This window comes from Aythya fuligula, chromosome 15 (genome assembly GCF_009819795.1).
Source record: "Aythya fuligula isolate bAytFul2 chromosome 15, bAytFul2.pri, whole genome shotgun sequence".
Lineage (NCBI taxonomy): Eukaryota > Metazoa > Chordata > Aves > Anseriformes > Anatidae > Aythya > Aythya fuligula.
In genome coordinates this window covers 9,618,455-9,883,376 of record NC_045573.1, presented here as the reverse complement: position 1 = coordinate 9,883,376, position 264,922 = coordinate 9,618,455, and the positions used below count along the sequence as shown (strand labels likewise).

The 264,922-nt window shown below is 39.5% G+C and overlaps 9 protein-coding genes across 16 annotated transcripts; 6 read left to right on the top strand and 3 right to left on the bottom strand.

The window, feature by feature from the left end:
- Nucleotides 1-7,259: 7,259 nt before the first annotated feature.
- RSL1D1 (ribosomal L1 domain containing 1) lies at nt 7,260-15,250 on the top strand. Its single transcript, XM_032197926.1, has 9 exons — nt 7,260-7,315; nt 7,394-7,533; nt 7,842-7,980; nt 8,582-8,730; nt 8,874-8,975; nt 9,575-9,668; nt 9,759-9,887; nt 10,685-10,906; nt 12,724-15,250. The coding sequence occupies exons 1-9, from the start codon at nt 7,280-7,282 to the stop codon at nt 13,054-13,056; spliced, it is 1,344 nt and encodes a 447-aa protein (XP_032053817.1). The 5' UTR covers nt 7,260-7,279; the 3' UTR covers nt 13,057-15,250.
- Nucleotides 15,251-26,384: 11,134 nt separating this feature from the next.
- RRN3 (RRN3 homolog, RNA polymerase I transcription factor) lies at nt 26,385-40,482 on the top strand. Its single transcript, XM_032197669.1, has 17 exons — nt 26,385-26,524; nt 26,774-26,830; nt 27,886-27,975; nt 28,059-28,188; nt 28,644-28,703; nt 29,633-29,696; nt 30,185-30,254; nt 31,851-31,949; nt 32,472-32,567; nt 32,981-33,116; nt 33,837-33,967; nt 35,118-35,248; nt 36,102-36,286; nt 36,835-36,943; nt 37,395-37,547; nt 38,981-39,068; nt 39,570-40,482. Exons 1-17 carry the CDS (start codon nt 26,432-26,434, stop codon nt 39,726-39,728), a joined length of 1,851 nt encoding a protein of 616 aa, XP_032053560.1. The 5' UTR covers nt 26,385-26,431; the 3' UTR covers nt 39,729-40,482.
- A 1,474-nt stretch (nt 40,483-41,956) lies between these two features.
- On the top strand, nt 41,957-49,064 carry NTAN1 (N-terminal asparagine amidase). Its single transcript, XM_032198036.1, has 10 exons — nt 41,957-42,108; nt 43,095-43,197; nt 43,279-43,344; nt 43,991-44,099; nt 45,189-45,262; nt 46,555-46,608; nt 47,393-47,446; nt 47,769-47,866; nt 48,448-48,561; nt 48,749-49,064. The coding sequence occupies exons 1-10, from the start codon at nt 42,028-42,030 to the stop codon at nt 48,926-48,928; spliced, it is 933 nt and encodes a 310-aa protein (XP_032053927.1). The 5' UTR covers nt 41,957-42,027; the 3' UTR covers nt 48,929-49,064.
- Nucleotides 49,065-49,305: 241 nt separating this feature from the next.
- On the bottom strand, nt 49,306-80,734 carry PDXDC1 (pyridoxal dependent decarboxylase domain containing 1). Of its 3 annotated transcripts, none has more exons than XM_032197599.1 (23): nt 80,591-80,734; nt 72,475-72,548; nt 72,051-72,116; nt 71,263-71,346; nt 70,215-70,361; nt 67,967-68,156; nt 65,424-65,492; nt 64,847-64,925; nt 63,977-64,061; nt 62,802-62,850; nt 62,593-62,694; nt 62,229-62,354; nt 60,906-60,956; nt 59,680-59,743; nt 58,228-58,316; nt 57,420-57,525; nt 56,216-56,387; nt 55,425-55,543; nt 54,444-54,565; nt 52,895-52,987; nt 52,701-52,797; nt 51,393-51,497; nt 49,306-51,145 (listed from the first exon to the last, which is right to left on the bottom strand). In XM_032197599.1, the coding sequence occupies exons 1-23, from the start codon at nt 80,609-80,611 to the stop codon at nt 50,895-50,897; spliced, it is 2,361 nt and encodes a 786-aa protein (XP_032053490.1). In that variant the 5' UTR covers nt 80,612-80,734; the 3' UTR covers nt 49,306-50,894. The 3 variants fall into 3 exon arrangements, with proteins under 3 accessions (XP_032053490.1, XP_032053489.1, XP_032053491.1); XM_032197598.1 differs by lacking the exon at nt 80,591-80,734 and adding an exon at nt 79,843-79,937; XM_032197600.1 differs by lacking the exon at nt 80,591-80,734 and adding an exon at nt 79,839-79,859.
- A 32-nt stretch (nt 80,735-80,766) lies between these two features.
- Nucleotides 80,767-84,855, top strand: MPV17L (MPV17 mitochondrial inner membrane protein like). The gene is made up of 4 exons (XM_032197603.1): nt 80,767-81,049; nt 82,579-82,649; nt 83,908-83,937; nt 84,099-84,855. Exons 1-4 carry the CDS (start codon nt 80,776-80,778, stop codon nt 84,276-84,278), a joined length of 555 nt encoding a protein of 184 aa, XP_032053494.1. The 5' UTR covers nt 80,767-80,775; the 3' UTR covers nt 84,279-84,855.
- Nucleotides 84,856-95,758: 10,903 nt separating this feature from the next.
- Nucleotides 95,759-146,747, top strand: BMERB1 (bMERB domain containing 1). The gene is made up of 6 exons (XM_032197602.1): nt 95,759-95,977; nt 120,894-121,017; nt 138,522-138,595; nt 141,473-141,587; nt 142,683-142,765; nt 143,379-146,747. The coding sequence occupies exons 1-6, from the start codon at nt 95,854-95,856 to the stop codon at nt 143,489-143,491; spliced, it is 633 nt and encodes a 210-aa protein (XP_032053493.1). The 5' UTR covers nt 95,759-95,853; the 3' UTR covers nt 143,492-146,747.
- Nucleotides 146,748-152,510: 5,763 nt separating this feature from the next.
- Nucleotides 152,511-177,406, bottom strand: MARF1 (meiosis regulator and mRNA stability factor 1). 2 transcript variants are annotated; one of them, XM_032197385.1, is made up of 27 exons: nt 177,356-177,406; nt 175,902-176,109; nt 173,732-174,397; nt 172,581-172,755; nt 171,722-171,948; nt 170,695-170,812; nt 169,812-169,984; nt 168,615-169,049; nt 167,772-167,938; nt 167,513-167,674; nt 166,651-166,840; nt 165,764-165,942; nt 164,733-164,813; nt 164,195-164,431; nt 163,582-163,701; nt 163,072-163,247; nt 162,660-162,880; nt 161,776-161,918; nt 160,264-160,397; nt 159,546-159,748; nt 158,879-159,106; nt 157,956-158,186; nt 157,647-157,859; nt 156,828-156,888; nt 156,592-156,732; nt 155,465-155,635; nt 152,511-154,941 (listed from the first exon to the last, which is right to left on the bottom strand). In XM_032197385.1, the coding sequence occupies exons 2-27, from the start codon at nt 176,046-176,048 to the stop codon at nt 154,709-154,711; spliced, it is 5,232 nt and encodes a 1,743-aa protein (XP_032053276.1). In that variant the 5' UTR covers nt 176,049-176,109; nt 177,356-177,406; the 3' UTR covers nt 152,511-154,708. The 2 variants fall into 2 exon arrangements, with proteins under 2 accessions (XP_032053276.1, XP_032053277.1); XM_032197386.1 differs by lacking the exon at nt 156,592-156,732.
- Nucleotides 177,407-182,037: 4,631 nt separating this feature from the next.
- Nucleotides 182,038-197,498, top strand: NDE1 (nudE neurodevelopment protein 1). Of its 4 annotated transcripts, none has more exons than XM_032197875.1 (10): nt 182,038-182,131; nt 182,411-182,449; nt 186,344-186,474; nt 187,487-187,640; nt 191,214-191,362; nt 191,681-191,817; nt 192,883-193,062; nt 194,013-194,104; nt 194,928-195,064; nt 196,177-197,498. In XM_032197875.1, exons 3-10 carry the CDS (start codon nt 186,389-186,391, stop codon nt 196,268-196,270), a joined length of 1,029 nt encoding a protein of 342 aa, XP_032053766.1. In that variant the 5' UTR covers nt 182,038-182,131; nt 182,411-182,449; nt 186,344-186,388; the 3' UTR covers nt 196,271-197,498. The 4 variants fall into 4 exon arrangements, with proteins under 4 accessions (XP_032053766.1, XP_032053764.1, XP_032053765.1 ...); XM_032197874.1 differs by lacking the exon at nt 182,038-182,131 and adding an exon at nt 182,144-182,238; XM_032197873.1 differs by lacking the exon at nt 182,411-182,449.
- Nucleotides 197,499-200,199: 2,701 nt separating this feature from the next.
- MYH11 (myosin heavy chain 11) lies at nt 200,200-260,110 on the bottom strand. Of its 2 annotated transcripts, XM_032197897.1 has the most exons (42): nt 260,055-260,110; nt 253,617-253,975; nt 248,794-248,950; nt 241,062-241,089; nt 233,901-234,003; nt 232,159-232,179; nt 230,004-230,096; nt 229,019-229,082; nt 226,966-227,064; nt 225,848-225,991; nt 223,546-223,641; nt 223,050-223,168; nt 222,720-222,872; nt 222,091-222,264; nt 221,722-221,895; nt 221,128-221,242; nt 220,084-220,277; nt 219,795-219,916; nt 219,610-219,679; nt 219,316-219,476; nt 218,354-218,462; nt 217,315-217,446; nt 216,811-217,017; nt 216,291-216,428; nt 215,516-215,639; nt 215,118-215,289; nt 214,090-214,302; nt 213,238-213,382; nt 212,946-213,152; nt 211,675-211,779; nt 211,422-211,574; nt 210,778-211,026; nt 210,293-210,505; nt 209,407-209,619; nt 208,511-208,672; nt 207,628-207,756; nt 207,008-207,096; nt 206,657-206,780; nt 206,295-206,503; nt 205,649-205,757; nt 204,881-205,053; nt 200,200-200,828 (listed from the first exon to the last, which is right to left on the bottom strand). In XM_032197897.1, the coding sequence occupies exons 2-42, from the start codon at nt 253,956-253,958 to the stop codon at nt 200,693-200,695; spliced, it is 5,940 nt and encodes a 1,979-aa protein (XP_032053788.1). In that variant the 5' UTR covers nt 253,959-253,975; nt 260,055-260,110; the 3' UTR covers nt 200,200-200,692. The 2 variants fall into 2 exon arrangements, with proteins under 2 accessions (XP_032053788.1, XP_032053789.1); XM_032197898.1 differs by lacking the exon at nt 232,159-232,179.
- Between the last annotated feature and the right edge of the window lie 4,812 nt (nt 260,111-264,922).

Here is a 264,922-nt window from a genome sequence, read left to right as displayed (position 1 = left end):
TAATATCTTCAGCAAACTTAGGTTGACTTAACATCATTACTAGACACAGTAAGTCAATTTTGAAGGCTAAAACTACATATTGTGTCTTTATAAAAATTCAGCGTTGTTAAATTCTTAACTGCAGAAAATGCTAACAACCAGTAAATCAGTGAAATTGCGAAAATAAGAATCTGTGGCAATAGTGCCTATTAGTATTTATAAGAGCTACATTTTGTGGGAGAACTGGGCCAATGAAAAAGTGCCAGTTTATATAAGTTACTCAGTTCACCCTGTCTTTAATTTACAGGGCTGGATAATCCTGGCTGTTTTAAAGATCAGTCTGGACTGAGAGGGAGAAAGACTATTTAAATCCCTAAGAGTTTGCACATACTGAAGTATGGGAGGGTCAGAATCAAGCACAGTCTGTAAATTTTTGCATATCAAAAAGCAATGTAAGCTTATAAGGACCAGTGAAGTTCTTCAAAAACTGGTTCAACATAAAGCTTACTCTCAGTACAACTTGAAGGAGCTGCATAATAAAACCTTATTTAGCTGCACTTTGAAAGTGGACTGTCTACAATTGCTATCCTGATTCTAACAATTAGGATGAAGGCTAACTGTTTTTTGCATTTTCCAGAATATTAGTAGCAAGTATTAAAAGGTATCTCAGAGCTTCTTCAGAATGTCTTAAACTAAACATTTTCAGTTGTACAATTGTGGTGAGCCCATCTCCTCCCCCAAAAATTTACAGTCTAGTGACTGTATCTGAATTCACAGAACTCAAAACTGAAACAGATTTTTTTTTGTTGATTTTTTTTTTTGGTTTTGTTTGTTTCTTTGTAACTGTGGAACTCCCATTCATTTCACTTACAGCTACATTGTATGGACAGAAGAAGTTATTGTCCTTCAGTTTCATATGACTACACTTGTAGCTACCGTAATGCATGGAATTGAAATAAATTTTATTATGTCTGCAAATCTCTGGGCTTTTATTTTTTGGTAAATCAGAGTTTTAAAGTACCTTTTTTTTTTTCCCTACCAAGTGAACAAACCCCGTATTTCCTTGGCTCTTAAATTAATGAAGAAATTAAAAGCCAAAGAAAGTTACTGTCTTGTTCTCATTCTGGATTGATTTAGGATTTCCATGTATCTCATATCATAACCCTTTCTTGAAGTAAGCTTATGAATTTGAAATTTGCTGACTATTTGGCTAATACTTTGATTCCTAAATTGTTAAACTTTTAAATTTTGTTCATTTATTGAAATGCATCTCAAGGCTACATGATGCTCCAGTGGAATTTTTCACTTTAGAACAAACCTAATGAGGAATTCTAAAGCTTCGTTATATTGGGACTGTACTGAGTATTCATTATTAAACTGAAAAATCATCTGGTGGGTTGAAATACTAGTATATAGAAAGTTTTGGCATTTCCATAATTCACCCCAGTTAGTGCATTTGATTGCCACTTCCATAAATCTAATTAACATCACCTTGTTTGTAAAGAGAACTTAAATTATTTCAAGTTCATTAACGGACTACAATACAATTAGATATTGCTAAGCTATAAGAGGTTTGGTTTTTTTTTTTGGGGGGGGGGGGTATAAGATATTTGCATTCTCTAAAATTTAAACATACTTGATACGAAAATGTAAAGCATAGGTCTACACAGTTTGGCTACATTTTAGATAGAAGAGCTAAGAGTCCATTATATTTGAATAAACCTCAGATTACATCTCAACTTTTTCATTACATCTCCATTCTACATTTTATAGTCCCATTTTTACTATTATTGAGTACAGCTAGATCTAGATGAAAGGGAAAAAAAGTGTGTCTTTGCTTGAAATAAATACTACTTGCTGATTTCACTGAGGGTAATAAACTTTTTTAAAGGACCATTTTGAATACTTATTTTTGTCAAAATGTGGTATGCTGCTTTAAAGAATTAATGAAAATTAAGAAGCTGTGCAACCACAATAGTAAAAATAAGTAAACAAAAATAAGTAATAAAAGTTGGATTGAGGCTATAGGAACCATAGGAGCATGGCTGGTATAGCTGTGCTAGCACATGATACTGGCAGAGTATTCCTGGGTCCTGGACTGGATATAGCTTATACCAGCAAAACTGTGAGTGAGTTTCTGCAGAAAGGAGCAATTTGGGGGTGTTTCTCCCCCGTATAATTGCATTTACAGCAGCCTTTGTATGCAGTGTGGTACTAATCAGGATCACACCTCTTTTCCCTGATTTTTGGCCAAAGTTTGTAGCGTAGATATGGCTTAAGTGTATAGCCATGATGTAAGTTATAAATTATAATTATGTAAATTAAGACCTTGTATGTCATTTAAATGAAAGCCTTGGTATATGTAACAATAATTAAATGTAAAAAAAAAAAAAAAAAGTGTGCAGCAGTACTAATTATTTTGCAACAAGAAAATAATTACTTATTTCTGCAACTTACCAAGAAGTAAAGCACACTAAATGGAGAAATGGGTACAGCATTCAGTTGACTTAACACTGTCATCATCCATCTAAACCCAATTCTGCTACCTTGGTTATCTTTGCAGACAATTGGGAACTGATATACAAATGTATGATGGCACTGGTTTCCTGAGACACTCATTCTGGTAGTAAACTGTATTATTGAACAACGAGCTATTGATGATGTTGTAATTGTGTTGTAAGACAAATGGCTGCTCTAAGGAGGTTTATCCATGGGGATATTTGCTGGTCATGAATTTTATGTTTTGTCTTTTTTCTCTGACATAAAGGCCCAGCAAAGATTGCTCAGTGAAGAACCTCTGTTTTAGACTATTTATGGCACCAGTCCATAAAAACTGTTAATTATGAGAAATGTGTTTTTATAAGTGTTTATTCATGAGTATTACTTAAGAAAGAAAAAGAAAAAAAGATTGTTTCAATTGTCCCAAGTATTTAATTCTGTATTACTCTGGCTTTTTGGTTCTTAATGCAGAGTGTTTAAATGATGATGTTAAAGCAGATGAAATGTACTCCAGATAAGACTGTTTTCTTCCTGAACTGATACAAGGTTCTTCCTTATTCTGCTGTTTTTGTATACACTACAGAGGATTTGGTAAAGAAAAATACACCAACAAAACTGGAGTTACTACTGAAGATTTCATATTGTGAACCTGTTTCTTTCCTTGTGTTTATTTTAATGCAGTATAAACATAACAAAATATTTATTTCCCTCTGAAGAAATGCTATAAAGGAGTCTAGTCTAAATATAAAATGGAAATCTATGCTAACAAACGTAAAATCTATTGTGTGTATATATAAGTTTTAATAATACGCTTTCATCAGCTCTCCCTCCCAAAAAGTCTCAACTTCCAATCTAAGTTTGAATGTAAGGAATCTACCCTCAGTTAATTACAGATACACCTAAAGAAGCCCACATACTTCCAAATAAATTGAGAGATGACAGATTAGCCATCAGATGAAAGTTGTATTTGAGACTGTGTTCCTGTCCTCTGTTAAACCTGTAGAACTGGTGATAGGCAAAGGATTATAATGTGAAAAGTTTACAGCTTGTGTCACAAAGACAGGTGCCTCTGGTTCTGAAACAGTAGTTTTTGAATAACTGAATAACTTGGGATGTAAGTATCCATCCAGCTGACAGTTAACTAGTATAGCTAGAGGCTTACACTAGGATTGCAAAGGAGTGCAATCAAAGAAAACGAGTGCTTGAACAGAAGTGATGCGGATTCTTTTCTTAGGTCTCTATGATAAAGTGTACTTCTTACTCCTGATTTCCTTTCTCCATGATCCGTGTGCCACTTTTGTTGCACAAAGAAATATACTTTATAAAGCAAGATCTGGAGTTTTATCTGCCATCAAATAATCTGGAGGAACACAAACCTGGTACTGGAACTTCTGGAATGCACAATAAGAAAATAATTTTAAACCTCAAAGATCTGTTTACAGCAGAAACAATTGCTGCTTGTACATCCCCTTTGCCAGGACAAAGTACAAAATTAGAGTTAAATAGAAACATCATCTTAAGTAAGTAATAAGGTAGAAAGCCTGGCAAGTATGTCATTTCAAATCTTAGTTGTGACTGGACTTAAGGAAAAAATACTTTTATCAGCAGAGAAAGCTAAATTCAAAGCTACGCCAGAGTATTTTACTATCTGTTTTTAGTATGGGGTAACATTTACAAAAATAAATAATTTTCATTAGAGTATTAATTTGTGAACTTGAAAAATTAAAAGTTAACATTACTCTTTATAGTTTGTACCCATTGCATATAACTCACGTACTATGCTGAAATATTTCTTATCCAGAGATTAACTTATTTTCCCGTGACAGCTCTATTAACTATGTCAAACACCTTTCAAGAGAAAATTATCTAAGTCAGTTAAACCGCATCTACTGAAATTTAGTCACATCAAACTTGAAAAGTGGCAGGAAAATGTGTTTGGATGAGATTGATATGTGAGAAATTTGAATTTGAGTCATTAGTCATAGTGATTCAAAGTAATAGTGACTAATAATAGTCCCTTAAATTTATCTTACTAATGCTATGCTGACCCAGTATAGTCAGGCTTCAAACATACTGTTCAATCACCTCTTACAACACTAGCCTAGCATACTTTCAAAGAGCCTTCCCCGTCATCTGACTTTATCTGTTTTATTTTAACATCTCACAATAATCTGTTGATGTTTTATTAAGGCATCTGCTGTAAAATATGCAAGGCCTATGCAGGGATAGGAGCAAGACTAATACAATTATCAGATTATAAAATGCCACAGCTAGCATCATATGCGTAAGTCCTACTAGTGTTGAAAAGATACTAATGAGTCTGCCTGATTTAGCTACTCTGGGTGGTCCTAGCCTTTCAATAATTTCTCTAATCAATACTTCATGCTATGACTACATGGCAACAAAGGATGGCTTTTATTTTTCCTTGCTAGTTTCATTTATCTTGTTTGTCCAAAATCACACAATAGAAGGTTAAAATTTCCATTTTCCGGGACATTTTTTCCCCACCAGTATCAATCAGTAAATAACCTATCTACAGTAAATTACATCAAGTCAATTAGTATGCAAACAACCTCCTGAACTCGATATGCCTGTCTCGTTACAAATCGTGAAGGCACAACTATGCAGTGTTGCAGCTACTGCCTTAAGTCTTCCTTGGACAAGTCTTAAAGCCATTGACTCTTTGCTGTTACTCCGTGAGTTCTGCCAGCAGAGTGGAAACATAAATCATTACATAAAGGAACTTGTCTTGATTAGGGTATTTTAATCCCTTTCTCTTTGCACTGGCACACCGACTGAGTAACAAATTTTGTTGGAAGACATACGAAGGAATAAAGCCATAACTAGAAAAGCAAAAACAAGCAAAAATATGGAAGTGACGAGTGAGTGACCAAGACCAGGATTCCTTATTTTATGTATGTTTAACTCCTGGTTATGCAGAGCTACGTTACCCAGGTGGCCGCTTACTTGCATGATGAATGCAGAGCACCAAAGCTGCCAGGGGATGCACAGCACAGTAACAAGGTGAAAATAGCTCCAGGGTAGATCTGATGTTAATACCATGCACTTAGGCCATGTGGAATTGGACGGCATGTGTCCCACAGCTAAGCTAGTTCCATGGAATCAGTCAATGCATTTCTAAACTGGAACATAGATGCAGTAGATGCCTTAGTGTTCACAAATAAGGAAGAAAGGGTTTGACATGTGACAATCAATGGTGGCCTCAACTGTAGTGACCAGGAAATGCTGATGGCTGCAAGGAAGATGAGTAGATTCAAGGTGCTGATGGCTGCAAGGAAGATGAGTAGCAGACTTCAGGAAAGGGACAACGGTTTATTCAGGGAAACAGGAGGTGGCACTCCATGGGAGGCAGCTCTGAAGGGCAAAGGAGCTCAGAAAAGCTGGCAGCAGGTCTTTAAGGACAATCTTTTCAAATCTTAACAAAGGTACCTCCTGATACTCAGGAAAACAAGTAGATGCATCAGGAGTTTGTCTTGCCTAAACAGGGAGTTTATGGCAGCACTCCAGTGCAAAAAGACAGTAATGCAGGAGGTAAAATCAAGGACAGTCTGCAAAGAAGGAATCTAGAAACATTGCTAAGGCATGTAGGTATTGTCACAGGACAATCAAAGCTCACCTAGAACTAAAACTGTCCATGAATACCAGGGGCAACAAGAATAGCTTCCAATGCTTTGAAAGGAAACTGGGCAAGGGTCCCAATGACTTGAGAGGAGCAAGAGGTCCACCTACTCTCAAAAAGCACCAAGAGGGCAATCCAGGAGCCACAGACCAGTCGTCCTCACTCGGGCCCTGGAAAAATCATGGGACAAGTCCTCTTAAGATAGATGAAAGAGCTGCTTGTGAACAATCAGCATGGACTGACTGTGCAAATCATGCCTGCCCCATGTGATTACTTTCCATGACAAAATTGCTGAATTTATGGATGAGGAGAACAGAGCGGATGGCATTTACCTCACCTTTAGCATATTTTTCAAGTCTCCCTCAGTATTCTGGTATCTTAAATACTATGGTCCGGGTGGGTGGCAACCAACTGGCTAGTGACTACCCAGAAAATGGGGTTCTGAGGACAGAGGTAATGGCTTGTACTCTACCTGAAGGTCGCTAACAAGCAGGGTACCACTGGGTTTTACTCTGGGACACATTCTGTTTAACATCTATCAGCCACCTGGAGCACAGTCTCACTAAATTTGTAGATGGTATCAAACTCAGGGACCAGTCAAAACCCTTTTGTACAGAGGGACCTGGACAAACCTGAGGGATTAGGCAACACAGGTATCTGTCCATATTCAACAAAGATAAACACAACCCTGCATTTGGGAAGGAGTAGTGCCAACACAGGCTGGGCAATGACTGGAGAGCAGCTCTGCTGCGAAGGACGGGGAGGGGGGGACAGACAGCAGGCTGGGCATGGGCCGACTAAACGTGCTCCCTGCAGGCAGCTGTACAGCGCCGCACCGGGCTGTGACAGGAATCCTGCGTACCATGGGGACACGGGCAGGAGAACCAGGGCTGACAGAGCGGGAGCTCCCCGCGGGGGGCCGCGAAGGCCCGACCGGAGGCAGCCGCGATCGGCCGGCCCCTCCTTCGTGAGCCGGGCAGGCCGGGTCCGCCCTCCCTGAGGCAAAGCCGCCCCCCGGGCACACGGCGCCCAGCCGGGCTCGGCCCTGCCGGCCTCCCGCCGCCAGGCCGCGCCCGCTCCCGCTGCCGGGAGGGCCGGAAGGGGCGGCCGGGCCCCGCCGTGCCCCGGAAGGCGGCGGCCACACGTGGCGGCGGGGGAGCCATGGCCGGGGGCACGGCAAAGCTGCACCGTGGGCAGGTACTGCGGGGAGCCGGCCGGGGCGGTCGGGTTTGGCTTGGTCTGGCTTTGCTTCAAGTGCGGCCGATGCCGTTGCAGGTGCGGAAGGCGGTGGAGGCCCTGCTGGCTTTCTCCAAGAGCAAGGCGAAGGGAGACGAGCTGCTCCTCAACGAGAGCGACTGCCTGCACCTGCTGGTGACCGTGTGGAAGATCCCGCGGGTGGAGCAGGTCATCAAAATGTAAGGCACCGGCCCGCGGGGAGCCTCCCGTCCTGCGGCGTGGCGTTGGTTGGGGGCTCGGGGATTGCATTGCCACGGCCCTGGCACTGCTTTTAGCTGTACCCTGCCGTGCTGAGAAAGCTCACAGCGCTTTGTCTGGGTGCCAGCACTACCCAGCTTCAGCGGGTGCAGGCATGGTGCGGAGCATGGATGGTCCATCTCCTCCCAGGATATATGCGCTACCTGCTCTAATGATCTTTGTAGGCAATGTAGTTTCCTACTTCTGGATAAAGGTTGTGTCTCCTCTCCATCTTATGTCCTCGCTGTAGACCACTGCCACATAGCATCCGAACAGAAACAGCAGAGGTTTGCCTGTTCACAAAGGATGAACCGAATTTGTCTGCAGAACAGACTGAAAATCTGTACAAGAAACTTTTAACACAGAATGGGATCACAAATGTTAGCCAGGTAAGGAAAAGAGATGATGATATAGCATAGTACTGTTGTGTCTCTCTTCTTCAGTGGAAAAGGAAAAAAAAATCAGTGTTTAATATTTTAATCTCAGCAGTTAACAATCTCAAATAAGGCTTTTTCTGACTATTCAAACTGTATGTTTCCCAAACTTAAAAAATTACTCAAAATAATTTAAATTTAAGACTATGCCTTTAGCAATCAGATGTAATGGCTAAATAAATACTCAGTATTTGGTTTAAAAATTTTTAGTTGTTTACTCACAGTACAAAAGAATATTCAAGTCCTTTGCAGCTGGATTGGATCACTTATGCTTCCCTCAATAAAATTGGAAAACATTTTCTATTGCTGTATTTATCTTGATTTAGGTATTACCATGTACTCTAGTTTTGTTTGGTGATGTGCAGTTGCTATGCAAGAGATCCATATCATCTAATTCTTAAAAACTACTGTATCCTTTTTTTATCATTTGTCTTCAACATTCTAAAATAATTCTTATTGACTAACTAACAGTTATGCAGCTTAATTTTATGTGGTTATAGGAAATATTCTATGCTGTGTTTTCAGTGGCAGGACTAAACTGTTACTTTCGTTGCAGGTGATCTCATACAAAACTCTCAAAAAAGAGTATAAACCATTTGAAGCAAAGCGTCGCCTCCTGAACAGATTCGATCTCTTCCTGTCTGATGACCGAATTAGAAGGCTTTTGCCCTCACATATAGGAAAACACTTCTATGAAAGGAAAAAGTAGGTCTTTGAATTCTGTATATCGGTTTTGCATTGTTACTATTTTAATAAATTCTTCTTACTAAAGTTTTGCTTAGTTATTTGGTAGTTTCTTTGATTTTTTTTTTTAATTACTATTTTTCCCTCCACCTTTTCTTTTTTAGGGCACCGTTATGTGTTAACCTAAAAGCCAAAAATCTTGCTAAGGAGTTTCAAAAACATATCCAGGGTACAACACTCCCAGTTACCAACAAAGGGTGCTGTTAGTAAGTATGAGGAGTTTAATACTTAAGAGGAAGTAACTGTAGGAATTTTGAATTGTTTATTCCATTAAGATGCAAGTAAGATGTTAAGAGTCACCATTCCAGGTACAGGTCATTTTGAACCTTAGAAAAGAGGTATAAACCAGCAAACCATATAAAGAGATCAGAAATTCTACATACTAAGAAGTCTCACTCCGAAGTTTTTTTTCCTTGTTGCTAAGGAATTTCTAGGCAACTATCACTGTCAATCAGCATGTACGGTCAAAGAAAAATATTGCTGTTCAATTATATAACAACCACTTCTAAGATACTGTCTTATTTTGAGACTTTTTAATCTATTGTGCATCTAAACTAATCTCGATCTAAATCTATCTTAGCAATAAAAGACAGAAATTGCATTTCATAATATTAAAATGGTTAATACAGGTAAATCTATTCTGACTGTTATTATAAAAGACTTCAGTGATAGTCAGCCATCTTCCATGAAAGCTAAAATAATTGCAGATGAGTGCTTTTCTGTTTTATTTCAGGGAATAGTGAAGAACAAGTAACTTAGTATGTTTATTTACTCATATATAAATGTTACTCTTCTCTGTTTTCAGTACAGCACGTATTGGTCACACTGGAATGAAAGCTGATGAGATAGTAGATAACATCATTGCAGCAGCTGAAGTGATTGATAAGAAGTTACCAAAGGTACTGCTGATTGATTGCATCAAATTATGAACTAACTTGCCTTTAGCCTTGTTATTTTTAAATTATGTATTTTTTTTGTTGTTGTTTCAGAACTGGAAAAATGTGAAAGTTCTTCACCTCAAGACACTTAAATCAGTTGCACTTCCAATTTTTACTGCACGTATCTCCAACTTAAATGAGCTTGACAGACAGCCAGTTGTTGACAGAAAGGAAGGAGAGGTAAAAAAAAAAAAATCTTCAAACTTGCCGTAAAACCAGATCAGAACCATTAGCTCTTTGGCTTCTTTTTATGTGTTATAGCAACTAATGTGTTGGGCTTACAAGCTTGAGCTGTGGATTCCAGGCAGCTATGGCCACAAAGTTATTAGGCACTCCTGACTGAGCACTTCTCATACACAGTAACAAGAAATCACTGAAACTTCCTTATAAGTTATAAAGCAAATTAGAAATAAGTAAGCTAAGAGTTTCTAGTCTTGAAACATAGATTCAACTGAGATTCACTCTTGAAACTCTTGCTTAAATAGTGTATTTGTATTTGCCTCCTGAAACTACATTCATTAACATATACATGGATTTAGACTGTGCATCCATTTATATATTTGCTAATCAGTGCCATAGGAGCTTGTGAATTATTCAGATGTTTGTATATTATTTTGCCAGGATGGGAGGGGAAGGCTTCATCTACATTAAATTTAAAAAAAATAAAAATAAAAGCTATTCCTTTGTACTTGGTTCTGCCTTTTTTCTCCCAATATCTAAAACAAATGGGGAGCATATATATACAACTTAAAGATTATTTTTTACATTGTTTTCATTTATTTATGAGGTGTTTATGTGGAGCTTCTCCTATGCTGAATGTAACACATTTTCATATTTTCCTTATGGTTGACCAGTCCAGGTTTAATGAAGAACATTTCAATTTATGTTGCTAGACTGTCTTATTCTTAACCATATTAAAACAATTGTTGTGTTTAGAAATGCTATGTTGTCTGAGGTGTACTTTGAATTTTTTGTAGAAAGGAAAGAAGAAGAAGAAGAAGAAGAAAACGAAAAAGACAGCTAAAAAAGTGAATTCAAGTCAAGTTGCTGTGAAAACGGAAAATAAGGATGTTGCTGCAACCCAGGAACTTGTGATTAAAGAAAAAGTAGAAGTAGTCCAAGAACCAGATGAACATAATGATGAAGAAGAAATTCCACAACTGGTGCCCATGCAAATAACCACCCTAGCTGAGCTAAAGGTAATTTTAAGATACCGAGAAACTTACATTTAAGTTAAAACTAAATACTATGAACTATGTAAATCATTCATAGAATATCCTGAGTTGGAAGGGACCCTTAAGGATCATCAAGTCCAACTCTTGACACCGCACAGGTCTACCCAAAAGTTCAGACCATGTGCCTAAGTGCACAGTCCAATCTCTTCTTAAATTCAGACAGGCTCGGTGCAGTGACCACTTCCCTGGGGAGCCTGTTCCAGTGTGCAACCACCCTCTCTGTGAAGAACCCCCTCCTGACGTCCAGCCTAAATTTCCCCTGCCTCAGCTTAACCCCGTTCCCGTGGGTCCTGTCACTAGTGTTAATGGAGAAAAGGTCTCCTGCCTCTCGACACCCCCTTACGAGGAAGTTGTAGACTGTGATGAGGTCTCTCCTCAGCCTCCTCTTCTCCAGGCTGAACAGGCCCAGTGACCTCAGCCGTTCCTCGTACGTCTTCCCCTCAAGGCCTTTCACCATCTTCGTAGCCCTCCTCTGGACACTTTCCAACAGTTTCATGTCCTTAATTCATTGTTCCTTATGGGATAACATCTTTTAACAGACTTCAGGTGAATTGAATTTTCTTAAAATATGATGAAAGCAAGATCTGTGTGTATATGGGGGGATGCTCTGAGGATTTATTTACTTATTTTTAGTAAATTCCTTGTACAAAGGAAGCCAGTGTTTACTGTCCTCTTTATTGTTTTCCTAAATAGTGGCAATTTTGTCTAGCTTGTAACTAGGCCTGAAGTCAGAAGAAAGGGTAAAATGATTGAGAAACACTTATGTTTTAAAAAATCAGTAACTTAATTAATTAATTCAAAATTTCCTATTAAATTATATATTTTAATGCATCATCTATCAAGTGCAGAACTTGAAAAACAAATGCATGTGTTCTCTAGGACAGTAATATACAACATTAACAATCACAATATACATTAAGAGCTAGCAGCTTGCATGAAATACTGTATAGATTTACTGTTGTGGATATTGAAGGTAGCATGGATTTTGTCACATGTCTGCAAAACAACCAAACTCACAGTATTCGCATGTCTAACAAATACCTAGTGGACAGAAATGGGTGAAAAAAACAGTAATGCTTTTAAATTCAAATCAGTTATACTACACTTGTGATTAGAGCGTATCTTTACACTCTAACTGTGCATCTCTTCAGGTATATCTAGACTACCACTATGATTATGTGCTGCCCAGTAAAAAAAAAAAAAAGCAAACGTACAGCTTGCTTCAAGCTACTGTCATGCAGCAGGCCTCTGTCAGCTCACACGATGTGATTGCTAGAGACGTGGGATAGGTACAGCTGGAGTTGGTATGAGCTATTCCGGTGTCAGCAGCTTTCTTTCCTGAGGGCCATTTGGGAATATATGATGATCTCTCAGGAATACTGGGCCTAGTGCACACATAAAAGTGCAGTTTGTGTGTGTACAGGTGGACTCTGAATAGAGTTGATCTCTGGAATCTATTAAACCCAAACGCAGGACGAGAAGGGGACTGTGGTTTAAATTCTGCCATCATAACAGTTCAGTGACTTGGTTAACCAGGAAGGTGAACATCCTCATATCTGTTCAATCTACTTAGTAATTATTTTGTTAATTTTTCATGATTTAGTTCTGTGTTTAGTTCCTCTGTTTCCAGCCTGAAATGCGGAAAAAATCATTTGGGCTAGGGAATAGTACAAGCAATAGAAAGCATTTGTCATTTAGAATGGTTTTCATTGATCGCTCTTGGAAAAAAGACAGTGATGTTTGTTAGTTGGAAAAGTAATACTTTTTTGTCTTAATTACAGGAAGCGGAACCAAATCAGAGTCCCGTGGAAAGCGACAACCTGGGCAAGAAAACAAAAGCAACCCTTGGTAAGAGAAAGAAACAACCTCTAGATGCTGAGGCTCCAAAACCAAAACATGCAGATGTGCAGATGTCACCAAAACAGAAAAAAGTCAAGCAGCCCAGCATGCCAAAGGAAGCAATAAAAGAAAAAGAGCTGAAAAAGACTCCCAAAAAGCCTGAAGCAAAGTCTTTTGCAACACCTAAAGCTGGGAAATTAGTACAGTCAGGCAAGAAACCTTCCAAAACACCAAAGCAAACACCCAAGAAAGTGGGCAGGCCACAGTCAGCATGATTGTTGTCTATTGTAACTTTTTATATAGTAATTCAGTTATGTCTTTTTAGAAAACAAGCATATTCATGGAATAACATACCTTGTTAAGAAAATCTCATCCTAAGAGCTTTTTTCACTGACTTGTAATGATTCATTTGTGTTTTCTTCTAATGGATGAGCTGGAACAAATAAACACATTCATTTTAATTGGCTTTGTTTATTACCTTATCTTTCTCCTAGTCCAAACTGAAAGCACCCAAATTCATTAGGTGTCAAAGAGCAGGGAAGGGACTATTACAGATAAAAGTAGAGAAATGTTGTGAAAGTGATGTTTTCCAGAAGCATAACTTGGCACTGGTGTGAAAAAGGGCTGAAATAAAAACCATGTATCCCAAGAAAGACAATGTATTTAACATGATTTAAAATATGAAATCACTGCTGCCATTTTTCTTGAATTGTTCAATATAATGAAAATATGTTATTACAGATATTCAAGTTAGCAGCCTGATTACAAGCAAAAGTTTTGTTGTGTGGTGTTTTTGTTTTTGTTTTAAGCTATTTTTATCAAGGGTATATGCATAAATTATGGACAATTTTAAAACCAGCAATTCTTCACTTCACAGAACTGTCACTATGAGAGGGGGATAAAATATACTGGTTACTGTCTTTCTCACACTGCAGAAACTTTATTGGAATGTTTTGGGTTCTTTTTCAGTATTAAGTAATACAATTTTTTTTTCCTAATAGTTTTTGGGTGAATTTATTTTCACTATATGCAGAGTTCCTCTGTGACTTGGAGCCCTGGTCTGTATCTGCTGTGTCTCATTTCATCATCTGCCTGAACTGTTTATAGTGTTTTTCATGTCATGATGTCCACGCAGTTTTGCCTAGGAAACAGTTGTTTTGTATGTCTTGCTCTGACTTTTTAAATCGGTTTTTCTTGCTATAACCATTCTAGCTTGAAATCTGTGCATGTTTTGTCTGCATACAACTTCTTTTGAGTTCTTTCTTATTCTATATATAGCCCTGTGTGGATCTGTTACAAGGGAAATGATGCAGCTTTCCCTTCTCCAATTCTCCGTCCTGAGGTTAGAGAAGTCTGTTCTTCCTTAGAACCAGAGTATAGTAATACAATCCTCTAAAGCCTCTTGTGGAGTACTTCTCAGTTTGACGTTCTCCATTCCAGCCTGTGCTTTATTGGAAATACTCACAGGGGAATCTAATGATTCTCAAGAACGGATACTAAAACCTTTTCCTGCCTTCTTCCTTCAGCAGGTCTGATAATTGAATGCAAAATCTGTCTTCCTTACATTTCTACAAGAAGTCGTCTTCCTATCTATACACAGGCTCTGCAGCAGTATCTTTCAGAGAATGCTGTTCCATGCAGTACTTTACCCCTAAATCTGTCTGCAAATACAAACTTGCTTCAGTGGTTAAAATAATAAATACAGCTATATCTTTTACTTCAAACAAATCTTCTGGTTTCTAAAGCTTGCTTCCTCTTGGGTGACGTTATTTCTCTTTGAAGGATGTTTATCTGTGTTGTCTAGTTCAGTTGTAGAATGGATGTTCTCATTGCAAGACCACAGTTTATGTGAGCTCTTTCCTGCCACCTCGCTTCCAAATTCTCTGTATTTTGTAATTAATGCTATGGCTGAAATCTAAGGACTTAGCTGTTCAATGTGCTCATGCTTCATGTAGCAGACACCTGTCTCTTATGATTTTAGTTAGTCTTAAACTACAAAATTACTACTTAAACTACAGGCATCAATTTCTTAAATTACAGGTTTGACTATATCTTCTTTAAACCCTCAGGCTTGTCTTCCCTTTGCTCTCCTGCCATATAAAGCAGGCCTGTCACAATTTAAAATTCTTCGTAATTCTTAAACCCCGTTAATGTATTGGCTTTCCAGATGATGAGCCTATTTTGTTCAAAAGTCTCTAACTGTGATTCTTCAATGGTGTTTGTAACATTTCAGGAGACAGAACTGGTTCTTTTCGCTACACCTCAAAGAAAAAGATTATCTTGCGAGTAAAGTCATGCTTATCAGTATAGTCTCATCTTTCTTTACACTCACTAGATACGTTTTTCAAAGCTGTAATATGACTGAGACAGACTATTTTTGAGTTGTTTGCATATCTAGGGGAATAGGGCTCTGGTCAATGATAAGGGTTCCTAGACACTATTTGAGTACAAATAATAAACTGATTTGTTTCAGTTGTTTCAATGTCAAATATATTTCTTTTTTAACATAATATATAAAATATACTGCAAGGGTATTTGCATTTAATATTTTTATAGCTACAGTTTAGCAGTGTAAGCAGTTGATACTGCAGCTGTTTGCTAGCCATTAAATAGAATAGTAACAGCATATAGACGCTCAGGCCGTAATTGAACTACAGTTTAGAGAAATACCTGCAGTCTATAAAAGGCAGATGCCAGTTTCTAGGCTGGGATACAGCATAAAGCAGTCTTTACAATATATATCACTCCAGCATTTTTCAGGGGAAATAACATATGCATTTATTCATTGAGATCCAAGAATATACATATTTTAATGAACGTGAGAAGTGAGATTGATTTTTTTTTTTTTTAAAACAAACTAACAAAAACTATGCTTTCTGTCTATGGAAGGAAATGAATCCCAAATCTGTAATTTGATAGAAAAAGATACTTTCCTAAGCTACTTTATTGGTCTTTTTACCTCTATCTTTGTACGTGTTGACCATTTATTCTTTGTGACATCAAGCAGAATTTCCTTACCTCCAGTTCTGGGACCTGTTTCTGCTACAAGAACAATTGAGAGTATCCCTCTATGTTGGTCACAGTACAGTTGTTCCCTCCATCTGAAAAACACCAAGCAGTCTATGAATTCACATGTGCCACCAAAGTGAATCAGTCCCACAAAAGCATGAAAAACACACTGAAGAACTGAAAAGTTGTATATTTGAATTTGCACAGAATAACCAAATAGTTTCTTTCTCTATGATTAGTTCGTATACTTGGAAAGAATAAAAGGCAGGCTGGTGATGGAAAGCCCTAGCGGTACTAATCTTCATTAACAATATATTACTCAAATTCACAAAAGAATATAAACCAACAGTCTGTAACCAGCCTAATTTGCAGAGTTCCAAAAAACAAAAACCAACCCTATCTCCTATTTGGGACATCCTATATTAAGATTTGCTGCCTACAAAGTGATGGGGTACTAAATAAAAAGTGGTAAACGAGTCACTAAAGAATATGAAAAGATTCTGTTTGATCCATGGTGTCAACTTCCTTTAACCCGTGACCCCCTGTTCTGATCTACCACAAACTTTTTGTTTTTAATCAATATATAAATGAACCTTAGCCAAAATAGTAAGTCTGGCTCAATGATCTGTTAGATTCATGCTAACAGAAGATCTAATTCTTGACCAAAAATAATCCTATTGCTTTCTAGTGTGACCTGCAAAGTACCACTTTACTTCCATAATAGTGAAGTTAAGAGAGTAGATGCAGAACTTACCTCCATTTTTGGAAACACGTTTTGGTATCTAAATATCCATGATAAATCATTTGTTAATTTGTAGATACGCAGAAAATTAGGAAATGAAGATCATAACTTCCGTCTGTGTAATTAACAGTGAATCATACTAGCTTGTAGATGGTAGAAAAGCACATCCTTTGCACTGGAAAAATTGACAAGCACTGCTTGAAAATTCTACAGCAGTTTGAGGCAATTTATGTTGGGATTGCAGTAGCCTTGCCTTTATGGTCATAGCAGCTCTGGAATTCATAGCTAAGGTAAGATGTAAAGAACCCGATGAAGCTACAAACTAAGCCACTGGAGAGAAAATACATATAATTTCTATGCTCTATATAGCAGAATTTGTTCCTTTTCAAGTTGCAAAGTATCCAGGATTCTGCCAGTTAACTAAGATGTGCCACTACTGATGCAATTTTTACATTTCCTATAAGTAATGTAATCTTTTTTTTTTTTTTTTAAATATATATATGTATATTTAGAGTTCATAAAATCGGGGTAATAATTTAACATAGTCATCACAGATACTCACTTGGAGACATTTGTAGTAGTCACCCTTGCTTGGAATCAGTAAGTTAACACAGTTAACAGAGAATTACATTTCTCAACTCACTCTCAGTTATGTTTTCCTTGCGTAAGAGACCTAGGGAAACTTAACGCTTTCCAAACAAAAAAAAGGAGGAAATAAGAAAAACTCATATTCATTCCAAATAAACTGAAACTGTGCCTATTGCTGATGTATTACATAATCAATTCTGGTGTATAACATGATTGTTTTCAATTAAATAATTACAACTACCAAGCTGAAAAGACAAAACCATCTCTTCACTTCCTTTATATAAGCACCCATATAATGAAATAAATAATAAAATATAATAAATTGTTTATGCAATCAGAAGCAGCTGAGGTGAAAAATACACCCTCTAAGGCTAAGCTGATTTAGCTCTGCAACGCAGATTGGTAGGAATTCAGTTCAGCTTTACAAGACCAGCTAGCAGGTACTAGTCCAGGCTGAGCCTCTGTGGCAATGAGCATCAGGAGGCTAAAACAAATCAAGTATGTTCCTGGGTAAATGCTTAGAGACATGTATAGACCAAGCAATTTATAGATAAATTTTCTTGAAGGTGGGAAGGAGGAATGAAACATAGAAACCATTTGCGGTGCATCTTTGTGTGGATTGTTCATGTGAACTTAAACTTCCTTTAGAAGAACTGAAAGCACAGAGGCTATACAGAGGATAGAAGGGAAGAGGAAATCAGTAACATTTAAAACATCAGCACTCTCACAAGAAAACAAACAAACAAAAAGTAATCTGGTTCATTTTTACTATTTGCAGCAAGAGCTGATTGCTGCTAGGTCAAAGAAAGCTTCTGTAAGGAGTCTTTTAGTTGAAAGTTTTGATAAAGATATTGCCAAAATATATGCTCTAGTAGTACACAGTGTGGTTGTTTTGTACAGAATTCATTTTATGTTGCTCATTTGTTCTCCATGTTTTTCTTAAAGTGGGAACTAACACATGTCCATTATAAGGAAAACCCGGAGTCAGAAACTAAATCTTTCAAAAAGAAAACTACATTGAAACAATTTAGTGCAGCTAACTTGCTAATTACTATTCTACTGGAGCCCAAAAAAAAGTCTGCTGTACTACTTCCTCTTGCCAAGAGAGGGAACAGCTACGTTGTTCTTCTACTCTGATTTATATGTCTAGTTGCTTTTTAAAGAATCAAATGGAGATGTATTCAACAGGTTAGTAATTTCAGCAGTGTCAAGTCTTGATCTCTGAGCTCTTCCTCAAAAATGGATTTCCATGGGCAGATTAACAGGGAAGAAAAATATCATCTGACCAGGATTATTAATACTGACTTCTATTTAAACTTCCTTCAGTGCTTCTTACTCCATTGTACTAAGACATGACCTCTCCCCCTATCGATCTTCAGATAAAGCATAATGATCATAGCCAACCACCAAAATATGTATATGCCAAAATTATATATGACTGTTGGAATTCCCTGTTGTCAGAATATATATATAATATATATATATAACCCTATATATATGTATAGCCCTAAAATTAGTTTGACTTCCTAAAACTGTCCTGAATTAATAGAATAATAATAAAACTAAGTAGGTATTTGAACCTCACTCAGATTTGGATAACTGGTAAATTCCTTCTCTTACACTTTTGAGAAGGACAAAAGTTAGAACATTACTTAACACAAGGCAGAAGAGGAATCAAAAAACAAACAAACAAACAAAAAGTGGGTTTTTACTGAAACTAGGTTTAAACTTTAAAATGCAAAAGATATTTGAAATTAATCAGGGAGAATAGCAGAAAAGGCTTTTTGAGACCTTAGACCACTTCTATCTTAACAGTTATAGTAACAAAGTGAAAGATATTTTATTGTTGAAGTACTCTGTGTATTTTTAACTTTATTATTATTTTTTCTCAGATAATTTCAGCTTGTGTCTTCCTAAGGATATCTTTTATGGAATAACATCAGGGAGGCAGGCAATCCCTAAAGAAGTGGCTTCATCTAGTTTTGATTCTCCATCTCCAGCAGGAGCAGTGATATGTGAATTAAGTGCTCTGACTGAAATCGAGAGTCCATGGTCTTAGTGCAGTAAACCAATCACACTCCTTGTCACTGTTGTCCTCAGTGGACTGTTCTTGGCACACTGTGGGAAATATGTGGCAGTTGCACATACTGTCAGGCCTTTGCATCTTTTCATTGGTTTGATATTTTTGCTTACTGGAATAGCGTGGCTACCCATCATTAAGCAATTTGTTAGAAAAGCCTCCTGAGGGTACATGCATGAAAGCCTACAGCTGTATATAGTTCTTGGGCCTGGGGACCTGGGGACATTGTGTGCCAGGTCATTAACTCTCACAAGACTGAACTGAGATATGCAGCTTGCCTTTTACGTAACAGTTTTACCTGCTGGGTTTTTCCCCTCTATACCTGCATTCACAACTAGCTTCCTGCTTGTTAACGTGAAGCTGTATTCTGACTGCTCTTTTTAAGGCAATCTCCTCAAGCACATAGTTAAAGCACTTTATATGACCCTACAGGTGTACGTTATATTTGCCTTGCCCAGTAGGAACTGCCTCATCTCACACACGTAGCTGTGTGGGACAAGTACCTTTACTTCAAGACTCCTTCTGGCGTTCCTCCCTTCTGGGGAAGAGCTGGCTGCACATCAGCCAGCTGAGGCAAAAACCTCACCTCAGGGCCCAGCTTACCTGCGGGAACACCCGCAGCCTCCAAGCCCCGCTCCTCCCTCACGAAGCGGGGCAGCGCCGCCACGACTTGACTACCGGACAGCAACAGCCTCGACGCGTCAGGGGCAGGAGGCAGCAGCCTGCCGGCGGCGCCCAACACCCGAGGGAGAAGCCCAGCTGCAGGGATGGGGCTCCGGGCGGTTACAGAGAGCCTGAGGGTGGCCGCCTCCCTCCCGCCCTTCGCCTCGGCGGGCCGGCAGGTGCGGCTGGAGGAGGCGCGGCCTCAGCGTCCCCCTCAGGTGTGGCGCCGCCTCCGCCTCAGGTGCGGGCGGCCCCGGGCGGCGCCGCTCCCCCGCCATGGCGGCCCCCGGCGGGCTGGGCCGCTGCGTGGCCGCCTTCTGGCTGGCGCTGGCCTTCGACGCGCTGGGCTTGGCGGTGCTACTGGCCGGGGTGTTCGCCGACGTGTTCTTCGCCGACCTGCTCATCTACGCGGGCGGCATCGGCATCTTCCTCAGCCTCATCTGGTGGGTGTTCTGGTACGCGGGCAACCTGGAGGTGCCTCTGGAGGAGCTGCGCGACGACGTGGGGCTGGCGCCGCCCAAGGGCCGCGGGGACAGCGTGCTGCGGGGGCTGGTGCACGGCCTCAGCCGCCGCCTGTCCTCGGCCTTCGGCTCCGCGCCGAGGACCCGAGCCGCCGCCGCCGCCGACCTGGAGCTGAAGGGCCCGCGGGGCCGCCCCGCCGAGCCCGGCAGGTGAGGGGCGGGAGGGCCTCGGCCCCGGGAGCCGCGGGGGGACAATCGCAGGTGTGTGTCTGGAACCCCTCAAAGTCCTCCTACCTGAGACTTGCCCCAGAAAACCCTCCTACCTTGTTGTTAAAAAGCTTGTTAAGTGAAAGCACCTGCCCACAGCAGAACAAATTTTAAAAATAATTATCCTGTGGAATCTTACCCGCTTCTGGGAAGTAATAGAAATCTCATGGAATCTTACTCGATCCTGGTAGTAATAGAAATCAAGTGAGGGAAGTGTCCCGAGTTTGGTTAGGCAGGTGTGACACTTCCTGAAGACACTGAAGGATGGAAAGGGCCACCGTGAACAAAGCACACGTGAGCATGAGGCAGTTGGCATGGGGTCGCTCACTGCGAGGGCTGTCAGGGGCAAGAACCAAGCCGTGCAGTTTGGGACTGGTCCTCATACAGCTCACAGTGTCTGCGAGCAGTAAGTGTGAGGTAACGTAGCCATGAGCCACTGCCCACATGAACTCTTGTGAGAAAGATCCTTCTCTAGCAATGTGAAATACTTCTTTCTTGGCAAACACCAAAGATCATCAAGGCTTTCAAAATATCCCTAGTATGTTCATTAATACAACATATTTATTTAGGAAGAAAAATATGAGTAATGACTTGACAGTGTCCAAAAAAAGTAAATTTTTCACTTCACTGTGTAAAATCCTACTCTGAAAGAACTGTGAGACCTACTTTGCACTAACTGCCTGAATTACTTGGGATGCCGAACATCTTATGGCTCTGATGCATTGTCTATGAGGTTAGCTTTTTCTGCTGCTCCTTGAAAGTAAATCTTGAAGCAACTTCTGGCTTACAGAAAAGTTCATGTGAAAATTGCCTTCTGTAAAAGCCACAGAATTTCTTGAGAGGAAGTTCTAACAGTAGGGAGATACAACATTGCTTAACAGAAAACTTGTAGAAGGGGGGGATAAGAACAGCAATACAACTTGGAAGGTTTGTTACTGCTGCTGTGTAGTTAATTATTAACTATCTGCAACAAGAAATGGGCTGTTGAAAATAAGTCATTCTCCTTCCATACTCTTTTTAGATTTTGCTGAAATGGGTTTAGAAATGACTGATCAAGATCTACATTTGCAGGAAAGAAATGACATTTGTAAATGAATATGCCTAACACTTTTCATCTAAAGTATACGGTTATTGAGTTGAATAGATAAGCTGCTATCTCTGTAGATGGTCCTACTTTCAATATGCATACATAGATGTGTGCTTTGCTGTAATAAACTACTAATAGTGAAAGTTATCCAGTATTTTTAAATATTTCAAATCTTGCATGTCGCTAATTTCAAATCTATGGTTTGTTATTTCCCATGGAGGCAAATATTTAGAGGACTTCATTGTGAGTTCTCCCCCTTGAATAGCAACTTCTAATGCTACAGTAAACAGACTTCAGTGCAGGTGCCTTAGTAATTATAATTCAGAAGAAACCAAAACAATGAGTGTATGAGTTGTGGTACAGATTGTAATATGAACTCCAATTTTAACTTTCAAGGCAAAATACAAAATAACAAATAGTTGCACCTCCAAGATAATTTAGGGATCTCTTTGAAGTAGGTGCATCTGAAATACTTTGTACCTTCTCATAAGCAACTGTCTGAATTAGATCACCCTTTATTGATAGACCAAATCTTCTGCATATCTGGAGATATTTATGAACTTCACCAGGCAGGTAAAACGTGTTTGGGCAGGTAATGTCGAGAGCAAGGAGAGGGAAAAAAAAAAAAAAAACACATTACAATCCTCCAACCCCACCTTCCCCAAAGGAAAACATGCACAAAAAACCCAAACCACCAAAACATACTGGCCATTAGAAGTTGCTTCCTGAGACGTTACCTTGAGATTTCTCCCAGTATAAAAGCCTCAATGGTAAGGAGAAGTGCAAACGTCTGGAAATGAACTGTTGCCTTAATAAGGAAGTCTGCTCTTTCCAGAAACTACTTAAGCATTTTTTTTTTGGCACTTATGTAACTTTCTGGTTCTTGTGATTACTAATTTTTAATGCTATTAATGAAATACCGCATGCTGTTCTGATTTTGTTTCTTGAAAACTACACCATTTTCAAGAGCAAATAAGTGAGCTCTTGAGATATGGAATAAGTTATATTAAAGGAGGAATAAGTATGGTAAGATCCTCGAGCCTGCAAGGAGAGGCAGAATATAACATATGCTAGAGGTCTGTACAGTCATAAATGGTATGGAAAAGTGCAGAAGGAATGATTATTTATTACCTCTTCCAAGACAAAGTGGGCATCCACAAGTTGTTGCATGTTATGCAACTGGGCCGTGTGATATTTGGCATAAGGTAATGTGGTGCTTAAAAATTTACAGACTCAAAAAGCTGAAGGAAAAAACAGAAGTGATAAAATGATAATATATTTGGCTGGGGAAGATGTGGGGCAGTAAGTGGAAGTTGAGATAATATCTTAAAGAGAGAACTGTGATCTTATGTCTTTATCTAACGTCCACACGTGGTTACCATTGTAGGTGGGCTAGAATTGTAATTTTTGTTATTATTTGGGCCCCAACTGGCTGCTAAGCATGTAGAAAAGTATTTTTTTAAGACTTATTTCAAATAATGGCTTAGAGTTTTATGTATTGATTTGTTTTAAGACTACTTTGGAGTAACCTTTTCTTAATGTGTTATCTTCAGGGTCTGCTGAAGACACGACTGTTGAAGTTACTGCCTTTAAAAGTGGGGAAAGTGCTACAAATTATGGAAAGAGAATTCCCTACTCAATGCAATAGGATTCTCTCATTCTGGAATAATTTCTGCAACCACTGTGGACTCTGTATAAAGTGGAGCTATATCCCTGCCAAATGCACCTCTCTCAGTGTTGGACTGGATCACTTCTTCTTAACCATTTCAGAATTTAAAATCTATCTTCTAAGAAGTGAGAACTAAAAAGGAAACAAAACAAATTCACAGGAAAATAACTGCAGCATGTAATGTAGAAGTATCTTTTGTAATAACCCGGGAATGTTTGGATAAAAAGCTCTTGCACAATGAAAAACTCTTGCACTGTTTTACGAAGGTTTAGAAGTTGAACTTACTGTGAATTTTTATGATGCCAGTGCAATACTTCTATTTGTAAGGGTGCTTTTAAATGTAAATGTAAAACTGTTGATGCAAGGGTACAAATGTAGTAGTTGTTTATAGTGTACATAGATAATTTACAGTGTCTCTTGTGAATTTTCATCATTATTTTGGAATAATTTAGAATTTGAAATTTTATAGGTAAAAAATAATAATAGTTATGTTGGTACGCCAATCTTTTCTTTATAGTTGTGTATCATGTAATATGATGACTTTTAGAAGAGCTTTTTTAATCCAGTGATGATACAAGAATTATTTTTCTAATGCTGAAGCACTAAAAAAACCCTACAAAGTCAAAAAAAAAAAAAAAAAAAAAAAAAGACTAATAAGCACAATGATATTTTACAGAATCTTGCCAAATTTATGTCTAGATGTGATTGAAATTAGGGTTGGGTTGTGTGTGGGAAAATTTATATTAAAGTTAATGATATGTAAAATTTTTGTATGTGAGGAATTCCTGAGTCCCTCTGTTTCTGCACTAATACAAAGAGTTTGAGCCCACCATCAGCAAATACAGGTAGGTCTTACATTTTTAATGCGCAATTGGTTTTATACTGCAGCTTTATTGAATAGCGGAAGTGGGTTTAAGAAAAGGGCTCACTGGGAATACTGTGGCTGTATTTCCTTGTGAACTCTCAAATGTTCTCTTGAAAATTACTGGAGTAACATTGACAGGTATCCAGTGTTTTTAAAATGTTTTCCAAATTCTCTCAATCTTTCAGCAAGTTCAGGTAGACCCTAGATTTGATGGTCTATAATTTCTTCTTTACTGACTGCAGGTTTTAGGAGTTTTATAGAGCTGTTTCCTCCTATTAGAGGAACTGCAATGTGATACCACTGTTTTATTACAATGGTTGGTTTAAAAACAAACAAAACCCTCCTCCCTAAAACCTACTGATCATTTCAACGTCATTCCCTTTTTTTTTTTCTCTGTTCTGAAAAGCCACTTGCTTTTCCTGAATTCCCTGTAGCTCCAACTGTTAAACTGCACTATGAGATGTAATGTCTAGTTGGTCGGTAGGAGCAATAAATTAACCCTAAACTTGCATGTGCAGCTGTTCGTATACTAGTCTAGTGACAGTTCTCTCTGCTTTAGTGTTGTGATCATAATTATCTGAGTAAATTGAGCAGGGCTATGAATTCACTGTGGATTATGAGATATGAATCTTGTATGCAATGTCACATACTTAGTGATTGCTGGGTAGGATGGTAGATAGAATGTTGCCACGTCACCCAGAGTATATAGGATTTAAATGCTTACAGTTTTGAATAGTATGTGGAATTAATAATTAAATATAGGAGTTGGAACATCAGAAAAGAAAGATTATGGTCTTCACAGAGAAGCACTATAGTGTTACTAGTGTGATGTGTCTAAACAGTGATGTAAAAAGTACTTGTTGTGGAGCAGTGCTAACTACTGTAAGCTATATTGTGTTTTTTTTTTTTTTGTTTTCACATTTACTTTTTTTTAAATGTGAAGTAGGTACCGTTTCATGCAGTTCGTTCTTTGTGTTCTAAATAATGAAGGCTAACACTAAATAGGAACTGGCAGCTCCAACAATTGTCAGCAGTTAAACATTAACAAATATTTAGCACTATTTTAGTCTCCTGGTATCCTTATCAGTTGTAGCTCAATGCAGCACAAAGTCCATTCAAAGAACTTTCATGCTGTGGATGGTAAAGCAGCTGTACATGCTTGGGAGCGCTGTTGGTGTGTGAACGTAGTCGCACATCTGAAGCTGGATTTATTCAGCCTTGCAGAACGCATAGGACTGTTTTACTAAAATGTAGCCAAGGTCTCCAGTAACCACAGCTTGGATCTTTGTTATGTGGTTATACAGGAGCCTTTTGTAGCTGGTTACCCGAAACTAGCTCAGCGTGGCACCCTCTGTGCCACTTCCTGCATTGACCGACCACTAAGGCATTGCATCACCCTTAATTCATAGCCACATGGAAGGCTACATGCTTGACCTGGGGCTCTTCAGATGTGGACTGGACCTGAAGAAAGTTTTAATGCTGTGCGTGTATGGGTGTATATATATGTGTATATATATACATATATATATATGTATATATATATATATATATATATATAATGGAAGTTACTCATAAATTCTAGCAAAGCTCCCATGGGACTTCTGGGGAGGCAAGCAGGTGGGAGGGAAGTATTAACTACAGGGCAGGGTGTGCAGAGCTAGTGAAGGGGACTAATGCCAGATGCTCTCCGGTGCTGCTGCAGACAGAACCACTGAATCGCTGAGGTCAGAAAAACCCTCCCAGCTCCTCTGGTCCAACCATCCCCACACTGCCACTGGCACCTGCTACCCCATGTCCCCAAGCACCAGGTCCAACCTTTCCTTGAACACCCCCAGGGACGGTGACTCCACCGCTGGGGAACCCGTCCCAGTGCCGCCTGCTGTTCCTGAGCAGCAATGTGCTCCTGACCAGCAGCGTGTTCCTGAGCAGCAAGGTCTGCTCGTTCCCAGCCCGCCCCCTCTGCTCCTCCCGCCCCAGCGACGCGGAGGCAGAGCGGCCGCTGCCCTTCCAGCCGCTCATCTCTATGGTGCGAGGGGAGGAGCGGTGCCCGCTTCCGGCGGGACGCGGGGCCCTTTCCGGCGGCGTGTGGCGGCGGCGGGCGGCGGGGCCGCTGCCGGGGCCGGGCCGGGACAGGAGCGGGCAGCGGCGGGGCCGCCCCTGCCGGCCGCTCGGGGCCGCGCAGCGCTCGGGACCGGCCCCCCGTGCGCGGCGCCGCGGCCATGCTGCGGGGGGACGAGTTCCTGAGCTCGCCGCCCAGGAAGGCGGTGCGCTTCGGGGGCACCCTGCCCGACATCCTGCTCAAGTACGGCCAGGTGAGCCTCCGGGAGCGGCCCTGCGGAGGGGCGGCGACCCCGGCGCTGTCTGCAGAGAGGGTGGCACAAACGGCCCGTCAGCTCCAGCTCCCTCTCGTGCTGCTGCCGCCGCCCTTCGTGGGCTTCCCCTCGTGTTCGCCTTCTTTGTGTCGCTGTTAAGCAGCGTTAGGCCGCTTAGGTACGGTAGCGGCACATGTGGGTTTTGTCAGAAGGGTAGTAAATATTCTTTATTTTTCTTCCCCCTGCTAGGGTGACACGACTGACTATGAGTTGTTAAAACACCAGCTGTCAGACCCAGACATAAAGGTAAGTCGTGTCAGCGTGGAGCTCTGATGATTTAGTGCTCAGCTGTCTGAATGTCACCTGTCAGACAGATCGCGCTGGTGTCACCAAATCCTTTGCTTTAAACATTTAGCAGCATTTAACAGCTTTTTGCTTTGTGGAATCTATCAGAATTATCTCTGAATGAAAACCACCAACTGTTGGTTTATACATATATCATGTATGCAGAATCTTATAAACGATGCCTCATGCTTATTGACTTTAGAGTGAGAAACTTTGTTTTATGATGGATGGGGTCTTCTTCTTCAAGATATCCTTCTAGGTCAGTGATGTTTGTCTGCAGATCACTAACCATGGTTACGTCAAACCATGGCTACTGACTTGCAGTGCCTTTAAGTTGTGTCAATCATTACCTCCTGTTCTCACTGAAAGTATGGTTAATTAAGCATTAAGGTGCATATGTATTTAGCAGTTAAAATAATAGTTTCAGGAATGTTCATTATAGCTGTGAATACCTGCCATGTTTGCTGCCCTTTTTCCATTTTGTTTTCTCTTTCAATCAAACCACAGAGCCCAGCAATACAAAGAGTGCTGCAGGAAGCATTATGTTATATTAAGTTCCTTTTCTTTTTAAGGAGGACATTTAGTAAAGTTGTATTGTCTTTAGCAGGCCTTTTGGGGAGTACAAGCAAATTCAATGTACAGTTTTTTGTGTAGATTTGCTACAGTTTCAATATATGTCTTACTTCAAAACTCGAATGGCTCTTTGCAAACTAAGAACAAAAATAAATTGATTCTGAGTCTGTCCAAGTGAGTTTTGCATGCCTTGCTGAGCTTGTAACTTAAGCCTTCCAGGCAAACTGTTGGTTTAGGAGTTGATAGGCATTTATTCTTTCATTCAAGAATACCATTAGTGAGTGCACTAATTTAGTTCAAGAAATCCCTTTTATATTTATTCTAAATATTTTCTATTTACAGTCTTAATCTTTGACTTGTGGTTTTATAGTTGTTGCTATTAAAAATAGTTTGATCATATTGTTTATTGAAATAGTTGCTTTTTTTTTTCTGCTTATTTTTAGGATGCCCAGATCATTAATTGGCTGCATGAGTTCCGAGCTTCTGTTACATACTTGACCAAGGACTTCGACCAACTGGTCAGCCTTTTGCTAGTAAGTATCTGTTTGTTCTATGGGAAGTTTAAGAGCTTGGTGCTCAAAACATCTGTTTGACATCTGTTTTTACTTGCTTTCAGAAGCTGCCATGGTTGCGAAGAAGCCGAGAAGTAGTGGAAGAATATCTGGGTTTTCTTGGCAATCTGGTGTCAGCACAAACTGTCCATCTTAGGCCATGCCTCCGCATGATTGTATCCCAGTTTGTTCCCCGTGAGTTATTTTTCTTTTCATCTTCTTTGCTTGCTTTATTAAAATGTCTCTTTCTTAGCTAAATTCTGTATGGCATGTATCACAATCTATTGTTTTTTTTTTCCATTGATTAATTTGAATGGCCGAATTGTGACAGACCCTTTTCTGTACCTGCATTTCAGAAGTCATGTTCTGAGGGGCAATTAGATCTATAACAAACCCTGTTTGTGAAGATGTTTAGATGAGGAATGAACTGTGTAATGTTGTTTCTACTGAAAAGGGAAAGCTGAGATGATGGTCATGTCGGATGTTCTTAAGAACCTCCTGGTTCTCTGAATCAGTCTTTTTGACTGATATTTTTAAAACTCTTGTGGATAATTTTGCTGCTTTTGTTGTCCAGCATGCTTTGATTTGGCATTGAAACTGCTACCTGTAAGACTTGCGCAGTTTTCCAATAATGATCTCATTTTCGGTAGCTCGAATAACCATCAGGGAAGAAGATGTGGATATTTCAGATTCTGATGATGATGATGAAAGTGAGTATGCTATTGTAAAACATTTACTAAAGAGGTATACAATGCATGTTGCTTCATTTTTACAAAATTAATTTACTGGAGTTAATATAAAGCATGAAGGAAACAGGACATCCTTAAATTCCTTGTACTTGAGTTAGTGGTGTGGTGACCCACTCCTTGGTACTTCCAAAATACTGTTCCTTGTAGAACATTTGTAGGAATATGGCTGGATGTGTAGGAAAACATTCCTAGTCCTATGTTGTTTCAAAGCCAAAAAAAAGTTAGGAGTTACTTTGTTTTAATATTATTTATCTCAATAAAATTAGGTAGTTTGGGGGATTCTTGAGTGTTGTTGTGTGTCCGTGCTAATTCAATTGATAAAAGTAACAAAAATGCCATGTAATTAGTGCATTTATTGATTAGGCAAACACATAGCTAAATGTCTTTCAAGAGTTTAATGAGTCTTGAAAGCTGAAATAAATTTAAGTTCTGCTTGTGAGGAGCCAACTACTATTCTGGTGTTCACCTGTAACGTTACCTTTATAGAAGCCTAATTAGTTGTTTGACTTGTGCAAAAATGAAGCATAATCTTTAGATAGATTTTATCTAATTTTAGACTTGGATTTGACATTTTGTAAATATTTCTGTAACGTGGGATACATTTTGTATTTCAAAGTTGAGCTTCCATATGAGACAGTATAGCAACAATATCTGGCTTGGTGGAAGCGAATTCAGAGTTTATTCTGATACCATGAATGTTATTTGAAGTTAATATTTGTAATTATTTTAGTAGTAAGGCAATTCAACTTTATTAAAAAAAAAAAAAAAGCAAATGCAATTTTATTTGGCTTTTCTAAAATATTTAATTGATATGAACTGCTTTCATTGGTTCCTGAGTTGGTTTTCTGCAACCCAATGGATAACAATACTTTTTTTTTTTCTTTCTCTAGACCTTTCTGAAAACTTTAATACATGCCATAGAGCATTGCAAACTGTTGTCAGATATGTTCCTTCGTAAGTATTTAATTCCTAGGTTTCATATGACCTTTCCTTACAGCTACAAAACTGAAGATTTTTTTTTCTCCTTATTGGTAGTACAATAAATAATTGTGTAACTTTCTTTTAATATTCACTAAATGGTAGAACGTTCTGTCCAATCATTATGAAATTTCCATAGGCATCAGCAGCTAGTTGTGAATCCTTTTAATTTGAATGGGAATAGGAAGTAGGGAAAGTCATGCTTATAGCAACGTAATTGAAGTAGCTTTTAACAAGCCCACGGTGAAAGTTCACTGCTTATTGTCTATTCTGGGATTCTTGGGATTTGATACAATTAGTTACCTTAAAATAAGGTTACTGTGAAGTAAGCGAATAAGCTTATTCCAGATAATAAGATATTCCAAGTATTATTGTTTTCAGAGTGCTGGAGCTTTAGTATTTGCTGTCGTGGTAACAACCTGTACCTTTCTTTCTTTCTTTTTTTTTCTTTTTCTTCTGTGCAGAACACTGCAATTTCTTATGCCAATACTTGTAGAAAGCTTTCCTTTCATTAATAAATCAGAAAGAACTCTGGTAAGAGCCATGAACTTTATTTTTGTTTGTTCATTTGCTTTTTAAAGTATGACAATTGATTTGGAGGTATTTAATATAAATTTTTTAGTGTATTGCTTTAAAATCTTGTTATTTTTTTATATGTTTATGTCCACGCGTGGGTTTAGTAAAAGGTTGTCCAAACATACTTAAGTTCCTTGTGCATAGGCATTATGCCAGTCTTTAATGAGATAACTGCATATCTTTTTCCACAGGATTGCATTCTTAATCAATGCACAAGATGGACCTGTTTGGCGATGAATCTCAGGGTTGTATAGTAAGGAGACGGTAGGCTACCTGTCTCATTTATTGTAAAAATGGAAAGCATTCATCAGAACAGGGGATTTGATAAGCATACAGAAAGCAAAGGGCAATGTAGGTGAAATCCAATTTGCCAGTAGAGTAGGGTATTAAAATGTTTTATTACATCTCTAGTATGATGCTCCTATGTCATAGAAAACAAGCTGGAATCTCTTAACAGGTTACTGCTCTTGTATGGTATTTATATTTATTCTTACCAACTTGATATGTTGGTGTTTTCTTTTACAGAAGGGCAGAGCCCTGCTCTACCAGCTAAGGTCAGCTGGAGCTGTGTTTTGAACCTTACAAGCACTGGGGAAAAAGAAAGAAAAGAAGTTGTATACCTTGCTAGACTTTTTTTTTTTTTTCAATAATAACTCTGGATATTGAATCCCTATCTGTAAAATGAGGTGGATAGTTGTTCTCAAAAGGTGATATGGGAATAACTTATTTAAGCAGTTCAGTGAGGAACATGTTGTGAAGAAATTAAAAACTGTGATTTCAGGGCAGGGTTTGAGTGGAGTATAATGAAAGTATGGTCCATGCATTGTTGTTAAATCTCTTCAGTTTATAGTTTTTCAGTAAACCAGCTCTGTCCGTTTTATGCACTGAGCCAGATGGCCTGTGGAAAAATCATATGTCCTTGTATAATTAAAGGTTGTGTTATAATGCATATTCACAAAGAGACTATGGTGCACTTAAATGTGTTAGCTTGACAGTTTTGCTATATGAAAGTTGCAGTGTTGTCATTTGTACATGTGTCTGTGTGGGCATGTGCACACTTACAGAACTTGTTTATTAATTTGTGTGAATTATAATCAGAATGACTCTGAGAACACTTACCTGTAGAATTTAAAAGTGTCTTTTTATTCTGATAATCTAAACCAAAGTTTTTTTAGTCTTACTTCAAACAGTGCTACTAGATCTGATTCTACAAATAGGGAGGAATGTGCTTGTTTTCATTTTCCTGGGGAAAGTTTAGGGACAAACGAATGTGGAAATGAATAACTCCTACAGAATATTTATACTCAGTCTGTCTGGAGATACTTGGAAAAATTAGCATGGAAATAGTAGATGAAGAAGTTAATAATAACACAGTTTAACAATTGTAAGTTGGTGTCTGGTTTATATGTTAATTTATTCTAGACTGAATACAGTCTGTCTTAACCTATATCTGGCTCTTTAAGTGACAAAGTGAGAAATGTATTTAAAAATCCTTGGCAGAAATGAGACTTTCAGTTAACATTGTTACAGCTATCCCTTAATTTTGTGTTATAGGAATGTTACGTACATAACCTGCTACGAGTAACAGTGTACCTTCCAACACTGAGGCTTCAGATTCTGGAGCTTATTGTTGAAAAACTGTTAAAGTTGGATGTAAGTTTGTTCTGCATCACCTTTTAAGAAAGCTTGGGGTTAAAATTAATGGAGTAGAAAATAGATACTCTTCAGCATTAAGTTCAACAAAAAGTTATGTTCTAATACTGCTTGTGGTCATCAGTATAAAACCAACCAGATAAGTACTTCATTCCCAGTCTTATGATGTTACTACACCTGAGAGTTTTTTAAACAAAGGGATTTATAGTCCTAAAAAGAGACAGAAGGGATAACATTGTAAATGATTAAGGCTTTTAAATTTGGAGAACCTCAGCATATTCTGAGCATATGTCTGAACCTCAGCATATGTCTGATTTATGGGGAAGGCTTATATTCTGGAGGTGATTTGGAGTGTGTGTGCATTGTATGTGTATCATTCCCTTTAAAAATGTTTATTTAGTCAAGGTCAAGATCTAGCCTAGAAGTTATTAGTGTTGCCTTTTCTTTTATATAGATAATACAAGAAGGTTTCCTGTTGCTGTTATAGTCTTATAAAATTCAATTTTTTGTTTGCAACTGTAGGTTAGTACTCCACAGCAAGATATTGAGGATGCTGAAGAAGCTGCTAATAACTCTGATAGTGTGGAAAAATCTGCAGAGGAGGGACTTTTTGACATGGTTGGTTATCTTGTGCTACTCCAAATTTTTCAGTTTTGAGATGTCTCTGTACTGAGGATAGGAGTACATTATTACTTTATTGTTGCTGCAGTACAAACAGGAAAAAGTGAAACATCTTCAAACATTAACAGCATTCTCCAGGCATTGGATTTATTTATGTAAATATCCAGCATATACACAGTGGATCAATTTCTTTATGTAAAAACACAAGCTGCTATATATAAATCTTATTAAAGAGTTTGTGCTAATTGACTTAGTTTGCAAAAATTTTCTTATGCTAAGCAAACTATACAAACAAAAAAAAACCCCTTCAGCACAAACATAGAAATTTAGTTCAACTTTTCCTGTTTTTTATTGCTGTCTTTGTGATACTGTATGTGTAAAAGATGCATGACTGCCATTTTATCAAACAGGAGGAAGATGAAGAAAGAAAAGGAAACAAAGTTGTCTCTTCCAGTAGTGAGAGAATGGCCCATCCACTTGCGGAGCGGCTTGATATTTTGATGACCATCCTGTTTTCCTATATTAAAGATGTTTGCCATGTGGATGGTAAGAACACATGAGCACTGAATTTGTTGTTTTGCTAATGTGAGAAAAACTTTAAGAGGAATTCTTGCTTTCTGCTGCTGCCACAAGATAGAGCCTTAAATTCTTCATTAGTAAAATTCTGCTGTTGGCACATTCCTGTCTTTGACCACAGTTTTACTGGCTGAAGATGCAAAGGTTCATTTATGACATTAGTCTTCGGTTGGAGACATTTTAATTATATAAATAGGACAATGAATTCAAGCTGTAGCATTACAAAGAGTGGAAGGATAAATAGCTTTTTAGTTAAATAGGCATTTACTAAGGGGTTGAATGTGTTAGATTTACTTATTTAGAATAATATTTAGCAAAATGTTGCTTTATTGTTTTCACATTAATCATGTTTATTTTTTAGTGTTTTCTTCTGGCTTTTCTGAATTAGCACATTATTGCAATGTTTGCATGTCTGCCAGTTTTATATATGTGAAATCATGCAGATATTCATGATATATACCAATGTAAATACTAGTAGAACTGGCGTCCTGGAAGGTCTTAGTAAAAACATTTTTGTTTCAGATGCCAGATAAGCGTAGAAGTTAGTTTGGTAGTGAGTTTTCTTTTTTCTCTCTCTCTCTTTTTTTTTTTTTTTTTTTAACATGTCTCTTGTTGGTTCAGAAAGATACAAATGTCAATTTCACAACATGAAGAAAAATCCTGAAATGGCTTTTTTTTGTTGTTGTGTAGGCAAGCTTGATATCAACAAGACAAAGGATTTGTATCGGGACCTGGTTTCTGTTTTTGACAAGCTCATTTTACCAACTCATGCTTCATGTCACGTGCAGTATTTCATGTTTTACATCTGTAGCTTTAAATTGGTGAGTAGAAACTGTTTTAAAAATTGTCTTATTATTTCTGCATCCTTATTTTGCCTTTTCTACAAAAATCAGTTGTTTTCTGTGGTAATTCTACCATTACCTTACATTTTGGCTGAAGATACATCAGGATTCATTAGTATCTTTACTTTTCCTTCCCTTCTCTGTTACTTGCATTTTCAAGCTTTCCATTATATCTCTGGTCTTGCCATGCTCTTTGTAAACAGCAAATAGCTCACATCTAATCCACGGTGAAGGAACTTGGTTAATAGACATCTTTTACAAGAATCAACTGGACTCTTGAACCTGAGGCACAGTGCTCTAGTAAATTTTTTCAGCATCCCAAAATTATCTTAAAGATACTGACTGTTATTTCTTCAATTTGGTAATTTCCTTCCTCCACTTTCCCATCTCTTAAGCAAAATACTGCTTGTTCTATTACCATTTTAAAATAAGAACATCCATGCTTCTTGCACAAGAATAGCTAAGGATCTAATTAAGTTAATGCCTGGCCTTTGGCAGTGGTGAATAGTGTATGTATTGGAAAGAGTACTGGAATGGGGCTAGCATATTATGGTGCTTTGCAAGAATGCCCTCTCAGCCTCTGGCAATAGCTCAGTAACTTCCTGAGCCAAAGTGATGTTCCTTTGTGGTAATGGCAGGTGATGGACAAATTCAAGGGGGGAAAGTACCTCATTGCTTTTTGTAGTGATGGGAACTTTTGGCATCATGAACTTCCTGTGGCAAAAAGTTCCAGAATATAACTGTTTAAAGTGAAGAATCATGTATTTTGTTTCCTAAAATCAGCTTCCTGTTATTTTCATTGGATGCCCTTCTGCTACAAGAGATGGTGAACAGTTGCTTCCTGTTTAACACCTTAATGCTCTTGTTTTTATAGACTTTTCTCACGTATCTATTCCACACTCTGTCCTAAATTTCAGGTTCCATTCACTTTTTTACAACTAAATACAGAAAAAGACACAGAAAATAGCGTTCTTCCAGCGTTCTTCCACCAGTGAGAGTACGTACTTACAGTGATGGAGGGATTCTTTTTATGGTTTGCTTATGGAAATTGTGGGAATTGAATGTTAGGAATCTATTACTCAGTGTTATCAGCATAACAACTCATGATTTCTATGTATCTTGTTTCTAGGGTTTCGCTGAGGCATTTTTAGACCATCTTTGGAAAAAACTGCATGATCCAAACAATCCTTCAGTGATCAGGCAAACTGCTGGCAGCTATATTGGCAGCTTTTTGGCAAGAGCTAAATTTATTCCAGTTGTGTAAGTTGTTTTGATATATGAGTAGAACCAAACAATTTATGATAAACGCTGAGGTTAAGTACAGAATTCATGGAATGTGCATCCAGTGTTAGCTTTCTGTTCACACAGGTTTGCCAGTAAGCCAATATTGATAGTCGTGTTTTTCTTGTCCACAATAGTATTTCAGTATTGTCTTGAATTTTCCAGGAAGGTGTTATATTTCTGGGATGCAGGCTAATGTTTGCTAGGATTCGTTTCTTGCTGTTTAAGGCTTCACTTACCAAGAAATAGTGAGCATGGGTAGGTTATGTTGTCTTCAGGCAGAGTCATGGATGCTCAGTATATCTGATATTCAGAAGCAGATTTTTTAATGGCCTCCGTTAAGCATGTTACGTAGACTCTGAGACAGGGAAGTTGTGTCCAAGTATCTGGATACATATAGGATTCAAGTACTTCAGCAAATGAGTGAAAATGTTGTCTCTCCTATGTACACATTGTGTATTTTTATGCTGTTCGAAATGTGAGCTTGGTGACTTTAATGTTAACTTGGTATTGCAATTGTCGGACACTGGAGGCATCTCTGTCTGTATGGCTCATGGCCCAAGATTTTTATTGTTTACTGTGCATGTCAAATGCAGCGTGCATTCACCGATTCATCTCTTCTGGCATCTTGTGCTTTCACTGTTTGAGATTTTCAGTGTTAATATATTGTTTCATTGCCTGCTGAGGTAAAGGAGAAAGTTCATAACAGAAGCTACTTTTTCCAGTGAGATTTTTCTTACTGATGTTTTTATAACCACTGAGATCTTTGAATACTTGTTTAATGTCTTTCCTTGCAGATGCTATTTTTACACATTGTTTTTCTCCATTATAGTACAGTAAAAGCATGCCTGGATCTGCTGGTTAATTGGATGCATAAATACATTGATAATCAGGATACAGGGGCTAATGCTTACTGTGATGTAGCTCTCCATGGGCCATTTTATTCTACATGTCAGGCAGCATTCTATACGCTTATTTTCCGTCACAAGCAGCTTTTGGATGGAAATTTAAGGAAAGGTGAGTGTATTAGGTTTGAAGGGCATTGGCATTAATTTGTAAGTTTAACTATTTATTTTTTTTAACAGTCAATTCAATCAAGTATCTGATGGCAAATTTACATTATACTCTAAATGAAGCAAGATGGTTAATACACCTGTGCTACAAAGCTAAATGATCTTTTTTTTTTTTTCTTTGCTGTTGAAAACAGTGCAAATTACTCCTCAGCATAGATTTCTGACCCCATTTACTGAGCATGCTTGAATTTCAGCTGTATAAAACTAGTGTGAGCTTCAGTTAGTAATCTGTTGTAGTCCATAATGGTGCTATCTCTGTCAGTCCCTATGTAAGTGTAGCGTCTTTGTTGGAAGGGTCCCTCAGCTGTGGCAGCTTTTCTGATCAGAAGGCCGTGGGGTAGACCTCTACTGTAAGAGTGAGCCTTAGTATCTGCTTCTGTGGTCTTGTGCAGAGTGCAGGCTAGTAAGACTGGAAATTCTTAGAAATAATGCTAAGCTTAGATGATAAATAACCTTTATATAATATGTTTGTCAATTGTTCTTATTCTGAAGGTCTGTCATATCTGCAGAGTTTAAATTTCGAGCGCATTGTCATGTGTCAACTGAACCCTCTGAAGATATGTATACCCTCTGTTGTGAACTTATTTGCTGCTATTACAAGGTATCTATACATTTACTTCAGTTTCAGGCAGATACAGATTTGAGTGTATGTGTATAATAACAGCACAGTTATTTTAGAATGTGGGTTTTGTTAGGATAGTACTGAGTGTTATCCAAGAGAACTTGTGTAAGATTCCCCATATTCAGGGTGGGATAAATTTAGTTCTGTTTCTGTTTCAATGAAATCCTACAGTACTATAGAACTGCTTTATTGTTTTGTATTGGTGCCAGTATGGTTCTATTTGGAGTGAAGCCTTCAGGAGTGTTGAGGAAAAAAATAGACTCCTACATGTGTTCTTCTGGTGACTGCCTTGAAAACCCCTAATACCAGTTGCAAAATAGGTAGTGATGTTTATGTTTGTTAAAAATAACTTTTGTATTTCAATGCCATCTGAAATACTTGCTTTCAATGCGCTAAAAATGCTTATCTTTCCTTTATTGCTTTTTTAAAGGAAATACCAGTTGGTGTTCTGCTACACAATTATTGAGAGGAACAACAGGCAGTTCATACCAGTTGTTCGGAGTGGAACTGGGGGTGACCTTGTGCAGACATGCACTAACCCACTTGACAGTTTCTTCCCCTTTGATCCCTATGTGCTCAAAAGGTATAGTTTGAAAATACACAATTCGTTTCTGTCTTGTAAAAAAACACAAACTAAAAGCTGTAAGAAACTTTTAGGTTCCCACAGATCACTTTTTTCCCTGAGCTTTAGTACTTCTCTTGTAGCGTATTTCAACCAGAGACTGTCAAGAGATTTTAATAGAAATTTACCCCTACTTGGGTGTAAAGCAATGAAGAAGAAACAGAACCCATTTTCCAGGATGTAAATACCATAATGTTAGCCTGATACATATTTTGTCGGAGCAGTTGTAGTAGTGTGTCTTTCTTTTGTTTTGCTTTGCTTTGCTTTGTGTTTTTTGTGTGTATTCTTTTTTTTTTTTTTTTAAACTTGAGCATAGGGATTCTTGATTGGAGACTTTATCTTATTTAAGTAGCTTGATTTTTTTTAAAGAATAGTGGATTATTTCTGGTTCTCCGAATGTCTAATACTGGGATGCTGTTCTGGTTTAACTCGGTCGGCAGTAGAGCACCACACAGCCGTTCATACACCCTCCCCCCTCCCTCTCTGGGATGGGGAAGAGAAACGGGAAAATGTGGGTTGAGATAGAGACAGTTTATTAAGACAGGATAATGATAATAATAATATACTACTAATAATAATGTGTATAAACAAGTGATGCAAAATGCAATTGCTTACCACCTGCTGACTGATGCCAGCCTATCCCCGAGCAGCCGCTCCCCCCACCTTGGCTGGTCCCCCCATATTAATTGTTAAGCGTGATGCCAGATGGTATGGAATACCCCTTTGGCCAGTTGGGGTCAGCTGTCCTGGGTCTGTCCCCTCCTGCAGCCTCCTGCTGCACCCCCAGCCTGCCCACTGGCAGGACAGAGCGAGAAAAGTCCTTGGCTTAGTGTAAGCACTGCTCTGCAACAATTAAAACATCAGCATATTATCAGCACTCTTCTCATCCTAATCCAAAACATAGCACCCTACCAGCTACCAGGAGGAAAATTAACCCTATCCTAGTTGAAACTAGGACAGATGCTTTAATTACTTTAATGTTATGAGAGCAACGTTCTTTTTGTTGCCTTTTGAAAGAAAGTTGTTTCCATAGAAGGAAGACCTTTCTTAGAAATACATGTGCTTAAAAGAAGCCATACAGAACTATCAGTTAAAAAAATGGAAGAAAATTTTGCTTAATTGAGAGGATAGTGTAGCTGTTAAAAATACTCACAGAGGAGACTTGATTGTAGCCAGACTCCTCAAGCAAATATTTTAAATTTGTATTCATCAGCAAAATGAAGTTATTCATGGGATTAGTTGGGGATTATACATGTATAGAGATTTAATAGCTTGTAAAATACTAAAGAAGGCTATCAAAATTCCAAGCATTTTGCATTGTATTATTAAAATTTTAAAAAATGCTATTTTTACTGAATAAATTAACTTGTACTGTGTTTTAATTCTGCTTTCAGGTCAAAGAAGATTATTGATCCTTTTTATCAGTTCTGGGAAGAATTGAGTGCTGAAGATCTTGAGAATCTGAAGAAACCCATTAAAAGGGTAATCTTTCCTGATCAAAATCTAGTTCAACTTTTGCGAAATCTCTGTCAGCTGCTTCTATTGCAGGATTTTTATTTTTTTTGAGAGAGAGTATAAGCATAATAAACATTTATGGAAAAGTGACTTAGATAAAGGAAGCTTTAGGGATTGATCCAGCCTTGCTTTGAGAATAGTTTTCCCCTCTGCAGAAGAAATTTGTCTGGTGGCACTGGAAAATACTTTGTAGGTATGGTTTAGTATTTCCTAGTGAGAGTATGTCTGATTTTCTTGTCATTCCAACTAGTTACGACAATTGTAATACAACCCAAGTCTTATTATGTCCTTCCACTGCTCATACGTAGCTTGTTTATTACTTACCTTCTTGTCTAGTATTTGTCAGTTTTTTGTTCAAATTTTATTTTAAAATACCCTTTTTGGTCTTAGCACTCATAAATTCTGTCAAATCTTAATAGAGACGTGTAGTATCTTTCTGCTCTCACTGTTCATTTTACATTTATGCAGGGTACTTCTGAAGATGAAGATGATGACTTCTTGAAAGGAGAAACTCCTCAAAATGATGGTGTGGTTGAAATTGCTCCAAATTCTTATGAGTCAAATACCCGGAGCCCATTGAGCAGCATTGGCTCTCCTCCAGACTGTTATGTGCAATATCCACAGTGACCTGGATAACCAACCAGAAGTGAAAAAGGTTGAAAATTGTGTGCAATTTTTTTGCTCGTAAAGAGACTTGAGCTCAACTTTCCAAACTGGCAAATGTTTAAGTAACTACATTTAAGAAAAAATGTTATTTCTTCATCATCAGATTTCTACAGATGTGCTATGATAAATTCATATATTGTTAGAAAAGCCTAGAGAATAAATAGGGTGATATTTTACAAATTTCACGTTGAAATGTTTTTTATGACTTACCAAGGGTTTTTTATAGGTTTTCTTGACTTTTTAAAAACGTTCGTTTACTAATGTTTCTCTCTGAGGTTTTATATATCAGGGGTGAAATTCTGGTCTTTATTCCTATTGATTTCTGTGGGACCAGAAGTACACTGTCAGTATTTGAACTCTGATGACTTTTTTTTTTTTTTTTTTAAGTTGGTTTCAATTAATGGTATGGTCCTGTGATAGGAAAGCTATGAACTGACTCTTAACAGTGATTCTTTTGCACACATCTCTAAGCTTTTCCTATCTGTAGAACAGTATTTTGTAAAGCCCCTTGATTGTGGTACATGTGTTCAGATGGTAAGCATTATTGCTGCTTAAAAACGTAGCTGACACACGTTTTTTTCAGCTGTTAAGGCATGTAGAATGGTCAGGCATGTAGAGTGGTGATTATTGGAAGTGTTGAAAATGAGAGTACCTGAATGTATGATTTGTAGATAGTTTCCTTTGAGGTGCTTGAGAAGAAAAAAAAAAAAAAAAACAAACACGATCATCCATATCCCTAATAGAAAGGAATTGTGTCAGTGGTGTTATTGTATTGTCTGTGTGTCAGTGAAGAGTTTCTCTGTACAGATTTCTTACATTTTCCATGATTGCTGACTTCTAGATGCGAGAATATAAACAGAAAAAAAATGTTATTTGTGTAACATTTAGTTGAAAATTTCATGCCCATTGGACTAAATTCTTTATAGCTTCTGTAGTTCTTGATGAACTTCATTCATCAACCCTTCTTTAGAGTCTGAACTTGCAGGCTTTCTAGGCAATGTATTTATTCAGAGACAATAAAGACTGATGTAAACGGTGCCAATTCCACACCTTTGAAAACATCTTTTTATGTAACTAGAGATCTCTGTGCACTCTAGCTTCTCAAAAGTTGGGATGTTTGTTCTGACAGACTGAAAATGAGTTTCAGGGATGATACTGTAAAATTTGTTGGTGGGATCTGTTCATCACTGGATAAGTTGGGGCTTAGCTTTTGTTTTTAATTTTAGCCTTCTTTACTGTCTTTCCTGAGCAATAAACAATTTCCATCTGAAATAATTGTATCTCTGCTGGCATAGAAGAACCCTTCTCACAGCATGAACAAGGAAAATGTCCTCTGAATTCTGCCTTTTTCTATTCACTTTTATGTCTTCAGTAATCATACGATGGCTTGGGTTGGAATGTACCTTAAAGCTCATCTAACTCCAATGTAGACAGTCAATTAGGAAATGAGGCTGTGTAAAACTTCGCAAGCTGTGGTATCAGGTATGTGATATGAGTTTCTATGTCGCATTTAAGAGCTAAAACAGAATAAGGAAAGACATCTGTGACATGAAATGTCTGCAGGTTTGTAACGTTACATTGCATACTATTCAAGTTGCATAGTCAACTTCAGTATACTAAAGGGACTTGTTTAAAACATAAATTGAGTTAGAAGAGTTCATAGAAACACCAGGGAGTTCTTATGACATTTTTGGCTTGCTTCACGTAACTGCAGCCAGGAGTGCTGGTAGGTGCTGGTGTTTTGCTGAAGATTTCTGTAGCTGCTAATGATACTGAGAGGGTTGCTGGTTCGGAGATGGAAATTTTGCTTTACTGGGTTAGGTCTCCTGTGAAATACAGTGCATCATTTGAAGAAAGTATTTGCTGTAAGTGTTTACTTTGTGAAAATGGGTTTTGAAAGGTAGAGCTAGAGCATACTGTTGGTTTGTTTGTGGCGGCCGCAAGACCGGCGCCCCGTGAGGCGCCGAGCCCGGGGTTCCGTGAGGCGCCGAGCCCGGGCAGCGGCATGGCGGGGGGGCCGTGCCCGCCTCGGGGCTGTCAGCGCTGCGAGGGACGGGCCCTGGTGGCCTCCCCGCGGCACGGCCGGGCTCCGGACTCCCGGCAGCTCCGGCGGGCGGCGCCGCTCCGCCTCCCTTCGCTTCTCCTCCCTTCCCTTCCCCTCTCCTCCCCTCCCCGGGGTCGCCGCCGTTTCCCAGCGCCCTGCGCGGCCCGGCCCTCGGCTGGAAGCGCGGAGCCGCCCCGGGCCCGGGCGCTGCCCGCGATGCCGCTGCTGGTCAACGGGGAGCGGATCGACCCGGGCCGGCCCCCGGCGGCCATGATCCGCGCCTACCCGCACCTCGAGGTGAGGGGCGGCAGCGCCGGGACCCCGGGGCCGGGAGGAGGCCCTGAGGGGGCGCCCGCTGAGGGGACCCAGCGCTGAGGGAGCCGCGGGCTGGGGCGGCGCCGGGGCGCCCAAAAGCCAGGGGTTGGCCCAAAATTAACTAAAATCCGCGTCCCCCGGGGGTGGCCGGGCGGTGAATGTCCTGAGGAGACGGAGAGGTAGGGGTCGGGGCGGCGGGCTGGGCCGAAAAGCTGGAGGAAAAGGTGAAGGTTGTAACTTGTGGGAGGTGTTTGCTGCCTTCCAGGGCTGTGTGATGGTCCTGACGGCAGGCTGGCAGCCAGGGGCTGCTGGGCAGAGCTGTTGGGAACGTGGTTTTCGTCAGAAAATACTTCTTTGTAGAAATTATGTTTTTGAAGGGAAAAAAAAAAAAGTGCGAATTTGATAAAACTGTTTAAAGTGTTTTCTTTAGCCCCAGGATAGAAATTCCCTGCCTACCCAGCAGTTCTGTGACAACACTGTGGCAGTCAGAGCCCAGGAATCTGGGTTTTCTGTCTACTGAATGTGCAAATAAATAGCAGTGTTTTGATAAGTATTAAATAAAATGTTGGATTGTGGCAGTAGGAGAATGAAATTTACATTTCCGAAGTTTCAGAGAAGGAGCAGACCTGTTTCCTGTCCTCTTTAAACTTTGTCCTCTTTAAAGATCAGCTCTTCAAGATCATCTAGTGTCAGCTTAGCCACACCCTGCTGCTTTTTCTCGTGCCTCTGTTTTATCACCTATAAAGCAGGCCCAGAGGGTTCTGTGTGTGTGGGGAGCAATGGAATTTAACAATTGACTAGGTCACTGGCAGGAAAATGAACACTCTGAATAAATTCAGAATACTCCAAAATGCGCCTTGTTTATCTCTGACCTGGATCCCTTTGCTTTTCAGAGGTGATGTTTCTGTCAAGTAATGGATACACCTGAGAATTCAGCCACTGTAGTCTCTATTATCATTTATCTTTAGGAAAAGGCAAAACTTCTGAGAAGTCGGCCTACTCAAATTGTGGAACCTAAAGGTCTTCTTTACGTCCAGCAGAGAGAATTTGCAGTGACTACCCCTAAGGATGGTATGTAGGAATGTAAACACTTCTCCTGAAGCAATGATTATGACTGCAAAGTTCTTACAGTCTTTCTCTCCTCTAAAATAGGTTCTGTTTCTATTCTTGGATCAGATGATGCAACTACCTGCCACTTAGTTGTGCTCCGACACACAGGTATCTTAAAAAGCATTCAGACCAAAACCTGCCTCTCTAAAGTAATGCATGTAGGATCAGCGTAGATTTATGCTGCGTTAATGAAGTAAACTGCAATTACATTATATAAACTTGAATCTCAAAATGTCACATGATGCATAAATTGAATGACTTGTTCAGAGAGTTAGTTCAGTACCTGAGGTTCTGTGTTCTGGTTGCAGAATGAGCTGATCCTAAACTTGATCTGCTGGCTGCAGTGGGCAGTGGCAGCCCCTTGGCTGCTGCGTCCCAGGCTGTGCGCAGATGCCGGAGGCAGCATTTAACTGTTTGGGTCTGAAGGGTTTGGTAATAACAGAGGTAGAATTTATGCAAAGAGCTTCGCTACGCCCCGCTACCTTCCTGGAGTTTTGTCATTTGAGCTATTGCTTGGTCCTTGGTAGTGTTTGTACCCTTTGCATCAGTTCTGCTGATTTTCTAATGGGGCATGGAAAGAGCTTATGGTCTCATTCAGCCAGCCCATCTCTTCTGCTGGAGGCCGCTGTCCTTTTGGGAAGTGAGAAGGTGGGAGATATAGTTCTTGCACTGTTATAGCAGTGTAAACTGATGCTGAATTGACAGCAGTTTAAGAGCCTCCGCTGGTGTCATTAACTGTCTTTTCACGCCTTAGGTAGCGGAGCCACCTGCTTGACACACTGCGATGGATCGGACACAGAAGCTGAGGTGTCGCTCATCATGAGTTCAGTAAAATCTTTCTCTAACTCTGCAGACTATGGAAGGTCAGCTCAGTTTTTTTATTTCTTTGTGTTTTTGCAAAGGTAACTGCAGTTTGTAAATTGGGGAATTTTCATGTGATTTTGTGGGGTTCAGACAAGGTAATTGCGCAGGAAATGCCTCTTGATCGGGGCCATATGGAAAATGAAAACTATTTTCTTGCTGATGATTTCAAGGTATTTTCTATCAGTGATTTAAAGCATGGTTCTATTCTGACTGGTGTCTCTGTAAAAATGCCATTGTGCGGTTTGGTATTTACTGTTTCCCAGTAACTTCTGTTTCAAATGTGCTGAATTTTCCAAATAGCTGGTTTTGATCTTGTGAATTCCTTTTGGGATTTGGGAATCCATCTGGGATTTTTTTTTTTTTTAAATCACATTTAAAAAAAAAAAGGGGGGGGGGAGGGGGTTCCAAACCAGAATTTAGCTAACAAGGTTTATCCTGAATTTGGAGATTTTTTGCCTCTGTAGTTTGATAAGAACAAAAGCTCAGTTAACTTAGAAGAGATGGTCTTATTAATTGGCTTGCCTGGTTTTGAAAGACTGAGCTATGGCCTTGTTAGGTGATTTATGCTCACTCTCACTTTTCTGTTGCTTCTGAGACTTTCCACCCCAAACTGATATTGTCCCTAGTTATTTTCTAGTCATTTTTCTAGACGTTTGGTCAGAAGGTTTGCAAACAAGACTTCTCTTTACATAGACACCTCTCAGAGAAGAACCCTGCTGTGTGGTCCAGAATAGTTCTGGAGATCACAGGAGCAAACTTCTTCACATCTAAGTTACCCTTTTCATGGGCATCGAAAGGTGGTTATAGAATTAAGCCCAAACCTTTGGTGCTGAGCGTCACAGATGCCCCGGGGTTAGTCATAATTGCACATGTGCAATGCCTCTTGAATTTTTTTAAATTGTGATGTTTCCTGGATGATCCCTGAAATGTTCAGAACTGTTCAACTGTAATTTGCTACCCATGTGGCCATTAACAAGTGAGGCTTCTCTAATAATTGCTTTGTAGTTTGGGCTGGGGATTATTTTGTAAAGGTATTCATTTTGGGATGTCTTTTTAACTGCTGTTTCCTGTTATTCCATCTCTGTTAGGCTGGAATTGCACCTAGTTGGAGGTTTCAATGATGATAGGCAGTTATCACAAAAACTTACTAATCAGCTTCTTAGTAAGTTCACCTTTTTTTCCACTCTCATGTCCAAACCAAATAGTTCTGACTGGATTTGGGTGAAGTTTGTTTGTAACCTGAGCCCCCTGTCATCTAATAGAAAAACATCTGGACTCCTTTAGCAGGGTGCTTTCTCCACCTGAGAGCTTGGCACAGAGGAGGGTTGGATTTGCGGCTTGCTGTGGCCGATGTGTGGGATGGAGGGCAGGGACTTGGGACTTATTCCTCGTTTACACTGTAGCGTGTGGAACTGGGGCTTAGTTCAGCTGGGCTCAATTCCTGGCTCCGCTGCTGACATGCTATGGGATCTTGGGCAGGCGTTGCCACTGTCTACATCTGTACCTGCGGGGACTTCATTAATTACTATTCCTTCTGTACCTTAATGTGGGGGGTGAAATTAATTACACTTGGGAAGTGTCTCATGAAAGATGGATGTCTGTCTGTGAAATCTGTAGCCTGGAGGAGTGTCAGTGGTGCTTTACAAACAAACAGGGAACGGAAGGGACCAGCTGGGATTTTTGGAGTTCTCTGGCTCGTGCTGAGCACTTCCTAAGTGTGGAGAGGCCTCAACCTCACTGGGACTGGGAACGGGCAGGGATGCACAGCAGGTTTGGAGGGAGGTGGCAAAGGGAACTGGAACTGGCAAAGGTCCTGGAATGTGCCCCTGTTACCCCCTCACGTGCTGTGATGTGATTCCTATTCTGTGTGTTATCTATTGTGTGAGAGTTGTGTACAGAATGTTTTGGTCAGTTTAAAACCTTTTGATTTTCATGCACAAGGTTACAATTTAAAACAGTAACTTTGTATTTCCAATAGAACTGAGAAAAAAAAATTAAAAATTCCCTGTGTGTGGGATGGTGAAAAGCAGAATTAAAATAAATCTAATAAAAGGCTGGGTTGGCTCACTATACATGTAACATTTTAGGAAAGTACATTTAAATATGAGTTATTAAATGTATAGTGAACTAAAGCAGAGATGATGTGATGATACCAGAGCTACTTTAAGCTAGTAACAAGAGCAACTGGTACATTTTTAGCATGTTCTTGCCATTAAAAATGGCTACTTTCTGTCAATTACGTTTAGTAGCTGTGGCTTTAATTTTGTAAAACTTGGTTTGAAGCAAATCTGAAAACTGCTCTTTGCTCTGTTGCCTTATCCAGAACAGTGCATTAGGTACTTTCTGCCCACCCATTCCGCAGTGCGCAGCACTGATAATGCCCCCTCGTCTATATACAGCGCCTGCTTTGCCACCAGTCACTCTTATACATTGCTGCTATCGTTGTTGCTGTAGGAGCATTTGATCTCCAACCAGATGACGTTCATTTGGTGACTTTCTGTGTAACAGGTAAGAAAATGTCTACTTTTATTTTTTAAGTATGTTTAGCCACTGAAGTCAGAGTGCAGGGGTCTTTTCTCATATCGCTTTTTAAAATCTGTTCTGGAAGAACAGCACGAGTCCTCCACGTTGGTTTGTAAGGTTTGATTTTGTTGCTGTCCCATAGCCAGTGCAGGGAGGATTCTCTCCTTACTTGCTGCTGAAATTCAACTGGTAGTAGTGCCACCTGGAATCGTTACCACGTCATTTCCCCACCTTTGTCCTGTGGAAGGAGACTGTACAGCTGTGAATATCTTGAGAGGCAACTGAGAAAGGAACTTACCCACCTTTGGTGTTGTTAGAGCCTTTACAAACTCATTCAGTTAGGTCACACTGTGTGATGTTGCAGAAAGGCAGAAGTAATTTCCTCTCCTTTGTATTGTATTCAGGTCGTATTTCCACTGTCTTTGCATTTAAATATCCCTGGTGACTTGCACCATTGAACTTAGCAACATGGTAGTTTTGTTTCTTTGTTTTCTGTAAAATGCCCGAAGAGAAAGTGGAACGACAGCTGACCAGAGCTGGCCATGCTGTTAAGAGATGGAGTTCTAACTCCAGGCCCCAGGCATATTGATCTTGACCTTGACCTTCCCATATTTCTTTTTGGCTTCCTGGTTGTGTGTGTTGGTTTTTTGTTTGTTTTCCTGTCTTTTTTTTGCAACATCAGATCTGCTCTTCTCTGGTAACACATAACTAAGTGAATGCTGCTCAGAGAAAAAACAAAGCTCTACATGTTTGACCTTTTTTGTTACAGAACTAAATGACAGAGAAGAGAAGGATATTCACTTCCCAATCATTTATGGAATAGGTGAGTTAAATTAGAATTTGGTTATTTTTTTTAACTGGTTACTTATTCAGTTTCTGATAGTTAATGAGCTGCCTTTAATGACTACGTAAGCCTGTCCTGTGAATTGCTGCTGTTGGAGGTGTAGGCAGAAAGAGAAGTTTTCTTGTTAGAACAAGTAGAAAAGTGCTAACATAGAGCTGATGGGTCTGGGGTACTGAGAAATGCAAGAATTGCAGTTGACACGTTCTAAAATTCCTACTATATAGTAGTGTTGTGGATGTGGTCATTTCAAAGCAGTGTTTTGTGAGAATTAATTGTCTGTGTTTAAACTGTTTCCTACCAGCTGTGAACGTTAAAACAGCAGAGATTTTCCCTGCAACCTTCCCAGAAAAAGGGCCTGATGAGGATTTGCGTTCAGCCCATATTTTAACAGGAGCAAAAGTGAGTAAAAACCAGAGGGGAAAAAAGCTCCAACCTGGATATTTTTGCTGGAAGGGAAGACCACTGAGGGGCAATGAACTGGCAGTAGTTCAAGGGGGAAAAATACAGTGGTAGTGTTTGGGCAGCAGCAAAACATATGGGAAATATGGAAGAGTGGAGGCAAAGGATAGCAGTGGACATCAAACTCTTCTGAACTTTCTGCTGCAAGGGTAACCCTTTTCTTGGAAGTAGAGCACTTCCATGTGCTGTTACGCCTGTAGCCCTACAGGTTTTGGCAGCATAATTTATGTAAAATGAGATTCAGGTCATGGCCATAAATAATACCAGCAGTATCATTCAGTTCTGGGCTTGTTCTTACAGTTTAGGATTGTCTTTGTCAGAACAATTGGTTAATCGTAATGGAATGGGCATGAAGGTGGCACCCACGTGTCTTAAGGCAAAAGCTGCTGCTTAATGCCTTCCACATTGTCTGGAATTAACTTATTATTATTATTATTAATTAATTGTCTGCATTAATTCTGTTTCTTTCATCAGTTTAAACACTTTTAAGGCTCCCTGTAAGTTGTTCTGTGTCCTTACAGCTGACCAACATTTATGATGCCAAGAAGGAACAGCTCCACATTGGGCCTTATTTCTGGAGGCCTTTCCCACACGTAGATTTCTGGTTGGAACAAGATGATCAACAGATCTTACAGGTACCTGGCACTGGGACACTGGCTTTTATTTTTCCTTCTAGCTGAGCACAGCGATGGGTATGGGCTGTCAAAGCTTCCCTCAGTGTACTGCTGGGGAGGGTGGAAAATACTCCTATTAAAAGGCAGAGTAATTGGCAACTTTCTATTCTGAATCTCAGGCAGCTTTTGCTCTCATCTTGTTTTTCAGAATCTTTCCACGTCACCCTTGGCTGAGCCACCCCACTTTGTTTCCCACATTAGATCTACATTAACATTTTTAAAAGAACATCCCTTTCCATCGCGCTCCCTGTTTCCTGATAGGAAACCTCGCATCTACAGAAAAAATCAAGACGGGTTATGGGAACAGGTTTGTTCTGACAAGATCTAACCAAGGGACGCATAGCCTTGCCCAAGGAAGAGTAAGTTGGTGCAAAAATGCCTATTGCTGGTTATAGGCACTGCTGTTCTTGTGCTTTCCAAAATAAATATTTTGACAGAAGTAACTTGTTCTGCATTACTTAAGTAATATTATTAAGTAATTAAGTATTATTATTTCTTTCTGGTTTATTGCTTTAACAGAGTAATTTGATCAGTGCGGATAGACAGAGGTAGCAGTGCTGAGGCAGTGGGTAAAAGCCATTATTGCATGAATTTGTACTTTAGAAAATGATTTTCTCCTAAGAAAAGGTGAAAGAAAATTGCCTACACTTAAGCTTGAGCTGACTTTAAGTGATATTTTTGAAGGAAGTTCCCATAAGTCAAGGCTAATAATTTGAAGGATCTTTATTGAAACATTCAGATAGTATCTAAAGAATGAAGCTCATTCCAACAAAACTGATTTAACAATTCCAAATATAAAAACATTAAAAATTAATCATTGTGGTGATACCTTGATCCCCAACAAATTACTCTTATTAACATACTTCATTGCACCAAAGAAACCAATAAGGAAGACTAGTCAACTTAATTGTTTTTGCACTTTAGAAAAATTGCACTCTGATTTACATAAATTACCCCAGCAGTGAAATTAACCTTGTTGTGGCATCCCAGCCCCACTGGATCTAGAGGGTGAAAGTCAAATCAGGTGACAGTTCAATTCAAAAAAAAATTATAATTTTTCAGATTATCCAAGTTAATTATGCTACCACTACAGCCATTGTGTTAGTGTTAATTAACATCTTTTGGAAAAACAAAGCAAACTACAGTACTGGTGTATCCAGCTCTGTAGGGATGGGATGGGATTCCCTTGGGGAAAGCAACCTTCTCCAAAGATCTTTCCACAAGGGGCTGAAAATTTGCAGCAAAGTAACTACAATATTTTTTGGGGACAAACACTTCTATACCCTAGCTTTAGATGTATCCAAAGCATAACCTGTGCATTAAATAGTCCTGGGCACTAGGAATTTGTGCTGTAGTGTAAATAAACTATGTAATTTCACTGAATCTGTACAATTTCTACTATAGGCAAGTTACTGTTATTCAAAAGTAAGTGTTGAAACCAGCACAATTTTTTTTTCAAGCTTTACTATAACTAGCTTTAAAAATACACAACAGAAAAGAATTCCAGTTACACTACATAGATGTATTCAATAGTATTTGGTTTTTAACTGGCGTGCAAAGGAAAGTAACAAGGGATTGGTCATCCTTTTCAGTGGTAGAAGCAAGAAGCCATTTAGGCATGCAGACACAATTCCTTTCTCAAAGTCCCGCTGTACTCAGGGTCAAGTCATACAACAGCGGGGAAAAACGGCTGATGGCAAAGTTTAGGAACTCCTAGACACATGGGCATCCATCCCTAACACTCACTGCACAACCGCTTGGCAATGCTCTTTGTAAGGGTTAAAAAAAAGGCAAAATAGAGCTAGTGTGACTAGGATGGTTTCCAGGAGAGGCTAAACTGAATTTTAAATATAAAAAAGGTGAAAAATTGGCAGTTTCTTAAATATATTCACATAAAATAAAGTCAATTTACAATTATTCGGTGCAACTGTAGTCTTAATCTTGTGCAGGGCTGACCAGTTAGCAACTACTATCATGCTTAAAATCTTACAGAAACTGTAACTGCCAATTTTTATTTTTATTTTTTACAAATATTTATGAGCAGTTAATAAATCTCACTACTACTTTGGTGACACTGACATGTACAGGATTAAAGCAACTGTAATAAGTGTACAGTAAGACAAATCTCTGTCCCATGGGGGGAATTTATATTTGTGCAAAATCCCAGTTAATAAGATACAGTAGTTATTACTGTACTAGTGTGTGGCACTGTTCACATTTTAAATGCATCACCAATGCCCTGCCTTCCAGGGCATGTGATTCATCTGCAAAGTCTTAAGTCCACAGTACAGATTTTATCTTTGACTTTCTTGTTCCTCTACCTTTGTGCAGTCCCTTGGAATGTCCTCAGTGCCTTTAGGTGGTGTCTGTGTCCCCTCCTGCTGCTGCTGCTCTGGTTTTTCTGTCTCTGGCGACCTCTGCTCTTGGCCAGGGGATAGAGCCGGGGGTCTCTGATCCGTCTTCTCCAGGTCCTCACAGTGGCTGACTGAACTGGTCTCACTAAAGGCATCGGAATTTCTTAGAGACCTTTTAAAAATTTTTTGACCTGTAAAGTGTTGGAAGAATACAGTACCAATGAAGGCATCAAATGCGAGATGCGGTATGCGCAAGGTATGCACAAAGGAAGTATCTTAATTTGACAACTGCAAAGAAATAGCTTTTATTTGGGTGCTAACCTGCACCCTAACCATATAAATCCTTGCTTCTAGTTACAGGTGCATTTACTCATATGTGTGCTGAGGCCAGGATACTTCAGCAAGTTTTAGAAATAAAACTAGTGAGTAGAAACTTACCAGGAAGTCTTTGCTTCGTAAGGCTGGAAGTAGGAGTTGGTGGTGGAGTAGTACCTGTTCCTTGGGCTTTTGATACATACGTAGATTCTGTGGATTCTAGAGAACCTGCAGGTTAAAAAAAAAAGGGCAAGTAGAAGTTGAATATAGACAACTTTTCATCTGTATTTATAAAAATATGCAGCAGTCTATCTGTAATACGTGTTTCTGAAACTGTATGGCCTAGGCTGACCTGAAACAGCCACTCAAGTGAGTTGGTTTTTGAGCACCTGGGGACAGGCGTGCTGAGTCTTACGAAGATGAATGAAGTTTCCCCTCACTCCTGCTTCCCAACACTGCTACCTCCAGTATTCCACTTGTCCTTTTCCACTGAGCTTGACACATCCCGAGGTGCAAGCTATTGAGCACTGCGCTCTGGAAGGATATCTAGCTGTCAATGGAACAACATTCCCAAGGAAACCTTGTAGTTCCTTGCTGTACGACCCTTCTCGTCAGAGCAGAAAGCCTTCCTGGCTAATTACAGAGACATACACAGCTGGGCCATTTTTCTAGGTCCAACTGACACTTTGCTGAGTTCAGAAATACTCTTAAGACTGCTGCAATTTTTACAAGGAAAGTTTATAATTTGAGAGTATTATGCTACTACATCACCAAGAATGATGCACATGCTATAGATAGATCTTTTCACATCACCAGTCATGAATTACAGATAGATGAGTAAAATAATAGCCCTATATTCTGTAATATTCCATTCATTACTGTCTCCTGCAATGCTGTGTTCATGCTTGTCCTCAGCTAGTTTTAGCCTGTCCCTTTTCTCAGACATTACACCACTGCCTGGAAACTAGCACTTCATCACTGCGCCATAGCTACATGACATCTGAAACCAGGATTTCAGACAGAAATCAAGGTCAAGTATCACAACAGAAGGAAAATACCCATGCACATACATGGGAGCAATAGTAGAAGACCCCACTACCTTACGTATTTTGACATTCAGAATAAACTTAAAGGCTACAAACTTTTGCAGAGCATGTGGCCAACAATTATTCCTGCATTAACAAATGCCAACATCTAATACAGCTTTTTTAGAATGACTCAGCATGCAAGAACCAAATGCAAACTAAACAAGAAGGTAGGAGATTTTCTTACTGAGTATTACAGAAGTAAAGAGCATGTTCCTTTACATCTTGAGGGTGGATTATGTCGTTCACAATCAAATCATCACAAGAAAGTGCGTTGCAATTTCAGTATAAAACCAGAAACATCTAGAACACAGCTTAACATGGCTGCATATGCACTGAGTCCTACCTGCTGTTAAATTGAATGTTCTTCCCTTTGGTGAAGCTTGGAATGGAGAAAACCAGTTCAGCACAGAGCCTACTACAGGTATTTGTCGTAGCAGCCCCTGTGAAGGACACAAGCAAACACTGGCTGGTGAGCACGCTACCTGTGTTGTGACAAGTTATTACAAGTTACCTAAGATAGCTGTTTTTTAGTCTTACCTCTTCCAGAAGTCGTTCTTCATTTGCTTTCTGAAGCTGAAGTTGTGCTTCCTGTATCCCTTTTCTAACAACTTCAGTCATGTTTTCTAAGAGCTAATAAAAAGAGAAATTATTATATACTACATGAAATTATTATATGTATTTAGTAGGATTTACTATACTATATTGTATTATATTTACTATATTTACTGTATTATTACATACAGTATTTATTGAAATTGTATTTTTTAATTCAGGCTTTGAGAATGTAAATCGAGTAGTCAGATATCTTTTTCTAATTTAAATTTGCATTTGACAAGCCCTATTTCATTGCTACTGTAAATTAAAGAATGTATAGGACTTAAAATATATATATGCCCAGAGGGCAGAACATCATTTTAAGCAAAAATGGTACATTACTTCTCTTTTACTTAGAGATCTGCTTGTGACCCAAATTCATCAAACGTCTGCTTAGCACAGAAGTGTTCCTCAGAAGCTAAATCTGACAGAGAATTTTTAAGCTTATGAAGTGTGGTTTGGTTTCCAGAAGTGCCCCAAACTAAGACTCACAGCAAGCCTAAGCAGGTGTGTGGCAGCCCAGATAAGGCTCAACTACGGCTTGCAAATTCAGTGTATGACTGCCACTATGACCCTTGTGGCAGCCTATGCCAGCGTCAGTGATGTGTTGTATTGCAAAGCACAAGCAGCTTTCTGGGAGGATAAAAATCAAAATATTCCAAAATTCAGTTCCTAATCTCTCAGCTGCAAAAGAAGAAAAAAATGAAGGAACTCTACAGCCAATCTTCTATAACCTCACCTTCAAAACAGCACAGCATGTCAAGAATGGGTAAAGAGGCTCCAGAAAATACTGCCAGAAAAATGTAATTGCAAAACCAATATTGCCAGGGGCAGAAATAGGCCTGTGGGATGTCTTAATTTTTTTTTTTTTTTTTTTTTTTTTTTTTTTTTTTTGAATGTTGACAAAGTTAAATGCCTAGTGCTTTAGGAGTGAAAGGACAGACATTCATTTGTGATGAAGGTCATTTGGGTATTCTGCTATGCTTGATCCTAATAGCAAGGGAGAACTCTAGTCATGTAAATGCTTTTACAAAAAGGACTTACATTAGCATTAGTAATTTAATAGATAATTTGTAACTTTAGTTATTATGCCACTGATTTAAAAGTTTTCCACACGTATTAGGGCAGTTATCTGAGACTTTTTATACCAGCTTTAAATCTCCCTACATTTAGCTCCTCAAAGCAACCAGCTCACCATAAGCTCCCTCTTTTTTTTTTTTTGACAGCTTAAATTTTAGTGATAAAATGAGCCTATTTCAATACTAGTTTTTTTATAGAACCATCAAAGACAGGACTGTGAACATAAATAAAGACATCCTCAGAATATTATAATCCTGTAATATGAGTATGGATTATGTGCACAACTTCCATAGTAATTAATACAGTTTGTTGCAGGCAAGTACGAAGTATTTTCACAAAGAACAAAACTGTCCTGAAGTTAATATGGAAAAATAAGAGATGCTGAGATGCCCTTTGATTCATTAACACATACTCTTGAATTTTCTTCAATTTCTCTGCCTGTTGCTGCAATAGTTTCAACTAATTCCGACACATCAAGATCCTCAGTTACCATGCCAATATAAACACAGTTCTTCTGTCCTCCAAATTCTGGGCCTGTGAACATAGGGAGAATCGAGTGTTTGTGATATATAAAAACGTATTCTCAGAATACATACCATGCCCTTGCTTATTAATCTGGAAATCCTAATACACACACGTATAAAGACAAACACACACACACTTCAGTAATTAAGTACAATATCTGCATAGGTATAAATTATGCAGACTACAAAACATCTAAACAAGATGAACAGTGGATATTTCATACAGCCATATAATCATATAATAAATAGCAGTGTTGAATATGTTTCAGACTTGCTACTTTTTGCCATCTACCAACTGCTTGGTTCCACAGTTCCAGGGTACTTAGTTTTTAAAGGCGGACTTAGAGTGTCAAGTAAACAAATTAGTATTATTACATCTGTAATGTAGCACTGTATATGCTCGAAAGTGCTGCTAATTACCACAAGTCATTTGAAGCTTTAATCTAGCCAGAGAAAGCAGTGAATTGGTCAATATTTTTTTTTTTTTTAATGAGACCTGCTTTTCACTAGATACCAAACTTCCCGAGAAGGCTCAGTTTACAAAGAGGAACACTTGCGGCTTTCATTCCCTCTGACAAGGAAACCCTTTCAGGTCTGGGTGCTCATAGGTCAGTTTTCAGAAGTATTTCTGCAAACAGTGCAAGCAGCTCACCCTGCTGAACATTTACCAACTCAAATAAGTGATGAGGAGGACAGAGTTACAGATGTTGTTTCTAAAGGAACTACGTACACAGCAGTGTAATTTTCCATTATAATGACCTATGTATAACTGACCTCTTGAAAGGTTATAGCACAACAGTAAAGTAACTGTTAGCTTGAATGGAAGGTTGTTTGTTTTTGTTTTTGTTTTTTTTAAATAATGCAGTTACCCAAAGAGAAAGTGAGATCCGACTCCAGTTCATTTAATTTTTTCAGAAGTTCTGTGTTAATTTTTTCTAATTCTTTTTCTTGCTTGTCATCATTCTTCCCATCACTGTGATAGCTGTACCTTCAAACCAAACCAGAAGAGTCAGTTCACTTTACAGTACATTTAAAAACAAAACAAAACACAGATCTGCACATCTAGCATGTTTCTACAAATCCCTATATTTTACAAACCAAAAGCTTCAAGTGACATTCTAAATCAACCAGTTTAATGGCATTTGTAATAAGCTTTTTGGTTGAACATGAGGTGAAGACTGGCCAATGCAAACTTAACTGAACACAACAGATTTCTAGGTAATACCACTGATCATACTTCAATTGCTTTGATTGTACAGAATCCCACCCAGCAGACTGTGTCAGATGATCAGAATACACATTTAAAGGGTTTTATTCAGTATATAAGGTGAATATCATACTAGACAAAAATGTACACTATGTTTAGTTAAATAAAGCAACACTGCATATTACATTTCTGTTTAACAGATCAACATACTGCCTCCAATATTAGACCACTACTCTAATTTTCCAGAAACAGCAAATCAGCTTTTCTAAATAATAAAAAAAGTTAAGAAGTTGTTTTATTTAAAATAAAACCACTCCACAATGTCAAGTGAGGGCAAAGACTGAGACTAATCTTCAAGCAATGCATCCAAATTGCTAATAAAGAGACTCTGTATTCATTTGTGCTACTGCACTGTCTATCCAAACATAAAGAAGAAAATACTGAAAAATGTACCTTACGACACCTAATCCTGGCCAGTTGAGATCTTCAATATACAAGAGGCCTACTGTTCTTCTCACTTCTTGCTCAAACTCCTCTCTCAGTTGCAGTGTACTTGTCAATACTGGTATCTTCATCTTTAAGCAGTCTACCAACTGATCAACATCTTGTATTTCTGTCCCTAAAACTGAAGAGCTGATGTATTAGCATGTAAAGGAAGTGAATGGACATACACATAGATGTCTGAATTAAACAAGTAATCTGTAAAGAAACCACCTTGCAAGTTAACTGTAAATATAATTCAAGATAGCATCAGTGTATCTTGATCTATATACCAGCCGTTTTCTTCATCTGCAGTGAAAAATGGTGGGTTTATAAACTGACAAGGACAATACCCTTTTCATTGCATCAGTAGCTAGCATCAGAACTCTCTTCCCATAGTTAAATACAATGAATTTGCTTCTACACTGTTTAAAAAAATCAAAATAACAGCATCACCAAGTAATTTTATTCTGAAGTGCACCTTCCCATATACACTAGGATCCTCTCACATCAGCATCACATGTTTTGCCAGCCTAAACCACTCAACCCACGCAAGCTAAAAGGAGCCACCATTCATCGCCTGAGCCTCTGAAAGTTGTTCTATGCATCTGCTGGGTCTAAACAAAGTATGCATATGGTGCTAGCTTAAACATCAAATTTACAATGTTTTCCAAAATACAGACTTTTTTTCCTCCTACATCAGTAATTACAGAAAAACCTTGGGTTTAGTAAATAATTCTTCTGGTTAATTAATTGTAGTTTGAACATAAGCAGTGTTTCAGTGTTGAAACACCTGTGTAGAAAGGTCAAGCATCTTCTCCTTGCGTTAAGCATCTGAGAGAAGGAAAGAGGGGGATGACTTATCCTTCATACTTCTTTTATAACTCTCAGAAGCCAAGAGCTTCTCCTGTTGCTAATGAATTTTAAAAAATAATCAATAAGCATCTATCTCTGCAGATGTAACGAGGTAATGTCACATACAGTAACTGAGCTACCTCTAATGCACCTGCTACCAAGGCACAAAGGAACGATAAAGTCAATATAGATTTATTGGGGAAGAAAACCCTCACCACAGTAAAGACTTTCTTGAGTATATCTGCTTTTACACCAGGAGATTGATGTACACTTTTATGGCAAATTTCAGTTTTTACAAGTGGTTGAGTAAAGTGAATGTTACCTGCAGAAGTCATTAAGGGGCTGAATCGCACACACGTGCCTTCATCTTCCAGTTCTACCACATCAACCCCACTGGCAGGAACCAGCTGCGCCAACTGCTCTCCTAACTGAAGAGACAACGTCCAGTTAAAGAAATTCAAACTTGGTCTTGCAGCCACTGGCTCAGGTCAGACTCCTCCCACAGCTAAGGAGAAGCACTTGCTCAGCACAGTTCCCTATATTTCTCAAAATCGCCTCTGGTAACAAAGTACCTTAGCTTGATGGTGACAGGACAAAAGCTGGACACATAGTTAAATCATGAAAATTCAGAATAAGCTGCAAGTATTTTAATCTGAAGTTTCTATAAAATTGTTGTTAAGTATGCTATGATTACTATGCAATTAATACAAAAGAGTGATGTGCTCAGCTCTCTGTGAGCACAAGTTTCCAGAATTCTGTTAAGAGCTGGAAAAGAAAGTCTGTCTTCTCGTGATTAAACAAGCATCATCAATGAAGTATCCAGCCAATTAAAAAGAGTTCTGAAAGATTTTGCATATTGCCACAAGCCCAAGGGAAAAAAACACAGAACTACCAAAAGTTTAAGATGAAGTAATAATGTTAGTAACAAGCAAAACAATCAGGAGTGAGAAATCAACTGTACTTCAAGTTCATCTTTGTAATCCCAAATGCCCAGTAGATTTTGCAAAGGATACCAGATCAGGAGTAATTACCAAGCTTGTCTACTAAAACTTTTATAGTTACCAAGGAACTCCTGGAAGCACTCAACCCTCATTTCCTTTTCTCCTAAAGAGGAAAACATCCATTCTTACCCACTGATTGAAAGTGTCATAAATGTGTCCTTCATTGCTTATTATGGGGTGCGGAATAGTTGAAGCCTGTGCAGCACTTGGGGTTTGATCTGAATTCAAAAATACAAGAATCACAGACAGAGATTTGTATTTACTTAATTAAACAAACGGCAACCTAAAGTTCAGATAAAAGATAAGTACATTTCTTAGGTAATGTGACACATCTACGCTACGTCAAGCAGACTAACAAGGAATTTTTTAAGCTATGTTGAACAAGAAAAATATTAGGAGTCAAAGAGTTGAATGTACTAGCTTTAAAAACAATCCATAAAATATTTCTCACATTGCTGAGGTTCAAGTCCCCCCTAAATAAAAACAGGGCTTTTGCAAAACAGGATCCTGTCACAGCAGGCTGCAGTATTTACTTTGATGCATTTGGCTACATTTTTAAATTGAGATTGAATGATAACTTTTTACTGCACACAAATAATAGTAAGGACTTAAAAGCCCACTCTATGCACAGATTATGCAGAAGTGGGCCAAAGATTTTATATCCTTAGAATTCAGGTGGGTGACTTCTCCCTAGTAAAGCTGTTCAGACAAATGCATTAATGGATAAAGCTATCCAATAAGTCATTTCACTGGACCATGATGAAGAGGTTTACTTCATAAATGTGACCACTAATTAGATTAAGAACCTTCCTCCATGCCAAACAAACAAAAAAAAATCCACAGAAAATTAAAATCAACACTCATAATAAAACTACAAAATTTTCTATCAATAATTTGCTTCACCCAGGTGGACATGGTCCCCACATTCATAATGTGCGCATTTGAGCAGCATAAAGAAAGTCCTCTGCTGTAATCAAAAGGACAGAATTCCTCTTCCTGTGAGAGGACGTCCAAGTAGGGATGTTCTGCCCTGAGCCACGTTTGGTGTGGCTACCATACCTATTGACACGATTTACAGAGCTGGTCATCACATGCTCTGCTATTTCCAAAACTATTGCAACAGAGAACGGCAATAAAGCAGAGAAACATGGTTCTGACAACTAGCCACTAAATGTTTGAAAGAAACAAAGTCTGAACAAAAGCAATGGAAGATTTTCCCTCAACAGTACCCTCAAATGCAGTTTGCAGCTTATGGGGGATTATCATCATCTGCTCTCTTGATCAAAATCATATGCAAATTTCCTCCAGTCAAGACAGGAGAAATGACTTGCTGTGCATATTTAGAACGCTGCAGTCTATCTAAAAAAAGCTATCACTACATTACGACCAGTGTTCACAACCTTTTCAAAGGCACGTTACACAAGAGAAGTGTACCACATATAACGTACATAATAATAATTTACTTAAATCAAATTAATTTTAGAATTTGCAGGTGTTTTTTGTTTGTTTGTTTTTTAAAATGAAGATACAGAGAGTTGGTTTGTTGTGGTTTGTTTGTTTGTTTTTAAATAAGTCACATACCTCTATTTAAATACTTCTGGTAGAACTTAAAAACCACCACTGGTGAACTCAGTTCATCTTCAACCTTAACAAGAAGTGAAATAATTTTATAAACATATTTTCATACTTTTTAAAGATTTAACACTATACAAATTTTTTTAGACTGCTGAGTAAAGCAGATCATTTCATTTTGATGGCAGTAACAATGTTCACACTATCTCAGTATTAGATGTTAACTCTGTAGGAGTCTGAGTAAGAGTATCTGTAAACAGTGGAAAATAAATCATTATTCAGTTAAAGCAGAACTGTATTGATTTAAGGTATGCATAACTGAACTTTGAACACCATAAAACGAGAAACCTAAGCACATTCACTAGCAAATAGACTGTACTGACAGAACTCAATTTAGCTTTATATATTTTCAGGCATTAATGATTAAAGAAAACATTCTTCAAGATCTGCCAAGAATCACTGGGGGATGTCAAGAAAGTTCCAGCAGTAAGATAATTGATTCTGCCTTGGGGATAGGAGAAATGGACTGGGCAATCTCTAGAGGCAATCTGAGTCCTAAGAATCCTAAAAATGCAAGGTTTATTTAGGTAGAAGGGGCAAGTGCTACAGTAATTCCAACTCCCAAAGCTACTAATACTCTTGAAAAAACAATTTAAAAAAACCTGTCTTTCAGAATAGCACTAAAAAACAAACAAAACAAACAAAACAGTTGAACAGGACATTTCACTGAAATAGAACTTTAAATGAGCACATCAGGTACAATTTCTGAAACAGATTCTGGAGTAAAACCCTCAGCGTGGATATTTTTGCATAGAATTTCATAGGGTTCACAGCACCATCTCAAGGGCGAGATGGAGGCAGAATGTATTTGAGAGGCTTATGGAAATTGCTGTCATAAATGTATTATCTGTTTCATAAATGTATTACTGAACAAATGGACATTTTAAATGGGAATTAAATCAAGCTCTGGAGACAATTTCTGCATGTTATTGTCAGCTCCAATGAGTGCAGGAGTTCATAGCAATGGAACAAGTACAATCTAGAGGCCATACACAACCAAGCCACACAATTTCACTGAACACCTGAACTTAACTAAAAAGGATACCAAACATTTTTAATTACTGTGTTTTAAATATTTTTAGATAATTTCCTTTGAACAAAAATTAGTTTTATCATTTAATATAGTAAAGACTAAGACTAAGCTATACAACCGAAGTATTAAATACAGATCGTACCGAAGTTTTAATGAAATCCAGGTTTTTCAAGTTTTCCAGCAACCTTTGACTCTAGAAGACCACAGCAGAAAGGAAACAAGAACAGGACAAAAACAGTTTTAGAAGCTGAAACTTATTCTGATAAACTTTAAACACTCACCACCATAATCTCCATTTGTTAACAAACCCCTACGAGGTGCTGGAGATCCATTTAGTTCTTGTTTATAAATGTAATACAAAACAAATTATTTTTCCATTACTCGTAAAACACTGTGTACAGTGTTTTTCTTCAAGTCTTAAGTGTATTTGTTGACAAAGTAGCAGAGATAATACAGCTCCGTTGACTAACTAAAGCACAGTGTGTAGCAGAACAGTTAATTTTCCCAAAGCTACCATAGCAACTGGTTATGATAGCTTTTTAAATTATTTTCATTAGAGAAGACATTCTTGTGTGGTTAAAGACTATTAATAGACTATTATAAAAGCTAAGATCACTCTTCAACGCCACAAAAATCTTAATGACTAACATTATTTTGTCACTCTTTTAGGTCTTTCGTGCCAATAGTTTCTTCATTAACCTTTACAGAAGCTTTCCATTTCCCTTTGCTCTTCTCTGAATTTTGAGAAAGCGCTATACTTTTAATACAAATGCTTTGTACATAAACAAGGCATTTTCTAACATACATGTTATATCGGACGGTAAGTTTTACTGAAGGATCTTAATTCAAAAATAGTACACTTGCTACTGCATTTGAAGAAATGCGTTGAAATCCTTTTTGTCAAGCTTTGTAATTTACTATTGCTTGAATCAGTGTAATGCCAAGAAGAGTACAAAAATAAGTCTTTTAGCAGTTTTCAAGCAAAACAGTTAATATAGAAGTGATTGAAAAAAAAAAGACTGTGGATTTTTATAGTTAGAATGAACAAAAATGAAGTATTTCACATTAAAGCTAATAAAATATACATTCTGGAAACATTGTTCCCCCTGATATTACTATTCTTCTTTCATTATTTGTTCATAACAGTATGAACTAATGCTATGTTGTCAATAACTACTATATTTCTAGCTGATTCCTCTACAACACATCATGATCAAAAAGATGTATTAACAGTTATTATAAAAACAATCCTAAGTGTAACAGTGTTCTGTGACAGCCATCTGGGTATCACTTGTACTGTGCTGCTAACTGAACTTCTTCTCTGCTTGGAGATTCAGACTGTTAATTCTGATAATGATTCTCAAGTACAGCCCCCAGCCCATACTCAGAGAAGCAATGTAGCCATTATCAAGGCTATGTTGTTCAACCAACCAACCAACCAACCAACCAACCAAGTGCTGCTTACTAGTTGTGAAGCATGCTTTATCCTTTCCACAATTCCATCATGGCCCAAGTACTGCAAGGAGAGCCACAGGGGCAGGGCACGAAGTTTCTCTACAGGCTGACTTGATGTTAGCCCCGCTGCTAAGGACTAAAGAGGAAAACAAACAAACAAAAATCTTCTATTAACATTTTTCCATTATTTCATTTTTGCCAGATTACAGAATGCACCACAGTTTAAATAGGGGGTCTTGTGCAAATTATAATTTAGATGCTTATGATGCTTATTAAGCTAGTAAGTTTAATAATGATGCTTATTAGAGAAGAAGACTACAATCATAATTAAAGTTTCAATGTCTTGAGAATAAAGACTGAAAAGCTGAACGTACCAAAGAAGGATCCTCATGTCTGTAGAGTGTCACTGCAGGTACAGCTGGGAGACCCAGCCAGGAACCCAGAGTAAGAGTCATGCTGTCACATTTTGTAGCAGCCTGAAGTTTATTACAATAAGCAGAACATAAACCATATGTATTTTGATTAGATCATGACCTTAAAGCCTAAAGCACATTATAAGATTTCTAGATATAGTAAAACATACCAGTACAGAAGAGGAGACATAACCCAAAGCCAAAGTTGCCAAATTCACTCTATAAAAATAAATGATATCAGCAAATATTAAGTGTGTATTAAGATAGCATTTTAATCTTCAGTTTAATATTGCTTGTTGACGTGCAAAGGGAGGTCATTTTTGTTCATGCATTTTTTTTTAAATGAACTATGCAGTAGATGTCGCTACATGGAATTCCAAGATGCTAAGACCAAAACTAAAAATCCATTTCAATCTAAAAACATGACCAGCGCTGCCGCAGTGACCCCACTACACTCCTGGGCACGTGCCTTGGAGGGCTGCTGGCTCCAGCAGAGCCCAGAGCCTTTGTAATCCCCCCCCCTTTATTTTTTTTTTTTTTAAATCCAGATCCAAATTTCCCCAGGCTTTCCCTTTTTTTTTTTTGGTTATTTTTTTATAAAATATTTTATTTATATATATATATATTTATAAAATATATTATATATATATATATATATATATAAAATATATTTTTTTTTATTTTGGTTATTTTTTATAAAATCATCCCCCTGAACTCCTACCCATAATTCAGCAACAATCTAGTATCAGAAATAAATAGCATACAAATATAACACTATACAATGAAACATCAAAAGAAAGAGTCTCTACTCCAGGTTCAAAAAAAATCTAAGAGCACCGGAGTCTTCAATAACATTGTCTAAGTTCTTCCAATTTATTTTCCTTTTGGTTTAATCTTCCTCCCACTTACACTGCATTCTGCTCTTATGGCAGCCTTCTTGACAACTTTCATTGAAGTTGTCACGCTTCATCCTCCTTTCTCATTCTCAATAATCACCGTATAATGTCTCCCCTGAATTGTCCCATGTCTCCCCTGAATTGAACTATAAAGCCCTCTTTTCTTTGTATTCCAGCTCTTCAAAGAATGGACAGATAAGATTACATTCTGAGTAAAAGTAACCAGTATCCTATGCTGAAATAATTACTCCAATTATTCCTGTATATGTAAAACAATCTGTGTCTCATACATGGAAAGAATTATAGCCATACAAATTGCTTAATGTGGCAAAAATCAAGATTGTCCTACTGTCCTCCCCTAGCTGGTTAGCTGTAAAGCTATGTGCTGTCTATTATTCAGACTTCTTAATAAATACGGTTTATACAGAAAGAAATCTCAAGTTCCATACCCTTCTACATGGAGCCACATATTATACTGCTCACAAAGTTCCTTCAGCCGCCCGAGTTTATCTGTGTGCCCAGCACCTGGTGTACCTTTGTTGAAACAGGAAAAACAAAGCTATCACAAAGGTCCTGCAAACCAGGACTCTATGAAAGAGGACCTCTTATCCTGTTGTCAAAAAAGTCACAAGCAAGAGTTGGAAGGAGGATATGTAAAGAGTCAGCTACACAATATTCATACCTGGTTCATTGTGACATATGGACAATTGGTATTCTAGATAAAATTAAAGATGCTTGTTTTGCTTGCCAATGTATGTTAAAAATACTCAGAAAATTAGATGTCCTAGGCACTCAAGGGCTCAGCAGCCTCAAAAAAAGAAATGAAAAGGTTTTTAATATTTTCAAAGTATTACTTCAGCTAAAAGAATGGAAACCAAGATTAACATCTCAGACGTATATATTTAAGTCCAAAGCAGGTAAGCCACCTCCTTTATTCAAACTTAACTTTGTTAATGAACAATTTTGTTCAATTAACTAAAAGAAAAACGCAATTTTTAGAGCTAAAGTTGATGGCACATCCATCAAACATTCTGAAGCATTAACATGAAACTGACTTTCAATAAGAGATGTGTTCACTAAAAAAAAACTTTAGTTACATTAATGCACCATTTGACACAAGCAGAACTCTAATAGTACAATCCACCTCTGAATCAATTAAATAAAAACCCCTCTAGACAGACAATTGTCTGGTCATTAAGATATGTTATGACATTTTTTGGCATGCAAACACTAAGCTGTTTAAGAAAAAATATTATTTTTTATATATATATATTCATGAAATAGTGCCTTTTTTTTAATTATTTGTCCATAGCACTTACCAGCATTAGCCACAAGCAACAAAGGCAGTTTTCCAGACTCAACATCATCTTTAATCAATCTGTCCAACAAAGCAACATCCTGTTATCAATAAGAAAAAGATATGTGTTTATAAATATGTGTATCAAACAATAGAGATTTGTTTCTGTTGAACTGGAAAAGTGCATTAAGAGTGAAAGGGAACAGCATGTTAGAGTTCTGAAAGATATTCTTAATGTCTTTGTGGCTTGCAGTTTCTTCTTCTCAAAAAGGTAAAATAAGCCAAAGGTCAAAAAAAACCTTTGTGAAAAATACAATGGAAATACATAGTGGAGTTTATAAACATACCTTCTACTACACATATTCTAGAAATCTTGGACTAAAAAGCACATTACCATATGACATTAAAAGTACCTTGCAAATAACAAGACAAGACACAAGCTGCTGACATTCCAGAAGATTTCAGTCTGATTATTACAGCTATAATATGGCAGACTTAACGGCTGAAAAATTAAGTACAGCAAGTAAATGTCAATAATGTTGTTAGGAAAAAGTTTATTAACGGAACAAAAAAAGAGCTCTTAAGGAAGACAAACTTACCATTTGATGTTGAGATCCAAACATGGTGTTACAAGGCACACGGCACATGCAAGAGAGGGGTAACCCTAGCTGCAATAAAAATGATGGAATTTGAACAACTGAGACATGGTTCAGAATAGTCACTTCAAGCATTCACAGAAACACACATATTAAGTGACACAAAAAGTAGTAAACATGTCAATAAAAAGCTGGCTAGTACATTATGAAGTAAGTTTCTTGCCAAAACTTATAATCAAATTATTAGCAGAGAAAAGAAAGCAGAGGAGAAACTCAGAAAAAAAAAATAGGTTTGATTAGTACATTAACTTCATACAGCATTTCTACTGAAATATCTATGCAATGTACAACAGCCTAAACTCAAGCCTTTCTTTCTTGGCTGCCCTTTGAATGAATATACATGTAGCCTATAAGCAAATGTGCTTTTTGCATGGACCCTACTCCACTGGAAGTTCACAGTCACTTTACTACCGAGTAGAGAGCAATCTGTCAACTTTGAGCATACTGCTTAATTCACATCACTATGTTCACGTTCTTCCTTTGCTATAGAGGTAAATTTCAGACAGTTCTGCATAATTAGCATGGGGATTGGATGAAGGTCTCTTACCCATTTTAATCTTTAACCTGGAAGATCACTAGGCAATTGAAATATAGTTGATCATGCTCATCACTTTGAACAGGAAGTTCATCAAATTAAGAGAACTAGTTATAGACCAGTTTGTGTGTGTACTTTTATTTGACAGAAGTTGAATTAATGACTGATTGTCCAGTTACTCAGTTACGATTTGTGCTCTACAACATACACTATTTCTCAAAATCTAATCTAAAACAGCATCACTTAAATTCATTGATTACCTGATAAGGACAAGTTAACAGTAGTGTCTTATCTTTTGTTTGTACTCAGAAGCAAAAGGCTCCCAAAACACCAATTATTAGCAGCATTTTTTTTTTTTTTTTAATCAAAAAGGTTCAATCAATAACTACATGCAACGTTTTGCCTGCAAAAAACACCAACTTACTGCAATGAACTTTTACCACTTATTACCTAAGTCATTTTGGCCCAGACCAGTTCCTTCTATGCTAACAATTTTATTTCTTTGCTGTCTACGTTTTTAATTTCTTAGTTGTACCCCTACTCACCTTCTCCAAAGACTTGAGAAAATATAAGTCCCAAGAACTTGACCCTTCATTTTAGTATATGTTAAGTTTAAAAATATCACTGAACATTAGGTATGCAACAAGAAAATCTGCGTATGGTCTCAATCAGCTCATATAGGTATATGAAAATTCATACAAATAAATGCTTGGCAAAACAGGTTCTGAACATAATTAAGAAAAACTGGATTTCATTAAAACACTGCTTTTTGGGGTAATTTGTTTCCAATTCCAAACAAAACTTTCTGAAATGGAACCACGCTTCTCCCTGAATTGTATTCATTTCAAAAATGGTAACATCTGTTGAGAAGAAGAGGTCAGAATCCAGTGTGTTTGGGTCTTTTTCACCCTGACCAGTGGCTTATGAAAAGTGCAAAGCAATCTAGAAACAATTGCTCGTCTTTTTTAATAAATAAACAAGGAGTTAGCATGTGGGTCGTTTCACTGAAAATATTCAGAAAATTTCTCTCCCTCCCACTGTATCGTTGCTGCAAAACACAGACCAAATACGCAACCTGCAACTACTTTTTCCCAGTCACGTGTTTTTAATTTAAATATACAGTCCACTACAGCTACCAAGGTTACTCCCAGTATGAACTTCACTTCCTTTGCCTATGTTTTATAATTTTGGAAAGTGCGGTTAATAAACAATACCAACATACTACATAGTATTTTTGTATTTCTAACTTACAGATATTGCATTGGCATCAAAGCATCAAAGTATGGTTTCACCTAAGATTCTCTTTCCCTCTCCCCTGTAATGTGTTGCTTTTTTTTTTTGTCACGTTGCTTTTTTTTTTTTTTTTTTTTTTTTTTTTTTACCACCAGGGAAAACCAAGTTCTCAAAATCACCAAAGATAACCTATTCCTAAAATCAGAACTGAACTTTTTTGAGGCCCAAGCTTCCTTGTTCAAAATAGCCCTTTTCATGCTTTCATTTAACAGGCATAGGAATCATCCTAAGTCTCAGAAACATAATTTTATAAGGTACAGAAATCTGTTATGTCCATAGAAAGGCAAAGTAGAGAAGAGGTTGAGAAGAATCTGCTTGTAAGGAACACTAATCTGACAATGACAAGCAAACATGTGGAAGGAACAGGAGAGCTGCAGAGAGACTGCCCAGCTTGCCTGACAGTACATGTATTCAGTCAACACAGTAGCACTGAGAAAACCTTGGAAGAATTTTTAAAAGCATAAGTTGAAGGCAGACAATTAGTTTTAGAGGAAACTTCTCAACTGGTCCCAACTGATTTACAAGAGTGCTGCCAATAGGAAGTATCAGTGTCTTGCAGGAAAAGTCTGAATATATTTTTAAAATGTAAATTTCTAATAGGCAATATGAAGCCAGCCAGGTTCTACTGACAGCTGAAACCCCAACTGATTCACTTTACCTGATTGCAGAGAGCTTGGCCCAAGCCTGTTCTAGCTGCAGAACTAATGTATATAATGGGCTGCTTAGTATACAGCACGTTAAATCCTTCCACTGTATAATCTTCATAGCGTGTGTGAATAACAAGTCGACAGATTTTTAGGAGACCTTCACGATCATCTTCATGATAATAAGCTGACCCATTTTCATACCTGTAAGAAAATCTGAGTAAATATGATCAAAAAAACAAAACAAAACAAAACAACAACAAAAAAAAACAACACCCAAACCAACAGCTAGTTTAACAACTAAAATGAGCTCCTGCACTGGTTAGTGTTATAGGAGGACAAAGAAAGAGCAAAAAACTACCTTAACAGGAAAAATTCAGCAGAAGGAAGCTTTACTCAAACAGGCTGAGATGATGAGAGAAGCCTTGTATATATATATATATTGATTTAAACTCGGAGACAAAGTAAAAAAGAAAAAAAACCATCTGCAGTCCTAAATAAATTCCTTTACAGAGTTCAAAGCCTTACTTAGTAAGAGCTGGGGTGGGTTCATCTGAGTTTATTATATGTAAATTCTAGACTACTAATTTTAAAGAGAATGCAACATGACATCCTTCAAGTTATGTTAGTAAAAATAGGAATAAGATACATGAAATAGGATAAATGGGCAGAAATGGGCAAACTTTATTATGAAGTCACAAATAAATATTTCATAATAGCCAAAAGTTACTGATGCCATTTGTAATTTACAAAGTTTGAGAGTAATACCACAATTTATTCAGTACACTGCAAAGCAATTTTCCGGATGTTTTAGATGGGGTACATAAATAAAATATTTTTCTTCCCTGCAAATATTTTAATGATTTTATAGCTATTTTGCCTTCGATCTGATTTATTAAGAACATTTCTTTGGGGCTTATGAGTGTGGGAGTGTGTTCCTGCTCCTCCCCTTCTAAGCACTGAACTCAAATTAGTACATTAAAACTTACAGTCAAGAAATAGGAGCAAAATGAATAGATAAGGGGTAAGTGTTCTGCATTGAGGGCAATCCATTAACTGTTGTAACTACAGAAAACAGCAACAGCAGAAATAGCAGATACGTCAATTTATAAAGCAACTTGCATGGTAGATACTTCTTTTAGCATTTTTTGTGCAACAAGTAAATCAACAGTCTTGTGACATTTCAGAACAGCATTTATCCGCAAGTATATGTAAAAGCACTGAAACATATTGCTGTAGACCATCTGATGCACAAATCCTGCCGAATATTCCATGGTTTAATTCCAAAATGACCCACATGTAAACATTTACTTCACCTTTATGCAACATTTCTGTAACCTAACGTGGGCACAAGAAAATCCCTCTAGTGTTGCTCATAGCCACAGAAAATGTCAAAAGGTATGAAACAGTTTACAGGATGGTATTTGTTAAATGCTGTTGCCTATGAGTCACAAAACTTTGGGGACCACATTCCAAAAGATACTCCTCATTAATTATAAAATCACATCTCTCCTACATATAAATAAACATTTGGCAAAATACCTGGGTTACCTGCAACTGCTCACATTTCATCATCACACAAAGTTTCAACATATTTAAGTCAGACAGATAGTCATTATCATTGAATTTATAAAATAATCCTGATGAAGATAAGCCTAACAATAAAATCCTTTACGATCTACAATTCAAACAAATTTGTGTTAGCTTTACATATTTAGTTATATTAACTATTTAATCTTGTACTACACACAAATAAAGCCAACACTTCTCAGTAGCACTGGGAACATCTTCCGAAAGACGCAGTATCATGAGAGTGATAAAATGTTTTTTTTTTTGTTGTTTCAGGAAGGGAAAAGGAATTTCTAATCAGTGAATCCCTCCCTACCTAGAAAAGTGAGCTAGACCCAGGAAGCGCAAAGGACAAATTAACTGAATACTACTTTCAAAAATATGAAGCACCTCAAACCACAGCAACACAACATATACCTCAAAAACAAAAAGTTAAATGATCAACCAGCTGAACTGCACTTTGGTCCTTAGCTCCACCATATGGCCATTATAGTACTATTTTTATGGCAACCATATTCCTAACAAGTTCTGCCATTCAATGTCTTTAAAAAAAAAGAAAAATAATGTGATGTGTTAAAGATCTTTCAAAGAATACCTGTAATTTCATGATAGCAGTTTCTTTTGTTGATATCACACGTATTTTGAAACGATTATTACTGCCCAGTTTTACTTATGTTATTCGGAGCGACTCACCTGAAAAGCCTGCAGAGCCAGAGGGTAGTGTCAGAAAGGATCCTTGTTGTAAGCTTTCTCAGTCTTTCCCTGTCCAGCACTGATATGTAAGCAGCCAAACTATGCCCCAGTAGAGCCATGTGACCCTGTTCACCAACATTTTGAAGTCTGCAGGCCAGAACAGAGAAACTGCCAACTAAATACAAGTCACAAACATTTCAGTAAATTTAGGTTTGCGTGTTTTTACTACAGCAGTAGAATTTGTTGACATGTAATTTTAAATATTTATCAGAGGAAAATACAGTATACCAGTCACCATCTTGCTGTTGTATGTTACCATACTAAAATGCCAGTGTAGACATTGCACTTCACTTGGCCTAGCTGCTTACAGCAACATCTCAGCTTCTTTTTATCCATCCAAGGTAAATCCTACTGATAACGAAAGGTTTACTGTAATCAGCAAGCATGAGTTGGAACTAGGCTCCTTATCTGCATTGTGACTTTAATGTACATTAAACATATACCTTCTCCTCTTCATGCTGACAAAACTCAGGGGACCGTTATTACAGCATAGCATTCATTAGTTGATTTTTTTTCCTGTTTGTTTTTCTTCCCCATCTCCAAACTTTTTTTCAAATATTAGTTTTCACTACACTTCTACAGATAAGTTAGTATTATTTCCATTTTGTAGGAAAATGGAAATGTCCTTTAAACTTTACAGGGTGAGGTAATAAATATTTTTTGTTGGTATTCAAAGACGTAAGACTTTCAGACTTGAACCAACTTTAAGAAAGTAAAAAACGAAATGAGCTGTCATATCAGAGAGAATTCCCTTGTACAACTCCATTTACTAATAGCCCTAACTTGATGAAAGCTTGATAATTTTAAGAAAGCCAAGCCTAATGCATTACTCTGCTTTGCTATATAATGTAATTAAGTAACCTTTAAAAGTCACATAGTTGCATAATATCTTTTTACATTTAAGCATTTTTGAAGTGTAAGCTCTTTAATATCACAGGGTAGAATAAATCAGGTATCTTTCACATGCAACAATTCATATTGACTTTACCGGTAGGCCTGTGAAGACTCCTCTTCCTCCTCACCATGCATTAGGTTCTGAACTAACTGAAGTATGCTCACCATGTCCTGGCCACTGTGTTACCAGTGAGAGGAAACAACAAAAAAAAAACACATCAAAAAAAACAAACAAACAACAAATTAAGCACCACTGCCTAGCCAAGAGGCCATTTAGGACATAATGACATTTGGAAATGCTTTTTATTCTTAGAAAAAGCTAATTCAGTGTCTCCACTCCAAAACAAGGATAATTTATGTACATAGAAGACTTAAATAGATTTTGCCATGTTTTCTGAAGAAAAGATTTCCTCTTCCAGAGCAGAAGTTACAACAAATTTTAAGTCTTAGTTTTCAGATGCAATGATTTTATCTGCCATATGCACAAAAGCTCCATAAAACTTTTAGATAAAACTGGATTTTTAAGTTCTTATTTTCATTTATTTTTTTTTTAAGGTTTTCTGCCTTGCCAGTGTCAGTTATTAATTTATTGTCTTGGTGTTTTAATGAATTTCAATTCTATAGCACAGGTGTATCTATATTTATTGTAAGTCTTAATGACAACAATATGTACCAATGCACCAATTGTTTCCAATAGTTCAAAATTTCAGTCAATAAGGACAAGTAATCTCTTTTTCCCTGCATGAATATGGAAAAAGTCACAGAAGTTGTTACAATGCCAGACCTGGTAAATGCTCCTGTTTGCCTTAACACAGAAGTGTTACCTGTATTTTACATATTCTAAACAGTGTAGAGCATTATCCAAAAACTGTTGTTGCCCACCTGCCTTGCAGTGGTCCAGGAATATCCTTCCGTGCATACTTCTTTTCATTTTCCTCCTCTGCTTTTCTATGTTAAAGACACAAGAACAAATTATGTATTTAGTTTGTGTTTTACAGCATCAATGTAGCTGTCTTACAAAAATATTAAAAGCTACTTGCACAGCAATAGGAAAAGATCTAACAACTCTGAAAAAAATGGACTTGCTCTGAATATATTAGAGAACATGCATAAAAACGTGTGTAGATATTTTAAAAATCCTATTACTTGAGAAACAGCAGTTCGTTTAGGTATAAGCTTCAGAAGGACAGTATGACCTTCAGCTACCAGGAAAATGTGTTCTATCCCACTTAATGACAATGGCATTAATAATCATACCCTGAGCACAAATAGGTATTGTTTTATGGTTGTTATTCTTTGTATATACCTTTGATTGTCTTCTAGCATCTTCATTGCTTCATTCAGATTCTTTCCCATTTCGGCTAGAGTAGGGTCAACCATCTGTCAGGAAAATAAAAGATAACTTCTATGAAAGACCAGAACATCATTTATCTTACTACTGTCCCCACAAGACACTTAGTACAAATTCATGCATCAGACATGCACGTGTACTCAATTTAAAATATTATGCTGTATAACCTGAATCCGAAATAGACAAAAATGAAAACATATTATTAACCTAAAATAACTAACCCAAAATAGAACACAGTTATGATGTGGATTTTATTATTGATAGATCCAAGATTCTCATTAAAAAAAATCCTCTAGCCCCTCTGCCATAACAGTAACAGGAAAAAGCCATGAAAAACAAAACAAACAGACCACGATCAGTGGATAAACCCAACACTATTATTTCTTACAAGAAAGTTACCTTCTAGAAAAAGAAGCTGTTTGGAAAGCTGAAAACTGACTAGTGTGACCAAGGCAGGTTTTAGGTCACTGAGTTGCATCCTCTAGCTGCACAAAACAGGTTAAAAATAAATTCACTCCTGAGACCAGGTAGCAACAGATCCCTGTTAAAGAGACTGTCGGGGTGGAAGAACTTTAAAAAAAAAAAAAAAAGTTGAACCTATTTCCCATGAACCAGTGTTGAGGGATTTTTTGAAACAGCAAAAATCCCATGGCTTGCTGTAGCTGAGCAAACCAAGCTACCAGGGCAACTATGAGAAGTTCCCGTAACAGTATTCCCACATCACCCAATTGAGGAATTCAGAAAAATATTGTTACCAGTAGCTGGCTTCAAGGACAAGGTCTATGTGACTGCTAATCACAAGGGGGTTGGTTTTCTTGCAGGTGGGGTTGTTTTCTTGTAGTTGTTTGTCTGAGTGCTTTTGACCAATAATCTTGTGTGAAACACTGTCCGCCCCTCTTAAGTTCACTATAAAAGTTAGGCTATTCGGGCAATAAAATGGAGCATAATCTGACTCTACTGGTGTCTGTCATGCTTTCAGCCGTGCTTCCTGCAACAAACTAGGTAACAAGTTCAAAGACAAGCAAGTATTATTTTCTAAAGACCTACTTTGACTTTGAAGAAGTCTCTTTAAGAAGTTGAACCCAAGATGCCTGGCTACACTGACACAAGAGATCTGACCAGGAATATTTATCTGTTTGGATATCTGATTGGAGGACCTAGAAGCTTCCAGAGGATGTGAAAGGTATCATCTCAGGGCTTGGTTTACCTAGAGTGGTTGATATTAAACAATATTTGAGTATTAAATGTAGCCCATTATGAAGGTAGAAGGTAAAACCACTGATACGACTCGTCAGATCTGACAGCAAAATACTCTAAGATACTCAGGTGACCCTTTCATCGGTCTCTCTTCTCCCTTCCCCTGCTCCCAAACGCACTGTAAGCATAGCGTCTGCAAATTCAGTAACAACCATTTTTCAAGAGACTCATCCTTATTCCAAAGCCTCCAGTAGTAAACCACTTCAACTGCTACTTCAGTGTTTTTGTGGCTTTTTTCTTTCTTTTTCTTTGTATGTGTGTGGAATTGGTGGTTGTTGCTTTTAAAAAATATCTTAACCAAGTTTAATATTTAAGCTTACCCTACCCATAGGGCAGGGCCATAATTCCTTGTCTGCACAGTGTTTGAGCACCAGTAGTCCTCAAGGCCTGCACATGCTTTCCATTACCAGTGATGGAAAAGCATGTAATTGTGCTGCATCCGTGGTGTGACACAGGCCAGTATGTTTGCTCACGCAGAGGCAGACACAAGCAAATTTAACCGCAGAAGGAAGTGGGATTAATTTGCATGAGGATTTTACACTACTTTCATCCGGAGGATTGATCAAGGAGGAAAAAAAATGAGAGTTACCATATGTTCAAAGGCTATTTTTACCAAAATATTTAGAGATTTAACTCATATCATAGCAAGTGGTAGGTGGCTGGAAGAATCAGTAGCCAGGCACGGTCTCACTGGCTCAAACCAAGGCTGACAGCTCTCCGCACTCTGTCCTTTTAGGAGTGGCCAGCAACTAATGCTTTGGGGCAGAATAAAGAACAGTGCATCCCATAATGTTTTCCCACAGTAACCCCCAGCAGCTAACAACAGATGTTTGTTTGTTTGCTTTTTACACTTCTGGCTTCTATAACATCCAGTGGTGGTGAGGCCCAGGACTTCTTCACATGCCGTGTTACAGCAGTACAAGCTTGCAAAATTTGTGACCTCACCGCAGAGATAAAAAATACCTACATGTATGCTGCAAGCATTTGGTACTCAGAACACAACATACACAGCTAGGCAAAAATCCTAAATACAACCATTGGCAGTATTTCCATACATTTTCAAAGCGTCCAGAGAAAAAGGGCTTAGAGACTCCCTGGAGCACAACTGATTTTTAAGGGAGTAATAGACATAATTTCCTGACATGACCAGTCAATCTCATATACTTTGCTACAAGTTGCCATAAAACACAAGCAATGCTAAGGCAGTTATTTGCTTGAACTTTGCTTAGAGTTAGATGCAAATATTCTAACAGATCTGTTGGAGATGCTGACACAAGATGTAGAACCATTACAAAAAAGCCTCTGTGTTGCTTTTGGTTGTTACTAACACAATTAATTCACCTGCTGGAATGACAGCAGATGTTAAAGCCTGCATATGCTTACCTTGTGACTCACTGAGTCTCAGTGGCAATTACCCATGTATAAAACCCTTGTGTCAATAAGCTAGCAGAACAAAGACATAAAATACAGTTTTCTGTCATGAGACAAACTCACGAGAAGTTACGCCAAGCAACATAAAATGCTATGACATCCAGCAAGTCCTCCAGCTCTGATATGGATTTAAATGGAAGATGAACCCCTTCTGCATTTTTCCAACTGCTAGGTGGATGCACAGCAACTCATTTTCTCCTTTGAACTACAGGATGCAAAAGAATCCTTTTGTTGCTGCGCACTGAATTTTATACATGCTCCCTACTCTGCTCACGTCATGGAGGTGGGAAGCAGCAGACTATCTGCAGAATTTAAACAGCAAGAAAAACAGGTGTGGTGAAGTTGCAACAGCAAGCCACTCAGTTAGGGAAATTCTGGACACACTTTAATGACATGCCATGATCATGTGGTACGTTGTTCAGTTCAGTCTGTAAACAAGGTCATGTGTGGATAGACCCCAAGCAGCAATAACAGAGGGTTTTTTCCTGCTCTTGAACTAAGACTAGCAGACAAGCGGAATACTACATTTTGACCACAGGTCCACATCCATTTGGGGGAGGTGATGGGGGTGCTAAACAGCTGCACAGATGTAAAAGGCATCCTGCCTGCACCAGAAAAAGACTTTTCCAACATAGTAAGATCTACAAACACAACTGTAGAACCAGTAGCCATAACACTTAGAGAACAGCATAAGATGAACTTACATACGTGTAAGGGAAGTGCATCAAAGGCCCATCCTTCTCATGAAGGTAAGAGAAACCTGCATGCCAGAAACATTACTGGCCTGGTGCAACCTGAGGTGGCCCTGCTGCACAAACTGCCCGGCCCTTCCCAGCAAACTGTGGAACCATAATTTCAAGATCCTATAAAAGCAACCCACAAAAACAAACATGGGAGACAGAACTTGGAAGGTGTTAATCTGAATTTAAGTACCCATCTATGCAACCTGAAATTCTACACTTGGTTTGCATGGTCATCACTGCCAGGCCATCAAACTCATTCAGAGCCTTCCTCCGTGGTCACGTGAAAGAGCCTTTTGTCTTCCTACCTGAGAACCTTCACACAGCAAAACTGCAGACTGTTTCAACTCTCAAAAGCATTTTGAAATGTTTGCTGCGTAATTCACTTTCATGCGAATGTATTTTCAGAAGCCTGAATGTCTTTCATTGCACTGCTTGTCAATCTTCAATGCACTGTGCTTAAAATCTCACATTTCATTTCAGTGCTTTAGTTTATGTAGGACTTCTAGCTATTTACTGGCCTGATAAAAAGACTAAGTTTCAGGGACTCTTCTTTGCTTGCTTGTTTATGAGTGGGTAGGCCAGCAAAGGTGGATTTCTTCTTCCTTGCTTCTTGATTACAACTGTTAGAAATTTGCCTTCAAAACAAGCTGCTTGTCTGGTCATTGAGTGCCTACAGTCTCCATATGAGTATATTTACAACCCATCTTGAAGAAGAAGTAAATGAGAAGTAAAACCTTCACAGGACAAACAAAGCAAATACAACGTTAAAGCAGGGTGCACTGACACTCCACCTGAGCTCACTTTCACCAACAGGCTTCATCCTCGAGTTCCTCCAAACCAATTTGTTTGACCTCCTGCAGGGTTTGCATCCTTTATGCACACTATCCCAATAAATTTGTTTTCAGCTCTGCAGTTCTTTCTGCCAAGTACTAGGAGAACTTGTGGGAAAGCTGCGGGCACTTCTGTCCTCCATCCAGCACAATGGAACGTTCATGCTTCTAAATTCTTCTCTATCTTGTGAGCTCACTTGCATTAAACATGCTTTAATTATTTTTACCTTTTTTTTCCCTGTTTAAGCCTGAGATGATTCATGAGGTTGCTCAGGCCTACACTTCCTGCAGAACTGAAGGACAGGGGAGTGGTGTGGTTGCTTCCTTTTAGATTGTGTCCAGCAGCAAACCAGTGAAGCAGGGGACTAAGTCTCCTGCAGCACAAGCCAGCTCTGTTGGCTCTGATGCTTGTCAGCCTCCCCGTACCTGCAGTAGCTCCCACCTCTAATATTAGCAAGTGGATCCAGGCTCACTATCAACATCCACTATAGATTTTCTTTTCAGTATGCTTTTCCTTTGCTGAAAAGGCACTTAGGGAAAAATGCAAACAAGGAAACAACTCTAAAAACCGGGACATTCGTTACTTGCAGATGCAGAAACTGAAACTGCTCATAATAGCCTCAGTTTCTGCCCTCAGCCCTTCCCTGGGATCACTGGATGACTGACCACAGTTAGCTGATCCTTTACCCAGGTAGCTTCCACAACATGCCACGTCCTTTCAAGCTCCAAGGAGGCACCAGCCACCACTTAGTCCTTCATTCTGCATCCCAACACCTCCTGCCCCCTCCGGTTCATCCAGAACCCTGACACTCACTCACTTATCTCATTCTTAGCTGTTGTTGCCTTCGAGATGCACTAATTAAATTCAATAAGGTTAATGTTTTAAGAGGCACAATTTGTGTTTACTTTTGCATTTTGTAACTAATCTATTATTCTTTAAGCACTTTGAACTGTAAAATGCAGGCAGCATGTCACACCTCGGGGTCACCTGGCAACAGGGGAAAGATAAGGGGTCATCTCCGGTTTTGATAAGACCGAACACCAATTACAAATTCAAAAGTGAGAATGCTGCTTCATATCAATGTTTTACAATCTTTACTTTGCACTTCTGCTGGCTGTACTCCTAATGCCAGAAAGGGATGAGTTCAAACAGTCTGCATAAACTATTCTGCGTGCAAAGAGACTCACAGGCACAGCACAGCACTTCACCAAAAGTATGCCTTATTTCCCCCCTATGTTATTACATTTGCCTAGAAAAAAAAAAAAGTTTTACCAGCCAAGAAAAAAAAACTGTTCTCAACAGTAAATTAATCTCAAACAATGATCAGTATTCTTCAAGCCAAAATAATACTGTGTTTATTCTGCAGGCTAAGAAATGCCTTAGATGACAAATAAAAAAGCAGCACTTTCCTGACTGTTAGTCTTGAATGCAAAAGGCTAATATTACCACAAGGCTTCTGCTTACAGGCATTTGCTCTTTTAAACTTTATCACTTCCTTGTCATGCAGCAGGACTGGCACACACATCTGCTGTCACAAGCACTCCTTGAAGTTACCAGGATGTTGTGGTAATTAATGCAGGAACAAAGGAAAAAAAGTCACAGGCTGAGAGAAATGCCCAGTTTATTCAATGTTTAGGGGAAACAGTGCTGCGGAGACAGCATGGAGATGCAAAGAAAGAATCTGCCCTATTTTACCAGTGACAATCACCTGACTTGAAACTTAAAATGTTAAAATCCTTCAAGAGTGGTCACATACCACAATATAAAGAAAGCAAAAAAAAAAAAAAATCATAGATCTGCTGCCCAAACTTCTCGAGTTGAACATAGGCTTCCAGAAGAAATTAAACCTAAAATTCACACCAAATTTTCTGGAGAAAAAAAAAAAAGCATTCTAATTATACCACTGAAGACACACAATGTTCATAAATTAAAAAACAGAAAGCCGTATCTGATAAGACAAAGATCACTTGCAAAACTAAGCCATGAGATTGTTGGTGTGCAAAACCACGTATCAGATTCTACAAGTTCTCCTCACAAGCCTATCATGCAATGTTTTCAACTCTCAATAAGTTTCTCACACACTTCAATCATTTCATTTGCATGCAACTAATGAGTGTAGTCATTCACTGTCACCCCACAGTGAGGTGATTCCAATAAAAGGCCTTCTTCATTATGAAAAATAAAAAGTTTTGACGAACTTTTATACAAGCACTTATCACTTATATCCCAATAAGCTGTATGTATAAATACATAAAAAGGAGACATGGTACAAATAAGACATTCAGATGCATTATGATAATGCTTAATAAGCACAAGGTAAGTGGATGCACATTCTCAGATGATAAAAATATTCCAGCTTGGATGAATTTCAATTTGATTCATGAAGAACAGTTCTTTTATATCACACACAAGACCAAATAAAGTGCAGATTTTACTGATTCACAGCAACCTTGGCTACTTCAAGAGGGCACTAACTGCTAAGTGCATGGAAGACGGTAATTGGGTTATGACATGACACAGGGTGCTACAGCTTTTTATCATCCAAGGCGAAAAGAGCCATGATTTAAAAAAAAGAGAGAGAAAGTAAAACAAATGATAACTCTTTACACATATCTATTTGTGTACACTGAAAATGAGACACACAAGTTTTCACAGGGCCCTCGCCCTGACAGACTACTACTGACATCAAGAATTCAAATAACCAAAACACAGACTTCTACTCCATCACAAAATTTAAGCATTAATTCTTGCAGGGTGTTTTCCTTGCTTGTGATGACCTAGTTGCACACAGTTTATAAGCAGTCTGTCAACAATATTGAGCAGTAAGTTTCCCTGTATTAGCGTGCCTTCTTTAAAGTCTGCTGGACTCAAGCACAGTAAAGACCATATTCCAAACTAGTAGTCAGTTACGTTTTACTTTTCAGAACAATGAGCAGTCACCATGACTTCTGATAGTGCTAGTAAAGACCTGAAGCATTTAAAGCCAACAAAATACTCCTGAACATTGCATTCTTCATTTGGATTCTAATACAGCTAATTGTTTTGCTGTCTACTTACTAACCACGTCAGAAAGAGTCCTTCTGAATTTCCTTCTCATTCATTTTACTGCAGCATATCCCATTCACACTTGTCTAGCTGATTCCAAAGACTACAAAAAACCGAACATGCTGAGTACAGGAAATGATGCAAAGTGGAAGGAAGCAGTAACATCTCTTCAGCACACAGAGCATACGCTGCTGCAAATGCATACTGTTCTGAAAGGCATACAACAACGGAGATAAGCCATATACAAGTAATGGTGATAAGCCATATACGAACAAGGGTGATAAACCACATCCGAGCAGCCGGCCCCTCCTCGCTTTCAGGACAGGTCTCCCGAAACACCGCAGGTGCAATGAGAGCCAGAAGCGTGACAGGTCCCAGAAAACTCCTCCAGATTCTGACCCTCAGTGACAACGGCAAAATCAAGTTTCTTAGTGACTGACATCATTACACAATTGCTGTTTGCTTTGTACAGGGCACTGAACAGAAAAGAGCAAACAGCGCTATTTCCCCAGTGCCCTGCTGCTGCCCAGGAAACGAAACCGCCAGGGAGCCCCCAGGAACCGTCAGGGAGGCCCCAGGAACGGTCAGGAGCCGGGCTGTGCAGGAGGAGCCGTGCTCACACCTCAGCCAGGCGCCGACCCCGTGCCTCAGGCCCGGCGGGGCGGCCCGGGAGCCCCGGGGCCGTGCGCGTTCGGCCCCGGTCGGCGGCCCCCTCCCCCCGGCGGCCCCCTCGCCCCTCAGGGCCCTCCCGTCCCCCCGCACACCTTCTCCAGAGAGGCGTCCATGGCCGGGGCCGCCCCGCGGCTCGCCGCTTCCGCCAGGCCCGGGCGGCTCCACGCTGGCAGCGCTGACGAGGCGGCGGCGGGCGGAGCCGGCAGCGCTCACTGAGGGCACGGCGGCGGCTCCCCGCGCTGCGGAGGGCGGGGGCTGTGAGGGCGGCCCGGCCGCGATGGCGGCGGGGTGGGCGGGCAGCGTGCTGCTCTACGCCGGGCTCACGGCGGCCGGGGACGCGGCGCAGCGGCGGGGCCGCGGGCAGCCCCCGGACTGGGCGCAGACGCGGCGGGTGGCGCTGCTGGCCCTCACCTTCCACGGCAACCTCAACTACGTGTGGCTGCGGGCGCTGGAGAGGGCGCTGCCCGGCCGCCGGCCGGCCGCCGTGCTAGGCAAGGTGCTGTGCGACCAGCTGCTCGCCGCCCCGGTCGCCGTTGGTGCCTTCTACACGGGTGAGTGGCTCTGCTGCGCCCCCGGCCGTCCCGTTGCCGAAAGGCAGCCGAGCGCGGCTGTGAGGGAAGCGGGGCGGCTCAGCGGGCTGTGCCCGGCTCTGCCTCACGGGTGTGTAGAAGCACAGCGCGCTGCCGTCAGTGGTAAGGGATAACCTTGACAGCCAAGAAATAAGAAGAAACTTTAGACTCTGAAGAGACTGTCTGCATGGTAGCGGGAGGTCTGCGCTTTATGACCCTGCCAGGAATTCGCTCAGTTTATGACTGGAGAGAAAGGAAGCCAAGGAAGAAGTCAAACGTGACATTTTTACTTTCTGCTCATGTCAGAATGCGAGCAGAGGCTTGCCCAAGGACCAGGAGGATGTGAAGGACCGAAGAAGGAAGGGAGGGTAAAAATACCTAAATTAGGTGGCAGCAGGAGCCTGTAACGTGTCAGCTGAGAGATACTGACAACCTCGTGGCATGCAAGTATCTAGAAAGATACCTGCGGTGGGCTAAGTGACTTCGGGTCTCTGCTATGTGCAAACGTGTAGCTTTAGATTTTAGATCAATTTGCTACAAGCATGTTGACATAGAAGTTCATAGAATCATCAGGGTTGGAAAAGACCTTTATTTGGTCCATCACCCTACTGCCAATGTCACCTGCTACACCATGTCCCTAAGCACCACGTCCAACCTTTCCTTCAACACCCACCACCTTCACTTAATGTAGGTTACATCTTCCAGTCACGGTGGGTGATCTCTGAAGGGCTGCTACAGCTTTTAGAAAGACCCCTGGTTTGACATGTGAAGGTTCCCATCACAGGGAGTAGTTTAAAGGGTTCATTATTTTGACTATTTTGCATTTTATCTCCAGTTTGTATGGTTGAATCCATAATTTCAAATCATGCTGCTTTTCTCTTCTCTTGGGTTTAATGTTGGGAGCCTGCTGCGAGGTTGTGTTTGCCTAGAATTGAGAGGAGCTTGGACCAACTAGAATTTATTTACAATTTTGAAATGCTGCCTGTGGAGAGTTCAACAAGTAGGTTTTGAAATTGTTCTACTTGTCTATTCTAGGATTTGGATATAAGGTAGATATTTATGAAGATAAAAATAGCAGGCTGATTACGGCCAAAATAAATTAAAAAAAAAAAAAAAAAAAAAAAAAGGTGCCCTTTTCCACTGACTTCAGTGGGCTGGGGCACCTAAACTCTGTTGAGGACCTGGGCCACTTCTGGCAATTCAACAGTATGCACGGTGCCTCATTCTGTCTCCTGGGTGTAAGATGTGCTTGTGTTGTATCTGCTTCTACTGCCACTGCAGAGTTACGTGGGCAGAGACCACATAACTGAGAGCCACATAACCTGGAGAGCCAAGTCAATAGATGAGGATATACGATGTAGCAATTTTAGGTTGTAGGAATGGTATTTTTTCTTTGTAATATTTATCAGCTTTTCTTTCAAAATGTATTTTGAGAACAGTTTGGGATATTATTGAAAAAAAGTGAACGTTTTATTATTTTTTTCTAATTGTCTTAAATATTTTACCACCAGGTATGAGCATCCTTCAGAGGAAAGAGGACATCTTTTCAGACTGTAAAAATAAATTTTGGAATACCTATAAGGTAAGACAAGCGATTAACTCATCACCCAGCTACACAACAAAAATAACATTATTGCATAAAATACTTTAAATATTATGTCTTCCTCTAACAGCCTCCATCTTACTTCATTATTTGATTATGTGTAGGAAACTTTTAAGTACCAGCAGTCATCTGAAGTCCAGGCAATTTGGGGAAGGCAGGACTGCCAGATGGATGAAATATTCCCATTCCAAAATTGCACAATATTTATATATATATATAAAACACTTGCACCCAGCTCTGTTTGAGTGAGAGCCCTACAACACCGAATTCGGTACAACACCGAATGTTATACGCTAAGATTGTACTACTTTTCCTCTTAAGAAGTACGCATGCTCCAGTGTCTAGTTAGCAATACTGTTGACAACACGTACGTGAACACCTGTTAAAAACATTAGTTATAGAGACATCTTTTTTAGGAATCATTTTGAGCCTGTACTTTTCACTGACAGTCTTCTCACTTTCAGAAATGCAATCCCTTGTTCTAAGAAGGCTTGGATATAAATAGCTGGTTTTGGTTAGCATTTCTCTATACAGAGGAAAAAAATGTGTGCTATTTCAGAGCTGAGCAACTTAAGAATTTTAAAGATTTCTCAGGCACGGGAAGAAAGATAGATTAAAATAAAAGTATAATAGAAGGAGAAACTGTGATGTACAACGTGCATTTCTCTTTACACTGGTAGGATGTAGGTAGGATAGAAAAGGATTATTTTTACTGCTGGAGAAGATGACTCTAAAAACAGTGCCCACTCTATGCTATCAAAACATAAGGTTTCTATTGACCTGATGTTCTATGAGTAAATTCTCCGTTGATTTTTGCAAGAAAGTCTTACGTGTATGAGTAACTAGAGGGAGCATTGAACGTGTGAAATAAATAGTGTTCAGTGGTATTTTTCATTCATGGCTGAAACAAATGTTCACATATTTAAACATTTGTTCACCCATCTGGTAAATGTGCTTATGTATTTGGTGTCAGGTGACTTTGAAGACTTCACTGTAATTAGAGTTTTGTATTTAAAATGAGTCAGAATAATCTCTTGGAGAAATTCCTTGCATGGCAGCTCATAAAGATGATTAGTAGTTTAATATTGCAACCTCAAAGTTAACCAGCTTAATTTATATTTGACCATCTTCTATTAACTTTAATAAAATATATTTTAGTCTTTGCTAAATGTGGTAGGAAAAACTGAATCTTTGTGGTTGAAGTCTACAAGATTAACATGATTCATTTTCATTTCAGACAGGACTGATGTACTGGCCTTTTGTGCAGGTGAGTTTCGGGGTAACTCAGTGAGCCTTTCTGTAAAACCTTATGCTATGCATTTAGAGGATATCTAACCTAATGAGAAGTCAGTGGAGTTTTGGGGTGTTTAAGTACAAGACCTAACACTGACTGGAGCACTAACTGAGCTCTCTCTCCTTCCAACACAGCTGTCAAACTTTGTTTTTGTTCCCGTTTACCTGCGCACAGCTTACACTGGGCTTTGTGGCTTTGTCTGGGCTGCCTTCATTTGTTTTTCCCAAGAGAGTGGAGATGGCACAGTAAAGTCAGCATTTATGTGGCTCCAAAGAGGGAAGGTCAATGCAGATGAAGAACCATCAGAGAAATAAGAACTTCAGTTCTGAAACGATGCTAAATTGTTAAAGTGAGCTTATGAAAGTCAGTAAACCGCACTGCAGCCTCATTGCTGTGTTTAGAATAATTATCTCAACATTTTTTGGTTAGTAGGAACTGTGTGTCTTTTTGCCTGTTTATTTTTTTATAAAATAGGCCTATTGTATATTGGCACTTAATTATTTTCATGCTGCCAGCCCATCTCTTCTGGGAACAACTGACTTACAGGGCAGCATAAGCATTTGCACATCATGTCAGACTGTCTCGCTGGGGAGAAATATTAACTGTAATTTAATTTTCAAGCAACTTGTAGTCTCTAGAAAAAGGGGAATAGAACATTAAATCCTCAATTGTTGTATTTGACAATTGTTATCAGTGCAAGATTGCTTTTGCAGAACAAAATTTAATAATTTCTTATCTTAACAGTGGCACCAACTCTATTTTATTTAGAGGGAAAAAAAAAAAAGACTCTATTTGTAGAAATATATTTGTGTTCCTTTTCTCTTAACCGGGAGAACAATTGTGTTTGGACAATGCTCTCAGCCACATGGTCTGATTTTTTGGTGACCTGGTGCAGACTCAGAAGTTGGACTCAATGATCCTTGTGGGTCCCTTCAACTCAGGATATTCTATGATTCTGTTCATAGGAGACACTGTCATATAGTAACTATACATAGGAAGCTAGGAAATGGTGAAAATCAATTATAGACTTATTTTGTCAACTGAGGACCAGGTCTGGATGTAGGTAGGGATAATAAGGGAGCTCTTAGTTTATTAGAACAACATTTTACGCCTTAAAATTTAAGCTTGAAACAGTATCTGATTTAACCTATCTTTATGATGATTGTAAGGACAAGACTTAGCCCTCTTTGTTGTGATGATAATAACCACTCTGAGGAACATCTAAGTTCCTCAGTCTTATCTAAACAGTAAACCAATGCCTGCTTAGGCTATAAATGTACACTCCTTTGGCCAGCAGCTGTACTACTTAATGTGTTGGTTACAATGGTTTGTCACTGCAGGAGCCCAGTGCTACTTAGGTCAGACAGGGAAAGGGATCACACAAGCACTGCCCAATCTATTCCAGGTAAAACCAAGTTTAGCAGGACCCGTTAGTCAAGAGTGGTGCAAAGTACCTGTGTGGCCTTTACAGAACTACAGTATATTGGAGGAGGTGGGGGGGGGGGCTCTTTATACAGTCCGTTTTGGTGGCAGACAGGTGAAGGAGGTAGCTTCCTTCTCAACAGAGAAGTCAGTGCAATTCCATCATCACCTGGCACAGGCAGACCTGGAAGAGGGCACCTGCACCTGCCGTAAATAATTAATTTTAATCGACTTTAGACATCTGTAGCATGGACATCTGCAACTTGGCTAAATACTTTAAGCTCAACTTATAGTCATTGGGGGAAAACAGGTAGTTTGGGATATCTGTCTTAGGGTAGGATGAATTGTGCACTGTTTCTTACCATCACTAACAGTCCAAGGTGACTTGCTCTTATGTAGATAATTTCATTGTATGTGTTCATATGTGGTGGGATGAATTCCTCTTCTTAATGTCTGTCTTACATGTCTCTATGGGAATAATTCAGTGGGTGTTGTTGCACGGATCCCGCAGCGTATATTGGGCAGTCCTGAAGTAGGACATCCCAGTAGGAATAGAAATCCACAGAGGAACTAACTGCATTTTATCTGTCTACTTAAAAAAGGAAGTTTGAAAGAATAGACATTTCAGGCTGCTATAGCTGTTAAATTGTTATTGTGTGTATATATTTAAAGTCCTCAAAATAAAGAAGCAATTCTAGTAGTGTTTTGCTGTTAATATATTTTTAGGATCAGAACAGTATTTTAGTCTGTTCTGTCAATGAGACTTAAAATTTTCAGATGATATATGATAATTGAGTATTTGACTTTATTTTTACAGATACTTTTTATTTTTGCTTGTGCCTTAAGTGTTAAGGATTAATAGAATTCATTTGGAGAATGGAACTGGAAAATAATGACATTACAAGGAGCATGAAGTAGGGGTATGGTGGTGTTCTGCTGCATGCTGTAGCAGTATGCCATAGTCAGCTGCAACTCTGTGGTGCAGAGAATTATTTCTGCATGTGTATAGTTAGTAAAGCTTAATCCCTAGGTGAACCAAGAACTTGAAACTCGTCTCATGATCTTTGTAATGCTGATGCTTTTCTTCAGCAAGAGCATTTAATGAATGGGAACATCCATCTTTTATTTTAAATAGCTTCAAAGCTTACATAAGCTGTGCTTTATTGCTCTAGGCTTTTGTGATGCCAGCTTTTTCTTGGGAATTTGAGCTAAATCCTGCTTTGTCTTCAAATTTATCTGACTGTGGGCTTCAGGGTTTTCTTCTGTATTTTTATTACGTGAAGCATGGTTCTTTCATGTAATGAGAGCCTGCAGCTCTTATATTTTAGTAAACTTAAGATTGTGCATATTTCTCTTTCACTTTCTCTCTTTTTCTTGATAAACTACTTGATGGTTAAGTAACCCAAATCTCATTTCACATATGTTTTTATATTTTTGTAAATACCAGCACTGATTGTACTAATACACGTTCCAGACCCACATAATACAATAAAATGAAGCGTGTGTGTGTCGGGGGGGGGAGGGTCAATTTCTCAGTGTGCATAAATTGATGCACCTCCTAAAGATTTCCCACCTCTGTCAATTCAGTCTGTTGGAGGACCAACCCTATTAGTTATTAAAGACTATTATTTCTTGATAAAATTTTGACTTAGAAGATTAATTTCACAGAATGGTTGAAGTTAGAAGGGACTTCTGGAGGTCCAGACCAGGTCATCTAGTGCAACTCCATTTGACACATACATTACTGAATTACTAGGAGAATCAAACACAAGTTATTTCTTTAAAAAAAAAAATAATAAAATGAGCTGTGTGAGAATTGTCCTCTTTTTGTTCCACCACCCTTTCAAAAACTGTCATAAGAGAGTTAGGTTTTATGACTATTTCAAGGGATTATACTGCTCTTAATGCCAGCTGAACATGCAGATTTCAGTAACCAGAAAGATAGGAATAGAATTAGACGTCACATAGGTGCTCAGGAAAGAGGGAACATGCTGCCAACAGCTACTAGCCATGCATTCAGATGACATTTCCATTTCATGGATTCTCTCTAAGAGCAAATGTGTTGAGAATACAAATTTAGATCAGGTGCAGTTCTAGCTTCATGTTATTCTGGATAGCTGTGGAGACTTAAAATCTGAATTTGACAAAATTAAAATTTGAAAATGTATTTTTCTGTTGCAAATCTTTCATGCAAATGAACCTCCTGTGCTTACTGGTATGTGAAATTCACCAGAAGGCTCCTGTCTTCTTCACACCAGAAACAACCATCCAGTAACACAGCATAAAATAACCAGTTTTATACTGTAGTGAAGGTGAAACAGCCTGTAGTTTGGTACTGTATCTGATAGGTAACTTCTCTGTATAGCACAGGCTCTGAGATCTATACAGCTTTTGCCATCTGTTGTGCCGCTAGTGCTTTCTGCTACTACTAGTGCCAGTCCAGTGAGATGTGCAAGAAATACTTGAATCTGTCTAAAATAATGAATTTCAAGTTGACTGAAAAATGTCAGTGTTTTTGAAAAGGTTTAATAAACTTTGAATGTTGTTCTTTGGCTCTGTCTGTCTTTAACTAGTGTGTGTACAAAAGCCAGGTCTTGTGCAAAGTTCTGTGGGATCTTCACGGACCACATGCAGTGAAAAGCTCAATTTGATGTCTTAGACGTTAACACAAGCAGGGTGAAAGGAAAGCAAGGATTATTCACCTCACTTAAAGGTTAGTTATATGCTTCAAGTCATCTGCCACTTTTGAACAAATTCAGAACAGAATTTCCATCTATAAAATCTCAAGCACCCAAAGACTGTGCTCTCCCTTAATTTCAAAGTTGCATTGTGAACTCACATTCAATTGCCATTCCACTATGATCAAAGTTACTGTAATCCAGTATAAACAAGAACAAAGAATGCAGATTGCATATCTGTATGGTCATTGCATACGCTCTTCAACAGCATTTGACCTAACAAACCCCACCTTCCTTTTTTTTATTATTAATTTATTAGTTAATTTAGTTTATTAATGTAATGTGGCAGTACCCAAAATGCTTGCACCATATATCCAGATAGAAAAACAGACATCCAAAGAGAATGGTAAAATGCATCATTTCCCCTGCGAGTTCAGGGAAAGACAGTTGGGAAGTGGTGCTGTAAAGCAACAAGGGGAAAAGGACAGCAAGTTGGAGTCTGTTTACATTCATATTCTTTGTAATCCAATGTGATGTGGTACACCCATGCAAATGCTTCCCTCTGCCAGGAGAAGAAGACCTTAAATACAGGATCTTGATGCAGTCACTCTTCTCCATTTTAGACTACAACAGATTAAATCAAAGAAAAAACAAGAGGGATTATGAATATATAACCTAGTAGGTAGTTCAGTCACCAGCGATATATAGAGAGAGGATATGCAGTTCCCAGCTCTGTTACTCTACTTCATCCAGTTACAACAGAAATGAAATGCATAAGCACTCAGATGGCTGTGATAAATTCAGTGCCTGGCCCATATGGACTCACAAAGCATGCACACCGAGTTCTGTGCCACATGGGATCCTTTATCTGTGGAGGAAGTGTCAGCTTTGTTCTGAGTTGTGTCTCCTTTTATAGGGTATAATTTGGCAGCTGGGTAAAATAAGGTACAAGATTCTTGCCTGGAATCAGTATATACGTATCTTACTATAAGTAAGATATACGCTTAGGGTGTGTATACACAGGAATAAACCCCCACACTATTACTGCTTTCATTTGTCAGGAAAGCAGCCTTCCTCTCATTGCAGCAAGATTTAGAAAAGAAAATAAAGCTAGGAACTGAAGTTGTCCATCTCTAGTCTTTTACTTCCTCTTGCTCTCTGCTGACCTTGAGACATCCAACTCTGTAAACCTGCTGCCTGTGGTATCCTTACCTTACCATTGCTCATACCTCTCTGAGGTCAATACCACCTTTATTTAATCACTAAGGGTGTTCAGCTACTTCCATCTCATGCATCACATATTTTACATCCAAAATATAACAAGATTGTTAGCTGTACCTGATTTCCCATGATACACCAATGACATTGAAGGATTTTACATTAGTTCTATGCTTAGCTCAGAGTGGCCATCATACAGTACTGAATTATTATGTGCTCCTAGTAACTGCACGATAGGATATGGCAATTACCTATGTGGTGTTTTGCTTACTGTTTTTGAGCAGAAGTTGAAATATCAATGCAATACAGGCCCTCCATCACTGAAGGCCACGTTTGGAGAGAAGTTCAAGCCACAAGGAAACCCTTTCAGAATTCAGGGCTGAGCTTCCAGTTCCAGTGAAGGTGGTAGCAAAATGCTCCACAGAAGAAATGGACATGCCTGTTATGACACAAGTGTAGTGCAGCATATACACTTCATGGGAACATGAATCAGCAAGGCACTGACACAGTCTGTGTGTGCACTGCAGCTTGCAAGCAGTTCTGAGCTGTGTGTGTAAGACCCAGATTTGTGTGGGTAAAACAAGAGGCTTACAGAAAGTCACCTTTAAACTTTGGACTAAGAGAAATGAGAGGCTCAGAACCTACAAGAACCCTGTTTGGGGGAGCATGTGCAGCGTTTGCAAATTTTACACAGTATAGTTACTACTTTAAAATGGTCCTGCCCACAAATCCACTTCAGTATTACTGAATTCCACAGTGTTTGCAAGTCTCCTAAAATGTCCCACACCAATTTATCTCACCATCTAAATTTGCTGGTCAAACATCTGTTTTTCTATGTAGCTATGGCCACTCATCACAGATACAAAAGCCACCTGCACAGTAATGACTCACCTGCACAACAGTCAGTCCAGTCATATGGACTGATTCCAAACACCAAAAATAAGACTGTTACATGGAAGACTTCACCACCCATGGTATTAGTAACATCTGACAGATGCTGTAACAGCTTTTGCTGTAAAATTTGTACCTTAAAAGGAGAGTGAATGTAGAAAGAATCCACTAAGACAAAAATAAAGCGTGAAGGAAAAGAGTTTAGAGAAGTAAGTTCCTGAAGTCTGTGTTATGGTCGCAACTACAGCCATTGGTCTGTGCAGATCGTGTCCATTTTTTCTGCAAGAAATATTTGCCCTGTCTCATCTGCCAGTGCATCTCCTGAATTTGTGCTGTGTTTTCTCACCTTGTATACCAAAAATAGCCGAGATAAATCTACAGAAGTGGAAAGCTCTGTGGCAGCTTTAATAGTCTCCATTATTCACCTCCCAGGAACTGTTGCAAATAGACTCTGCACATGTACAGATACAATTGTTAAACAGACCTAAAAACTTACCACAGCCTCACCTGAAATATACCTTAAACGAGCCAAATATTTAACAGGAGGTAACCAACCTGGACTGTGTTTTGGGAGCTCAATCCTGCAAGGTCTGTCTCAATATTCAGTGCAGCCTCAAGCCCATGATACCAAGTACTGATCATGAGCACTAACAGCCTGAGGGTAAAGCTCCCACTCTTCTGCACATCACTGTGGATCCTGGCAGCATAACGAGAGAACTGAGAGGACTTTGCAGACATTTAACATGTGCTATGAGTTTATAGACTGCTTTTTAAGCGTTAGCCTGTTTTCAGATAGAAAAATGAGTACGTACCACTCCTACCTAAAGTAACCTAAATACTTGCTTGGTCAGACCCAGCTTTAGAGGATAGATCTCCAAATCTGCATAAAAGATAGGCAGTCAGATGCTGTAGCTCCAGTGCCACCAGCCAACATCTACTGCACACAAGTCAAATCATAAGCATCAGCATACAGAGATTTAAAAAGATAGCATTTTTTTTCCTAGAAAAACAGTGTCTAGGACACAAAGTACTTTCATTTAGTTTGACCCAGACATTGGGAAGCCTGTCACATCTAACCCAGAATTAGTGCCACACTGTTCACTAAAATTTGCCATTAATTGCTTGTCCTTTGCTTCCATAGCTCTGCTAGAAATTCAGCTATGGAGAGACAGTAAGACATTAAATATATAGTCCATTTTTTCGGTGTGCATGTTTGATAAAACAGTTAGAGACACACAAAAAAGAGTATTACATTCATACAATATTTCACAGGGATACATTAATTAAAATGGATGACATTTAATAGTGTTTAGGTAGAAATACTTACAAACAAATATTTGGATCACCACCTTGCCCCAGACTCACAAAATTAATTCAAAACACCTTGGTTGCCTTCTAACAAGCTCATTAGAATGCTTTGCTTGTCTGCAATACACAGCACTTTTAGGCTAGAGATGCACCTTTCTATCCTGACAGAGATGTAGGATAGCTATGGAAAAAGATCAGAATCCTGGTTACTTAGCTGCAGCTATGGTGAATTATTTATGAAGTTACTTTAGCCTAAAAATTATTTTTAAAGGAATGGTTCATGTATGGAAAGGCTGTAATTCCAAATAAATAAATAAGCATACAAACGGTGCTAACTAAACACGAGCTAGGATTCAGAAAAAAGGGAATGACATAATAAGAACTTGCACTGGATTTTGAGGCCAGGCCCTCATTCAGCCAAAGCTGTACTGCAGCAGATCCTCTTTCAAGTACAGAATGGCATGGCCAGGGCTTCCAAGAAGTCCTTCATGCTCCCATGAAATCAAAGGTGGAAACTACACTAAGAATGTATTTTCTGTATCAAGGACACTGCTGTGATTTTTAGCTATCCCATTCCTCTCTCTTTTTAATTCGGATGGTATTAATTATAACTCTTTGAAAAGCAAATGAGGTCTACTTTGGCCTAATACAGATCTCTTAAGGAGACTGGTAATACAAATGTCTAAGACATAGACTAAGAATGACACAGACCTGATTGTTGCCCTGTGATAACGAGTCTGTGATACAACAGGGTCCCACTGACTCAGATGAGCCCACACTGTGCTGTGACACAGGCTGGGGACGCTCACAAACAAACCCTTTTTCCCCACTCTGTAAAGCTGTCTGTGTAGACTGGCTGTAATGACTTGGGAAAAGGTGTTATGTAAAGGACAGATTTACCGCTACAGCTCCCAGGACAGCGCACTCCAACACACTACATCTCATGACATAGCCACAGTTGCATGCCATAGGACACAACTGGGTCCTTGAAAGAGCCCTGATTTGGCTGAATTTCAAGCAGATAATATTCATTCTTACTTTTATAGGGATAGTGCCCTACAACAACCCTATTGTGTTATGGGCTTGTATAGGTTCTTTAGTGCAGTTGTGGCCCTCTTTGTCTTCATCCCACAGCCTGTCTGCTGCATAGGATCACACAAGGGAGGAAGCATCAGGGAAGGTAAGTGAGTGCCTTCCTAAATCTGTTTGATTATCAGGTTTTCCAACAGGTAAGCATTTTCCTGTAATGCTCACAGCCTTTCACCTGTGCCAGGACATTTTTGTGCTATGCATATGCCTGGCAAGCAAGATCTGGAGGTGGCAGAGAGGCTGTAGCATGGCAGTGTGAATGTGTGCAGGCTTACAGCCCCCCAGGGCTCCTACACGTTGCTGGAACAGTCTGTGGGATGTGGGGTCAGGGCTGTGCAGGGTACCAGGAATAACTGGGGAAATGCTAAAGATGTGGAACTACAGAGAATCCTAAGAGCTGAGGGATGAAGATTGAAGAGGAGGTATTTTCACAGGGAAACAGGATTAACCATGACATCAGATATCAAAGAATTTTGATAACTCCTCCAACACAGAGATGTTCTTAAACAAGTCTTGGTGTTTAAAAAAAAAAGTTATAGGACAGATTCATAGGAGTCCCACAACCTGCACTATGCAAGTAATCAAATCACATGGGCACAGTGCCTGTTCTGTCATGGTAATTATGGATCTGGGTATTTATGCCTACAAAAATGGAATAAATATGCATAATCCACTTAATTTTGTTTCATCAGCTGAGCTGCAGCTTTTTATTATAATGATAAATAAATGAAAACCCTAGGCAGAAATGTAACACTTCTGTTATTTCTGTGTTAGAATGACTGTCCAATCTGACAAAGAACAACACCCCTGACTTCTGCCTTTGCTGTAGCCTCAGACTCTCAAAGCAGCTCTTCAGAACCCACTTGGTTTACAAGGTGTGCCCATAAAGGCAGGAGAGCTCTGAGAACTTCAGGCTGAGCAATCTTAGGTGCTTGAAAGGCTCCTGGAAAGCAAAGAAAGCATTTTCCCCCATATGATTTAGAAGTCGTACCGCTGTTAAGAATTTTGCCTGAGTAAAGTGTGCCTGTTTTATATAGCATTGTGTCTCTGTGGGGCGTCAGTGATGTACAGGGGAGGCCAAAAGAGCACTAGATAGGAGCGTGGCTTTGCCAGCTGCTGCTGACCAGCTACAGCTCCTGATGGCAGGACTCAGATGAGAAATGGGAAGGGAATGAAAGCAATCAGAGGAAATGACAGCAAGAGCAAAGTGCGCCTCTGTTTTTCTGCCACGCATTATCTACTGAGTAGCGAGAAGAGATCTCAGTTTTTATGTTTTCTTTCTTAGCAGTCTTTCAGCAGAAGAAAACCAACCTTTCCAAGTGGAGGAATGCATATGTACTGCTGAGTGAACTGAAAGGCATCATCAGTAGGGGATCGTCCCCATCAGTAGGGGAGAAATTTAATTCCACTTGTGAATGCAGCAGTGAAAATGCTCTAAAGTTGCAACAGCAAAAATGCTGACTTTAGAGCATCAGCAAAATAACTGCAGTGCATTTAGGCCCCAGACTTGCAAACATTTTGGGTCAAATGGACCCATGTGAGCTTCCACATGCCTGCTCTGAAGTCTAACAGCCTAAAAGACTATGCTCTTACTGGATTTTGTGACTTTTTCAAAGGGGGCAGGTGAAAACTTTCTAGTTACAATAAATCACCTCATACATTCTTTGTTTTACGTAATTAAACTTGGTGCATCCCATCTACTAATTAGTGGGTGTTTTTCTCCCATGCTATCAAATTCAGAGCTTTAAATACTTGCTTATTTCTAGGATAATTCCTCCATCTCTTAAACAAAGCACTTAGATTACAATAATCTAAAACCTTGAAGGGATGAATTTAAGCTAAACAGTTCTCAGATCCACCAAAAAAATTGGCCCTTTCTCCCTAATCAGCCTGTTTCCCTTAGTCCAAGTCTCATCCAGATCCCAGATGGGCTCTTGTCTTCCTCCCACACTTGTGTTCCTCACTTCTACTACTGAGTCAGTCCAGCCCACCCCAGCAGGCAGCTGCACTGTCACCCAAAATCAGCTGTGCAGAGTGCTGCCACCAGCTTTCCTGCTTGACTCACAGCTTTGTTTGGGCTTCATCTCCAAAGGCCAAAACCATCGCGGATGGAGCACTGCACAGTCAACAAGAGCTCTCCAAGCAGGTCTGGTGCACAAACCGTGGCAAATCCCTGCGGAGCACAGCTGACAAGGAGAAATCACTGTGCCCTGCACATCTTCCAAAATATTGTCTAGCTCATTTTAATTTGGTAGCAATTTGTTAACAGCTCTCAGGAGAACAAAATTAAATACAATTTCATTGTTACAGTTTTAAAACTGATGCGGAGGTTCTCTCTCCTCTAACATGTAAAGCATGACCCCTAAACACAACTGTTCATGAGTATAGCAACAACATGCATCGGTCCAACTAGTAAGTACGTCACTGAGTATAGCAGTAGTGCTTTTGTAGCACTGAGGGTTGAAGGGCAAGGCAAAGTTTGTAGGCAAAGGTATGTGACAGACGAACTTTCATGCACCCAGTATGTATTCAGCATTACCAGTACACCACCACTCATAAACCAGGCACGGAGTGCTACAAACCCTGATTTACTGAGGGGCACTGGGCAACCTGTCTCAACTCCTGCTTCATCATCTCTGCATAAGACATAACGATACCACACATGATAAAATGCAATGGGATTTCACCAGGAAAAGTACTCTGTAACTGCAAAATGCTGTTGAGGGATTTGATCCATAAGATCTCCCCTCCAATAAAACAAATAACAACAACAACAACAACAATAATTATCACTGCATTAGTGCTTCCTGCACAGTCCTTTCCTTCTCTTCTATGCAGGACACTGCATAAGCAGCAAAGCTCCGTGTTTAGGAGAAACACAAAACCTCACCGCTTGCTGGGCTGCTGTCCTGGGGCTTTTGCTTGGGTGAGGGTGGGATGAGGGACATGCCTCTGGGGGCAGGTCCGTGGGGCAAGGCGTGGGGTGGGAGCAGGGGGTGAGGATGCAGAGGGGGAGGATGCAGGGGCTGTGGGAGCAGGGGAGGAGGATGCAGGCGGGGAGGATGCAGGCGGGGAGGATGCAGGGGGTGCCTCTACCTTTGCCCGCCCGCCTCCCCCGGCCCAGCCCCGCACTGAGCATGTGCACGGCGCCGCTGCCTGCCCCCGCCGGCCCCCGGGGAGGGGTTGGAAGGATCGGAGGGCTCGGCAGCATCGCATCGCCGCCCGGCCCTGCGCCTGCGGGGGGCTCCGGGGGGTGGCGGGGCTCGGGAGAGCGGCGGGGACCATGGAGCTGCGGAGGGCCGTGGAGCTGCGGAGGGCCATCTCGGCCGGCACGGAAGCCGAGAGAGCCGTGAGGCGCTACGGGGCGCTGGAGGAGACGGAGTGGAAGGCGGAGGCGCTGGGGAGAAGTGAGTGGGGCCTGCCCGGGGGCGCTGCGGGGGGTCCTGCCCGGCTCCGAGCGTACCCCCGGGCTCCGAGAGCAGGGGCAGGCGGCGGGGTGTGGGGGGCTGCCCCCGGCCGGGGCCGCGGTGCTGTGGCAGCGGGGGCTCCGGTGTCCCCTGGTGAAAGGGAAGGGTGGCCGCACGTTAGGTCTCCCTCGCTGCTTGCTAGGTGGGGTTTCATACCTGGCTTTTCATAAATGGGTAGCCTGTAATACACCAGCTCTGAAAGGCGCGGATGGCAACCGCGCTATTCGCCCTCGTTATCTCCGGCAGAGGGTACAGCGCTACGGAGGGTACAGCGATGCGGCGCGATGTATTTAGGAGCTCCACTCATGCTCTTTGGTGGAGCAGCTTTGCTGAAATCGTAATTTTCCAGCAAACAACAAGTGACATAACCTGTCCAAAGTGCTGGTGGAAAGATTAAGTTAAAAGATAAACAGTTGCCAATCTGAGTTATCCTCAGGACCTTGTCTTCCCTGAGGCACGGGGGTTATTCTGTTGGCAGGACTATCTTCTGTACAACCCAGTAAACCCCTCTCATTGGCAAGGTAACCACTGAGGCAAGAAATCTTACTAACGATCACAAAAAGCTCTGTGCTACTATAATGAAAAATATTTTCTAAGTTACAGCAAGTGTTTGGTTAGGTCACGGGAAGAAAAGCTTTCTGTGCACGTGCTGGGATATCGTAATCTTTGCTGATACCGGGCTTGCCGATACTCTTGTTTCACGAGCTATCTGATGTGCATCATGAAGACTCACCTGGATGCCTTTTAACATCCTGGAGCTTTGCAGCATCCCGGTAGCAAATTTTTGCCAGCACTTCTGCTATGTTCAGGCTTCTCAGCTACTGCTGTGTTTGTCAGGCTCTGTTCTGGAATCATATTTTACCTTTGGGTTTGGTTTTTCAAGAATATGTTGCTGTCTGCCATATGCTGATGACAGAGGTGTAACTTTCCCACTCCAGTGCTTCAGTTGCAGTGTTGGTTTTGTTGCAGTGCCTGGCATACATTCAGCACTGAATAACTCCCCACTTGCTAAAATGGAATCGAAGACTGAAATTGCTGTTGCCTGAGCTGGTTGACTCAGCTGCGTGCAACAGTTTTGGAGGTCCTCTGACATGATACAGACTTGTGCTTGTCTTATTCTCATAAATAAGTCTGGTTTTGTTGCAGAGTCAGCTCACAAACTGAGTGCAGTGCAGTGCCTGTAATAATAATAACTGGTACCTGGAAGTGACAGGAAGGTTACATCTTGCAAGCTTTGCATCATCTGTTTGGCAGAGGGGAGTGTGGACGCTGAGGGGGAGGACTGATCTGCTCAAAAATGTGTGCTCAGCATTGAGCTTCCACCCAACTCACAGCTTGACCTGGTACCAGAGTGGGCTGTTGGCAGGACTGGAACCAAGTGTCCAGGTGTCCGCACCCTGGCTCTGCTGCTGAGCTGCCCTTCTACACACTAGATTGGGTTTAGTGAGAATATTTCTGTACGTGTATAACAATGTAGATGTAGAATAAGAAGTAATCTAGAGGCTGTCTGCTCTTTGAGAAGTAGAAAATTATTATATTTAGAGTTTGCTACAGGAGTAATTGCTTTGTTTGTCTGTAGGATTCAAACAAATACTGTAGAAATGCTTTTTATGGTAGCTGTTTTATATGATCTCACGTCTCTTTCCTATTTTAATGCTAAAACTGACTTCTGGTCAAACGTCTTCATTGATTAAAAATAAAGAGATCTTACTATTTGCTTTATTGCTTCCTTACAGCATAGGTCCTAAATTGCATGGCACCACGACAGTAATCTCCGGAAGGTCTGGAAAGAAGCTGAAAAAACATCATCCGATTTTCAGTAATGTCATCAGTTAGCCTTTGGTATTTGCATATCAGTCTAAATATGAAATGCTAAGTGGTATTATTAATGAAAGCAGGAGTCCATTAGTGCACAAAGGTTTGCCCTCTTTACTCTGACGATTTGTGTTGTCTTAAACCAGAATCTCTGTGGAGGCAGAACTTGTTAGGTACCTGTACAACAGTCTGCACAATACAATGCTGTTTCCTGGTTGGTGCCTTTGCATGCAAGTGTTGTTGTCTCACAAGGAAATGCACATCTTGATTACATCAAGTTTTGGTAGTTGTTAGTTTCTACTTCACCTGTTAAATGGAGAGGGGAGCTCTGTTTTAACATCTCTAACTGTGGCATAGAAAGCATTGCTGGTTATTGGCTTTAACATAGACGAGTTACTTCACAGCTGTGAAGCATAGTATCAGGCACATTTCTATTGTACAGTGCTCTCTTTCAGCCAGATTATCAGTGCTGCTTCTATTCTACCATAAATGAAGATCTGATGCCCTTACATCCCAAGAGGGATCTCCATTGGGTTTGCATGCACAAATACAAAGTAGGTGGTTTGAAGTTTGTTCTTTAACAAGACACTGGAGCCGCCTTCTTTACATACTGCTTACCATGTACTGAGCAACTCATATGTTTTCTAGTGCATACATGTTCAATACAGTCAGGCTCATACATTGAATGACTGTGATAACGTGGCTGAGCCTTCTCAGTAAGTGATCTTTACGATATAGTCTCAGGGAGTCTGCTGTGAAGCAGAGCACTCAAGCATTTTGGTCAGTCCTTATTATCAAGTGCACAGCTTCATTTAGAATCATCTGTCTTGCCGTCGGCAGGGACTCGTAAATGCCCTGATTAAATAACTGCATGCCGTGCCAGGAAAATCGCCACAAAGAAATGAAGCAGTTTTTCCACCAGCCTTTTAAACATTGCATTTCTGCTTAGCTTTTCTTCCTCTTTCAGTTAGTATGAGGTATAGAAATAAATTCAAAACGCAAGGTGAATGTCTCAGCTTCAGTCAGTATAAAGAAGCAGAAAAACGCAAAAGATTATTTTTGATGCAATTTAGTACACCATGAAATTATTTTCATTTGAATGGTAACTGGCTATGAGCTGCCACCCCTATTGCAAAGATTCCCTTTTTCAATTGTTTTTGAGTATGAAGTGGCAATTAGGGGGAAGGGGGGAAGGGGGCCTCAGACCAGCACTGAAGACTGCAGTAGCACAGACAGTGGTCTTGTAGCCAGGTCTTTTCTCTTTGGTGAGGAAAGGGTGAGGAAAGGGTGAAGAAAAGGCATCTGTGAATGCCCTGGGTTCGGGCACTTGCTTTATCTACTGGGAACTACTTGTGTCATCGTTAAGGCCTGATTTTCTTATCAGAACAGGATGACTACCTCCTAGGACAGGATCTAGCTTGTGATGTTTCAATGTTGCTTCTTAACACTTCATAATCATTTGAAGAATGTCTGTTGCAACATTACAAATAATCAAGTGGCAACAGAGAAATACATTTGTCTTGCACAGCAAAGATTGCACAGATAGAGTCCTGTGACATCTACCTGTCATTCTAATCACCAAAGAGTAATTAGGATGGATTTGTATTAATCAAGTGCCTGTAGGTATTTGTCAGAAAGCAGGTAAATGTCAATTTGTTCTTGAATTTTTGTGTCAGCTTGACGGCATTTGGAGATTTAATAGCTCTGTATATCTAGTGTGGACATATTGGATAGCGTGTTGGTTCTTGTGACTTCAAACGGACTCCTGCACCTTCATGCTGTATCTGTCCCACGTGACTGTAGAAAAGCAAATTTGTTTGACTCTTAACAAAGGTGGCCACAGTCTTGATACTTGGTGGGGTGACAACTGGATGTCCTCATTCTTTCTGTCCTGCCTCATGAGAGTGAGGGGTGACATGCATTGTCCCATTACACAGAGAAGGCCCTGAGAAATGTGGTTAGAAAGATGCAGTGGTGCTCTGGGCTGTCAAGACAGAAACTGCAGAACAATGCTGGGCATTCAAGAGTGTTAGCATGAGGGACGAAGGGGCTGAAGTTACTACCCGCCCTCCCAGTTAAATCCAAACCTGTATCAGTCACAGCTGTTTCTACCATCTAGCAGTTAAGACAAACACATACCTCTAGCAGTTAAGACAAACACATACCTCTACACCTTCTCCTGTGATGCCCCGCAGACCACACAAACTGTGTATTTCAGTACCTCTGGGTGCATTACTGATGAAATATTGGTTAGTAACAGGATGAACCGTGACTCTTAGAGCAGCTTCTTCCATGTGCTACTTCATGTTGATCTCCAGAGCAGATCCCCTTGGAGATGCACTTTCCTATCTGGTGAGTCTCCCTATCACATGAGTTTTGTGCTTCCTTTGCTTTTCTACCTAGCTATGGGCTATGCATTTCCAAGGCTTCTCAACAAAAAGGGCAACAAATTTACTCCCTAACTTGCTCCATGGTTCCAAACATAATTGTATCCTGATGATACCTTTGTATCCTACACAGTCCAGCCTGACCTACAAAACACAAACAAACAACTACTCCAATCTCATCGAAGTCAAAGGGGCTAGTTGTAGCAGAAATCTGGCTAATTCTGGATGCTATCAGGGGCAACCCGGCAAAAAAGAGATGTTGGTTGCTAATGAAAAATAGTCAGGATCTTACTGCTCTGCCATCTAGTTGCACATCAGCAAAGGCATTTCTCTCTGCTGCGATGCTCGTAAATCAGAGGGTTAATGACTCCCAAAGTCTCTGTGCCCAACTGTGTGTACCAAGTAGGAAATGAACACTTAAGTGTGTAATGCAGTGTTTATATCCAAACCAGTGCCCATCAATAATTTCTGGAAATGATGAGGCTCAAGTGCCATATTTGGGACTGTTGCTCATGATTTTTTGTATTTCCTTTAAAGATATTTTACAGAGAAAATGCATTAGACCTGGAAAGTAGGACACTTTGAACCGCACACATCATCTATGCTGCTGGTAGCCTGTGGGATTATGGATTCAGTCTCTGTAATTTTTCTGATTATGTTCAGTAATTGATCCCTTAGTTGCATAGCATGTTTTCATCAGAGTAACCACTTTTTAGAACGTATGTGTGTGTCTCAAGGGTGCTTTATAAAATAGGATTAAAATTTGCATTTGGGATTGGGCATGCGCTGCAAAGTACTGTGTATCGTGCATGAAGTTTTTGGAATTTTCTTGTAGTTATTGAGCACTGTAAAGGTTGGAACTCAGCAATCCTGAATCCCAAAGTGCTTCTCCTCTGTAGCTGAATACGTTCCTTTTTCATAAAAGCCTTCCTTAATACAATAGTCCCAGAGACTCAACGAGTAAATAATGCCAATTCGTTTCCATGAAACGCATTCTGTTATCTAACTACATAAATGATACAGTACAAATGCATTCACAATCCAAAGATGAAAAATGCATGCTTGGAGGGCAAACTATATGAAATCACCAGGAGCACTGTTGGATAATTATTAGTTGCCCTTCAGGATCAGCATTGAAACATTAATTATCAACATTTTGTCAGCTCATAAAGGGCAAAATGTTTGAGAAAATAATCTCAAGAGAATTCATCATTAAATGAGGATGAATGATTTTCAATGAGACAGGTGGCTCATTGCTAAAGTCTAATGATTGCAAACTACCAAAATGTAAGAGGTAATTTGTTACTGTAAGAACAGCAGTGGTTTAAGGATCTTTTTGCTGCCCTGAACCTTCCCCCCTACCCAAGAAGCCTTTACTGATTAGGGATTTAAGAGTTTTTCTACAGGCACATTTGGTTTTTATATACTGATAAAACTGGCATAAAAGATTCTCATTATAAAGTGATTTAATGGTTTTGTTATTTTTTGAAGAAAAAAACTTCCAAAACCAGAAGAGGCATTAACAGCTCATTCTACCATTTAAGTCCTTTCAGTACACAAAGCCAAAGTAAATTTTAGAGTAATGTTACTGAAGCCAAATGAGCAAGACAGTGACCTGGCCTCCCTGCAAAATGACAGAGAAGTTTGACTAACATTTTCTTAAATACAAACAAAATGCAGTCGTGACTTCATTGACATCAGTGGAAATTTCCCCAGTGATTTCAGTGAAAGAAAAACTGGGCTCTGTGTGTTTGTCTCCCGGAGTCCTGTTCACCTTGATTCTCTTTAGAAAGCTCTGAGGGGGAGTCTGGGGGCTGCATCAGTTCCACAAGGATTCCCCTGGGGACTGGTGTCCGGCTGCTCTGATTTGAGCCGCCCAGCCCTCACCTCTGGCTGGGCAACTCCTGCAGTCTCGGCAGGCAGTGGTGAGCATTTGCACCAGCAGGGGCAATGCCATTTCAATCTTGTCTCTGAGCAGTGAGTGATTAGCTAAGAGATTGGAGTCCCTATGGTGAAAGGCTGGCCCTCAAACTGTGTTTCACAGAAGAGGAAGCCAAAGAAATTAATTCAGTTACACATTTGTGCCCTCTCTCCCCTCATCCAAACTCTAGTTTCTGCCTTCTCTCATCTTCTACTATGAGTGTTTCCTCTGGGCATTGTGTCTGGGAGGGGACTGAAATTATTGCAGTTTGGCAGACTCTAAGAAACAAGGCAGAGACATTTTCCTTCAGGCTGGTACTTGTCTGTAGCACAGACAAAGTATGTGGAATATTATAGCAAAGGACACAGCCAAGAAAATCAAGATCCATTTGCCTCTGCCTTTTGGTAAGTTGCTGAAATTTGTTGCAATTACAACATTTCTAGCAGTGATTTCCTACACAAAGAGAAGGTGACAGCCAGCTGTCCATTTGTGTCAGTGGCAGAGATAAAGACTGCTGCGTGGCCTTTGGGTCCTCACCTCAGAGACCTCCAGGGAGGCAGTCAGCTCAGCCTCACGTCAGCCCAGTGCAAGCTGTGAGGAAGAATGTATTAGTATATTTAAAGAAAACTGAATCAAAATGAAGGATGCCAAAGCAGTTAACTTGGTGAAAACAGAGGTGCCTAGAGAATGACTCCACTTCTGCAGATGAAAGGCAAATGCAAAAGAGATTTGTGTGCCAACTGTCATCATTGTTTTTTGTGAGGTGAAGAGATGGGGCCTGCGCTGCTCTACAGGAGCACATGCTGAGGAAGAACCAGCTGGTTTGGGATCTGCTGGCTCCATGGGCTCTGGTGGTTCCCACCTTTAAAGGGCCCAGCTTTTACCTGGCTCCCTGGAAGTGCTCTGCCCTGTATGTTAGAGAGCAAGGCCCTGGTATGATTCTCCTCAGCCTGGCCTTCTGCTTTGCTACCGGACTGTGCACCTTGTACGTCAGGGGGCTTGGCAATATCAACATCCAGCCCCCTGAGAAATTACCAGCCTTTTCTCCTATGAAATGTGAAACTCCTCTCTGGGCTTCTGAGGAGCATCTTCTCAATATTTAATTACTTGCTGGAGTGGGAATCTGTTATGTGAAACAATTTATTTAGTGTCTAAAGCAATTCTCCATACCAGTATCACTTTGGCCTTTACTGGCTTAGACTCAGATGTTTATAATATTTATCGAATGGTTTTAAGGGTGCCTAAAATTATCTACCAGCTGCTGGGCAGATGTTTAGAGCACTGTTAGACAACTGTGTTATTAGAGAATCACATCACAGAGAACAGAGAAAGAGAGAAACACACTTTCTAGTACATAATTGGATAATTTCAAAGGAGAATATTGTAAAGATGTGAAATTTAGAAATGTCACTGGCCATTTTGCTCCAAATTCACTTGCAACATATGCAGCTGTTTATCAATTAATGCTTATGGGATATCTTGCATAAAGCCATATATTCCTGAAGAGGTTTTGCAAGACTTAAAATTGAACATTTTGGTGATTTTTCTTTTTTTATGAAATGAAAAAAAAATAACGTAGATAAATAAGTATTTTTTTTTAAATATGAAACTCAGTAAGCTTTAAAAAACTGAACATAAGCTGAAGCTGCCACTATCACAGCATCAAAACACTGAAGCTTTGTGTTAGGATTACAGGATCAGAAAATGACTCCAGCAAGGAATAAAATGGAAAGTCAGGGCTGTTTCCTTTGACCACTGACAAAAATGACAGTAGGAAATGAACGAGTCATTTTTGTTTAATGCTCCCTTTTAATTCTCTGTTACATAAGAGTAGAGCATGAATTGTTTCACTGGAATGCGCCTTAAATACAGTCTTGCTCCTGAACACACATTATCCCAGATGGGAATGTGCCTTGGTTTCTTTGGGAGCTCTGCACCAGGGAAGGTACCTACCACAGTAACTAACTGTACCGGTTGCTATTTACAGCTCTCTGATAGCACCGAATCTCACGCAGGGCTGTGGCAGGGTTGGGCACGGAAACCTCTTCCTGAGCCTTCCTGATTCCTGGCTCTCTTCCTGAGCCAGACTAAAATAGCTCCTTGCAGATGAAGGTCCAACCCAGTGCCACTGAAAAAAACTGACAATGAGGGCTTTCAGGTCAGACCTTCAAAGGCAATTTTCCCTCATTTTTTGCGTCTCATTTTCAATCCATTTTCTCATAGAAACGGCTGTCAGATCATATACACTTTGCAAACTTTCCCACCAGGCTGCACACAGCTGAATATTCTCCCCATTCTCTGAGGGACACGCTGCTGTGTGAAGTGCACAAGGCAGCATTTTCAATTCATAACATGATGGGAAAAGAGGAAAGGAATATGCAAAAAGCAATGACAACTACATCATCAGTATCATGATTTATTTGAATGTAAAGTGAGTTTTCATCTCACAGATTTATTTTGAGAAGGAAAATGCTATTTTAAGTAGTCAGCATGCCCCTACCCTGCATGAAGTGCCCTGCACTAAAGAACAGCTACCAGGAGCTTTAAGTAATGCACTGCCTTTAAGATAATTGAAGAAATGCTAAAAAGATAGTCCCTTGTTCTCACACATCTGGCCTCTAAAAACAGGTAACTAATGCAGTTTGATTTCTGGACTTTTTTTTATTTCTGCATTTTTGAGGCACTGGAGGCCACTAGAGAGGGACTGACTGGTGGTTGTGGTGGAAGGTGAAGCACGGAGGCATCTGGAGGCTGTGACTAGCATGGTCCTTTTTTTTTTTTTTTATTCCTAAAGTGATTGAAGAACAGAGGTGTAACAGTGATACAGGACTATAATTGGGGAGGAGGGGAATATTAAGACCTATTTCAAAGCTTGGCTACAGTATATGGAATTATTTCCATATACTACGATGGGGTTCTGATCAAGGTGAGTGCCAGAGCTCTTGTACTGGCTTCAGCTGCGATTCCCACTACATTCAAGTCTTGCCCTTGATTCACAGACATGGTGTGTGCTACGGTGAATGACTGGGCTTTATTCATCTGTTCTCCTTAATTCCTTCTCTCTTTACTTTGTCTCCCTTTGCCTAATCCTCTAAGTACGTTCTTTCAAAGGAAAACAAAACAAAACAAACAAACAAACAAAAAAAAAAACATCAACTACAAAAAACCCTATAACTCAAAATACAGCACTCCTACCCTAGAATCATGGAACATCCCAAGTTGGAACGGACCCGAAGGATCATCAGGTCCAACTCCTAATAATACGTTAAGTTAGGCAGGAAGCTTACACACAGAGGAGTCACACTCTGACTTACACAATATTGTTTGTACACATTCCTAGATTTTATTTCACAGTGAGTACCTGACTCCAGGGTTCTGAGTACCCTAGGGTTTGTATAGGCAAAACTACAGTGATTTGAGGGCTGGACAGGCTACACCCAGTGAATATAAAGCACTCTGAGCTTGTATAGTCCAAGTTGAGTCTCTGCAGCAGAAGCATAATGCAACAGTGCATAAACTTCAGGTTAATTCCCTATCGAACGTGAAAGGAATGTATGAGAGCTGTTGCTACAGGAAGACAGGCAAAGCAATTTTTCAAGCATCTTCCTAGTTCGTTTTGTTACACTGATCTCATAACTGCTGATGTAAGTTGTTTTCTCAGTAACTGGTAACAAATTCTATTGTGTTTACCTTTTATGTAGAACACTCTGGATATAAAGTACCTTGGTGATAATCTCTTACAGTGAAGAAAATCACAGCACTTAATTTCATTTTTTAAAAATTGTGTCTAGCTCACAACAGAGTTAATCTAAGGTGACTATTTCCCTCTGGAAAGCTGTTTCACCCTCATGTTGCAAGCAAAAAAAATCTGTCTCCTTTAAGTTCTCCACACATATGGGCCTCTACACAAAGAACCCTGTCCTCGTAGCATGTTTTTGTTCGCTCTGCACAAGGCAGAAGAGATGTCTTTCAGATGTCCGGTCATGTTTTTCCCATTCTATGTTTAAATGAGAAGGCCACCCCACTGCCTTCCATGGGAGTAAGACAAGAAGCAGGAAACAGAGCTCCTCCTCACAGAATATCCCCTCAGTAATTTCCCCAGGCCTCCTTATTCTGTAGGAAGGAAAAAAGTCCCAGCTAGAAGCCATTTTAGATCTACTAGAACAGATGATCAGAGTTCTCAGTTTCTGGGTACTCCTCTACAAACAGCAGGGAGAGTTTCAAGGAGACTGGAGAGCAACGACACGTCTGTGGGCAAAATCAGGCGTTGGCTGGTGTTCGCTGGTGAGCCCAAGAACCAGGCAGCATGGGAGACAGTCACTCTGAGCTGTTTATCTTTCTAACCAAATCCATACTGCAAATGAGCTGAAACCAGATTCAAATAAAACAGCGTGAAATGTTTACAGCAATACTCAAGTATTACTTTATATCTTGCTCTGCATCAACACAAATTAGGTCAGAGATAATCGATTGGGAGAAAGGTCAGAAAAAATGGCACTCACCACAAGGCCCTACTTAATCTAGGAGGTGATCAACTTTGCATAGTGATTTCTGAGGAAACGGTTAAAAGAAAGGTATCCTTTCTTTACGAATACATTTCTATGAAAAAATATTATGTAAGCAATTTAAAAATGAGAACAAGAGGTAAATTCATTATTGAATGCTATATGTTTTTCTTAAACTTCTGTATGATCCATTATTAACCTGCTGATAGCAACATATATGGGCAGTAGGCTGAAACAGGTTACAGTGGCTTTTATCTATCTGATAAGAGTTTTTTTTTGTTCTCTGCTGGTTGTGCGAAGTTTTCATACAAAACCAGGGGAGATATAAACACCTAATGAAATAGGAAAATCTGATTGTAAGGCCAAAGAATTGAATAGGAAAGATTACCCGAGGGGGAAAGAGGAAAAAAGTGAAGGAAGCAATTCAGCTTAATTCATTTTTAAAAAACGACAGACTTCATCCTGGTGGCATCCCAATATTTTACTGAATGACAGATCTGTTTACAACTCTTCTTGAGCTTATGTTTAATTCACACAGGGAATTTCTACCCCTAGGAAACAGAGGAGGAGTCTGGTCTGTCATTTTTGTGGTGGCAGATTCCCAGAGATGTGTATGTCCGGCATACGTCAAAGACCTAAACCTCAGTCTTTGTAATCTGGAGATGTACTGAGATCAGATTCTGGATGCAACTGAAAAAGCTAATTGTTTTTCCAAGACCTCCCTCATAATAAAGTTGGCTTCCTATATAAGAGATCCCTGACTTTGTACTGAGTACTTCTAACACACACAGTCATGACTTTTTCAAAGCAAGGAGAAATTTTTCATTTTCTTTTGTGAGGGGGTGAGGTCACCTATTACTTTGGTACTGAGAATTTCTCCAGGAAGTATTTTAAATGGGACATACTCCTGGGTTGTATATATAATTAAGAAAATCTTTTCCAATGCTGTGATACATGAGGTAGCTGTTGTTCTGAGAAGAAACAACTGTTCAAGAAAGTCAGCAACTCCCTTTCCATACCAAAACTGTTCAAATCTTGGCTCTAAGCTGCTTATGTACAGCAAGTCAGGGGCCTCTATCTTCCCCAAAACAGGCAGGTGGGGAATGGGCATGGACATTGCTTTGTCGCTCTTCTTGACTGCTGGAAAGATTTGTCAAGTGCACATTGAAATGGAAAGAAGTATGGGAATTTCCTCTGCACTTCCTCCTGAGCCAGGAGGAAGCAGAGAGCACAGCTGGACGCAGAGCCCTTTGGCTGGTGCCCTTCTTCCCATGTCAGGAAAAACCAGCCCCTGCACCAAAGCATCCTGCCCTTCCTGAGCTCAATTGCTGCAGGGCTCTGCATGCAGCAGTTAAGTGCCGAGACAACTTCATGCAACATCAGCTAATTTGCTTCATCTGCAGAGACTTATTTATTTATCTGTGGGTATGGGGAGAGACAAGAGAGAAACCGGAACAGAATATTAGAAGCTTGCTGGGATATTGAAGGCACCCTTCTGTCAGGTTGGGTCAATAAAGGAAGCACTGATCTGAAATACTCTGTGGTACAGCACAGAAAGAGGAGGAAAAATGCCACTTACTTCAGTTATAACAAAACAAATTAGGTTGCTTAGTTTCAAGCTGACGTGTAACGTGGTCTGGGGGAGATGCCTTTCACACCTCATCTAAAGCCAGTAGCCAAACGTGAAAAATCCTGTTGGCAGAGCATCTGGCTTGACTGCAGCACTGATACCCAAACTAGAGTTCATTTAGAATTGGAAATAACAGTAGGAAGTCTGGAAAACATTCTTGCACAATTCAATTACAGTACTCTGTTAAGTCTGTCATAATTCTCTGCAGACCTCATTATATGGACAGCTCTTCTTCAAATCCCACTCCAAAGCACTTGATCCTTCTTTACGCACAACAAGAACGGCCAGCTGATACACCACAGGCTGTTTCACAAATGGACTGCAGTAGTCTTGAAGAGAGTTTGTAGCTCAGTTAACGCCCTGTGGATGTTGGAAATCAGTCTGAAATGCTCGCACTGATACTGCAGATGCCCCTCCAGGGTGCTGTAACTGCTCCGAAAACATTCTGTCTCTGAGCAAGTCCTGTTTCCTCTCTGACAGTATATCTGAGGCACTAACAAAGCTCTGTGGTGCTAGATTTTTAAGTCTGATGTGTGGTAGGAACTGTACTGCAATAATATTAAGCAGGATATTGAGCAGTCACTTGCAGACCAGCAAGTGTGAAGGCGTGCAGGTCATCTGTAATGACCTCATCCCAGTCACCATAAGGGGAAAAATGAGACCTGCCGCATTTAGAATCTGGATCTTGACAACTGCCTCAACTCAGAAATGCAATTTATATTAAAACAGAGGATTCAGTTTCAGCTGAGTGGAGAATCACATCTGAATCCACAAATAATGTCTCTAGGGTTTCTTAATTCAGTGGGACTTGAGTTTAAAAAGGATTTTAGAAGAAGACATTAATTCCAAACTGCCTTTGCTGTTTTCATGATTCTGTTTTCCTAATTTATATGCATCTGCCCTCTAAGAGGCTGAAGAGATGTGTGCAGCTTTGTTATCATTGACTGTAATGGCAATTGGCTGAGGCATGCAAATTGCCTAGACAGTCTTGGAATCAGCTTCAAAGTAGCAAGGTTGAGCCCTGTAATTGCAATGTCAAAGGCCCTATGGGTTTTCAAGACCCAATCTGTAAGTCTCATTATGGTAATTTATGGTAGTGGGCATTAATTCTGCATACCCTGAATTTATTTATATCAGAAGCACTCCCTGCAAACTTCAATCACGTTAAAAAATTCTTTATTTCTGTCTTAATAGTAAGACACTATCAAATCACGCCTGGGGCTTTCATTTCTTTGTTTATGGGAAGACTTTCATAGGAAGTTAGATTTATCGTATATTTTCAAGGAAACAATTCAATATTAATCTTGGATTCCTTAGGCATTTGTTGTGGTAAACGCTGAAATGCTGGTTTCTGATCTGTAAATATGTTTTGTATCTGCTTTAAGCTGCTGCCAGAGGGTGTGCTACTGAGGAAAAATCCTCTCTGTCCCCCTAAAACTGTCTGTTTAGGGGACTGTCCACAGCATTGTGAGTCACAGATCAAAGACATGATATAAAAATACAGAAAGCTAGTAGAAGTCTCAGTGGTAGAAAAAAATTACATGTAGATAGTAATGATAACACTATAAAATAGCATCAGATCATACACAGATTTACAACTAGAAAGAAATTATTCTAGTTACAGATTATTAGGTAGCAAACTGTCCCATCATACTGAATCAGTTCCTTGCATAATCGAACACCCTTAGATCCAGGTAGAAGAATGTGAAAGCAGGGATGGTGCTGTCTCAATGCGATAGTTTGATTTGACAAGATGCACACTTACAACTTCTTAAATGGAGAAAGAGTCTGGAGTCTGTGTGGACAGTGTCTGACTGCAGAAACACTGGACCTCAAAAAGCTAAATTCTACCTTAATGCTGAAAGAGTAAAGCCCCAGATAATGGTCAAATTATTTTTTTCTGCTTCCTGAGTCCACCCTCCTGCAACTGCAGGCAATCACACAATACCTGAGCTTATTCGCAGGACTTCTGCTGTTTGCTTTGTTGCCATGAAAGGAGGACAGTCCCTTAAAAGACCCAAATGCTCTGATCTTATTTTAAAATACCTTTGGTCCATTCATCCAAAGACTGCTTCAGAGTGTCATTGCTTTGGATAGTTACTAGTCTTCATTCTAAATATATTCTTTACGTAATGGCTTACAGCAGCCATTATCATTTAACATAAGTAATGCTTTCCACTGCCCTGATCCTCTCTTCTTAGCCACCAAAACATCCATCATCACAAGCAGACAAGTTCCACAATTTTGACAGCATCAGAAGTCACGAGAATGCTGAAAATTGAAAGCTTAAGTACAAGATAGAACAAATAGAATTTATCATCCAAATACAGGACGGCAGTAGAGATTTTAAGTTATATTAAGGGTGAACCTGAATATCACATTAAGTCCTAAGCATCACATCAAATTTCCTACAAGCCCTCAAGACTGATACAGATTTACAGGATCTTCACTGTCAAAAAAGGATGAACAACTACTGAGAGAGGAGCTGTTTTCTCCAGATACCTTTACTACCAAAATGATGTCTTCTATGCATAGAGTAGCTTCTTAGACTACAGAGAGCTTTTTCCTGGGGGAAGTGTAAGATTAAAGGGTTGTATAATTAGGAACCCACTTAGGAAATTGGAACTGTCATAAATTGACAAAAGACAAAGCCAAGAATAATTACGGCTTGTAAATTTCTCACGATAACAAACAAGACAATTTAATTGATGTTTTTTTTAGAGGCAAGATCTTTATAGATTTACCATTATGGACTTGTGCTGGCATCTTTAAATAGGGAACATAGTCAGAAAATGGTCCCTAAAGTAGAAAGTTGGGACCATCGTTTAACTATAAAACTCAGAGTTAGTAAAGTACTGTAGACCATGCTTAATTAATCATCACTTTTACTGCCTGAATGTCTACTTCTGTTTGGAAATATGTTGGATTAGAAAACTCAAAGCAGAATTTATTTCAGGTTCAGTTTTTAAAACAGCCTTTCTTCACTGCAACACTACTGTAATATAGAATAATATGTTGTAATGTAGAAATACAGCATAAAAGATGCAGAGCAACAAAGAATTTCATTCGGGCATTGGGCAGGTACAGGCACTTTCTTACACATCAGACATGAAGGGAGTCACTGTGTGCAGTATTTCCAAGTATGATACCATAGAAACCGAAAAGACTTTGAGAGTTAAAGGAAGGAGTTAATATTCAACACTGTGAATCTGGAGTTCACATTTCAAGAGAAGTCTCAGTGAGACCACAGTGCACAAAAGCCTGAAATAGGAAAGAATAGACTGCTGCCGACATGCTTTTTGCAAAGGTAAATAATGAAAAATAAAAGGTCAAAGCTTAAAGATAAGAACAAGAAAGTACAGGATATGCTACTCAAAGAGAATCTTCTGATAACAAGAGGCTCTTTGATATGGAACAGAGGGCAGTGATTCTGGAAGTGCAGTGGGCAATCACACACAGTGCTTTTTATATTCTCTGCTTATCTAATTTTAAAATTGGGTCATACAATAGAGAATGAGACTTTTGAAGTGGAAAGTCAGGTTGTAGTATGTCTAGACTGTAGATCTAACTGTAATGATTTAAAAAAAAATAAAATTAATGGCCTGGACAAAATAAATCCCAACATTTTAGTTGTGCTGTTGCACTCAGACCACAGATTACTGTTTGAACAGATCCATTTCCAGTCACATCAGATGAATTTAATATGCCTTGGAAGGAATTAATATGGCAAACAGCATGATCTCTGGTGTTCTCTACCATTAGTTGGTTTGTTTTCTGGTCACCACATGGTAATTTAAAGACTGACTCAAATTCTGTTGAATTCAACAAGATGGTGAATGTCAGTTCTGTCCTGGGATTTTGCTTTTTTTCTGACGTTCTTCCTTCCCTCTGCTTTCACCAAAGGTTAGCACATCACATCCCAGTTCTACAAAATTCATCAGGTTGTTAGTTTTAGGCGCAAAATACCAACCGATTTCTACAGATTTCTGAAAAGTTGAGCCTGAACTTCCAGCACTTTTTCATGCTTACTCTTCTTCAAAGGCAAAATAGTTGCATGCCTAGAAAGGCAATTTAAATATGACACATGCAAAAGGAAGGGAAAAAAAGAAGCTGAAGTGAAAGACTCTTGTTGACTTCAGTGAGTGTTGTCTTAGGAGAAGGGACCTGCAGGGCTGATCATCTCCACAAGACAAATTCATGCTTTCCTGTCCCCTTGACCCAGCTCTTTTTTCCCTACAGAGCATATATGGTGTAGGGCTTACCGCTCTTATTTCTGCATAGAAGGAAACTACGGTTTTGTTTTGTTTATCATTTTGAAGTTATTTACATATGCTTAGTGAATGCAGAGCAGAGTATTCAAAGATGGCAGAAAATACATATAAATTGCAACATATTCAAGCTTTGCATAAAACTGCACATACTAAGTCATGGTAGCCGATTAGTAGAAAACAGGAGGTAGTAATTCATATATTATGACAACAGATCATCTTTGATATTCAGCGTTGAATATTAAATAAGACTGAGAGGTGGTCAAATATTGAATGAGAGATTAATAGAGCAAAAATAATAATCTTATTATCAACTCATGACTTCTTCCAATGGTTCTGATATTTAATTCAGAAAAAAACAAAACAAACCTTCCACAGTGCCCGTATTGGGCATACGGTAAATGTCTTTTTAGGTTTCTTGTGCCTTTCCTAGTCTTTACTAATGCTTCTAATATGTCCTACAATCACATATTGTCATTTTAATTATAAAAAATAGCTATTTCCTTAAGAAATCTGTGCAAAAGCAGCTATTATCCTAAGGGACGACAAGTGTTTTTTATTCTCTCTGGTTGCAAAATAAAAATATTTTCACTGCAGCTAATGCTGCAATAGTGCTTTTCCCACTGAGTCTAAGCATTACTATAAAAGCAAGTTTTCCTTTCGTCCCACAAATGGCAAATTTAAATGTGTGATAATTCATTTGCCTCATCTCAGAGGGGTGTCATGCTTCTCTGCAGGTTGTAGCAAAGTCTCTCTACAGACAGGAATTTGTTATCTCTTGGTTGTGGAATTGCTGAATGGACTACAGACATGAAAAGACTGCTCTGGTCTAGCTCTTTATCTCAGAACATAAATGATCTTGAGGCAGAGCACCAGAGAGCTGAGTTGGCCAGTACTCTGACATCAGGTTTACTGAAAACAGCCACACCACTGTTCCCCATGAGTATCACCCATTTTCTTTTTCTCCTTCCCCAAATGACTGTTCAGGAACAGGGATATTTGGTGACCGTGACATTCCCTAACATCCTGGCATTTAATCAGCCTTCAGTATGCATCTCTGGCACCTTCCTGCCAAAGGGGTTCCTTAGGGCTGCCAGATTTCACAGCTGCCTGTTGTAAAGCCAGGCTGTAAGGCCAATCAACCAGCCCAGAAGTCTGCCCTGAGACATGGAGCACGAGAAAAAACAGCCTTGGAATTTCCAGGTGCCCTGCTGTCTGGCAAAGATGTTGGAAGCTTTCATGCTTGGTCCAAGCCAGTATTTCAGGGCTCCAGGATTACCTCCTGTGCACCTAGGAGCTGGACTGCAGTCACAACTTTTGCTTCCAGGGCTTTCTGGCACTGCAGCAGAGAATTCAACAGCTCCAGAATGGCAAGGCTGCTCTGATTCCCCATTCTCTGACAGAAAAACAGGCTCTTTGCACAGATAGTTAATTCCCTTTGAGTTGATAGTAAATGTACTGAATCCAAAATATATCCCCCGAATACTCTGAACTCCACTTCACTGGCACACTCAGTTTTGTCAGAACGTTTCTGGCCACCATTACTTGCAAGAACAAAGCACATCCAGCCACCTGAGAAGGATATCTGCTCAGACTGTGTAAACTCCAAGTGCATGTCATGGCGCCTATGTGCCACTGATTCCAAAATGAGTAACGGTGTTGCTCAGCCCATGAAGAAGTATTTAAAATGGATTCCAAAGCTGTAACAGCCACATTGAGAAAGAAAAGACTTCAGCTTCCTGCTAGAAGTAAAATTCAACTCTGTCATCTCCAGTATTCTGTGCTATCGATGGAGGCAAAGTGATTCTGAGAACTTTAGCATGTGTAAAGGCAGTACAACATTCCATTTTTGCTCTTCCAGTAATGGTCTCTGCACACTAACTGCCCTCTTCAGAGATAAGTATTTCCCAGTGTTAAAACTCATAGGGTACGTGCACTCCTGTTGCCTTGATGTAGCCTATTAGCTGGTTACTGAGGCCTGATACAACCAGCAGCGTGATTCCAATGTTTACTAAATTGGCTGTCATCACCAGTCTGTCTCCAGTGCAAGAGCTGAAACAGGAGGGCCAGGTGACAAGTAGAGGGAAGAGACTGCCCTGAGGGAGAAGCCTGCAGCATTTCCTAGGCTAACCCACTGAACTGGTCTGTATTCTGTACTCTGCAGGAGGAGGACTGGCTCCTGGGATGTGTGTAGGGGGGCCTTCATCTCAGAGGCATTGGGACTCAGACAGTACAGAACTTTTCATAACACTGTTCATGGAAGGAGAAAACGTGAAGCACCGAGTTTATGTAATGCATATAGTAGCAGTCAATATGGCTGCACTGCTGTTTGAAACAGATGTGCAGTGATCTGGCAAAGGTTACTATATTCTATAGTTATATATGTAGATTCCATTGGAATGTTTCCAGCAATCATCAAAAGAAAGAGAAACCCTGATGAAATGAGCCTTTTTCCAAGGTTTGCTGCAGTGAGAGAACTACTTCCATTTCTAACTGTAGGGGGAGGATCAGCACTGGGTACAACAAAGGCTGGCAGCTCTAAAGACGAGGTGAGCCTTGTGCTGAGAGTCATGACAAGGCAGGCAGGGGCAGCATCCTCACTGGCAAGGGTGCACTCCAGTGGTGTCTGAGCAAGGGGACAGAGCAGGTCTGGTGACAATGCCCAGGGCCAGCCACAGTCCAGATCTCCAGACAAAACCTCCAGTGACAAGGCAGCTCCAAGTGGGAAGTCAAGTCCAGGTCTTGGAGGGAGGGAGTGGGCAGGGAAGTCTCAGCTTGAAATCTGCTGCTGAGCAGAAGGAGGGGAGAAGGACGGGGAACCTTTGCTGAGGCCTCTCAAGGTCAGACGCCTGCCCCATGTCCAAACCAGCCATGAGCCCAGAGCGGCGGGATGTGCTCAGAGTTGTGACAGTTAGGTCACTTCCACACTGGAACTGTCCTGTACTACCTTCACCCTTCCCTCAGTCTCCCCATTTTAAAATGCCTGCCTGTCAGGGAAGCCAGGAACAAAATACATTGCAGCTGCTTGTGCCGTGTTTAGCTATTGGCTATATTTATATGGTAATTCCAGCATAAAACACTGAAAAACACCATTCCACAGACATGCCAAATTTAATCATTGATAGGATTCACAGTAATAGAATGCTGCAGCAGGCTAGATTAGGAATGAGTAATTAGATGTAGCTTTTTCTGCATGTGTTAGTTATTTGCCACTGCATCCTGCCCTAGATGAGTTAAATTAAAAAGAAGGGGGAAAAAAAAAAAAAAAAAAAAAAAAAAAAAAAAAAAAACAACAAACACCATGGTATGTGAGCCTCTGAATACACTTGAGACAAAAGTAAATGGTATAGTAAAAGGCCTGGCTACAAGACTACTCAATCATGCCTCCAGGTGACAAGCTAGTGACAAGCTGCATGAACAATCTGATAATCTGATTCTTTTCACATGAACGTTTTTTATCTGGAATATTTTGTACTATACCAGTTTATTTTTCTGCATTATGCAACTATTTGTTTCCACCTAGCATTCTTTTTTTTTAAGTTGTACCATCTGGTTCTCTTTTCATCTGTCTCTAACCTGCGCCTCCTGCTTACTTCTGCTCTGGCTCTTCAACTAATAGCGGTCTTGAAAGTCTTGATTTTGATACCAGACACAGCACTGGGAGTTGCTCAATTAGCATTTAATATACTTCAGTGAAAACAGATCAGTTTAAGAATTTCATTCAGTTCTTGAGAAAGAGCAGTGCTGACCCAAATTTGGAACAGAATTTAGCCATTAATGGTATTTTAACAAAGATTATTTTATTATTGGACAATTTATGGGAGTGGAAATAGGCCTCAAATTGCTCAGTTTAAGTCCAGTCTGGACTGTCAGTGACTTAAAATCATTGTCAGCTGAAGCACGGTAGCTGGGTGGGCTGAGGAGCAGGTTTGTTGCTCAGTGGTGTTTATGTTTGAGAAGCCATGCGACTGGTTTGCACTTCAATCCTTTCAAGAGCTCTCAGAAGTCATGGATTGACTAAACACAATCTCACTGAAGATACTTCCTTCATATCAAAGATGAAGAAGAGTGGCAGGGAAGCTGGGTCATTACCCTTACCTTTGCTGGAGCTCCTCTGCTGCTAAATGACTGGGATGATTCTTCAAGACTGAGTGAGTGATTGATGGCTTCCAAGTGCAGCAAACTCATGAGCAAGGGAAAGGATAAGCGATGTCCTGAAGAGATGCTGAGATTCAGCAGACCTTGGCTCTGACACAGACTTGCCGTGTATCCATAAGCAACTCAGCTCTTACTGCCTGTACTGCGAAGTGGGCACTGTTACAGGCAGAGTTCTGATTGTTGGTCAATATGACCAACAATCTATGATGCTATCAGAATAACAATGACATAGTTTTGGGTTCAGGACCATTTGCATTACTGATACACCTCACATTCTCCACGTTCCTGACTTTGACAAAGATGATGATAACAAAACCCTGAAATTATAATTAAACCAGCTAATGGTTCTAGAGCACAGGGAGCTGCTCAGTAGACAACAGGGTGCTTGCATCAAGTGACAGCAGTAGGATTTCTGCTGATGGTTAATTTTTCCATACAGCATTTCTTACCAATTTGTCTGAAACTATTGACACCAGGTACAATGTGTTCTCCCATTTCTCCTTCTGTTGTTTCAGGCTTCTTTTAAAGTTTTCTTTGTACTTATCAACTCAATAAGCATTTTATTTTTTGTTGCTTCTCATCACAGGTGGCTAATGTTCCATTTCTCACTGGCACACTGAGGATGCAGTGTGATCATTAAGTTAATGCCCAGTTTAACTATACCAGTCTACATTTAAATTGAAGCAAAAATATGCATAAGTAGCTTCCTCTTCAGTCCTGCTCATTATATGTAATAGCTTGATAATTTCATTTCTATGTAGCAATTATTTTCATGTTAATATCCTTTTGTGCATACAGTAATAATATTTTACTTGTTTCTTTGTCACTGAAAATTATCCTGGAGATTGTAGAGCTCAGAGAATAGTTCAGTCCTGTCACTAGCTGTGACTAATCTGTGTTGCCCCCACTTTCACGTTATGAATTTTGTCTCATTATCGGAGACAGAGCTTTGATTTCTGTAATAACAATATATGTGAAAAAATAGTTGACTAATGCATGCCAACTCTAAACAAAATGAAAGGTTTCTCCTTTCTGTTATGAAAAGGCAAGAGGCTTCTGTGTGAAGCTGTTCAGAATCATGTCTCAGAGCACTAAAGGTGTCGGCAGAGCTAGAACTTTACTCAAAGCCTTAACAATGTTAACATATTCTTTCCCAAGAGCTTTCATCACAGGAGCACAAATCATTTTCTGAACAATAATTATCCATTAGGATTGCTGCTGCCAGGTAGGCCAGTTATCCACAAAGTTAGAAGAGAAATTCATATGCAAACAGGTAAAGGTGTGAGGTGGGAATCCTGATTTCTTCAGAGGCTTGTATTTCCAGAGTATCTGCACACTTGTGCTGCACTGTTTCAGGATTTTCAGGAAATACTGCCTGCCTTAATGTGTACTCTATAGAGAGGGCCAAAGCGGGTGGCATACTGCAGCATTGTTGGGTTTATCAGACCTAGGGACTCATCTATATAAAGTAAATTAGCAGCTGCCAAAGGAGCTTACTTACTCTTTACGTGTTAGGAATGGAGGTCTACATAAAGCTGGAGATGCAAAATGACTTCGTTCCTTATCAGCGTACAAGTGAACATGCATAAAGCAGGGCCAATATCCTTCAGTCCCATCTCCTTGGAAGACCATGCATACCCATCTAGAATTGTCTGTTAATCTCTTCTAGCACCACAGAATACCATGCTTAGTTCTCTGCATTCTCACCTTCATATACTTTCCTATGTCAACTGCCCTGGTTTTTTGTCTCAAAGTTGCCTTCATCCATCTTCTTCCTAATACTCCTTCCAGTCTGAAATCTCTGTGAGAATTAAGTTCTTTACAGTAATGCTCACAGCACACATGCTGCTATGGAGATAAACTCCACTACTCCTTCTATGTCTGTATTGTTCTAGCTGCATCTCTAAGTTCAGAGACAGGTTGTGAACTAAGATCTTATGGTTTCTATATTTATTTCCCTCTACTTTCAAACCTGTGGTGCCTTGCTTATATTTTGGATTATTTTGAAATCATTGCATAATTTTGGATAGCTTTCAAGACTATTTTATCTGGTTCAAACACACGTTGAGTGGGATGTGAAGGAGAATCTGTGACTGTTCTGCAAGAGGTCAGACTAAGCTACTGCTGTCACAATAATTCTTGCCTTGTCTCTAAACACATACGGCATAAGGTTTGTCCATGATTTCCCTCCTGAACTACTGAAATCACATTATGATACCTGATCTGATCCAAGGGGTAATACTGTGGCACTTAAGCTACAGTTGCAGAGTGGAAATAAATTAGTTCCTTTTTTCTTCTTTTTCCCTATTTCCTGAGTTCTTGAGAACTAATTTTAAAATGTATATGTGTTTATCTGTGTGTGTGTGATACTCATGGCTTATCCTTCTAATAACTGGTATTATTGGCTTTATTTCATGGTAGCATCAGAATAACTTTCTATATCCTGCTTAATATTTTTGGAAAAATTATTTGCATCAAAGCTAACTTTGCTGCAGGCAGTTAAAATAACTCCACAACACTGAAAAGCAACAAGGGGCAGTACTACACTTACAGAATCTTTGTCCTAGTTTCTTTTAAATGCTGTCTGATAAAACATCTCAAGTATTGTATTATAATTGTGACCACCTGTTAGTGGTAGGACAGCACTTAAGTGCTGTTAAGTTCCAGACTTTGCTATAGCTCCTCATTCCCAAACGTGGTTGAGGGTGTGAAGGGAGGAGTCTGGATACAGTCCCTGAGGGTGTTGTCACTGGGGCTCACCCTTCCTGAAACATGTCTAGAGGCTCCACGTTTTTAAGCTTCTATTTCACCACCTAAGTTAATGGCTGGGATTTCAAAAGACACATGAGCTTTACGCTGTGGAGCTAGCCATCAACGACAGAGCTGGAACAAGGCTTCTTAGGACATCTAGGCTATACCTACAGTAAATATGCTCCAACAAACAGTGATTTCTGATAGGAAATTCCATCTTCTACAGGCAGTAGTTGTGTGTTCAGACACACAAGATAGCCTTACTTTACCAACAATTTTGCAATCTGAGTTTTAAAAACAACTGCGGAGAAATGGCTGTTCTCTCATGAGAGAGATTGTGTCGCTTCTTAATATTTATTTATCCACTTTCTTCATTATGAACAGAAGCCAAAAAAAGTAGACAATATAACTTTAAAAAAAAAAACAAAACAACCACCAACAAACAAGCAAACAAAAACATTAGGGTCAAATTTATTTTCCTTATATCCTCCAGAATTTCTTTAATTTGCTTCCATTTTGAGAGAACAGCTGTTTGTGAACTACGCTGATGCAGAGCTTGTATTTGCTGAGACTTTGTAGTTCTGTTCCTACTCCAAGTTTCTGTCAGAAATTCCTCTCAGCTTAGTCTGTCATGAGAAACTTTGGATTTTGTCTCATAATAATCAAGCAGCTTTTTGTCTCCTGTTTTCTGCTTAGTCATGGATGATACATTTTGACCTCTCCATTTTTTATTTTTCAAACCAATAGGGCTGAAACAGGCCTGCTTTCAGGGGTATGTCTGCATTTGGGTACCAAAATATGCAGGCACTCAACATGTTAGTGTCTCAAATCCTGATTAAATTTTGTTTGAAACAAATCAGTGCCCTCAGTGGGAACACTCAGCTCTATGAAGAATTAGGCCTTGTGTCATTTCTATCCCTATCTTTGGCTCTTCTATAGTGGGTCTGGGCTGTTGCTCACACTGAGATAGTGGAATGACACAGAGAGTTCCAATAATTAAAAACAAGAAACCTGCATCTTTCTACATGGCCTGTACTTGGGCCAAGACAAGACTCCAGAGTTGAAAGTAATTGCTTTGAATGAGTTTTGTAGCTATGGCTATACTTGCAGAGTTTGTAGTGATACCAGTTAAGGAAGAGTAGCTGGTTATGCACTGGGTTAGGATTCCCCAGAGGTGTGATGGATTCTGACTAGAAATTAAGTCATTTTGGCTTAGGGATTCTTTGACTGCAAAATGATTACATCAAAAGTAATAAGCAAAACAATAGAGAAAGCAGTCAATGTAGCACTCAGCTATTCTCCACTACTTGCATTAATTACTCCACAGCCAGACAGCTCCGTGATTAAATCCACATTCCTAAAAAGCCCTGTTAAGACAATTGGACTAGCTTCATTCATTTTCTCTCTTCTTTCACACACAGATCAACTTGACATAATTTCAATGGCTGAAACAACAATGATGCCTGAGGAAATTGAGCTAGAGATGGCAAAGATCCAGAGACTTCGGGAAGTCTTAGTCAGAAGAGAATCAGAACTCAGGTTTATGTAAGTATCAATTCTTCTGGGAAAATACTATGCAAAATTAATCAAAATAGGAAAGGATGCTATTTAGAAGACTTTAATCTGCTTGACATTTTAAAAGGAAGAAAGATAAAGAGCATTCCAGCTAGGTGAATGCTTGCAAAATGCCGCTGGGAAATGATTTTTGTAGTTGCAGAGGAAATTACCTTTTCTATTCAGCATGATTTGCAGACTGTATAAAATGGATCTATTACTTACAAAAGGAAACTTTAGTGAAGTGTGTGTCTACAGAGCATATTTTTATACCTGACTTCAGTCCGTTGTGGGAATGATATTTGTCTGAAGCTAATTCAGGCTTTGCTCCTCACTTCATTAGTGGTCTTAGTTCATGTCACAAGAGAGCACACTGTGTTCTGGACTAAAAGCAGCCAAGGTTTGACATTTGTTAAATGGAAGCTATTAAGTTTTGAACACAAAACACATTTTGATGCATCAAATTAAATAGTAAGATTCCATGAGAGATTTTCAAAACTGCCAAAAGGGTCAGGCATAGGAGCCCCACTAAAGGTTAATGAATATTAATCCCATTCTGATGATGAAGTCAGTAAGGTTTATATTCCTTTATCACTAAATTTAGAAGATAAGGACTTATTAATAGGGAGTATATTATTTTGAAGTTCCATCTCTCTTTGACTATTGGAGATCAGAAACTAGCGCCTTTGCTGACAGGCCGACTCCAGTAGGTCTAAAAACCTGCTGAACACCATTTCTTGGCAATAATGAAGCTACATTACCAGGAAAAAAAATCTCGCAGAATCACAGAATGGTTTCAGTTGGAAGGGACCTCCAGAGATCATCTCTTCTGCTTGTAAGGTAAAAAGATAAGACTGGCACTTTAACTATTATTACTGGAGGTTAATTTCAGGGCCCTGACTTACTTGTGCTGCCAGACGTAGGAAGCTTTACCTGCAAACAGCACAGAGCATATATACAGTCACTGCTTAGAGATTTTTGGAAATAATGACTCGTTACAGTTACTCTGACCTTTAACAGTGCTGTAGTGCTACAAATACAGTAAACAAACCCAGTTTTGTCATATTTGCTCCTGGTAATCAAGTTAGTACTTGATAATTGGCTTGTACATAAATTTAATCTGAAAAAAGCCACATAATTGAACCCTACAGTTCTCTTAACGTTTTCTATATCAAACAAAGCACTGGGACAGAAATAAACTACCATGGCTTTCATTCACTGGGACAGAAATAAACTGTCCCAGTGAATGAAAGCCATGGTAGACACCAGCTTGTCATATTTCTGCATGTTCTCCCCTTGTTCTATTTGTTCTTGTATCCAGTCTGTTCTTTTCATTTCCCCTGTGCTCACACTCATCACACTCACCCCTCTGTATTGCTTGGCAGGTATTGCAGTAATGAACTGAACACAGAGGAGCTTGGTTATTGAAAAGGGAATATAACTGACATTCGTTCTGTGCACAGTGCTTTTCCTGCCTTAGATATCCAAACATGCCCTGCCTAGAGCTACCCAGGAGGACTCCCCAGCTGTCCACTGTCTCAGTGAGCAAAGCTTTTCTGAGCAGCTGTATCAAAGTCTCCACTAAAGCTGGTCCTAGGTATTAGCAAAGCAGGCAGGTGACAGAGGCAGCAACTGTCAGAGATGGCTCTACTACTTTGTATTTCCTAAGTCCTGGAAAGCTAAGCTGGTTGCTGCTGCCACTGCCTTCAGACTGAGGTCTGTGCCACAGCCCCTCTCATTCCTTCAGCAGCAGCACACCAACTGTTCCAGGGATGTTCACCCATGTTTCTAGCCTGACTCCTCCCTTCTCTGTAGCACAATGTCCTGGCTCTGCTCATTAATTGTTCAGGAAGTAAAATTCAGTTTGTTAACACCACAGGGTAAAACGGTGAGCTACATCTCTGTCTGTACTGGCACTCTGCTTGCAACCCAAGACTGCACTGATCATGATTTTTAAAGCCCCCTGTAGGTTTCCTATCTTTCTAAGCCCATTTATAACAAGCAAATTCTTTATATTGGCTGCACTATATGTGAAACAAAAAGCAGTCCCTCTCACACAAGGACCTCCAGAATTAGAACATGCTTCCCTTAATACCCTTTTGGAGTCCAGCAAATTATCTATTTGACTTTTGTCTAATTTGTAAAAATGTTTTTTACATTTTATTCCTGACAAAAACAGTGAATGGTAAGGATGTTGCTAGTGGTGCCCAACTAGTGTGTCAGCAGCTGTTCTTTACTGCCTTTCATTCTGAGTAGTTTACAATGACAGGGGCCCGGCTGTATTTGTCTTTTAACAACATATATTAACCTGAATACATTAACCTCCTGCTGAGATTAACAGCACAAATCACAGTTACCTCAGTGGTCCAAGTTTTGTACCTGTTTAGGCAAATTACATAAACTCTCATTCACAGACATACTGTGGAAGACTTTATATGTGGCCATATTTACTGCTTTTCAGTTATTTCCTGAAGTAGTGGATTGCCAGTATACCAAGACAAGAAGTCTGTATGTAGGTCATGAATTTTAGTAATTAGTTTCTCTTGACAGGACTAGATTCTCCAATGAATGACCTATAAAACCAACTACATGAAACTGCACTGTGTCAGAAAGGTTTAAAACTCACTTGGCTTTGAACATGTGGCTGCCAACTAGTACTGCTACACCTGTGCCCAGACCATAGAATTGAAGATAGCATTAATGAGAACAAGATCGCTTTAGTTTGTATGCCCACTTTAGCCTTTTGTTCTATTATAACAAAGGATAAGACATACATATAGTAACAGAGACAATGTGTGGTATGTTTGTATTCCTGCTGTTTTTTCTCTCATGCTGTTAGCAACAGAATAGAAATTCTCTTCATATAACTGGGTGTTATTTAGTTCTTACAAAAGCATGAACAATATGATGCACTAATTCCGTATCAGTTACACATCCAGCCACAGATTACATCTGTATCTGCTTTTTAAAAAATAATGGTTCATTCTTCTCACTGTTTCTCTGTATTACTTATTTTTTGCATTCACATGTAGCCAGATCCTAAAGCTAGGACAAAGTATATTGTAGCTGTTATTTAAAGGAGAGGAAAAAAAAAAAAAAAAGGAATAAGCTAGAGGGTTTATGCTCTGAGTGTATCACAAGCCCAAATGGTGGCTGTGGCTCTCCTCTGTTGGAGGCATTGCAGCCTGTCAGCTTTACTTACACACACCAGCAACTACCACAGTTCTTTTTTCACTACACAGATTCTGTATTTTAACAATGTTTACACTTAAGAATAAGGAAACAAAACACCCCAAGCCAGACCCGTTGTTGACAGAAATTAGAGCAAGCCTTTCCCCTGTCAGAGCCATGGAGGTTTAATCTATGGAAGTACCTTGCTCTGGCAGCTAACTGAAATTACTGTTTACCTTGAAGAAGATGCACAAAGCAGACCAAGGTGCAATAATAAAACTCACCTTCACTGATGTATGAAACAGCTTTGCAACAAGACTTGTTATGTTCTAACAGTTATGTCAACATTTTGCCCAAACAAATGCAGTAGCCATAAAATAAGGGCATTTGGCAGAGAAATGCTCCAGGTTAGCATAACAGACAGTACAAAAACAAACAAACAAAACCTAGCAGTGTGTGGATGCTCAGCAGGCCTGGTGTCAGTTTGCATTTTCTCAGTCTTCTGTGCATGAACCAGCTAAATTTTCCTGCTGCTATGCAAGATCATTAATATAATGTAATATTCTTTAAGGCCGTTTCTCAGCTGTGATCTACATATTGTATCTCTCAAATTTTCGAAGATCTTTTTCTGTTCAAAGCAACGTGAACTCCAGTGAGGGAATATTTAGCAAGACATACAGATAACTTTGCTCGCTTTTAAAGTTAAGGCAGGGAGACCTTATTTTAGTTGGTGTTAATATTTTGAGGCACATATTACCTTCCCCCACAGAAGAAAATAACACCAATGACTAATGGAGTCTGTAGGACAACAAAAAGGATAAAATATGTTGTTCTTCCATCACTACACAAATGTTACATCACAGTACTCACGGTTGGTATCAATTCAGTAGCTAGAAATCTTTACTAGATAGTTCCTCTTAAAAGCTTTAAAAGGGTCACTCAGTAGGGGTGAAAGAAAGAGTGGGATGGTGAAGAAAGAAAAGACAGATACTTAATCATCATTATTAAGTCAAAGCAAGACCTAAAGTATCAGAGGAAGAGAATCAGGCAGTGGGATTTAGTTTAAAAATAAATGGACTTGATAATATCAGACTTTAACGGTGATACTCAGTAGTGTTCCAAAGTCATCTAATACTATATATTTATCTTTTTTCTAATATAAATCTAAGCAGGTTCTATTCAGTACCTGATCTGTTAGCCTATGTCTATCAAACATATCAGTAATTCAACAGACCCAGATTTTCAGTTTTCTCAAATTAAAGTGAAGAAACTTACAATTAGATTTGCACAAAAAAAAAAAAAATAAAAAATCATATGGATTTCTGTAACCAAGTATTGAGTTAAAATATCAAAACTTTATTTATTTATTTTTAACGAATTTCCCCCCTTTTTGCTCCACTTCTTTGCAGTGGTGGCACTAAATAAGCAAGTTACTTTATGCTCTATTGGAAATTAAAATTACTTACAGTTTCTGCTCTGGGCCACTGAAAGATTTGTCTCTTCAGGAAGAAGGTTTCCACCTTTTGAAAGAGATTTGGGTACCCAGTCAGCAGCAGTCACTCACATGATGCTAAAATCAATCACAAAAGACTTCACCTACCTGCAGGTTCATGATTTGGGTTAAAGAAGGGAAAGGGCATCAAAACTTCCTTTAATGAGAGACACACTTTTATTTTTCAAGTTTAGAAGGAGTCCTTCCACTGTGAAGCCACAGGAGGCAATACTACCTGCCTACTGGATCTCACAGGCCAAATAAACACCGTGTCTTTCTATGAGACAAAATGGCTGCCCAGTCTGTGGGAACTCAACCACACAACACAAAATGGCTGCCTAGTTGGTGGGTGCTCAACAACACAACATAAAATGGCTGCCCAGTTGGTGGGCACTCAGCCACACAACACAAAATGGCTGCGTAGCCTGTAGGGATTGCGCAGACTGATCTCCTGGTACCCACCTTCCTCTTCCAATAGTTCTGAGGATTTTTTTTCCTTCCTCACAAGCTACCTGCACACCTTTTACTGTGTCTTGGGCCGTGTGGCACAGAGGGCTGTGGGCTGCCAGCTAAGGCTCTCAAAAAACTATGTTTTTCCAGTGACCGCCTCCGATGACTACAACTACTACTGACAGGTTCCAGAAATTGCATCTTCCCTGACCAGTGGATAATTCAGGTATAGACTTATATCTGTCAACATTACCTTAAAATTCAGGAGACATCCTTAAGGTGTTGCAGTTTTACCTGTACCAGGCCCACAAATCATGTAAAGGCCACAGCTCCACAGAGCAATATTTATGAGTTTACAGTGCCAGGCCAAAAATTTGCTGTTTTCTCAAAGACAAATATAGATACTTACGTGGTCTGCCTATCACTGTGCTAAAGAAAAACTTCCCAAAATACATGGAACTCATTGAAAACAGTGGAAAGAGATGATTTCTCCTGTCTTAAAATGAAATAGCAGCGATTTTTAAGTGAAGACCACAAATACAGTTTCGATACACGTGGTTGTTCTCTCTTTTGTACTGCTTTTAAACTTCTTTCTACTCTTATGTGTCTGCCTTCCAGACAGAAGTAGAAAAATCTTGCTAGTGTGCTAAACATAATGTGAGACAAGTCTCAGTAATAAAAAAATAAAATAATTGAAAAACAAAATACATGTAAACAGTGTGACTTTGTCAAACTTTGAAATTTGTGATGCTTTTTTATTGACAAAAATATTGTAAAATGTGGGGTTTTAATTTGCTTAGTGAAGTTCAATAAAATTCAAAGTATGATGGCAGAATGATTATATTCTTAGCCTGAAACCTGAACCCTAATAAGTTGTGACTTGAAAGGCAATTGAAGTAGCTGAACTCTTCTATCAATTAAACAGATTACACACTTTATACCACAGGAATATTTCATATTGGTAGCATGTACAAAAGAGGCCAGCTTTCTGATTATTTGTATTTTTCTTTTTTAACAATACAAAGAAATACAGGAAGCAAAATCAGCTGAAACAATCACTTAATGGGTCATGATGTTTCTCACAGCTTGGTGCAAACTGCAAGTGAGATATTAGCCTTTGTCAACCTGTCCTTTGCTTAGTCCCTTCTATTGTTTCATACTTTAAGGAAAAGAAGGGCAGCTGAAGACAGCTGTACTCTTCATATACAGGTTTTCCACATTATTTCCAGCTGAGTACCTTCTTGCTATGGATAATTACCCGAAGTGGCACAAATTTTCAGATTATAAAAGCAAGCTTTCCTCGATTAGATAATGCCCCAATTTACATTATACAATCATATTTTAGCTGAGACAAATATCTATGCACAATATCTGCTGATATTTAAAGAACTTTCACAATTATGCTAGGAATTGTTGTGACCACCTCTGACCTGCCCATGAGATGAAAACACAGCTTAAAACCATCATCTACTATCTCCAGCTCTTCTGAGTTTATTTTCAGAAAAGCTGAGGACTCAGGCCATATTGATACGAAGTAGACAGTATGTACATAAAAGCATCCATTTATAGTTAGATGGCATTCCCTCTCATTCTCTTCTCATGCTTCTCTCAGCTCATTTCCTAAAATGTTCTCTGTAATATGAGTTTTGGGTCAAACTGTAAATTTCCAATCTGTCTTTGCTGCTAAGGAAAGCAAACATACCACTTCAGAACTTGCACACGCTGTCTGCCTTTGAAATTCTCCTGTTCCACTTTTTTTTTTTTTTTTCCCCCTTTTCTTTTCTGGTGAGATAACAGACCCAGAAGCCAAGGGAGCTGCTCATGCAGTGTCCTCCACCTTGTGCATTTAATGTGTTACTGCTATGGATACTTGTGTTTGGCTTCAGAAGCAGTTAGGATTCATATCACTGCAGAGCATGGAAATCTACCACCCTGAAAAACATGATTGTAAAAATGGATAATGCACGTGTTGGCTCCATTCAGCTGATGGATGGTCAGGCAGCAAAACCTCAGACTACTCTGTGAGACAGGAACAGATAAAAAACTGAAGTTCAGGAGCATTTGTTGTGCAGAATCTGTGCATTTAAAAATATATTAGCGTATTCTGACCCAGTAAATATTAATAGCATAGGTGAGATTTTATCATCCACAGTTACTGCCTATGGCTGTGAACAGAAAAGGCACTGAGTTCTTATAAAATAGCATTCCCTGTCATCATGAAACATGCTCCTTGGGAAATCTGCCAGTGCCTGATACTGCTGGCCTTCCAGATGGAGAGCAAAACTTGAAGCCAGCTATATTGGATGACCTTGAACTAAAACTGTGGAAGCTGCTTCTGCCTGTGATAGCTATCTTGGGAGTGGTTATTTCTGCCACGTGGGCAATATTGAATGGCAATTTTTTAATGTACAGAGCATACAGGATATTAAATAGTAAGCCCTGTTAGTTTGCTCTAGGTGATTATTGAAAATAGCTTTACTTACCTCATTAACCTTGTTTTATTGGTAAAAATATTACCAATATAATACACACAATATTTGCTTAATGTCTGTGTGGTTGTTACAGTGCTAAACTAACACTGAAAAACCCAGATTTACCTCCACAATGACTTAGAATTAAAATTGGTCATTGTCTTTGTACGCTCTCCATACACACTTTAGATCACTCCCTCATCTCCAGAGTGCTCATAACATCTACATCATCCAAATTCTCCGTAGATCCATTCTGTTTTTCAGACCATTTTACACTATTACGTTTGCTTACTTATAATCTCAGGAACAATTACCTTTTACATAGATACATTTATACATATGCTGCAACTAAACATTGCCCTGGTAATAAACTCCTGATAGCAGCCCCACAGCTTCATTAGCAGGCCAGCATAAATAATTAATCCTTGGAGTTTTTTTTTTGTTGTTGTTGTTGTTGTTTTTGTTTTTGTTTTTGTTTTCTTCCAATTAGGCTTACTTTGCCTTTTTAATCTTTATCCTTTTCCCACTTCACAAAAACAAACAAACAAAAACAACAAGAAATCTCTCTTTTGCTGCTATGACATTGATGTACCTATTGCCAGTAGTAGTACAGGTGGGGTAGTAACTAATGGTTGTTAGTCTATATCATATTTATTGGACATTAAGGTGGATTTTTAAACTTAGGGTAAATTCATCATGGAGAAAAAATAACAGCGAAAGTTCTTTTTAAGGATAGTAACACACAACAAAGGTCAGATAGGATTCTTACCTTTATGTCTTTTGGATTATTACAGCTTATCGGTATTTTGAAGTACAGCAAGGTTTGTTGTACTGTGGAGAAGGCCTTGGGGGTTCTGGGGGCTGCAAAGCTCAATGTGAGCCAGCAGTGTGTGCCTGCAGCCCAGAAGGCCGGCTGCATCAACAGAGGTGTGACCAGCAGGGAGGGCCGGGAGGGGCCCCCTCTGCTCTGCCCTCATGAGGCCTCACCTGGAGTCCCGCATCCAGGTGTGGGGCCCCCAGCACAAGAAGGATGTGGAGCTCTTAGAGCAGGTCCAGAGGAGGCCATGAAATTGATTAGAGGGCTGGAGCATCTCTTCTATGAGAGAGCTGGGGATGTTCAGCCTGAAGTAGAGAAGATTCCGTGTGGACATCATTGTAGCCTTTCAGTACTTAAAGGGAGCTTAAAGATACTTAAAGATGGAGAATGACTTTTTACATGGGCAGATACTGATAGTACTAGGGGAAATGGTTTTAAACTAAAACAGGGGAGGTTTAGATTAGATGTTAGGAGGAAATTCTTCGTTCAGAGGGTAGTGAGGCAATGGAAAAGGCTGCCCAGAGAAGCTGTGGATGCCCCATCCCTGGAGGTGTTCAAGGCCAGGTTGGACAAGCCCTGGGCACCCTGATGTAGTGGGAGGTGTCCCTGCCCATGGCAGGGGGATTGGAACTGAATGGGATTTAAGGCCCTTCCAACCCAAACCATTCTGTGATTCTCTGAAGGTATGTCTGCTGATTGCCTGGCTTTATGCGGTCACTGTAAAGTGAAGCTATACAAGAACTGCAGAAATGAGAGGTTAATTCATTTGGTTATGATTACCTTCAATAAAATGAATTAGAAAGCCTGTGTTCAAATTTAGAATGGGTACAGTAAATATCCTAGACTCACACAAAGTGGGAAAATTAAACAGTCTCTCTCTCCTTACTGGCTAAATTTGAAAAGTACTGCTGTGCAAAGGAGCCTGCATAAGCAGAATATTTCTATTCTGAAGTGAGAAAATGCTGCAGTGATTGTTGCCTTTGTATGAATGAAGATCATTTTAAATTTTAGTTAAATCTTCGACCAAATGCTTTGTTTCTAGTGACTCGTGAATGTAGCATCAGCTGTTAATTTTCAGTGGCTTAATGGCACATGTGGCAAGAGTGACACACAATGAGCATCACACTGGGTGAGTGTAAGAAGGAGGGAGAGGTGTAAAAACATGCACCAAATGTCAAAGGTGTGGGTAGTGGTAATCACTTGCTGGCTATGTATTGCTGAGCAGATGTTCCAGCTTTTGCTTTTTTGGCTAGTTTTGATTCTTTCCCTGCTACTTTTTCTTTGCTCTGTGTATTTTCTGTTTTCTCTCCTCTGTTAAGCATGGAATTCTCTTAAGACTACTTCTATGTATAACACCCAGTACTTTTCTCTGATTTTGGCATCTAGCTGTTACTATAGTGCAAAGAAACACCACCAACTTTTTTTTTGTTGTTGTTATGAATAGAGTTGTAGCTGTTGTCTGTGTTTCTGATAAAATCTCTTTTCATGGAAAGGAGTAATACATCTGTCCTTCACAGTACTATAATCTTAGCTATGCAATATAACTTGCTATGAATTCCTTCCTGTGGTGTTTTTTTTTTTTTTTTTTTTTTTTTTTCTCTTTTCAGATTATGTCTTGCTCTAGGAACATACAGTGCACTCTGGGATCCTAGAGAGAATGAGGCAGTTGTGTGATGATGCATATATTTCAATAAATATACGTGTCAGGATGTGGGCAAATCCCATAAAGGAAAATACCAAGCCCAGCTTTATGAGGGATGTCCCATTGGCATAGCCTGGTGTGGTACACGCTGTTCTGCAAGATAGGGTTAATTTGTGGCTGTGACTCTATTTTCCATTCACCTTTCCCATCCCAAGCACATTCCAGTGGTGTTTCATCTGTAAATACCCAGCCTCTTTGAGGGAATAACAAGGAAACTGTAAGCTGGGAAGTGGCCCAAACTAGTACCTGTAAGGGAAGTTGCCAGGCGCCAAGCCTAAGGCTTCTGAGATTAGGGAAAGCATTTCTAGGGGACAGCCATGGACTTGGAAGCCCCAGGGAGGTCGGTGTGTCCATTGTAGGACTGGGAACTCCTGAAAAGTTCAGCTCTAGCGAGAATCCCCAGCTCTACAGATGGGAGCCTGGAAGCCTCAGGAACGCAACTTCAGGATAGAATTGCAAAGCTCGATATCGTGCACGTTAAGATGGAAGTGTAAATACAAGTTAGCTCTCAGAGAGGCAAGAAAAATCCCTTTGTTCACATTGATCTCTCTGCAGACCCATCTCCTTTGCCCTGTTTGATTGCAATCAATTGCGGAGGAAAATTTGGCATTACAATTTCAACCATGTGGCAGTGAAAGTACTATGCTAAAAGACTCAGAAAATAAATATATTTTTATATTGTTGTATAATGATAAACATAATTAGAAAAGTATTTAATGAATTGTAGGCTTGGTACCTGTTAGTTAAGATATTTGCATCTTAGAAAAAAATGCAAAAGGGGGAAATTCTCATTACTATCTCTATTGGGCAGCTAGGAAAATAATTATGTCATAGCAACTTTTCTTTAAATAACATTTTCTACACTGAGTAGATGCTGTGGTTGTCACAAATTGCTGTTAACAGAAGAGGAAGCAGCTCTGTCCATCTTTAATCTTTTGAATTAGTCATTCTTAGGTCAGTAATTTAACACTGCATTTCCAAATGTAACTGTTCATAGCAAACTGTTTTTGACTTCAGTTCTCAGCTACCCATGGTCTGGTTTGCATGATTAGAGAATGGAGTGACCTCTGTTAATAGATAATGTGTTATAAGATAATGTATGCTTAACACATCGTGCATATACAGTACTCACAGCAATATTGTGGCCCCCCCCTTTTGCACAGTTGATCTTCCACTTGTTGAAGACGCTCTGTAATAACATACAACTCTTGCTGTGTGATCTCACTGTGGTCTCTCTCACTTGTCTTCAGCTATAAATAGAAGAGTACAGATCAGCTGTGATTCGGCAGTGAATTGGAAACTCCTGAGATAGACTGGCTGCCAGTGTTTAATTTTATGCCAGATACTTTCATATTCTTTTCAGCTTTGGTAGAAAATAGTTGCTCTTCTGGTTTTAAAAATAAGAAAAGTCAAATATGGAGGCAAATTAAGAAGAAAAGTTATCGCTGATTCTGCTAAAAATGATACATGGCCAAAACTAGAGGTTCCTACTTCTACTGCCTAATAACAAAAAATAAAATTACCAGACCAGTTTAAATGAACTGCATACATAAGTTGGCCCTGTGCTTTTAACATTCAATCTTCTGTATGCTACTGTGATGGCGCTTAGATACTTCTGAATTTAAATCCAACGACTGTATTTTATGTTTTTAGATAAATTAGATTAGACAATTTTTGTCACAGAGAGAAATATTTCCTTCTACAGTGCAGCATTTCGAGGAAAGCTCCTTCTCTTATTACTACTGAAGCTGGCTGTAAAACTTCATAACTGGCAGCGATGGCCAAGCTCAAGAGAATTTAACAATGTCAGTAAGAATGAAATACAGACAGCTTCTTTAGACACTGTTCTGAATTTCTCTGAAATACGCCTTAAATGTGACCTCCAGGGACTAGGATTTTCAAGTCCTGCCATCTTCAGTTGAATGAAAAGACAGCTGAATTACAACGTAACTTTACGATGTGGCAGTCCAGGGCTTCTATCCATTGGAGAGTGTTTTTAACTAGAAAAGGTGGAGTCCCTTATTTTAATAGTTAAAGTTAATCATAGGGTTTTGATTTGTAACCTGACCTGCCAAGCAGGATGGTCAGCAATCTGTTATCTTAATTGTCAGCTCTGTCTACCAGGTGCTGAGCTAAATAACAAGGTGATAAACACATACCATAATGACTCAGAAAACGTGTGGTATATTCATTAAATGTCGCCTGTGATTTCACAGCTTTATAATTAGGAGCTTTAAGAAACTAAGATAAGTTGACAGGGACAAAATGAAGTCAAACATAGAAGAGTGGGCATACTTAAACTTCTCCTTTCCGTCTATTCACAGAATACTTTCACCATTTCTGTTTCCCCGCAGCTTCATGAAGGCCTTAAATACCTGAAGTCTCCAAAGGCATCCTCCCTGACACCTCAGTCCTCACTTTAACAAATCTGCAGCTTGACTACACTTTGCCATCTCTGTCTGTAGCAAGTTGCTTCTATTTCTGCACAGCTCTTTACTTCAGCCAGATCCCTCCATCACTTCTGGCTGTGCTTGGCTGGTGTTCAACACGTTCATTGGTGACACCACCAAGGAGATGAGCGTCTTATCCCTATAAGACCTTCTCCAGATACATGTACTCATGTCAACGTGTGATTCAGCATGACAGCTGATTCTTGTGCCATCTCTTGGGCATGCACTATCAAAGTCTTCAAGAACTCTAACATTTCTCTGAGTATTTTCCTTCTGGGATGGGGGTACATTAAAACAGAACTAAAAATAATCTAAGTGCTTGCAAAGCCTCTTGAAAGAGAGGGAAAGAAATCAACAAAATCAACAGAAAACATAATCTCACCCCCCACTCCCCAAGACATGTCAGAGGGAGCACAGACCTTTTTCTATCTTCAAAATTCATTCAGCAAAGGTAGCAGCTGTCTAGACAAGCTGAACTGCTCTGCTTCTCCTAAAATAAATGGAAAATATATTTGGTGGTTTTGCAGCTGTTATTAATAGCTCTTACAATTTTAAGCATTTGACAGACTGGTTGGCCACCTCTTTTTCTTTCTGGCTGACCATTATGGTGAGCATTTAGTGGTTTTCCTATTGCTTTTTACTATCATTTTTGCTTTTCTTCTTGAAGAAAGCATGGCTATAGATGGTACCTGAGTTTTATACTATTGGAGTCAGGTTTTCGTCCCCAGGTGGAAATAAAGAATGAAGAATTTAGCTGTCCTGGAATAATTTCAGTTGAAACAAAACAAAACACTCCTGCCACGTCCAGCACAGAATGTTTCTTTTTTAATCCCTCCCTGCCTGCTGTTAATCTTCCCCGGCCTTTGAGACCTGCCAGGGTGCAGCTGAGTGAGAGGTCTCCTCTTTCTGTTTCCTTGCCCTGCTCCCCTCGGCCCAGATGGTGCCGGGCAGAGGTGACTCACGCTGGCACCTCACCTGGGGCTCCTGTGGCAATGACAGCGCTCGGAGCGCTCTGCTCCTGGGAAGTGGACCAAAGAAACATGCATCAGGGCTGAGTCACCATGCCCGATTATTGCAGGCTCTTCCGACCCACTTATTTTCCTGTCATTTTGTGACATGTTTAGAAAATCTTCTGCTCGCGCTGTTTATTCGTTATGAGTATTTTATCTTTTTTTTTTTGGGCAAACCGAGAGTCTGCTTTTAGGTTTTGATAATACAGCTAGAAAAAACAAGAGGAAAAAAGAATAATGCATCCTTCTGTGATATCGCCAAGCCTACAGAAGGCAGTAAGCCATCAAGAATGAGAAAAGGAGAAAATCAAACAGTTCATCAAGAATACATGGAAACACACTAAGAATTCAGCTCTACTCCAATACTATTGCAACGACTCCAGGAATGGATTTGGGCTCTTAATAAGAGAAATGTTTTATCATCCTTGTAACTCATGTGTTTAGGGTTGCTGAGCAGACATTTAAAGCTTAGCTTTGGGGGGAACTGAAATATTATAACTGCTGTTTGGTTTACTGGTGGTTTTTCTACATCAAAAATGGTTTTGCAGGGACTGGAAAGGATGTGTTGTCTATTCCGGAGGACTGAGAGTTCAGCAAAGGTTGTGTTTATATTGCAAATTTTATACATATATGTTGAGCAGCAGATTGCTGAAACAGGCCTGGAGGATATTATTTCAGTACCCCATGCCATGCTGTATCTATAGGGATCCTATTGCATTCAGCACAGAACAACAACCTGATTGTGCTGCAGGTGCACAGGAAGCATAACAGTGCTCTTAAATATGCTGGACAACAGTCTGTGTAGCTTTTCCTCATATAATCTGACAGATTTCACCTAGAACATGCAACTGAAAGTGCTACAGAATTAGTCTCACCATATTTCTCCAGCTTCTCTGTAGAAGGTTGAGACCCAAAGGAGTTTTATTTTTCTCTATTATGCATCTTCCTGTACTCTTATTCCCCAAACCTCTTTTTTACTTCCTTAAGAGGTCTGACAGTGCTACAAATATGCTCTCAGTCTTGCTGACTATCCATTTTTCAAATGAAAAATCCACTGGAATTTGCCTCTTTTTCCCCCCAGAAGTAGCAGTAACTTCTCTTAAGCTTTAACTGCTCACATCCAAGAACCAGAGAACATGGAAGAAAAGAGAGGGAGATAGGGAGGTCCATTGTAATGGTTTAGATTAAATGGCCTTCCAAGGGCTTTCTTATCCAGTTCTTCCTCTTTTCCTTGAAAGCAATGAGGTGACCCTTGCCCAGGACAGCAAATGTTGCCCTGTGTTCAGTATTAATTGCTAGCACATGTGATTTTTTTTTTTTTTTTTTAATAGTTATAAGCAACTATACCTCCTGCTTTCATGGGGTTTCTATGAATATATCCCAGAGCCCTCCTTTACTCATTTAACCACATCTCCCCCCCTGCCCCCAGTCAGCACCGTGGATTGGATGAGAAGCAAAGGCGATTTGACACAGATGGGAGGAAAGATGTTCCATGTGCCTAAGGGATTGGTACAGATGGTCAGTTTAATCTTTGTTCATCATCGTAACACACTGGCCTACAGAGCTCGGACTCTAGAGCGAGCACCTGGAGCGTGACGTTTGGAAGTCAGGGTGTCACAGAGCTGTTAGAGCCTTTAAGTGCTTGGCCACATCTTCACTTCTCTTCTGGGGGTTAGAAGCAGGAGCAAAGTTTGGGTGTCAGGAAAAAGAAATGTATAGAATAAATAAGGAGAGTGCAAGCTATATGCTCTGCAGTCAGGTAAAAACAAACAAAAAAAATAGGGGCAATTGCATCTGCAGCTGGGGTAAAAGCACAGTACTTTCCCCCCAGTAGGTAATATTGAGCATAGGGGCTGTAGGGATTACCAGATATAAGTGATCTTGCTCACTTGGAACATACTGCCAATGATAATTTAAACTCCTGAAAATTCAAAGTGAACTATTTTAGTTAGTATCTTTCAGATCACCCCAGGATGAAGCCCAATCTACCTCACACAGGAAAAAGACTGCCCTCTCTTCACACGTCATGGAGATCTCCTGCTGTAGAAACTCCCTGCTCTCTTCACTAGTTGAGGGTCTGCCCCCTAGATATCATTTGTATACAGTAGTACGATAGTGAACAGTTCTGCCAAGAAACTGTCTTCTTTCTGTTAACCATGGTGATTTTCCTCGAGCACATTAATGCTCCTTCTATTAAGATGACACCCAAACTGCCTGAACGTTGAATGGATAAAGAGCTTTGGCGCTTGCTCACATCCCAGCCCATTTTGAATATTGATTCTCCTGCAGGAATGGTGCTTAAGATCGTTAATTGATAAAAGTAACTTCAGTACCATTTAACATGATGGGTCTCAAGAGTAAAAAGAGCTTTGCTTGTGATAAGCGTGAGTAACATGGGGAGGCCACGTCAGAAAAGTCACCGTGTGACGGTCTCTGCCTGCAGGTGCGCTCAGCAGCCAGCCTGGGGGAGCCCTGCGGCTGGCCTGCTGACCGTCCCCTCGAAAGCCAGCTGTACAGCAGGGGAGCAGGCCCCCAGCTGGGGGGACAGCAGTTCCTAAACAAGGAGAAGAGGTTAGCAGTGAAGAATATTATGAAAGGTATTTCACTGTCACAGCTGGGGAAGAAAGAAGTACAAAGATAGCAGGAAGGGCTGTCATAGCACAGCGGATGTAGGAGAACAGGCAAGATGGAGTTAACCAAAGCAGCAAATAATGAAAGGATCAACATGCTTTAATAACATGAGCAAGGCAGCTGAGGGACAGCTCCCCGCAGGGACCCGCGTTGCATGCAGAGGCGGCAGGGAGAGTAAAAGCTCTTGGATTGTGATTAAAGTCTTATTTGTGCCAGAAACACCTACTTTTTCCACTCTTCACTTAATTCTATAATTTGACTGCATTATTCTTTGTACGCTTGCTCACTCTCACACACATGCTTAATCTCTCAGCTTTCCTATCCTGAAACATCACTGTGACAGCCCAGGCTCTGACAGCACTAGTTACCTTCAGGTGCTTAAACAAGCAGTTCAGGCACAGCATCATGCAACAAAGACTAACAGATCCATGGACAAGGACAGCACTGGTGACATCTGAGGTGAAGAATGTAAAACTAATCAGTTGGGCTGGGTTTTGTGCTCTTTATGGGGTGGTTTCAGAATGGAAGCCTGTGTTGGAGCCTTCAGAGAAACACCTGAGGTGTGGCTGTCAGTATGACAGAGGCACTAAAATACATTTGCCAGAAAGCTAACACTGAAATTTGCAAACTTACAGGGGAATATTTGAGTACTGCAGCTCCCAGGATAGGTAGCAGTTTCAATAAGAATTGAAGGTGTGCATCAGCTTCTGCTAATGTTACAGACTTATTTATCTTTAATTATCTTCTGTGTCTCAGCATTAATGGGTTTTCTGCACCCACCAAAGGTTTGAAATACTTACATCAGCCATGGAAGACATTCACCTAAGGCTCAAGACCTCAGAATAGTTACATGCCTAGTTAATGACAGCTTCCAGATTTTGTGCCAAGGCTAAATCATTAGTAATGTCACAAAGGAAGTTGGTAGTGCAAGGTAAACTTGTCTTGGCTGTGCCAAATAATGGATCAGCTTCTGCCACCCTTCCCGGGCTCCCTGCTATTCTCACCGTTGCTCTTTTCCCAGTGAAAGCTGTTGCTGCAGTATGGGCAGTGTGGTGCACCTGTCTTTTCTGCAGCTATTCAGTGCATACAGAATGGTACACATACAGAATGGTACAGCTTTTGCCAACTGTCAGGATTAGTGAATGAGTAGCATCAGAAGCCCAAGGTTAAAACCCTGTATTTCAAGCTGATGCATAGGTCTCAGGCAAGGGACAGCACCACATACTCAGATGAGATCTGTGATTCCAGCAATGCAGGATGGAGTTTGCATGCCTCTGACGTTATTTTTTCTGTTTCTGCAGGATGGATGACATCCAGCTGTGCAAAGACATTATGAACCTTAAGAAAGAGCTGCAGAGTTTGGTAGCAATCCCAGGTACGGGCTGTTTCCAGCTCAATTTTAGGATAATGCTTGGGTGATGCAGGGGTGGGGCTGGTGTCAGAAGCACGCCTCTGCTCCTAACACAATCAGAAATGTCCCCACAAGGTTGAGTTTCATGTCTCCTGTCTTCATATATTCCCTCCAGTCCTTATTTTTTATTCCCATTTTACTTCCTTCCCCTCTTTAATCTCCCAGTCTCTGAATTTCTTTTCATGCTATGCTTCACTGCTCCCTTGACAGCAAACCTGCAACTATCACTCAGACAAGGTGCATATTCACTCCCTCTTACACCCCCTTGGAAATATCAAGGGAGCCAACTGGCACAGAGATTGTCAAGTAAAGACAGAATGCTGAGATACCTGAGATAAAAGGGAGAATGGAGAAGGATTTAAAACCATCATGGTGAATAAGATTGTTATTTCCTAGATACACCAATTCATTGTCACAGCTGCAGTTATAGCTACCTTTCAGAAGAAAGCCTTCCGCAAAAAGCGAGAGATAAAAGGTGTGCTTTGCGTTTTGCCTTTAATTTGCTGCAAATTCACTGCTCTAAGGAGAGACAGTTGTGTGTGTGTTTGCAATTCTTAAATCTAAACTCTAGCTGAAATCAATGAGGAATTTTGCTTCACTACAGCTTTGCTGTTTTAGATCATTCATAACAGCCCTACTCTATTCAAGAAAAATTAGAAACAGATCCTGCAAAACACTCAGTACCTCAGTAGGCTACCTACATTAGATATTATTATTTGACTCTAGCACCTTTCACAGATAAGTTGCTACAGCCCAGCTACTCAGGACAGGTTTTGATACTCCTTCTGTTATCCTTATTTTTCCTCCCATATTTTGTTGTGCAACTTTGAAAACCTTTCTCCCCAGAAAGAACAGAGCAGGTCATTCATGAAATAGAGAAGTTTACATTTGTCTCACAGATAGGGTTAATCAGTTTTTTGTTTTTGTTTTCTAACCTTTTCAAAATTATTTTCTAGTCCATTTCTTAAGCAGAGATCAGACAGCCTTCTGTCTGAATCAGACAGCTTTCTCCTTAGCACTCCACAAATCTCAGCAAAACTTCAGAATTTGAGTATACACAGTTCCAGCAGCACCACCTTTTGGCAGACACAGTAAGACTACTTTTACCTTAACAAAGGCATCACTGGCACTCACACACAACTGAGTGCTTATGTGCCTAACATAGAAAAACACTTCACAGAAATGGGTTCATTCATAACATCCAGATCAGTATTCACCAGCTGATGAGCAGATCCCTACTCTTTGGTTTCAGTGGACATGGATTGCAGTCATCATGGGATCAGGCTTTTAGAACACAGCATCTAGAGTACACCACAATTTAATGTGCATACATTTATCATTTGGCAGTCAGTTTCCTGAAGAATGGGATGGGAGATTCAGGAAGAGGATAAAAAAAAAAAAAAAAGCAAAAGTTAGCTCCTACTATCAGTAGCAGGCAGAGAAAATCCCACATTCCATAAGCTTAAGAGGCAAAGCAAATCTAAATGTTTTTAAGTATTCCCCGCTGCAGATTCAGCATTACTCACAACCATGAACACTTTCCATAGGTAAAAATACAGGTCTTAATATCTTTGTAGAATTCAACCACATTCCTGCATTGTTTATAAAACACAGAAAATACTTCTGACAAAGCAAAGCAGCCTGATATTATAAATCATTTACTCTGCAACTAACAAACCATAATCTGAAATTCTCAAGGAATACAACTTCTAGACTGAGACTTACAGAATGACAATGTCTCAAATATTACACTTAAGGTGCTTTTGTCTCAATTACTAAGGAGTGGATTTACTGCAGAAATTCCCAGTAGGAAGTACGAAACCCACGATTCAGAATTAATCTGTAATAAGCAATCATTTTCAAATGTCCGATTTATTTAGCTGTTTCAAATTATTGAACGTATAAGGTCAACCAGCAGACACAACAAATGCTGCTCAGATGCATCAGACTGCAGGAGCTTGCCCTTCTCAAAATTCTTATATTAGTTTTATGGTTCCCTAAATGCAGTTCTAATCCTCAGAACCAAAATCTTTGATTTAATGCAAAGTGTCTACTCAACTAATCAAAATTTTAAACTTACTGAGGAAACGTGGGCTGGGATTTGCCTCTGGCTTTCTCATCTCTGCCCTTCTTACTAGGTTTGAAGATGTCTGTCTTAACTACATGTGGCTTTATAACATTGAACTACAGTTGTGTAATCCCTAGTATTTATGATGATTTTAGCTTGTGACAGTCCCATGATTCGTGTCACAAAAATCATTGTTTATAGACAACCTAGTCACGAGACTGTCTAATTAACAAGTTCATATTAATTACTCAGACTTTTGAAGCACAAAAACACCTTTGTTTATTTTTCCACATTATACAATTCATTGATGCTATTACTTCAGGATTTGCAGCTCGCCTGCCTTAACAGGCTTGAAAAACTGTTGCAGCCAACAGCCAGAGCTGTTATAAAATAGAAAGAAAGAGTTTCTTTTGGCATGGTCTCATTTTCTGCACAGCCAAGGGGATTTTGTACTGTGGATTTTTTTTAATGATTGAACTTCTTTAAATACCAAAATGCTTTCAAAAAGTTAGGAAAGCAAAGTATTGTCTTGTATAGTAATTTAATATTAAAAATAATCTTGACAAACCCCTCAGATTAGACAGGAGAAAACAAGTAGAAGAGAAAAGAAAAAGCAGCCAGAATTTGCTGGATTTTGGTGACTCAGGTCCGCAAAACCACTGACTTCCATCAGCAAATCATTCTTAGACATCTGCAGTTTCTCCTGTCCAGCTCCCTGGAATCTGAAGTCTTTTTTTTTTTTCTTTTATTTTCCCTCCCCTGTTTTTGACCAGAAAAAGAAAAAACAAAGATGGAGAAACAAAGAGAAGATGAACTGATTCAGAAGATCCATAGACTGGTACAAAAAAGAGATTTTCTTGTAGATGATGCAGAGGTAGAGAGATTACGGTAAGAACTAAAAGCAACCAAATTTATGCCCAACATTTCATGAGTCTTAATTCTATGCTGGAGCAACTGCCAACATTTACATTAATGGGAGAGAATTGATTCTTTAAAGACAAGTTACAAGTCTCTATCTGGTTCCACAGAAATATATAAAACTACATTATTGCACTCCTGTTGCTCTTTACCCCATAAATAGCTCGGTCATCATCTAATGATGGCAGAGGGATTTGGTTTCTTTCTTTCCCAGAGGGTGACTGGGCATTTACTATTACAAAGGGAAGGATTTCTGGTGCTGCCAGAGAATCTTCTTGGCACACGTAGAAGATGTGAAATAGAATTCTACAAGGGGCATATTTGTAGACATATAGAATCTTTTTTTTTTTTTTTTTTTAAATAAAAATGAATACTTTAGTCATTTATTATCACTATTCTGTCTATGCCATTGTCTGGAAAGATGAGAATGGAATTGCTACAGGTCTACCTAACCTGACGTATAAGTTCAGAATCTCAATATTTTAGCTCAGATTTGCATAACAAAAAACCTGTGGTTTCCTAGACAGCTGATTTCCAGCTGTTGCACTGAAATCCAATGCTGTGGAAATAGGGTTTTGTCTATTACTTCCCATCTTTTTTCAACAGTAATGTTTCAAGGCTCCAACAGACCATTTATCCTAAATGACAGTATCTGTTCCAAGATGTTTAAATTCTAAACAGGCAAAGGACAGGAGAGAGAAGAATGTTTGCCAGAGTCTAGCAGTTGATCAAAGAGAGGCTGGCCAAAGGTAGCAGCTGACAAAAGCCTGAGCTACTAACATAATCCAGAGCTCTCATCTGCTAGTTCAATGTGCAAATTGCAACAGCTTCAGTGGCAGCCAGACAATACGGAAGCCTAATCATAGGCTACTGAAAATGTATAGCTGTGCACTATACAGATGTGAATACATTAGTGTCAATTTACTTGTGTAGTAAAGCCTGATGCTTTTCTTTAAAACTCTTGACAAAGTCTTTTTCACTGAAGTGTTAAATCAGTATCCTTTTACTGTCCCAATTTGCTGAGAAAACATTATTTCTGTAACAGATTCTTTTTTCCCCCACCAGAGAAAAAGAGGAAGACAAGGAGATGGCTGAATTCCTACGGACCAAGTTAAAACCCTTAGACAAAGCAACACAGTCTCCTACCAGTGAGTTTCCAAACAATAATTAAGAAAAACAACAACAGGAAAAACTCCAGACAGCAGGATGAAAGAAGGGCATTTTCAAAGGCTGTGCTGGGCCAACCACTGCCAAAAGATAGGCTACAGCCACTTAGATGCCCAATTACCCCTTAACACTGAATCCAAATCATCTTTGTAAAAAATTGCTTTTTTATTTTAAATATATGTCTGCCTTTTTCTTGCTGTCCTGGTTTGGACATCCAAGTCCAAAGAACAAGCTTTAGCAATATTCTTGTTCTTCAGCTCTGTAGTTGGTGGGGTTCCACACAGTAAGTGCCTTTCTACAGAGGGATCTGTTATCTGACTCTGTGGCTGTGAAGAGGGGCACCCGAATTGAACAAGCTTACCCTTAGATGTCTGGATTCTTTAAACCCTAAAGGGATAAGTCATCTTGAGCAGTTTGAATCCACAGAGCAGCTTGGTTTCTACCAAACTGATACATGTATCATTGAAATAAAAGTTAAAAAGGTTCAGGAAGGGGGCAGGGGGAGGAGGCGTTTATGTCCTTTAAGCCAGAAGTACAAAGAAATAGCTTAACCAACTCTTGGTTTTAATGGTATCCTCTTTTTGAACACTGCAGGCAGCCCAGCAGAAAAGAAGGCAGAACCTCCTCCAAGCAAGCCCACCATCGCCAAGGCAGGATTGGCTATTATTAAAGATTGCTGTGGAGCCACACAGTGCAGCATCATGTAGCTCTGGGCTCTCTACCATGTTTCTCATCTTTTCAAGTGTTCTCATTGAAAGAAACTGTAGGGTGAAGGGATTAACAGCATCCTGCTAAACTGAATCAAGAGCAACTATGGTACAACAGTAATACATGGAATGTACAATGGCAGGTTCTTCACTATTGCATGGATCACTCAACACGCATGCCTAAAAAAACAAAAGAAATCCATATAGTGGCTGTCCAGTGACCAGAAAAGATCTGTAATAGAGTTAACAAAAATATCCAAGTCATAAAAGTGAAAGAGGATATATTTCATCAAGTAATGTGTTAAAAAAAAAAAAAAAAAAAAAACACAATTTTAAGAGGTCATCACTTCAAGAATTTTTTGTACGCTCCCCCCCAACAAATGGCACTCAACCATTTGCTGGAATATTCTATTTTGGCTACTTTTCAAAATGAAAGCCATAAATAGTAATGCTCTATATAGTGCAACTGATAGCTGAAGCAATTATAGGATAACTGACGTTGCATACAAAATATTTATCAAGCTAGTGGGATGTTTAAATACTTTGCTGTTGAGTATCACTTCACTTCCTAAACACTGAATATCAGTGACAAGGACACTACAAGTAGATACAGGTTTTAATACCATATGATTTCTGAATTACTCAAGTCAAACATTGCTTGCACCAGAAAAAATAAATATCTGGTAAAGTTCTGGCAGGCACAGATACACTAATCTGCAAACGAATGATTAGTCCAAAGCTCTATCATTTATCTCACAGACCTCCACCTCACATGGAGTCAGAGGGGTGATCACTCCACGTTCTGTTCACTATTAAAAGTTACACGCAGTATGAGATCACCTACCAGTGGTAGGTTACTGGGAGAAGAGTTAAAGACATGGGCACAAACAAAAATTAACTAATAGTGCTTATAAACAACTATTAACCACATCTCTAATGAACATGAGAAATGTAAGCTATTGAGCATTGGAAGACATGAGCTACTCAAGACAAATTGACTACAAGACAAACAAAAATAGAGAAGTAGGTATCTGTGGCAAGTATACCACATTCTACACAAAATGGATTTAAAATTAAGGGAAATCAGACTTACCTGCGTTACACCATTTAATGCATTTCTGGTCTCTATGCAGATTAAATTTTGTGGAATCTAATCTTTATATTAGCTGTCAGTAGCTGGTATGTGTGACAGTATTCCATATAAATGTATTGTGATAGGTATCAATAGTAAAATAAATGTACATGATCTATCTAATGTGAAAAGTGAAAACAATCTCAGGCTTAGAAGTAACAAACAAATAGCAAAAAGTTCCTAAAATAAAAAGGTTTTTAAGAGGAACTTCTATTTTGCAAAGCCAGCTAAGTGAAATGTGCACTTGTATACAAAGGAACCACAGTTATAGGAAAGGAGATTAAAATTAACAGCAGAGCTACCCAAAAAGGACAGGCACTGATATTCTTAGAAAGTATCTTACCAAGACTCAAGGAAACAGACACTATAAAGTAAATCAGACTATTCTTGTATAAAAAAAAAACCCACATCCCTAGTATTGGACTGGTTTATTGAAGAAAGTTTACATTTCCAGAAAGTTTCAGTACTGCAGACTCACATTAGACAAGTGATTTGTCACCACCATTTCCTTAAGGTTTAAGAATCAAGGAGGAAAAAATACCAAGGTTTCCACTAAGACATGAAGCACCTGAAATACTTTGAACAAAGATGCAGAAAGAAAACATATTCAAGGCTGAATAGTCATATATAGTTAGACATCCTTATGGATACACATCATATTAAGCTCTGTAGTTGTTCACATCTACTCTGGTATGGGTTGGACTCTGTGTAGCACCTGCACACATTGGGAGAACTGTGAGGGGGGACTGCCTAGCCTTTAAGAGAAAATACATGGGACGGAAACGAATTCCCACTGACTTCTGGAGAATTCAACAGCCTCTTTCATTTGCTGGTGCCCAAATAAGACACTGATAATTCCTGATGTCTTTAAGGTACAGGTGTTTGATATTTCTAACAAAATGCAAAGGGAAGTTAGGAAAAGCAATCTGTAGTGAAGCAGCCAACTTAAAGCCTTTGGAGGGTCAGCTGTAACAACCAAGCACTACAAATGCCAGTAAGTGAAGGAGTGTGAAGGACTTAGTTGTTGGAAGAGCAGAGGTGACTTAGGCACATTATAGCATTAAATGTGCTGATAGCTGGGCTAATTCCTGTGTGCCACAGCTGCCTACAGTCCCTTGGGAAGGAAAATAAGATCAAAAGAACGGAGGTTTGCATTAAAAATTGAGCTAAACGTCTCTAGGATTCAGGACGCATGACTAGGCTACAGAGCCCCCCCTCTAATTACAATGAATAGAAAGCACAGCAAATATAGAAGAAACATTCATAGGCAGTTAGCATTGCTAGCCAGTGCCCCAGAGGGACTTGATCTACAGCAGTATTAATGAGAGTGAACTTTATTTCCAGAGGCTTGGCTGAAAGGTTTTCTTTATGTGCATTTATTTTGTTTTTAATTAGCAAATGCCTTAGTTCTGTTTTCACTTGTCTGCAGTGCACCAGTGGTTCCTTTGGAAGTGGAGTTAGTGATGCTGCTTAGCAATAAAGTGTTTGTTTTATTTATTTTTTAAAAGACTGAGGTCTGATTGTCAACCATGGTCAACACTGGCTTACAGCATTGTCCACCCAGAACACAGCAAAGCCTTAATAGTTTACTTTAATGGCTGTAACTCAACAAATTAAGCTCTGTATTTTGAACCACGTTAAGTGCGTGAACTTCTCAGTCCTTGGGTTAAAAAGAAAATTCAGACTGAAACAGTATTTGCAAAGACGGTCTCTGTAGCTTCCATGACCCTATGAACACAGTACAGTGTGCACCCCCTCATACTTTAAATCAGCAGAAAATCTTTGACAAGGATGTTTAGGGGGCTACACGGACCATCTGCCATCATTTCAGAGCCAACTCTCAGATGTCTGTTACTGTCTGCAAAGAGGGAGGGTGGTTGACTGAAGCACCTGGACTCTCTTCTCAAGGAAGTCCTGGCTGTTCATCCAGACAAAAAAGGCAAGGCAGCAGAGACAGAAGAAAGTTTGAGGTGGATGTGACACTTCTCTGTAGTAAGCAGTGCTCTTTGTACTGATGACCAATTCTACCAGCAAATGGCTCTTGCACCTTCCCCTAGGCCTACTGACTCTCTTCAGCAAAGTTAAACGTATTTCTAAATAAACTAAGCTGCTGTGTTACATTAAGCATGTGTTTCTTCCTTATTATTGAAGTGGTGCAGCTATACTTTACCAAATGAGGATTAGTATTCTGGAGGAAAGGATTTTTTAAGTTAATGATGCTACTAAAAAAATTAGTATTTCCTCTCGGAAAAAAAATTCTCCAGGGGGACCCCCATAGTGGAAAAAAAAAGCAATAGTCAATCTTGTGACTCTCCTGACATTGAAACCTCACTACAGCCCAGAGCAGAAGACCGTTCCTAGCCCTGCATAGGGAAGATAAAGGTCTTGGCATACCCAAATATCATTCCAGAAAGACTTTTTTTTTTTGAGTTAATATCAGGACCATTCTAATTCCGCCTGACAGAAAAATCCTGGCACTGCTGACCATCTTCAGGTTCTGGATAAAAATACGGCCAAGCCAGAGTGGTTTAGCAACAGTAAGGAAATTCAGTACTGCCTGGTTTCCCTGGAGTGGAGTTTTACAGATGTTCCTCATGCTGCAGGGCTCTGAGCAGTCTCAGGGAGCAGAGTCTACGTGACCAGATAGAAGGGATGAGATGCAATTGAGTTCATCTTTGCTCATACTACCCCAAGCATCCTGCTGCAGGAGGCCAGCATGCAGTGAAATCAAAGTTTGTATTATCAGTGTTTGTCCTGAAGAAGTTTTTGGGCAACTAATACCTATCAGCAGCAGTTTTACATTGCCTGAACAAGGTATGTGGAAGATGAGTTTTCCTCCCCACCTCTATCTCAAATAATTTAACTCAACAGAAAGCTCTAACATAACCCTGCAGCCCAACCAAGAAATGACAGTTCAAAAATCAGCAACACACAGGAAAGTGACTGCATCATCCGGACTCTGCCTGATTGTACCCTGGTGACAACAGGTTACTGTCTTGTTGTCCAAGACACTTAATGAGTTAACAAGTGCTTTCAGGAATATATCCCCCTAAAATATTTTACTTTTTTTTTTCCCCAGAGACAGTTCAAATACCAGTATCAAGTGCCATTTGACTGCAGGCTGAAATGCAGGGCTGCAAAAGGTACTTGGGCATGCCTTCGTCTTTGCAGCTGGTGATCATAAGTTCCTGCGTGAGTCAGTCTTTGTCACACTTCATCCTCCTACACAGGCATAAGAGTTTCACTTGCAACTAAGCAGATGGTTAAGGAGAGCGGTTTTCCCAATACTCTGTTCAGCTTGATCTCAAATCATGCCACTTCGAACTAAAACAGTGAGGTAATAGATTTCAGTGTGATGGAAAATAAGGAGTTTGAGCTCATTCTATACAAGATGTAGAATCATAACCCTGGAGACCTGCTTGCTGGATCTGAAATGCAAGTGACAACATTGCTTCAGAGGCAGTTAATGAATAGCCAGAGTTCAACTGCTGCAAAAAGCAGGCGATTTCAGACTTCACAGTGGGTAAGAATCACAATTTCAGCTGAGAATGAACAGAGACTGAAATTTAAACTCACCAGCAAGCAGTTATCAGAAAATATTTTTTGTCACACATATTTTATTAGAGAAGAATTTGATGAAACTGAGTTCAGATTTTTCAATAAGCATATCTAAGGAGCCTCCTCCAGTAACAACACAACCACAGACTCATTTCTAAATGCCAGTCAACAACCTAAAGAGTATCAAATTGTTCTGTGGGCTTCTACCAAAAGTTCTTCTTCAGGTAAATTGTAGAGCAGTTTAAGAATGCTCAAAACCAGTAGAGATGACTGCAGCTAATCCTAAAGCTCTCATGAGGCAATTATCTCATCCCATCCACACTAATATATATAGAGAGAGATATATATATATATTTTTACCAGCAGATTTCATCATGCAAAATAGGTATTCTGGCAAAATTCCCTTTCCATAGCTTTTGAATCCAATAACTAAGAGGCTAACTTGACACTTTTGGACCCACAGCTGAGCTTATGAGTGCATGGCTCCCAAAACACTGTTCTGAAATACTCTAACACCTGCGGCTTTAACATCTCCTATACCCCAGTGTCACTGAGCAAGGATGGAGGAAATCGGCACAGCATTACTGGATGTGCCATAAACTAACCGGGGTAGGTGGGGTAGTATACAGCAGTTAATACATGTTACGAAGTTCAAGCTGAAGTAAGGTGAAACGAACAAGCATCAGCTCAAAGTGTCTGCAACAGCTCCTATGTGTCACCTTCTTTCTTCCTGAATTACTATGAACTTATTTCTAGCACAAGATCACAGTTCACAAATTGCATTGCTTTTGAGTTAGCAAAGGCAGTTCTACAGCCTCCTGAAGAAGCATGCAAGGTTAGGTTAGAGTCACTCCAAAAACCCTGCCTGGTACAAATACATTTTAAAGGAAGCTTTTTTGAAGGCTTGTTGCCTGTGGACTGTCCAGCTCAAAGCATTAGAGTTCATTTCCAAAAGGACCTCATTTCAACACCTGGGTCCTAATGAGCAAGACTAGCGCCCTAGAATTGCTATCATTTGTCTAAGGACTAAGCAGTCCCTAATAACACAAAATATAAGGACCAGAAGCACAAAACAGCTGCTTTTATACTTGGTCCATACTACACAACCCGTAAGAGTAAAAAGTCCTGTGGTACAAGAAGATCTCACTCAACTTTTCAGGAAGCAAACTACCTTAATGAGGGTAAGGATCTTCTGTATTTGCTATCTTGCTATTCTTTTTTAGAGACGTTACCAATGCTTTGAACAAAGTCCTGGATATCCTGCAAGTCCTGCAGTACATGGATCCTTCAATATAATGGCAATAAGCTTAGGAAAACTTCCTGAAAATTTTATGTCCCTCTCCCAATCCATTTCTGATTATTTCATAGTAACTTGGTGAGAGCATCCTGGAAATTTGCACAGTTGTCCTATCCCACTCTTACATTCTCATCTCTGCACTTTAAAAAGTAACAGAATATATAAGAAATTCCATGTGAATTGTTTCTGTGTAACTTAATTGTTTTTTTTGTTTGTTTGTTTGTTTTTGTTTTTTTCCTGAATTTCCTTCACACATTAGATGTTTATCCTACTCTTCAGGTAAGTTACTTACCTGCAATCCAGTAAGGCACTAGGTCTCACTGCATAATCATCTCTTTATCCCAAGTGTGTTGGCAACAACCTTCTGTCCTCCACTGAGATTCCTATCCTAATGCTTGAGCTTAAATTTAGGGGATCTTCAAATACACAATCTGATGCAATCTGTACTTCAACCAACTGTCCCTCTAAGTACAACCAGCATTGTCATTGTCTTGTCATTGTCAGGCTGCTTCTGTCAGGCTTGTGACTGCTTGAAGACAAACTGCACAAATGCTTGGGGAAAATAAATGCAACATTGTTAGCGGCAATTAACCAACAGAAAAACAATCTTTTCCTTAGATGAGTATTCTAGAAAGCAGGGAGCTAAGAATATAGCAGGACTAGTAGAACATCTAAAAAAGGCTTTAAGTGTTTTGTTATAGAATCATTTCTTACCCTACAAAAGAGGGCTCAAAAATAATATCTTGAAGTGGCGTCTTACCAATGAAGTGGCAACTTCCCTTGAAGTTTATTAAGTGGCATTTATTAAGTGGCATTCTCTATTTACTATATTTATACCACAGTACCAGCATCTGCTCCCTGTAACATACACAGCTACAAAGCTTTTTAATAGTTATTTGTTAGTCAGATTTTATTTTCTTTTTCAAATTTCCTCCATCTATATAATGTTAAACATAAAACCAGTCCATACAGGGAGGAACACTACTTTAGAAGTAATGCACACTGGAAGGGTAGAGACATCGGAAGGGTCGAGACATTTTATCACGTTGTCCTCTGAACAAACACCAGCTCAACTGTGGAAGAGTATCAGTAGAATCTCTACGAATCTCAATTGTTCCATAGTGCACATCCACTATAGGATACCACATAATACATTTTACCTTCAAAAATATCAACTTTAAAGGATATCAGCACCTTCCTGGAGGCAAAAAGACTGAACAGGTATCTAGGTTAAGCTTTGAACAAGTCACTTAAAATAAAGGCTGAACTCTTTGGAAGAAAAGGTAAAAGGAATGAAGTGGAATGAAGTATTCAAACTGCAGAAAGGTTAGCTACAAAGACAATGTATTTCAAGTGGAAGAATAAAAAATGAAGGGACAAGATTAAAAGGAAACCCACAGCATTATTCCCCCAGACTGATAAGCAGATATAAGCAGGTTTCACTGATGCTACTCAGTCTTCACTCATTCACCTTTCTGTAAACGGCTATCAAAGCAAGGCCACATAACTCAGTTCCCATGGGCTCACCCCTCACCAAAGCCGTGGAACTGTCTAGACAATGTAATTTGTCTGTGGCTAGAACCTCAGTGTGTTGTACATAAAAATTGCTTTCTGTCTTTCACACCCAGAAGTTTTGCTTTGTCCAAACACAAACCCTTTTGTCAGCTTCTCCACTCAGAAACTTGAAAGCCTAAGGAGCAGCATGATGTTGTCATACTTCCTACCAGCATTATTGCACATTTTACCTGAAACATCAGCTATGTTTTATACCCCCCTCTACTTGCAACTCTGCCATTATGCCTGTCTTGTTTTGTTTGTTGTTTTTTTTTTTTAATAGAAATATAAGTTAAACCACAGTTTACCATGCAACTACACCATCCTGTTACATTAAAACAGACAAAATGAATCATATCCTGAAAAAAAATACTTTAATCATAACTTTAATTGACTTAAACAAATTACTTAACATAAGAATGAAAAAAATGATAATGTCCACAGCAAGATAACAATAAAACAATTAAAATCAAACTCACCTTTTGCAGTTAAATTGCATACCAGGTAGCATGAGGCATTGTACTCACATACTTAAAAGCATTCACAACTACCAAAAGAGTAAAGTTGGAGTACTGATTTCACATTTTTCTTATGCTTTAGAAAGCTTTTACCAATTGCCTGCCCCTCCTTTTCGGAAGGAGTATCTATTGCACTAATATGCAATGCTGATTTAGTTTTTGTAACTAATTAAACACTTTGGACTGACCAAGTATTCTACAGGGTCAAGCAACCATTTATGTGTGGTTGCCCTGAGATTTGCTCTTGCAGCCTGCTCCCCTTGATAGTTCCGTTAAAGAGAATGCAATAAGACAACTGAATGAAAAAAGTCAGGAGTAAGCTCATCCAGCTCTTTACTTTTGCACACAAACCTGAGATGACATAACAGAACAATTTACTTGCAGTATTTTAATTAAGATTCTTGCAGTATTTTAATTAAGATTCTGAAGTAAAGTTCAAAGCTCTCTAGTGAAGTTGCGAAGTAGCTTCTGTGCCAAACTTGTAGCACCTGAATATTTACCATCTTTGAACTTAAAAAACAAGGCTATTTTACCTTACCATGAGTGACTGGTTAACTTTAATGTCATATGGAGTCATGCTGTGCAATAATCTCACATTTTAACTTCTGTAATTGAGATTAAAACTCAAGAGAACCTTATTTCTACCTGTTCCATTTATACTTTTCTCCATTTTTCTCTTTAGAGTAGTTAATAATTCTTACTGCTCTTTGTACAACAGCTTTATGACTTGTTTTTAGAAGGAAACTGCTGAGTGCATCTCTGTTAATAGTAGAATTGCAAAAGTTGAAAAAACCCACATTCTCCAGAGTAGCAGGTTATGGATTCATGGAATTTTCATTAAGCCCCAATATTTAGCTATCTGCTCTGTCTGGATAATTAAGCTTAGTGTGAGTGACACAGCAAGTTAAGGATTCTGGAACATTTTTTTTTAACCTACATTTCTTCAGAAAAAGACAAGAGTTATGCTTGCTTGAAAATTTTATTGACACAACTGTTTGGTCCCAACACACAAAACAGCACTTGAGCCACAAAAGAAAGTGTCCAAACAAAGTAGACAGCTAATAAAAGAATTGCTCCTCCCTCCCACTCCAAGAAAAAGATAGTGCATAAACTGAGGGCTTCAGTGACATTTTTTTTTTTTAAACAGACATGAATCTGAAATAGTACATTAATTGTTAAATTAAAGAATTTCATGGTTGTAATGCTTTTAAATCTGTAAGCCACATCATTCATTTAACCCTTTGGATAAAAAAATATATTGCAATTCAAATAGCTATTTTGTTACACTATAAACACAACTTCTCAAAAGTATTATTCTATTACTTTCAAACAGCAATTTCATCAGAATCACACATGAATCCAGAAAAGGTATGCTGACCTCCAGAAATGGTATAACCACATTCACTTTGACAAATACCATACTTTCCTCTAAAGCATCAAAAACTGGCTTTCTTCAGTACTCTAGATGACTTGCAGCTGCACCTTATGAAAATAGAACTCCAGATTTGCCTTTCCTCTAATGCATGCTCTTCTGAAACAAAGATCTAAGCGATCAGTGTTAACTTCTCAAAGGTAAGGTGAAAGCAGATGTTCTTGCATTTAACTTATTAAAAGCATTCCAAGAAAGCTTATTCTAAATCGCAGGATGTCTGTAGAGGCTTACTAAGGACTCAGATACTGTGCCATAATGCTCAGAAAAACTTCCAAGTGTTTCTTTGCATTCACAATGGCTATATGTTTACTACAGGTAAAGTCTAAATTTAAAAGATTTTATAACAAAATCTGACTAGTAAAATTCTGTCTATAGCCATTATTCAGTGGCATTTCCTGTTGCTGGCTGAGAAATTAGAGCCCATGTTCCATCTCTTGCATATTACAATAGAATCCACCTAAAAAATCCAGTTGGACAGTGGAAAACCTCTGGTATAGGTTCTTTCAGTACAACAAGCAATTTATTTGCTGCCTGGCAAATACAACCCATTGTAAATGCCATGGTTACCCAGAATGGGTATAAAGTCTCATACACTGGACGCTTCTGCTAACTAGAGTTGAGGTCATCCACTGACTTATCTTCTCTTCCAAAGCTGGCCCTTTCAAAAGCCAACACAAGACACCACAATTTGAAAACAAACAGCTTCCAACACTAGGAGTAAGTTTTAGAATAAAAACAGACACAGCTAAAAGACAGCACATCAAAGAATAAGCTTCCCATTTACCAAAGATGCTTAAAAATAGAAAACAAGGTTAAGCAGAACAACCTTAGCATTTCCACATGTAGTTGGAACTTGCCTTACAGGTGGAAATAGCATCGACTTCTCCCATCACAAAACATTTTAATAAGACCTGCTCCATTATCTGTCATTTATGCATTACATGCATATTTTAGAAATATCAGAATCTTCCTAACTTCATTTCTAGACACAATAAAACGTGTGTGTCTCTATCTCAAACTCATAACACCAAGACAGTCTTTTCCTTAACCAAATCCATGCCAGACTGGAACTAAACATAAAAGGGAAGCTTAAAACATCGATGTCCTATAAAGCTCCTAAATGGAACTGAAAAGTACAGAAAACATTTAAAACAAGTTCTACAGAAATCCACATAATCTTCTACAGACATCTTTACACAGAAAATTTACAATGCAGCTACAAGTCATCTGAAAGGGCAGAGAACAAGTTTCTCCTCTGGAGTACAATCAACTCCCTCACTCTTGTCACTTTAGGTCAGCACGTTAAAACTTCTTAACAGGCTTTTGAAAGACAGATCATGCATTTTATTAATACTGTCTGAAACAATACCAGTAAGCAACAGCCTATAGAGTATAATATGCTACATGTATGATTACACCACCAACGAGGCTTAAGGAAAATAAAATCTGTTCCATTTTAGTTGAATTTATAATTTGCTTTTACTGAACACATTTATGAAAAACTGTAAAATTTAAGAATAATTTAATGAACGCTGGATTTTTTCAAAATAACAAAAAATTCTGCTCTGCTAATAGCTGTGTTCAGTGTAAAAGGAACAAAATATTCACAGAACACATTTAAATACAAATTAATTCTAGGCCTTTCATTAAAATACATAAGGGCTAGCAAATAGCTTCATTTTGTGCAGAGTCCATAGGTATTTGTCTTTCACACTAAAAGAAACAGTTAAAGCTTGGTTACAGGTGCAAGTGAAAAGTTTGCTGCCAATTTCACCTTGTTTTTGTGTTGCTTTTTGGCTGGGCTGTCCATTGCTTCCTTGTTTAGTTGGGTTTCAGAGGACTGACAGGGAGGCACTGAAGTATTCTCTGTGGCGTTAGATACCACCGAAGCAGAGGTCAATTCTTCATGAGCTGTAGTAACAATTCTTTGCTTTTCTTCTTCTGTTAAAATCATCATCTCTAAAGTAAGCAAGACAACTCTATTAATGCTGTGTTCTTCAAAAAATAATACTTCTCTAGTAATAGAAAATAAATCGCTTAAAAAGCTTGTCAGCCTGATTTGAAGCCAAGAGATATGTCACATTCACCTCTGCAGCTGACATGATGTTTTGGCTCTTTTTGTTTTATAATATTTAGACTGTTTAAATTAGTTCTCATAAATCAAGTCTGTCAGTGCTCAAAAAGCACAATGAAATTACTCTGGTGAAAATACTGCTACAGGTTGACAAAATGCAATTTTAATGGTGGGGAGATAAGGTACCTATAAAATTCACCCCCCTGAGAGCCACTGTAGGGTACTTATTGTCAGCACTCAGACATCTGATAGAAGCCACCTGCATTTCCAACACATCCTATTGGGCAATGTATAGTTTTTTTCTTTTTACATGGTAAAAACTTGGTAAACAACTGTTTGTTTGATGTTCTGTTTGAGATCATGAGTCGTCATCACTACATTAGACACAACAGGCAACCAAACTCTTACCCGAGAGAGGTACAGGACGTTCCTCAAACTGAATTAGGTCAGCAGACTCAAGAACCACTGGATCAGGTCTCAGTTGCGGGGATGGTAAGCAGGAAGGAACTGGCTCACACAAGAGGTCAACAGGAGACGTATTTGTGAGGCAAAGAAGTTCTTGCTCAGTTTGATTAGAAGCTACAAAGATAAGACAACATCTTTCAAAGCATCTGTACGCTACAAAGGTATTATTTCAGCACTGTTAAATGCAAAGCCTTCAGATGTGATTCTGAGGATTTACAAGCTATGCCATATACCAGCCTCAGTTACCATGGTGGGACAAAAAGCACCTAATCAAATTACAACACAGCAGACAAGCAAAAACTCTGTTGAATCTGGTGCTTGCCCAAGCAGGTATACCCCTAGAGTAAAATCTTATTTGCCAAACTTAACTAATAAACAGAGAGATGAGGAACAGTCTTTTAACAGAGAAGGGCCACTTCCCAGACAACTTCCCTGCAGATATACTGACATCATATCAGTTATTTACGCAACAACTAACACTTAGATGTGAAAATTAAGTTTCAAAATAAAGTAACATGCCCTTACTAAATGGAGTAAGCCTAGACTTCTTAGGTAATAGCTCAAAAATCATTTCTCAAGTTCTCCCAACTAGAAGCAATAGAAGAATTGGAGACCACAGCAAGACATGACCTGTAAGCTCAACATTTCCCAGTTATTTTTATTCGCAGACAGACTTATGCAAGTAGGACTGTCATTACTTGCCAATACAAAAACACAAAGATAACCCAAAAAGGAGTACTATGCCCTATCAGAAGGTAGGAGACAGCCCTACCAGAAGCTATTACTGACCATCCTTTCTCATTAGCCTTATCCATGCAGACTTAAGTTTCCACTAAAAAACAGGAGAAAGTATTGCAGTGATTATACGCACAGAGCTGAGAACAGACGCCCTTGTTGAAAGGACACATGCTTGACTACACACCGAGAAGATCACAGAATCAGCGTTCAAACCCCAAAGCATTTTTACAGAAGTTAGATCTAACTCACACAGCTTTCCCCATGCTGCTTTGCTTACTTGGCTTATTTCCCCAGAGATAACAAATTTCTTATACAAATCAACTTAGCATTACCATTGCTAGGTGTTCCTAGACTTAATTCCATTGATGAAGTGGATCCTGTGGTCTCCATAATATGTCCATTATGGTCAGCAAGTTGATTTCCATGATCATCCACATGATCAGCAGGGGGAAAACTAGGTGAGCTAAAACGAGCTACAAAAAGGCAAGTTCATTTGGTTCATTTGCTAAAGTGACCTCTTAGAAAGAAAGAAAGATGGAAAGTATGGTTCAAAATTGAAAATGCTTACTTTTCATGTCATTTTTCAGTACCACAATTCTCTTATGGCCATGCCCTTTGATCCAGACCACCTATAGAGAAAAATGCGGAATTAAACAGCAGTACATGCCAGCCTCAAAGCCTAAAGCAGTTTACTCAGTGCCTTCACTGACTCGTTTACTTCAGTGCCTTCACGTCTTACACTGAAGTTATTTTTAAGTCAACTGAATCATACTGCTAATTTGCTCTACTTTGCCTAAGTAAAAGCAGTGTTTGGCATCAATTTCAAGACAAAGGGAATCAATAGGGCTAGAAAGTATATTAAATACTAACTAAATTACATTTAAGCATGAAATTCTATTTTGTTACTCTCCACAAAAATTAGTCTACTCAGAAGATAACAGCCATAAACCAGGTCACAAAGTTATCCTAGAGCACTTAAATGCATGTGGATGACAAGATGGCACAGCAAAACGCCACTATGATGCTTCTGACAAGGTGACACAGCTCTTTACTCCAGGAAGCCTACCGTAAGCAAAACTGAACTTGAATACTGTAGTACTTTACAGTGAAAAGAAAAAAGAATTCTCACTTGATGAAGATGCCAAGAAAGCAAGCAACTTTGTGGCCTCACCAGGAACAGTTCTTAAGCAAAGTTCATTTGAAAAAAGAAATTCTCATTACAAAGCCCCGACTTCCCAAAAGCTATTTAAATACAACCGGTACAAGCCTCCTCAAAAAATGTAGTCATACAAATAACTCAAACCAAATGTCAGGAGCTTCAATTGTGTAACTGTTTTTTAGTTCATTCAGAAGTCTCAATGTGATTGTGCAAAACAATTTTTCACACCTGTGGAATTGCTCCCAAGAGCTCTTCTAAATTATTGCATCCATATGCTTTAGGTTGCAGCACTTCTCCTGTATATTTGCTATATGCTAGTGGGAACTCATGAAGAAAAATCTGCTGGTAATGGTAGGTGTGAAGTAAGGACCTCACATTCTTTGCAAACATATACAGATTTGTAAGTTTCACATATTCTTCTGTGGCACCATTGGTAAAAACCTATTAGGAAAAAAAAAAAATTAGAGTGCAAGCTTATGTATCCTCTAGTTATGATGTCTCTTTCAAAGTATGAAAGACCAGAAGAGAACTCCATACCTCAACCAAATAAGGCAGACTCTTCAAGAGCTCAGTTAAGGTCATAAAACCATATTCACACGGATTAAGAGAAGTACTATGGATTGTTTCATAATGTTGTTTAAGCTGTTCAACTGAGAGAAAGGATGCTCCATCCCAAGACATCAACAACACTAGTAATTGGGCAGTCAGAGTCCGCAGAGATTTTCTGTTTATCAGCTGAATCTGCTTGCCAGCCTCTGTATCAACAACCTACAAAAATGAATTTCGAAAGTAGTTAGGGACAAGGAAGGAAATTGATCTATAAATGAAGTGTGTAGCTGGGGTTTCAGCACAGCTGTATCTTGTGTTACGTATCAGCATCTGGTACTACCCCAGTCAAAAGCCTAAAAGATGAAGCTTACAACAAATTACAACATAAAATATTTACTTTAAATACAAGATCTGTGTAGCAGTTTGTCTATGCAGTAGACAATTTTATTCTTTGTTCCAAGACAATTGGATGCGACTAAGCTCCAGCCTGAACACCAGCTGCTGAAGTAACAGCATGGGAGAAACTAAAAGACTACATCTGTATCTACATCGGAGTATGTATGCCTTCTTTTCTACTGGCATACAAGATCATTAGATATTTCCAATCCGAGTCAAAGCCTCAAATCAGATTAAAATAAAGTCAAGAATATAAAACATCATGAGAGAGTGAGACCTACTAGAGCTAAAAGGAAATGACTATAGTCAGTTGGGAAGAAAACCGCATTACTGTTAAAAAATAAAAAGCATTCTAATACAATACTTTAAAAAACAAGTAAGTGTGCATGAATTTTCCTAGAAAAAGATAAAAATCAAAAGTTTTACATTATTAAACACACAGAACAGTAATTTGAGATAGGAAAACCTCAACACATTACATACCTTTTCGGTGGATAAATTACAAAGAGCATTACCTTTACAACATGACAAAGTTTTTGCATTAAAGCTGAAACTGAGCTAACATCATAGTCGTGAAGACGCAGTGTATATCCAAATGTTTTGCTGTACTCTGTCAGTAAATCAGTCATCATTAGGCAGTTGTCTTTCTGAGACCGCAGCAGTTTAACAAACTGGGCAGCAACTGCTTTAACTTGCTCCACCTCCGTGAGTGTGAGAATTTTCTCTTCTCCACATTCCAATACCTACAAAACCAAAATTACACTTCGTTAATGCAAGTTACCTAGTTTGAGTGAAGAAAATTAATCTGCAACTAAAATTGAGTGCTTGCAAGCAATCATTAGGTATACAGCAGGGCTATCTCACAAGATATTTACATAGCAAGATATTTACATGGCAAGCAAAAAACAGTTTATGAAGTGACAAAGTAGGCAATAAAAATAGCTCGCTTTCTTTAACCAAGTTTAACATAACTTAAATGAAATTTAGCCCTGATTTTGATGCACTTCATTTTGTAAATGTAATCCAATTTGAATATATTTAACTACCCTGAACATACTATAAACCTTCAACAATTTACTAACATGGCTATATCAAAGTTTTAAATGCATACATAACTTTAGCATGAGTTCTAAACGTTTTACTTTTGAACTCATGCTGAAACAAACAGATTTTAGGACTTACTTGTAACACATCTGGTATGGCTTCAAAGAGTTCAAGTAGTTTTGTAAAACCGTAGTAAGCAAGTTTGCACTGACGACCAAAATGGTGGTGGTAAGATGGAATAAATTTATTAAAGGGCATTCGAAAGTGGGGTTGGTGGCGTAGTAAGTCTACCACCTCTTTAGAAAATTGTTTGGTTCTTTCAATTTCTTCTTGCGTGCGTTCTAAAATTAAAAAAAGAAAGCTATAGCTGTGTACCAACAGAACTATTTTGACATACAGCAGAACATGAGAATAGTGATTTTCAGGTTTGTCACATTACACCACTTTCTTCTAATATTGAAGACCCATCTTAAAATAAGACAGGCATAGTCCAAAATAAGCATGTGATCAGTACTTTACAACATCTTTAATAGTCAAATATTTAAGTATGTGTTGCGTAGAAATAACCTGTTCTCTAACCATATCACAGAAAGCTTGCTATATGCAGTAGTAGCAGCATGATGTTGTGTTTTGCCACCTGCTTTCCCGTCTGTTCCATTATAAAATTATTCCTAATATAATAAATACAGGGTTTGTTACAACTTCCTAACTACTTTACAGTTAAAGGTGGTTATAGAGGTAGAAAGAGCTATCATCAACAACATATAACCCACATTACTTCTGCATTTTTTATGTAGCCTGGTTTTTAACATATTCAAAGAACAATTTCTTTAACAGTAAAAGATAAGGTACTTACCTCTTTTGGGAATACAGATCACCATTTCATTATCTTGCTGTGACAAACAGATGGTTGTATCTGGAATTTCTGATATTATATCTGCCAGTTCACAAACTCCGTACTCAGTAACATCCCAATCCTTGGAGAAACACCTGCACGTTTTATAAAATTGCATGTTTTATAAGATTATAACATAATAACCTTACTTTATAAGATAATTCAATACATACGTCAAAGTTTTGAGTTAACATAGAATGCTATTAGAATAAGCCTCAGATTCTAACAAGGTAAGCATAATTTTCATATGACCAATGTTAGCATATGAAACAAAGGAAAAAGTACTTAAATCGAATTATCTGTTCTAACCAGAAAAATAAGGGTTATACTAATGACTCACACGCCACTGGAAGAAAGCCTCACCAGCCCTACACTCAGTAGTAGTGGCAAGTAACGATAGAAAACCTGAACTTGAATAGTGTTATTTTAGCAAGAGACTAAAAAACACGTATGCCCCACATGCTGCCACGCTTTCAACCGTTTCTATTTGCATAATAAAGATGTGTACTGTTCTTAAACAAAGTAAGGACTTGATAGAAGATATAGACCTATTATAGACCTTATAGGCATATCCTGGAAGACAGGATATTAAGGTTCACAATATTATGCAGAGTAGTAAAAGGTATTTTGCTCCCCTTATTCCTTTCCCTCCAGACTGATGAGCACTTCCCAGATGCAGGAACGTTTCACATTTTTATTCAAGGAATTGCCAAAAGTAACCAATTTTAAGGGAGATACACATTTAGTAGATTAAGAAACAACCAGTAATGTATTTTTGCCAATAGCAGAAATAAGTGTGCATTTCCACAAAGAATGCATTGGCACATGTAGCAAAATCATTTTTAGAAGTAGAGCATATGTAGCACTAACATACAATAGTTTCCTCAAAGCAGCTGAGGTACTACTTCCTATCTTCACGGTAAAGGAAAACATATTTTAAAAAAGAAACAATGAATTACTTCTTTTTAAAACCAGAACAGAATAACTCCTAGTAATAGCAAAACAGCTATTATTCATCCTCAGTATTATTGTTTTCCCCATTATTATGTCACTTAAATTTGATTGAAATTAGGAACATTTACTGACATTCAGTCTATTTTGTGTTTCCCTCTAAAAAAAAAAAAAAAAGTAACACTTCTCCCATAACAGTTCATATTATAAACATGCTACAAGCTGCTTAGATATATTAGCCATCTTCACAAGTAGTCAGCTTCATTAGCCAGCTTCAAATAGGCTAATGAAATAAAACAACCTCTTTTCCACTTCAGGAAATTTACATGAGCCTAGTACTGAAGTAAAGCAGTACAGCCTGACAGAATTCTTAATTTTCATTAGAAGCTGGAAATCGCAAGTCATGAAATACAGTTGCTACAAGTTTTGTACTAAAATTGAAAGCACTGACCCCTCTTGCACTAGGTTTAAAAGCCACAGCTGGATAGACAGCTCTTCCTGTTTCATTCGAAGTTAACTTACCAATGATAAGCCTGTAAGAATTCCCTTACAATAACTTGCTTGCTGGCCTGGGATTTCAGAAGCTTCAATAAGTCCTGAGTAAAGCGTTTCACTTGAGCTCTGTGCGTTAGAGTTAATAAGCGTTTGGAACCCATGCCAAGAATCTGAAAGAAAGTTATTTGGTCACTCATCCTTAGCATCCTCAGCTAATTATATTTACAAGGTGGTTATAAGCTAGTTCTAGTATCGGTACACTATAGATAAAGGATACAGACAACTGTTCACAGACAGCCTTGTAAAGCCATATACTTTCAGTAATAAGGCATATGCCATCAAGAAATATTTCCTCCAGGAGTACTGCAATTGTTGCATATGTTTGTATTGGTTGTTTTAAACCTCTACAACAACTAGCATTCAAAGCAGTAAGCTAATGTGACCACACTATCTTTTTTTGTAAGATAAGGCCATGCTATTTGTTATTTCACAGAACAATCCTTCAAGTAACAAGCTACACAGAATAACTTACTGGCATTCAGATGTTTACTGTGTTTCTTTTACCTAAAATCATTTATCCAAGCATTGACGATAGGCTAAAAAATCCTTCAAACTTGCCACTGGAGGCATAGATTAAATAAAGTGTTAACTTCCAAAGAAGTTATTTTAGGAAGGTGGGGTAAATAAACAGCAGAGAAGTAACAACTCAAGACAAGGAGGAATTCACTTCATTAAACCAAAGCAGGAAGTAACTTAATTGAACCTTGGATTGTAATATCTCTTTCGAGGTCAACAAGGTAATTCCATGGCATCTACTATATAATACCAACCAGCAACAGGCTCATAATTCAGATAGTTCAAGATACAAATACAGTTCTCCAAAGTAAAAGGAGAAGTGCCAGGTAACTCACCTGCAGTACATGAGGTACTGCTTCTAGCAGCTCCATTAACTTGGAATACCCGTAGTCAGACACACGGCATTGTTTTGCGAAGTGATGATGGTATGTCGGGATGAATTTACTGACAGGTATGATGCAGGACGGTTGGCTTTTAAGTAGATCTATAACTTCTCTACTGAACTGAATAAGCTGTGGATTACCTACAGGGCTCTTAGAACGCAGAAGCCAAGGATCTACAGAAAAAAATAAACAGTGTTACTGAACCTTGCACTAGTATTCTTCCACTAATCACTGCATATTATTTGTGACAAAGGTTAAACAGTTTCCTTTATTAAGTTTATCAATTATACAAGACGTTCTCTGGTATTTTTTGAAACATTTCCACAGAAACATATTAGTTCAGAAAAAAAGATGAAATATTTACCTGTGGTAGGAGGTGGTGGTTTGTTATGTATCCACTTAATAACTTTAATGCCATTTTGGGCAGTAGCAATATTAACTCCAGGAACACAGGTAATCAGGTGTTCTAAAGGCACACCACCCTGGCCTTCTGGCACCACTTGAAGATCATTGAACTCTGACATATAACAATCAGGAAAACTTTGGAAGAAAGAAAAGAGTTTCTATTATACACTAAAGTACTACTACAACAATGATCCTAAAACAATTATTTTGAGCCAGTTCCTGAGCAAAAGGCTTTAATAGCTTACTAACAGACTACAGAAATCTTAATAAAGTGTGCATTTTAAATAAAAACATCATTTTGTGCTCAGCAAGATGTAAAAGCAATAATTTGATAAAGTTATTTGACAAGCATGTATGAGGAGTTGAATTTTTAATATAGCAGGTAGTTTCAGATTGTTACAACAGTCATAAAGTTTTAAAACTTGAGATTTCAGCCTTTATACTAAAAGACTAACTTAAACTACTTTACCTTAGTAAAGGCACAGTACCCTCATGGGTCTGTAAAAGACTGTGAACTTGAGGAGCAAACGTCTTCAGAGACAAAATCACAAAGGGAATTCTGTAAGAATCTGGATCAAATTCATGCTCACTGTAATAACAACAGGTTAAAATCAATACACTCCTCCTACACTCAGTTTTAACATGACACGTGTGCTCACCTACACACCCATAATAAACATACTATGATTCACAGACCCTATCTGACCAGGCCACTACATACAGTCACAAGCATTTTCCATCTTTTATTCTTCAAAAAAGGGGTCTAAAGCAAGTTTTCAGAAGCTAAGTCAGAAGGCCATGCTTTTATTACCATTAGCTTATGATGTGTAGCAAATGGGTAGCAGTACAGCAACACATACTAGCCAGTTACCAGTGAACACCTAGTAACAACAGTACTAGCATACCCTGGCTGTTGTTGAACAAGATGAAAAAATGTAGTATGTGGCTTCAGGAAATCTTCAACCCAGTAAGAACAATTTACTAAACATGCTATGAACTTTTTCTAGCTTCAATCCACTTATTAGTGTTAACTGCTGTTCAAATACTTTATAATATTTTGTAATATTTTATGCACAGCTTACATAAAGTCTTTATTCAGGCAATGCTGCTTACAAACAGGCTCGTGATATTCCAACTCTTCAAATATTATAGGACTACAGTTTGCTGATGAACCATCATGTGACTGTGAAGATCCCAATGGGCTTTGACGGGCTTGACTGCTGGGCAAAAGACACACCAGCCGCCCACTTCCTTGGTCACGGATTGCCACAGTATCCGTTAGTTTGTACAAGTCTGATACAATTAACTTGTGCCCAAATCTAAAAGAAAAAGTAAAATATATAAATCTTAATTTTATATTTATAACAGAGGAATATTGGAGAAACTATGCTATGCAAATTGTTCAGGCAACCACAAATCTGTTCACCTAAACAGAAGAAAAAAAGTCAGTAAAATAGCATATTCCCTTAACCAAAGGCCAGTATTACAGTCACTGTTCTGGATAAAGATACTGCAACATCTAACAGCAAAGCACAGCACCTGTTAGTTTATATAACATACTGTAAGTAATCACAAAACTGAATTCTTCTTAGAGGCACTGAACAAGAACTCAGAACTTACTTCTTCTCATAGATTTCTGTGAACTTGAATACAGGCAGACAACAAGCAGGTGCATCCTGCAGAATGGAGATTGCTTCTGAGCTAGAAGAGAAGCTTTATAATGTTAGCACAAGATTAATCTGTTAGTATTAGAAATAGCTATGTATTCTCCGGACTACTTTGGGACATGTTTATAGTTCATAAAATGCACCTAAATATGACAACATGACTAACTATTCCCTTTTGTCCTAGCACTATGGAAGTTGATGCTTCAGATCAGTGGAGTGCAGTTAGTAATATATTCCTGCTAACTCACATAAGTAACATCTTTAGAGAAGTTCCATCTTTTGTAGGTCGTAAGTTTTTCAGCATCTATAAGTTCTAACTTTAGCGCTACAGTTTTAATGTTACCAGTTACCTAGTCATTACATTAAAAAGAAATTTGAACTGCTATAAACTGAAACACAAGAAGGAAATGAAGTTGCAAGTCATGCAGTAGCAAGAGAATTGATGAATACAATATATACAAACACTATTTTCAAAGGGAGCTTTGAGACAAGATGATTTTTTTCTAATGCTTTCTTTCAGGAGGGATGAAAAACAAAACATTTGTATTCCCACTAGCATTAGCACTCTAGTTCTTCTACCACTTTCCTTTCAGAAAACTGAGATAAAGAGAGCAAAAGCATTTGAACTGTGCGTCCTCTTTAAGGAGATCATTTGTTGGCATTTTCTTGAAGAAATAAAAGATGCAAAGTATAATCTCAACTCAACTGCTACAAGTACGTTATTGAAGATCATCAGTATTACAAAAGCGGTGATGGAAGTCCAACACAAGGACACCATTAAGCAGATCTAACCTCTTTAAAGGTAACTTTAATGTAAGCAATGTAAAAATGCTGAACTGAAAATTGTCAGCCTAATTGCATTTAACACAGTTATCAGATTAGATGGATTTTTACTTTACCTTCTTATCATTCATTTACTCAGTATTTTAAATTATCTCTCAACTACTAAATACATGCTATAGCAGTTGAGACAAAATTTATCACCTTAGGAGAGAGAGCGATTTATTAGTAGCTCCCGTTGCTAGTGAGACCTGGATCCTTTTACTGCCAATTTTGTATCTGTGAAGACTGTTGACAGCACTGATTGCTTCTTGCAGATTTTCCATCTGAACTGTAGCCTTCAATTGGTAGTCTGTATGAGGGCTAAGCTCGACACTTTTTACCTGAAAGTCAAACAGAGCCACACCACCTTATGCATTTACCACAAAATGTTAACCCAAATCAAGCTGACAGAAGAATATTAGTCTGTGGCCTGCAGACAAACATGAGGCAAAAGGAAACTGAGTATGATGAGCTACAGCCAAGAGGACAATGCAAACAATGATCCAGTGTAATGAGCTGTAGACAAGGCAAGGCCACAGTACTCAGTTATCTCCTTCCCATGCAGAAGATGCCAAAAGAATGTTATCTACAGATCACACATAGCATCACTATAAGAATGATCTCCCCCAGTATAATTATTTAGAACAATTGTCACTCTCCCTGGTTTTGATCACTTAAGACTCAAAACAAACTCAGTTTTTACTTTTTTAATCTGACAGTAAGAATTCAGCCTTACAGCTTAAAATGATTATGTAGCCAAAGAGCATCTCTCTTCCCTTCATGCAGAGGGAAGCACTTAAAAATGAGACATATAACAAGCTTCAAATTGACAGATCTACAGAGACCACAAGCAAATTACAAAGCTAGCGCAAGTGACCTTCTGAGTTTTTCCCCCCCAAGGAAAAAACTTTTCTACAAGGCAGTATTATGTAAGAGTTGCATTTGGATAGCTTTCTATTCCTACTCGAAGCTAGACCAAACGCACCCATAAAGACATAGACAAGAAGTATTTAAAGAGACAGATTTAGTGAAGGGGTTTTACCCTTTACCTTGCCATGCCTTGAGAAAGTTTCTTGTAAAGTTTGCTGCAGCTCTTTTCTGGACAATCTGTAATCTATATTGCTGATCTGAATGTCTGCACCATTTGCAAAAGGATCAGGGCATTCTGTACTGCTGGTATGATTTACTACATTAAACGTGAGCGGAGATGATCTATTTGAAAGGTTTGGAGACATACTCCTGGGTAAAACAAACATTTATGAAGTAGTTATTGCACAGTTCTGATATGTTGAAATCCATTAAAAGACACAGATCAAGTACACAAATACAGAACTTTGAAAGCATTTTCCTGCTATATATATGCATGTAAAACAAGTTTCACACGTGCAAAACACCAAAGCAAGACAAGCACGTCCTTTGAGAAGGCTGATGAATAATATGAATAACCTTCTAAGTCATCCAACTTAACATATGTGACCCCAGGTCTTCCTCTACCATCCTAATAACACAAGTTAAACTCATTCAATTTATTTTAATAGTTGACAGGTGCCAGATATTTAAGCCTCTAAGAGAATTTGAAGGGCTTGGAAGAATTGCTACAAGGAACAAAGACAGAAATTAAGAGGAGTAAGATGTCTAATACCTCTGATTTTTCAGAAGTATTAGAGTCAAAGTCTACATGAAACAACTGCCACACAGTAAGTTTCTGATAAAAGTTCAACTTACGTTTCTATCCACCCTGTCAGCTATTATGTAACACCATCACAACTTCTTTTCACATGCACATGAATTGGTAATGTCTACTGTGTCTACTGTATGCAACTCCACATGAAAATATCAGGAATCAAAATAGATAAAGGCCTAGCACTGGCCAGTCCTGCTCCACCTCCCAAACAAGACCCAGACACTTACCGAGATGACCAGCAACTCTGAGACATGAGCAAAGGACTGAGTTGTCTTGAGGCTGTCAACTTACTGAAAGCAGATGGATAGCTGACCTGAAATACAGTTTCATCTTTATCTTTTTTATCTACAGGGGAATTGGTAATACTCCTGGAAGCAGCAGTCTCTTTTCTATTTAGAAGTACACAAAAAAGAAAAAAACACGTTACGTTGCAGAATTCATATAAAGAAGTGCAGTTAACATTAGCATCTAAATTCTTAAACATACTTATGACTACTTTTACAAGACGATTCTCCTGTTCCAGTTTTTTTGGTTGCCAGAGACACAGGAATCACTGCATTAGAGTTATTCTGAGACGGAATTTGTTCTCTTAAGTGTTCTTGCTGGTTTTCAGTATTTCTACTGATAGTCTTTGATTCAAGCCGACATAGCTCCTATACAAAACAGCAAAAAGGTCAGCAAAAGAGCACTAGACATTCCTTATGACAGAAAGTCAAAGTTTTCTTTAGTTAGATTTTCATTGGCACTTCAAAACCAGGAATACTTGATTTTTTGTGACAAAACAGTAAATGGTCAATGATTTTTATTAGTATTTTTGCTATACTGTGTAAATCTAATTCAACACCAATTTAAAAACTACAACTGACCTAGGATCCAAGACTCTGTAAGCACCAACAATATTTCCAAACTGAGTAAGAAGGGTGGTGAAAGCAAAAACACTTATAGAATCATAGAATATCCTGAGTTGGAAGGGACCCTTAAGGATCATCAAGTCCAACTCTTGACACCGCACAGGTCTACCCAAAAGTTCAGACCATGTGCCTAAGTTCACAGTCCAATCTTTTCTTAAATTCAGACAGGCTCGGTGCAGTGACCACTTCCCTGGGGAGCCTGTTCCAGTGTGCAACCACCCTCTCTGTGAAGAACCCCCTACTTTCAAACTCAACACATGCTTTCCAAGCAGATGAGCATACAACTCACTCATGAACACACTACACATTACAGTTATACATTAACTAGGACTGACCAGTTAAAACTACAGCTCTAGCAAGCCATCTTCAGAACATGACTAACAGCAAAACTACAAAACAAGGCAGAACACAACAATACCTGTAAACTCTTAACATTTGTGGGCTTGATAATTGATCCGTGTATCTGTACCCCTCTCCCAGCAGCGCCTTTGGTACCAGAAGCCTGATCACTTGCATCTTTGTTGAAGAGACACAGCTTTGTGTTCTTGTTAACTTTTTTGGGAGACTTCACCTTTTCAGTTCCAACAAAGCTGGAGGTTTTTGTTTCATTAAGTTCTTTGTTTTTGGGAGTAAAAGACACTATGATCCTGTTGCCAAAAACATCTTCATTTTCCATTCGTTTCCGAGCACGTTCAGCACTATCTTGATTTAAAAAACGGAGAATTGCACTGCTTCCAGAAATGCTCAGCACCTTCCCTCCACAGTTGTCTGACAAGCGCCGGAGTCTATTACTGACACTTTTACTGTCTCTGTTTGTAGGCAGATTGTAAACATACAACAATGTATGGCATGCCTGTTAAAGGGAATAAGATTTTAGTTTTATGTCAGAACACCCGTGTGCTGTTCAAGAAAAATACTTATGTTGATTCTGGTAACAAGCTCTCCCCTGCAAAAGTCTTCTCTTTACAATGTTCAATTTGTTGGGAAAACTAATGCCAAGGTTGGCTCTGAAACTTCCATCTCCAAAATAAAGACAGAAAAGACTACAAACACTCTGATCAATGGATCAATACCTGACTACTTCTCCAGATAAGAAAGCCTCACAGTTTGCAGCCCAAGAATTCTATGTATCACGCAGATGCATGTGAACACATAGTTAAGGAAGTTCTTCTGAAGAAAAGGCTCAGTGCTGTGCAGAGACAGCACAGCAAATCCAGAGAGCACCATCCAGAGTTAAAACATGGTAGGCTGTTACTTAAAACCAGCTTCTTTGTTAGGAGAGCATGACAAAGCTGTCTTAATGCACAGCTAAGTTCTTATCCTACTTTCTGCCAGTGAAAGAAACTCATGTAATATACATTACCTCATCAAATATTTAGTGAATGTGACTTTGCTGTTGTACTTTTTTTAGTAAACTACTTGGTTCTTTATTTCATTCTTTGTCTTCATGCAAAAAGCACATATTCACACAGCAGTAACTAGAATACAGACCATGGCCAAATCTGTAGCGGACTTTATGTCCCACCATAAAAATAGCACTGCTTTCCCCAAAAATCAGAAAAAGAGGGCTTTGACACTTGGAAACGTTCACTGAATTAAGAATTTGAAACCTTACCGGCATTTTCAGTGGTAACCTTGGGGGCAAATCTGAAATAAATTCTTCAAAACAAATAAGTTCATGAGCATGATGTAAGAGTGCTTCTGAGGCTTGGTTTTTATGTACCAAAATTATCCGAAAACCATGTCGATGTCTCAGGTCACTGAGTTCCAAAGCAAAATTTACATCCGCTGCAGTAAGGCAGAATGAACACATGGGGAAAAAGTAAAAATCATGGATTAAACATGCAATGCTCCAGAGCTCACTTGTCAGATTTTATTTATTACTGAAAGTTTCCAATGAAATAGCACTAACAGCAACAAGACTTCAACAGATTTAAATCAGTCGTTACCACTTGGTCTCAGAAAGGTACTTCCTTTTAATAGCAACTTGGAGCAGCCTGCAAGGCATTTGACTGCTACTGTATACTTTTGTAACAAGAAAACATTTAGCTTAACAGGGATTACAGCTTTAGCGAGAAACCCAAGGCAACTGCACACAGCAATTTAGTAGTTGAGTGCTTTACATGTTTACCTGTGTAGTATGCTGCTACAAGAAGACAAATATTTAATATTTGTCTCAAAACTCATTCCTGAAAGATATCCATAAGGAAGACTCAGTTACTTTATTAAGGTTCCTATTGAAGCTGTCTAACAGACAGCATAATAAGCATAGCTAGTAACACTTAACAGGCCAACAGATTGCAATGATTTAACTAAAAAGTCTCATCTTTCTGTGCCTACTTTTCTCTAGCTGTCAACAAAATTATGATTTCTTAATTAAACAGGTCAGTTAAAGCTGATTCTAAACATAATTCTTAAAAAGCAAAATATGGAAGTATTTACATGCAGAAGTACTACTGAAGAGAAGAAGTGTTCTGTACCACAGAAGGACCACTTACTTGACACAAGAACCACAGTGGCAGGTGCTGTGTGTGTATCAGCAAACCTCCTAAGACTCTGTCTGAGTTTGTCATCAGCAGCATTCTTTGCTGTAGCATTGATGTGCGCAACAGTCACCTACAGAAATGTAGAGAGATTCTACACAATTGTTCAAACATCCTAGCTTAAATGTTGTTCAAGAATAACAGATACAAGCTATCCCTTGCAGTTTCTATTCAGACAATACAATGCACACATGCATGAAGTACAGCATGTGGATACCAAACCACTCTAAAGAGCAATGAACTGGACAGCTAATTGCTCAGTGTCTTATGGATGACAGCATTCTGTGTAGAGATCACAATTTCCAAGTTTTGCATTCTTTAAGAGTATAAGCCACTACTGTGAAAACATTCTACAAGCCATCATTTGAAATACATATGTGACAAACATAGCAAGAACTGTCATTACTTCATTTTAAGCTTCATGTAAGCAGGTAATTACAAACAACGGGCTGGCAGTTTCTTATAGCTTCAGACTAACTATCCAATAACAAATAATTTGCTAGCATATCTACAAGTTCAGGAGCAGGAAGGGAAATTGTGTGAGAACCTGCACACAAAAAAGTCAAAGATACCAAGAAATAGTATTGATGGAAAAAACAAGTTGTTGAAGGTGTCACAATACCACTACTTTGCAAAAACACTAGTGAGCAAAACATTCACAAACAAGAGGTAAAGCATCATGTTCTCTAAGTTAATGCTGTAATCACTTATTTCAAGGATACTACTAGAAGCATCTGCTTATTACTGAATGAAATCAAAATTATCTGAGAGCTAAGCTAAAAGGGTAATCTACATATAACAGAATGCAGTTTCAATTTTAAGTAGCATACCAAGAAAGTTTAGCATTAAACAGCACCTACAAGGTAATTATAAGACTATGCATTTACAAAAAGTCAAAATAAAAGCTTTTAGTAAACAGAAGTCACAATCTGTAGAGTACTTATCCTCAAGCAAGCACGCTAGGTAAATGCTGTTTTCATACCTGGCAGTTGTTCAGCTCCTGAATAACTTCTTTATTTTCTTTGCTTATGTCACACACACAAATGAATTCTGCCTCTCTGTGACCTTTAAAAAACTTTTCCCGAATTCTCTGTACAACCGCTACAGCCGAACGGCCAGTGGGAACTGAACAGTTTTCAATATCCCAGAAGACTCCAATAGGGGGCAAGTTTTCCAGAACTTGTCCTGTTACTGCAACTTCTGGAGACCCTGTACAGGTGTAACACAGCTCATTTTAATCCCCAAATACCAGAAGTATTCTAGTTTGCATACTATGAACTTATAATAAAAATTAGAAGCTCCATGTTTTAGAGAACAGCATGCCTAGGAATGCAAATTCATTCTTCTTATATAGTTGTGCATCTTTCCAGTTTCACTTCAAAGGAGAGACCTTATAGCTCAAATCCATATTAAACATGAATTTAATCAGTGTTAAGTTAGAATAAAGATGCAAGGCAACCGCAACTTTACTTTTAACTCTGAAGTAACTAAGTAACATGTTTAGAAAAGGTATCATATACTGAGGTGGCATGTGCAATGAAGACTGAGGGCTATAACAATAAAAAAATGAAACATTAAAGCTGTTCAAGTGTACAGTGTGCATTAGAAAAAGAATCTAAACAAAACCAGCTGAGATGACTAGTAGTGTCAGTGAGTACAGAAAAATTAAGGTAGTATGTAACAGAGGTGTCCTATAGAAATGGACACAGAGGTTAAACTGTTTAGTCTTCTGCGACTTTATAGAAGTTTCCAGAGAACAGTGCAGTTTAAGAGAACTTGATATGCAACAGTACTTAAGGAGGACATCCACTAAGTGCAAGTTTCTAACAAATGTGTTTTACCATATTTCTGTGGTGATGTGCCAAGGCTGCTTGCCAGTAGCAAACTCCTCTCAGTTCCTGTTCCTTTGGTTCCACAGCCATTACATATTGGGATAGAAACAGGTGCTGTCTGTGTACTTGGAGGAGGAATATTTGGCCAGATTTTAGCAGCATCAACTAGGCTGTTTCTGTTTGGCTGTCGGGACAATTTTTAAAATACATGTTCATTTAGTATACAATATGAACACATACTATACCAGGCTTGAAACACTCAATTTCCCATCTTCAATGAACGCAAGTTCAAATGTACTCTAGAAAGTTAATTAACAGCTGTACAAAATATTCTCCTAGATTTAAGTCCTTTCTAGTATACTTAGCTCTATAGTCCCAAATAGAAAGAAGGACCCTTATTTAACTCTGCACATGAAGATATGCCATCTTCAGAAAGTCCTGACATATATTAAGAACACCTACCATGTGACATCAGCACATTTAAGAGTACAAAGCTGAATTCTCACCCTCCCACCAAAAATAGCATTTATGCTTCAAAACATACTGACTTCACCACTTAGTTTACTGAAAACATTTCTGTATTGGAAACTCATGCTTGGAAGTAATGAATCTTCCAAAGCCCAGTGTATTATTTCACTTCAATTTCCTATTAAAATTCAAGTTCTAAGGTGTACCAAGACAGTACTGGAGTACAAATAACAAGTTAGGAAGATAGAACTAAGATTCAACCAAAACAAGAATACCATTGTAGCTTCAGACATTTCACCTGAGTTTCAAATGGACCTTTACTGATCATTTACTGATCAGTACACAAATGTACATGTTAAACATTACCTAGCCTTTTTTGATTCACTGCTACAGAACATTTTATTCTGAGCTGTCAAGGAGAGAATTGTCTTTAAAATCCCGTCAAAATCCTGTTTGAGTACATTAAAGATCCACTGTAAGCTAACCACTGGTAGTCTTGTCTTGCTGTTAAGCTGAACATTGCCTCAGAAGAAAGCACCTCTGAGCAATCTGCTACGTTTGGCCTACGCGTCACGAACTAGGTGAATGCAGACAAACCAACAGAAGCTGGTGTTTTGCTCAAGTTAACACTTACTCCTTCAACATTTACCATATAGCACACTTAATGAGCAAGAAACGCGATGCATACAAACCTGGTTCAAGCAGTCACTGCAGTAGTGAGAGCCCTTTAAACAAACTGAAGGTGCCACATTTAGGTGCAAAGGGTTGGCACACACACGTGATGTTAGCTCCGACTGTGCAATATGCTCGTCCAAGTGGCCTGTAGCCCCACTTGTGAATTCAGAACAAGGAAAGTAGCCTGAAGATGTGCAGCTCTGAAGGGCTGGGAACTGATGGAGTTTGTGCATGTTACCATGACAGGACTGGAAATGAAGTTTTCCACAACAGGGCAGATGTTGACAGGAGGATACATTGTTTTCTATGCACATGCCAGGGAACTCGCTGGCAATGCCTGCCAAATTGCTTCTAGCTGGAGGGTTCTTCAGTGAAGATGCAGGCTGGAAAGCAAATCCTGACCCTACTTGACAGGTAATCGTCCCAGTGCTTTTTGAGTCTAATATCGTGCCAGGGTGAATGACATTACCACCACCACCACCACAATGCATCTGTGGAGTACAAGGAGAGTCAGAGCCATGAGCACAGCAGCTTACTTTCGGGCCAGGTGAAAGCTGTATTTGCTGTTGCTGAAGAGGATGGACATCAGGAAGCGGTACTGCTGGAAACAGCTTAGAGCCAGCATTATGAGATGAAGCATCCTTCAATTCTACAGCAGCTTTCTTGTTCTCCATGTAATCTTTCTGGAAAATGAAGGCTACGTTACATTCAGAAACATTAATAAGCTAACAATTTTACACTATCATATGTATATTTTTAAACATGCAATTCGACAATACCATTTTGAAAAGTGTTATCTCTGCCTCACTGGCTAAGCATGAACAATTGGCATGTTTCCTTTAATACATGCCAGCCTGAGATATACTGGTACTAATGGGTTTCAGAAACAACAAACCAATTAAAATCTGTAAAAACAGAATTTGAAAAGGAAGAAAGTGTTAGGCTAAGTCTAAGAGATTCCCTTCAACTGCAAAGCAAATAAAGCAAACCCAAATGGGTGAAATATAAAGCAAGAAAAAGCCATGCGGAGATATGTAAGTAAACATCTTTTCCTTTGAATAAAGACTAGAGAACAGTATTAAAGATTTGAAAGTTATACTTTAAAAGATTAAGATTTCAGAAAATTAGAAGTTATTTGAGAAAGGTAAGCTAAGAAGACAGAAGACTGAATTATCACAATGGCTATTTAAGTTCTTTTGCCTACCTCAAGATATCAAGAGGTACAGACAGAAAAGCAGCAGTGACAACCAAGCAGCAAGGTTATGAGAAGCACCAGAACACCGAGGTCAGTATAGCAAACCTGCACACAGCTCTGTTCCAAAGCTTCAGACCACTACTTCGCTTTCCAAATTGAACTTAATGCATTGCCTACTACACAGCAATGAATAATTGATTACCCAAGTTCAAAACCATTACTCTTTACCTGATGCTTTATCTTATGCAACAAGACACAGCCAAAAACCCATCTGGAACTGCCTTACACACTGAGCTCCAGAACTTACAGCAGCTCCCCTCCTAACTCCCTAGGCACAAAAAGACCAACCCAAGGTATACGTTCACAGCTTCCCCTGTATCTTTTAACCAGAAGATTGAACGCAGATGAATGAAAACTAATTAACTGTTGGAGCTTGCTTGCTCAAGCAAGTCACTGTGTTCACCATTTCTTCTATTCCTTAGCACTCTACATCTTAAACGTACACAGTCATACATAGCTACAGAACTGAAACATTAGAAGAAAACAAACAAGGAATAATTGGACCTTTATTAAGGGCATATCTACCATTACTGTAACTAATACATACTCAATTCAGAAAACAAGTTATCTCCCAACTATTGAGAAAACCTGGAAGCATGGAGAGTAGCTTCCTACTCTACTCTTCAGCAACAGCTTCAGAGCACTTTCAAAAAGCTGTCCTATACACTTTCTAAAGCAATCAGTTGAATTACTCCAAACACACAGGTGCAGAGCAGAGCCTGGCAAGCAAAACAGCATTCATACTGTCACTGATATTGATGAGAGCACTCTCAACACAACTAGAGACCTTAAATTCCCAGGCAGACTTTGTACTTTGCACAGTAAGTGCTGTCTCCTCCCTCTCCCCTCAGCCAACAATAGCATTGCCATTAGGTATACTGCTCTGTAACCAGGTACCAGCTAGACTTTTGGCAAAGCAAACAATTACCTACCGTTTTCTCACTGCAAGGCAAAGTCTTCTCGGCAGCAGAAAAACAATTAGAAAGTTTCCAGAGCCATGGTTTAACATCATTCTCTTGTCGCTGAAGCCATCCAAAAGATTTATTGCAGAGGTTCTCCGTCCTGTTTCCTTCCATCATACAGCCACACTAAATAGTTCAACATTCTTTCATCCCCCCTTCCTTTCATTCTTTCCACCTGCTAAAGAAAAAAATGTACGCTTTAAAATAATTTTAAGGTAAGAAAGACAAAACCATGGTGGTCTTACAAATTCCACTGCTACTAGATCACTAATCCTACATTATTTATGTCAAATTTAATTATGTAACAGACACAGCTGTGACTGGCTACATCAGCCTTCCTGTTTACTGCAGAAATACTCCTTGTGCTCTGCAGTACAGGTAAAGCTGTCTGAAACGACTGCTGTCTGTGCCCATGGCATTATCTACCAAGTCCCGGAAATCATTCCTAGAAACCTTCATTGCACTCTCCTAGAAAGAGGAGCTAGGGTGAGTTTTCAAGAACAGCTTATCAGTGAATATAAAATAGGCATAACTGAACCCAGCTATAGAAACTGGTGTGTATATTTATTGTTTTTCAATGGGCTTACAAAACTACCTACACCTATATTAAGCACATAGCATTTAGTATTTACACAGTTTTAAAATCATTAGAATTATTTACAAACACTTCTTCTAATCCTCAACCTGTTCCATGGCACACCACATCAATTTCCCTTTATGGAACCACAAACAACCAAAACCATTTGTTCAAGGCCCAGCCACACTCCACCATAAAAATCAGGATTAGCAATGAAGCCTTCTCGCCCTCCAGCTATGTGCTGCATTGATTAAACTACACTCATGCAGTTCTTTGCATTTACTGTTGAACACAACAGCCGGGGAATACATTCCATAACATTAAAGTCATCTTTAAGACCAAGTTTGCCTCTAACGTTGTTTTTAAGCAGAAAAACAAGTTTGACGTTTTTATAAAGTAGACGTGTTTATTCACACGAAGTGTAAGTTATGCTTCAAGTTATTTTGTACATTATGTTGTATAAAATATTAAGTCAAAAGACTCCACGAGCCTAGAGGAGGCTACTTCCAAAAACGCCTTGTGACACGCAGCCGAGCCGTTCTGTTTACAAAATAAAGCGACAACAAGGAAACAAAAACACCCCAAAACCCAGGCTTTATGTCAGCTTGCCATGCCCGCCCCCGGCCCGAACGCCCCGCGGGCAAACGGCCGCCGTCCCCTCAGCACCCCCAGGCCGTTGGGCGGCCCCACACGGAGCGGGGGCGGCTGCCGCCCGCCAGGGCCCCGTTCCCGTCCCCACCGGGCCGCGCCGTTCCGCCGAGGCCTCCCCACCGCCGCGGGCAGCCCCCACCGCACGGGAGCGGCGGGGCCGTTCCTCCCCGTCCCCTTTTCCCCCGCCCGGCCTCACCTGAGCCGCCCCCGGCCCTCACATGGCGCCGCCGCCCGCCCCTTTGTTGGCCGCCCCCCACCCCGCCGCCGCCGAGCGCCGGAAAGCAGCGCCCTGCCGCACAGCGCCACTGTCGTGTCGTGACGCACCGCTCCCCCCTCCCCTCCCGCCGGGCCGCGCTAGGCCGGGGCGGGCTTTAAACGGGGCGGGGCGGGCTTTAAACGGGGCGGGGCGGGCCCCAGGGGCTGCCCCTGACAGAATCCGAGAGTCGTTAGGGTTGGAAAAGAGCTGCGAGATCGTCTGGTGCAACCATCACCCTACCACCGACGTCACCCACTAAACCATGGCCCCAAGCACCACGTCCAACCTTTCCTTGAACACCCCCAGGGACGGTGACACCACCACATCCCCGGGCAGCCCGTCCCAACGCCTGACTGCTCTTCTGAGCAGCAATGTCTCCTCATTTCCAGCCTGAACCTCCCCTGGCGCAACTTGAGGCCGTTCCCTCTGGTCCTATCACTGGTTACCCGTGAGAAGAGGCCGACCCCCAGATCCCCACACCTTCCTTCCAAGCAGTTGCAGAGAGCAATGAGGTCTGCCCTGAGCCGCCTCTTCTCCAGACCAACCCCCCCCAGCTCCCTCAGCCGCTCCTCACAGGACTTGTGCTCCAGGCCCTTCACCAGGTTCGTAGCCCTGCTCTGGACTTGTTCCAGGGCCTCGATGTTCTTGTACCGAGGTGCCCGCAGCCCTGGGAGAGCCTCGCCCTGCTGGCAGCACGTGAGGAAGTACAAGAGTCAAGCTGCATGCTTAGAGATAACAATTTTTTAACACTTTGTGCCAAATTTTGGCATTCACTTACATCTTTTTCATGCAGATGCAAAAAAATATCGGTAGGCTGCAAAGGACAGATAGTTTTAGTCGATTAGAAAGTATAGTCCAAACCCTGCGGACAGCAGTTAGGTGTCAATTTGTTTATTGTAACCCAAGTATCTGAACCTTCTGTACTGTCCTTCTTGGGGTCACTTTGGGCATCTTTAGCTGCATCTAAAGAAACTTCCCAAGCAGAATATATATGATTTTAAAATGTAAAGCAAGTACCAGCTAACAAAAACTACAGCACGCTGCTAACAAGCCACTAGATAGGCATTTGTGTGTTCCCCTCCCCCTGCTAAAACACCTGAAGTCTGCTGGCCACTCCTTGAGCTACCAGCAGTCTTTGTCTCAACAATCCTACTTTATTTGTAATTTTACTTTTATTTTCTCTCCACAGACACAGCCCTATCTCACAGTGTAGCAGTTCCCTCACAACTTAGCATTCCCTCAGAAGGCCAGGACAAAGTCATGCTGCAGATCCGTACCATCCAGGCTGGGCCTTGCTTCTTGGCATGCAGGTAGCTGAGCTTCTCAAGGTGGGGTAGGTAAAGAGCAGGGTGAGGGGCCTCTCTCTGATGGCCCAGTATCTTTTAATCATAAGTGACATCATCGTATTTGGCTAGGTCATCATTTTATCTTCACCTTTGCCTAATGGGCTGCAGTCACCACCAGGGTTAAGAGTCTTAGGAACAACGCTTGTATCCAAATCCCATCTTGTCCCTGCTACCATCATTCATTCAGGATGTAATGCTGAGTGAATGCTGGTATCAAGGTCTTGAGTGGCGTTATATTTTGCTTTGCTGAGCAAGGCAGTGCTATTAATGAGCATTTGATAGCTTCAAGGTATCTAAAGGGTTTTAAAGCAGTGATACGCAAATCCAATTCTACAGACTGCAGAAAATTATGTAACATCTTTAAATGCAGGGAAATAAGTTTCACTGGTGTTAAATGCTTACTCTGCTGTGACAGAACTATTTGAATTTGTATATGGCGTTCTAGTACCTATGTTTGTCATATCTTGTTATGAGTATCAGTAATCCTCAAAAACATAATTAATTTGTAATGACAGCTGGGGGTTAGTTCCTGCGCCATCCATAGAGCACATCGTTCTGTGGTCAATGACTTAATTTTTACTGCAAAGCCAAGCTCTTTCCTCTGACTTTTACTAATGAATGTTCCAGCCAATAAGCTACTTCTTTTTGTATATATTGTGAACTGTACATAGTGATAAGCTACACTATTAGCTGAAGGTCCTGTAATTAGATCTGTGGTCTCCTATGTTCATTATCCATTTGATTTCCTTAGCCCCTCTTTTCCTTTTAACAACCAGGATTCATATTTATCATAATTAACCATTTTTTTAAGCAGCAGCTGCAGAACAGCTGCCAACATCACCACGATATCCTTTGTCAGTCTGTTGTGGTTTAACTATTTAGGTTGCCTTTTTAATGCTTGTGTTCTACTTTGGTAGCTATGGATGTCTAACGTTATTTTTATGTTGTAGATGTTGGATTTAACATCACTGAATTTTATCAGTTAAAATTGTGTATAAGAGGGTTAAATTTTGGAAATATTAAAGATCACTGATAAGCTTCAGTTGCTAGGCTATAGGGTCAGATAGGTGTCTTTGTCTTTAGCTGTAAGATGAGCAGGATATATCCTGAGAATGACTTGCATAATTAATTTTGTATTGTTTTAATTAACAGAACATAAAGCAATATTGAAAGGTTGAAATAAAGGTGAAACAAATATGGACAGTATTTCATTATTTTTATGTCAAATCACTTTTAAAAAGGATATTTTTTCAAATGTATTTGCCAAAATAAGAAAACATCATGTTACTCTGACTTCCTTGCTCCAGATCGCTCACACCAAACTGCTCTGAAATACTAGTTTTTCCATAAGAAGCCTATTGCCAAAAGATAACATTATGCAATGTTGCCAGAACTTACAACGTGTACATTTTTGCTCAGTTTGCTCTCATGGAAGTCTCAGTGTAGCATTCTCATCAAAATAACCAGCAACAAATCTAGCACTGCAAAAACTGCCTGTTATTAATTATTCATCAGCAGAATAAAAATAAATGCATAAAATCATTTTTTTTTTCTTCTCTGCTAATTTTGAAACAGGCAAATGTTCTCATGCTTCTTGCAAACAAGACAGTGGATAGTAATTAGAGAAACATTTTTATTAATATTTATTGCACCCGTACAGCAGTGCCTCTGAGCCTTTGGCACCTGTCAGGCTGCTGTTACACTGTTTTGGAATTGGATGAGAGGCTAAACAGCTTCCTCTAACATATCAGAGATTTTGCTGTACTTTACAAGTGTATGAGATGAGAACTATTACAAATGTTCAGGTACACTGAATTTTCAAATTACTAGGGATGTACTGTGATGACGTGGTTTATTTTCTGTAACTTGCCCACTTAAAACTTTATTGAGCAACAAAAGAACTGCAAATTGCTATTAACCAATTTTAAGCACATAATTTATTTTTCTATTAATAAGTCTATAATAGTTTGTCAGTATTTACTTCTGAACAAATGATCTCAAAATGCAGTTATTTTGCTGAATATCTGACATGAGAGCATGATTATTTCGCTCACCCTATTCAACTGAAGTCATCATAGCTATGGCTGGATTTCTCTTATAAGAATATTCTGATAGAAAAGCACAAATACTCTGTTACAGTCCCAGCCTTTTTCTGCAGAGTTGCTGGGAAAGGCTTACCTGCTTGCAGCCCACCCAATTAAGTCTTTGTGGGGTTGGGCTCTGCTCCAGGCTGGGTGGTGCATCTCTGAGGTAAGCGGGATGGGCTCAGGGCCACAGTGCGTGGGTGCCTGTCATCCAGCAGTTTGTAAAACGTGCTGCACGTGTGTCAAGCGATACTCAGTGACATGTGGGCAGATGTATGTGGGCTGGTGTATCTAGGTGCACGCGATAATTTGTGCTTTTGTTTTGACTCAGGAAGCAAATACCAGGCACGCCTCATGACCAAGTGTTTGTGCATGCTGTTGGGTAGGAACGCACCTGGGGCATACCTCAGGCCCCTTCACAGTGACCCTGGGCAGCAAGGGCATGACAAACCATTTATCGGCTGCACCAAGGTTTAACTCGGCCCTATTGTTTGTGGGTGGCCTGAGGTTTAACGCGGCCTCATTGTTTGTGGGTGCCCAGTTCCCACTGTGGGTGCGAGGTTTGTGAGGGTGCTTTCTGGGATGGTGACGCCACAGCAAGGTGACAGGTGAGTGCAGGCAGCTACTGTTCGGTAGCACACTTTGTCCTCATCGTGGTGACTGCTCATCAGTCATAAAAGTCGTGCTGGCTGCAACGACAGTTGGCTTTGTTAGTCAGCCGTACAAAGGGGTTCGATGTAAAAACGTTGAGCTTGTGTTAGATGTTTATATAACCACCTCGCTTCTGGCTCGTTCAGGGGAGTCTTTGAAATAATAATAATAATAATAATAATAATAATAATAATAATAATAATAATAATAATAATAATAATAATAATAATAACAACAACAACAACAACAACAATAAATAATTTTTAAAAGTACAACTTTCCCTTTTTTAGAGCATTTCAAGGGAAAACAGCTACGCGCTGCTACCACCCCGTCACCCCCGGCTGAGGGGCTGGGGCTGAGGGGCCGCCCCTGAAGGGCCACGGCCCCGCCCCGTCCCTGTTTGAAAGTAACGAAAAGTTCCCGAACGCTCCGCGGGCCGCGCTCTGGCGCCGCCGATTGGCGGAGCCCTGCGGGGCACGTGATCTTCAGCCAATGGGAGCCCGGGAGCGAGGGGGGGCCGCGCTGAGGAGCGAGTGGCGGCCCTGGGGGAGCTCTGTGAGGCGGCGGTGAGGGGCTCCTGAGGCGGGGCGCTGCCTGCTCTCGGCCGCCTCTCACGCCCAGGGCTCCACGGCTGGGTTCGTACCGCTCGGGGTGTCCGGGGGAACGGGGAGCCCTACAACTGCTCTCAGAAATCCCGCAGCAGGGCTGAGGGGGAGCGCCCCCCGCCGAGCCCGTGCCTGCGGTGAGCTGGGCTCTGGGGGCCTCTGCCCTCGGTTTGCTTTTGTGCTGCTTCAGCAGAGGGAGGGCGGCGCGCTGTGGGGAGAGCCTTGCCGGGGGTGTTTTAAGATTTGGTTTTTCGTGCGATGGGAAAGCTGCTTCTTGGGAGCAACGAGCTTTTTTGTTTGTTCTTACAGTTGGCAGAAGTGGCAAAGAAGAGCTTCGTCCCTGCCATGGTAGTCTTTCACCTTTACCTAGTCTCTTTCCTATCTTCTCTTTTCTATTTTTTGTTCAGGTAGGACGTGCTCAGGCTCCAGCCACAGCTTTAAAGATGGGTCAGTGCTATTCAAGTGCTCCTTTGTAGCAAATGCATTTGGTATGCAGAGGTTGTTCTGCATCCTTTATTCTAGGACTAAACCAGCTTCTAAGTTGGGGTCTTTGTGAACTTGATGAACTGGGACTCTGATTCCCAAGCTGAAGTTCCTTCAGTAATGTTACTTGTATGACTTTCCTTTCTTTCTTTTTTTTTTTTTTTTTTCCCTTTTCTTTTCACTGAGGAAACTTGCAATTTTGCTGTCACTTGTATGAAATAATTTCCTGCAACAATTATGCAGAGGTGTTTATCTCCTTGCAGAAGTCCCTTCCCCACCCATGAATGCTTCACTTCCTGCATGCTGTAGAGATTTTGTAATGTCTGTGACCAGCTCTTGTGGTGCTTGTAAGCAGGAAGTCTGGCCAGATGTTTTTTTCTGGCTTTGTGTGTGAAAACGAGTAAGAGACAGCCAGTGTGTGCATTCTGTAGCCTGTGACTTCCACTTGTTTTTTTCACGTTTGCCTGTGTTTAACAAAATATTGCTAAAATCTCTTTTGCACAGACACGCGCCCTTCCCATATTACAGTGAGCCTAAATAATGAAAAGTTTCTAACTGGTTTTATTAATTATTTTCAAGGTATTTTGCATGCTGGCTCCAAGTTGTTAAAAATCAAGTAGAGAAAGTAGTTGTGTGTGGAGGGAAATCAAACCTTGCTCTTTCTACTGTCACTTCGGAAAAATTTGTGTTTTGGTTTTATGATTTATTTTTTTAATGGTCTTTAACTCTGTCTGAAACTTTGACTTTCTAGTTTCAATTTGTATTTTGTATCTTTGATAGGTTTGAAAATCCCCGTGAGGTAAAATACAGTGCAGGTGTACAGGGAGCCTAATATGTCTTCCTTGGATGTTGAAGACAAAAAAACATATGCCTGTGGCATGGGATGGTAGTGAAAGGATCTCTGCTATGCTAGGTTGTCTCTGGAATAAATACAGGTCCCCCAGTCTTCCAGGCATTCACAGTTCAGCAGTCAACTTTAATCACTAAGTGCTCTTTAGTGATGGTAACTGTGAAGCAGTGTGTTCTTAATGGCTGACATCCTGAGGGTCCCTAATCCCTTGATTGTACAGACAGGGTTAGCAGCTGTTGTGGGCAGCATCTTTGTTTCTCTGAAAGTTATCAAGGTTCTGTGGACCTTTTATAAAATTTATGACTCAGTGGAAGTCCTTTTGTCTGTGACCCATGCAATCTTACAAAATGTGAAGTAGCACATTCTTTTAGTTCTTCTAAGGTGAAATGTAAAAAGGTAAGTGAGGGCCAGGTATAAGCATATCCAAACCTTTCAGGCCAACAGAAGCTGTCTGTTGGTTACAAAGCTTTTGGTTCCAAGGGATTATTTGAGAGCTTTCAGGTACAAATCTTGCAGTTCTTCATGTTGGATTTCTTTCTGTTGACAGTCTGAACGCAGGTATGGTATTCATTAGTATGCATGCACTGGTCAGAAGAAATCCTCTTTGGAGACTTCTGAAGTATGTCTTGATTTGTGTAACAAAGTCAGGCATATCCTAGGTGGTATTTCTGTTTTTAAAGAAATACAGAAGTTTCCTGTTGTATGAGTGGTGAGAATTAACCACTCAGAAGGATCTCTGGTGTTCTCTTCTAGATGGTGGTTCGGCCGCAGTAATGGTTGCTGGTTCTTCTGGGTTTCTTCTTGCATCTGTATTACTTCTTTGTCTGAGTTTCTGTCCTGTCCCTCGTCTGTGAAAAACACAATTTTCTTCTTTGCAAGTGTTCTGCAAGGGTTGGTGAGCGTCTGCAGTGCCTTGAACATAAGACATGCTCATTAACTTCAAAGGCACTTTCAGTTCACTTAAAAATGATACAAATGTGTAGTGAACTATCCTAGGTAAAGAATGTTAATTGTGCTTGGTCTCACTTTTCTTTTTAAAAGGCAAGGCTACTATTTAGAAAATCACTCCTTAATCATCCCCACCTCCATGGCGTACTTCTAAAAACATCTACAGCACAGATAGCAGCAGCCTTGAGAATTTGTGTTGGAAAGTTTTCTTTCTTAGAAGAGATTTTAGCTTTGTCTAATCAATGTTTTGTGTCAAGAAACTGAGTTGTAAAACTCGAGTTAGTAACTTTCCTGCACCTTCTAACTCCCATTCTAAATAACAATGTAAATTCCATGAGTGTGGTGCTGATACTGTGTGTTACTGTGTTTGGGCACAGGCCACTTAGCTGTGACAGCTGCTTGGTTTTTGCTCAATAACCTTCTGAAAATCATCTGATCTGTGAAAATGACTTGTGCTTTCCAGCACTGCTTGGATTTGTAGGAATTGGATTTTAGATCCCTAAACTTTGAGTATTTGCCACTGTCCTCTATAGTAGAGGTAAGAACTGAAGTTTGGTTGTTAATCCTGGTTAAACCAGGTGGTTTTGCACAGCAGAGTGTGATGATTTATGATGATAACTTTTTTCAGTTCTGTAGATGTGGATTGGATGTACATTTTCTTCAGCTATGACATGCTGCTCAGAAGGTCTGCTCCAGCATTTCCTGAGTGTCATAAATAAGAGCAGACAACAGGATTGATATCTAAATGATCTCTGAAGTATTTGGCTATTTTCCCCCATTCCCCCTTGATGCTATCAGAATTACCTCAAAAAAGCGTTCTTAATACATGTAGAGCTGAGGCTTGATAGAAGGGCTGTGTTTCCTCAGCCCCAAGAATTTAAGAAGTTTTGACAACACTGTTGCCGTGGGCTGTTTGACTCCACCTTTATTTACTGCCCTTGCTCTATTGAGGGGTTTTATTAACTTGGTAATGGCTGTGTGGAATCCTTGCCTTGCCCAGGGCAGCGCGTGGCCGGTTATCTGGGGCTTTGGGACTGACGTTTCTCCAGTGTCAAGACTAACTCCTATAAAGTGATATTTGCTAGCAACCTGCCTATTAGAGTGCATCATGCAGCTTAGAGGGCATTTATTTAATTGTAGCATCTGCTTAAGTCTTCAAGCTGGAGTCACCAACTTAAGGTTCTTGATTTCCATGTGGCTTTCTCATGTGCCATTCCTGTTTGGTACTGTGGCATAGGGACTGCTGGACAGTCTGGATTGCTGGCTGGGTTTGCTGCAATTTGTCTGCACGCTTAGTCCAACCATGTGCTTTCCCACTAGAGCCTCTTACTGCCTCTTCCCTGGGATTTTCTGGAGTTCCCTTCTCCCATGGCTCTCTGAGGCATGCAGATACATTGTGACCCTCAGCTGTATCTGGGTTCTGATATTTCAGGTTTAAAATGGGGTAGTTTTGTCTATCTCGATTTAGGGAGAAGTTTTTTTGTATCCAGTGGTTATGTCCATAAGAAGCTTAGGCACTCCTGGAAGTGTTAACACAGGAAACCTCAACCTTGAGTACTTTCTCTGTGTCTCTTTGAAGTCTCTTTAATTTCGGGGTGTCTTTAGGGCTGTTAACTCCAACTTAATTGCACTGTCTTTGGAGTTGAAGGTGTCTAAGATGTCTTTCTTCTGTGTTGTGTATGCATCTGCACAGCTGTAGCTCAAGTTTGAGGTTCTGTTCTGTGTAGTCAGAGGGTGGGGGAAGATGCTTGCTGCTGGGATTGTGGCATGCAGCAACCTTGGGAGAACTGGGGAGAAGAACTTCATTATTCAGTAGAGATTTTCGCTTTTTTTTTTTGTTGTTACATCCAACAGACCACTGTCAAGGCTCATCTTCAGGCACGCGCTGAGTTCCTGTGAGGAGCAGCGTACCAAGTTAGCTCACTGCATTAGCTCTTATGCTTGATCCTTTAATTTTCCAGGGCACAAAATGAAACAGGAGTCTTAACTTTGAGGGCTCATTCACCATGGAAGACTCAGAAGGCCATCACTTCAGCTCAGCAGAAGAGGAAACCAGATACTGGAAAGAGCTGGCTATGAAATACAAGGAGTGGTAAGGCAATGGCTTTGTTCCTCAGTTGTTTGATATGATGCAAAAGCACTGCATGCAAAGATAGAAATAGCTCCACACAGGAAGGTGAACTCAGGGTAGCTCAGTTGTCTCAAGTGGCAGCAGGAGCAAAGCAGTGACACGTGCTTCTGCATGAGCTACACCAGCCCAGAGTGTTTTGTGCTTATTTGAGCAGTGAATTTGTGCTGCTGAGGGACCACTGCTTGTGTCCCCTGCTCTGGTTTGAATGGGAATGTGTGTGCTGCACGGTTTCTGACTGCAGCCTGTGGGAAGCACAGGTGAATTTAAGTCACTGCAAGACCTTGTTGGGATGATCCAGGCCACTGCAGAAAGATTCTGCTGTTTAACTTTTATATGTGGATCAAAACTAGTTTGGCAGCATGTGGATGGGAGAAGATCCATGTCTGAGAACGGGCATGCTTTGCTCATTCCTTTAGCTCACTGTGTTGCTGTAAACACAGTAAAGGGTGGAATAATTCAGCCTTTTTGATGCTGGTATTGGTGGATCCTTTCTCAGACCAGACGTCTAGACCTTTCAGTACTGCTGATTTGGCTTTTTGTAGAATTATTTCAATAGAATTTTCTTGAATGTAAGAACAGGCTTTCTTTTCTGTCTCTTATGTTTTCTCCCCTTTTATTGATGATCAAAAATGGCACTGTTCAATTTCTTATTTGGAAATTGGGACTGAATAATAGGTTAAATATGAAGATGGAGTGGACATTGGACATCTTAAAGAGACTACATGTGTCCTGTTTGCTGCTAGTGTAAAGACAGATAGGATTTCTTTTCCTGTTTGTCCATTTACTGGTTTGCTATGGGGTGGCTTTCCAAGTTTGGGGAGGCGTGTTTGCAAATAGCTGGGTTTTCCTGGTGAGTGCGTGTTGGAGAGGGACATAGAGCTTTCTGTGTTAGATGGCAGTATCTTTTCATCCTCAAGTGTACAAGAGTTTGTTCTGTTTCATTATGAGTTCTGCTGCTGGAATTGCCTTTTAGTGCTGAGAACACACAGGAGGAGCTGCGTGAATTCCAGGAAGGGAGTCGAGAGTATGAAGCTGAACTGGAGACTCAGCTGCAGCAAACAGAGTCCAGAAACAGAGACCTTCTGTCAGAAAACAATCGCCTGCGAATGGAGCTGGAGTCAGTTAAGGTAAGAGTGGTTGATGCTTCCAGTAGACATGCGTCTGAGGCATGAAGATGAACAAGACAGGTGTATGCTGATTCCACTTGCCTTGTGGGCAGAGGTGTTTGGCGTTATAAAGTGATTGAATGGGAAATACTAAAAAAAAAAAAAAAAAAAAAAAAAAATAATCTTGGAAAATGAAGAAACATCAATCTGTTGTCTGCTTTGAGAGTACTGGATACCTTACTGGATACCTCCATGATGTTCCTGAGTCCCTGTTTGCAGGTTGTGTTTATGTTTCAGGGATAGATTTGAGACAGGAGAAGTGTTTACAATGGAGTGAAGAGTAATGCTGTCTGCGTTGTGCAAACATGATACTGCAGAAGAATGAAAACACAAACATTTCATCTTTGGTGTTCTGTTACATAAAACTTAGTTGTTTTAAAGCCTTTTGATGTAGTTGTGTGTAGTTATTATCCAGTGTTCCAGATAAACTTGGAAGTAGCAGCTAATAAGTAACGCAGAACTGAGAGGAATGAAAGTTGCACTCTTGATTTTTGTTGCTGATTCTTCCTATAATCAGGGGAGGACAGGAACACAGCTTATCCTCCTTACACTTGGTTAGTCTGGGGGGTGTGTGGGTGAAATAGCTGGCAAACATTAATTTCCATAAATATCAAACATAAGGGATACAAACTTACTGAGATAGAACCTCCTGACAGAGAAAGGTAAGAGATACAGTTACCTGAAGTAGGAGACCGAAAGGAGGCAGACACATCTCTTCAAAGATGCTGCTAGTTCCCTGTCCTCACTGACAGGTTTAGGAAATACTACTAAACTAAACTTGAAGAAAAATTGTTGTTGAAATTGGTGTGCATTTCTAAAGCTTAATCTTGTTAGCATTTTACTTAAAGATGGTATAGTCACCTAGGAAACATTCCACTCTTTTTAGGTCTAGGTCAGTATATGTGGAAGCAAAGATTTATTTAATTATACTTCTCAATTGTATGCAATAATGAGCTAATGGGAGTGAAGATATTTGTGTAAGTAAGTAATCTGGGTGTATAGAGCTTTGTGTCTCAGCTGTTGTGTAAATTACTGTCTTAAGTAAATATTCTTTAGCTCCAGATAAATGTCTTGTCTCCCAGCCTCAACTTAGGGAGGAAAAAATCACTCTTTTGGGCAGCAGAAATTCCATGCTGTGGTTCATTGCATTTGCTCTTTTACAGTGATCTTTGTTGTTTATTAGTACCTTAGCAGTATTAGATGCTGCTTGTAGTATGGAGTGTTGGTCTACTCTGTTCCGTGTAGCTACATAAACTCATGGGAGCTGATGAGTCTGGGGAGAAGCCATAGCAGTTCAAAAAAAAAAAAAAGGCAGTGCATTTGACTAAGAAGATCATGGACTTTTCTTTTGCTGCAAGAACTGAGAGAAGGGAACAAAAAACAAGCTGAAGCAGTTGAGAATGAAAATAGCAGAAACTGACATAGAACTTCAAAGTGGAGAGTATATGTATCTTGGAAAACTAATCTTCATAGTAGATAACTTACTCTGTTAGATAGTAGATAAACATTCTGTTTCAAACAAACCCTTTTAACAATTGGCTATTCATGCAGCCTTGAAGACTGCAGTAACAGCTTGCACTGAAGGAACAGAGGCTCCATTGATGGTCAGATCAGCTGATATTTTATTACAATTGGCTGGAAACAAAGCCTCAAACCTTGCAATCCTGGTCTTTTATCTGCATCAATTGAAGAGCAAAGCATTAAACTTGGGAAGCTATTGAATAGTAGTGTTAACCAAGCCCATCAAGGCTTGCTATCTGCATCCTGCCTAACAGGAGTGAACTTTGTGAGGCCCACACAGCCTGTCGCTTTGAGTTTGCCAGTGTAATGAGCATGCTTGCTATCCCCTCAGAAGCCAGCGTTCATGTTACCTAAACATAAATTGAAATAATGCTTTGGAGGACTTGTTTGGAGAGGCTTGAAAAGCTAACTGAAAGTACTCTGCCTCTTAGAGCTTGAAGGCTCTTAAAGTCAGCATGCATGTATGCTTCAGAGATCAGGAATTATGGCAATGTGTCATTACACTGTAATCAAACAGGAATTTATTAATTCAGCATGGGTATCTCTTCCCTTCCTCCTTGTCTGTGCATTACATGCGCTAAAACAGCTCTATTTACATTGTCAGCTGCGTTAGGCTACTTGCCATGGTTTTCAAATTGCCTCATGTGAATTTGTTTTCAGTGACTTCAAGTGTGTTAAATTTTAGACAGAAGCACTTCAGGAATGCTACTTATACAGTAATATTGTAGCTTCACAGAAAAAAACTCTCTGGCATGTCAAAGTGATCTGATGGCAAGGTGGTGGAGTGTGAAGTGTTGCAGTAGATGGTGGCTGTGAAGCTTTTGCTGTCACATGATGTTTACTGCATATGGAGGCGATAGCAGGAGAGAGATGTATGCTGGCAAAGCTGAGCCTTCCTCCCCACTGGTGCCTCTTTTTAAATGTATCCTTGTGTACCTGCTGTAAAGGACAGAGTTTGTTTTAGGGTCATGTCTGAAGTGTGTTGCATAACTGTACCTGTAATGTTTATAAACAAGAGCTCTGAACGTGTTTTGGGCTAATAAAACCACAGAGGTGGTGGAGAATCCTGCTGGTTCCATTTATGTTAGTATATAAATGTACTAACACTTTTTTCATTGCCATTTAGGGTCATAAGTACTGCTTGACTCTAGCTTAGGCTTAAAAATAAGTGGCTTCTTTCAGCTCCTTTTGCATCTTCCTTTGTGCATTGCTAAAGCTCTTGGGGGCTCAGAAATTGCTGTCTTGTTCAGAGTTGCACACAGATCCACTTGGCTCCAGGATGTCATACATATTCTTCCCATTCTACCAAAGCAGATCGTAGAGGGGGTGGCAGGCTTATAGTCTTTCTGCAGACAATCTCACTCTAGCCAGTGCATTTGCCTGGCAAGCAAGTGCACTGTCTCTCTGTGGCATTACTGGGTGCTGTTGTTAAAGTGGATGCTGTCTCTTGGGCCTCTGCTTTGTGGTTGTCACCTGCACCTTAAAACAGTGAGGCTAAGACTTGCCTTTCCAGCTGCTGCCTTGTGGTAGGGGAGCTCAGGAGCTCTGTGCCGTTGCCTGTTGAGCCACCCACCTGCATTGGGCAGAACCCAGGAACACTGCTTTGTCTTGTCGTTGAGCGGGGCACTGCACATGTGAACAAACCAGCTGCTGTTGAAGCCCTTTTTCTCAGAAAAAGGGTAAAAGCTGTCTGTGTGTAGGAGTATGTGTTTCTTTCTTTCATCTTTGTGAATGGGGGCAGGTCAGGAGCACGTGTGAGAACTGTCTGGTAGAGCAGGGAACAGCTCTGGGCGGTGGAGCTGCTTGCTCTCCAGCACAGTAACTTGATAAGGAGTTACAGGAAGAGCTCTTGTCTGCTGGCAGCCCAGAAGTATGTAAGCAATTGGCTTTGTTGGCATTTTACTGTATGTAAGCTGATGTTTCTCAGAAAATTTCACAGGATTTATGTCTGTCTTTAAAGGCTTTAAGACAATGCTAAGTCTCTGATGCACTGTTTGATTTGTCCTTGTACAGGAAAAGATTGAAATACAGCATTCAGAAGGGTACAGGCAAATCTCTGCACTGGAAGATGACCTGGCACAAACAAAAGCTATTAAAGATCAACTTCAGAAATACATTCGAGAACTTGAGCAAGCGAATGATGACTTGGAAAGAGCAAAAAGGTGAGCAGTCTTCTGTGTTTTCTTCCACCTCAGTTCTGTCCTGTGATTATGGTGGCCCTGAGTAATTTATGTTGAGCTTGTTAGCATTGCCATTCTGAACTAACCATTCGGTGATAGTTGTGATGAAGATGTTTGTTGCAGATGGGAAATAGGATTATTTTTTTCACTGTCCAATCCCATAGCTATGCTATTTCATATCTTACAAGCTAAAATTAAAACAAACAAAAATAATCCTAACCCAAAAGATTCTTTCTTTCCTCCTGGGAGAGGGAGTTACTATATGTGCTTGAAGGGTCTGACATGTGTACTCTCTTTCAGAGCAACTATAATGTCTCTGGAAGACTTTGAACAGCGTTTAAACCAGGCTATCGAAAGAAACGCTTTTCTGGAGAGCGAGCTGGATGAGAAAGAAAACCTTCTGGAGTCTGTGCAACGCCTGAAAGATGAAGCTAGAGGTTAGACAACAGTTCACTTGTACCTCTGCGTTTCTCCCCTCCTGACTTCTACCTGTTCAGTCTCTTCATGTGCCTTAGAGTTTGGCTTCTACTAAAGAAAATAAAGAAAATGGTATCTTCTAAATCTGCAATATGAAGTGATGAAGCTTCAAGACTGTCTACCCCCCTTGTTGAACTGTTGATCTTGTTCCTGAGTAGCTTGTAGGAGCACAAGTCTGTTTTAACTTTCTCAACCTTCTCCTAATCTGTGGTGATGGGTCTGTGATGAGGTGTGCTGTTCAACTTCCTGTAACCTGTGAAGGTCAGCTTTTAGTAACCAGTAGTGTCTGTTATTCCCTGGCCTGTGAAAAGTGGAGTTAATGAAACACTAATGGGACTGGAAAACAGGAGGGCTGTGGCTGGCTTCCAGTTACCTTTGAATAGTCTCAGGAACTAGCTTCTTGGTTTGTCAGTGTGACTGGGTAGGAAGATAAGAGAGACCATGTAGCTGTGGAGCTAGAAAAAACACTTCCAGCTCTGCTCAGATTCTGTGCCCTTGGGTGGTTTCTATAAGCTACAGCCAGGCTGTCAGACAGGAGTGCTCTGTCCCTGGGTTAGATAATGGTGTGGTTTCCACTCTACCTCGGCTCGGGATTTCTTGATGTGGAAACCCAAGTGGGAGGGAAGACAGTGCACTAGGTAGGAATACCTGGATCTCATCCCAGTAGGGAGCTGGGATATAGCCAGGATATTCCAAGTTGCAGAGCCTCAGTCTTGATGTGCCTTCATGTACTGGTCTGTAACGTTTGGATGCATGTTAATTCCCTGCCTAAGGGAATTTCATTGTGAAATGGTATAGAACTTAAAGCCAAATAGCAACTTGAACTAACACAACAAAAACAACTTGAGCTGTAATACTAGATAAGCCTTAGCGTTCATCCAGAGTTTGAGTATGTGCCTGTAGTAATCATTACAAGGATAAAGGATTTTGTTCCCCTGGTGAAGGTGTGAAGTACAGCTCTTATCTGCTTTTTATCTTGGTGAATACTAATTCCCAAGATTTTGTTTGTGTTGCTTGTGTCATAGATCTACGACAAGAGCTTGCAGTGCAGCAGAAACAGGAGAAACCCAAAACACCAATGCGAACTGCACTGGAAACAGAACGAACAGACACTGCAGTTCAAGCATCCTTATCTGTGCCTTCAACTCCCTCCGTGCACCGGGCACCTGGCATCAACATGGCCACCCCTGCGACATTTAGGAGAGGTGCGTGATGGAACTGGTACAGACATGTCATGTGATACCCTTGTTTTCACTATAGCTTCTGGCTGCAGGAGGAAGTGAGAAAACAGAATTACAGTTGAGTGTCTCAGTGAAATCCACCTAAATCTAGTTACTGTGATTTCAGCATTCACTGACCCCAGTTCTGGGGGTTTATTTGTATTCAGGGCTAATTTAGGGAAAGGATTTTAAAAACTTCATCATGATCTTTAATGCCACGCTCCTGTTTCTTGAACTGGCTTCTCCATGAGCGTAGGTTTTCTTTGGGACGGGTTTTCTTCCTCCTCTGGAACAGTAGGACACTGGAAAGTCATCCTAGATGGCTGTACTAGATGATCATCTCTGCTTTTGTGCCAATAGAATCAGTTACTTATCTTTTATGAGTGCTGATTATATTAATATCCTAATCCTCCAACATTAGCTTTCATTCTGCTTACTTAAAAAGTGATAAATTGATGTAATTGTGTTTGTGTGCGTAAATGCAAGGAGTTGCAGGGTCATGTGCTGGTGTCCTGATATTACAGCTCTGAGTGTTAATCAAGTTTGATTGTAGCTGTTGGTACTCTTAACCTGAAACTGTCTTTTGTGCAAGAGAAATAGCATTTGTGTAAAAGAGGATTCAGAAGTTTTCAGTGAAATGAGATTATGGTTCTCTCTGAGAACGCATCCTCCGGTCCTACAGCAGCAATAAAGATGTAGAACAGGTCTCTAGAAATCTAAGCCATGACATATGTGGAGACTTCAGCTTAGGCCTGTGTAACTGGAGCTGTCTCAGGGAGGCAGTGCTTTGTATTTCTAATGCACATGAAGTATCTGGAAGTCAGATATGAAAAGGTGAAAGGAAGATACTGATGTTTCATTTACTATGTATGACTATGCCAGAACTTTTTTTTTTTAGTATCAGGTAATGTATTGTTCTTTATCCTGCCCTGCAGGTTTTGAGGACAGTTACAGTGCAACCCCTCTTACACCTGCTGCCAGAATATCTGCACTTAACATTGTGGGAGACTTGCTGAGGAAAGTAGGGGTGAGTGATTAGTTGTTAGCAAATATTCTTGGAAGAACAGAGTTGTTGGAAACTGCAGCCAGCAGCAAGTATCTGCACTGCTCAGAAGAGACTGGAAAGACTAGCTTAGCTAACCTGACAGCTGAGAAAGGCCTTGAAGTTGTCTGGACTCTGTATATTTCTGAGTAACCCCATACAAAAATAGGGCCCATCCCTGCTTTTCTGAGATCTTGCGCCCATGTGGAGTCCTGACCTTTCTTCCTCTCCAAACTTCTGAAAGAGTATGTACAGAAAGAACAATCTGACGTGAGTAAATTAAGAGATCATCTACTCCCATGAAGGGCAGAGAAGAAAGCAGGCTGGTGCCTGCTGTCCAGAGGGCTTCCGGTAAAGTTTTCATTAGGGCTCCAGTAGTGTTTTGAGCAGGGCCTAATGCCATGTTGAGTTGTAGTTTGACATGTCAGGTAGTACTGATGCTGGGAAAGTTATCCCATGACTTCCATTTGTCTTTTCCCTTGTGCCCTAGTGCTGTGTTGGCACAAGCATTCATATGCCTTTTGATGGTCTGACCTGCAGAAATGATATAGCTGAAAAATAACCCAGCACGAGTTACTTTATAATCCTTTATAATCCTTGACCTCCCCTACAAAAAGATACAGTTTTCCTGGGATATTTGAGATGACTGGCTTTACCTCCTCAAGAATTCAGAACTCATGGCTTTGTCTAGTAAAAAAAAATTTTTTTTTTTTTACCCCAACTCATTTTTAAAGCAAACTTTTAAAAACAAAACCAACACAGTCGATCTGCTGAAAGATATCTGACACATTACCTGTGTTTGCATCAGGCTTTGGAGTCCAAACTTGCCTCTTGCCGAAACTTTGTGTATGACCAGTCTCCAAACAGAACCACAGTGTCCATGTACATGAACAGAGATGTCCTTGAAACGCGCCTGAGTCCTCACCAGCCTCTGTGTGATACAGGGTTAGTGCTGTTCTCCACTGTTGTGTCGTAGTGAGAACTCTGACAGGTACTGTTGTATTTCTTACTGAATCTTTGGTTTTGTGGAATCAGTTTTGCTTCCAAAAGGTAGGAAATTTATTTATTTAAGATTGATTTGAATGTTTTGGATCAGTTTAAAATTTGTAATCAACAGCTGTTAAAATCTGAAAACTGTGATCAAGTTTTGAAAAACAAATTCCAAGCAAACTTAATACACCTATTATAAATCCAGTTTTAAGTATAGGAAAGTACAACAGAGGGAGCTCCTGCTTATTGTCTCAGTTTTGTTTATGTTTCATGTTCTTGTGTGGTGATTCCTCAGGAATGTTGTGGCATGTGGGGACTTCCCTTGTCAAAGTTGAGATTCTCATTTATGGAAGAACTGGGGGGGGGAAAAGCAAATAATGAATCACCTCAATCAGAATGCTTTATGCTTGCTAAAATGTGTTTCCAGGGAGCAGCTGACAAAAGTAGTTATCTGAGGCAACTTGCAAATTTTTCCAAGCACTTGAACTGGTTGTCTTTTTGTTTTAAATGCATGAAGAAAAATCAGCAAGGACATAACAAGTTCAGTGCCTGCTTAAGCCCTGCCAGTCTTGTACTGCGTATTCTTTAGATTATCTGTAAACTAAGTGTTTATAATACGGTTCTAGATGGAACTATTCAACTGGACCCTTGCTCTGGGAGTAGTGGGTGGTTCTGCTACCCAATGCCCAAAGTTTGCAGATGAAAGGAATATTCTGTATTGTACCTGCTATTGCTAGAGAAACCTCACTAAAGCTCCTACAAGAAAGCCTCAAGGGCCATACATTTGCATTATTACATACATGCTGACTATACCTCTACTGCTGTAATGCTAGAACTGAAATTCCAGCACCTGTAAAAGATAACTTTTCACTATTCAGAGGGAAATAGAACCCTGTTTTACGGTGGAAATTCAGCCTGGTTAAGTAAAGGGCTCACTTAGTGTGCAAAGTGGTTTTTAATCTGCTGGCTTCTCAGGCTGAGTGGTGTACTCTTGTAGCAACCAGTTGTTCTGATAAAATCAGTAAAACTGAGCAAGAAATGTACTAACTTGTGTTTTGTATTTGTAGGTTAGTGAAACGTCTGGATTTTGGGACGCGACCTTCAAATATTCCAGGACCAATAAGCCATCCTTCACAAAGTGTTGTCAAGATGCTGCTATGAAAAGACCGTGTGGTTTTGGAAAAGGGAAAAAAATGTATAAAACTTTAGTTTTAAAGAGATATCAATGAGCAATCAGTTAGCAGCATAAGGGTAGGTGAGGACTGAGTAAGAAGCTGCAATTGACAAGGGCCTCTCATGGCCTTACCCATCTGGCTTCTCTGAGTTTGGTGGGCAGTGTGATGAAGCAATGCTGCCTAGCAGCACATGACTTCAAATTGCTTCTTATATCAGCTGTGGGAATAAAAAACCAAAAACAACTCCTTGAGAATTGTTTCTTTGGCACAGTCAGTCAAAGCTATTGTCCTTTTGCCTCCAACAGGCAGTATTTCCTATGCAGCTCCTCAGGCTTCGGCTTTTGATACTGAATTCTGATTGTGTCAAGTTTTTATCATGGGTGTTGTGTGCTGCAGTCACCTGAGTTAGGGGAGTGGTTTTAGGTAATGAGAGGTGTATTTCTATGGGGAAGCTGCTCAGTTCTTTGTGAGATGTTTGGTCAGAATCATGCTACACGAAACCCTGTCTCTAGAATGGTAAGGTTTTATAAGCAGTTCTTTGCCACTAAGAACAGGTGTTGGTTAAAGGTGAGGAATGCCTAATGCTTAGAATACTCGGGAGATCACAGAACTATCTGCAAGGTAGGGGACTTCTAGCCTATAGATATTGTTTTACCATATGGGGCTCATAAAGCCTAGCTGTTGTAGGAAGCAAGAGACCTGATTAAGTTCCTGGTTCTAACATCTTACTAGCTGGGGTTTACTACTTTGCAAACCTGTCTTTATTAATGTGCCTTGGGTTTTTATGAGTTTTTTTGTTTTTGAGAATATGCCTTCAGCTGTTACTAATTTAGCAATGTTTTTAACTTGAAATGTCCAAGTATGTCAGAATACTGAATTATTCTTGAAATTGGAGTTTTTCCCCTACAGAATAACACTGCATCTTTTTAAAATGTAACAGGTTCATTCACAGTATTAATATATATTCACAGTATTAATATACATTACAGAAGCTTGTACTTGCAAAATAATTATGGCTAAATATTTCTGTATTATTGGAGGGAGCTTACATGACAAAATGCATAAATTGTGTTTTTTCTTTCAATGATGTGAAAGCAACAACTGATACATCTGTTTCTCTGGATTAGGAAATAACTACAGATCATTCAAATTATTGAAGCCATCTACAAAGTTGGCTTAACTTGGAAGCAGAATAAAGCTTATTTCGAATGTTAGGTATTCGTTTTGATTTTGTCTCTGTGAATTGTCATTGTAGCTCTTGCAGGAATGCTTGCTACCATCTTCTCAGCTTACCAATGGAGCCTGAAGAGACATTGTTTGCTGAATCGTATGCAAAGATTTTTTCCTACATTTTTCTTGTTCTCATGCTTTCCTACCCTAAGGAATGTAATTGTTGCCATAATTAACGATGCCTTTGGGATTTATGCAATGGCTACAGTTGGCATTGCTCTCTAAAAACTTTGAACTCTGGTTTTAATCCATTTTAATGTGATTTTTGTCCTCTCACACAGGGAGTTCACACTTTTTCTTACCCATGAAGAGCTGAAGCATGTGGGCTACTCTGTTAGTTTTGCTGTCACATGGACTCTGGATCACTGAACTATGTAGCCTGGAGGGATCACTCAAGACAAATTGCATTTTCTGTATGATCTTGCCAGAATTTGCCTGCTTGGTGAGCAGGTTGGCTTGCATTCAAGTTGAAAGTCAGCGCTGAAATAAGGTAGAGATAAAGTCAGGGATGTGCTAGAGACACGGATTTGAAGTTAATGTGACTGCAGGTATTTTAAGATGGTATGTTATACAGATACATATTTTTATGCAACTATGACTGTCGTCAGATCATTGGGGGGTATGGGTATGCTGTTGAGAATTGTCAGAATACTTTAGTGCAGAACAGTCACCTCTGTAATATTGTATCTGCTGGGAGTGAAACTAGTGTGGTATTGGGGATTAACCCTGGCAACCAGGTAAGCACCACACAGTCACATGCTTGTTTGCCCTGCTCAGCGGGGTCAGGGAAAGAACTAGAAACGTAAAAATGCAAAGAACTCATGGGTTGAAATAAAGATAGTTTAATGGCTAAAGGAAAAGCTGTGTGTGTAAGCAAAGTAAAATAAGAAATTCATTCAGTGTTTCTCCTTGGCAGGCATATGCTCAGCCACTTCTAAGAAAGCAAAGATTAATCATGCTTAACAATTACTTGGGAAGACACATTATAACTCTGAACACATGCCCCTGCTCCTCATGCCACATTGCTCCTCTTTGCCCCTAGCTTTTATTGCTGGGTGTGATGTGAAATACGGTATAGAATATCCCTTTGGTCAGCTTAGTGTTCCTCCCCAGCCTTTTGTCCACCCTCAGCCATCTTGCTGAGAGGGCAACAGGAAAAACATGAGGCCTTGACTGGCTGTAAGCACTATTCATTAAAAGCTAAAACAACAGTATTTCGTCAATACTATTCATTACAAATCCAAAGCATAGTGTATCCAGCCAAAACCACTGTTATTTGGCCACTGTTGCAGGTGGCTTCTTCTTGTAGTGTTACTAAATAAACACTCTTAGGCTTCTTATTTTGAAATAAAGTTTGTGGAATAGGGACTAGAACCCAAGTTTCTGAAGTGCTATGGCAGTACTCTAACCATTGGGCCAACACTTACTGTTACACATATGCATTTTTCAGAAGAAATCCTTTTAGAAGGTCACAATGTTCAATCGCCCAGCTCTGATCTGAGTATTGGTGCTTAAGACCGTTCTGTTTGAAGTCTGACTTCCTTGGTCTCCGTGTTTGCATATGTGTAGGCTCACCAGCATAATAGCTGGCTATTGGACACAGTTACAGAGCTGAGCTGCTTGCCTGACGATGCAATGAAAAGCTTTCAGCTGACACCTACTAACTGCCCATCACCAGTTTATCATCTTAGTCACTCTAAATAGATTCTTATTTGAACTCTTCCTTTACTCTTTTATGAGCTAAGAGAAGTCTATGGGATCTACTTCTGCTGGCTAAATGGTGCTTGGTCTGAAGTTCTTGAGTTCATAGTCTCTGTGCCTTCTGGTACAAAATTCAGTTTTGGTAGGTGATCACATTAGCAGTTAAGATGGATACTTTTCCATGATCTTCTCACTGTAGTCATACTGTTTAAGCTTCACCTGCATTACAACCTAAGACATGGAGGAAGCTCTCTGTTCTCAGTTCAGAGCAATACTATACCTGGCTTTGCTGTTCATGGTTCTCTGCTGTCCCACTATGACCACAAAGCCAGCTGCTATCTGGAAGTATTAGAGCTGCATAGAGCTGTGGTAGGTTCTGGTAGTTTCCAAAAGTGGGCTGCAGTCCTGTTGGAGTACTCCAAAAATAAAAGTAACTGTGTGCTGATCCCTTTATACAGAGTAGCTTGGCTTGGATCACTGCATTCAATGAGGGCTGCTGTGTCTAATTGTTTCCAGCCTGCTTTAGAGGTTATGACTGTCCCTCTGCATACAGACTTGGAGTGTGGATGCAGTTACCTAAATGTAGGTATTTAGGGCCTTGTTTGCTTTCTAGCTCCTGTGCCAGAACAGTGCAAGTCTCTTGAAGATCCTGTATGTCCTTAGATCCATCCTAGGGTTTCTTAGCACCATGTCTCCATGTGGTAGCCAAACCTGTCCCAAGTGCTTCATGTCATTTTTCGTTCAGCTAGATGTGTACATATTATTTTATTCCTTCAAAAGCAGTTACTTAGAAAATAACCAGAATGAAAAACTGATAATAGTTGACCTTTCCTAAAAAGTATGAGTAGTAAACATGTTCCATTGTATCCCATTCCCTTCCAGCATGTTGTGTTGCACCCAAGTGACACCTGCACACAAGAATATTGGAGTGTTTTTTTATAGACTTTTATTAGTGTGTAAGCACATCCATGGTGCATATAAAACTGTAACATTTGACTTAATTTGAACAAATGATATTTTATTTTTCAGTAAGTGATTAAAAAGGCACTTTCACCTTGTGAATGGTGCATCAGGGGTGTAGTAACCAGGAAAAAAAAAGTTATATTGAATACTTAAGACAAAATGAAAGTTTAAGAAAAGATTAACTGACCAATGCCTTTTTTTCCCCTGCAACAGTCTTACAAATCCTTTGTAAACTTTAGTTCACTGGGACTTAAATTGTCTGAGCTATTGGAACTTTCTTTCTGGACGATTCTTGGTGAAATACTCTGAATTTAAAACAAAACTTTTCAAACACACTTCATGGTAAAAGTTTTGGAGTACTTTCAACATCAATCTATACATTAGAGACAAGGCAGTTGTGCTTTTTATCATCATCAGAGGAGTGGGTGTGTGTGACCTTGACACTAAGAGTAGACTTAAACAGTGCTAAATATCATCCTCCTTCCCCTTACTGCAGTGCAATTTTTAAGCGTGTTTATTCACTGGCTTTTCCATTGAAATCTCCATCTCTTCCATCAATTTCTTCTTCACCTCCATCTGTTGCATTCTCAATTACTCTTCTGCCTCCAGATCGGCGGGGTGGGGCAAAAGATGTTGGCTCATTTCCCCTCCTGTAGTAAGTAAATAAAAAATAAAATTAGATGTTAGGTCATTTGCAGTTCTCACAAATAAGTGTAGAGTTTTGTAACAGTACCTGTGGGCCTAAGTTTTTAAATGCAAAACAGCCAAGAGCTGTGGGCACCTAATAAAGCTTTCTGTTCTGTACCATCTAAGGCTAGTTTATAGACAGGTTCAGACTCCCAGTTCCTTTGAACTGTGCTGGGATTCCTGTTCTTGTGCTTAAAGCTCCACTCTGAATTGTCTTATCTGCCACAGATCTCCTACTCTTCCTTTCATTTTACTGTTTTCCCCTGTAGGGACTGCAACTGATTGTGCTTAGAAGGGATTGGAAAGTGGGTTGCTTGTCCCTGCATCATCAGGGGAGCATTGCCAATGAGGAGATACAGAAATCTCATACCGAATTTCTGACCTGCAGTCTGAATAAACTCAACAGGTACTGAAAGCCAGGGACTGTAGTGCTGTGGATGACAGGAGGCATTTTTGAGCCCACAGTCCCTCTCTGCAAAGGCTGTGTTGCTTAGAGCACCACAGGTGCTGTGACATGTATGGCATCCTAGGCTGGGAGTAGCTCCAACCTTTTCCACAATGGGGAGAGGAAGCCATCAGCGTGCTTTCAAACTGTCTTAACTCACATGCTGACACTCAGCAGAGTGTTTTACAGAAGAGCTTGGAGAAAATGCTTTTTTTCCTCCTATCCCCTCTTCCTTTCCCTTCCCTCCCCTTCCCATGTATTCCATAGACACAGCCCAAGCTAGGAGCACTTTGGTCCTCAAGGTTAATTTTCTGGGAGGTGTGAGCAAGTGAGCCAGAAGATGTTTGTCTCTTCTTGGCCTCCATTGCTAGTGTGTTACAAAACAGTGGAGTTTTGTAACATGGCCTCTCACTTGCTCCTCATTAAGCAAACCTTTGTCAAGGCTTGAGACCACAGACATTAGCGACAAAATATTTTCATGATCACTGAATGTTTGGCCAAAATTACTAATTTGGTGTTAAAATACATCCAACTCTGCGCTTTTGGGTACAGCAATCATGCAGAAATATTTAAAGGCTTGTCTTGTCCTTGCAAAAGACTAAGCCACTGTCATCCTTTCTGAAGCAGCTATTCAAGCCCCAAATTCACTGTTGCATACTAGGGAAGTAGGTAAGAGCATTGGCTGGACTAAGTTATTTCAGAGGTACAAACCTGTATTTCCAAGGTGGAACTCCTTGAGACGGGTAGTCTGTTGCCTTTTTTTTGTGTGTGTGTGTTTAATCAGTTCTACCATTTAAGGTAGACTAATTGTGATGTGAACAAGCAACTAGCTGTAAATAATGCTTCATTGAAGTTCTGCTCTTAGAACTACTTCTGGTGCCAATGGCATGTATTGAACAGAAGGGTAATTAATTTCTACCCTGCCATGGCTGACAGAGTAAAACAGCAGAGTCTACTACTTTATGATGCCAAGTATTTGTCCCTACGTTTTAGTTCAGTAGTTTAGGTCAGTAAATTTGTTAGTTCTTATCACTGAAGGTCTCAGTCTTCACGAGGAAGAGCTCTTTACCCCTCTTGGACTCTTGCTATCTGAACTTAATTATGAATCATTTGTCAAATGACGTTTTTATGCTGTGGTAGTTCACTGAAGTGCTATAAAAGAACATGGGACTGGTAGAGAGTAATAGGAAGTCTACCCACTTCTTGTAGTAAGTCTTGGCTACAGAAAAGTGAACACCCTTCAAACTAGTATTGGACCTGTGTATAGATACTTTTTGTTTAAATCTGTTAATCTAAAACAGGTTCATGTCTTTGATAATGTTCTTGTGGTCATTTGCATCAATGCCTTTAGAGTAATGTGTACAGCTGAGGCAAGCCCTAAGCATTAGTGTTTTGCTTAGCATCTATTTTGTCTATCTTTGAACAAGTGCTAATGGAGTGGTGCTTGAATAACAGCCTGATTGGGAAGATCAGCCTGACTAAAAGGCACATGCAAGGACAAGACATCTTCTTTAAATATTTGTGTATTCACAGCGAAATCCAGCATATTTAAAATAAGAGATATACAAATATTACAAGGCAGTAGCTCTTCAATTTTTGCAACAGCAGGTGTTATTCCTATCTCTAGAGAATGTGATGAAGTATAACATAATGCTGTGCTACGTTACAGTGTTCATATTAATTCTGATGTCTGTGCTTTACATTTCAGTAATAGTAGACAAGCAACATACAGTAGACAAGCAAGTAATGGCTGCAAAACAGCTCTAAAAGCCTTAGTAATAGCTATTTGTAAGCGACACAGGCACAGAATGCTACATAACGAATGGCAAGATTTCCTCTTCTCTCTGTGATTGGATGCCACCAATGTGTAATAAATCACATGCAAATAAGACCTTTGCAAATCTCATGTGAATTAGATAGGGTCTTACCTTAAAATCAACATTACAGTATGCATAAGAAATACTGTGAAACACTTAACATGCTGTGATGATTCATATTCATTAGTGCTTTTAATCAATTTTACTAATTAATGGTGTATTTGATTTGCAGATTTTCTTTTTTTGGCTGTAAATAGGTGCAAAAAAGACAATTTTCATGCAGAAAATGTCAGAGTACTTTATTAGGTACTCTGTTGGTAGAGTTTATAAGAGGTGAGAATGCAACATTGGTAAGTCTACAACAGTACATAACCTACTTGTAAGAAAGATGTATCACTGATGAACAGCTGACGGTAGCTAGCTTATTGTAATATTTGTCTCTTTTGAAAAAAAATTATTAATGCCAAGATATCCAAGCCTTCACAGTTTGCAGAAACCTCACATAATTTTTACTTGGGCCAAAGAAAATGGAAATTTGTGCAACACAAGCTAGCTGCAAAGTTGAAGGCATGGTACCTGCTTAGTCATGCGAAGGTTCCTGTGTCCCTCTGAAACAGAGATAAAGAGTCCCGGGCAGTTATACTAAGCACATGGTCATGATCAGAGGTAGGTAGATTACTTTTAAATAATTAAACAAAGTACATTACAGCCAATGACATTACATTTGGATCAGACAAAGATCAACTGTGCTATTCTATGTAAAAACGCTTTTCTGTGTAAAAGGGACTGGATGCAGCTGCTCCTTTGTTAAGCAGCCAGGAGCATGCACCACCCAAGATGGTGCTAATGGAAAAGGCCACCACATCCCTAATCCTTCACTTCGAAGGAAGTATTCATATCTGGAGGTTCACGCATGTTACTGGCAAACCTGAACAACAGCTTCAAGAACACAACTAGGCAGGTGCGTTAGTTTCATCTGAAATACCTTTGGTTTTCGGTAGAAAACAACATTTCACAGCATGATGATGCAGATTCAGCACCTTCCTATAATTTAAGTCATCCTGTATTTCAGTGACTTGGAGCTTTCAGACCCAACAAGTGCAGGAAAACTCAGGTATGTAGCGGGCTGATCACAGCTTTATCTTATTCCCAGTTAGTTTTAACTAACTTAGTTTAGCTTAATAAGAAAATACGGAGGGACATTTTGATCTTTCCTTGGTCTAATGACACTGAATAAGGAAGGGTGAAGTCCAAAGAGACTTTTGGATAAGAGTCACATAATGTGCTTTGCCTTTTGCTGCCCGTGGAGTTGTGCAAGACTGATTACAGTCATTGTGCGTGAGTTGTGCAGGTATGAGAGTGTGAAAAGCACGAGCATTTCTAACTGTATTTGTAACTGTAAGAATAAATATATACAGCAATAAGGGTATTTTCTAAAGCAACCAAGTCTAATTCTGTTCCTATTTAAGCCAATAGGAGTTTCAGTTAGAAAAAGAGGTAAGTCTGTGCCATGTTATCACAGTTGTTCATCTCACAGCTGAAATCCTGAGACTGCTTCAGTTTATGAAATGCATTTCACCTTCTGATTTTGGCCTTTTGTTGCATCTGCCAAGCTAATACAAGGAGTAATTTTGCAGTATAATCAGTGTCTGTTTGTTACTCAAGTAGATATTTTTTCTACATTTCTAATTTAGTTCTAAATTTCAAGGTTGTCACTGAGTGGGAACAGCTATTCCAAACAAAGGCACTCTACCTTAGCTTGCTCTTCAGTGCTGCAACCTCCCGGCCCAGGGCTTCGTTACTCTCAGTAGCTTCATCCAGCTCTCTCTGCAGCTTCCTGCGGTTTGCGTTGATACGCTGAGACTCTTCCTCAGCCTCCTCCAGCTGCCTTTTCAGTTGCTTGAGTCGTAGGTTGCCCTTCTCGGCCTACGTGAAAAATTTAGAATAATTCTTTAAGTCAAAACAGGTCTGATAGCTTTAGATTCCTCATTTTAATTTCATATTTTACAGAAATAATGACCTGAATTCAGTTTTACAGAAACATGACCTGACCTGAATCAAAGGTGAAAGCTTAAAATCTAAAAATGTAAAAATAATGTTACTTTATGGGAGTTCATTTTGCTAATGGGCACTGTATTTGGAAACTACTTGTTCCTTTTACTGCACAGTCCTACCTCTGCATTTCTGATTTTCAAGTTGGTGTGTTTTATGTGAAGTTAAACTTTTCAGTGTGGGACAAAATTTGATCATGGTCTCCATTTGTGTACCAAAAGGGATGTTGTGCAGAGTCCTATGTATCACTGTGTGAAGTCAGACTGTTGCAGCTGGTTGATGGGCAAGGACTTTAACACTTGTCTCAGCATGAAAGAAGAATCAGATTGTCAAGTCTTTTAGCAGAGTGCTGTATAGCTCTCCCAGCACAGAATATTCTTCAAGGTGGAACGTGGAATATTCTTTTCTTGGGGTAAAACCTGAAAATCCCTGTGCCCCAGGCTAAGACCCTTATGCCATATTCTGATACCTGATCTTTGTACTGCTCTGCTTGCTTTCTCTCGTCCTCCACCTGCAGCAATGCATCCTTGAGCTTCTTGTCCTTCTGGCGCAATGTCTTGGCTGCAGCCTGCTTCTCTCTGCAAATGACAATGCAACATTTGATGATGTAGAAGTTCTGTAGTTCTCACCTGCCTCGGGAATGTGGCACCAAGGAACAGTGTGTTAAAGGCCTTACTGAATTTCATAGATGAATTCTAAGCAAAACTTAAAGGTTGTGTTCTTCTGTTCAAATCAAGTATGCGTCTTTGCTATATGCTAAGGTGCTCCAGGGATATGGAGATGTGCTCAAGCATGAGTTGATTTCCTCAAGAAACAGTCCTACAAATGGCACAGTATATAACAGAGAATCTGGCAGGGGCATACGGCAAGGCAGGGGAACAGATCCTTGCCTTTGATACCAGTAGAACTTTTCAGCAATAAAATGGTTCTACTCAGAATCTGGAATAACTCCAATTAATGGCTGTGTCTCTAAGAAATGTTAAGTGGATGAGAGACTTCACCAAATATTAATGGCACTGAGAGCCCAATGATATAAATCCTATATGCTTTTGTTTAATTTGACTGATTAACTGGAACAATAAATGGATAGCTGTACCATCTGGAATTCCACGTACCTGGCTTCCTGTTCCAACTGCTCTTCAAGAGATGCAATTTTGGCCTCCAGAGCAGCAATTGTGCTCTTGAATTTGGACTTCACAGCTCCCTCCATCTCTTGCAGTTTACTCTTTAGCTCTTTGTTCTGCCTCTCCAGTTGCTGCCTGGCATTTTCATTCTTCTGTGCAGTTGAACGCTCTGTTGCCAGCTCGTTGTTCAGCTGCTCAGCCTGAAAGGGTGAAAATGGATGCTGTCAAAAATGTGTACTTTCAGGGAAATGACAGGTGGTGATTCATGGTGGCAGTTCTCCAAATATTTATTCAGAACCACAAATAGCTTTCACAAATGCAAACAGGGACACACATGCTGAAATGAACTCTACCTGCTGTACTGCTTTCCTCATGCGATCACCCATTGCCTCTATGTTGCTGTGCTCCTCTTCTAGCTCTTCCTCCAGTTGGGCAATTCTTGCCTCTAGGCGCCGTTTCTCATCCTGAAGGCTTGTCCTGTAAGTTTAAGAAGTATGTTGTTATGGCTCTGATGAGTTGAATGTGTTTGAAACTATTAGGAACTGCCTATAATTCACAAAGAAAAGAAAAGCAGATCATGAAACTGGTCAGACATGCATGTTGTGTTGTCAAGCCTGGTTGGCTGTTGGGACAGGCCTACCTGGCAGCCGGGCAATGTTCAGCAGCATGTTTATAGCTTTGTGAGTCATCCAGACTATTCCTACCTTCCAGAAGAAGCACTTGCAAGTTCCTCTGCCATCTCTTCTTTCTCCAGATCTGCTTGTTTGCGAGCTCTTTCTGCAGCAGCCAGGTCCTAGGAGTAAAGGAAAAGGAAACATAATAAAGAAATGAGCAAGTGTTCAGTTAGACAACCATGAATTTTCTGAAACTAGTGTATGCTGGGTTGTCCAGTTAATGGAATAAATTATTATATCATAAATCCTAGGGAAGTATGACAAAATACACTTTCCCCAGACTGTCAGCCTGCTTTCTATTAATTTTAGACAAAAAGATTTCCATTTAATATATACAGGAATAATTAATTCATTCAGGAACTTATAGATACTGAGAACAATTTGTGTTGAATCATACAGATAATTTTCCTTTAGATCTGATGAACTGTGCTTTTTTCCAAGGTGTTTTTTTCAGTTTAGTCTGATTATGTTCAGATGTATATTTGACAACTGTTGGAGTGCATGGAACACACGTAACTTGTAGCAAGTTCTGCTTATAGCTTTCCATCTGTAACTATTGTAGCACTTATATTGTTTCACTACAGTTCTGTTTTGCTACTGAACATCCTGTGTACTCTGCTTTATATTGCTTTAGAAGTTTTTTACTTTACCTCTTGAAGCTGGATGAGTTCTGCTTCCAGGCTCTTTGCTTTCTTCTCATTCTCTCTGGCTGTAGCAAATATTTCTTCTCTGGCAGCCCGTGCATCATCCAGCTCTCGTTGGTAGTCTTTCATCTGAGCCTTTTTGAAAAGAAAAACAGATTTATTTTTGTCTGGCTTTATTACAATTTCAGTAGAAAGAAATTTACACAGACTAGAAGACACACATTTACGTAGTCATAATGCCTGATTAAATGATGTTTTTTGGAGAGATCAGCTAGCACGTGTTGGAAGGGTCTGAAATGCTATTCCAAGAAGAGTGATGCTTCCGCTTGCACACTGTGACTTTTGTAATGCCTGTTGTCCTCATTTCCCTGGAATGTTTGAGTATGTGTGTGATTTTAATCTTTGCAAATACGTCTGCTTTCATTGTTTAGTTGTCAGCATATGACAGAACAGTAGATATGGAGATGCACAGTATAAATATGAAGATATTCAGAAATTGCATGATTTCTGAAGAATCTTTTGTACTGACTCTTAGAACCAGGATTGAATTCTTATAGTAGGCTTTATCCCGTGGCCCTTTCTCTACATTGGAATATGTTTTTCTTCAAATCAGTAAGTTAATAGCAGATGGGTGTTGGTTAGAGAATGTTGGAAGCTCTCTGTAATGATGACATTTAAGGTTTTCATGGTTTGCCTTGTAAAGTTTTCTTTTTCATTCATATTGAACATTACAGTACAGATACTTGGTTCTGGTAGGTTAGTTAAAAGTCCCTGTCTAACCTATCACCTGTAACAAGTATCATGTTCACAGATGTCACCAAACTTTCATGTTGTGTCAGTACAAAAGACAGCAGCAGAAAAGACAACTGTATTTGTGCGTTGTACATACTTGTAATTTGCGAAGTTGTTTGATGGCTTCTTCCCGAGCTTTGTTAGCAGAATCAGCTTGGCTTTCTAGATCTTTGACATCAATCTCCAACTTCTTTTTGGCTGCAGCTGCTAGGGCACGTTGCTTTCGCTCGTCTTCCAGTTCCGTTTCATATTCATGGAGCTGATCATTAAAGAAGACAAGATTAGAAAAGTCCTCAAGAGCTTTTAAACACTCTGTATAATTCTGGGTAATCTATACAGTCCTCTATATCACTGTTAATTGTGGTATCACTAGCCGTTAAAATATTTACATTTTGTTCAAAAATTGAAGGCTGTTCAAAGGAGTCAGCAATATAGGTTCTGTACTTGTGAAAATCTGACAGCTACAGTATTTGTCCTTGCTGTCACACTACTATACATTCTAGTATATATCTATATTCTACATATCTACATAATAGGTTCTGTCCTGTCTGTGTTCATTTCCAGTGCTTTTGTATCCACTCAGCATACCTTGAGAAGGCAAATAAATGTACAGAAGAATAGATACATTGAGAAGGCAAATGGATATATTAGTTGGTGTCTTTTTTCACTTGCACTGAGAACACAGGGAAAATTCTCCTTACTGTGCTAGAAATAATTCATGTTTTATACTATATTGATTGTAGGGTTGAATTGCTACATCTGTTTTCTGTTGGACATTGTGCATCTGCTACTGAAACAGGAAAAATGTAATACTGCTATGCAATTTTGTGCTTTTTTTAGTGCAATAGCCAACATGTAGTTTTTATTTGCCAAGCACAAGGAAATATAATGTTTCCTTATTATTACAGTAAAGTGCTTTAGTATAGGCACAAGGCTGGGGACTTTCATCTGTTTTGTTGAGATATTTACAAATGCAATAACAAAGAATGATACCTGTTTAAGGAGTTGTCTTCTCTTCTCCTCATTCTGTTCATCTCTGGCCTGTAGATCTCTTTCAAACTGGCTTTTCATGGCTTGCATGTTAACTTCCAACCTGAGTTTGGCATCTTCAGCAGCCTGTAGCTCATCCTCTAGCTCTTCTAATTGTGTCTTCATCTCTTCTACTTGCTGTTCAAGGGTCCGTTTAGACTTCTCCAATTCGTGGACCTTTTTAAGCAATGAGAAATTCATAGATTTGTTATAAGAAATAAAAATAATTTCACTTAAACACAGCTTATTTGCATTATAGGCCATTTGAAAACATCAGCTATGGACAATGAATGAGGTAAATTGCAGTGTAAGTAGTAAACCAGCGTTTTCTGTACACTTGAAAATCTGTCTTAAAATAAACTGGGAGACCTTGAATCTCAAACTTTCATTTTTAATCAGTCAAGTATCATCACTGAGTTTAGTCAGTATTAAAAGTGATACTGTCATCTCACTGTAATAAAATAAATGATTGGCAATGTATCAGTGGAAATTTGCTGCAGCTGTACAAGTACATGTTAGGCTGGTGGCAAACTCAAATGTGATTATGAGATTGCAGAGTTTACAACTTTAAAGTTGCTTAATAAATAAATGATTTAGAATCCCTTTTTCCAATCTTAGAAGAATCTTCAAACTTGAAGCCATATTAAGAATAAAAGTCACTTACAGTTACTTTGCCAAGTCTCTTGAAGGTTTGGGTACAAATAGAATAAAATTTGAATTTTGCACAAAATATCTGATCTTGTTGAAAGGTTTTGTGTGCTACAGAGAACTCCCCACACTGAAAACAACTATCTGTTTGTTAGCTGCTATTTTAAGTTACCGTGGATATCATTCTGAGCCCAAAACTTACATTCTTGCCGACATCATCTTTGGAGCTAACAAGATCTTCCATTTCAGCTTTCAACATTTTGTTTGTTCTCTCCAGTTCTTCTTTGGCTTCCAAAGCCTCTTCAAGCGCCCGCGCCAATGACAGAGCCTTTGTTTCCTTTTCTCTTGCTTCAGCTTCTGCCCTGTCCCTTTCGTCTGCATATTTTGAAGAGATGTTTTTCTCTTCAGCCAGCATCTATAAAAAGGAATTCATTAGTAGAATGTATTTTCTATTGAAACGGTCTTATCAGTTGTTAATGACAGAGAGAAACCCGCATTTTGATCAATGTATATAAATGCTAATTAACCACTATATGGTATGTTTAGTTCAATCCTACTTTATTTTTTGACCCTGATCTTTTAGATGAGGGTCAAAAGATTTTTGATCTTTCTTTGTGCCAGTGGATTCCTTCTGAGTCCCAGAAAAGTTAGGTGATAACATAGCAAGGGAGAATTTTAAATTCACACCTGATCAAACTTCTTCTGCTTCTTCTCAAGGTTGGAGACCAGCTGACGTTGGTTATCTAAGTCCACCACCAGGTCATCCAGCTCCTGCTGGAGTCTGTTCTTGGTTTTTTCCAGTTTGTCATAAGAAGCAGCCTTTTCTTCAAACTGTTGCGTGAGACTTTCGATTTCTCGCTGAAGTTTCTTTTTACCTTCTTCCATAGTTTCTACTGTGGCAGAAAATTCCTGTAGCTTCTTCTTAGAGTCGGAGAGCTGAAATTTGAATTTAGAGAACAAATCTTTATAGCAAGCGACAAAAAAGCTTGGCAGAGAAGGTGACTAAGAGACAACCAAGATCAAGAAATCTATCATTTGACCCATGTGAGGCTACTTACAGTTACCCATTACTCATCCTTTATAAAATGAGGCAGACTACAGGCCTAGTATGCACATTCAGGCCTACTGTGCAAGACTCTCTTGGGACCTGTGTTGCATATATACCTAGAGGAAGAGTGCTGGCTCCATTGTAGAGCCTCACTGATGCCATCTGGGCTATCAGCACTACTCACTGAAGGTCCATATGCTTTATCAGGATAGTTCTACAAACCTGAAACCTGTGGAATTACAAAACTCAGTGATGGAGCTAGTGATTTATATAGCACTGATACCTGTATCGTAAGCGTTGAAATATGTCTCTCCAGATTTTGTTTTGCTTCTACTTCTTCATCCAATTGCTCCTGCAAGCTGTTCTTCTCATCTTCCAACTGACGAAGCTTGGTAGACACATTTAGCTTCTGCCGTGTTTCTTCCTGAAGCAGCTCCTGTAGTTACCACATCAACCAACAAGTTGGTCATTAGTTTAGGTCATTTATAGTGTATTTATAATTACTGTAGGTGAGCTTTTACTGGATATAGTTTTACCTGTGTGTCTTGTAGCTGAGATCCTAAGGTTGCAACATCTTTGGTCAATTTGATTGTCTTGCTTTCTGCTTCGTTGAGCAAACCAGTAACATTTTCAACCTCAATCTATGGGAGACCAAAGTGACAACGCTCAGTTTTTTTGCACAACTTCAATCTAGAGCAAACTAAAGTTAAAGGAATACGTTGAAGTCTTAATGTTTGATTGGATTCTGAATCTGCTTCTATGCTTCTTGGGTCACCTCAAGCACTAAAGGTGTTTCTAGCTCAACTGGAATTCATAGGAGAGCCATAAACTTTGCCACAATTTTTCTGGACAGTATATGGGATTTAAGTCCCATAGAACTAAATCCTACATACAAAATCTGCAGTGTCTGAACGTCATCTTTGTGACCTGTACATTAAGACCCCAAGTTGTAATGCTGGTTTTGTCTAGAGTATACCTTAGTATCATATTACTATCAAATATCATAGCCTGTTCCTAATCATAAGACAATACTAATATATTGTATATACCACAACAACAGGCAGTATTTTCAGGAATTCAGTTGTGAGAAATATCGTTGTTTACATGAATGACACAGATGCTGAAAATACAGCTCCCGTTTTTCATTCACTTTCTAGTGACTTGCAAAGATGAATGGGGACTTTCCTGTATTTTCCTTTCTCTTAAGTTTGAGAGAAGCTGATGCATTTTGATTATATTTTCTTCATTATCCATTAACTTAAAATAAAAAAGAAAAGCTTACTGCTACTCTGAAAAAAGTTGTAAGAACATGCTTGGTCAGTATTGCTAGGCACTGCAAATCTACCAAAGAGTCATCTTAAATTATTTTTAGTTAATTTGTTATTAGGAACTAAATTGTAAATAAGTAAGCATTCTCCTTTCCCTGTCATTTCTCTGAGTACATCTTATAAGATTAATAGTTGTTTGATCCATTTCCAGAAGCCACATTCCTATTGGTGTTCCCCACCACCCTACAACAAATGAACAGAAAGAATCTTTTAAAAACGTGCAGTGCTGTCTCTGGAACAGTGGTGGCATTACAGACGTGTACAGGGAGACCGTGAGACTAAGAGCTGTCACTTCCATGAAACAGCGTTCTAACTGTTTAACAGCATGATAGCTGAGGTAGGAGCCCTACAGATGACAAGGAGCATTCCAGCTGAAGTCAAGAGAGCCAGGATTCCTCCAGGTGTACTCTAAATGAACTTGGCTTAACTGGTCTACTCAAGTCCAAGGTGTCACAGTGAAAGGTCAGACTCCCCCTTACCTGTAGTTTATGAACTCTTTCATTGAGTTCTGTCCGAACACGCTCTCCATCTGTGTACTTGGACTGTAACTCTTGCAGTTGTACTTCCAGCTTCTTCTTTTTGTGCTCCACATCTTGTTTGGCCTGATTCAGGCTCCTGACTTCATTAGCCAGCTCAGAATTTTCTTTCTCCAGTGTCTGTTTGGTCTTATCCAAGTTGGCTTTAGCCTAAAAGCGTGAAGTGAAGAAAGAATTTTTATAAAATGAAGTCGTATTTAGTGGATAGTTTTCAATAAGATGAACTTCTGCTTACCCTTTTAAATTGTTCCAGCTGCTCTGTTAGCTCTTCTACAGCTTGAGTGTGTTTTTGCCTCATCTCCTGGACTTGGGCTTCATGAGTTCGAGTCTCCTCCTCCAGAGCTCTTTTCAGCACTGTGACTTCCTGTTCACGCTTTGCTCTGCAAGGTAACACATGTAAATGAAGCAACAGTAGATAAGAGTGTTTCAGTCGCTGGGAAAATGACTGAACGTCCTGCACAGGTGTAGAAGGTGCTGCAGCTACCAAAACTCACATTCAATTCTAGTGTATGGTTTTTGGATCTTTAGGAGTTGGAAGGCTCCAACACAATGAAAGCCATAGGAGTTGCAGTACTAAGTTATGGCAAGGCAGAATGAAAGCAAACTGAAAGTCAGTCTAGTTATAGTTCATGTTGAGAGATAATGCAAAAATGAATTTACAGAAATGCCATGAGGTGACTATCACAGGATATAACAGACAGGATCAGAGGAAGTTGCATTGAGATCAGTTAAAAGAATTATGGTCCAAAGAACTGTGGTCCCTGAAGCATGAAACATCAGGGGAAAAATAAAAGGTTTAGATTTTTATGTAATTAAGTACAAGACTGAATTATTTAGGTGCCTAAGACAGAAAATGAGATACCTAGCTCCAGAAAAAAATAATTTAGATAATCTGAATTAGATTGTCTAGATCTTGGAGACCATCACTGTGAGAGACTAATCTTTCCACTGACTGCTCTCTTCCAAATGTGCCATTTACAATTATGTCATCTGGGTTAACCCACCACAGGGCCATATGAAACACCAGACAGTGTTGTACTGAGCTTGGTGACAGCTTTTATTTGGTCCACGTGCGAAGTCTCCCTACCTGAGTTCTTGCTGGGTGGCTGTAGTATCCAAAGTATCTTCAAGCTCTGTTTTAAGAGCCTCCAGCTCTTCACCTAGGTCTCTCTTCTGTTTTTCTGCTTTGTTTCTTGCAGCTTTCTCAGACTCCAAGTCTTCCTGGAGATCAGAGATGAGAGATTCCAATTCACGGATCTTCTTGAGGGCATTGTTCTTCTGACTAGTTTCATCCTCAAGCCTGAAAAGAACACATTTCATTTTCTGTATTAAAAATATGATTTCACTTTCAGGAAATTGGTATACAGAGATTAAAAGTTTATCACCAGGGTGTAATTTTAACAAACTGGAAATATTTAGTTTTACCATTATCACTTCAGAAGGAAGCATGGTTTGTCTATATGAAGTTATATCTACTTGTATTTAAGATAACATGTGATACCATATATTTATACTTTTATTTGGTGTTCTGGTGTTCTAGAGTTCTAGAGTGGTATTTAACAATGTAATTGTGAGCAGTAAGTCATGCCAGTAAGTTTTGAAAGCCCTGCTTTATATTTATATGAACCTACCTGAAAACTGTGCAAGAAAGTACCAGAGAAAGAGAGGGAACTGATGTAAAGGGGATCTGACAGCTCTGTTTTATCAGGACATGATAACTGGAGATGCTGAATCAACTGATTCAGTTTTGGTTGAGTGTTCTCCCTCTTAAATTTATACAGAAAATCCACAGACTAGAATGGATTGAAGTTAGACTTACATTTTTGCCTTTTGCCTATAAACTATGTTGTTACTTTTCATTCTTTACTTGGCAGCACTGCCAAGGTCTTTGGGAAGAGGAGTTTTCATTGCTATCTGGACATAATGTTAGGTTGTTTATGAGCATACTGTCATTTATTTTTTTTTTAGTTGCAAAGGAATTTGGAAGTTGGGAAAGCATGCTGACAGAATGTTCTGAGATGAGATTCAGAGCTGCAGCATCTGGGTGTCTAGGGAGGGAAGGGACATGTTACAGCCTGGCATTTTCAACCTGTGTGCAGATTCAAGAGTGAATACCTGGCTAGAGCAGCCTGCAGCTCTTCCTCTTTCTTGGCTAGTTGTGCCTTCAGCTCAGCAATTTGTGCCTGAAGCTCTGCAATTTGCTCATGTAGATCACTTGACTCCCCTTCCAACTTCCTCTTTGTTTTCTCCAGTTCTTGTCTGCTCTTCTCCTCTTTCTTCAGCCGCACTGAAAAAGTAAGGATTTTGTTCATGGGACTGGTTAGTACAAGGAATTCTTAACCTAATCTTAAATTCAGACAAAACTATTTTGGCCATCAGTGAGGCCATACAAATGGCTTCAGCATACGAAAGTTGGAAAACACCATGCAGAATTTTTAGTTTGCTTCAGATTCTGTTTGTTTGTTTGACATGAACTATGACAAAAATCTGACATAAAACATTGTTCATGTTACCTTCCAGTTCTGAAATCATAGATTCATGTTTGTTTTTTAGCTTTGTAAGATTTTTGGCTTTTTCTTCCTCTTCTGCAAGATTTGTTGTTAGATCGCTTATTCTTTCTTCAAGAAGTTTTCTTTCCTTAAGAAGAATAAAATAATTTTGTTAACAGAAGTGTCTTCCATTGGTGATTATGAAGCATCTCCACACCAAATGAAAAATGTCCAAGATACTGTCTTTCAATGCTGTTTTTCCTGAGATTGTAGTGATATATTACTATTCCTCTATTATAGAGGGGCTAAAAAGTGGTACCTAAAGTTTCCATCCTCTCTAATCTGCTGTTATTAGAATCTTATACTCACTCTAGTGGCTGGTAAGTATAGGGCCTAGTTGAGAGGAGCATCCCCTCTCCATATACTGGAATACATGTTTACTTCTCATTCTAATCATGAAGATTGGTTTAAATTGGTTGAAAACCAAGAGACTTATTTACTCCTCTTGAGGCCAAGAAAATCTGTTCCACTGATTGTGCTTGGCTTCTGTGGTGATTTTGCTTGAAGATACTGTCACCACAATGGACCTCAAAACTGGTATTTTTACATAATTTTGAATTATTTAAATAAGCACAGGAAATTCATCAGAAATTTGCTGACTACAGGCTGAACTGATCATCTGGTACATATGTACACCCATGAAACTCTGTAGTTTTCCTAAAGCATTCCTATTGTTCTTCTAGCTGAAGAGATTTTCTCTTATCTTGCACAAAGTAAAAAATGGACCCACAACACTTACCTTTGTTAGCTTGTTATTCTGATCTTCCATTATGAGAATATCATCTTCCATTTTCTTTATCTTGCCATCTGCTGTTACTTTTTCAAGCTGCAGTTTCTGTCTTGCAGCTTCTTCTTCTTCAAGCTGTTCTTCCAGGTCCTTTGTAGGGAAAAAGAAATAATGAATTCTGGAAATAAAATACCACTTAGATAACAGGAAATGCCTAATGCTTGTCAGTCTATGTGGGTATGTTCTAGACTTCAGTTTTACTAAGAAATAGATAATCTGTAACGCTTGGTGATTTGAAAGAAAAGATTTGTTAATTCTTTAGAGAAAATTTAAAATTGGGGTATGGAAAGAAGATGTATAAAGAATTCTGGAGGAAAGAACAAATATTGATTGTTCTTACTTCAGTAGAGTAGGCACATACTGTTGAGGGCTGTATAGCAAGCTCTTTGATCAGCAAACCTCAGATCCTATGTCCTTTTTTTTTCTCTGAGATGCATGTTATTGTCTCTAGTTGTTGCTTACACCTTCTTACCAGCATTTGTTGCTGCATCTTTTTCTTTTCTGCTTGCAACTGTTGGCTGCGCTCCTCCTCTTCCTCAATTCTGGCCTCCATCTCATGCAGAATCTCTTCCAGCTCTTGTTTCTTAGCAGCTAAACGGACTCTCATCTCTTCAGCTTCAGCATAGAGTTCAGTTTCTGCCTGAAGCTGTTCCTGAAGGAGGTTCTTCTCTTCACAAAGCTACACAGATAAAATGGATAGGCAGGTAAATTTTAGATTGCAAATTGCCCCCCCCCCCCCGGTGTCTTTATACTAGATAGGCCTAGTATACAGGTAGGCAGCTGCACCACACACTTTTTGTGCAGGCACTAGGCCTCCACTGAAGGAACTGGGAGTTTGCACTGAGCTTTTGTTCTGGACCATTGACTGCTATGAATACAATTGTAACTCCAAAGGAAGAAGAGACCTTTACTACAACAGCTTCTAGAAATGGTGAGAGTAGCTAGCATTTCAGAGAGATTCAGAGCTGTAAATCACCTGGGTGTGTTTCTGTTCTAGCTCCTTCAATTCAGCCTCTGCTTTCTGCTGTCTTTCCTTAGTTCTTTGCAGTTCTTCATCCTTGGCCTGCATTTCTTCCTCTTGGCGGGTGACTTGTAGCAGTGGTTTCACCTGGAAATAAAAAGGTATATTAAAGAATGTTTCCTACCAGTGCTTATGTTACTAAATGCAGCACTTAATGGTGCCAGGCTGATGGGTACTGAAGGCAGCACTATCTGTTGTTCCTCAAGTAGTGAAACTACTTGAGACAGAAATACTGTCTAACCAAACTCAGCGTAAACATCTTTAAAGCAGCAAACCCCTGCAGTGTTATTAACTGGCTTTGTGTTAATTCTTGAAGCCTTGTGAGCACCTCTACCTTGAACAGTATTGCTTCTTGAAGGATTCCAAGCCTGGTTTCATGTGTTGAGAATGCCCATGGACTACAACTGCTGCACAGAAAGGCACACATGCACACGCATGTGTGTGTTAGTGACTTGCTATCAATGCAGGTAGCAACAATTTTCTGAATCCAAACTGAAGGCAATTTTTGGAAAAGCAAAACAAAACAACACACAAAAAAAGCCTCTTTAGTAGGAAAATAGACTTAATTTGCTTGACTGCCTAGCAAAAAGATGTTTAATATCCCAATTAGGGAGTTCCTAAGCTACTCTATCACTAGATGCATAACTGCATGTTCATGAGATTCTGTTTTAGGCTCTCTTCTCATTAACCACCAATGTGAAAATATTTCCTTTTTGGCAATTAAAAAAGAACACATGCAAAATCTTATATGAATCTCTGCTTAATTAGTTTGTTTTCATCCCAAGCTAAAACTAACTTTAATGTTAATGGCATTATATGAATCCAGTGTATCTCTTAATCCAAAATTTTGCAAAGCTAATGAAGCTCTTGCAGTCAGCTGTGTTGAACTGGAGCAGGAAGGGTGCCTGACATGACACAAGTTGGAGTTGGTGTCTTGTGCAGTCTGTTTCTTTTGGAAAGCTGAGGGAGAGATTCACTGACAGTAGTCACTTACTTTAGTGAACAGTCTCCACCATTGCCAGTTCCTCAGCTTTAGATAAGCAGCACAGTTTCTTTGGATAACTTTCATTGCAGTCAGCTGTTGCTGTCTCTTGGCAAAGGCTCTGTGATTAAAAACACAAAACAAATTGGTTCAGTCTGAGAAAGCAGTGTCTGTAAGATACAAACGTTGAGTGTAGAAACTGTAACATGAGGGTCTGCTGATTTGAGGATTCTGCAATAATTCTTCTATCACTTAAACAGTGCCTGTGCTTTCTTGAGATAAGGTAATACCTCTGTTTAGACTACCAGTGTTTTATTTAGTCTTTTTTTTGACTGTTTGTGCTCAGTAGATAGGAATGAAACAGAAAGTAATTGTATAATTCTGGATATATTCAGAGTACGTGGGCACTCAGAACAGACATTGATTATTATTATTGAAACCTATTATGTTTAAATTTGTTTGCTCATCAATTTGAAACCCTTGGGAGTATGCAGGGAAAAGGGCATTGCTGTTAATAGTTTAGTGATGTACATTAACTGAGATCGTGCTAGATGACTCCAGTGTTTCATTCCCACACTGTGTAAGAAATTATTTAATGTTTTAGAAATGCCAGTGGTGCTGCTATTTGTACTGTAATAGCGTGTGTGACTCCAGGTATGGGTGAGGATGTACATTGTCCTGTTAGTACAAACGTGTTTAAAAAATGGGTCTTTGCTTCAGAGGGTTTGCTGTACAGAAGGCTTAAGAAGCCTCACAATATAATTGCTCCCATAGTAATTATACTAGTGAGCTGCTTCTGGGCAGGAAGTGAGTCCTTTTAGGTCAGTATTAGACACAAGTTGAATTCTAATGCAATACAACTAATATGTAACAATGAAGTATCTTGGTATCTTCAGCTTTTTATACAAAGAACAAAAGGCTACTGTAGATACCCCACTGCCAAAGATATTCTTTCTGTTAGTACGTATTCTTACTTTCTTGCCAGGTAGCCTCGGCACTGAGCCTGGAAGGCAATAATGACATCTGTGATCTTCAGGTCTCTCTCTTCTTCCAGGTGAGCCAGAACACCAGTTCTGAAGAAGATCTTACTCTGCCCAATTCTGTACAAGTTGGGATCAAGTTCCAGTGCTTTGATCTGGAGGAAAACAGAGATATTTGTTAATTCCGGTGCTGAGTACTTAAAATTACTTATTTCTGTTCATTTGCAGCAGCTTTTATATAAGAGGTATAGACCTGATTATCAATAGGATTAAAGATGCTTTCCTCACCATCAGTATGCACGCCTGCTTTCCGTCCATGAATCCTTTAGGAATAGCATTTGCAGCAAGAATTTCGTATCTGCCAAAAGACACAGATGTTAAGGAGGTGGAAAAACATCAGATTATTTTGTATAGACAAACGTGTATTACAGCACTTTTAAACACTGAGTTAGGACTGAACAAGGGATTCCTACCGCTGACGGAACTCCTGGAAGACGATCCTGTTGGGGAATCCCTGTCGGCAGATACGAATACCTTCCAAGACACCATTACAGCGCAACTGCTCCAGCACTAAATGGGCATCAAGTTTGCCAGCCTGAAAAGGGAATGAGAAGTATTCTTAGCACAGTTGAAATATACAAAGATGTTACTTCAAACACCTACATTTTAAGATATCATTAATTTCTGTAATGTGCTGACAAAGTGAGCACCTCAGCATGCATAATGTGCCAGGGTTCTGAAAACTGAGCATTTGAAATTTACCCTTTTTTCATGATTTGGAATGATACAGCGAACAAAGTTGGGATTGGTATTCCTTAAGGTGGTCATCAGTTTGGTCAGCTGCTCCTTATAGAGTTGGCCCACAGTACGGAACATGCCTTTCTTGGTTTTTGAAGCACTAGGCAGTGAACTTTCAGTCATCTTGGCCATCTGGTCCAGCCCAACTATACGGTCCACTGCAATATAAAAGGAAGTGTGAACGGGATTGCTTATATAAACTATCCTCACCATGCATTACAGCTGTCACTGCCATTGCTAAAGTGCAACTTGCAAAAGAGGACCAAATTATTTTTGATGCAACAGAAGCATCCTAACAAAAGCACTAGAAGATCCTTCTAGGTAAATAGTCCGCTTCTGTCAAACTTGAAATGAGGAGCTTTGTAAACTAGTGATAGAATGGGAAAATGGAATACACAGATTTTATGTTTTGTTTTATGTTTGCTCTACAAAGGACAGTTCTGCAAAATATCCCCATTGGTAGGTTTGTGTCCTACCAACCAGAAAAAAACATCAGTGAGCCTAGCTTGAAGGTTTCAAACCACCTTCCTGGAGTTTGCATGCATGCTTATTTGCAGATGTTACGTATGTATAGTGTAGTATATATGTCTTACAGATCCATAGAAATTTTTTAAAAAAGAAATTTTTCATATGTACACAGACATTTTTCTGGTGGAATCTGAGATTATACGTTGCTGAAGAGAACTGCTGCGGGACTTTTGGGAAAGGAGTGTCAAAGGTAAGGACTGCTCACAGTCATTAATAATAAACAGCATAAACAGCAATAACCTGTATTAAGTCAGCTGTATTAAGTCAGGTAAGGAAATTATTTTAGTTGTGCTTAAATCTATCTAGTGATGTTTTCCATAAATATTTCTTTAAAAAAAGGCTATTCTTGCTTCTTAGTTCAATCTCTTCTATTCTTAGTTTCAAACTCGTTTCCTGCTTGTAAGGGATAGCTGTCAGAATAGTTCTGGTAGAATTTTCTCCCTTTAAACCACATTACTGATTTAGAGTTGCAATTCATACCATCTTTCCAAAGGTCTGCCACAAATTTGTCTGAAGACTGGTTTAGCAGAGAAGTCACGTTGTCATTTAGTGGATCCATGTTCTTTGTTAGCCAGGCAGTTGCATTGTAGGTAACCTGCAGGAAACAACACCAGGTCAAAAATCTGTTTTTGATACAGAAATCTGGAGTGGCCAAGAACACAAAATAATAAAATGACTGACACAAAACAATAAAATGTGAAAAGCACGCTTATAGTTAAGAGCTGAGTTGAATATTTATTCTTGCATGTACTTAGATCTAAAGGGCTTTTTTTTGCAGACATACCCATGGCAGGGGACCTACCCTGCCTTTAAAAATCTGCTTGCTAGAAAGGAATCCAAAGTATTAGGATTTTCAAAAACCCCAGTACTGGTTATTTTTGTTTCCATGTGATCTTAGAAGAAACATGAATGTTTTGCAAATTCTACTCCACATGTGTTGTAATTAAAGCTCTTAATGCATACATTATATTACTAAAGCTCTGCCTTATCAACAGGGGAACTGGACTGTTTTTACTGTTTGAGCATCACTGTATCAAAGTTCTATAATTCAAAATAGCTCAATCTCTCCAGTACCTTTCCTGCATAGTGCATTATACAGAATTCTGTTTTATCCTTGAGTTGCTTGGGCTTCTGGAATTTGGGATGGTTGCCTTGCTCTGTAATGAGTTTTTCCACAAAGGATGTGTCAGTAGCTTTGGGGAACCAGCACTCTTCATCCAGCAGAGCCAGGACACCTGGAGGATTGGTCTGCAAAGTGAGCAACACCAAATCAATATCATCATAGCTACAGACAAAGAAAGAACACCACCTTCTTTTTACTTTGTAACTAATCCTGCCAGGCATCAAGAATCTGAAATATCTTAAATGGCCGTCATATTGTACTGACAGATAATACCCCAAAGAAACCTACAAAGTGTCCCATCTATAGAGATATAATCTTACCGGTCTTTCAATTAGCTCAATGCAAGGTTGCAGGTCAAGGCCAAAGTCAATGAAATTCCATTCGATGCCCTCACGCTGATATTCCTCTTGCTCCAATATAAACATAGTGTGGTTGAAAAGCTGCTGAAGTTTTTCATTAGTGTAATTGATGCACAGCTGCTCAAAGGAATTGATCTGTGAGGAAGACAAAATAATTGAATTCCTAGTGTTAGAGAGACACCTGCAAGAGGGAACTTACATGACAAGATGAAATTTTCTACCTTCTATTTCTTTTTAAAGATTACTGAAATTAAAACCAAGGAATCTGTATTTTTCTAATTTAAGGTCTCAAAAATTTACAGTAAGTTCACAAGTGGTCAATCTCAGCATTGAACCTGTTTAATAAACCACAAAGACCAGACTTTGGTTCTAAACAGAGAGTCCCACAGTCACCCAGCAGGATAATGCTGCCAGCCCTGCACCTTTCCAGGTGGAGTAGTTGTGAGGATTGTCTTGGCCATGGGCAGCTAGCCAGCTTGAAAGAAACATATTGTTTTTGTGGCTCTGAATTTATTTTTTTTGTCATCTTGCATTCCAAACTACAGTGTGATGATAAGGAGTTGAACCAACTTGTATCTCACAGCACATACCTCAAAAATCTCAAATCCAGCAATATCAAGAATGCCCAAGAAAGAAGCACCTTGTCTTTTTGTTTTATCAAGAGCTTTGTTTACACGCGTTAGAATCCAACGGAAAAGACGTTCGAATTTTGCCTTGGCCAAAGCCTCTATGGCAAAGTCAGCCTGAAAAAAAGAAGAACAAAGTGTAAATAAAAGATGAAATGCAATTAACAGCTAATTTAAGTAAGAATAATGAATAGGGAGACAAGAAGCAGACATTTCCCTTTAGACAAGATGTAAGAAAGAAAAGAAGAAAGGAAAAATATCTTAAAGATTGCTGAGAAGACTGCAAGTAGATACCTGCTCTTTGGTCTGAGCTTTCTGAACAACATCTCGTCCTACTTTGATTCTTGGGGTTAGAATAGATCTTGTGAAATCTGTCACATTAATTCCCATCAGGTGACACACTTTTTGCGCAGCTAGAATAAAAGAGTGATACTATATTTTAGATTAAATTTTCTCTTAGTGGGTCAGTAAGTGTGAATACAAGCAGTCCAACAAGTATACAAAGCAATTTATCTTCCTTAAAAGCTCCTCTGTTGTACACACAAGAGTAAAAATATTATTCATGATACAAGCAAGAAATTCACTGTTTGTCAGTTTATGGATTCAGGGTTACCAGAAAAGTTAGTGATAATTGAATGAATCGCAGGCATAATATATCTTTAAAGACCTGTGAAGCATATAGGCAATTACAATTAAATTAAAGATACAGATAGAGTGCTTACTCAGCTGCTGGTTTTTTTTTTTTGTTTTTTTTTTTTTTTTACTCAATTTTTAAAATGACAAATCATACCAGTATTGTCAGGCATAGAAGCTTGATCAGTGTTTCTCTCCTTCTTGAAGACAATATTACCCAGCTGTAGGACAGATGAAACAACTCTCAATATAGCTGTAAGATAAGCAGATAAAATAAATGAGGAATGGAATGACGCATTTTGAAAGCTCTATTCTCTGCAATAACAAAAGTTCATTGTATTTCCTGTGGTAGTCTATATCTCTATGGAAAGATGTAGGTTTGCTTTAAAAGACTTCTATAAACTTCAAGAGTTTGAGAGCTGACTGAGGAGCCACTCAGATAATTCATGCAGTGGAGTAAACAGGACAGTCTGGGAACACCAGCCCCTCCAAGTTAAGCTGTGCTGGTTCTCCAGGCAGACCCCCAGGTCTCAGGAATTCATCTTCTACTTAGAGTGGCCTGTAACATCTTTCCCACTTGGTCACTGGAGAATCTGTATCTCTGTCTTTAAAATCAAACATATCTATGAATTGCCAACAGCTTCAAAAATGTGTGGCACTTGTGAAGCTCAAGTTATGCAGGAACACGTGGTTTTTCACTCATGTAACTACAGCTAAATGCATACAAGTCTTTGCAGGATTAGCGCTGGAGTACAAAAAACTAATTGATGTTTGCTTACTAAAATGTGTATAAGTGTGATGATGCCTGACTTCAGGTAGTAAAATCTACTGCTATGTTATAGATGAGACCATATTAATCTAATCAATTTGTTCATTTGATAGACTTACACGGGAGAATAATACTGCCCTAATGGGCTTATATTTTAAAGCATGAAATGAAAGGGGTTCAATCAGTAATACTCGTTTTGATATTTTGGAAAATGCTGCTGTCAATGCCAATGCACATGCCCTGGCTGGAGAATGAACCAGTCTTCATCAGTACTATGATCAGAATTTACAAGGAGTGGGATTATCATGGCTGTCCGGAAAGGCAAGACATTTTTTTCTTGGTACCCTTAGTCACTGATGCAGGGCTGAGAGATGATGATTAGCTCCTGCTGCAGCAGCTGGTCCAAGGCTCAAGAGATAGGATGACAATGTTTCTGCCACCAGGTGTCACTTGGGGCATGGCAACTGCAACCATGGGTCATTCAGGCTGATGAGCATGATACAAAATCCTGCAGACTCCTAGTAACTGTGAGGGGTAAATATTTGATGTCTCTGGCAAGCCCACATTGTCAAGGTAGTTTAGTTGTTTGTTCTTGCTGTCTGTTTTTATGTCCCTTTTCTCCCAAACAGTGAATATGAGCTATTTGAGCCTGATCCACGTATTTCAAAAAAAATTTGTAATATTTTGTAACTTTTTCATTTAACTCATTGAAAAGTTCTGAAAAAAACAGTCATTAGAATGGTTAGTGCATGTCATGTTCCTTCTACAAGTAGGTCTGCTGAATTTATAAGACTTAAAAGAATAAGAAAAACAAACAAACAAACAAAAAGAATAAGCAAAATATTGTGATAATTATTTTAATTCCCCGCTACATTACTACATATAGTCGCCCTGCACATCACCAGTTGTTCTGTGCATCACAGAGATAACTACTTTTTGATGATGTATACTCTTTATTTTCCAATATAGATGGTAACTTCAATATTTTTTTAACTTTGTTCAGAGCAAGTGCTGCCAGTATAAATGTCTGAAGGAGGCAGTATGCAAAGGGTTTTCACTATTGGTTTCTTTGGTTCTTAACAGTACCTACTGCAGCAATGGGAAAAGGTATGGCACTGTTGTGATATTTTTTAAGATACCTTTTCTAACAACAACCTAAAAGCAGTGAGATCATAATTAGATCTCCTTGCAAGGTCTCCTTGTGAATATCTCCTCATACAAGACTTCTCAAAGCATCACCCTGTTTAAACAAAGGTTTACAAACTCCTGAACACACAGAACTGAGTTCCAATCTAAAGCTTCATGTGAGGAAGAAACAGATCCATGGTTGAGATGGCTTTCCTTTCCATGAGACATCTATGGTTTAATGCATCTAATACATCCTGGGAAGGGGAGAAAGAGGAAAATCTTGGTGCTCTAATTCACAGCGGACTTCCTAGAAACAGTAGCTAGGTTAACAGTTGATTGGTACTAGTTTTACTCAAGGGAAATAAGAGGCAAAGAGGTTAAACAACATGAGTAGATTCAGAATCCTCCACTTTGTGTTTCGTGCAAGATCACAAACCTTACTTTATGTGCATATTTTGCAAGGTGGTTACTCTAGACAAAATTAACTGGTGTGAATTTGCATCTGTATATTGTGTCACTTACAGATGTATACCTTCAATGCAATCTTGCTAACAGTTCTCACCTGTCTGTTCCTCCTCAGTAAAGCCCATAATTTTCATGGCTTCCAAGGTCTCCTGGAACATTTCATCATCTTGTTGAGCAGGAATAGGCACGTGACCATTAGAGAGAAAGGTATAGTTGTTGAAGCCTTCCAGCAACAGATCATCTAAAAGACAAAGAAGAAAAGCATGAGTTAAGTATGTCAGCCTAATGCTGTTAGTTCATGGGTTCTCCCAAAGAACAACAACAAAAAAAATGATGTTTTCACCAAAGGAAGATTCTGCTTGTATGAGCATCTTAGGATTTTATGGCGGACAAATATTTTCAAAATAACACATCATTTAGCAAGTTTGATTGCTTTAAGTTTCAAATTTTTATTAGTAATGAGGGAATGTCTCTGTCCCTCAGTGGAATTTTGCACCCCATGCAAAAAATCAGAGCAATTCTTCCCATAAATTTTTAATTTAATTCTGTGTGTAACCTAGTCAGAATTACACCTCACTTTGTATTCTAGACCTGGAGATTCATACTAGCTAATAATAAGAATGGAACCAGGTTACAACCACAGGGGTGCAAATCAAAAATGTTTTCAGCCCATACTGTGGCCAGCAACAGATTCTTAGGTAAGGAGCATAAATACCAGGGAAAATACAAAATTATGCATTGCTTTATGCATAATTTGGCAACCAGTAATGGAGGGAAAGATGCTGTATTTAAACCATGGTGTTCCAACACATTACATTGAATCCCCTTTTTTAAAATCATGTGCTGTGAGAAAGACATTCTCTTAATCGACTGTAAAACTGCTAGCCAATAATTTTACTGGGAACCCCAATTTCTTTTGTGTAAAAAAAATAATGAACAGCTCTTCCTTGTTCATTTTGATAACGTTCAAGATTGGCTTTCAATGAGTTTTCATTTCCTGTAAGTTGAAACATCTTATAAACTGCAAACCACCTGACTCAAACAGATATACACCAACTGAAGCTTTTTTACAGTTTACTTGAGAGAATTATTTCTATGGCTGTTTATCAAAAGTACTGAATGACATTCGATTAAAGAAATTAAGATAGATTACTTAAGTAAGCCTTTTTTTTAGGTGGTTTAATGAGATGTAAGAATTGTTATCAGGTAACTTACTTCTCATTTGTTCAGAAGCTCCAGCAATCAAATAGTAAAAGATATGAAATGTTCGCTCATCTTTAGCCTGACGAATAGCACGGGATTTTTCAAGCAAATCTGTTTGTCAAGTATGTTAAAAAAAAAATCAATAACATATTCCAGTCCTTCCTTAATTGTGTCATCAGCCTTAGAACCATCAATAGCATTGTTGAAATATTTGCCACGAGCTTGTCTAACATGAATTTGAGCCTAATTCTGTGGCACTAATACTGGTATAATTCACACCACAAGGAGTAAATCAATTTCCCACCTCTTGTTGTACAGTAAATGCTGATAATCATGATTGTAAGCACTACAATTGTCATAAATGCATTCTGAAATTAAACATATAAAAATGGTATTGATAGTACCGTTCACATCACTTTTAGAATGAAGTACAAATATGAATCACCATAAGGTAGGGCTGCTAGAAAAAAGTTCTTGGGGCCATTGTTGTAGGTATCAAAGCAAAGAAAGTAAACTTTATTTATTGTCCATTTTTATGACTATCTAAAATATTAAAAATTAAGTTGACGATAGCGTAAGTATTTTGACATCAATCAATGATTCATTCTTTAAATGCTATATTGCTATAGATAAAACTTCAGTTAAGACTGGAAAAATTAAAACCCCTTTTTTTCTGAAGATCAGTTGTCAAAATAAGAGCAGAAAGATAAACTGTTTGCTGTGCCACCTAAGAGATAGGGTACTTCCTTATAACTGCAATTTTCTTTATCTTCATTTTTTGCAGCAAGCAGCTCCTCTATGCAAATATGAGCAATGCAGCACTGAGGAATCTAGCTACATACCCATTCATTAAAACATGCCATCTCATAAACATAACAAGGAAAGAGGCAACAGTTCTTGGCAAGCAAAGTCAGGCTCAGTTGAAATTATCTGAAATGTTTTTACTATGGTCCTGAAAAAATAAAATCACCAAAGTTATTTACATGTAGAACACTGCTCTGAGTGCATCACTTGAAACAGCAGGACAGTATTTAGTACCCAGAGAAGACAAGTGCTCTGAAAATATCAAGTTCTTGATGCTATCTGGGGCATCAGCACCAGCAAATTATTAGTTTCACTAAAGTAGTGCGAGTTCCCAGAAAAGTAATTTATTACTATGGTGATTTAACAAAATCTGTAAAGATTGAAGCAGATTCAGGGTAAACTCTCCCTTAGCTTGACAAAGGAAGAAGAACTGTAGGGCATCCAAAGGTTCTTTGGCTTTTTCTGTTTCTTTTGTCTTTATTATTATGAAGACCCTAGAGGGATGGAAGATAAAGGTATATTACTTTTATTAAGGTGATCTTTCAATCCTCCAGACATACATGTAGACTGTAAAGCTGTTTTACCAGGTATCACATGGAATTCTCCCTTAGCAGGTTATTCTCAATGCTTTTTCTTGGAATCCATCTATCCCAGCACAACATACATAACCTTTCCTTTGCCGGAGTGCTAAACCTGAACTTGAGAACTGGGATACATTCCAGGACATCCTGGGTATGCTGTAGTGATAATGCCAAGCATTCAGTGTTTTTTCAAAGTGTAACAGCACTGCTGAGAAACAGGAAAGTTTCAAATCTTTTTATACAGCTGGAAGCCCAGATGACAGGGAACCAGAGAGACCCATGTAGGATCACACCAATGTGAAACAAAAAGACTGCATAGCTCTCAAAATCACATACAACCTCAACCACAAATCAATCTTCTTGCCCTGTTGTGTTACTGAAAATCTGCTCTTAAGTCCCCTCCCATTGCTTTACGCAGGTATGTTGCCTCAATTTTCTGAAGCTGTATATGGGGAATAGCATACTTTCCTATAGCTGAGAAAACAGACCTGAAAATGTAAACATGAGAGTAAGACAAACTGAGAAGCTAGTAGCAGCGTAAATGGAGCCACTTCCCTCCATCTTTGTTTATAACAGCCTCGGTGATATTTGCCTTTCTTAGACATGCAATGGAGCTTGTTTATCTTTCTTCCTTCTGCTAACCCTAGTTAGCTTTCAGTGCAGCTCATGGAAAAGGATACAAGTCTCTATGTTTGCTCCGACAATGTAGCCTGTCACATCAAAGTTGATGCGGATGAATTTGCCCTGTGAAGGAAAAGAAGACCTAGGTTGGGCTGTTTTTTCAGGTATGTTGGATTTTACAACAGTAGCATTTAGCCTGTTTAGTGGTACATATATGTTATCTTCTTAAGAATAACATGCTCAATTCCCACCTACTAGGACAACCTATGGAAAAGACTGAAATGAAGTGACCTTCTCAGACATTCTCACTGTGGAGATTTGCTCCCACGTTTTGTTCATGTACTTAGAGGGAATGAAAATCTCCCTAGTGGAACAGGCTGTGGAAGCTGACTATGCCAGTGTCTATTTTATACTTTGATTTCCATTAGGGCAATTAGGGAATAGCATTAGGTCTGTCTAACTCCCTCTGCTGAGGGATCCCCAGACTCTGCAGGGAATCAGCAGCAGTAGGAGCAGAATACCTGAAGGGAAAACAGGCATCTGCCAACACTCCCAGCTAAAAGGGGCATCAAATAGTGGCAGTCCCCAGCTACTATTATTCCAACTTCAATCTGTATGACTGCTTTCTTGTTTTCCCTTGTAGTCTTTCATTTAACACATTAACTCTTGTTCAATGACAGTCACACCTTCCAAAAAGATGCATGCTCAACAGTGGTGCAAAGGAAAACAAAGTATAGGTTTCATTTACAGATTTCTGGAGGAGGATATGTCCTGGAGCAGGAGTTGACTCTGCATGGCCCACTTATAGACCACTAAATTGTGAAAGTACAATGGCACCGTCAAGTCTGAGCTTGATTTTTAGTCTTGTATAAGGCCAAATTCCCATTTCAGAGAGGAATTCTAAACAGTGTTTGTTAGGGATTAGTTTGGAGAAGCTCTTTAGACAGAAACATTGATGACAAGAGGGCCACTGTTTGTCCATTCTGTTTTAAAAGATGCTGTAGCTCCCCACAACGTAGACCCAACTGGATTTCTCCTACTTACGAATCTGGAGGAGTTGTCATTCTTCACGGTTTTGGCATTTCCAAAAGCTTCAAGAATAGGGTTTGCCTGTAGAAGCTGTTTTTCCAGCTCACCCTAAAATTCATTCAGACTCAGTTAACCCTAAACTTTATAATTACTTAATTAAAAACAGCACATGTACACTGGAGAAAAATGTGGAGAAAGATAATTTAAGTCTCTAAATTTTTGCTGAATACTCCACTTCATGTGGATTTGTTTTCATTCTCTGTTAATCTTTGTGTTTATATATTTGTGCAGTTGATTGCTGTCCTGTATACATGACCCATTTCCAGTCCTGTTGCCTCTGACAGATCAAAGTCTATTAATCTGTTTAGCATCATGACAGGCCTTTCTTTAAAAAAAGGGTCATTCGGTGTCAAATATATGTATATATTTTTTTTCAGTTCAATGTCGTTTTTTAAAGGGATATTCTTAAAGGAACCTCTAGCATATCTTCTTCAAGTTAGTTTATTGAGATCCTTTGCTAGCAAATGACAACATAATTAGAATAACTTGCCGAGAATCATTTTAATGTAATGCGGCACAAAGCTACAAAGCAGATTTCACCAAGTCTATTAATAATGATCCATGCAAGGCTATTTAGGTTAAATATGGAAATGCACTGATTTATTTCAAACTAGGATAATGAATTCTCATGCAAACACACAAAACTTGTATTATGTTGTTAATTGTGCTTGGTAATTGCTAATGAAACAAAACATGCAATGAAATGAGCATGCATTTAATACTCCTATTTCTAAACAAACCAGTGAAGTTGAAAAAATACTTTGCTTATGACTTTATTTTTTTAATTTTTCATTCAGGTCTGGACTATGAAGTTACTTACACGTTTGCTTCTTGTCATCCTGTTTGAGTACTACTCTGCAGTAAGATTATCTCATTTTAAATAACTCAAGCTAAATAACATCCAGAAAAACTCCTTGATAGATAATATGATAGCATTTAAATCATTCTAATGAAAAAAAAAAAATCAATGTTTAGGTTGAATATAGAGGCAATAATTTGGAAAATGACAGCTCTTTCCCAGTCAGTGCGCAAAACTGGTAACCTTCTAAATGCCATTTCCGAATGCTTATAACTTACGTGGGAATGATGGGACTACCTCAAAAATGTAGTAAAAAAAAAGAAAACAATAGTTTGTTAACAAATGGCTAAGGTTACCTGCATGGTCATGGGAGATGGGAGATGGGAGAATGGGAGAATGAGCACCCTCCCAAGCATAGTTCTTTTAAGAACTAAGGCATAAAGCAAGTCCACTGAACTACACAGAGTTGCCTGGGCCAGCAATTAAGTCTTATTTTTTTACTTTTACAGAGAGCTTGTCAAATGAAGTAATAAATTAACTAAGGGGCAAAACTTTGTTGTAGTAAAAATTTGAAACAGCAGTCAGAATAAGGGGAAAAAGGGGTAATAAAAAAAAAATCCATATACCTGGCATACAAACAAAAAGAAGCCAGCAAACCTGCCTGTATTCCTAAAGCACTGGTATGCTCTATGTCACACCACAACATAGGAGGCCCCAGGGGCCTGTAAGAAACTGCATAACATACCTGCAGTTACACACTGCAGTGGGAATTGCTCTGTTATACATCATAGCAGCAAGCTAGGAGCATGCTAACTTTTGCAGATGTGAACAATTCTTTACAGTTACATGAAAATGTCATTGAAAGCAATATCAAATGGAAAGCATGCAGCCAAACAAATCAATCAAACACGGTGAGGTTTAGGAATTATTTCACAACAGTCCTAGAAAGTTCAACCTGAAGCATGGAAAGCATTTAGGTATTTTCATTCAGAAATCAGATTGCTCAATTTCAGGCTGAGTGGCTCTTTCAGGAACGTGGGAAATTTCATTCGAACTACGGTAATTTGAACACACACGTATAGGAGAGAGTGATATTTGAGAGATGACCCTGCCTGTGTCAGACCTCATTCTTTACCATGGAGCCTGACACAGTTAGGGTTGATTTGTGAGAGCATTTGGCGCTATTGTTGCTTTCATCTTATCATACAACATATTTCAACAAAATCTCTCTTGAATTTTTGAGGTGCAACAATAGCATGCAGATCTACACTCAGTGCCTTAAACACACATCAAACAGTCTAAGTTACTCACGTAAGAAAAAGATGGACCTTGCTGTATTGAATAATGTGGTATAAAACAAGTGTCAGTATCATTTCCATTACACAGACATTTTTATTGTTTTTCCTGTATTAAAATAACCAATACACAGTTTCCATGCAAATAAACCAGAAAAACAAACAAACAAAAATCTATTGCAGACATACCAAGAGTACAAATGCAAGTAACATGTATAGAGTATTTTAACTGAAGAAAAAAAACAACCTGAAGCGAAGGGATGGGATATGGATCCAGTCCCAGGTCAGTCTCCCAGGACCAGATAAGGACAGTTATTTTTAGGGTAAATCCCCAGTTCTTTTCTGGTGCAATGGAGGCATCTTGCTCTTCATTATTTTTTTAATGACTGAAATTACCATGTTAGTAGTCCCAGTCACTGAATTACTATTTGTCAACATGTTATAGAATAATTTAGACTTTCTCTCAGCCCCCATCTGGTGGATATTTGCCTTCAGGTCTCTCTCAGAGCCAGTTTGATCCTGAGACTCATGTAGTTCCCCAGGGGAGTCAGCAGCAACTACAGTTACATGCCCATTAGGAATGGCCCTGAAACCACAAGTTCATTTCCCCCAGCCACTGAGAAGGACTCGGCAGGATGAAATAAGTTTTTTTTCATAAATATTCAACAAAGGAAAACTATGCCCTTGGTCTTGGACTGTTTCCACCAACTTGAATCACAGATTTCTAGAAAATACTGCCCTAAGGGACATCTACTCCCTCCCTTGCCCTGAAACAGAATACGCTGTATGTAAACAACAATTACTCATGGTAGAAAAGGCCAGGCTGTGTGCTCTGGAGTCCTCTATCCTCAGGCATACAGGATAGGCAAGTCCCAGCACAGGTGTGGTCATAAGATTTTTACTTTGTTTTTCACTACTCTATTAATTCCTTATTTTGGATCCAGTCTTGCCTTTGGGATGCACTGGAATGTCTTCCTGAATTAAGCCTGTTTTGTCATAAAAATTGATTGATACCTTTTTTTTTTGTTTTTTCCCCAGAAATTTTTGAGTAACATAAAAAGGGCTGGAAATGACTGAAATGACATAGGACCTCGAGTTGCATTAATGTTGCAGTAAAGGTGAGAGCCTCAGCCACACCAATGATTTCAGGGAACTGGGTAGACATAAGCTCTTATGGTTCAGAGCAAACGTTGAACTTTAATCACTAAGGCAAAATTATTACAAATTTTGAAGCAACAAAGTACTTTATAGAAAATGTGCCTTTCAAAATTGTTCTGTGTCAACACCCTAAAAAGAAACGATAGTTTTTATATTGAAACTTTTTGCTAGTTCATAAAAAAATTGTGTGCTAACAAATCCAATCAACACTTCAGAAGTCTAAAAGTTTATATACATTTTTGTAATGCAGATGGATGATGTTTTAGTTAAAGGTTTTCCTAAAGTTCTTATTTGCCAGTGGCCAAGGGTAAAATAAGGACCTTGCAGACTTCAAGGCCTTCATGTTAGGATATAAATAAGTACTATGCATATAGAAAGCTATGAATATTTCTCTTCTAGGAAAGTACATTCTGATTTGATGCCTAACAGGGTGTCAAACAAAAGTTTTTTTTTTCCATAAACATAGAGCTGTGACATAATTGTGTACTCTTAATATGTCAACTACTTGGCAAGCCACAGACATTGACTTGCTGTTAGCAATCAGCTTGGTACAGTCCTAACAGGCTCAAAGGAGAGTTGAATACAGAAAAGCTCACTTACAGTGATGCTGGTGTCCTTTTTGCCCTTATGTGATGAAGCAACAACAGCCAGGTACTGAATGACCTTTTTGGTATTTTCTGTCTTGCCGGCACCAGATTCACCTCTGAGGGAAAAGAAAATAAAACAAAAGAAGGTAACTGGTGGACTCCTGCCATTTGATGAGTTTGTTGTATAAAAACAAGACTGGAAACTGCGTGGCTCAGTATTTATCCCTGAACATGGTCTCTCCAAACCCACTTGATTTCAGCATGCACAGAACATGGTATCAGAGCTCTATCTCTGTCCCATTAGTATTTTGACTGGACATTGGGCCACGTAAGGCAATTCTAAAGCACTTCTTTACAGCGCTTCATTTTGCTTTGGCAGTATCTAAACATTTATGAGAACTGGGGCTGGCAGGGAGTCTGTTCATATTTTAAGACCCCAAAAAAATGCAACATTAAGTATAATGTGGTACAAGAATAAGAAAAACCATCAACAGTAATCCAATAGTTTTCTCATCAGAAACACAGGCATTAAAGCAAACAGTTATATCAATGCTGTAGAATAAGGGAATTATACTGCCTTATCTGATCTCCATGATCTTCAGACTTTCCTTGACCTCTGTAATACCAGAGTTGACACTGCTGGAGTTCTCCCAACTAACCAGGTAGCAGGGAACTTAATGTGGGGACATTTCTGACCAGCAGAAGCGTCATCGTGGCTGTGCTCTGTGCAGTATCTCTTGGGAAGCCGGAAGGTGGTATTAACTTTCTACCTCCCAGAGGATTTCTGGAGTTAAGTTTATTTACAACTCTTAAGCCCTCTCTTACAGTAAAATGCTAGTTTTCTAAGTACAAGGACCAAATTTACAGTATTTTCTCAGAAGTAAAACCATTTCCAGCCTACTTGTCTCTCTCGTTCACATTTCATCTTTGCACTTCTTCTAGATATCTTTGGCTTTGATGATTATATGGACTAAAATGTTTTTATCTTGTTCTGCCTCAGCAGTCAGAAAGGGCGTTACAGTGGGTGTGGATGTAGTAAGTTCTTTCAGCTCTATCAAGCTAGTGCTGTGAGTCTACATGTAAGTTGGACATCTCTTTCTTTGGGTTTGAATCTAAGTGGATTTAAAAAATAAAAGGAACAATACATATAAAAGTCCTATGGATATTTGTCAACTCTTTTGAAGCTGAAACTATTTAGCCAGATCCATTGCAGTTCTGCTTCTTTTCCTAATTAGGAAATAGAGGAGTTAATTTTCCCTACCAAGGGACCAGTGAAAAATGGACGTAAAAAATATGAGTAAGTGCAAGGCAGGACTTTAAAGACAGGATGACATTGATGTAAACATTAGGAAACCAGAAACAATTCCTGCCCAAGGTACACATGATGAGAAGTGTTTCTTCTGGCTTTTATAGTTTTAACCAGAACTAATTGAGACAAATATGTTCCTTATCACCAGACCTGGGGTAATTTGTGCAGTTTAGAGGTTGGATTCATCCCTGCCTGGACTTCAGTGCTAAAACATTTCCATGTTTTATTGATAAAAATTAAGTGTCCTGGGAACTATTCCAAACTAAGCACACCAATTTGAAAACACAGGCATACTAAGTTTTCAAATAAATTTACCTTGCAACTTTGGTACTCTGGAATAAAAGTAAAAACTTTCTTCAAACAAACCCTAGACTTTGAACTATTCTATTTTATTAAAGGTTATTTGTAGTTCATCACTACATGCATTGCATTTCCTTTGCATTCCCAGGGCAACAGTGCCCATCATTTGGCTTTCCCTGAATCCCTGTGAGTATTACCATATAAGGCATCATTTCACTTGTAATTATCCTACCATACTGCAATGTTAAAGTTGCTTAACATTTTGTTCTGTGCTTGCTTTCCTTAACTCTCTGCTCCTGCATGAGCTGAGGGTTTTCCTATTTTCTGCAACTACTCTTTGAGGCTTTAACTTCCTTTTGAAGTGGACAGTAAACAATTCTTCAACGTGAAATGGAAATGCTTCAAAACAAAATGGAAAACAGACAGGATCTCAACAGCTGCAAGGAAGAAAAAAATCTCTAAGGTCATTAAGTAATGAAGAATCACGGCCATAGTTGATGAACACTTCTAATTTTTCAGCACATCAGATCATTTTTAAATGTCCTTGGCAACACACAGGTTTGATAAGCAAGTATTAATTAAACAACATTACTCTGAAGGATGCATCAGAGCTGTATGACAAGGTCTAGACTTCATCTCAGTGATAAAATACCATGTGTTTGAAAACTAAGTAATGAGGAGGAATAGCTAAATCAGGTTCAATGATTCAAATCAAGAAGCTTACAAGGGAAAAGACCCAGGAGAAGGAGAGCATGTGACTCTCAGCTCCCTTCATAGGCGAATGAAACTTCCTAGAACTATTGAGCTGTAGCAGAATCAGTCATGCTGTTTTTTCCTCTGCATCTTTCTTGCAGTACCATAATTTCTGGGATGGCAGAAGCAACTTTTATTGTGAAATGGCATGCAGAATCCCACCTGTTTAAAAATTGGCATGCTCTCTTCATTCTCAGTGATTCAATTGTTAAAGACTGGCCTTTTTCTTGCAAGCAGTGATTTTGGCATGAACCATAAACAGTGGGGTTCCTCCCAGGAGGCATCTTCTGAGTGCGTATTTTCCTCAGTCTTTTATCCCAAATCATATTCCGAATGGGAAGTTCACCATGCAAACTCTGTTAACCACTGTCCTAATCATCATCTTTTGGAAGCAGACCTATCATTTGTTTAACGGAAATATCTAAAGTCATTCTTGTTGCCTGCCATACAGAGGCAGCACATTTATTGCCAGAGCAGTTCTTTGCAACCAGCTCAGGTGGGCAATGCAATCTAACAAATAAACAAAAAGTAACAGCAAAAGCAGTTCCTATTGCTCAGTTGTGATCAGTTCAATAGCAGTATTTAATCTGCTTCCAATACCTATTTTCCTTCCAAGAAACTGCCTTCCTTCCCCAGAGTAAAAAAGTTCACTAGGCTTACAGGCTTGCTCAGATAAAAAACAAACAAACAAACAAAAAAACTCCAATTGTGTGGCATAGCTTAAATTTATTCCCCCTTTGTTTCTTGCCAGGCGTTGTTTTCGGAACTCTGTAAAGGATTTAAAGTACATAATCCCCCATATAGTGCTCAGCCATAACAGTTTTTTGTGCTATACAAGCTACTAAATCCTCCATGACTCCATTGCCTTCGCCTTACATGAAAATTATCGTAGTTCAAATAGGTTTCCAAATTAGTACAAGCTGAGAGTGGGAAGCTGGCCCCACTGGTGTGGGGTGAGCCTGGTGTGTAGCTAGGACTACTGAATGTTTGGGCATAACAGGGAAAAAATATTTTCAGAAGTGGATATTTTGTTGAAAACTTGAGAGCTTTCTATATTAATATTATGATATAAGACTTAGTTTAATTCTGCTTTTGGAAACATCTAAAAAGTTACGGCAGGATTTATTTTCAGCATTTGTTTCATCAAGCAATGAACCACAAAATTGACCATTCACACATCCCTTAATCTGGCTACCCTGGCACTGCAGGAAGCCTCTGTGCACAGAGCAGTCAATGAGGTGCTCCAAATCACATTAGGGCTTGGCAGGCTGTGGTATGAGATGTGCAAAGATAACGAAAATCTTTGTCCTAAACCAGCTGAATCCCCCCAGAGACCTCGCTCAGAAGCCAACCCACTGATCCTCCTAGTTTGCTTATAAAAAAATTCCCAAAGGAGGCCAAGCTGTTTTGGCACCGAGCTCCACCTCGGGTCTAAAGCTACACAAGATAACCATGTGGGAGAAGGGCCAGGCAGCAATGCGTGCCAGCTCCAGCCTTTGAGATTTAGTGGGCTGGGAAAGAAGAGTTTAACTCTTTTGTGGAGGAGGCTTTGCCTTACAGGACTTTGCAGTCTGGAGGATGTCCTGGGTGGCTCTGCTTCCTGGCACGTGCCAGGGGAGAAAGCAGGTGGGGGTCACAGGGCCAGGCAAGGCTCTGGACAGTTTGCCCATAAAGAAAGAGGAAGGACGAAATGGCAGGATGGTCTCTGCCTTACTCAGTATTTTGGATGTTACTATGCCAAATTAAGTGGAATCAGTACCTTGCTACCATATGTTTTGATACAGGCTAATCAAATAAAGTGAGTGCATAAAAAAAAAAAAAAGTAAAAGCTAATGAAAAACTATTTGATTACATGTACAAATCTAGTGTTTAACAAACATTTGTTTTCTTAGTCTTCACATATCCCCTACGCTTAAAGTTTTGATCAGATTTTTTTCCTCATTCATTCAAGGCCAATTTTTGTTTAATTAAGGCTCATACCCTGATACTTTTAGCCACATCTGCTTTCCAGAAAACAATATTCTACCCTCTCTTTTCAGGAAGTAGTTAAAATATGGTAACTCCAAGATCAGACAGGTGTAAGAGCAGATCTTTAAAGCATTTATGTGCTTAGCTATGCAAATGAGCACCTGTGGCATTTTTAGAGAAAAAAAAAAAAAAACTTCTAAAAGTTCCATCAGCATCCACTTGTATCTTTAGAAATCAAAACATAAAGGCCAGAGCTCTCCTTTGAGAGCTGGTGCCTTAAGTTGGAAGAAATTTGAAAAGTCACAAGCCTCTTCACTGGCCATTGTTTAGTTGCTGATGCACTAAGGCTGCTCAGGTCCCCGAGTGACTGGATAGTTATTCCTATTTTTTTTTTTCCCTTCAGCAACACCTAATGTTCTGGTCCACAGCATCCAGGCCCTCAGCATGGTCTTTGCAAGAGTAAGTTCAGAATACTTCATGGCCAAGTCAGATATCAAAGAGGAGAGACTACAGCAGGGGATTTCACAGAATCCCAAGAGGCAGGCAGAGGAGGGGAGGCTGCCCAAAGCAGTGTGGGGACTGAAACACAAAGATGGACAAGCATTAACTACCTGGATTTCCAGACATACAGAATAATGAGATTTCATACCCTTAGTGCAGAAGCATACGCTACGTTATGTTATGATAATTATATGATAATCCTTATAGCTACATTTTTAACAATTTAGGTAGCAGGCTTTGGAAAGCTTGAGTCTACAGCTATTTAAAGAAAAGATCCCAGCTGATCAGTGCCATGAGGTAGGTCTTCAGCTGTTGTTTTATTTTTTAGGGGAAAAGATAATTTCTTAGAATTTTTAGCAATTATAAAGTAATGTGAATTGTTTGTGCTTGAACACTGCCCAGCTGAAATCCAAGTGAACTTTCTTGTTTCTGTACAGCCAAATAAGGCCAAAAAGGATGATAAACAAGTAGTCGTTAAAGCTATATACGATGATTTTAGCTTGACTAATCTTGATCTAAAAGACCAGTGACAGCAATGTTTCAATCTATGGGTCATGGTGCCCATCCAATATACAGCAGTTATTCCAAATGTGGCTGTTTTCAAAATGGGAAAGACATTTCACTCTCTCTATGCCTTAGTGGGGTGAAACACGTAATGTTTCCAGCTTCTAGAAGGAAATAAAAGGTATTCTTGTATTCACTACATATGGTAGCTGTCAGAATTAGAATCTTTAAAGGATTTTCATTAACAAAAAGACATGGGTTTGCCGAAGAAAGTTGTTTCTTAAAAAAAATTATATTCCGAGGTTAAAAGAAGATCTGAAGAGTTACTAATGGAAAAATAAACTAAAGTACAGAAATAGAAGGAGGAAATGCATATCGCAAATTAGTCTTCATTACCATGACATGTTTCATCCTGGGAAAAGTGTGATGGGAATTTTTATTTTATCTTTGCATCAATTTTAGATTTGGTATTGGTTTTCATGTATTTTTGGGCAGATTCTTGACTGATATACTGTCATGTAATGAAATCTGGTCACAAGTGAGGTCAGAGGTATGCTAGCCTTTAAGGTACTCTGTACAGTATGTGATTTCTACTTCCTAAATGATTAATTTGTTCAAGTTATCAGTGGCACTCACAAATACCTGTATGGCTGGTGATCAGTAGCACTACTTTTTAAAAACTGTAGTATAAATATTCAGTCAGTCAGTAGCCACACTTTTAGGGATGACCTCCCAAAACAAATTCAGTTTGGGGTTATGATGTGTATTTGAAATATAGGGCAGACTACAGCATCACAGCATGATCCTGCTATAAACAATGTGCATGCCATCTTCTGCAAACAAGAATTTGTTTTCACATGAATCAACTCCTACCTTTGATTGGCAGAACTGGAAGATGCCTAATACAACAAACACAAAATTAAGTCAAAAGCATTCTCGATGGCATTTAAGTAACAAAGCCAACTGACTAGCCATAGAGAAATGCAGACATGGTCAAAATTGCAGGTCAGATAGAAGATCCCCATCCAATTAAACAGCCTGAGTGTTTTGTAGAAGTGGCTATGAATGATAAACCTAGGAGGGGATTTTGAGGAGCAGTAAGTTGTGCACAGCAAGCCTTATTACATTAAAATCTTTGCCTGACCCATGGTACAACAGCTGCTCCCACAATGTGGCACCGTCTGAGTGCTGGCAGGCCAAAACTCAAAGAGGAGGCCTTCCGCAATCCAGGACTCAGAAAAATAAGGGCTTTCAGAACAGGGCTGGCTTAGCTGCTATTTCACTATTGCCTAAAGTGATTGTATCAAGACTGCAGAAAGGTTGAACCCATGCTGTGTGCACTTAGCCAGTGCACCATGGCCTTGCACACAGATGGGCTGTGCCAGCAGGGAGATGCCAGGTCATGGTTGTTCTAGTTGCACTACATGCAAACAGTACAAAACGACATAAACTTAAGGATCACATTTTTTATAACAACTGATTTAGGATATGTTGGTAAGCTACCAACACTTAAAAATTAAAAACTGCTCAGTAAATACCCAGGATGCTCCGTGTTCCTCAGTTTTCTCAGTTTCCTTTAGGGAACTCTTAAAGATCTGTTCTCCCTAGACAGTTTTACAACTACAGTCTCCAACTGGTTGCTGTAAGCTCTAAATCTCTGAAACTTCCTATGACATTGATACCTGCTTCTTATTTCATCAACAGGTAAATTTTATACTGAGACTGGAGTTCAAGCTCATTGAAGGTGAGAATATATAGTTCTATCAAAATAGGAATTGATTTTGAATATAGAAAGACATGATAATACTGAGGTATACTAAAATGGCTGAGTTTACTTACGTGCACAGGATAGACTGGTCTTCTCGATCTGTGAATAAAGAAAAAAAATCCATTAACTAGGGAAAATGGCTAAGTCCTGACAGAAGCTGTTATATTTATAAGGACTTACATTGAGCAGTCTAGACCTTCCAAAATCTGGCAATTCATGATTAGTCAAAAGTACAGGGTTCAGATCTTACATAATTTGCCCTCATATTTAAATCAGCATCTCTAATGGAAATATTTTGTACAAAAAAAAAAAAAAAAAAAAAAAAAAAAAGAACAAAAGGTTAATAGTTCAAAAATATTTTTTGCAAATTCCCAAATTCCATTAGAGATGATCTATAATGAGCACAGCAAGAGGATCAGGCTCTCTATAAGAAGATTATAATTGATGATTTCAAGCCTGAAACTCAAGTTTTTACTATGCTTATGAAGTATGGCTAGCAGCCCACTTCAGACAAAGTCTGGATAGATAAGGCATCAAAAACTAAAATATTTGAAGGTGGCTATGGAAAACTTTAGATTTTGAAGGCAGACCAGTCCAAATAACTGAATGATGTACTCAATGTATTTTATTTCATATTTAGAGATAATTTTTTATCAAGAGGACAGATAATTTCTGTAAGGTATCCTCCAAAGACTGAGACAAAATGAGATACTTCACATATTTTACAAAAGCCTATCAGCAAGAACATAAGTATTCTTCATATTTTACCATGAAGAGGATTATCAAACACATATTGGATAGAAATTTATAAAAAGGTGAACCAGAATTTCCATTTCTCCTGTGTATTACATTTAAGAGGTTTCTGTGTGGCAGAGACCAATATGCTGCAATGCTGCAGCACATTTTAGCATTACATCATAGCTCCATAATCTTGCCATGTACCTCCCTGTTCATGCATTTGGAGTCAGAGTTTCTTTTTACCTTCAGAACTTTTACACATAATTTTCTACCAAAAGGCTGATATCAGGCTAAACTTAGGCTGTAATAGACAGTGAAAACACACTGAAGTTTCATAATGTGCTCCACAACACTAAAGTATTTCCCAAAGCTCTACTGAAAAGTCTGTGTTAAGGGGAGGCTTTACAGTTTGCCTCTGCGGAAAGATGCGTGTCTAGCACATCTACTGTGATCACTTCTGAAGCAGAACTCTTTTTTTCAGCATGGGAATGGTCAAACTCTGGTACAGGTTGCCCAGAGAGGTGTGGTAACTCCACCCTTGGACATAGCTACAGATAGACTTGATCAAGGCTCTGAGCAACCTGTCCTGGCATGAAAGCTGGCCCTTCTTTGAGTGAGGCTGCCTCAATCTGCCATGTACAGAGGGTAATATTTACCAGATGGAGAGCACACATTTGACCAGGGAAGCCTCTGGGCAAAGGTTAAGACCCAAACCCCTTCCTCTTTTTATTCAGCATGTTGGATGACCTGCATGGCTACCTATCTGGTTGCTTGCCCCTGTCACTGACCCTGTATGTAATTAATGCCATAAGATAAACAAGCTTTCTGTATTGTGTAAAGATAATGGAGATAAATTCAACCTATTAAGCTTTCAAGTTGTAATTGCTGCCTGGACCACAGCCAGCCTAGAAAAAGCAGTAGTGGTTTCTGCTCTGGTTTGGATTGGTATTAAACAACTGTATTTAGTCCCAGTTCTTCAGTAACGTTTGAGCAGATGCTATAATATTAACTGCTTTATTGATCGCTCCCACAGCAAATGGTACCACTTTACCACTTTAGTCAGTAAATTGGTGGAAAATGAATCATTTCATTGCTGTTGGAGGTATTTGTCAGCAGTCAACATTGCAGGACTCTTCCACGTACACATTTTGGAGAAGAAGAACTGTGATCCATGTTTACCTTTTGCTGCAAGATACCGAGCTAGGCTTTCTCTTAGGTTAAAAAAAAAGTGAGAACACAGTTGAATTTTGCTAAAAATACACTGTTGTGTAAATAGAAACCATGGGCATATATTGATATTACATCACAAACTCATAAATACCATAGAGAAAACAAAATTGACTCCTTGATACAGAGTTGCCAGTGGAAATTCTGAGCTCAGGGAACATTTGAAAAAATCAGTTTCTTCCAAGCCAAGTGTTTTCTCACTTCTCATCACTGCCCATTGCTGCCCCTCTTTTCATCCCTAGGAAGTGACAGACCCCTCTTGAAGGTGTCTCATAAACTGGCCCACCACAGGAGCTCACACAAGTGCGTGTATGTGGGCAGCTTGGCTGAAATATAAGAAAAAAGGAATGGGAAGGTCAGGAGTTGCACCAAGTGCCCTCTGGGCCAGTGAACAGACCATACAAGCCAAGCAGGAGTTACTGAATTTCTTCAAACTCAGACAGCCCAGCCCTTTTTCAGGTAGTGGAAACAAATCAGAATAAGAAGAAAAAGGAGAGAAGGGTGAGTCTTTGGTGTGCTGCCAGAGGCAAGGTCTACTTGCTGCCCAAGAAGGAAAGGATGCCTCTGGTGAAGCAGCACTGTGTAAATCAGATATGCAACCTGAGGGCTACTGGGATTCTTGGAGGGAAAAGGAAAACTATTTGCTTGTTTTCAGCTTCCTCTTGTAATCCCAAATGGCTTCCGGGATCATACCTGTGTGATTTGATCATTCCCTGTAGGTGAGCAGCCCCATGGCATTCTTGCAGAATTCTGTGGGGGAGCAGTGAGAAAAGGCTCCTTTCTTGGTTACTGGCCCTTTTAAACATCTTGTATACTTGGCAGCCATATGAAATTCTGAAGTTTTAAGCCCTATGTTGCTGAGCTGTGCATCAAACCTCACACCAATCAACTGACCTATGCACATTCATGGAGGGAGAATGCCCAAAATTGCTATATTGCCTTCAGAAGTTTTAACGAATTGCAAAGGTAAGGATGGAACATATCAGGAAACCTGATCCTAATTTGTTATGTCATGATCTGCAAATACCTGCCTCATTTACTTTCCAGGACTCTCCAGATTGATTGCTTCTATTTCTGTTCTGGGATATTTTATTCTATGTAGGAAGGATTGTAGCTGGTTTTGGGAGCCTGCAACTTTATGTGGGTAGATTTATCAGGAGAAAATGACTCACAAAATAAAGCTGCTTAAGCATAATTTCTGGGGTTTACGAACTATCAAAATATATTTGCTATCTTCCAAAATCTCTTTGGTTAATTCTTTTTTGAAAGATTGATACTACCTGGAAGACTATCCTATCCTGTATTTCTATACTCCCTCTATGTCCATATTAGACATTTTGGATATTTTTGTGTTTTCTCCTCAACTCTAACAGTATACAGACATACTTCACAGTCTAAAAGCCACCAGCTTTCCTAACCCTGCAACTGAATTTTTTTTTTCTGGATTCTGCTTCACTTTTTCAGCAAACACCTCCAGTCTGCTTGTAAGAATCATATGCCCCTCTGTTCTCAATAGACCAGCTAGTTCTGCTTAATCACAAACAAAATCAGATGGTTTATCACAATGAAGCAGCAAGTTGGCAGCTTTACCATAAAAGGGAAAAACAGACTGAAGCCATGCTCCAACACTCGCTTACTGCTTCTTTACATTTGTTAATAACCACACTGCCTAAAGGGGACATTTCTGTACAGTCCTGCTAAGGACACAGTAAACAGCTGGCTTTTCACAGCAGCCTCCTTTTCTAGGACCTTGGGAACTGTGCTCCCCTCCCATACCTCCCAGTAACTACCAGGTTGTTTGTTTTTCCATCTTTTACTCTAGCTTGCTTACAAAGTCATTGCATAAAAATGGCTTTGCAGAAAATAGATAAGTTTCTTTGAGTTGCAGGAAGCCTCAGTATGTCTTCTCTATATCATTTACTGCCAGAGCACTTAATAAAAACCTAATCTTCCACATTAACATTTTATATCTATTATTACTGCTACATAACCTGACCTTTTGCATTTTTGCTGTTTACTGCTCATTTGCTGTTTGCCACCTGCAGGGGAGATGGCAGAAGGCAGCAGAGTTACTCATCCTTACTGGACCAGTGTCTGAACTCAGCCACCACTGACGCTGGCAGTGGTGCAGGAAGCCATTCATCCACCCACCTCTGGCTCCTCTTCCCTGCCCTGCACTGCTCTCTCTTGCATGAAGGCATGATGCAGCAGCAAGGCTAGCATGCACTTTAAAACTATCCCAGCAAAAAGCAAGGGGTGGTGGTAACCTGGAACAGTTCTGTGTGATGACTGCATGAAGAATAATGCTGACAGTGTTGGAATGAGGGGGTTGTATAGCAGCTGTGCTCCTGGAAAGCTACTGCCTCCATAACACAGGAGAGAGAGGTGAGTATAGAAGCATAGGGTGTTTTTTTATGATCACAGTCTCTAAGTGTAGTAGTAGTAAGCTAGCTGGTCTGTAAAGGCAGTTAGTTCAGTGAGGTAGCTCCTGGGGCCAGATTCACACACAAAATGTTCTCCTGGAATATTATATTCTCCTGGATATTTAGATTAAAGAAAAATTCTTATTCTGCCTTGAAATGAGCATGAAAGAATGACTGTGCTTGGGCCCTAATTGTACTGCATTAGTGACATGTGGTAACCTGCAGATTCAACAAGACATTTAGCACCCCAGTTTGAGCATGGAAGAGCATGGCTGTGATTTGGAAAAGTGCTCATAACAACCTGCTGCATGTGGCCATTTTATCTCTGTCCAGCCAACATCTCCATTAATTTCCATGTCCTGTGAGAAGTCAGCTTTTCTGCATATTTGGAAGTCCAATTATTTGATTCCTGTTAACCATGACTGTTACTACCAGAACAACTTTGATAGGGCTTAAGCATCATCCCTAAAGAACACATTAACCAAGTAAGTCTCAAAAGCAGAGGAGGGGCACAGAGTGCCTGGCTTATGCCTTTTGCTGGATATTTGTGCCAATAGAGAGGCTGGGAATATGAAGGGTTGTAATTTTCAGCTGATGAACCTGCAACAGGACAATCTGCAAACGCTATGACTTGGTTCACTGAGAGACAGAAGTTCCTTAGGGCATCTGAACAAGCTGACTGCTCTTGGCCAAGCAGCCCTGATCAAGGAGTACTAGAACGTAGTTCTTCAGCCTCATGAACCTAAGATATATTTTGCTTTGTCAAGAAGAAACTATGCAAGTTTCCCAGATAAGGAGCAATACTGAAATTTCACAAGGAAAACATTCAGTGCCCTGATCCATGTTTATGAGTATGAATTTCTGTTTATACTCTGTTTGTAAACATGCTTACAGAGACCTACAGAGCATTCTGTGCCTATATGTATTGCGTGCACACACGCACACAATCACATTAATGCCTACTTTCACCATTCCAGTGTGAATACAATTTGGCTGAATAACTAGAGTTATTTTGAGGTTTGGTTTAGTTTTATGCTCAAAACATGAGTCTGTTTTTCCAAACAAAAGCACAGCTTTAAAAGCAGCTGGGGCCCTCCTCAGAGCTGGAGAGACTCCAAAATGGCATGTGCAAGTAAATAAGCAAGAAAAGCGTAGGTGTCCTGGGCTTGGGATGCAAGCTGTTGTGGGAAGGCTCCCCAGCTGCCGTGCCAGCTGTGCCTGGTTGGGATGGGAGACAGCAGAAGAGCTCCCTCTTAAATGTTCAACTTATGATCTGTTCCCGCCTCCTTTTTTTTTTTTTTTTTTTTTTTTTTTTTTTTCCCCTTCCTTCCTATTTGTTCTCCCCCTCTTCTTTGCTGTCAGGAAGTTTTCCTTGCAAAAAGGACACATAAATCCTGAGGCGTGAAGCTTCCCCAAGAGTCGGTGGGGCTGGGACATTATTCCAAGCACCAAAAAAGTGAAGAGAATGAAGGAAAAGCATACACTTGTGCTGCCTCCTCCTCCCAGCAGCCAGCCTGACAGGCACAGCTGAATCCCTGCTGTTCTAGGTGCAGATAATGGCCACAGTGAAGGACAATGAAGCTCAGGTGGCTTCACCAGGGCATGTTAGGAAGAACAGGAGAGAAGAAGAGTGAAAGAGGTCCTTTTGCTGCTGGGATCAGGCAGAGAACTGATACTGCTTTCATCTTAAGCAGAAAAATTGTGCATACTGCTATGGTGAAACAATTCTTATTTTTTGGTGTAGGTATAGCATTATGTTCTTTTCTGCAGGTAGTTTGAGGCCCTCCCTAGGTGTTTTTTTCTCCCGTCACATTTTTAGGGGACAAACAGCAGAGTTCTGCACTGCTGAATGGGGAGAATACTGCTAAGCTTCTTGCAGAGCTTCCACATGAGGCTTGCTGCTTAAAGGATTTGGGGAAAGTAGACTGTTCTGACTTCAGGGGCTGTTCAGAGCCCTGTGCAATGCTGTATGCAGAGCACTGAGCTTGAGAGATGACCTAAAAGACAAATAAGTGACTGTAACTTACAGGGATCTGCTTATGCCAAGTAAGTTTCTTTTAGCTGTGGCTCCACCAGAAATGAGATTTACTGCATCACGTTATTCTAAAAGCTTGCACCTGCCCACTTAGCCCTAAACATTTCATGTGCTTGTCTTCATGAATAACTGCTGTTACATTAAGAAAGGAAGGAAGTCTGTTTTCAGTGTGTCTGGTATTAGCATGTTATTGATCCTCATTTGCTGCACTGTAATTCTGCCTTCTGGGATGCCTTCATAAAATAAGCTGACATAGTTCCAGAAAAGAAATGTTACATAAACAATAGGAAGAAAATGGTTGCTATTGTAAGGCGGATACCTAGTTCTCTGCATTCAGAGTTGAATTAATTCGAGCACTTTTATGTCTGAAAATGTAAGATCCTGAAGTTAGGAACCAAAGTTACACTTAGCTGCTCAAATTAAATTTAAGTAAATGATCTTCAGGAATGTTAAGTTTTTTGTTATCTGGACTATTTTGATAGCATTACTGTTAGTACGAATAAGTACTCAAGACTGCTGGGAGGAGAAAAGGTGCTGTTTATTGTTTTTCCCCAGTCAGACCTGAAACTGATAAACCTTAAAGCATTAAGCTCCAGATCAGGCAGCCCTAAACCTTGGGGCTGAGCTTGCCAAGCCATAGTCACCTGCAGGATCAGGCCCCTAATGAGGACATTTAAATCTGAAAGAATTCTGCATCCTCCTGGTTCTCTGGAGAACCCAAGGTTGCAGCAGGATGGCAACCAGTCAAGTCCCTGAAGCCTGTAGGTGTTGTAGCCTGTATGCTCACCTCTGTAGCTTTTTCGTCCCTATGTGATCTTTCCCTAGAACAAAATCCCCTTGGCCTGTCAACACTGACTGTGGAAATTCCCTGTGAATTTCTAAGGTTTCATTTGTACAATTTGTAGTCTCCTTTCCTTCTCTGTTAGGAAACAGAGCACATGAAAACTTAGGACTCCAAAGCATCAGGCAGTAATGAAAGTAACCCCGAAATGTTATTTGAATTTGATTGCTAGGAGAGAGAGAAGCAACGCCGACAGATGCAGCAGCGTTAGCAGCTAACTTTGGAATAGTCTCCACTGGTGGAAAGGGAGCTTTTTCCATGCCCGTATTTGCCAAAACTATTTGCTCGACTTTGAAACCTTCCCACATGCCTCGACACAGATGGGTAAAAGGATTGTTTTTCCTTTTTGAGTCACAGTGTTTGTGGACTGCCATTCCTGCCAAAGAATTTCTCCGAAGCTTCTCGAAAGGCTGTGTCTCCCTCTGAAGCAGACCTTTTCTGTCTGTGCTTCTTGCAGGAGCACATGTGGAACTCTCAGCTGTTTTCTCCCACATTATGGTATAGTGATTTCTAAGAACAGCAGCATTAAAATCGCCTACCTTGCAGCATGCTCCTGTAGGCTGTGTCCGCAATAGCATAGATGTGGGGTGGCATTTCGTGCCTCTTCTTTCCCTTGTACATGTCTATAATCTTCTCTGAATAAATGGGCAGCTGTTTGTATGGATTTATCACGACACAGAAGAGACCTGAATAAGTCTGTAAGAAAAATCAAATAAAAATGGAAATCAATATTGCATACCACCTCTATCTTGGGAAACACAGGCATCAGCTGAATTGAGCTATAACAGCATTTTAGCAAATAACACTTTCTTTTGTATATCACTTTTAGTGTGACAAATGAGGCAGTAATTTTTGGATGTATGTGTATGGATGTAATTTCCAAGTGCACAAATAATTATTTCTAATAAGCAAATGGTCAGAAAGCATGTGAATTTAGCTGCCTGTAGAAACACCGTGCTTTAATTTCATGTTGCAGGTTTCTTTTTACTTTAGTTACTTCCAGTACATAGTGAATCACCCTTATTTGTGATGACATAACTCTAATGTTTCATAATATTTTTATATGTGCATTGCATACTGGAATTTATTCTTTACTCAGGCAGGTGTCAACTTTTCTAAGTCTTAAATAATAAACTTGGTTTGATGTTACGGAGTCATTTTTAAAAAGATGATGTGACCACCATATAGCAGTGATGATTGAAGTGAGTCCTTGAAAAAAATTACTCAAGTTCCTAATAGACGTTTTATTAGAATTGTCCTATGCTTTCACTATGTAACTATTTCTGTAAGAGATTCAAGGAAAAATGTTTTATATTTAAGGTTTACTGAAGGTATTCATATAAAAATATGTATGTAAACAAGCAAGAACAATAGCTACCAGTTGATAGCTGTTCATCCAGCTGTTCATCCTGTTAATTTTTTAAAATTTTCCTTTATTTCAGGAAGCTCCAGCTATTGAACTGGGAACAGAAGTAATAGCGCCTGATAATAGATGACGACCCACATCACAGTTACCAAAAGTAAGTCATTTTCAAGGGTTTAATAAATAAACACAAAAAATATTAATAATAAAAATAAAAAGTGATATTATAGCTGCAGCCTTTAAGCCAGCTATTAATTTTAAAACCATGCCAGCCTGGGAAAAGAAAAAAAAAAATAGTGAAAAAAGTGTTCTTTATAACTTAGACATAAGTTGTTGGTATTCCCCCGCTGCATGAGTGAGTGCTTCGTGGTGCCCAGCTGCTGCCTTGCCCTAACCTTGGGGCTGTGTCAAAGGATGGATCAAGCCACCTTGGCTCCCCCATTAGGAACCAGGGCAGTGCAGGACTGTAAAATGCCATCTCGGAGGCTTGGATCCGGGCACAGGGATTTCCCTTTCCTGACCATATTAGGAAATGGCACAACACAGTCTCGGCACAGCCTGAGCACTTTATATGGTATTCAGCAAACAGGGCGAGAGCATCCATCAGCTCCTAGCAGTGAGGAGCAGGTTGGGTGCTCCTTGCTGAGCAGGAGAAAGTCTGGTGTGCTCTGGCTGTTGATGAGGGCTTCTCATGCCTTTTACAGGTTGTGATTTCATATCCATCTGCTCAAGTGAGATAACTAGAAAATGGAGTTCAAGATCTCCTTCAGCTCTTGATATCCCCAAGCTAAAAACTTTGCTACGGAAGGTAAATCATTACTGTGCTGGCTTTTCATTAACACCAGAGCTTAGGATGAAACTCTGTGCTAATCATGTTGAAATTAACTTCATTGCTGCAGGAATGACATGGTTGAAAAGGGCTATACTCTTTCTATCAGAATAACCAAAAGGCCCTAAAGGGAAGGATAATAATGCCTTTTTTATTCAGTAGTAATAGATTTACTGTATATGCTCAGCTAATAATTCCAAAGTAAGTAAAATAATGAGAGTAAATTTCTGATTCAGAAAATCACTTAGGCCTCACTTCCCTGATATTTATAGACATTTTCCTGACTTTCATCATGCAGAGTCCAAATGCCCCTGCATAGCTATTTATTTGCACTTGTAAGAGCTAATTTGGAGGCACAAGAATCAGGTTACTAAAGGGAAATAGCCTGAGCTGACAAAGTTCAGGAATCCCCGTTTCTGACTGGCCTGTGACTGATACCTCACCTGAGGGAAGTTAACCAAGACTTTGTGGTTTCACTACTCATAGTTCTAGGTATCTACTTTGGAAAGATTTGGGGAAACAGATTAATGTATGCAGTATTTTGAAGGCAAGGAAACCGGTTGGCTAAGCATGGGCTTTAAAGTGGTGAATTTGAAGTTTCTGTGCTTTGGATTATTCTTCTGGGGTACGGTCCTTCCTGGGAGGGGGGCATGCCATCATGTCCCTCCTGGAGGATCTGAAGGCAGGACCTGGTTTGAAGTATTTTAGGGATAGTGTCTGCACAGGAGTGCTGTCTCTTGGACAGCCACCACTGATTGGTATTTAAGGGAGATTGATGCAAATACACATCTATGTTGTAAATGTCTAAATTTGGGCAGAAGAATCCTGCCACTGGCTCCAACATACGTATATAATTTTCTGTAGGCAAGAAACTATTCTGCACTGTTGAGCAAAGACTGAATGAGTAGTGCCTATGAATGCAGGTACAAGAAACTTGATTCTTCATGCAAATCCATTGAAGCTAAGATTCTATTTTATTTATGTTTATACCATCATTTTTAGTCTAATTTCTGCATGGACAAGGCAGATTGTGTTTGTTTTAAACAATGTGAAACATGAGTTTGCCTTTCTTTAAGCAACTCTGATGAAGAAAAAGGCCAGTGTTCTTCCAGTCTATGGTCACTCTGAAGTACTGTACTCAGTCTTTTCTATTTAGTAATGTTTAAATGCAAGAGTATATAATTTATTTTTTTTTTTCCAAGTATATAATTTATTTATTTATTTTTTCCATCTAGGTTGGCTTTTTTTCCTGTAGTGTAACGGGGAATCCTTGCTTGCATCAGTGATGCTCTGAAGGGAAGAATATTAAGGTCATGTTTTCCTTGTATGTGTGGGACTCCAAGGCAAGTAAGATTGGCAGTGCTTGGCAAAGGGAGGAAATGGTGGTTTACAGTTAGTTTTGCAAATGGATAACAGAGCCAAAACTTCTATTTGGTTTTAGGGCTTTTTTTAAAAATAAAAAAAAACTCAAAAGATATGACATATAACAGTGTCTAGCAGCGCAGTTCTGTGTAAGGCTGAACATTTTTAAAGCAGCTTTAGGTTTCCTGAAAATACTAAGAATTTGTAATAGAGTGAAAGTAATTTCTTTATAACTGTTAATTAACCACCATCTTAAAATGTGGTCTCTGGAGAGAGAGACTAATTTCAGGTACACTTCAAGTTTGGACTCAATGAAAACAAATTTTAAAACAGTGGATGGTGCAATTAAATTAACTCCCTCTTCATGCAGAAAGTGGAAGCTCCACAAAACCCTACAAAGTGAACTGACTGCAAGTCTGGAAATATCTAGTCAGTGTTGTTTAATACAAACAAATACCATCCCCCACCTTTTATCACTCTAAACAGCTAGTAATTATTTTTAAATCTTGAAACAGTACGAAGTATTTACAGACAAATTCCATTTTAGTAATTAATGCCTTGTGCTCTAATATAATAATAATATAGAGCTCCCTCTGTTCACCTGCAAATATAGAATCCAATAAACTCAGATCTGAAAGTGTGGAAAGTCTAGCTTCTTTCAGGCATCTTGATGATGTGCATTTTAGTACATTCCTGCAGGAAAGATTTTGAGCTCTAGGTCTTTTAAGTTGTGCATTACAAATGGTTTCATTGTTGTACTATATATAACTATCTTATTTTCTGCTTCATTTCCTACCTTCCAAGTTAGCATTCCTCATATTAAAGAGAGCTCTACTCCTGCCTCCAAAACCACATTACTTAAGCTCTGTGTTTTCTTTCATTCACCAGTGGTCTGTCATGCAAGTAAAATTTCCATAGATTTGAAACTATCGATTACTTTCTCTACAACGTAGCACAGGGATTCAAAAGTCAAAGGTAACAGCTAAGTTCCATGGAAACTTCTGGGCTCTCTTACTGTGCAGTTTGTAACTATTGGCACAGCTGGGCTACAGGGTTGTTAATAGTAAAATACACTGGTGTTAACACGCTTGTCTGGATTGGAAGACAGAAGAATCTTGGCCCTAAATCCCATTAAGGAGAGGAGATTGGAATTTGACCAGGCTTGTCTGATCTGTAAGTTGACCAACAAGGAGAAAAAAAAATCTATGTTGTAGCAGATGTGTCTTTCATTCAGTATTGCATTGAAGGATAGGAGTACCCAACTGGATTCTGGTGGGATTACTCACTCGAACATGAGGTTTTACTCAAGAACTCACCAAACCAGAACTTTTCAGCTATCTTTTAGTGGGAGTTTTGGCTGAGAAAAGAGTATGTGGCATGGCTTTTCTGCATGTTCTAATTGTAAGTTACTGCTGAAGCATATGAACTGGAAACTTCTGAGGTTTCCATTCAAGTCATTGAAAAGCCCCTACTGATCTTCAGAGCACGAGGACTGAGGTGGTGTTTAACTATCAGTAGGTACTCTCCAAGCTGACATCATAATTTCACAACTAGCAAGCTCTGGGGAAGAAACCTTCATGTGTTTTAATTTAGTTGAATAAAGAAGCAATTATTAAAGAGGCAGAATAGTAATGGGGAATAAAGTCAATGAGATACATTTTTGGTTTGGGGTCCTGTTGCTGAGGCAGGTGTACTTGCATGGCCATGTTACACCAGTACTGTATCCCTGACAGCAGCTGAGATCTACCTTGTTTGTGACAGGACGTGGTAGCATGCAATAAGAAGTATGTGCATTTGTCTCTACTTACATAAATTAAACCTGAGAAGTATCTCTCCCTTAGATTGTGCAGCACTGAAGCTTCATTGAGGCAGGTCAGCTCTGCCATGTCCTCCACTTTGGAGAACTTTGGCGGGTTCATCTTCTGGATGTCATCTTTGCTCAGTGTCACTTTCTTTCCATTTTCCGTCAGTTCAACTGTCACCTCATCCCCTTTCTCTTCCTTGATACTTGCTGCTTCAAATCCATGTTTCTCTGATGGAACCCAAACCAATCTCTTCGCTGACCAGTCAGCCTGGGCAAGTGGGTTATTAATGAAGTTTTTGTCCACAAAGAGGAATTTCTCATCATCGCTGAGAGGTTTTTGAGCCATTTTGACTCAGTAGTCACCTGTTGAGGAAGCAAAATATTCTGCTTTAAAAGGGAGGTAAATATGGAGGTGGTCCAGGCAATTTGGTATTTGTCAAATCTGTGCCAAAGCCCTGTAGGTCCTGTGTCATATCCTACATTTCCATGCAGATACTTTGGGGTGCCAGATTAGATACCTTAGAGAATCTGTGCTTAGATACATGAGTCCCACTCTTTTGTTACCATGTCTGAAATCAAAACCTTCAGAGCACTAAAACAAATGAGGACTCCTGAGCTTATTATCTTTGTTTTGTTTGTATGGTACTGAAGATCAGAGAGAAAAGTAAGGCATAATTAGCATCTATGTAATTAGACTGTCAGGATTGCACCAAGGCTACCATCTGAACAGTTCCCTGCAGCCTCATCTCTTGCCCATCACTAAGCTAATTGAATTCATATATATTCACTAAGTTAACTGAATTCAGATATATTCAAAATTTATAATTGCCCAAATACTGTTGGGTGTGTACCACAATATCAGTATAATGAAATAATTAGTAGAAGAATAGTTCCCAGGCTGTGTTCCAGAAAGAACAGAAATGAACTTTTCCTGTGAAGGACTATTTCTAGTCTCTCTAATATCATTTCACTTGGAGAAGAAAAAGATTAAGAGAAAATCAAAGTAAAAAACTTAATGTTTGAAAGCAAACTCAGAGGAAACAAAACAAAACCCAACCAAAATAAAACCAACCATTGCTATCAGTAGTGCTCATGAAGAAGAAGTAATTTAGAATTATTTTCTTTCTGTAGCGCAAGACGATGAGAGCTGATCATTTTTGAAGGAGTAATGTCCACCATGTGAGAGACGGGGAAAAGAAATACAAGTTATTAGATGTATGGACTTGGATAAAATTGCTGGATGTATCCACTCTGCAGGTGAGAGTAACAGGAGGGTTTTGGCTGCTTTGTGCTGTGTTGGGAGGGAGGAGACAGCTTCTTTCCTGCACTGGCCATTGGAAGTCATGATGCAGCTGCAGCAGCTGGGCTGATAACACTGGAGTGTTCCTACATGTGGGACACACAGCCCTCAATGAGAAAAGGGGAAAACAGAGGTCTTGTGGTTTGCTACAGGGCAGGAAAAGCATGGTGCTAGTCAGGAAACCTGCTGTGCAGCAGAGCAGAGGGCAGCTGTGGAAAGTGGGGAAGAGTATGGCTGAGAAAAACATCACCAGGAGACAGAGGCTGTTTCATTTCCTTATTGAGAGTGAATGTAATATTTACAGTATTCAGACAAACACAAATCTTGAGGGACTTTGGAGAAAATGCTAAAGATGTCTGCAATCAACCCATAAGCAGAATGATATTTGTAAAGTATGTGTATGTGGACAAATGGACACCCTGTACTCTGGGAGTATCAGAGAGTGATTTCCAAGTATTTGTCCCCAGAGCCTTTCCACAGATTCATATTTTTTGCAAGGCCAGGCTGTGTGAGGAGGTCTGAGAGAGAATCATGGATCATGCAGAAGGTGACCTGAAGCTTAAAAACAAAACTAGGATTTTAGAGGCGCCTGAGAGGGTTAGCTGATATCCCCGTGGAAATCAGAAGCCCTGACTCTTTAAACTCCCTTGACAATGCTCTCATGTAAAAAAATCCATCTTTCCTTTAAATATGATTTCTCTAGAGCCACCTAGTCAGAAAAACTCCAAGAGGAAATTTTACTCAGGTCATTGATGGGCACATGATGTAGGTGGTGAGGTGGGTAAATGGAAGGCAGATCCTAACAGCTTGGTTCTGTGCATCACCACTTGCCCATGCACGGCGTTCTCTGCTGTCAAGTCCCTGTGAGGGAGCTCTGCAAGATGTGGCCCTTTGCAGGCTCCCAGGGGATTCTTGGAAGAGAGCTCCAAGAGGAAACTATTTGACCTCTGTGTGGATTAAGGCAGAAAATGTTCCCTCCTTGCCAAGAGGGCTGGTAGAGTCGCACAGTTCCAATAATGGAGATGGTATTCTCTTCTACAGAGCTTTCCAGCTGGCGGCTGCAGGGTGAAGCTGGCTGGACATAGCTGCAGCTCCAAGAGCAGGCTTTGGGGAGCAGCAGGAGCCTGCCATGGCCTCTCTGCTCCTGCTGCAGTAGCAGTGGGCAAGGCATGTTCTCTGCCCCATGCCACAGCAGCACATAAGGAACTGCTGCGAAGGGGTGGGAGGATTTTGGGTTGCCATAGGGCCAGAAGAGAGAGCTATGTAGTCATCCTGAAAGGCTGGAGCCTGCTGCCTTTGGCTAAGTGCCAAGTGGCAGTGCATCCAAACTGATTGGAATTCGGTATTGCTGCCACCAAAACCTAGACTGAACTGCAGAGCTGGGTTTCACGGAGCCTAATCTTGCTACTTTGAGGCTGCCCAAAAATGATGGTGGTGGAAATCATTCTGAATGCTTACCTTAAAAACCCAACTGAAGATGAAACCTGCTACAAAGCACATCACCAGTGGGACAACCCAACAGTTCTTTGCTGTTTTGTTGCCCAGGGACCAAAAGAGAGTTCTGTTTCTTGTTACATCCTATATCCAACACAAAGCTTTACAATCATCCTCTGCAGGTCCCAGCATGATACCGAGAGCTGGTCTGCCTGTATTCTGTTAGGTTCTACTTCTTCCTGTGAGTAGAAATTTTTGCATCTTGTTGTGGTTAAATTTGGTCTTTTTGAAAATGAGGTGAGGTTGTAGTGCCTAAGAGGTGGAACAAACTGAGAAGCTTGGAAAAGAGTCTTTATTCCTAGATCTAAGCACTATATTTTTTCATAGTACAATACGATCCTGTGGATACCAGTTTAAACATGGTAAGAACAGACCTTCTACAAGAAACAAGGAATATCTATCTAGTCTGAGCCACGTAACTCCTCTGAAACATAATGAGGAGAAAACATGGATTTTTCTAAAAAGTTTTCATGAATGATCACCTGGAATCTGAGGATGGCATTTGAGTAGTAGCTGAGTACAGCTGTAGTAACAAAGGAAATTCAGTTATAAAGGGTTTCTAGATAGAAGGGGTAGAAGATGGGCCCCAAAGACTTGACTGGATTTGTCCTAGAGAGGTGCTGGGCATTTAGCTAATGGGCTGCTGAAGTTTCTGAATCAAAATCAGAAGTAAACCTGCTGGACCATCTCTGATCTAGGCTGCACTGCACTCCAGCACATGGCTGATGCTGGAGACGTGGTCCAAGGGGAAAGACTCATGACTGTCCATTGGGAATATTCCCTGAGGTGGCAAAACTGAGCCCTTAGCCAGACCCTGGGTTTCATCCATAGGGCTGGCTAAGAGAAATGGAGGCTAATACCAGTGGAAAGCTGTGATTAGAGGTTCTCATCCATTACTTCAGGTAAATCTTAGCCCAAATCATCTGAGTAAGAGCAAAGCCTGTTCTGTACTCAAAGCTGAGCTGTCCTGAAGAAGGGAGGAAGAAAAGCAATGGCAAAAATAATACTGACATGAAGTTTCTTGCCTCAGAAATATGACACATTACGCCAAGTGCTGGATGCATTTGCTATACTTGCCTAAATTCCAAATGTGCACATATGCAGGGCCATGCATACTTCCATAGGTTATTTTCTATTCCACTTTCTACTGCCCTGCTGCAGATATATCCTGCTGATTTTCACTGTCCTTTCCCCTATAATGTCAGTAACAGAAGTTGAATGCCGTCTTTACAATTAGTTTTTCCTGAGTATATTATTCCAAGGACAAAGTATAAATATCTCCAGGAAGTGCACTTTAATTAAAAGGTTATTGGCCAAGCAGAATTGCCTCCTGGGTCAGAGCTCAAAGGGAATGCTTTTGCCCTAATGAGAATATAAAGGACACTTCTCCCTTCCTCTGCAGGATGTGAATGTCAGTATAAAAGCTTATCACAGCTGTGCAGGGAAGGGTTATTAGAACAGAGGAACATATAACCAAGCATGTGAATTATTTTCAGGAATTATTGTGGGGAAAGGGAATAAATAAATAAATAAATTCTAGGCATGAATCCTGATCTTTTGACCTTTCTTTGGGACCTGGCTCTCCAGCACAGTTAGTTTTGTTACGAGCACTGTTAGAAATCCCTTATAGCCTCTTGCTTCTTCTTGCTGGCTACTGGGACCACCCCTCAAATTCTTTCTGTCATCACAGACAATTTGATCTGAACATGAAGTTGTTGTCAGTACTATTTTATTAATGCTGTTCAGCCAGGGAAGAGGGAAAGTCTGTATTTTAAGAGAGAACATTTTTAGTAATTTCACAGGGCTGGTTTTTAATACATTCTCTATGCACTTTAATCAACTTGTCTGCAAGTGACTTGGCCTCCTATCAGGTGTGCTCATCTCTGTTAATGCAAATCAATAGAGAACTATGATAAGACACTTGATACATCCAGAGAAATTGGTCCACATTATTATGTTATAAAATGAAAGAAAAAAATGGAAAAAAAAAAAAAAAAAAAAAAAAAAGACTTGAACTGCATTCTGTGGGGATAGATTCCTCCCTCTGGAAGATACTAGCTATTTTGAATAGCCTCAAATGTCATTCTATGAAGTAAATCAGATTCTGCAATTAGAATTCATAAATAATCTATATTTTAGCTGGACTACGCACAAGTTGGAAAGCTACCTTTTGCTCTTTGCTTCTTCTAAAATTAACATACTTGAAAGAAAAGCCAAGAGATTTGCAACTAGTAATTCTCAGTGAGTTATAAAGAGCCTGGATGCCCTGCGTACATCTATGCATGCTTCCATATATGGCCATGTTCTCCTCAATACTCGCTGTTCCGCAAAAATGTAATGATAACAAATTCAAAACAAATACCTTTTAGGGACTAGTGTGTCAATTGCAAATGAGATAATAAAAATCATTGTTTACATCTAAGCGAATGCAGTCAGAGGAGTATCATGCAGTAATTGAAGGGACTTCTTAGTTAAGTGCTTTGCCCTCCGGGGTTTCATCCTGTTAGCCTCTGTTAGTGGTTTATGGGAACGGAGAGCCTTGGGGGTTTGGAAAGTGGGACCGGGCACAGCATCTTCTTGCAAGCTGCCTGCCAGGACAAAACTTTAATAGAAAGAGAAGGTGGGCTTGCTTTTAAACAAGTGTATTTCAGAAAATATTTCATTGAGATGTATATGTTATATAATAATGATGAAACTTCTGATTTCCCTTGTATTTAAAATATCTCAATTTTTGTCTTCATTATAAGCATATATGTACACCTCTCACGTACATATCCACGTGTGTGTGCATACACATATATAAATATGTACGTGAGAGTAGCCAGTGAACTTCTGGGATGACACTGAAGCTGTTTTCTATACTGCCATCTACTGTCGTCTTACTTTACTCACAACATTTTGTTCAAGTTAGAAGTTCGCTTCTGTATTTTCCCTTTAAAAAGGGAATAAGTTGCATTTGAAATCACTTAAATTAGTCTAGGCCAGTGAATTAATCAGATTAATTCGCTTAAAAATTATTTCCAGCATATTAAAATGCACAAATATAATGGAAACATTTTTACAAAAATACCTATTTCTTCTCCTAGTTTTTAAGTATTTTTCCTGTTTAAAGACCAGAAAACTGGAAGGCTAATTACATTATTTGGTTTACTTTCATTAAGCTGCTCAGGAAATGCACTGTAAAAGCAGAAATGCTTAAAGAAGATCAGCTGCTCAGGCTAGCAGGTTTTTTCCATACCGAATGCTCCCTATGATGCATCCTTGCAGCACGTACCTGCTGCAGCCCGGCAGCACGTGGCACCTTGCGGGCTGCCTCGCTGCTGGCTCAGAGCGTGACCACTGCTCCCCAGCCAGCACCTTCAAGGCTCAATTCAGCCACAGCAGTCTTAGAAGTGACTAAGGACCAAGCTGGATCATCAACATGCACTGCCTCTTGCACATTTTAAATAGAACCCCATTAGTAATATACAGGATAAACCATTTGAGCATGTCTGGTAGATCTATTTCTGATTTGTATGCTCTCTGCAGGTTCACTCACTGAAGGGCTTTGCAGAGTAGCACCATCCTTGCTGCCTTACTCCATCCCAGCATGGTGAGCCCCCAGCCCCATTCCCAGCAGGGATGTGCTGCCCCCCCCCCAGTACTCACAGGCGTCCGATTAAGGCAGGGAGGGAACTGGAGAGTCAGGAACCTGTACAGCCACCAGCCGGGACAGTCCAAGTCCTCGCCGCCTTCTCAACCTCCCTATATAGAGGAGGAGAATCTTGTCAGTGGGGAGGGGCCCTGTAAACCACGTCCTGCTGGAAAATCCTCCCAGTACCTGGGTTAAAAAACCCAGCCTCAGCCAAGGAGCTCATTCCCAGCAGGGCCTACCCCAGGGCTGCTGCCCCTGTCCCCAGCTGCCCTTCAGCAAAGCTGGGTCTGGCATCCCTGGCTTTCCAGAAGGCATTGGGGGTACCCCTAACCCTCAAGTTTGGAGCTTCTGCTTGTTTCTGGGGGTGCAACTCTTTGGCCAGACAGACCTTTTAATTCCTTCCTGCCTAGGCAGCATCCTTGCCCCTTGTGCCCCCCTCCCACGTGCAAAGGGCAGATCCCGGTTCCATGGGGCACAGGAGGTTTCCCACCCACCGTCAGTGCCTTTTCTTGGAACTAAGATGTGTTCCTGAGTTGAGGAGCTGCTTGGCGGAGGGGAGTTATTCCTAACACAGCAGGGTCTCTGGGTGTTTGTGTGACATTCAGAGCTTGGGGCTGGTGTCAGCCTCCTTTGCCCCTGGGGAGAAAGAGGGATGTTTCCCAGCTCCCCAGCACATTTGCCAAAGTTTGTCTTGCCAGACTGTGCTCAGCTCAGTTCCCGAGAAAGCACTGTAAATACTTTTTCATATATAAGAAATACCTCCCTCTGTCCATAAAAGGAAGAAGAGAAGTGATAAATAGCTGAGGGGGAGCAGTCGCTGGGATGCAGTGGAAAGAGCAGGCAGCAGGCACTGCGTGCCGGGGGGGAGAGGAGGACAGGGTGCATGGAGCCAGACCTGCCAGGGCTAGGGAGGGATCTGGTCCTCATCAAATCTCCCTCACACCCCCGAAACCTTCAGTCGCCAGCTGTCCCCCCTCCTCCCGCTGCGAGTAGCCAACAGCCTTGTGCAGTGAGACCTGTGGATGGAGACATCCCAAAAAGGGAAAGCTAGGATCCTCTAGGAATTCCCATCAACGTGCCAAACACAAAATACCGAAACAACCCCCTCTCAGCACCAGGCTAAATATGGTGTATACCCAAAGGATCAGAGCACAGTCCTGGGTGAAATAATTTCTCTTGACATCAACAATCTAGTCTTCTCTGAAAAATAAGCCCTCCTGAGGAAGATGGATGAGAATCATATTGGCCTTGGCATCCTAGGAAAATACCTCTGAGGGGAGGCTGAGCTGAAAACCTCGGGTGTCACTCGTGGAAGTCCCAGTGCTTGCAGGTGTGACGGAACAACAGACCCTGCTTCTAGCACTGGCCAGTGGTGAACAAAACTGATTAAACAGGAGAGAGGGGAAGTGCATCGGTGCTCCTTCCCCACTACGTTGCAGAAGTACCAGCTATGGACATCATGAGAAGCCTCAGCTGGAGAAGACTCAGTTTGCTAACCCAGTTGTGTTTCCAGCAGTTGTGCTCAAGTGGAGGGGCAGCGTCCACTGCCTTGTGAGGCATGGGGCTGCCCCACAGCCTGGCAAAGCCCTGACAGGTTTGGAAAGGCAGCAGGGTCCTATCAGACTGAGGCATATGTGACTGTGTTGGAAGGAAGCCAGGGGAAATGATATCCAGGATGTCAATCCAAGAAACTCACCCTTGTTAGCAGAAAGCTCCTCACTGCAGAGTTGGCCCTGTTCTATTTGCAGTTTCTGTGTTGCAAGCTTAGCTTTTAAACAGGAGTATAATGAATAGAAAATACTGAAATGCAAGGGGATCCCCTGAAAAGTATGATCATTTCAGCGTTCGTCAAAGTTATCCTAAGAAGCTCCTTCTAAACCCACGCAGCTGTTTCACAAAACCAGATGCATTTTAATAGTAGCTTAAAAAGGAGTGGAAATTATTCCTGCTGCTGTGCAAACCACTGCATGTGCACACGCAGGCTCGCTGCCTGAGTAGTATGTTTAGCAGAGGCAGTGGTGGAGGATGATATATGATGTGACATTAAACTGAGCTGCAAACTAAAAAAATATTACTGCTGGGACTGAAACAGTTGCAGTTTCAAGCCAGGTGGGGTAGGAACTGATAAGCATAGGCCTGGCCTCCATCCTTCATTTAAAAGTCAGCATAAGAATATAGTAATGAAATAGCCTGCTTGGAGTTTCCCAAGTGCTGCAGTAGTTTTTAAACCTTTTAAAAATTGCATCAGAATGAAAGCTGTGCAGTTCCAGTGGATGATGCTTTTGTGACAGCAAAATAAGCTTTATTTAACTCCTCCTCCTAATTTATTTATTTTAATTGCTTTTCTAGAAAAAAAAAAATAAAGCCTTAATAAAGCTCTTAAATATCTCTGTGCTGAATTCGCACAGTATTATACTCAGAAAAAAAGGGGACTCAAGAGGAAATGAGTTTTTCAGCTACGTCAACACTGTGTAAACTGAGTACAACGGAGGAAAAAAAGAAAAGCCCGTGTGATGATGCGTTAGTTTCTTAAATAATGAGTCAGGTAAGCATTTTTGTTTAAAAATTATTTTATCAAATTTATCAACCATATTTCTCTAAGTTGACATAATTAGAACTAGGAAATGTAATAGCGGTATGTGAAGATGTACTTTTGCAATAGGAGGGACAGCCTGCACCCAAACTAGAACAGTTAACCACAGGAGTAGTCTGACCAGGCAGAGTAGTCAGGAACTGCTTAACGCTAAGCTTTGTGCTTGATGCTGGATCCAGGTTAAGTGAAGTACGTGAGGCAGAGAGGTCGATTCTAGATCAGTTTGGACTCCAGCTGCTACTGAAAGGGTGTCTCTAAGAGCGTGAACAAATATTTTTGGTTTTCTCTTCCTAAACATAATCACCAAATGGTAATCACTCCTCCGGAAAGCTGATCAACTGACACCAAGATTCAGCTTGATTTGAAAGGGTGCTCAGGAAGGAAAGTGTAACTGACTCCATGGGGCATGTTGATAAAACCTAGAAAAAAATTTCCCCGTGCGTGACAGAAACTAATACCTCTGCAACAACACTGATGCTGTCGAGCATACACACAGACTTTCCTCTGATTTTAGGGGAAAGCAAAAATTTGGTTTTAAAGTTTTTTTTTTTTTTTTTTTTTTTAATAAACTTGTGGGTCAAGTTCTTCCAAACTGCTTTCCAGATCTGATATCCACACCAAACTGCCCTGGCTCCTTGCCACCTTCACTTTTGATATCACACTCAGACGAAGAACAGCCTCTCTTAACATAATTCCCCTGCCTAACAGTCTTACAGTGTTCCAACTCCAAAAAAGAACACTCACAGTGCTCTAACTCACTAAAAATGCTGAACTTCTAAATCCTTACATCTTTTTCTCATGTTCTGATATCAGTAGAAAGAATAAAGGCAGTTAATACATTACAGACTGTAATTAAGCTATACAGAATTTAAATTATTTGAGAAAATATTTTTGTATGTGTTCATCTAGGTGGAAGTTTCATCTAAAATCTGAACATGCCTCTCAAGGTTTTTGAATTACTTTAATCTAAATACTGGCTGACCTGGCCTAAACTTCTAAGGAATGATTTTTTGCAAGTGCATCCATAATGTACAGGATTTGCACATCCTCTTCTTACTCGAGCAAGTAAAGGCAGTCTGGCATTCATAGGACTCACTACATGTCCACATCTTGAAAGATGCTCTCATATTTTGTGTAGTCAGGATAAATGCTAGACCATTAATAATGTGATTAGACTAGCATATTTTCAGGCATGTTTCAAAGCTTCATTGTACAAATAAATACCACGGGAAATACAGTTCAATTTAATTTGCTCATACAATGACTGGACTTTAGAACAAGAGATTGTTCCAAAACTCTAAATTTCTACTGTGAAGGTATCACAAAATTAGGTGAAACACATGTTGCATAAGAGAGCAGACACACCAACTCCTGCTCCCATACTAGCACAGAATCTTGAGAAGTGGACAGAAGCTGTACTTCCCAAAGAAACTAGTTCTGAGATTTCTCTCTTAAACAAATTTTTGCTCTGATTTCAGACACACCAAATACACACCTTTACCTCAAAGCTCAATGAAGCACACCTCTGCTTTCATGGCTGTGGAGACCATGAGCATACTGAGCTGTGTTCTTGGGAAGGTCAAGTACCAAGCTTCCCTTTGTCCTCTCCCACCATAACAAAAACTATTTTTAATTTCAGCTATTACAAGTCCTTTTCCCAAGGAGCTCCATGACACCTAAGCAGCTTTTGTATGATCTATGGTAGGAAGATAGAAAGCAGACGCAATGGCTTTGGTTACACTGGAAGATTTGCATAGCATAGAAGGTTGTAGCTTCTGTGTTTTCCAGTAGAGCATTTTCCTTGCCCTTGAAAAGACAATTCGCATTCCAAACATGGATAATAATTTGACCCACTAGGTTATGGAGAATCATTTAACCTCTGGAAAACCAAAGTTAAAAATTCAGGGATTTCTGTGGCCTGAACAGCCCTACCAGCATTCTGTAAAGGTTAATTTTTGCAATTTCGCAGATGCACTTTCAGCTCATTCCAAAATGAAGGTGATTTGTAAATAATAGCTTACAGACTATTTTTTTTACTGTATTTTTAGATAGAGAAATTAAGAGATAGAATGGTAATTTGCACTAGATTGTCAGGAAAGAGTCTTTGTATTGAGGCAGATTCCCATGACGGTTGGGCTTTTACAGAGACGGCTCTTCAGCTAAGTAGTTGAAGTGATAGTGGTGTTAACACAGCAAACATTGAGGGCACACAGAGATAAATTTGCTTGCTTGACCCAGTAGTCAATAATAATTGATGCAAAGCAACAAAAGACTTAAAGATGGATTTGA

What these genes read in the sequence shown, in the direction of transcription:
- RSL1D1 (XM_032197926.1), top strand. Translation starts at nt 7,280, where the DNA reads ATGGCCGGGGGCACGGCAAAGCTGCACCGTGGGCAG. An exon ending in CACTTCTATGAAAGGAAAAA is followed by an intron (nt 8,731 to 8,873) that starts GTAGGTCTTTGA and finishes TTTCTTTTTTAG; the next exon opens with GGCACCGTTATGTGTTAACC. An exon ending in TTGACAGAAAGGAAGGAGAG is followed by an intron (nt 9,888 to 10,684) that starts GTAAAAAAAAAA and finishes AATTTTTTGTAG; the next exon opens with AAAGGAAAGAAGAAGAAGAA.
- RRN3 (XM_032197669.1), top strand. Translation starts at nt 26,432, where the DNA reads ATGCTGCGGGGGGACGAGTTCCTGAGCTCGCCGCCCAGGAAGGCGGTG. An exon ending in TCCTGCTCAAGTACGGCCAG is followed by an intron (nt 26,525 to 26,773) that starts GTGAGCCTCCGG and finishes TCCCCCTGCTAG; the next exon opens with GGTGACACGACTGACTATGA. An exon ending in GTTGTCAGATATGTTCCTTC is followed by an intron (nt 29,697 to 30,184) that starts GTAAGTATTTAA and finishes TCTTCTGTGCAG; the next exon opens with AACACTGCAATTTCTTATGC.
- NTAN1 (XM_032198036.1), top strand. Translation starts at nt 42,028, where the DNA reads ATGCCGCTGCTGGTCAACGGGGAGCGGATCGACCCGGGCCGGCCCCCG. An exon ending in AGTGACTACCCCTAAGGATG is followed by an intron (nt 43,198 to 43,278) that starts GTATGTAGGAAT and finishes CCTCTAAAATAG; the next exon opens with GTTCTGTTTCTATTCTTGGA. An exon ending in GGTGACTTTCTGTGTAACAG is followed by an intron (nt 46,609 to 47,392) that starts GTAAGAAAATGT and finishes TTTTTGTTACAG; the next exon opens with AACTAAATGACAGAGAAGAG.
- PDXDC1 (XM_032197598.1), bottom strand. Translation starts at nt 79,878, where the DNA reads ATGAGAAGGAAATTCAGAAGGACTCTTTCTGACGTG. An exon ending in ATGCTAGAAGACAATCAAAG is followed by an intron (nt 72,117 to 72,474) that starts GTATATACAAAG and finishes TCTTTAACATAG; the next exon opens with AAAAGCAGAGGAGGAAAATG. An exon ending in TGGCTCTGCAGGCTTTTCAG is followed by an intron (nt 68,157 to 70,214) that starts GTGAGTCGCTCC and finishes ATTTTCTTACAG; the next exon opens with GTATGAAAATGGGTCAGCTT.
- MPV17L (XM_032197603.1), top strand. Translation starts at nt 80,776, where the DNA reads ATGGCGGCGGGGTGGGCGGGCAGCGTGCTGCTCTACGCCGGGCTCACG. An exon ending in AATTTTGGAATACCTATAAG is followed by an intron (nt 82,650 to 83,907) that starts GTAAGACAAGCG and finishes TTTTCATTTCAG; the next exon opens with ACAGGACTGATGTACTGGCC. An exon ending in TGTACTGGCCTTTTGTGCAG is followed by an intron (nt 83,938 to 84,098) that starts GTGAGTTTCGGG and finishes CTTCCAACACAG; the next exon opens with CTGTCAAACTTTGTTTTTGT.
- BMERB1 (XM_032197602.1), top strand. Translation starts at nt 95,854, where the DNA reads ATGGAGCTGCGGAGGGCCGTGGAGCTGCGGAGGGCCATCTCGGCCGGC. An exon ending in GGCGGAGGCGCTGGGGAGAA is followed by an intron (nt 95,978 to 120,893) that starts GTGAGTGGGGCC and finishes TTTCACACACAG; the next exon opens with ATCAACTTGACATAATTTCA. An exon ending in AGCAACACAGTCTCCTACCA is followed by an intron (nt 142,766 to 143,378) that starts GTGAGTTTCCAA and finishes TGAACACTGCAG; the next exon opens with GCAGCCCAGCAGAAAAGAAG.
- MARF1 (XM_032197385.1), bottom strand. Translation starts at nt 176,048, where the DNA reads ATGATGGAAGGAAACAGGACGGAGAACCTCTGCAATAAATCTTTTGGA. An exon ending in ACAGAAATCTATGAGAAGAA is followed by an intron (nt 164,432 to 164,732) that starts GTAAGTTCTGAG and finishes TTTTTCTTTTAG; the next exon opens with ATTTGGGCACAAGTTAATTG. An exon ending in ACCACCACCTCCTACCACAG is followed by an intron (nt 162,881 to 163,071) that starts GTAAATATTTCA and finishes TTTTTTCTGTAG; the next exon opens with ATCCTTGGCTTCTGCGTTCT.
- NDE1 (XM_032197873.1), top strand. Translation starts at nt 186,389, where the DNA reads ATGGAAGACTCAGAAGGCCATCACTTCAGCTCAGCAGAAGAGGAAACC. An exon ending in TGGAGCTGGAGTCAGTTAAG is followed by an intron (nt 187,641 to 191,213) that starts GTAAGAGTGGTT and finishes GTCCTTGTACAG; the next exon opens with GAAAAGATTGAAATACAGCA. An exon ending in ACTTGCTGAGGAAAGTAGGG is followed by an intron (nt 194,105 to 194,927) that starts GTGAGTGATTAG and finishes TGTTTGCATCAG; the next exon opens with GCTTTGGAGTCCAAACTTGC.
- MYH11 (XM_032197897.1), bottom strand. Translation starts at nt 253,958, where the DNA reads ATGGCTCAAAAACCTCTCAGCGATGATGAGAAATTCCTCTTTGTGGAC. An exon ending in GACCAGTCTATCCTGTGCAC is followed by an intron (nt 234,004 to 241,061) that starts GTAAGTAAACTC and finishes CTTTTCCCTCAG; the next exon opens with AGGTGAATCTGGTGCCGGCA. An exon ending in GGCAGACCTTTGGAAAGATG is followed by an intron (nt 220,278 to 221,127) that starts GTATGAATTGCA and finishes TTTATATTGCAG; the next exon opens with TGGACCGTATAGTTGGGCTG.